Source organism: Phyllostomus hastatus, unplaced genomic scaffold (genome assembly GCF_019186645.2).
Source record: "Phyllostomus hastatus isolate PE091 unplaced genomic scaffold, TTU_PhHast_1.1 phas_contig_254, whole genome shotgun sequence".
NCBI lineage: Eukaryota > Metazoa > Chordata > Mammalia > Chiroptera > Phyllostomidae > Phyllostomus > Phyllostomus hastatus.
In genome coordinates this window covers 12,139,115-12,427,472 of record NW_025333810.1, presented here as the reverse complement: position 1 = coordinate 12,427,472, position 288,358 = coordinate 12,139,115, and the positions used below count along the sequence as shown (strand labels likewise).

Genomic DNA, 288,358 nt, shown 5'->3' with positions numbered 1-288,358 from the left:
TAAGAAAAGATGAAATACTGCCATTTTGTGAAAACCTGAATAGATCTTGAGAATATCATGCTAAGCGAAATAAGTCAGACAGAAAAAGTCAAGAACCATATGATTTCACTTATATGTGGTATATAAAACTGAAAGTAACAAATGATCAAACAAGACAAACAAACAAAACCTCATAGACATAGACAATAGTACGATGGCTCCCAGTGGGAAGGGGAGTTAGTAAAGGGTAAAGGGCATCAAATATATGGTGACAGAAGAAGTTTTGACTCTGGGTGGCAGGCACACATGTATCATAGAATTGTACAATGAAACCTATATAATTTTATTAACCAATGTTACCCCAATACATTTAATTAATAACAACAACAACAAATTTTTCCTTAGCATCAGTGAAAACATCTTCTCTGTGTTTTAGGTTTCTCATATATAAAGTTGGAATAATAGTACCTGCATCCTAAGGTTTTCATAAAAATTAAATGTGGAGTACCTAGTATCTTAACCAACCTCATTTCTTCATCTCAAGCTTAATGTATGAGTAGGTCTGATCAGATTTCAGAAAGCATTCAAATGTCATATCAAAATCAGCATTTTCCTAAAGGAAAATAATTCCTTGTTATTCTGGATGTTTGCTTGCCCTGCTAATGTGAAAGCAGGAAAGTGCAATCATAGTATTCATTAGGTTGAACATACACATTCTTTGTCTCTATCCCCAGTGATTAATTTCTCTTTTTCTCATTCACTTTCTATTTGTCTCTCTTTACTAAACACACTCTTTCTGTCTTTTGGAGCTGAAGGCAATGCTATCAAGACTATGTCCTATTTTCTTGATAACTCCAAATAAAAATGATGAAAATATACTTTGGTTTAAACCAGAACATTCCAGATATTGAGCAGCTCCTAATGTAATTTTCTATTAGTTGATATTCATTTTGGGGGATCATTTATCTATAAAAACAATTTTAGTATATAAAGTATATTTTCTAAATTATATTTTAATAAACATTTCCCATTTCTGCTTGAAGGGTTGAAATTCAATTTGATTCTACAAGTATTTATTGACTACCATATATATAGAAGATATAGTAGGTACAGTATGAGATGTACATGATAAATAATATTTATAGAGAAGGTTATTTAGAAGGTACCTTTGGATAGACCAGCAAACATGTTACAATTTTTTTTAGAAGAAATCATTATTATTGCTATTTTGCAGATAATAGAAGCAGGTCTCAAAAAATTTCACACCTTTTGCAAAGTCCAACCCAGAACTCAGAACCAAGTCCTTTGAATACATATTCAGTATTACTTCCAACAAAACATGGAATTTCTAATCTCGTTGTTAATGTAAAATACATTACAACATATAGGCAATTTAATACCTAATGTAATATAATAAATTAGAAGTGAGGTTCCAGCCCTGGCTGGTGTAGCTCAGTGGATTGAGCATGGGCTGGGAACCAAAGTGTCCCAGGTTCGATTCTCAGCCAGGGTACATGCCTGGGTTGCAGGCCATAACCCCCAGCAACCGCACATTGATGTTTCTCTCTCTCTCTATCTATCTCCCTCCCTTCCCTCTCTAAAAATAAGTAAATAAAATCTTTAAAAAAAAAAAAAAGAAGTGAGGTTCCAAAACTTAATCAAATACAGAGGACCAAAACTTTTCAAATGGCTTAGAAAGTCTACATAGAAAATAGAATTTAATCTGGATTTGAAGGATTATTTGCTATTTTTTTAAAGTTATTGCATTTTTTCCATTACCATTTATCCCCCTTATAACTCCTTCCCCCTGCAATCACCACAGTATTGTCCATAGGTGTAATGGGACCTTTTTGTTGTTGTTGTTGATTTTATTTATTTATTTATTTATTTATTTATTTATTTATTTATTTATTTTTAGATTTATTTATTTATTTTTAGAGAGGGAAGGGAGGGAGAAAGAGAGAGAGAGAAGCATGAATGTGCGGTTGCTGGGGGCTGTGGCCTGCAACCCTGGCATGTGCCCTGACTGGGAATCGAACCTGCAATACTTTGGTTCGCAGCCCACGCTCAATCCACTGAGCTATGCCAGCCAGGTGGGACCTTTCAGAGAAAAGGACTAATTTTCTTGTTCTAGAGCTCTGGGAGCATCAAAATGTTTCTTTAGAATAAATCACTTAGAAACAGATTGGGAAGGGCTATTAGCTATTAATCTCAATCACTCCCTTTCTAGATAGTCACTAGTTATTTACACAGGAGACCTGGTGATATTTGCAGATGCATCAGAACAGCAGTCCTCATGACTTAGCCCAGCATAGAAGCTTCTCAGCCTTTCTGAGGTGACCTAACCCTGTCATCACACTGGCTCCTCACTTGTTTTCCCAGTCCTATGTATACAACCATAAAATTGATTAAATCTCATAATACACACTTGATCACTATATGCATCTTGTAAATGTGTATCTAAACAATAATATTAAGGGAGTGATGAAGAAAGTTGTCCAGGAGGGTAATGATGTAGATAAGAGCATATGGCTCTTTACATACTGCAATAGACCTTATCATGATGTCTTTGTGATATCTTACCATGTATCCCAAGTCCTTCAGCTTAGTCATAGAGAATTTTTTCTATTATTTTTTATTCTATTTCCAGGCTTCCTGTCCTATAACCTAATGCCTTTTTGCTTTGGAATTAGTCTGTCTTATGTTTTGGGCTTTACTTTCTTCAGGAAATGTTTGAAAACCAGTGAAAGTTTTGTGACTGGGGACATCTTAACCAGAGTTGTGCTTTCATAATATCTTTCTTATCATGGCATATAACATAGATTCAAAGAAGAAATTGTAATAAGATAAATCATCTTATTGATATTATTCACAAAAGAGAGAAAACAGCTCTTAACTAGGTTTTTATTAGTAGTAATAAAAAGGAAAGGGACATGGTAAAAGACAGTAAGGTGGTGTAACTCATTTCCTTACTACCTTACAAGATGTAGCATGAGCTCTGTGATGGAGACTCACCACAGGCAGGACTCTAAGGTTTTGAGCTGATGTGACTGGGACAGTCACTTACGCCAATGGAGATTAAGATGAGAAATAGTAGCATATATGAGTATAAAAGGAGAAAGTGAGATGATAACAGAACATTCATAAAGAGATGTCCTGTTGGTTCTTGCAAATGAGTAGTGAAAGGTATGTTTATTGACACAGAATTCTGTAGCAGAAGGAATAAGTGAAGGACAGACACTAGAAGGGAGAAAGAAAGAGGTCTGAAAGCAGAATATTATGGGAGATTTACATTAAATATAGAGGCAGCAAAGGAAGGGTCAGAGTGATGGTGTAAATAAGGGCAGCCCAGTGTCCTGGAATCTAGTGAAAGGGGGTGGCTGTGAATAACTAGTAAATGGAGTAGAGAGAGCAAGGAGAGTATGCTTGATACAGACCCAGGGTTTGTGTCTAGGAAGTTGCTGCTACTTCTAAAAGAAAAGGGTAATAAGGGACTGATGTGGCTTCAAGCTACAAGGCCCAGGGAAGGACAGGCAGCAGGAGCTAAAGAACCAGTAGTGTACCCACATGACATCCCTCTCACTTTGAGAACCTGAAATGCTTTGATATGTGTGGCTCTCCCCAGGCATATTCCCTCCATATTATCTCAATAAGATAATAATGGCATTTAATGATGATCTAACACTCAAAAAACTACCTTGTATAGAGTAGGAATTCAGTGTGGGGAAGATTACATTTGATGGCTCATCAAGGATTTGGATTAAAGGACAGACTCTCCCAGTCAGAAACTGAGATTAACAGTGAAGGATTCTAAGTAACTCCTTGGAAGCCGAGGGCGATCTAGTGATATGGCATCCCATCTGCATGTCAGTAAGCTTATTTTCTAGTCATATATTTTACATCTTCTTATGCATATTCTGTGTCTGCTTAATGCTAATCAGAGAGAGCATAGTGGTTGCAAAATACAGTCCATCATCGTATCTAAAGGCTCTGTGAACAATATGCATTCCCTAAGACCATTCACACTGTAGTAAAGAGAAAAACTATTGAACGGACCTCATAGTAATCCTCAGCACTCATACATCCTGGGTTTTTTTTTTATAAAAGTTATCCTTTTCATGTTAGTTGCAGATGCTCTGTCAAAGATGGCAGCAGTTTCCACAATTTTCCCTTTGATCTCTTCTACGGGGCTAGAATTCTGGGTTAATTTTACCAAGGATGACTACTTAAACACGCCATTGTTGAGTCACAAGCATCACCCTTTCATTTTCAACTTCCCATATGGGAAACATTTATCTTTTGTTGCAAGTTATTAAAGTTTTGATTGAATGCATGTCACATTAAATGTTTGCAGCCATATAGTGAATACATTTTGGCTATTTAAAAATCAGCCAAGATTTACAGTATATTTCTATTGCTAAAGTTAGTTATAACTTTATAGGCAAAGCCAAAAATCCTCGTATATGCAGTGAAGTGTAATGTACTAAGTTTAATTTAGATATACAAACAGGAACAATAGGGTTCTGGGTGGCATGTGGAGTACAAGATTTCCGAGTTCACAATCCATTCTGGAGAATCTGTGATCCGTAATGTATAAAAAGCTCCTGCTTCTGTCTGTGAAAGTTGGCACAGCTGTAGCGGCTGATGCACAGGCCTGGCATGTAACGTCCCACATCTGAGAGGATGTCTCCAGCAGCCTCATGAGAGTTTACTTTCCCTTTGTGCATTCGGAGAGTGCTAAGTTTTGTCTCATATTTAGGAAAAGTAACTGAGCCTTCTCTCTTTAAATTATTTATCAGTTATTTAAAGAAGGGCACTAAAAATGTCTTGGAGTTGTATGTTTCTGTAGAAAGCAATGATTCCTTTTTTATAGTAATGTTTATGTTTCCAAACTATTCATTCACTTAACAGGTGCTTATTGAACACTAACTATGTGCCAGGTACTCTGCTAGATATTAGGGGTATAGAAAACAAATTCTTCAAGGTCTTGTTAACAATTTGTGTGTGTGTGTGGGGGGGGGGGTTGGTCTATAATAGGCAGCTTTTGCCTATTTAACTCATTTAATCTTTCTATCAAAATCAATTTCTCAATTGCTTTGTTTTACTTTCTTGACTACTCTTCCCCTTACAGAAATGTCTCCCATGTGTAGATGCCTAAAACATAATGTCAAAGGGCAGGTGTGTTTTCTGTTTTGGCCATATGCTGTTCATCATATGGGCACATCCATATTTCATCCTGGACATCCATATCATACGATATGCTTATGCCTTACTGCAACCTTGGCCTACTGCCAGCATTGCTGCTTTCTATTTTTCAGCACAAAATCTCTGTGGTTTGGCTTATTATATCCCAGATGTATTCATTTGGACTCTTTCCCTCAGGAAGCCTGGTGTCCCAGGGTGGTAATGTCTGAGACAAACAGTCAGAATTTCCTGTAATGAGTCCTGATTCCAGCTCCATGATGCTGTCACTTACCCCTCACAGAGACCTGTATCTGCCAGGCTATTATTCCCTTGCTGAAACTGCTCCCTGCAATTCTATTTGGGAGGCTTCACATTCCAGCTTTCGATGAGGCATCCAGATGAACCCATTTGAATTTCATGGTTGGAGAAATTTATTCATAAAACCTGAACTTTTGCCTTGATGTTGCCCATTGATCTCTAGATCTCTACTGACATCCAAAACAGACAGAGTAGTCCAGAAGCTCTTCCTTAATTATACTCTTTAGGGAGAAGTGAGTTGAGGGGAAGAGAGGTGGAACCAAACTTGCCTGTCTAAAAGTGTCCAGAAAGCATAACTTCTGGGTAAACATTTTTAGGGTATCACACTATTCACAGAATATTGAATTATATGCATTGCATCAAAATAAACATAATACTTCTTTAGTTTGGAGACCCACTAATAAGCTGGGAAATGCTAACCTTCCCTCTGATACAATATAGCTCTGGTTCCCAAGTGATTTCCTTTCTTTGTCCTTCTACTTTTTTTATCAGCAAAGGTGGAATAAAATAAATGATCTTACAGAATCCCCAGGGCAGGACTGAGAAGTGGCAGAACCGGTACACACTCACATACTATTTCAAAAAGGTGTGTGGACTGCCCTGCTATTCTAGCTTCTTCCCAAAGAGAAAGAGCATGGCAGCTTTTGCCTTTTACATAATGTGTTGTGAGTTATCACATTTAAAACCATATGATCTTTTAATAAATCTACATGCTTATTTCTCAAGCATGCATTCTTAAATCAAAAATATTGTAGGTACAATGTCCTGTCAAAGTTACTAATTGAGTTCAGCCTAGGCTGAGCTTAATAGAATGAAAATACATTTAGCAGTGGAATAACAGCAGAAAATGTCAGCCAAATTGTGAATCCTGTTCCAAAGATGAATTAAAGTGTTATGACAGGGCTCATGTTAATTTAACTATGCTTTCAATAAACTATTCAGTAGCAGGCACCAACCACTACCTGCTAGTTGTTATTTTAGAGCTGAAAGACCTTTATTCTCTACCTATAAAATAAAATATATAACTGTGTATGTTTGGGTGGGCAGTTTTATGTGGGAATCGTATTAAATGAGACTGATAGACAATTCAGCAATCAACACAGTCTCAACTGCAGCATGCCAGAAATGCCCAACAGCACACAGATGGGAAAAATAGCCCTTTTCCCCACCCACCCAAATTCTTCTATAAAATACAGGGAGAGAGCCCTGTGTCTATAAAAAGAGGAATGTAGAATGATGTGGCAAGGCATATATGGCAAAAGAAAAGCTGAATTTGTCAAAATGCCAAAAGAAGAGATCCATTCAGAAGATATAAAGGCAGAGGATTTGGTTAGATAGACGCATTTTAAGAAGTAAGGAAAACGTTATGCTGACTGTTGACTTCATGGAAAAGTCTGGGCTGACAAAGGTGAAGTAGAGTGTACACAGGAGCAGCGTTTGCATGATGTCATCACAGGGCCTCGTGGGCACAGGATGCCTCTGAGGACTGCTGTGTAGAATCACTGCTGCTTGGCTGATTCTCCTGTCCTGGCTGATACAGTTCCTCCCAAACTGGTGCTTCACTCCTGGCTCTGAGCAGAAAAGATGTTTACCTCATGCTGGCTTATTAGTTCTGTCTCTTTTACTTTCCAAATTACCTATCCCAATTATCTTTCTTCCCTTGGTTCTCTCTTAATTTGTTCTGTTTTAAATAAATCTTCACTTAGGCCATTTGAGTTTACCAGTATTTAACAAGACATCAAATATAATTTGTCTGATGAACACAAATCACTTCAAGGGTTTTTTCCCCCCGCCTTATCTGATCTCTTCCACTCCTATGTACATATATTCTAAATTCTGTACAGCTTTGCTGTAATACAGTTTTCTAGACTCTCATCACTAAGTATCTGGTAAGGTATCTGAACTAGCGTGGTCAAGAGAATAGTTTGTATTTTTTTCTGTGTGACCCATGATACTATTAGCCATTATCCATCTTTGCTCTTAGTGTTTTCTTGTTTTAGGGCTCTTGCTGTCTTTTGGCAGTCCTGTTTATCTGCATGTGCATTGACTTTGAGTTCTTTCAGCAGGCTCTTTGTTGGATGGCATCTGTGGGAAGAGCTGTCTTTCTTGGATGTAACCACAGACCCAGGGAAGACTATGTTCTGTCTCATCTCTTTCTCCGTTTCCACTTTGGGGGCTTTGTGTTATGACATGAACAGTGTTCCTTTTTGTTTTGTTTGTTTGAAATTTTTGAGGTTAAACTTATTTTCCACAGTAGAAAAATTACGAATGCTATACCATTTTTTTCTTTAGCTCCATAGACATCTCTTTTATAGCTACCAAACCCTCCTTACACAATCTACTTTAACGAGCTTGAGGATAGGCATAATGAGATTGGGGGAGTATTGGGGGAATGCTTTTGTTTTATTCCTCATGACATGTAGGCATCAGATCTACTAATACAGTCTCATTCTCACAAAAAAAGATGAATTGAGTCCTAATGTTAACAACCCATCTGAAACAGAATTAAGTTTGTTCAAACTCCTAGATACCAACCAGCATAGCAAATAAACATATGAAAAGGTGCTTAACTGAAGTAGTCATTAAAGAAATACAAATTAGATTATAACATGATACCTCTATTTACCTACAAGAATGGCTGAAATGAAAAAGGTAGATAAAACCAAGAGTTGACAAAGTTGTAAACAGCTGGAATTATCATGCACTACTGGTGGCAGTATAAACTGGAAAAACCACTTGGGAAAACTATTTGGCTACACTCACCAAACTGAATATATGCCTACCATTAGACCTAGTGATCCCAGTCCTAGGTGTATGCCCAACAGAAAGACATGTTTAATTATGTTATAACAATATTATTTGTAAAGCCTGTAAGGAAAAACAAACCAAATATTTTGTGTTGGATATATATAGTGAAATACTATCCATCATTAGAATGAACAAACTACTACTTTAGGCAAAACATGGATGAATTTAAAAATATAACACAGAGATTTTTTTTAAAAATGTAGTCCAAAGAGTACACAAAATATTTTGAGAAACCAAAAAAATCAATCTGTGTGTTAGAATTCAGGCTCTTACTTACCTTTCAGAGGCTAGAGCCTAGAAGGATATAGCAGATTTCAAGGTTGCTTGCAACATTTTCCACCTTAATCTGAGTACTGGTCATATGAATGGGCTCACTTTGCATATAATTATACAGAATAAGTTGGATAATTATGATTTGTGTTCTTTTTATTATACTTCAATAAAAATTTGAAGTATACCTAAACCTAAACCTAAAAGAAAACAAAAGGACCTGGCTGGCATAGCTCAGTGGATTGAGCACGGGCTGCGAACCAAAGCATCGCAGGTTCGATTCCCAGCCAGGGCACGTGCTTGGGTTGCAGGCCACGGCCCCCCGCAACCGCACATTGATGTTTCTCTCTCTCTCTCTTTCTCCCTCCCTTCCCTCTCTAAAAATAAATAAATAAATATTTTTAAAAAAGAAAACAAAAGGATATATTTAAATATTAATCATGCCCACTAACTGTAAATAGAAGAAGCTAACAGTTGATGATTTTTACAAAATTAATGACCTGCATTATATACTGAACCCATACTCTTTCGTTTACAAAGGAACCTGTAAATGATTTTAAAGTTATGTTAAAAATAACAGGTAGGCAGATATCAAAACCAATGATATTTCACTTTTTGAAAGAAAATTGATTTTTACCTCATTTTTTAAACTTCTATGTTTTTTTCTATTCAGCAGGGAAAAAAATGAAATAAAGAATATTTCTTGGCTTAGGATTCTTAGAAAGTCACTAGGAATAGAAAAATAGATTAGCCTCCTGGTCTTACTGGTTTAGCAGAAATTTTCAGATGTCAAAGGGAGTTAAAAAGTGAACCTTCTGCCCATGCTCATACTGTCATCAGTCAGAGTGGCCGATTTTTAATTCTTTACACATACATGTAATGAGTAATATAAAATGCCTCTACCTTCAAACCATGACATTACTGTTTGATTTACAAAGGTTCAAGGAAAGGAAGAAACCACTTAGTGGTGAATAAAGCAGCCAAACTCAATCTTTTAATTTAATCCGATTCTTTTCCAGTCATGTGCACATGACAGAAATGAGCTTTTCTAAAAAAGTAAGAATAACAGTAGTTTTAAAATGGTTTATAAGACAATGATAAAACATGCAGGAAGAATCTCAGTCTAACTAAATGGCATTTTTTAAAAAATGAATACAGGCTTGCTATTTCTATCAATGAACAGTTGATTGATTGGGAATGATATATTCCTATCATTAATGAGACCTGACAATTCCATTCGACAAATATGCAACAACTGCACTTTAATTATCTTGATGAGCTTATAATTCATTTTTTTTCCCAGAGCTGAGGAATGCAAAGTGAGAAAGCAAGAATATTTAGAAAGGTTAAATGCAGGTACACATTTAAAGAATAAAGGAATTGTTTATGTTCCTCTCCTTCTAGATCAAATGATGAAGAATGTCAGGGCTTCTAATCTATCAGGAGCTGTGTTGTCATCAATGTTCAAGTGACCCATTAGTCAATTTTTATTCTGTTTGAATAGCTACATTCTAGTCAGCCAATATTTTGAATATCAGTTCTCTCTTTCTAATTCCCATGAGCTAGATGCTTAAACCATTCAAACAATTCTAAGACCAAGAGTCCATGAAACTAAACTCTGTTTTATCCAGCTTAAAAAGATGAGCAATGCTTCCAAATTTACACTCTTCTAAGTCATTTGGGTTTAATAGGTTGACTCTTTTAGATTCAAAACTTCTCTGTCGTTGAAGAAATCACTCACTCTACTACTAATGAAGACTAGTTTTCATACTTTGAATAAAAAAAATGAGTTCTGAGAGGCTGAATTAATGACACAAGGTTATATCAAATAACAATTTATTTTCATATGGCCAGGTCTGTAAGTGTCCAAATAAGCATTGCATGAAGATAATTGCAGAAAATAGGAAAAACAGATATGCAAGTAAAACTACCAAACACAAAGTTAAAAGAAATCAGGGATCTGCGGTGACTGGAATAACCCAATGAGTTATGGAGTATGGGGGTGAGAGAATGACATAGGAACCAAGTAGGTGATCCACTTGTAGACAAAGAGGAGTGGCAGAGACTAAGGAAAGTTGGTGTGTGTGCATTCTTTTCAAAAAGGAAATCCTTTTCTTAATTCTAGTTGATTATTACTATGTAGTATAAGGATCCTTATGTGCCAAAGTTTTCGGATTTCTTAAGAGAAGCCACAACCTGAATTTTTATTTGCAAGCACTATCTTTTCAAATTTTGTAAAATTTATGTGCATGTATATATGTAACATATATTTATAGGTATAATTTATAAAATTATATGTAATACACATTTTGATTATGTCCATACATGAACTCATAAATTATACACATACAGTCAGTTTAACAAAATATGTCTAAAGCTCATATTTGACCTGCAGACCTTTTGCAATGTTTACATTGTGTCTTGGCCTATTTAAGATAACATAATGGAGGAGCTCTCAGCAAGAGGAAATGATAGGGGAAAAAGTAAGGAAAGGTCAGTTAACACTGAGAGGGCCATGTGTGTATGTTTGCATCTTTGTACACAAACAGAGTCAGAAGTGGATATTGATGGCAGATAACATGCTTACTGACCACCATAATAATAAGTTTTGAACATTTTTAGAAGGCCCAAGAAACAAAATTCCCTAGAAACTACCAAAAGGTTTTCAGCAAAGGAATGATTCCACATAATTACCTTGCTTGATATATAGATTGGGAGCTCAAAACACAAAGACTTCTCAGCGTCCTACTGCATTTGCCTAGCGATAAAGTGATTGGAGTAGTAGCTATGGCAATAGAGAGGAAGGGGTAAATATGAGAGACACTGTAATTGAAAGGATTTGAAAATTGAATTGATGTAACAAAGGGTTTAAAAGGAGACTCCAGTTCTCTCTTTTTTATCCTTACCTAAGCATTTTTCTCATTGCCTTTAGAGAGAGGAAGGAAGAGAAAAAGATCAATGTGAGAGAGAAGCATAGACTGGTTGCCTCCCATATGCACCTAGACTGGGAACCAAACCCACCACCTAGGTATGCGCCCTGATTGCGAATCAAACCAAACCCACAATCTTTTGATTATGAGATGTTGTTCCAACCAAATGAGCCAGAACACAGTGTGATGATTATGGAGGGTGAGGTATGGGAGGGGAGTAAATGGTAATGAAAAATATTACAATAAAAATGAACTATTAAGAAAAATAAACTAAAAAATAAAAGAAGATTCCAAGATTTATTCTAAGAGTCACATGTTTTTCCTAGGAAGATGTAGGGTCATTAATGTTAATATAAAAGACTATAAACTGATATGAGCAGATATTTATGAGTTAATCTTAATTATGCTAAGGTGATAGTGTTTACAAAGTCACCAATTCTAAGTTTGGAGACATTTGAGACTTGTTTTAAGGCACATTTGGGGTGAAAATAATGTGAACACATGATGTATTTTATTTCTCACTGAATTTAAGGACATGATTACAATGCAACATATTTTAATTAAATTTAAAAATTCTGATTAATTTTTTTATGCGTCAGGCACTGAACTCTTATGCAAACAATCCATATTTCCAATTTGGTTTTGAAAAGTTCTCCATTACTGCAGATAAACCTACCTATAAAGTAGGACCACTAAAAAAATTAACTAAACAATTCTGTTTAAGCCCTGGCTGGCGTAGCTCAGTGGATTGAGCGTGGGCTGGGAACCAAAGTGTCCCAGGTTCGATTCCCAGCCAGGGTACATGCCTGGGTTGCAGGCCATAACCCCCAGCAACCCCACATTGAAGTTTCTCTGTCTCTCTCTCTCTATCTCCCTCCCTTCCCTCTCTAAAAAATAAATAAATAAATAAATAAATAAATAAATAAATAATCTTTAAATAAAAAAAAATTCTGTTTAAAGTTTGTCTCTGTATAGTACAAAAAAAAAGAGGAGAAATATTAAATCACTTTTCATATTAATGTTTGCCACACTTTTGAGATATATTAGTACTATAAAAGTACCATAAGAGTACTGTTTTGATCAAATTCATTCTTCTGGATTACTTTTGAAAAGCTAAGACTTGCTGTGATTACTTGGGTTCAAATCATGATGCTGCCTCAGAGGAGACAGAGCTACCACTGAACATCCTGAAATCTGTGGATAGATGAGCCACGAGACTGGTTGTAAGGCAACTTTTTCAACTTGATAAGGCATTTGAGCTGGCAACAAAAAAGCATATCTAAAAATCAGATTACTAGAACAAAAACTGGTTATACTGACCATATATATTAGTGCTTCTTCCAAAATCTATATTATGCTAAGTTTGAAAGGCTGAGACTTGCTGACTGTATCAGAATCCTAGGAAAAACATGAATATTTTCTTACATTGTGTGAGCACTCAGTTTCTCCTCTCAGTCTGGAAACATTAGTATTTCTGTTTTAGGAACCTTCTGGAAGTAATTATTTGATACTTTCCTCTCTTTGTTGTTCTAATTTCTAGATATTTAAAATCCTTAACTTCTAAAATTTCTTTTGATTTTTTTTTCTGTTATTGTATATTTTCATACCCTTTTTCAGGAAAATTGTTCTTATCTGAGTACTTTTTTTTTGTATAGCAGCCCCTGTTCCTCTTTAAAGGATGCAATTTAGTTTCTAAGAATATTCCATATATGTATATATATATTTATTTATTTTTCTTTCTTTCTTTTGGAGTTCCCTTCTGTTATTTTCATTGACCCTCTTTATTTTGATTTCTTTCTTTGTTTTCTTTTCTTTTCTTTTTCTCCTAATCTTTGTAATTCATGGTAGAGGCTTCACTTAAATGTCTGATAATCCTTGGCTATTCTTTTATATTTAATGAGAAGTGAATCACTACAAAAATTTTTACAAATTGTATTTATATAGCTGGGCTTTATGGACTGGTGGTCTTATTATAGGATAAACTTGCTTGGCCAATTTATTTGGAAACTAAATGTACAGATTTTTGTTTCTTGTCCCAATCAGTTTCCTTGAAATGAGTTGTTAGCCTAAAAGTCAGCAAACTTTTATTAGAAAAGGCCATATAGTAAACATTTTATGCTTTACCAACTATATGGTCTTGGTAATAACTACTTAATTTCACTACTGTAACACAAAAACAGCCCTAGACAATAGATGAATGATGGATGTGATGTTGTTACAATAAAACTTTACAAAAAACAGACAGCAGGCCATTGTTTCCAACCCCTGTTGTAATCTCTTGCCTGACCTATAAAATGGACTGCCACCCTTCAGAGTCTAGTGAAATAGAAGGGCCAGAGACTAAGTCCTCCTGTTTTCAGTGTGATACTACAACCTCAAATGTAATGGTGCTTTCAGGATTAAAGTGAATCTACCAATCTCCTAAAAGTAAATTCCTTTTTTAAAATTTATTTTATTGTTGCTCAAGTACAGTTTTCTGCCTTTTTACTCCACCTCTCCCCACCACCCTAGCCCTCCCCACCACCATCTGCGATTTCCATCCCTCCTTGTTATTGTCCATATATCCTTTATAATTGTTCCTGTAAACCCTTCACCCTTTCCCCCCTTTATCCCCTCCCCTCTCCCCTCATATCACTGTCAGTCTGTTCTTAATTTCAATGTCTTTGGCTATACTTTGTTTGCTTGTTCATTTTGTTGATTAGGTTCCAGTTAAAGGTGAGATCATATGGTATTTGTCCCTCACTGCCTGGTTTATTTCACTTAGCATAATGCTCTTCAGTTTCATCCATGCTGTCGCAAAGGGTGGGAGCTCCTTCTTTCTTTCTGCTGCATAGAATTCCATTGTGTAAATGTACCATAGTGTTTTGATCCATTCATTTACTGATGGGCACTTGGGTTGCTTCCAGTACTTGGCTACTGTAAAATTGTGCTGCTGTGAACATTGGGATGCATAGGTTCTTTTGGACTGGTGTTTCAGGGTTCTTAGGATATAACCCTAGCAGTGGAATTATCAGGTCAAAAGGTAGTTCCATCTTTAGTTTTCTGAGGAAATTCTATACTGTTTTCCATAGTGGTTGCACCAGTCTACAATGCCACCAATAGTGCACTAAGGTTCCCTTTTCCCAAAACCAGATAAAGGCACAACAAAGAGAGAGAACTTCAAGCCAATATCGCTGATGAACATAGATGCTAAAATCCTCAATAAAATATTGGCAAACCACATCCAGCAATACATTAAAAAAATCATACACCGTGATCAGGTGGGATTCATCCCACAGATGCAAAGATGGTACAATATTCACAAATCAATAAACATAATACATCACATAAACAAAAACAAAGATAAAAATCACATGATCATATCAATAGATGCAGAAAACACATTTGATAAGGTAAAGTACACATGTATGATAAAAACATTCAGCAAAGTGGGAATAGAGGGAGCATTCCTCAACATAATAAAGGCCATATATGAGAGACCTACAGCCAACATAAGACCCAATGGACAAAAACTTAGAGCTTTCCCACTAAGATTAGGAACAAGACAAGGATGTCTGCTTTCACCTCTTCTATTCATCATAGTACTGGAAGTTCCAGCCACAGCAATCAGACAAGAAAAAGACAGAATAAGGCATCAGATAATAAGGCATCCAAATTGGAAAGGAGGAAGTAAAACTGTCATTGTTTGCAGATGACATGGTAGTGTACATAGAAAATCCTATAGACTCCACCAAAAAACAACTCAACCTAATAAATGAATTTGGAAAAACAGAGGCATACAAAGTCAATATCCAGAAATCAAAGGCATTTTTGTATATGAACAATGAAATATCAGAAACAGAAATCAGGAAAAAAATCCCATTTGATATAGCAACAAAGAAAAATAAAATACCTAAGAATAAACCTAACCAAAGAGGTAAAAGACCTGTACTCAGAAAACTACACAATCTCCCACAAATAAATTTCTATTCTTTGTCTGTGCAGGGTGAAGAGTAAGCAACTTTGTAGAGTGTAGGATATGCTCTAAGAAGCATTCAAACAGAACATATTTTCAACATCACCTGTTTCCCTACTTTCAGCTGTACCTGTTAGCTTTAATTTCTAATTTTTCCAGGGCATTATAACACAATGTGCCTGGAGCTAGTTTACAGTTTTCTTTGGTCCACAGAACAATGTATATGTCAATAACCATTCATTCAGATGCTTTCTGGTTTTTACTGTTGTGTTGCTATATTTGCCTCTCACATTTTATTTGTACTTTAATGTCTTTGCTTCACAAAACTCCTCTAACTAACATCTTAGTGGAATTCCTGATGGGATTAACAGTGAATAAATGTGACGAGCTTTCCATGTTTAACTGGAAGTCTTCAGAAAACATCTATATTCAGGGTGGGACAAAAAAATGGTTTACAGGGGTCTTTATGGAAAATAATACAATAATTAATGAATAAACTGTGTTTTGCCTACTCATAACTGTAAAGCCACTTGTACCCCACCCTGTATTTTAATATTCTGATATTTAATATTCTGGCCTTAATGTCATCCAGTTGCAGTGTAATAATTCTATAGTCAAGAGTAGACTTTTATTCATAGATTTACTTGATACTATCAACTTCTTGAAGCCCACAGAAAAAGGACTCTGATCTTTAATTGGTGCCTTTGAAATAGGAGATGATTGACTATAGCTTTTAGCTTTTAGTCTTTAAAACATTCAGTTTCCATTATAAAAAAGTGTTTCAAGGGAGGACAAATACAATTTTATGTATTTACCCCAGCTAAAGAATCTCTATCTTCCCTCATGCCTCCAGACATTAAAATTCCCTACTAACCAATTATTTCATAAAATGGACCCAATAATTTTGATTTTTTCATAGGATACTCCCTCCAAATGTGAACACTGGGGATATTAAACATTACTTTGATGTGTAAAGAGAATGAATGATCATTCTTCTACTGGGGGAAACCTTGAGCCCTCCTAATGTAGCTTACACATCTTTGTCTATCTTTCTTCTCTATTCTATTCCCTCTTTATGTTCTTTGACTCATTTCTTATGATTCCTTTCTATGTTCACTTATTTTGTCCCATAATTATTATGACTCAGATTAGTTCTCTATTTCTGCATAACATATCACTGCAAGCTTAGTGGCTTAAAACAACACCTATTTATTAGCTCATAATCCTTCAGACTCAGATAAGCTTGACCGGGTTCTATGCTTAGGTTTGAAATTAAGGTGATGCTTGGGCTTGGCTATTATCAGGAGTCTCTGGGGAAGAATTCACTTTCAAGCTTATTCATGTTGTTAGCAGATTTCAGTTATTCCTACTTGTAGGACTAAAGTTCTAGGTTCCAAGCTGGCTGTTAGTCAGAGGCCTGTCTTAACCCATTAAGGCAATCAACATTCCTTCTCACATGGCACCATTCAACTGCAAAGAAACAAAGCTGCATTAAGTCCTCCTCAGACTTCTTGTCTCTCTGACTTCCTCTTCTGCTATTAGACAAAGACAGCTTTGATTTTATGGGCTCATGTGATCATAGTAGACTTACCTAGGTAATATTCTCATTTTAAGGTCATCTAGATAACATAACATGAACACAGAGGCATAATGTTGACATATAAGGAGATTCTTCCTATATATTAGGTTGAGACATCTTTGAGGAATCATTTTAGAAATTCCACCTATCATACTTCTCATTCTATAGAACTACCATTGGAACCAATATATAAGAGGTTTTACTGAAAGTTTGGGTTAGCACAGAGGACTATAAATTAAAACACAGAATAGCCTGAAATAGAATATCAGTTTTCATTGTCCTGAAAAATGTGGTTGTTCTCTGCCTTGGGGAATTTTTTGAGGGTCTGTCCTTCAGCTGGGCCAAGCTTCCAGTGCTTTTATGGTACTTTATCATTTCATTTGCCTCACATGTCATTTTATTTCCAAATCTAAAGTACTTCAGTCATTAGATCCTCCAGTTTCTGGATATCTTCCAGTTTTCTCTTTACTTCCAATAAGCAGAACAACTTATAATAGTTACAAATTCTCTTTAGAAACAATTGTCAGAATTTTGGGAAAGTGAGGAAATTTACTTTTCATGTCTAAATATGCCCATTAAGAAAATGAGAAATATCTTCTAAAAAAAGGTTTCTACTTGTTGTCTATCTCAACTTTTACAAACTCTTATACCAAAGCTTTTTTACTGTTTTACTTAGTAAGCATTAGATAAAATAATACATGTAAACTGCTTAGCGCACTCCAGAAACATAGCTAGAAACCAATGTTAGAAAAAAACATTTTTATTGGAGACACAGTATGATAGTAGATCATTTAGAACTCCTCAAATAACATAACTTAAAAACAGCTACAGCACTACCGTATTACCAAAACCAGACAAAGACACTATAATAAAGGAAATTATAGGCCAACATCACTGATGAACATAGATGCAAAAATCCTCAACAAAATATTAGCAAACAGAATTCTGCAATACATTAAAAATGCACAATGACCAAGTGGGATTTATTACTGAGATGCAAAATTGGTTCAAATCAATTAATGTGATATAACACACAAATAAAATGAAGACTAAAAATAACATAATCATAGCAATGGGTCCAGGAAAACCAGTTGACAAAATCTAGCACTCATTTCTGATAAAAACTATCAGCAAAGAGGGGATAGAGAAAATATACCTCAACATAATAAAGGTCATATATGACAAACTTGCAGTTAGCATCATACTCAATTGTGAAAAGCGAAGACTTTTTTCTTTCAGATCAGAACAAGGATGTTTACTTTTGCCACTTCTATTCAACACAGTATTTGAAGTTCTATCCATAGCAATCAGAGAAGAAAAAGAAATAAAAGGCATCTAAATGCAAAGAAAAAATAAAACTGTTATATGTACAGATGGCATGATACTATATATAAGAACACCAAAGATTTCACCAAAAATCTATTAGAACTAATAAATGTATTCAGTAAAATAGATTATAAAATTAATATTCAGAAATTGGTTGCATTTTTATAAACCATTAACAACCTATCGGAAAGAAAAAAATTAAAAATCCAATTTATGATTGCATGAAAAAGAATAAAACACCAGTAATAAATTTAACCAAAGAGGTAAAAGACTTGTACTTGGAAAACTATAAGACACTGATGAAAGAAACTGATGATGATAAAAATAAATTGTAGGTATACCATGCTGATGGATTGACAGAATTAACATCATTAAGATGTCCATAACACCCAAAGCAACCTACAGATTCAATGCAATTTCTATCAAAATACTAATGGCATTTTTTATATAACTGAAACAAATATTATTTAATTTATCAACATAAAAACTTATATAAAACCATAAAAGACGACAAATATCCAATCAACTTGGGAAAAAAAAACAAGTTGGAGGTATCATGCTATGTGACATAAAGTTATACTGCAAGGCTATAGTAACCAAAATAGCATGGTACTGGCATAACAGACATGTGAATCAATGGAACAGAATATAGAGCCCAGAAATAAATCCATGCCTATATAGTTAATTAATTTAAATAGAGAAGGCAGAAGTATACAATTGGATAAAGACAGCCTCTTCAATAAATGGTGTTGGGAAAACTGGATAGATATGTGCAAAAAAAAAAGAAAGAAAGACACTAGACCACTTTCTTACACCATCTACAAAAGTAAAGTCAAAATGAATTAAAACTTAAATGTAAGACCTGAAATCACAAAACTCCTAGAAGAAAATGCAGTAAACTCTTTGACATCACTCTTAGCAATATTATTTTGGATATTTCTCCTTGAGCAAGGAAAACAAAATAAAAAAAATAAACAAGTGGGTCTAATTCAAAATAAAAGTTTTTACACAGTGAAGAAAAGAATCAACAAAAAGAAAGACAACTTACTATAAAGGAGAAGATATTTGCCAATGATACATCCAAAAAGGGGTTAATATCCAAGATCTATGAGGAACTCATACAACTTAACACCAAAGGAACCAACAATCCAATTAAAAAATGTGCACAGGACATGAAGAGACATTTCTCCAAAGAAGACATACAGATGGTCAACAGACATATGTAAAGATGCTCAATCACTAATCATCAGGGAAATGTAAATAAAACTACAATGAAATACAACCAGAAACAAACTCATAGATGCAGAAAAAAAGGAATTAATTATTGCCAGATGGTAGGTGGGTTGGGGGATGAGTGAATAAGGTTAACTGAATTAAGAAGTAGAAATTGCCAGTTATAAAGATAGTCATAGGGATGTAAAGTATAGCACAGGGAATGTAGTCAATAATGTTGTAATAACTATGTATGGTATCATATGTGTACTAGTTTTACTGAGGTAATCACTTTGTAAAGTATATAAATGTCTAATCACTGTGCTGTACACCTGCAACTAGTATAATATTGTATGTCAACTGCAATTGAAAAATAAATTTAAAATTTTGTTAAAGGTTTAGAAATTAAGGTATAGAAGGACACTAAAAGTAGGCAAATAGAAAGGATTAATAAAAAAAACATGTATGCATAACTTGTGGACACAGACAACAATATGGGAACTGACCTGGGGAGGGAAGAGGGTAGGATTGGGTGGATATGCAAAAAAGGAGAAAAAGCAAGAACAACTGTAATAACATAAAACTTAAAATAAAAATATTTAAAAAGTAGGCAAACAGATAATAAATATCAAAAACAACAAACAACAACCACCCATGGCTCTGTGACCAAGATCTCTAGCAGGACTAATAGTGACCTGGTTATGTTTCACCAGGATGTGAGTAGAAATATCTAGGCAGCCAGCAGAGAGAACGCAGATTCTTCTCAATCCATCAGCTGGATTTCCCTGTCTCCCTAATAGAAGCTTTATGCATATCCTTAGGCCAGAGATCTTGTCTCCTGTGTTTTTGGTAATCCAAAGTATGCAGTCCATGTTCAATATTTAATAATGATTAATATTGAATCTCACTCCCTGGGCAGTGCTCCCAGTATTGATGATGTCACTGAGGATTACATCTTGTCTCTCAGGAAAACAGGTAGGATGAATTTCCTGGCTGGGTCCCAGAGAGAATTAGAAGAGGAACTAAAGCCTCTTACACAGTAAGTCACAACACTTAGAAAAAACTCTTAAGGAGAGAAGAATGTTACATTGTCCACTTGTCTTTTGGTCCCCTTTCCCTTCTTTTATTTGCTGAATGTTTAATTCATAATGTAGTTATAAACCCCATAAATTTATGCACAAACCCAAGAAATAAAATATTAGCAAAACATATACAATAGGACTAAAGGGGTAAGTTATCCAACAACAGGAGAACAGAGACACACAGAGAGCTGATGCTGGCCAAACCTCTAGAGCTGACTTCAGAGACCACTGCTGTGCAGAGACCACCACCCTTGGTTCCTGGACCTTGAAGACACCTGGGTGAGGGGAGGTGCAGATGAAGACTGGCAGGGAGGCTTGGCTGAGACACTGACATGAGCTGGAGCAGCATCTGTTTACCAACTAATGCGGAATTAGTTCAATCCCTTAACAGCCTCTCTTCAGAAGTAAACACTGTTGTGGATTTTATATTCATTATTCTGCTATGCAAACATGTAAATACTCATACCCACACACATATACATATTTCCATGATGGCTAAGCATTTTAGAAGAGACGATCTTTCAATAAACTTCTAAAGGACATTAACTACAGGAGTTTTTATGGAATAAGGAGAACTTGCCTGTTTAATTGAAAACTCAGATAAGATTTCAGAGCTCTGTTAGGCATGCTCATAACTGGGGAATGATATTTTAAGGGATATCATTGCCTCAAGTTCTGTGAAAATGAAACAAACAAATTATCTATAAATCTATCTATTGTCTACATATATCTATCATCTTTTATCTATACAAATGCACACTCAGGTCTGCTTTGGTTTGGGTTCATTCACTTCACTAATTTTGATCAGCCATCAATATTATGATGACCTCTTGTCCTCCTAATAGCCTTCTATTGGCTTTGACCATGTCTGGGTAATGGGTCAGCTGGGAGGGGCAGCACTCAGTCCTCACCATCTTAGTCTGCTCTTCTCTGTGGGAAGAGCTGTCTGGATATGAACACATTCACAAGATCTTCCTAGGGAACTCAAGCACATCTTTGTGACCATTATTCAACCATTAATGAGCTTTGTTACACAAAAGTAACAAAGTATATCAAATGTTGGTATCATTTCTATTAAAATTAGTTAATAGAAGGTAAAACTTCAGAGTGTTTCTGTGAAGCTGAGAATTCAGATGGACCTTTCTTAGTAAGCTGGTCCTAGAGATCTGTAGTTAGGTGTTTGCTGCAGTAGCCTCTGCACTTAGTTTGAATTTTTGTTTTTGTTGTTGTGACCCTCAGCACTTTTCAGTGCCCGTCTTTTGCTGTTCCTATCACCTAGAATTAGTTTCATGCTGGACCTACCTCATCCTTAGATGCAAAACACAGCTGCATGGTCAACCCACAGCTTCAGTAATGGCAACACAATCACATAACAGTAGTGAAGCCTAGTGAATAAAATACCTTCTATCACAACAAACATTGTCTATTTATGTTCATACTTATAGCTATTCTTATTTATTGCGATCTAATTAAAAATATAATCCCAGAAACTATGTTTCACTTTCTGATCCTATATCAGCTCTGATGATTGTAAATATTTTTGAAGATAATACAAATATGCATTTTAAATCAATGCTGTAGAAATTCCCAAATGTATAATCATTTTGAACAGAACACTCTGCCACTTCTCATAACTTTAATTCTCAACAGATCTATCTTCAGAGTTTTATTTTGTAGCCAACATTCTGTGTTCTGATACATGAGGCTGAGAATATGGGGAAAATGGATAATATGAGAAATTCTAGTAGAAAATTTATGTATAATATGAGGAAGGGAATATTTTTAGAACAAATTATTAAAATTTAGCTTAAATACATATAAAGTAGAGAAATTCTATAATTTCCTGAATTCTTCTTTGGAAAGAACTCAGTTGTTTTTGATACTTTCTCTAAGCCATTTAAAACATTTCTTGCTTTATTTTCTGTCCACTAACTAATCTTTACATATCCAACAGTATTTTGTAGGGTAACAGAGTGAACTTCTTTTCACATTCGAAATTTCAACAACCAGATCAAAAAAATCTCAAGTTACTTTCCTTTAAATAGCTTCTGGCAAAGAATTCAGACATAAGCAAATTACTGTTTACAAAGTGTATCTTGTCAAATTCTATATAAAGATTTAGAGAACCTGTAAATAGAAAAAATCTATAAATGTTCAGCAGCTCGGTTTAAATTATAAATTTTTGTTTGGGATTTGCTTATACTTTTTTCCAAATAAAATTTATGAAAAAATCTTAGTTACTGACTTTCAGTATATATATTCTGGGCAAATCTGGGTGAGTAAAGACTGTTAATGAGGTTTATACTAAAGTTTTGGTCTTGAGGATTTTTTTTCAAAAAGAAATCTTTTATGATCTTATTTGATTTTCCTTAACTTTGACGGTTAGCACAATCAAGTTAATCCAAAAAGATCACATTTGTAGGTATGCCAATATTCAGTCAATACAATTTGTCACTGAATTTTATTCACTGCCTTAAATTTTGAAAAACTGTGGCTGAAATGCATTTGAAGTTCTCTTCCCTTCTCAGATCTGCCACCCTCAGCAGCCTGGTTATAGAACAGTTTACCTGGCAAACACCTTCCAAAAGATTTGTGAACTGTCAGACTTTAGTCCCCTCTTTTGGCTTTTCCTGTGAATTGGTTGATTTATTTGAGTTAGGCATGTGCAATTTTTAAAGTGAGATGTGTTCATCATTGGGGGCACATGTGTATGACCTCCCGACGCTACGCCCAGCAGTTGCAAACCTTCCTCACAACACTCTGAAAAAGTATAATTTTCTTAGGTCAGTGGCTGAATACTGCATTTACTCACTGAGCCAGAAGAAAATGATGTTTGTTTTTCTTTCTGGAAATTCAAAAATGTAGCTCTTTCCTGCTTCCTACATTCTAGTTCATTTGTTGAAAGTAGATGGAAGGTTAGGGGTTTTAAATATTTTGTGAATTTATCAAGAAGAAATATACTTTTATGAAATATATTTTTATGTTTAAGATAGTACTAATATTTTTTAGTGGCCTAAGTTTTGAAAGCTAATTGGGAAAGAATAATTTTAGAGATTTACTTTTCATAGAATATAAAGAAGTCAGTGTTTAATCTTCAAGACAATAGCAAAAGTTTTACTTAAAATATAATAATGGATTAAAGTCCACTCCAAGGTCCCAAGACTATGTATGTATTTTCTTGGTTATACAAGGAGAGAACCAAAAAAAACCAGAATTTATTTATAAAAACTGTGTGTATTTATTCTTATATGATTAGACTTCAGTCACCTTCAAAGTTCTCTTCATTTGATGCAATACATCTATTAAGATGTTTTCTCCACGGCTCAGAACAGTTTTTAAACCATCGATTTTGATGCTGTTTTTTTTGTTTCACCTCTTCCATTCCATCAAAACCTTTCCCTTTGAGAACATTTTTCATCCGGGGAAACAAAAAAAGTCACCTGAGACAAGACTGGGTTAATAGAGAGGGTGGGGTATGGGGGTCATGCTGTTTTGGTCAAAAACTGCTCAATACTGAGTGGGTAGGTGCACTTGTAAATCACCCATCATGAGATGGGCAAACACATTGAAAAAGTCTTCAAAAACATTCACTGCAGCCAAACACAACCTCTCACAGCAGTGCCAGCTGGTGCACTGATACCGCTGGGCTCCTACAACACTCATCAAACGGGGAAGCCTGTACTACAAGGGACTCGCATTCCAGAAGATAACGCCTTTTTTTTTTTTTGGTTCCCTTTCATACAACACACTAAAAGACTTTTCCCTGGAAATTATTAATGTTTTCTGGTCAGCTGAAGATTTAAAAAATAATTAGGTGATACCATTTTTAACCTCTATAATTCTATTAATAGGAAAAGATTTAAACCAGTTGAAATTGGCCTTTGTAGTCATTCTGTGATTGAGAAAACAAATTCAAGGTTTAATTCCAATACATGTGCAATCATTCCCAGCTAATCACCACAGATGGATTCCTGCACTTAGAAATCAGGGCTGCTTAGAATATCAATACTTCTTCCAGAATCCTTTATTAAAAAGTTCTGTCAATCATGTCAAAACCCAAATAGCTCTTTCCAACTGAAAAGATCTCATGGAATCTGAATAGAAGAGCTAGCCAACTCTGAACATGTAATATTCCTTTCAAAAAAAGCAACATTGTACTTAAGCTCAGGATACATAAAACCACAAAGTGTTAGAGCATTTCAGATTTCATGCCATTATTGAGCTGATGAGTGATTTACAATGTTTTTAAAGCTTATATCCAACAAACATTATAAATACTGAAGAATATAAAGCAGAAATGAACCCCAGAGTGCCTTAACTTAAAAAAAAAGTGACGGAAAAGGAGAATGTTTCTGAAATTAGTCTTTTATTTGGTAGCCTGTGTAGAGAGAAATGCTATGCAACGTTCCCAGAAAACATTTAAACTATATTCTGTGAATTTTCAATTAAAAAAATACAACGATTTGGCAATATTGGCTGACCCAAGAGACATGACTCAAGCATGGTCTAGGGCAGAAACCTTCACAAAACCCCATTTTTGCTAGAGTTGGGATATTGGTATAGGATTGTTAGGACTTCTTGATATCAGTTAGATCTGGCTGTTGGCACAGGGCTTTAAAAAATGAAAGTTAAAAGCCCATGGTGTACCCCTGCAACTGACTGCAAGTGGTTTTAGAGAGTTCTCTAAGGCTCAGTGGTAGAATGGGCACAGCAGCTCACAGCAACTTTGCTTTAAAGATGATAGATATTCTCTCAGGGGGGTGCTTTGGGACGGGGAAAGAGCAGCATGCATTTTTTATGAGAAGCTAAGGAAATCTTTCGTGCAGGGAATTTGCTGCTCTCAGTGGAGGACTAGGCTTACTTATTTATCATTGAGAATTTCCCTTTTTGGAGGAGATGACCATCTAGGGTCTTAAATAAGAGATGCTGACACAGAACCTGAGACTAAGCATAAATCTAGCCATTCCTATGAGATCTATTAGTTTTTCCTCTAATACGATTTTTTTTCTTTTTCCAGAGCCGGGGATAAGTGAATAGATGAGAGTGAGGAGTGAGTAGACTTTTCTCCTTAAAAACTTAGAAACTATTTTCACACAAAATTCTAATACTTAAACAAACTACCATTTATTAAGCCAGATACATTTTATCCTTTCCCTCATTGGATACAGACAAGCTATCATGAAGGGTTAGTGGTCAGTATTTTCATTTTGTAGATTGAGCATGGATACTCAGTGAAGGGCAGTCACTTGCCCAAGGTCACATATCTTGCGATGCTAGACTATAAAAATCAATCTTTTTTTTTCTGACTTGCACTGCTCTTCCCAATTTCTTAAAGACTTTCTGCAAACCCAAGATGAACTTAAATTTTCTTTTGCATATGGCTGGAGATTGCTCTGGCCTAAAGCAACCAGTCTATATGTGACACACTGGTGAAATGGCATTTCTAAATTGATAAACAGGCACAAAGTTGTGCTTGAAGTTTGGTATATTTGTAACTTGATTGTTGTTATTCCTGATTATTGTCCAGCTCTGTATTGTAGCCTGATTTTAGTCTGAAAGGTTGATGGCAATTACAAAGACAACAAAACACAGCAATGAAAATGTAAGATATGTCCCGGTTGGCGTAGCTCAGTGGATTGAGCACGGGTTGCAAGCCAAAGTGTTGCAGGTTCGATTCCCAGTCAGGGCACATGGCTGGGTTGCAGGCCACGGTGCCCAGCAACTGCACATTGATGTCTCTCTCTCTCTCTCTCCCTCCCTTCCCTCTCTGAAATGAATAAATAAAATCTTTAAAAAAACATAAGATATGTACGTGAGATTCTACTGTATCAATAACTATGAACATATTGGCTACCCACATCAGTGCATGCTGAAAGTGCATTGTGCCAATATCTTTTATGCTTATAGGAAGAGAAAATAATCAGAAACTTCAAGAGAACTGGTAATTATTTAAGTTTTTTTTTTAAATTAAGCCATTTTAGTTGATGCTCAGCACCATAGGCTGTCAAAATGTAGTATTACATGCTCTGTATTTTAAATGTCCAATTATTCTTTCTCCTCTGGACTTTCAGTCTTAACTGCAAGAAAGTGTTAAAGTTTGACTATATTGATTATGGCCTGCATGAATCTTGAAAAGTGAGCATTAGATTTCAAGATCTCATTGGAATCAAGTATAAAGAACAAGTATTCACTCTAAGTTATTCCTGAAACAATATTTCATGCCTAAAACATAGGCACTTTAGGAAACTATAAAGGCCAAACACTCCCTCTTCATCATCATGATTAGATATATGTGTTGGTGAAAATTAGCTCCTAAAATTCTTCAGGATTCATCTCTGCAGGGAAGAGCCAAGGGCTTACATCAGCAATCTTCAACCAGTGTTCAGTGGCACCCTGGTGTACCATGAGAATTTTTAAAATAGGCAATACCTGACTATTTAGACCTGTTTCCCTTTAGATTGTCAAATTAAAAAAATGACAACAGCCAAAAAAACAATAGCTGTCCCATGTGAGTGAATTAAAAGTATACCTATTTTTTGTCAGACTGGCAAAAAATATTTTTTGGTTTGTCAAAGAATTTTAGTGATTAGTTTATGTGTGCTATGAGATGAAAAAGGTTGAAATGTGCTGTCTTACATCAAGGAGAGATGGGAGTGAGGAATGTCGCAAGGTATCAGAATCTGTGTTGTTTCAGCAGCTGGGGAGAGAAGGGTTGGGCCAATCCCCCTTTGGCTACTGGGACTGAAGGAAATTCCAGACTCCTGGTAAAATCAGGGCTGGGCAATGTTCACATCAGGTTCTATGTCTCACTTTCATTGATGTCAATTCAGATGGAGGCATTTAGGGATTTGGGGCAGGATTTAGAACTTCTTAAGCTTCAGTCAATGCAAATGGATTCAGACATAGAGTAGAAAATGGAAAGGCAGAAAAAAATTGTGTTTTGGAATTACTCAAATCCTGAATCAGCAACATGGCCACTGTATCCTTTTTCTACATGTGGCTAAAACATATTTTCTCTGGCAAGATCCAGCAGGGGCATTTTTTTTTCATGCAAAGGAAATGGCCCAGGCATAAAAGTTTTTCTTATATTTCTTTGCTATTAAAAAGAAAGTTTAATGTTTTGGAATGTCTCTTAAATACACATCGCCTGCAATTAGCGACTTATTACTGTAATTGCTTCACCTTTATGCTATAAAATGTTACCATGAATGAGTCTCTCAAATACATAGTTAGCCTCTTGATCCTAGTTTGACATTTTAAAATAGGATTACCATGAAGATCAGCATTAATCTAATCAATTCAAAGAATGTTACAGCCCCAAGCAAAACAATCTTATTGGGCGACATACCCGTTCTCTGATATGCCTTTAGATACCCACATTGAAATGCTTGTGCTTTCCAAATTTTGTGATTGTAAAATCCTTCAATCCCATCATGAATAGAATTACTCCCTTTGGAGCTGAGTCTAAGTCAGTTAATGTTGGTAGAAGGAAAGTTAGTTTCCTCACGCAGCCATGCTATTTTGGTTGTGTCCAGGCCGAGGCCTATCTGTAATATTAGGAATTAAGTGAGTTTGTCTTTGATGTTTCTCCTCTGATTACTTTTCTCTTTCCTTCTCCACTTCTACCATCCACAAGAACACCTGGCTTATACCTTCGTAATCTTTAGGATAATTGGCAGAGGCGGTGTGAGTAGTAGCTTAAACTACAAGCCATTCTTTTTATTATATTGTGAGTCTATAGAGTCTATGTCTCCTTTTCCTTGACTGGAAATGTCTTAATTTCTGCATAAATTGGGATTATTGACCTGACATTAAAGAAAGTAAAAATTAAGGGTATTTCCTGATTGAGAACTTCATCTTTTTATCTAGCTCTGTTTCTCCCCCCAAAAGAGACATTGTAATGTTGTTATAAATCAGCTGGTGTTTCATCTCTGTGTTAATCCTCACAGGAAGGTAATGCCCGACTTCCATTTCCAGCATATAGTTTCACTGCCTATGTAGCTGTTTTATAATAAACAACTTGTTATCGTGGAGTATATTTTAGACTACTGTCTTTAACTAATACACTTTAGAATGTTGTTTACTTGGGGATTTATTATTAAGAAAATAAGAGCTTTGAAATTCTGATTTCTTGGATAAACTCTGCTGGGAATCTCTCATCAGTCTACATTCACCTGGCTATAACTAACCCCAAAGATGAATGACTCTCTTCATGTCCACCTTCCAAAAATCTTCTGCTAGCTCCCCTCACGCAGAAGTGGATTCCAGGAAGTATTGTCCAAAGTCTCAGCAGGAGTGATAGTAGCTCCAGACTAACAGGAATCAGTCAATTAAGATTTCAAAACATGTCTATGCTGCTGTCCAAACATCACCCAGCAACTGCTGCGCACTACAGCCAACATCCCACAGGAAGGCTCCTTGGGGCCAGCATCTCCTACAGCACTGAGCAACCAGGCCCCACCATGCTCTGTGGGTACAGCCACATCTACATACAGCTACGAGGATTCCAACTCTCTCTTTAGTAGCCCATCGAGTGTGGTGTTGGAGAAGGTTCCTTGCTGGGAAGGAAAAGATAGCTTTTAAGCTTTTACAGCAGGAGCTAGGTAGAAAGCATCAGATCAGCGTTTCCCTGTGTATATTTTATGTCTGGCATAGTTCAGCTGGCCTAGATTTAAGCACAGATCCTGGCATGTAGAAGTCCTTTAATGTATTTTGTGAAATAGATGAGTCAAAGGGTTCCCTTGACACGTCTTACTATGCTATTCCTAAATTTGCTACTTAGCATGTGCTTTTTTTTCTTTGAATATTTTTTCTCCCAGAAATGACTACCCTTTTTTTCTTGGCTTTCCCCAGTTGTCCTTTCCACACTTTGTGTTCATTACTCGTTCCTCTGCATGTGCCAGCTCTGGTATCTGCACCCTGTGCTCACCACTGACTACGGCTTCTGTCACCGAAGTCTGAGGAATTCAATTACAACTTCTTTAATAATTAGGTCTGAAATGGATGAAAATAAGGCCCTGGTGAAAACCAAAGTATTGTCCAGTACATTAGATGCACAAATGTTTGTTCAAGTGTGTTATGCTACTAGGCTGAGCTGTAAAGCAGACTCTATGCTCCATCCTGACTTTAGAGAAAGTTGTGAAGAATGAGTTTATTGGCTGAATGGCCTCTCTGAAAATAGGGCAGCATTGCAAACGCTTGGCCACAAATGGTATTTTCTAACATCCATCTTTTCCCCATTGCTATTAGTAAAGGTTCTAGTGTTTAAGGCAGGACTGTGTAAAGGTTAAAAGACCCTCTTCCCCAAGCAGGGTATTGGTCTGAGTGAACATCACTTCACTACCACCTACATCTGCACTGAGGTGTCCCTTCCAAATACACATTCTTCTCCAGCATGTACCCTTGCTCCCCATGCTATAATTGCAGGATCTCTGGAGCTGAGAAATCTTTACCATATTATATCTTTGTTAGTTGCTAAGTGTGATTATAGATTAGTTCACCTAAGCTTTATGAGGACTACTTCCCTCAAAAATGCCAACCTAACTATATTATTGTGAAGAGAAAACGAGATGAGATATTTGAAATGTCTAGCCTACTGTGAAACACAGAGTAGATACTCAGTTTATAATGGCTAACTTTACCACCATCAATGGCAACGTACTGCCCCACAGTTACTGTTAGTCCAATAGAAAACATGCTATTGTATCCATTACTCTCATTTAGCAGATCCTATTTTTTTTCTGAAAAACATTCTGAGTCTTTCCGTCCCTATGGTCATTTCTTTCTCTCAGAGCCTTGTCACTGTCCCATGGACTCATATCATATTGCCCCCTTCTCCCAGGCTTTCCTTACTTTAGTTCATTTTCTTTAGTAGAATTTGATCCTAAAAATAAGCACACTTCCTTGCATCAAAACTTTTGACAGGTTTCCTATTTCTTAGTTTAATGGCTTTATTTATTGTAAGTTTCCTCCAAGCCTTTGAATTCTTAATCTGAAGCATTTCTAGATGCTTCTAAAGATGAAGAATCTCTAAGATGGGGACAGACGTCACAGTTACACTAAAACATTTTTCCAAGAAATGAATTTTAACAGAGCGTGTTTAAGAAACTATTGCATAAGAACACAGAAAACAATGCTGGCCTACAGTAGTAGTAAGTTCAAGCTCCTCAGCACAAATGTAAAAAATCTGTTGACAATTGTTTTATTCAACCTCAGCTTCTCTTTGCTTCATCCTCACTTTTTGTTCCAAATCTACTGTTACCAAATAATATTCTTTGTAGTTCTGTCCCCTCTTTGTAGATAATATTATTGGCCTCTCAAACACTGTCGCCAAATCTTCTACCACGATTCACCTTCACTCAACCTGCTCAACTTGGTGACCTACTGATTCATGAAGAAACAGCTCAGATGTTATTTTCTCTGAAACTCATTCATTCTTCTATCCACTGAGCAATATGGGTAATTTGGAAGTTTAAAAGGAAGAATAAAGTGTGTCAAAACATTCATAACTTTATCACAGTGCTATGTGAAACAGTTTCCCTCATTAAAAATAAATTCCATATGGGTGGGCATGTCCATTAGTCATTCTTTTTGTAGCTCCCTTTCTAATTATATATATATATATATATATATTTAGCAAACATATATATATATGTTTATGTATACACACACACACATTTACTATTTACTGAAACATTTGCTAAATATGCCACATATAAGTATGTCACACATACACACACTGTCATCAAGGAGTGTGGTTAATGACTTTTATCTTCAGGAAAGCAAGTGATTACTTCATGTGACCATTATTAATCTTTGCAAATTCCTGATTTCTCTGTTCCCAATCATACACATCTTATAAACATCATTCTTTGGGGAATATAACCTCTTGAAACTCACTGTAGAATACTGTGCTTAACAAGAACATGGCTCTTATATTTTGTGCCAAAGTTAACAAGAAACCATTCCCAATAGACACTTAAGTTCTTGAGCTTCCCCACAGGCAGCTCCTGTGCAAAAATGCAAGGGGAACCTCAGACCACTTTTTCCGTTACCCGCTTTGTCATTATTCATTGATGACGCTCAGACCAATGCCCACCCATTCTCAGACTGACACTTGATAATGATTTCAATAGAAGAGCAGCTGTTCCACGTGTTAGGCCTCTCCATGAACAGCATCCAGGTACTGCCATTCCAATGTTTTTGTGAATGTGCTAGGGAAATGGCAGGTTGCCAAAGACGCGTCCACATGACTGTTTGAAACAACACCCCAGACATAAAAAGAAAGAATTCCTCACAGATTGCAATGTGTACAATTTTGGCTGTTTCACACATCCTCTGCAGCTGTGCATTCATGATGCTATATTGAAGCAAAAATCTGCACAAGAATTAGTCACTAGGAGATGTGAGTTTGGCAGTCATTTTGATTTGGCTGTGGTAGTTGCCAAGATTCCCTATGTCCAGGATGAGCTCTGCCTGTCTTATAATAATCAACTGGAAGTAGGATGTGACCACTTGCTGGAATTTAATCCTTTCATATATTGTAAGGCTTGTTCAAAAATTAGTAAAATCCTCTCTATTTTCTTTATAAAAGGGATTACTGTCACTTTGTGCTGTTTCTTGTAGAGTCACAGCTGCCATAAAGTTGGCACTTTTTAATAATCGCAAAAAGAGAAACTTTAGAAAAGGTTTAAGGGTCAACTCAGTACTTTCTTTATGCTCCTCCTTCCTCGCTGATAGTTAAACTGTAATTAATGGTGAAATGTTTGCTCAGTTGAAATGTACAAGACCAACTGCTTATCAGCGGGATGCAAATCCAAATTTAAGAGGCACCACAATTTCTCATTGTCAGACAGAATAAATAGTTCAGACAAAGTCTGCCTAACAAAGAAAGAAAATGAAATATCCCATGAATTCATTTATTGATGAAAAATTATGAAACATAATGACAACCTAAGGGAAAAAATTTTTTGAGTTGTTACAAAATGTTTTGTTTTCAAAAATACATAAAAGCAGCACCTTTGAATAAGTCCTCTATTTACAGCTCAGTGAAATCTCTGGAATAGGAAAAGTAAAATTACATTAGCTAATCTCCCAATGCCTGGCCTTCTCCAGGAAGTTGCTCTAGTGCACTGATAGAGTTCAGCAGATCCATTAACACCTTCTCTGAAAAAGTACTATCATCTTTTCCCAGAAACCTGTGAAGCTTAGATTTGTCTAAATCTATTTGCCAATTACACACTTCAAATATTTGTATATTCCTGAAAATAGAGATGGTGATTACATTTCATATCTTTCTCATGCATGTTGAGTATTTTCGCATATTTTTAAAATTCCATCCAAACCATTTTCCCAAATTGACCTCTAATTTAGAACAACTTCTTGTCTCCAATTTGTTTGTTTGTCTTTCTTTAAATTCCAGTTGGAATCTTAAGAGTTACTCTTTCCAGGAAGCTTTCATCACCACTTTGATATCTAATTACCTAGTTTGTGGGAAGTTAATCTGTGCTAGAGTAATGCTTCTTTAAAGGTTGTTCCTCATATTTTGTTCCTTTTTAAAAATACACTTTTTAAATATTACAATAGTTTTGGATTTGCTGAAAAGTTGTGGTGACAGTGCAGATGCGCCCCATGTGCTCCTCCCCTGGTCTCCCCTGTAATCAGCATATTACATAAACACAGTATATCAGCCAACATCAATGAGCCAGTTCTGAAGCATTATTATTAACCAAATTCCATACTTTAAATTATTTTACTTTTAAACTAAGGCCTTTTTTAATTCTTTCCAATGACCCCATCCAGGATACCTAATTGCATTTAGTTATCCTGTTTCTTTAAACTCATCTAGCCTGTGACAATTTCTTAGACTTGTCTTGTTTATAATGACTTTGACAATTTTGAGGAACAGTAATCAAATATTTTGCAGAATATCTTTTAACTAGGTTTTATCTGATGTTTTTTCATGATCAAACTTGAGTTTTGGGTTTCGGAGAGCACCATTCCCCCAACACATCACATGATTGATCCATCACTGTTGCTGTTGGCTATAACCACCTGGCTGAGGTAGTGCTTGTAGGCTGTCTCCATAGTAAAGTTCTTCTCCCTCCCCCACCCCCTTCCATACTGTACCCTTGAGAAGGAAATCACTGGGTGCAGCCCAGGCTTAAGGAGTTTGGAGTTATGCTCTATCTCCTTGAGGATGTAATATCTACATAATTTCTTGGAAATTAATCTGTATTAGAGGTTTGTCTATTTTCCCCCATTAATTTCTTTATGAACATAATCTGCATGATACTACAATGGTTGACTTGACGCTATGAATTTGTGAATATCCATTAAACTTTACAGCACAAAGAGTGAATCTTACTGTATACAGTTAAAAAGGATTCAGGAGGCTAGAAGGGTTTAGGATGAAGTAAATACTGCAATAAGAAAACACCAAATATGTATACTGTGATTAAACACTGAAGTAAATGGATGGCTGATGGGAGGAGTCAGGTTTCTCACTATTAGAATAGGAGGTTACAAAAACAGTAAGAAGAATGGAATGTTCCATGTAATAACAAATTAGATTTGAAAAAAGTATGAAGTTATATTTAGTTTTACATAGATACAAACGGACATATACAGAAATATTTATAGATATGTCTATATACAGAGTTAAAAGACACAGATATTTTTTGTTTTGTCTGCTAAGGGGGTTGTAAAAATGACACCTGTCACAGCTATTTTACCCAGATTTTGGTTTCTAGTACCATTCTCTAATAAAAGAACCAGGTGTCCTAAGAGAAAAGGATGTTTCTAATGGTAGGTAAAGGATGAACCTGGTATATACCTGGGGTGCCTTATAGTGCCAGAAAGTAAGAAAATACTCAAAACAAAAATCACTAAAATGAGAGTTTATCAAAGGTGGGCATGATCACTCAGAAACCTTCCAAAGAGCTCCCAATGGCTAAAGCTGGAAAAAAAAAGGCAAAAATATTATTTGATTATGAGTTTCTCATATGAGCAATTTGTTAATGCAATTTTATTAACGAGTCATTCTGAACAAATCATATAGTTTCTTTTCTCCATGATTCTTTCAAAAGAGACAGCTGGGGATAAGACTTATAAACAAATATTCTGGAATCAGACTGACCAAGTTGAAATTATGGCTCCTGCTCTTATGTATCACCCTAGTCAAATTGTGTAATCTAGCCTATTCTTATTTTCTCATCAAAATATTAGATAATGAGAAAATATAAGACATACTAGTCTGTAGCACTAGGCACATTGTAAACATGAGCTAGCATTAAAAGCATGCAGTATGCACTCATTGAAAATTAGATCTTTTCATTGCCTAAGTCAGTCATTTCTTCATAATTTTGGGAGCAATATTTTCAAAGTATGTAGAATTCATTGTAGAGAGACCAAATTAGTTTGCTGAAAGTTATTTATACATATAAAATGCCACTTTTGAATATTTATAACTTCCACTAATAGATTTCCAGATAAGCTCTGAAATAGTTGTTATGATTTGCTTTATTTTTATAAATGACTAAATTGCATATTTGGCATTAATATAGCTTCTTATTCTCAGTGTAGCAAGGTAGTTTGGGGCTGTGATTATCCAGTGTCACAGTTGACCAATTCTGTTATTTATGTAAAAATTTCTGCTAGTATGTTTGTTTGATGTTTGGCAGACAGAATAATTAAAAACTGACTGTAATTTAAGGCTACGAAGCAAAAACCACTTCTGTTAAGCTTGGATGAACTTGGACTTTGTTAGATATCCTGAAATAGCCAATACCGTCACTAAGGACAGTATCAAGGAGCAGTTGGTAGAAAAGGTGTGATGAGCTGAGTCACTGACCCCATCATGGTTCAAAGCACTCTCCCAAGTGCAGAGCACTCCCCTCATTCTTTGATATGGACAATAATATTTTCAAAAGACTTTATAAAGTGTTAATAAGCAAATGTTCTTGAAACACACCCCCTTCCATCCCATCTGAAACTGCATTGCCATCCCTAAATCCCTTCATTTCAGAAATTCTGGAAACATCCCTGGTGTCAACAGTCATATTTCTGCTTCTATACATAAGGTTTGAATAAAACCATCATAAACTCACTATGGTGAACAAAGATGTTAATATATTTAATCCAAATATTAAACCGATATCTAGTTTCCCTGAATATTTGAATTAGCATGTCAGTCCCCCCTCAAGTTGTTCTTCCCTTTTCTAGGGTAATAGTACTCCTTTTAAATTCACTTGAGGTTGCATTTTCACTTTGGTGTGTGCCTCTTTAGAGCTGAGAACAGAAAAATTATCATTCAACGCCCTTAACTTTAAGAAGTGCCCAGAACTGGGGAGGCCAAGCGATGGGATGCCGACACATGGATAGTCTAGCAGGGGTGTCCAACCTGCGGCCCGTGGTCTGCATGTGGCTCAGGACGGCTGTGAATGTGGTCCAACACAAAATCGCAAATTTACTTAAAACATTATGAGATTTTTTGTGATTACATGTCACAATATATTTAATGTGTGGCCCACGACAATTCTTCCAATGTGGCCCAGAGACACCAAAAGGTTGGACACCCCTGGCAAGATGTAACGGAATCATCTCTGTGGATGAAGTTGCACAGGGACAGTGGGGTCCAACCCTCTTGTCATGCTACTTAGAGAATCCACTATTTGTGTCACAGACTCCTCCAAGATACTTAGTGATATCTGAGGCTCTAGGTTGGCTTTAATTTTGGGGGTTTCATTCCTGATTTATGGCATAAAAGTATCCTTTGTCATAGTCCACTGATCGATCTCATGTAAATCAGCCTTGTCCTTTACTAAGCTGAAAGCTCAATGAGTTTGGGAACTCTGTGTCTTCTAAAACCTGACATAATGCCTGACATACACTAAATGTTTAGGAAGTGTATGTTGAACTTCCATAATTTCTTCAGGCATGTTATATAGCTTGTGGCTGGAGATTTAAAGTTTAAAAGTCAGGATGTTTGGTAACTTCTGTTTGCTCTATCTTTGAGTTACACTTCTTCCTTGTTAAAGAGAGAAAAATCAGAGAGTAAATGTATGTCATTTTTACCAGGACTATGATAAGTGTATTAATCAATTCCTTGTCTTCTGAGTGATTTCAAAATATAAGTGAGGGAGAAGAAACTAGGAGTAATGTGATGTAGGCTGCAAATATAAATGGTTTTGTAGACAACTAGGGGTATAGGGACAAGCAATAACCATAAGTCAATTCAACAATTATATGTGATTCCAAGCCAGGTAGCATAGCATCACTGAATCTGTTTCAGAGGGCCTAGTATCTTTTGCTTATTTTTCTATGCAGAAAGGATGGTGTTGCTGCTGAAGGCCTGAAAGGGCTAACCAGGTAAGAAATCTTATATATTTATTTTCACAATCACAGTTCCAATCATACATATTTCCTGGGGATAGTAAAACCATACTAACAAAATCTGGCCCATCACTCACAGTTATGTAATTTCACTGAATATAAACATTTCCCAGTATCATCTCACACATGTTTTGGGTTTTTTTAGGCTTCCTGAATATGTCTGGCCCTTCTCTGATTCATTTCTGCATATGACTGTGAAAACTTACCTTCTAAAAATACAGCTTTTACAAAAGTTGGTCCTGCTTCAAACACACACACACACACAAATAAAATTCAGTCATTCTCTACTTCCTCTGGAACAAAGCTATCCTGCTTAGTCTGGTGCTCATGACCTAAAGCAAACTCAGAGTGAGGCAGATCTTGGTTCAAATTCTGAATCTGCATTTACTAGATGGTCTAGAGTGAATGCCGTCCCCTCCCTTAGACTCACTGTCCTCATCTCTAAAATTAAAAGGATAATTCCTGCCCCTCAGGATTGCTAAAAAATTCACTAGGTAAAAATTTAAAAAGTTTATCTGATGTATTCAAGCTATGGTTCAATATCTGTCATATGATAAACTCTCAATGAACTATAACTATTTCTATTTTTTTTAATTAAAACTCGTATTCTGCAGGTTCATTCAAACAATTGTTCTTAACCTATCATTTACTGTTACCCTATATGAATATATTATTTAATCTTCTCCCCTATTTATTGTCCATTTTGCCTTCTTAAGACTTCATTTCATTCATATTACCATTCCCTGATCACATACAAGCAAGTATAGATGCTTCAGCATGAGCTAAGAAAGGATGATATTTGGTAACATTAATCTAATTTAAATGTACTTTCAAAAATAAGGTTATTGAACCATGTAATCAATCTGGGAAAGAGTAGGTAAAAAGTAAGGTGACTGAAACCAGGGACAGGTGGATGCTCTCTGGTACTTGTCTCTGAGCTGACTCAGGCCACCTTTCCATGCCTCTGGAACAGGGGTGGCCAAGGCAACTCCAAAGGTTCTCAACTTCTCTCCTTTTCCACATAAGAGAAAAAGGCTCTTCTTTTTAGCTTATTCAAAATATCAGTGAGAAAAGCTCTGGTTGGCTCATATGTGCATAATCTCAAAACAATGACTATGTTCAACAGAATGGACCACAATGAATGTCTCAACATAATTCAGATGCCCTGACACCACATGGCTGGGAAAAGAAAGGTTATCTAAGAAGATGGCAGTTTTCTCGGGAAGTACAATTTATAGTGTGAATGAATTTTATAGAATAAAGAGTGTGCAGTTTCAGAATAAAGTGTGGGTGCTTAAGGGAGAAAAGAGCAAAACAGTGAACATCCATGAGTCAGTTATAACTTTAACCACAACTATTAATTGGAGCAGCTTGCAGAGTTCAATTTTGGTAGACCACATAGATACTCCAAAAGAGTCTTACCTGAGTAATAAGCTTATGCTGCTCTCATTATAGAATCAACCTAAGTAATGGACTTGAGATTATTTTTTAATCCCAAAGGGTTCAAGCTTGGGTACTAGGTTATGTTGCTGAATTTCTATTTTAGTGACAATAAATATCTAGGAATGGTAACATCACCTACAGCATCTACTGCTTATAGATTAGATTGTATTTGTGAATATGCTTTACATTTTTAAGCATGTTGTCACAAGATGTATTTTGTCAATCTATTATAAAATGATGACTTATACTATTTTTTAAAAGAGTATTTATTTATTTATTTATTTATTTATTTATAGGGAAAGGAAAAGGAAGGGAGAGAGGGGGAAAACATCAATGTGTGGTTGCCTCTTACGTGCCCTGGAACCAGGGACCTGGCTCACAACCCAGTCAGGTGTTCTGACTGGGAATCGAACTGGTGATCCTTTGGTTCACAGGCTGGCACTCAATCTACTGAGCCACACCAGCCAAGGCTGCTTTTATTTTACTCTTAACACAAATCAGCTAAGTATCTTCTTGTTCTCATTTTTTATGTATGTTTATTGTATTTTTCCCATTACCATTTAGTCCCCTTGTACTCCCCTGCCCCAGCTACACCACACTGTTGTCCACCTCCAAGAGTGCTTTTTCTTTTCCACTTACCCCTCCACCAGCTGTCATCCTGCCCTCTATCTATGAGTTTCTTCTCATTTTAGACCAATTCCCCAATATGGTTAGAAATATAGTTTTCTTAGAGACCCTCAAACAACTGAAATTTATTTTTAATCACTCAGAAAAAAACTGATAAAAGGAAGACTACTTAACTCTTTTTAAAAGAAATCTGACTTTAAGAAAACTGACTTCAATGTGTCAATTAATATCACTAATTAATATTGCAAAGTGTGTATATGTATCAGCCAACACAGATATAGGCCAGGTGTAAAGGGCCAAGAGTTCCTATTGGTGAACTTTGGTAATGAAAAATGTGAAGAGACCTGTGGTAGGCAGCCTCTAAGATGGACCCTAGTCATCTTGGACTTCTGGTATTAATGCCTATGTGTAATTCCTCCCCCTGAATGTGAGCAAAACTTAATAATTTGATTCACTTCTAACTCATAGAATTTGGCAGAGGAGCTATGATGCCACTTCCTAAATTAGATAATAGGAACACTGTGACTTCCATCTTGAGTGATCTCTCTGTCTCTTTTCTAGTGCTCTCTCTCTCTCTCTCTCTCTCTCTCTCTCTCTCTCTCTCTCTCTCCACAAGCTTCCATGTCATGAGGATCTTGAAGCACCTATAATGAGGTTTTCATGATGGAAACCAAGGCCTGGCAGCAACCATGTAGGTTTGAAAACAGATACCCCACTCAGTGGAACCTTGAGATGTGGCTGCAACCCCTGCCAACAGCTGGACTACAACTTCATTAAACAGCTGGAGCCCAAGGTTCTCAGCTAACACACAGATTCTTGAACCACTGAAGCTGTGAACTAGTAAATATTTGTCATTTTAAGCAGGTACATTTTGCGATCATTTGTATGTAGCAATAGATAACCAACATAATAAAAGCAGTGGAAATTCGGATTATTTAATATGCATTGTACTACAGCCTGGCACAGAGGAAAAACCAGAACAATAACAAAAGCTTACTAATTGAAGCCAATTTAGGGATCTTTATCTTTGGACTGCCCTCTCCACCACAGCTGTCTTTTCTCATGGAGAACACACATTGTAGCTCAAACAGGAATAAAGCTGTTGGCCCACAAATATGACTTAGCATTTGAGCACTATTCCTCTGGACTTACTTTGGCAACAAAATGGTGAAAGTAAAAGATTTTCAAAAACATTTTTCATGGAAAATCAACATTAACTGGTACTATGCAAAATTAAGTGAAATTTAAAAAGCGATGCACCCATTATACTATCAGTCCTAGAACAACCAACATTATTTTATTTAAACATTTCTTTCATACTTTTTGCAAATCTGTGATTTTGTTTTGACAAAATTATAATCACATTGCACATCTCATTTTGTGTTCTGCTGAATATTTAACATGATAGTCTTAAGCCTTTTCATGTTAATATACAGCCTTTTACATCATTAATAAGTCAACAAGCAACAAGTGCTGGCGAGGTTTTGGAGAAAAGGAAGCCCTAGTGCACTGTTGGTGGGAATGCAGACCGGTGCAGCCACTGTGGAAAACAGTATGAAGTTTCCTCAGAAAACTAAACAAGGAACCGCCTTTCAATCCAGTGATCCCACTGCTGGGATTATACCCTAAGAATCTTGAATCACCAATTCAAAAGAACCTATGCATCCAATGTTCATAGCAGTGTTATTTACAATAGCCAAGTGCTGAAAACAGCCTAAGTGCCCATCAGCAATGAGTGGATCAAAAAATGGTGGTAGATTTACACAGTGGAATACTATGTAGCAGAAAGAAAGAAGGAATTCCTACCTTTTGCAACAGCATGGATGCAACTGGAGAGCATTATGCTAAGTGAAATAAACCAGGCAGTGAGGGACAAATACCATATGATCTCACCTATACATGGAACTTAATCAGCAAAACAAACAAATGAGCAAAATAGAACCAGAGACTTAGAAATAAAGAACAACTTGACAGTGACCAGAGGGGAGGTGGCAAGGAGATAACGGGGTCAAGAAAGGGAAGTAGCAAGCAAAGGAACACAAATAGAGGACTCATGCACACAGACAATAGGAGGGGACTGTTGGAGTGGGGGGTATGAGGTAAGTAAGGTAGAGCAATGGGGAAAATGGCAGGGTAACTGTAACTGAACAACTATAAATAAATTAAAAGTAATTCAAGAAGAAAAAATATATACAGCCTTTCAAATTATTTTCAGAGAGAATACTGTTTTTCTTACTTTTTGAACATCTTTAATTTTTTTTCAGTTCCAGTTTACATTCATTAATATTTTATATTAGTTTCAGGTAAGTGTTCCTCTGATATTTCAAGTACCCACCTGGAACCATATATTGTTATTACAATGTTTCTGAGCATTTTTTCTGTACTGCACTTTACATCCCTTGACTATTAGGTAACTACCAATTTGAACTTCCTAATCCCTTCACCTTTTTCACCCAGTCCTCCAGAGAACAACATAATTTATTGATGTTACAATTTTCATAATAATTTCTAAGAAATGTAGGATATTTCAAACATTTTACTATTAAAATTAATAGTTATAAACATTCTGATACTTTTCTATTTTTATTCCTTGTTATTTTAGATTTATAAAATGAAATTATAGGTCAAAAGGTACAACAAATATTTTGCCAATAAACTTTACTCAAAAACATGTTTTAAGAGGTCAAGAAACCTACCTTCCCTTCAGCTTTAACTTCCTATTTTCTTCTTGATCAATTGAGGTAACTCATGAAACTTAAAAATCACATCTTTTAAAAGATTTCTAGGGGACTATTTAAAAAATTGTTAAAAGTCTCAGAATCATTTAAAAACACAGCATTGCTGGTAAAAAGTGTTACCATGTTTTGTGTGAGGGTTCTTCTTACAAGTCTGTCCCCTTTTTATTTCTACTTCATTGACAGCTTTTATGGAGCTGTAGCCAGAATCCTGCTTTGCCTATTTTCAAAGATATCAGTGAATTAACATTCTAGGAAGTTCCATTTATTAATATATAGCAGAAAAATTTCCTCATAATTTTAGGAGAAGAATTATGCTGGGAAGACATTATTCCATCAAAATATTTCCATCTACAACATCCAAATGTCTCCTCAATTATGTAAGTCAGGTTTACTGAGATACCACTTGTTTATAATAAAAGTTATCCTTTTTTTAATATAAAGTAAGATGAACTTTGACAATTAGTTACACATCTGCCACCACAAGCAAGTTTTAGAATATTTCCATGCTCTCAAAAGTCCCCTTAGTAACACTTTGTGTACAATTTTCCCTCCTCCCACTCAGCCTCGGGGCAACCAGTAATCTGATATCTACAGTGTGGAATTGCCTTTTCCAGAATGCCATATGAATGAAATCATGGAGGCCTTTGTATTTAGCTTATTTCAGTCAGAATAATGCTTTTGATAGTCAAACATTTTGGTGTGTGTGTCAGTAGTTCTTTTCTTTTTAATTGCTGAGGGTTATTCTACTCTATGAATTGAACACAATTTGCGTATCCAGTCACTAGCTTATTTACATTTTGGTTGTTTCTAGTTTATGGATGTTGTGAATAAGCTGCCACAAATTATTCAAGTATTTGGCTGTGGGTGGGCATTCTTTTTTATTTCTCTTAGGAATATCTAGGTGTGAGAATGTCGATTCTGTGGAAAGTATTATTTAAATTTATAAGAAATTGCAAAAATTCTCTGTCATTATTTCTTTAAACACTTATTCTGTCTGGTTCTGTCCTGCTTCTCCCTTTAGGATTGATTCCAACTATCCTTATGTGAGGCTGCTTGGCATTGCCTACGAGTGCTAGTTACCCCATTTTGTGTTTATTTCCACGGTTTGATTTTTCATCCTTTCGCATCTGGACAATTTTAATCAACTGTTCTTCAAGATCACGGATTCCCTTTTGTGCTCAGTCTGTTGATAAACTCATTGAAAGAATTCTCTCCCCATTTCTCAACTTCTGACATTTCTGTTTGATTAATTTTTATAATTGCCATGTCGATGCTTAAATTCTTCATCTTTTCATGCATATTTTCTAGCTTTTCCTCTATTCCATATAACTTACTAACTGGTTGTTTTAAAACCCCTTTCCAATAATTCCAATCAAGGGGCTTTTTTTGAGTCTGCTTTTGTTAACTTCTTTATTATTTAATACTGGATTATTACCCCTTACTTTTTTGTGGTTCTCAATTTTTAAAAAAATTCAAATCTATCCATTGTATACAGAAGACAGCAGAAACTTACATGGGCTTCCCTCTTCCATCAGATTGTTAGAGTGTGCATGGGGATCAAGTCACCAGTCCATCTAGTCAGTAGATAAGCTGAGTTTGTGCCTTTGGCTGCTCTGTGTACCTGCAGGGCATCACGTGTCAGCAGGCTGCTGATATTACCTCATTAGTTTGGTTCCTGGACTGTCCTCACGTTTGTCTCAGAGTTCTTATTCTACCTTTGGCTTTCAGGCAGCACTGCTTGCTAGAGCACTTGGGATGAGAAATATTTTCTAGTACTCCCTCAGCAGCTGAAAGCCTTTACTCTAAATAGGAAGTGGATCTGGGAAGACAACAGGCGTTTCTGCCTGCGTGTCAGCACTGGGTCTCTCACTCACATCTTCTGCCCCACTGCCAGTCCTTCTTGTGAGCCCACAGAGAGGCCTTCAGGCAGAGCTGGTGAGTATGTGCAGATTCCCCCTTGGATTTGCAGCTCTCAGGGATTGAATTTGTCACATTAGTCATCACTAAGCCTTTAAAGCTCATTAAAGTATAGTGGTATTCACCTTTCCCACTCCCACAGAGGTCTAACATCCTATGTATGTCTAAGGTGAAGGAGGTCACATATCCTGTTTCTCCAAGGAAGGTTTCATCCTCCTTAAAATTCAATTCATCCTGTCAGCTGAGAACCTTCACTCTCTGATGGTCTTAAGAAAAGTGATAATTTTGTAGATTACCTGAATTTTTCTTTTTGTTAGAAGAATAGGACCAACAACATAGAAGCAGAATTTTTCCTGTAATGATTCTGCTTACACCTCAGTAATACTAAAAATAGAACTCTGGGCCTTTACTCCATGTAAGGGTAGAATGATAAGATAGTTAAAGTAAAAAGTAAGCTTGCCTTTTTATTTTCTTTTTCAGTTCTTATTTAATTTCAAACATATTTATTTTCTCTTTTCTTATGTCAAATCAAAAATACTCCAAGTTAAAATAATTTTCATCAGGAAAAAAAAACACACACGATGTTTGGGAAGATGTTTTAAGATTGCCTTTGGAAACTATGTTATATTATTTTCCAAGTCAGACCAAATGACTTTTTGACCAGTTAACCATAGAAACTGTCATTGGGCTGCATCCAGCCTGGGATGCTGATAAATAATCATAATAAAAGTGTGCCAGAACATATGAAGGGGCTTCTCATTGTCTTATAATGTACAGTTTCAACCTTTTCTTTCATAAATCCCAAATACTGTATAAGCCAGAGAATAATCTCCCCCTACAACATCTGGGATATGTTTAAAACCTGTGTCCTTATTAATATGTTCACAGTGGGAAGCAATCAGACAAGGGAAAGACATTACACACCCACATTTCCGGAAGGGGTTCTTTCTAAAATCCAGACTTTGGCCCTAAAAGTCTAGAAATTCCTTTTTTTTAAAGCTCACCCAGAGACAATCAAACCCAAATACCTTTGACAAATCCTTACTAATCACTAAAATATAAATTTATCTATTCAAAATAAAATCATGACTAAAAATCCTTAGCTCTATGTTTGGCATATAAGATTTTCCCATTAAATAATGAGTCATCTGCCATTATTAGATTTATTTCTGTTGTCACCACTCTTATAGCAGACATTAAACTAAAGCCAAAGCAATGACAATTTTTTGATGAGACAGTACAGAGGGAACTGGCTGCCCATCAAAGCTCAAGCTTCTTCCTCCATAAAAGGGAGTAGGATTGGGAGGTGGCTGTCCATTCTGTATTTACCTTGCCCAGACTCCTTTGAGTTGTCTATATGTGATCATGTGTCTACTCCTCACTAGTATGAGTAGAAGCAATGTGTGTTTCCTTGGAGCCAAGACTTTTCCAGAGGCAGTGCCTCTGCATGCTTGCTTTCTGTTCCCATGCCTCGGCTAAGATGCCATGCTTGGCACACTGGGTGTGGTAAAGTTGAAAGATGGGAAACTCTTGTCCCTGACATCACTGCATGAAGGACTGTTGTGCACAAGAAATAAGCTTCTTTCATGTCTGAGCCTTTATATATTTAGGGATTTCTTGTTATCACAGCTAACATTGCCTTGACTAGTAACACAATGTTAGTGGACTAGACCAGGACTGTTCAAAGAATGGTTTAACAAAATCTGCAAGTCTTAGTGGTTCATGACAATTGAGGAATAGAAATTGAGAATGAGAATTTAGGAAATGCATAAAAAATGGACAGTTTACTTTTTGTGTATGTTGAATACCATTTCTTAAAAAATCAGGATTATATTTTCTATGTCTTTTTTATTTTCTATTTTTTTATTGAGTTTTAAAGAAGATTGGTCTGTGATGGATTAGAAATTTTAAAAAGTAATCCTTTAATATAGGTTTTCAGCCTTTGCCTTTTCCTGAACACCTGCCTGCCTTACTTGAGTAATCTCAAAGGCCATTTTCCATGGCCTGCAAAGCCCTCTGGCCCTTCGCTAACTATACAATCGACCAAGTGGCCCCATGGCTTTGGGATTTTATCCTCGACTCTCTGCAAAGCTTGTGAACTATATATATGTCTTTTCCCACAGAGGTTCTTGCTTTAAATCATCTACAAAATCTAAAGTAAACACTTTTAAAGTAAATATTTATACCTGGCAATGTGAATGGTAATGTAAATTATGACAATGTAATGTAATTTGTAACAATGTGACAAATGCTCATACAACTACTAGGCATTACAGGAAATGTAGTATTCAAGCAGCAGTCTCTGGGTTCAAGTTCTTTTGATGCCAGTTACTATGGAGACAGAGTGACAACTGTCCTCCTAATATTCAATTTTTTGACATGGTACATTGTAATTATCTTTGTATTTATTTTTACCTTCTACAGTACATGCACTTATGCCCCTTAAATGAATGAAATGTTACTTTTTCTCCCTTTTAAGAAATAAATAGATATGTCTTATTCAGTTCCTTTAATTGGCATAAAAGGGACAGTCAATGAATACTTATTTTTAAAGTTTTTGAACTGTTCTTTTAAGAGACAAGAAATTTCACCTGAATATAGTGATAGAATCTTAGGACTATATAGCTACCTCCTCTATGATATAAGGCCTAATAAGTAAAAGTGCAATATTTTCAGAACCAGAGGGAACTAGCTTCAAATTCTTGCTTTATTATTTAGTCTTGAGTGAACTTAAGCATACGACTCAGCCTGTTTCATCCTCAGTGTCTTCATTTTCTAAAAAAATCCTCTTAGGGTTTTATTGAAGAGATTAAAGACAAGATATATAAAGTGTGTGGCAATTACTAGGCCAAAAATACACGAGGACTGTTTTTCATCTGGTGCAGTTCCAATTGTTTTATTCATGCTGCTGAGAAGTATCTTGCAAGTTAGTGTAGCAATGCTGGTGCTTGTATCCTCAGTTTCAGCTTTACAATGGCTTTAGTTCATTCTGTAAGGATTAGTTCTCCCTGAGATTACTTCTCTTGAAGTTTAGGTGCACAAAATAAAGTTATAAGGGAACATGAAGGGAAATCATTGATAAAGGAACACATCTGATATTGTAAATAAAGAGCCAAAGCCCTACAAAAAATTCTCACTACTTGGTTTAATATGAACTATCTCCTAATCTGAAATTTTCTTAAAATGCTCATGGGAAGAAGGTTGTTCACTTTTTAATGGCATTGAACCAATGGAGAACTTTATGTGTGTGTGTGTGTGTGTGTGTGTATACACACACATATACATGTATACATATACATATTTTAGATATATATATGTATATATATATTTCTTATCAGGAACATTTGCAGGGAGGAGAGTATTTTATTAAGCACCTGGAAATGCAAGGTACTCCCAGGTTCATGAGAAATCATATCCATAGCATGAAAACATTCTTAGAAGTTTCATCTCAAGCTGTCATCATTCCTTCCACCAACTTCCCCTTTACACATCTTACTAACCCAGCCTTCTTTCCTAGCATTACCCCATGACTAAACAGTCTTCCTTTCATCTTTTCTTTTCATTCAAATTCACTCATTTGTAAGGGGGTCTGGGAAGTAGCCAAAAGAACCAAAAACAATGAGTGTTTTCTCTAGATGCGGTATGGACATTTTGGATTTAATGCTCTTCATTTGGAGTTTATTAGAATCAAAGCAGATGTAGTACCATAATACCTTGATAACCCCTGCAAAATTTAGAAGAATGTGAAGGGGGCATTTTATGAGAATGACGATGTCAAATGCCAAGGCAGAAGTATTGGAGAAACTGGAAGCAATGTTGCAATGTTATTGGCAAATCATATAAAAATGTAAAAGAGTGTGTGTGTATGTGTGTGTGTGTGTGTGTGTGTGTGTGTGTGTGTGTTTGTGGTTTCATTTTCCAACATCAGGAATGATGCCACAAGGGAAAGGAGTCTGGTCAGTAGTGAAGTAAAAGAAGAAAAATAATCATTGATTTGAGGTTATGCTGATGAAGGAAAAGTATATAAAAGACCAGTGAAATTCACGAAAGGGTGTACTAGTCATAATTTTAACTGGTAAAACCTGTTGTCCTCTGTAGCCAGCTCTGTGGTCCTTTCCAATTTCCTTGCACATGATATTTCTCTGGTTGCCACCCTTTGCCTTAATATTTCTAGTCACCACACACCTTCCTTTTCAATTTCTCTCAGGACAGAGATACCAGCAATCCCCATCTTGCCCATTACTACAAAAAGTCTGCTTCCTTTAGAAAGTGCATGATATCATACACATGTGCATCCCTATATTTTAATTGATCATTCTGTTAAGTGGAAAGCACCCAAAGTATCTTGATGGTCTCATTTTTTAATGCCCAACAACCCCTAGACGTGGGCTAAGCACTTATGATAAAATCTGTAATAAATGTTGGCTTGCAGGCATTTTTTATACAAATTAATATGCTAAGTGGTCTGGTAAACATAAAAGTAAGTATCCTCATGCTGTCATGGGTTTACAGTTTTATACTAGTGAAATGGATTGTGTCACTTCTCACATTGTGTACAATTATTTTTCTGTGCTTGTCTGAGGGACAAGGGAGCAAATATGAGAAGCTTTGCTCGGAGAAGTTGAAAACATATTTTATAGACAACCCTCTAGGGTTTGTCTCATTATTATCATACAAGAAGAGCCATTATTTAATTTATTGGACAACTTTTACATAGCAAGCACACTGTTGAGTGCTTTTTATTCTCTGTGTGGGAAAGATAGCATTATGTCTTCTAGCACTGGAATGATGATTGACCCTATAGAGCTGGTGAGAAGCAGACAAAGGGAACCCAGGATTCTGGTTTCACAGATTATGCCACAATTCTGAATCCCACTGGCTGTGGATTTGGCAGGCTCTCCTCTCTTGGAGAATGAGGAAGAGTTTACCAGGTAGAGAAATGAGAGAAGATCTCAGGGAGCTCTGATTAAGGAGGTGTCATTCATGTTCTGGAAAGGACAACATGCAGCTGGAGAATAAAGACCACATAAAGGAGTGTTTGAAGTTGAACTTGAATGGTGAACACACTCTGGCCGGTGGCCATTTGTTGTAGCTTCCTCAGTACACATTTCCCCTTTCATCTTCCTGTTAGAAACTTAAATTCCCCAGCCATGTTGTTTGATGAGGACAATCCCCCCTGTGTAGTTATGGGTACGTACCCTAATTTGACTCTCCTGATAAACATATCCCAATTCCACAGACACAGTGGCCATATGATGTAACTAATGGTAATCAGGTGAGTGAGACTCAATTCTGGGACATGAGTTTCTATTTTTTATTGAATATAAATGAAGATACATGTGGTCTCTGTGATGAGTGACAGCAATGTGTAGATTATGAGGGTAAAGCCTGCTGGGAAAGATGTCAATAATGAGACAGCAGTTCTAAGAATGGAGAGACAAGCAGGTCACTGGTTCTGTGGTTTAGGTCCTTAATCAAACCTTGCCTCGAATTTTCACCTGTTGGAGCCAGGGCATTGCTTTCATGGTTTAAAGTTTGAGTTGGGCATCAATAAGTACTTCGTATTTCAGTCAGATGCACCTTCACAGAAATGGAAGTGGGGATGTTGGTTTTCAGTATAAAGAAATGTGACAAATACATGCTGGAGAGAAAAGGATAGGAGCAGCTCTCTTTAAAATAGCTATTGGCAAGTGGGGAAACTAATATTATTAACTGACTACTGAGGGCCAGATACTGTGTCAGCTGTTGCTGTGTGCACTACCTTATGTGACTCTGCTGGTTAGAAACAGAGGTTCTATACTGATTCTATGGGTGAGGCTCTGGGAGGCTGGGCAAGTTGACTAAGGTCACACAGCTAAAAAGTGATGGAGCCATGTGTAAATTTAATGTTTTTTCTGCTTAGCAGGCTAATGTGTGCTTTGCAATGTAATAAAAATCTTCAGTGTGTAACTGTCAGTTAGGGTAGCATGGAATATAATGAGAGCAGTGTAAAATTATAAGGCTTGAAAAAGTAATTACATTGTGGAAGACTCAAACCACTGTTACTTCTCCCTTTCTGAATACAGCAGAAAATCCAACCTGATTGCAAAGTTAAGAGATGCTGATGTTCTCCCTACTATAGATATGGCCAGAGATCATTGACAAAACAGAAGAGTGTACCTGGGGACTTGAGGGTGAATGGCTATGTTGCTGAACTAAGATTCATTTGTATACAGGCACCCTTTTGATTTCCAGGATCATTTCCCAGGGTTGTCATCTGGCCTCGTGAAGCATTTCCCCAGATGGTTCAGGGACATCTGTGGCTCCACTGGAAAGGTTTAGAGATCATTGATATCCTATTGAGAAATGGATGTCTGGAGACTCAAATCATTGGGATTCATGAGATATAAGTTCATGAGTCACTCAAATGTGCTCCAGCTAAGGTTAATATAAGTAAAATTATTGAAGTGACCTGATGAACACACTCATATCAATACATCATGATGCATAAGGCCTAGCTATCATGTTACTCTTCCTAAGGTTGGTGTTTTATGACAAGAATCTAAACCATTACCCAGGGATTTCAAATAATTGCCACAGTGCTTAGAAGGAAACAAATGACTGAAAGAGACGTAGTGGAGAGTGGCCAGTGAGAGAGAAGCCAGTCTGAGCATAAGAGTCAGTGGAATGTAACCACTTGAAGACCCAAGTCTGCTTTTTCAAAAGCTTCTGATCCTTCAAGAGAATAGAGAAAACTATAGTTTTAGACAAATGCTATTAACTAATACATTCAACAATCTGTAGATTCTTCTGGTAACCAGCTTTGTGCCTCTGACTTTACCCCCGAAAACAGGACTATTGACAAAGTTGTTTTATTCTTTCAAATCACCAGCCACCAGTTTTTCATCTTCTGCCCCATTATAAACCTAGCTATGCTGCAAGTCTTTTTCACGTCATATTCAAGGGAAGAGAAAAAAAGAAGGCAAAGCCACTTTTCTGATTGTCAGAAAAGCCACAGGCTGCAAAGGCAGTTTTGAGTTGCAAAGGGCTTAGGCACCTATGGTGAAAGGCAGTAAAACCATAATCACAACAGTACCTACAATGCAAAGTTTAGGCATAAAGAAGGAACTATAAATTGGCTACAGTGGTTGGTGCCACACTTTAAAGTAGATTTTTAAGCTGAATAGCAAAAACAGAAAGAAACAAACAAAAGAAAGTCCCATAACTTTTTCATATGACAAAACATACACTTCTGAAATAGACTACTGATCTCATTTGTCAAGGATTGTTTTTACCCATTCTATTACCAGCTATTTTTAATGTTTTAGGGAACATTACCGTATTGATCATGGAAAGAGAAGCTATTCCATGAAATTTTCTTAGCCCTGATCACTATCAAATAATTACAGGATTACTTCCTGTGGGTGTTTGAAAGGCTTTTTTTAGGGTCTATCTCTCCATTTAAACTGGTTTTGTGTGTCGATGGATACTTGTGAGGTAATGAATGTGTTTTAATTACATTCAAAATGCCAGGCTTTGTATCTAAGGTGCACATTCTTACACTGAAAGGAAAAGCAATCAGCAATTTTTAATAAGGAAAATCTTTAGCTCTGACTTTGCTGTCACTGCATATCTTACCGAAATGGCATGGGGATTGTATGGTTGACACTTAAAATATGTAGTTTGCCAAGGAGAGGGTACATATATTTCACTATTTCTTCATAGAAATGGATTTTCTGGTGGGAGAAAAAATATTGCGAAGTGAGAATGATAGGACTGTATTTTAACTGCGATCCCGACAGCTGGCACACCACCTGAGCATTTCCACATCTCAGCAGCATCCAGAAAAGATGCTGTGCACCCAGCTCTCCTTCACAGAAGGGAAGGCTCTATAAGAAAGTATGAGTTAAGAGCTCACCCATAGGACTATAACCATTAGAGTCTGGAAGATACAAAGACCCCACATGTTAACAGACCAATGCCATGGGACTCCTGGTCTGTCCAACAAAAATGGATGGGATGTCTTGAGCAATCAAGAGTATCCTTTGGGGGGGGAAAAAAGCAGACAAAAGATAGCTTGAGCAACCCCAGGTTCCACTGGCTAGTGCAAAAGGAAATGTCTTTTTACTTGTCAAAGAGCTGGTAGAGGGCAGAAATATTCCTAGGTGGCTTCCAGGCAAAAATGTGTGCATACTGTTTAAGCATACAATAGATATCTAAATAACTGTAAGAGAAAAAAGGAGAACACAATAGTTTTGTATATCCTGGAATATGATACTAGGCTTAGTCTTTGCATAATCTTTCTATACCATTTCCAACAATAATATCATCCTTTTGCCCTAACCTCCTTCCTACCTTTTGGGAAGAGATGACCTGGTGTAGGGGAAAATACTAGTCATACCCAGTAGACTGGATTTAGGACCTGCATCCTAATGGGGGGGAAAGTGGGACAGGTAGAATCTCAGGGCTATTCCAGCTATAAGGGTAGCAGGGAGTAGCATAGCTTGAAGATTATTTGGACATCTAAGGAAACATTCTGGCCCAATATAAACTAGGTCTATTAATGATCATGCTAAATTCCAAGCTCCACTGGTAATTGCAGTAAGTCTGCTAAACACTCTCATCCTGCCATGGTTGGCCCCAGAGCTTGGTGGAGCCTGAGTCACAGTAGGGTGGTGTAGTCCAGGGACTTTTGCCATGAACCTTACATAAAGCAGATTCCAAAAGAGGCATGGAAATATTTATAGAATTAGAATCACAGAATAGAAAGCAATTTCAATGAAATAACTGGTCTAGCTCTTTCCTCCAAGTAAATTTCTCTGTCATCCAGGACCAATGAAATATATTTACCTGAACACAGATACAGGACTTGACATTCCTTCGCTCCCCTTCCCTCCAATTAAATGAGAGGAAGAAATAGTAGTTTTCTATTTATAAGCACTTTTTTTTATTTCTTATAAACAATGCTTTAAGTGCATCTCACAAATTGTGATATATCTTTTTATTATAATTTTAAAATGTTTTCTAATTTCCCTGTGGTCTTTCTTTGATCCATGAGTTATTTAGAGGTTTGGTGCTCAATATTCAAATATTTGTGGTGTTTTGGTATACCTTATTATAATTGAATTTTAATTTCTCTTGCTATCAGAAATCATATTCTATAAGTTTGCCTTTTGTAGTTTGTATTTACTTGAAAGTCTATTTTTGATGAAAATTCCATCAATATTTGAAAAGACTTTATCTTGCAATTATATTTGGTAATATATAAATAATTAGGTATGATAAAAGTGGGTTTTAATGTTTTTCATAATCTATATCCTTAATGATCTTTTTTTGTAGTATAAAATTTTAAATTTAGAATTAGCCAGCTGGACTCAGTTTAGATGATCCCAATTTTGTTGGAGCATCCAAAGCATAGTCAGGATCCAGCTGAACATATGTCTTCTTTCCACCAGGCCTGATCGTGGTGTTGACCTTGCCTGTGTCAACATCACAGAGCGTCTTCACAGCCTGTTTGATCTAGTTTCATTGGCCTTGACACTCATTATTAATGTGAGTGTATTGCCTTCTATCTTCTTCATGGCTGACCACTGAGTGGTCAGGGGGAACTTGATGATGGCATGACTAGTGGTCAAGCGTGTTTCTCCTGGGTGATCTTCCAGGATATTTAGGGGCATTTAGGGGCCTTTCCAGGGCCTTTGGCTAAGGGAAGGTGGGTGACCTATGGATTTTTTTGTGTGTGTGGCTGTGGATGCTTTCGGCACTGCTTTCATTGTCTTCTTCAAAGCTTTGGCTTTGGCTTTGGGAGGGGCTTCCTTCTTCACTTTGGGCAACATCTTGTGAAAAGCTCCTTATTGATCTTTTGGTCTAGTTTTCTTTCAAATGTTGATCTAGGTGATAAAATTTGCAACTACATTTCTGGATTTGTCTTTTTCTCCTTCTGGTTTTGTCAATTTCTGTTTCATACATCTTGAAGCTCTGTTACTAGATTGATCCACATTTGTGATCTTCAAGTCTTCCTTTTGAATTGAATGTTCTTACATAATCACCTTTTATAATTATTTCTGGTAATACTCCCTGTCTTGAAATCGATTTTGTCTGACAATAATATAACCACTACTGCATCATTGTGCTGTTTGCATTACTTATCTTTTACACAATAATTTTACTTCAAACTATCTTTATCTTCATACTCAAAGTATATCCTTTGGTCTTAATATATATTCTGATTTTGTTTTCTTATCCAAGGCTGAACACATTTGTAGTTGATAAAATTATTGATATTAATTGATTTAGACATTTTGTCATTTTCTATCCATATCACCTGTTTGTTGTTTCTATGTTCTTTCTATTCTGCCTTTTTTGGATTATTGAATACTTTATTAGAATTCCAATTTTAAATTATCTATTGATATTTTAGTTACTTATTTTTTCCCTGTTCTAGAAATTACAATATGCATCCTTGGTTGATCTCATTCTGTATAGAATTCACATTTTACTGTGCCACATAAAATGCAACATTGTATTTCCACTAAACCACTCTTCCTCATAGGTTGTGCTATTGTTGTCATCAGTTTCTTGTTAGTTTTTGCTTTTTAAAACTTGTTTATTTTTTAAAGGAATTACGAGAAGAAGACTGTATATCTTTTTACCTTTAACAGTGTAGTTATCATTTCTAGTGTTTTTAATTTCTATGAAGTTTGCATCTGTTATAATTATTTTTCAGTTCAACCACTTTAGCATTTCTTGTAGTGCAGGTGTCCTGTAAACAGATGATCTCAGTCTTCATCCATCTAAAATATCTTTATTTTGTCTTTCTTTTTCAAGGGTATTTTGCTGAATAGAGGAGATTGGGCCAAATGTTTTTTCTTGACTTTCTTATCTCAAATTAGAAGCTACTTTCTTTCTTCCTTTTTTATTTAATTGTTGATCAAGTACAGTTTTCTGTCTTTTACTCCCATCCCAGCTAACCCCCCCAATCCCTCCCCATCTCCCTCCCATTCCCAACCCCCTTGTTTTTGTCCATGTGTTCTTTATACTTGTTCCTATAAACCCTTTCCCTTTTCCCTTGAAAGTCCCTTCCCTCTCCCCTCTGGTCAGCCTGTTCTCTATTTCAGTGTCTTTGGTTACATTTTGCTTTTTCTTTGTTTTGTTGTTTAGGTTCCTGTTAAAGGTGAGATCATATGGTATTTGTCTTTCACCACCTGGCTTATTTCACTTAGCATAATGCTTTCCAGTTCCATCCATGCTATCACAAAGGGTAGGAGCTCCTTCTTTCTTTCTGCTGCATAGAATTCCATTGTGTAAATGTACCATAGTTTTTGATCCATTCATTTACTGATGGGCATCTAGGTTGCTTCCAACACTTAGCTATTGTAAATTGTGCTGCTATGAACATTGGGGTGCATTGCTTCTTTTGGATTGGTGTTTCAGAAGCTACTTTCATAGAGGAGACTTTATGCTTTGACTACTCTAATTTATTTCTTGTCACCCTGTTTTTTTCTTCACATTAAATATCAATATCTGAAGTAAATCTTTTATGTATTTAGCATGTTTATTGTATTTTCTTGCCATTGAAATTTAAGATCTATGAGACCAGGATACTACTGTTAGTTTTTCCTTCCCTTTTATGTCTAGTTCTTAGCATAATACACATAATCAGGCCCCACCTTCGTCTTGCTTGTGGAGACAGGCATCAGGATGGACTTGACTAAGGCATCTGCTTTTTCGTTGTCAGGTTTATTGCCTTTCCCATAAGGCACTTTCCCAGAAGTTGCCCCTCTCAAAATAACTGACCTGTGTCTTGCCTGCAGAGCACATTTTAGAAGATGGAGAACTTAGCAGGTAGCTGAGTGCAAGACTCTAGTAGGCAAGATTCCTGCTTTACTGTGTCTGAATTTTTTTTAAATAACTCATAAAAGAAAGGACATTTAAAGGTTGAACAAATGGAAATGACTTTTTAAACCAGGCAGAGAAAAATGACTAGGTGGCACCAAAGAGAACTTTCAAAATCCCAATGTATAGTTTCTCCTGCTTGGGTCTTCATCAGCTTATAAAATTACATCTCGAACAGACTTGCACTTTCTGTCAACTATTTGCATAATTTTTTGTACCTGTGCCCAGGAGCCCTTTTGATGCAAATGGTCCATCTGTCTTGTTTTCCCAGATTTTAACATCATTCACCTGGGATCCCCTCTGATTGTATTTGTGCCAGGGTGGAGATTATTTATAAGACTTGTTCCTCTGTGAAATGCTCTGCAGTGGGTCTCTATGCTCTCTAACAGGAATACTCTGCCTCCATTCAGCTCAAGAGCTGATTTTTCCTACTGCACACAGACATTTGTAGGAACACAGGAATTCATGCGGCACGAGCAACAGTGAAGATTCATAAATGACACCTATCCCCCTGAAAGCTGACCTGATCTGAAATGCATGCCAATCAAATTGGCAGACTGGAAAGGCATGATTACTATTGAGAGTTCAGGCCAATATCTACACATTGATTGTTTACTTGCGGATCAGAGTGGGGTACAAATGGAATCTGGCTCCACTGCATATTGGCTGTGTAACTTCATACACGATCCTTCCTTAAGGGAACAGTTCATCTTCTATGAAATGAGGATAATAAATTATTGTTTCCATAAATATTTATACTCTAAGTTGTGAGGATGAAAGGATTTAACAAGTATAAAGCACTTAGGTCAAAGGTACTCAGTAACTTCATTATTGTTGTTAACTATTATTATGATTACTATTACAAAGTGCCAGATATGTTATTCTACATCAGAATTGGTTCTGCATCACTATCCATCTCTGGAGAAATATGTGCCAGATACATTATTCTACATGTGAATTAGTTCCACATCGCTATCTATCTCTGGAGACACATGTGCCAAATATGTTATTCTACATTAGAATTGGTTCTGCATCACTATCCATCTCTGGAGACAAAGACACAAATGCAAGGAGTGAGTCAACAACTCACTCATGGTCACAGAGCTAGAAAGTGAAAAAGTCAGGATTCAAACTCAGAACAGTCCAACATGAAAAATATCTGTAAAGCAAGTCTCCTGTTATAATAAAAATGCATGGAAGATCAAAGCCAGTTAATCCTGTAGTATTTTGATAACCATGGTCCCTGAACAATGACCTGACTCCCTTGTTGAGAGGGAGAAGAACTTCAATGAATTTAGCTCTCCACTTTCATTTCTGAAGGTGAAGAGCCCAAGTGTCATGCCTAGATTTCCTCTGATTTTAAAGCCCATGCTATTTCCGTTTCATTTTTTAAATTTTTATTTTATTTTTTGCTTCTGGATAGGATACTGTTTACATCCACACCAACTTCAATTATGTGGCCCTCAGTTTTCATCTACTGTGACTCTTTTCCTCCTGCACATTCTAAGGACAATGTAGAGAGTGGTAAACAAGACTTTATATCAAATTCAGCAAGTACAAATGACCTATCTACAAAGTAGAAAAAGAAAAACATCTCTTCACCTAGGCACACTTCCAGGCAGGTAAGTGCAACTATGGCCCTAGGCCCGTTATTATAGTCTATTTTTTAAAGTAACATGAATAGTCCCACTTTCTATGTAAACAAGCATACATATGCCACTATTCTTACCAGAATTACATATGGCTTTTATTTTTAATGGTTAAATTTTCACAGCTTTCTCAATAGGCATTCAATCAGTATAAGGGAAAATAAAGGACACTTTAAGGTCTTTCTCTAGCAATATACAATTCATTAAAGTCATCTGTTTTTATTTTGATTAGTCTGGCATATATTACACTTAGCAGGGGAGCATTTTATCTTCATAAATGGTCCAAAATTTTAAAAAATTTAAATATTCTTGGTATTTCTGTTGAATTATTCATTCTGGGACTGGGAAGGATTCATTGGTAGGCAACTGTACAGGGTAAAGTTGCAAGCTTCTCTTCTCTTTCCTGGTGTCTGATTTCTTTACAAAGTCATTAAACTCAGTATGCTCATCGGTCGGTGTGTGCTGCAACTTCCCCACCTCACCACAAGACTTTCGTTAATAACCTTTTCAGGACATGTTGCACAACTGAAAACTAGTTTTCAAGCCTCATATTTTTTTTCACGGTTCACAAAGGCAAACTTCCTCACAGATGACGAAGACCATGCAGTATTGTAAAGAGTGAAACTGCCTCTCTCTCCCTTTTTGTTAACATCCTCTCCCTATGTCAACAGTGCTCAGGTGAAATAGAAGGTGCGCGTCACAGTGACAGATAAGTATCAGAGGAATTTCTTTTGAATATCAAACAGCTTTGAAAATGTATTTGTCCCTCTTTCTTTCAAAATACAACTATATACTTTACCTGCTTAAATGATTATTTATATTTAACTTAATTACAAGGCAATACATTGTTGTTTCAATAATTCAAGTAATATAAGAAGAAATAAAAGTAATGAACTACCTACCCATATCCCCAGACTTCTAAGATGAAAATAAATATGCCTATTTAATATCACATTGTTTTTAACTGATGGTATACACTTGTATGTGTATATATATATATATATATATATATACACACACACACATACACATCTACACTACAGGTTTTATTTTTAAACAATCTTCAAGTTTCTTTTTTAAAATTTATTGCAAATATCTTAAAGATATTTTTATAACTGCACAATAAATTCCACATTATAAGCACAAGTTGTTCCCCTATAATGAATACTCAACTTATTTTGCCAATCTAAAAAAAATATTATAATTGACATCTTGATAAATAAGTCTTTAAGCACTTAAAACAGATTCTCAAAATTGAAAATTGCTAGGGCAGAATATATGTATATTTAATTATACATAAAGCCAAATATCTTTCCCAAAATTCTGTAAAAATTCATGCTCCCAATAGCAATTTCTGAGTATCCACTTTCATAAATCCTTGTCAGCAAGGGACTTAATGTTCTCCTTTACTTTTGCCTATCTGCTAAGTGAAAAATTATACCCACTTGTTACAATTTGCATTTCCCTGACTGCTAATGAGGTTGACCATCTGCATGTGTATTTATTGGCCAATTGGATTTATTTTACTATGGAAGGCCCATTTATATCCTTCACTCATTTTTTTTTCTGTTGGCCTGTTTATATTTTATTGATTTGTAGTAGCTCTTTTAGATATGTTAACCCTTGGCTTGATTATATTGAACATATTTTTCCAGTTTAACCTTCAAAGTTCTACCCTTTCATGTTTGCTGTGCACAGACACTTACAGTTTTGTGCAAGAAAGAACATATCCTATGACCTCCTCTATGTCTCTACATTCTCTCTTAGTGGTCTCACCTAGTCCTCTGGCTGTTGGGAACCACCCTGACTGGTATCAGAAGCTGAAACCCCCACCTAGGCTTAAGGCTAAGGGAACGCCCTTGGAACCATAAGCCAGCAAGGAGACAAAAGCTTATCTTCCTGGCAGGAATGCTGCTTCTGCTGCTTTATTCATAACTGAACCCCCAAAAGCTTGGTCGGTTAGCCAAAGACGGGTAAGATTGCCCACGGGGGGAACGACCTAAGACAGGCACGATCACTTTGGGAGGCCCCCCCCAAAGAAGGACTTTGGGGGCTGCAGCAAAAGGGGGTGATGGACCCTCGCTCCTCGGCTTTGACACAGCCTGAGTTCTCAGCGTCTGGGAAAAAAACCTCCTTGTCTCCCAGTTGCCTTAGTTCCCTTGCTCCACCTAAGCCTGAAACAATGACAGGGTGGTGCAGCTCGGTACTGAGAAGTGCGGATTCCCCGGGGTGATCAGGCCTAAGAAAGAACATGTAAATTACTGTGAAACCTTCTTTGTTTAGAATGCTCTCAGTTGAATGAGAAGGGTCTTAGGAGGAAGTTATTTTGTTCCTCAGTCTTACAGCTCTTTGACCCCCAACTCAATAGACCGGCAGAGTTCTTTGTTTTCTATGATTCCTTACTTCCCCTAATGAGTACTGTACTTTACCTGAATTATTATGCAGAATGAGCCTAATAAAAGCAGGTATGGACGGTAAATCAGAGTGCTCCCCACTAGGGGGGGTGGCCATTTCGTCCCTACTTCCCCACAGAAACTAGTCTGTCTCTGTGCATGTGATTTCTCTCGCGTGTTTTCGTCGAGCCATCCACAGTGTTCCGTGGTCACTGCTGGCTGGTGACCCACGTGCAACATCTGGCTCTAAATATCATCTTTATACAGATGTTTCCCAAGGCTATGTCTCCAACCCTGACCTCTTGAGTTCTAGACCAGGATATGTAACTGTGTACTAGACATTTTCAATTAGAAAGTGAATATGCATTTCAAACTTCACATGTCCCCAAGAGAGCTCTGCAGTCTGTGTCATGCACCCCTGCCTGTCCCTCCCCATTGCAGCAGATGGCAGGCACTCTCATTCATTGAATTGCTCAAGCCAAATTGTTAGCCATTGCCCTCCTTTTCTCTTCCCTTCACACTCTTCATTGACTCCTTCAGCCAGTTCTGTTACTCTAACTCTAAAACATGTCTGCATCTATCTGCTTTGCTCCACATCTGTTGTTACCCTTCTAGCCCAAAGCATCACCAGCTGTTCCCTGACTTAATGTGATATCCAATCAAACAGACTTCCCTTCATCTATTTTTGTTCCATACTATTCATTCTGCAAACATCAGAGTGATATTATAATATTTTTACAATAAAATCAGAATAATTTTTTTAGGCTCAAAACTCTCTGAGAGCTACCCACTTCCCATAAAATAAAATTCAACCCCCTCTGCCAGACTGACTGAAAACTGTAGCCCTTGAGTACCTTTCCCTCCTCTTCTTCACTGATCTCCTCCTCCTCACTCACTACATTCTTGCTCACCACATTGGATGGCTTTCAGTTCCACATGTAATATACCATACTTTGCATTTGCAGAAACATTTGGCATGCTATTTTCTTTTTCTGGAATGTCCTTTTCTAGGCCTTTCTGTGGTTTTCTCATCATTTACATCTCAGCTCAGGTGCCATCTTGACAGAGAGGCCTCTGTGGTCATGCTGTCCAAATCACTCACTTACATTATCCTGTTATTTGCCTGGCCTCCATTACTAGGATGTGCAATGCATGAAAAGCTGGGGATGAGTCTGTCTTATCTGAGAATCGCTTGCATCTTGAATAGGGCCAGTCGAAGAGTAGATGTTCAATAAATCTTCACTGAATAAGTTAATGTCTATGTTATCCTTTACAACTCCTGAATGTTTATCTTATAAGAAAGATTCCTCAATACATATGTTTTATTGTTCTTATTTATATTATATTCACTTCTTTATTTTGCATTTCTGTCCAATACATCTACAATTCATTTTTATAAATGGAGCAAGGTATATGCCTACATTTTTTCATATGAATAACCAATTATGTCAGCACCATCATTACATAAATCATTTTAATGACATATTTGTCTTATATGTATATATGGATATATATCTGTCATCCTTACTCTATTGATTTATTTTTCTCTCCTGTACAACTAGTACATTCTATTTTAGTACAGGATAGTTAGGGCATGCTTTATTATCTCATATGGGAAAGACTTCTACACTTATTATTGTGACTCAAAGTTATTTAAAAATAATTTTAGTAATTTTTTACCTAGAAATATTATCAATGATTACCAAAAATCATTGGCATTCCTTAGAATAATCATGACTTTGCCACTTTGATCTGTTTTATAATGCAGCATGTTTTCACATTTCTTAATTTGAAAATGGTCCCATCACATGGACATTAGGCCCACTTCATGTTCTCCTGACTGAGATTACACTTCCCTATTAATTCCTTTGACATACTGCTGGGAACTGACACACCATTACAGAATTTTAGGTCAGTATTTCCTGTATTGTCCCTATCCCCCCCCTTTTTAGGTAATGATAATCAGTATGTCAGAATAAAATGACCCAGGTGAACAAAGCTTCACCTGTTATGTGTTTTTTTCCCCTGATATAAAAAGAAAATAGAGATTTTTAAAAGTTCATCAAGGGATATTAGAGGCAAAAAAGAATCAAGTTCATTAAAAATAAATCAGAATTATTTGGTCTGAGAAATTAATGGGAAATTAACTTTCTTAGATTAGAAGCACAAATATGAAACAAAGGGTAAAATAAGCCGTGAGTGGTACTGTTTCAAGTAAAGTTTTCCAAAGAACACATTGTTTTCTGGTGGGAAACGTTTCCCTTATTAGCTCCTTAACATTTCACACAGGTTGTATCTAAAGATACTGTTTATGAAACTAATAGTAACTTGGATGAAATTATGTAGTTTATGGCTACCATACACCCAGGAATAACTGTGCTGGTCACTGTCACCCCAACAGTGAAGTGTCAGCAGAGTGCTGTGGAGAACACCATGCGAGGACTCCTCATGCCCACGTGGTATCCTGGGTTTTATTATTAAAAGTATTCCCTCAGTGAAGCCACTCTATAAGTCCTTCAATAAACATATTTGGCAGAAGAAAACAGACCTTGTTGTGGAAATAGAGTAAATCCTATCTTAATCCAGGCCACTCCCTTTATATGGTAAGGATCATTTTGTATAGTAAGGGACAGTGACAATTTTGGGTTACTTAAATTAACAAAGCTGGGTTTGAAGAAACTTACTCCAGGATTTTACAGGAAGTAGCAAAGTCTATCGGGAGTATCCACAGCCTTGCTGATGGACGGACCTCACAGAGTACAGAACAGGTAAGAGTCAACCCTCCATCTTCAACTGTAGTTACCTAATCCCCCCAAAAAAGCACCTGACACTTTATTCCTTAGCCTTTAACTCTTACGGTTACTCAGCTATTCTTTCTTTTGTGCCTGCCCCCACTTCCCTAGTATCACTACATTCTATTCTTGTGTCTACATTATGAAATGGTTTTTCTCAGGGCTCATGTTCATTGTAGTCTCTCTATGTGCCTCTGCTTTGGTGCTATTTTACAAAATTCAGGTGACTTATACATGTCACATTTAAAGTCCCCAAAAGGATAAAATCTGATTATTTCATCCAGCCACCACTGAGTGTAAAAGATCACTAAAGTTCAGCAGAGCTCTTGGTTCAGATTCCCACTCCTGATCCCATCTGTCTGGGTAGTGGGAGAAGACAGAATGGAGCACTGAGGCCCATTTAAAATCAACTTCCAGAAGAGAGCCAAGGTGAGGAAATACCTTTAGAGCATCCTCTCGTTCTTGCTAATGTGTCAGATAAATGAATAAATGCTGGAGTTTGGGATACTGGCTAATTTGCCTCCCATCTAGTTAAAAAGATTACCAAAGGCATCAATTAATTTTTGAAGCCTCTTTCATGATTTCTTGAGTTAATCTGCCATTTCTCTGTCTTATTTTGGATTCCTGTAAAAGAACCCTGTCTATATTATAGGAAACTAAGCAGTAGGTAATAATTTATAATTACCATAAATACTCAAGGATGAGTTTTATACTAAAAGCTGCAGTAAACAGATTTCTGGTCTTCCCAGGAAATGATTGGTTCTAATTCTTGTGTTTGTGAAGCGGCACAATCGTGGTATACGCCTAGTCTCAAATGGCATGGTTAAATGTTTTGGTTGATTTTCTATTTAAGCTTGGAGGAAGGGCATTTGTCCAACCTTCTATTTTTCACCACAGCTGCAAAGAATACATCACATGGCAGGTCTTTATAAACCATTTTCAAAAGAGGTAAGTGAATTATGGAACATATTTAAATCAAAAAGTGAATTAGCATTATGAAATCCTGTTTCAAAGGAGAGTCAAAGTAGAGGAAAATATTTGTGAATGAAGCAGAATGCACCCAAAATAGTACCATATGGAAACACACACTAGTTTTCACATTCCCTCTGTCATAAATGCATACCAAAGTCCAAAGCAAATTTGTCTTACACTATAATGAGACATAATAGCATATTGCTCTATACTTCAAAGCTCTTGCCATCATTTACATTTAAAGAAAGAGATTTTGCTTCATCAGCTCATATCATGGTGATAATTAGAATCATTAATAGGAAAAATGAAATACTCTATCAATTCCTGACATGCAGAGCTTTGCAAAATTCTAATTCCTTTGGCCCAATTCTATTTTGTATCTTTTTCCTTATCATTTAAAAAGAAAATAAAACATATAACCAGAAAGGATGATTCATGGAACCATGATATAATATTCTATAGAATATACAAAACTGTGATTTGTGAGACCCAGCTACCAGGCAGTGAACTGTTTATAAAGTTCTTTGGGGCTTTAGTTATTTTTCCTCTTTTATGCCTTTTATTCCACTCAGTTTTAATACAGCCAAACACAGTTTTATTCATCTAGTCCTTTTCAGTTTAAAACCTTAGGTAATTCTTCCACCTTTTTTTCCTTTCTTCCTTCCACCTTTCCCTTATATCAGATATAAGGGAAAGGAATAGTTAAAAAAATAAAACTTCATACCTGAGATACCTTTGCATTTGATAATTATTCAAGAAAAGTTGAAGGCTCAGACCCTGTGTCTCTGTCACGGGGCTCTCATCTGAAAGACCCTAACACTTCTCAATACCTAAACTACTCCTTCTTACAGAAACTGAAAAGGATTCCCCACCACAAAATGAGGAGGGCCTGGGCAAAGACCAAGCTGCTGAGTGCACAAACCACAGTGCTGAGTGCACAAACCAAAGTGCTGAGTGCAAACCCAAGATGGCAATGGGGCATCGTGTGCAAAAAGGACCGTGTGCAAAAAGGACCATGTGCAAAAGGACCAAGTGCAACAGAAGAACTGTGCCTGCCTAACAGGATTCAGTCTCTCCACTATAAAGACAGAAGTTCCTACCCAGTTGGGAAAAAGTGCCACTAGAGCATGAGCTCACCCTTCTCCATTCCTTGATGAAAAAATCCAGTTCCTGCTCTGCTTTTCCAGTCTTGCTCTATTGGCACAAATGGAACTTGGCAAAAAGCCCTTTGGTTGGGTTCACTGACCTGAAAAAGGGGCATCACCTCTGTGTTATCTGACCACAGATAACGGCCCTTTTGTTCCTTTGCTTGTATCCAATTCATCTTTCCTCTAACATTTTGTAATACTGATTTTTTAAATTGCTCGTTAAATATAAATAAAAACTTACTATGAAAGATTCACACAATCCTTGCTTACCTAGAGCACTTTAGCATAAATAGTACATATTTTAAAAACTATGTTTTGTGTTGTTAAATATATATATATCTCCATTCTCCACCTTCATTTGTAAAGCAAGACAAGAAGCTCTCTCCCATTTCATAATAAAGTCATTTGGGACTTTTATTCCATTTTTTGTTGTTTCTGTGTTTTACTTTATATATATCAAAAAGAGCAGCAAATAGAAGTTTTACTCTTTAGTTACATTTCATTGGTTTCCTTTATCCCATTTCTCTATTTTGGATTTTTTTTTCTTTCTTGTACTAAAATATATTCTCAAGCAATATTTCTCAGAAGAGATTTACTGAGGCTAAAAGTTAATGTTTGTCTGAAAAATATTTTTTGTCTTTCTACAGGAATGTTAATTTGGTTAAATATATTCATTCAGATTAAAATTTTTTAATTTTTATTTATTGAATTTTTAAAATTATATTTTATGGTTTATGCTGTTACAGTTGTCTGAATGCACCCCCTTTTAAAATCAGAACTCTGAAGATAATTTCCACTGTTTTGTTGACATCATTATTGTTACTGAGAAATCTAAGGCTGATATAATTCTTACTTATTTTTGGAAAACTTATTTTTGTATTTTGTCTTCTTGTTTGTTTTTCTCCTCTGAAGATATTCACTCTTCTCTTTATCCTCACAGATCTGAAATTTCATGGTTGCATGACCAGCCCTGGGCCTCTTACAATCATCCTGTGTGGGGGCTTTTGGTGAGTCTTATAGTGTAAAGGCATCTAATTTTCTTCAAATCTGGTAGTTTGTTTCCTACTGTTTAACTCTGCAGTTATTTTTAAATTCTCTTTATTTTCTGCTATTACTCCTATTAGTCTAATATAAAAAATCCTGGGTCTCTACTATTATTCCTTAATATTTCCCTTCATTTTCATCTCTTTTTTACTACATTCTGATATAATTCTTCAGTCACTTATTATGCACACATTTTAGTTTTCTACAGAGAAATACTCAAAGACAGCTCATATTTGTTTTCACTGACCTAGGGATGAACATTCATCCATTCATGCATGCATTCATCACACAGAACTTTCATATCACTAGGATCTTAAAGATTGCTTTGATTGCATAGGAGACATAGACTGAAGCAAGGTGAGGCCTCTCTCTGCTAGGATTTTTATGGATTAGAAGAAATAAAATGATGCCTGTGTGAATGATGCATAGGAATAGAGAGGAGAATGAAAGCAGACATGGTTAAAGATACAGAAAGAACCAAATCATAAAGACCTTGAAGGCTATAAAAAGGAAATTAAATGTTATTTAAAATGCAATGGGAAACAAACACTGGATATTAAGTAGGGTAGCAATGTGGTCTGCTTTATTATTTTTAAGATTATTCCGACTGTCATGGGAAAACAGATCAGTGGAAATAGGAGACTACTGGAGGAGGAGAGGAGCAAGGGTGAGGCCTGGATCCATGTGCTGGCAGTGTGGATGGAGAGCAGTGGACAGATGTGTGCTGTATTTAGGAGATACATGTCATGACTTGCTAATGAACTGAACATAGGACATAAGAGAATGAGAAATCAAAGATGACTTTTGAGATATTTGGCTTACATAACTGAAACTCCAAGGAGGTTTTGGGCTGACAATAATTTTAGAAATAATTTTTACCATTTGAATGGTTGTTAAAATCAAATAAATAAATAAAAAACAAGGGATAGAGTAATGAAGTGTAGGGAGACAAGAGTAATGAAGACTGTAGACCCAGTGCTTCATGTGGTGCAAAAAAAAAAAAATCATTGTTAAAAGATATCTGTGAAAAATGAATTAAGATTTCCACCTGAAAGGAGGAACTGAACAATGGATAGAGCATTTTCTAGTCATTATTTAAAAGTAAAATCCATGTACTAAATACCATTTCCCTATAAGGTCTTATAATTAAAAATTATGTCCCAGCCATAAATTATTACTTTGACCTTACAATAATAAATATTTTCAAATGAATATGGTTCCCATAAATAAATTTTTCCAGTTCATAATCATGCCTGAATTATTTCTATTATAACATTTTATTTTCATGTCTGTGGAAGCCAGTTTCTAATGTATAGGGAAGTAAGGGTGGATACAGGGTCATTTTTGACTATTGGCCCTTCTACCATCCTCTGGTTTTCTGGATTCTGACTATTATAAAACAGAAGGACCTGTTAAAGAGCCACATGTTAGGATGGACCTATGGAGTCTTTGCTAACTGAGACCTATGTATTTTGCTCATTTCCCATACTTCTTTTACTGTACCTACCTCTTTTGTCTGTCTTTCTAAGGTTCTTAATATTATAGTCTCTTTTTCCAAAAGTCAACCACTTAGATTCCTCAAAATTTTATGCCTGAAAAAAATTCTTATTCTAGCCAAAGTACTTTAGGAAAAAGCCCTATTCAGTTTAACATGGCACTTACTGAGCTCTTCTTGATATATAGTTGGGCACATTTTACTAAAAAATAAAATGTTACAGATACATGGAAAAAATAAAACTAGACCACTTTCTTATACCATATATAAGTTTAAATTTGAAAAATGGATAAAAGACTTAAATGTTAGGCTTGAAACCATAAAACTCCTACAAGAAAACATAGGCAGTAAAATCTCAGACATTTCTCAAAGCTCTATTTTTTTCTGAGACATCTTCTCAGGCAAGGAAAACAAAAGAAAAGATAAGCAAATGGGACTACATTGAACTACTCAATAAAAAGTTTTGCACAGCAAAGAAACCATCAACAAAACAAAAAACACCTTCTAAATGAGAGAAGACATCAACCAATGATAAATCCAATAAGGGGTTAATATCCAAATTATATAGAAACCCTCAGAACTTAACACCAAGAAAAAGGATTTAAAAAATGGGCAGAGACATAAATAGACACTTCTCCAAGAGACTATACAGATGACTAAAAGACATGAAAAGGTGCTCAACATCACTAATCATCAGGGAAATGAAATTAAAACCCCAATGAGATACCACCACCCATCTGTCTGAATGGCTATCACTGAATGTTGGTGAGAATATAGAGGAAAGGGAACCCTTATGTTCATTTGGTGGGGTTGTACAATAAATCGGTGCAGCCTCTACAGAAAATGGCATGGAGGTTCCTCAAAATATAAAAAAACAGGACCACCATATGATTCAGCAATCCCACTTCTGGGCATTTATCTAGAAAAATCCAAAACACTAATTTGAAAAGATGTATGCACCTTTAATTTCACTGCAGCATTATTTACAACAGCCAAGAAGGGAGAACAACCTAAGTGTCCATTGTTAGAAGAATGGTTAAAGAAGTGGCGCAAACATACAATGCAATACCACTCAGCCATAAAAATGAATGAAGTCTTGCCATTTGTGACAACGTGGATGGACCTAGAGGGTATTATGCTAAGTGAAATATATCAGACAGAAGACAAATACGATATAATTTCACCTATTTGTGGAATGTAAAAAACTAATGAATCAGAAACAAACTTATAGACACAGGGAACAAATTGATGGTTGCCAGATGGCATGGAAATTGGGAGGATGGGTGAAGAGGTAAAGGGATTAAGAAGTATGAATTAGCAATAATAAAAATAGTCACAAGGATGTAAAGTACAGCATAGGGAACATAGTCAACAACACTGTAATAACTGTTATGGTGCCAGTGGGTACTAGATTTATTGGGGAGATCACTTTGGGTTATATAAAATGTTTAATCACTATGTTTTACATCTGAAACTAATATAATATTGTATGCCAACTATAATTAAAAAGTAAGAAATAAAAATATTAAGTAAAATGTTGCTTTCTAAAACAATTTATCTTTCCATCACTGGCTATTAATAATGGAGTAGAAACCTGTAATTAAAAATGAGATAAAAATCACAGTTGTTCTATATTTTCTGGGGAAACTTAGGACATTTCTTCCGACAGGGACACATCTTTGCTTACATGATCTGCAAAGAAGATAAAAGTAGATAATAAGTAACTATGAAGTTTACAAATTGGGTAGAGAATTAAGTACTTTCTTGAGTATCTAGAAGTGCCAACACCACTGTATATTTTTAAGCATTTAAAAAATTCCCGTTACTGCTGATTATGGAAGGAGGATACTAAAATTTTATTAAATCACATTCTAACTTGAAACTAGAAATCCTGAGGCCCTCTTTCTACAATTTGCTACCGTAAAATATGAAGTATTTCCAGGTGTTAATCTAGATCATATAATATACACTACAACTTATGATTCTGATATTGTCCACTGGAAGTTGGAAATGTGTTTCACATTTTAGACTTGAAATTATCTAGTTATTTTTATGAGTATATTACAGTAATTGACATCTGAATGCTTTTTGAGAGCTTTAGAATTGATACTTGCTGCTTCAAACAAAAGGGCATTCTCAAAGTGACTTAGTTATATTGCAAATATGTTTTTCCCTTTTGATAAATGCTTTCCTGATTCATTCCTCAATCACAAGAACTACAAAAATCCCCATCTGCCACTTCGGTATTTTTGCAACAGTCTGGATATAACAAAGAATGTGGACACTTGCTTTGCCCATGCAGTTAATATGGGCACCCTATTTTCTAATAACGACTTATATGTCCTATAGATAGTGAACAAATTTGGTGACAAAAATATATACATGACAACTTGAACTGTTAAACACAAATGCACTGTGCTTAAAATAACCAGTAAACTAGCAAGGCCTCCTATCGGCAACAGCTGGTGGGGTGGAAATATTCGAAAGACTACAGTTTTGTGGTCAGCCAGAACTGAGTGTAAACAAGACAGCCGAACCTCACTTTCCACAGGAATTGGCTAAGGGGACAAGTCTTGCTGCAGTTCACAGCAGCACCAAGAAAAGAGAAACACTAAGGCCAAAGGCCCCAACTGCTGCCAGTCATCGGAGACACACTATATTCATGGCCTCAGATACAGGTCTCAAACGCTAAAATATGAGCAGAAGATGTTACACAAAGGAATGTTAGGGTCTAGGTAGAATTGATAAATACAAGCCTCTTTTACAATATTTATAGCAATTGTTTTATTCTCTAACATAGCCTAATTAAACAGGTCTGCTGTTTGAAGATTTTGAGAATGCCAGCCTAAGCCCCAGAGCGGATCCCCTGGGCTTTCTGAGCACCCCTAAGTAGGACTCTCACTCACTTATCTCAGGGCTTAGTCCAAGCCTGTGTAAGGCCTCAAACTGCCTACTCTTACCTTTCTCAGGGAAAGACCAATGCTTTTAACATAAAATAAATAATGGCCATATGACTGCAATTCTCTCAATCCGTCTATTCCTGTAATGAATGAGGCCGAGCCTTCTTAACACTGATTTCTCCACTGTGTTGTTTCAGCTGCTGTGGTCAATCCCTCTGACCGCCTTCTGGGCCTGAACTCACCGCCTCTCCCAGGGACCGCCCACCTGTCGTCTCCCTGGGCCCCTGCCCAGTCAACAGCTCCTCTTTTCCTAACTCATCTGTAAGCCTAGCAGCTTATTTAAATACAATTGAAAATAAACATAAAATGCTCATAAGAGGAAAAATTAATAAACTTATCAAAAGTCTTTTGCTCTGCAAAAGACCCTGGTGAGAAGGCAGAAAGAAAAGCTAAAGACTGGGACAAAAGGTTTTCCAATCACATGTCTGACAAAGGACTATTACCTAGAACTTATAAATAACTTTCTAAACCAACAATAAAGTAAACAATTTCATTAGCAAATGAGATTGGCTGTAGACAATGAAGGGTCACAGGAAAAGCTGCATGTTATCACTGTGAATACAGGTGGTCCTACAAGATTAAAATAATTTGAAAATAGACCATGAATAAGACAGAAAATAATTTAATTCTGTGGTAATTTGTTGGCTAGAGTGGAGAACACATAAAAACTATAAAACCAAATCAGATTTGTTTTAAAAATTAAAATCAAGGGAAAATAGAAATTGGACATGAATCTGGCCCACTGTGTTCCTGGGCAAGTCATAAAGTTTAAAACTCAAGGATAAAGACAGACTTCTTGTATTCTCTGCATACATAAAGTGAGTTATATACATGTTCGAAACATCAGGTTACACCCCATTCTTAACGGTAATATGCAATACCAAAGAAATAGATCACTGCCAACAAAGTTCTGAAGCTGAAATAGTTTGACCCAAGAATGTTATTCCCAGTTAAACCCTGACACGATCCTCACGTCTTTCCCTTTCTTCACCAGCAGTTTTCTCCGCCCCATGGTATGAGACACCTACAGGCCTGCTCAGCATCCACACGTTCTTATGGGCAACTCAGAAATGTGGGAAAGCCTCACATGGGTTTACCCTCAACTGTTTGGTGATGCAAGCAGAAACAAAAGTCCCTGTGTCTTTTATTCTTCAGGTGCACAATTCTGAAATACATTCTAAACAGCTTCGTAGGAAGTCCCAGGGGAACAATCCTAGTGGCCCTCAGCAGTGACTAACCTTCCGCCCTCGGTTTAGTCTCGGCAGCCCTCCACTTTGTGGAATGGCTGGTTAAAATAAAGGGGTTCACTTTGTAAAGTTTATGATTGTCTAATTGCTAGTCTGTACCCTCAAAACTAATACAAAGTAATGTTCATTGTCAACTAATTTGAAAAATAAAATTTAAAAAATAAACTGTTTCATGCAAGGTCTTTTTCTCCAGTTCTGCTTTCTGCAAGGATCTCACACTTAAACTTTTCATAACAGTCAAGAATCAAATAAGGTAGAAAACAAACACACAAAATGATATTCTGGAATTGAATTATTCACTAGTCAGATATTGCTAAAAACCCTGTTGCTAATGCAAGGTGGGCAGTATTAGTCCATGATATTTTGCAGATTCATGGCTATCAAGAGGTAGGCCAGGATGGCATACAGATGGGAGTGAAGCACTGGCCTACATGAAAGCCATGCACTTCAGTGTTATGAGGTCAAGGTTAACTATAGGATTGTGGAGTTAGCTACCTAAATGCTTTGAAAGCCTTAAGAAATGAAATGACAGGCTTAAGTCAGGCAACTAGCAACCCAAAGCATGCTGTGAAATTGAGAAGAACTCTGAATTTAATTGTAAGGGTAGTAGAACCTCAAAATGAACAAACTATGAGACTGTTCATACAGGAAAAGAGAGGTACCTTGATATTTGGATAAATAAACCTGATACTCTTAAACCTCCCCCACCACAGGCTCCCCCACACATTCTGGGCTACCAGAAGGAGCTCCCTCCTCACCTTTATAAGCAAGCAGCCCTGTTCTGTCTAGAGATACTACAAAGACCTCATATGAGCAAGGGGTCATGAAAAATGAAACTTATTCTCTTCAATGTCCTCTTTTGGCCCCCTCTCTGCTTGCAGGCCAATACTACAGCATAACTCAAGCATGGGGTACGTTTTCTGCTTTGAAAGAAAATAGCATTCATTCACAAAAATAAAATAAAATTCTAAGATTTGGCTTATGTGTATAGCAGAAACATGCAAAGTGGATCTTGAGGATGTTGGACTAGGATTGTAGCATGTCTAAATGGGAGAGAATGCCTTGACATAAGAGCACTATTCTGGACATAGGACGTGTTCTGACAAGGACATGTGGAACTGTTCTCAATTATATTAGCTAACTATTGTGTGTAACCAATTGCCACAAACTTAGCAGCTTTTAGCAGCACACTTACATTATCCCAGTTTCAGTGGGACAGAAGCCTGGGCATGGCTTAGCTGGTTCCTCTGCCTCAGGTCTCACAGGCTGCAATTTCATCTCAAGGTTTGACTGAAAAAGGATCTTCTAAGTTTATACAATAGTTGGCAAAATTCACTTTCTTGTGGCCTATAGGGGTGAGGGCCTGTTTTTGTTGGCTGTCTGCCAGCAACTGCCTTGTTTCTTGACCTAAGTCTCTCTGTAGAGCAGCTCTCTATGTTTAGCTACTTACTTCATCTAAGCCAGCAAGGGAGCAAGAGAGTCTCCTAGCATGATGGGTTACAATGTTATGTAACATGATAAGAGAAATGTATCCGGTCATCAAAGTCATCATTTATTGGTTAGAAAGCAAATCATACTTTCTGCCCACACTCAAGTGGAAGGGATTATGCAAGAGCAAGAGGAATAGGAGGCATGGGTTTTGGGGGCCATCTTAGCATCTGTCGGCCACATTAATACACTGCTGGGAGGACCCCTGAAGCTTGCTCAGCGACCTCAGGTCAATGAGAAGCTGTTGAAACTCAAACCAGTATTGATGAAAAATTCAGAAGACTCAGGAAGATGGGATATTAGAATGAATTCAATATGTGAGATTGGAGATTTCACCACCTGATTGTGCTCCACACAAAGACACTGTTCACTAAAGCAATAACAAAGGAGCTCCTGAGGAGGGGCGGCTATTCCTCTCCACACAGAGCTGACCAAAGGAGGGGCTCCTGTAGGGCTGGGCCCCCCAGTGTCAGCACCCTGGCATTGCAAAGCCAGATAGCAGTGCTCATCAGAGAGAAGCAAGGTGGACATTCTTTCTATCAAGGGCAGCAAGACCCCTATTTATATTTTATAAACCACAGAAAGGTAGATAAGTCTAGGAGAGATTTTTTGCCTGAAGTCATATGCATTTTTCTTTGTGTCTGATTTAGGAGGTAGTCACACATCAAAAGTGGGCTGAGGTAATAGGACTGAACTACATTTTAGAAATGGTCGTGATATATCAGATATGAATTTGGAGTGATTCTGACCTTGAGAGTGTTGCTTAAACTTGTTAAATCTTGGTTTCTTTAGTCTGTATAATGTTTCTCTGTGCCACACATCACTCTAGGAGTTGGAGAGAGAGGCCATGCCACAGATTTGCTGGCCCCCTGACGTGCTGGGCCTACCAATGAGAGTACAGAGACCGAGGGAAATTTTTTCAAATATAAAATAACCTTACTGGCAAGTGTCCTGAAGAAAAAAGCAGGGTGAGAGGGTAGACAGTTCTGAAAACTGCTGTAGACGAAATGGTCAAGAAATCCTTCATGAGTAGGTGGTATCTGAGCAGACCTGAATAAAATGAAAAAGCCCTCTGACTTCTGGGGGACAGCAAGCACAAAGGCCCTGCATGGAGAAATGCATGGTGTATTTCAGGCATCATAAAGAGGCCAGCTGGCTGCTGCTCAGGGAAATCGGAGAGAGAGGGCAGGAAATAGGGTCACAGAGGAAGCCAGAATGCAGATCATTCAGATCATTATTTTGAGGATTAAATCAGATATTTGTAATATTTTTGGCATAGAGTGGTGCCCAGCACAAAGGGCCTACTTTAGTTTTTTCTTCATCACAAACAAGCATACCATGGGAATTTTGAAGAACCAAGTTTAGGTTTCATAAAAGTATAAATTGAATTCTGTAACATATGGATATGTAACAACTTAAAGAAATTACAACTCTCTGATGGAATGAGCTAAATATATATAAGATTTATCATTCTATGTAAAACTGGTAAAAAGACTAATGAAGGGTTTTATAGATTTGGTCAAAATAATGAACACTCTTTTCAATAGAGTAAAAGAATTTTTTAATATAACCCCTGGTGTTTCCAACAAGAAGGGTCTTAATTTCAAAAGATCCCAGCCAGCAGGTTTGCCCAAAGACACAGTGGCTGGTAGTGAAGTGGTCGCTGAAGTCACTGAAGGCCACTTTGCATTCAACAAGCTTTGCCTAAGAAAAGAACAACCACATCACAGATCAAACACATGTCAGATCAAACAATTCAGGAACACTGGGTCTACTAGGCCAAGTGTGGTCCCAAAGATGTCCATTACCTTATCCCAGAACCTGTGAATAGGTTCCCTTCTATAGCCAAAGGAACTTTTCAGATGTGAATAAGTCAAGGATCTTGAGATGGGGAGATCTTGGAATATCATGGATTATCCAAGTGGCCCAATATAATCACATGAGTCTTTAAAAGAGGGAGATAGGAGGGTTGGATTCAGAGAGAGAAACGGCGACATGCTGCATTGGCAGTTCCAAAGATGAAAGATGAAGCCATGAGCCAAGAAATGCTGGCAGCCTCCAGAAGCTAAAGAGGAAAATAAATTATTTTTTCCCTAGAGCCTCCAGAAGGGGTACAATGCTGCTAACACTGATTTTTTTCTTTTTTTAAAAAGATTTTATTTATTTATTTTTAGAGAGAAGGGAAAGGAAGGAAAGAGGGAAAGGAACATCAATATGTGGTTGACTCTCCCATGCCCCCCACTGGGGACCCAGCCTGTAACCCAGCCATGTGCCCTGACTGAGAATCGAACCAGTGACCCTTTGGTTCACAGACTGGCACTCAATCTATTGAGCCACACCAACCACGGCTGACACTGATTTTTTTTTAGCCCAGTGAGACTCATGTTGGACTTCTGATGTTCAGACTTTCAAAGTAATAAAAGAAGCCACTAAATTTGTGGGAATTTGTTATAGCAGCCATAGGAAATGAATATACTAGGGAAGAGAAGGCAACAGTTAGTATGAGTACACTATACAGAAAAGAGGTGGTATTAGGAAAAAGCCCAAATCAAGACTTCTGAGGAAGTCTACATAGACTTTAGAGTGGGCTAGGAGTGGCAAACTTCCAAAACTCAGTTGAAGCAGAGAATAACAACTCTCATCTGATTTCATTTTTATGCATGATTGGTTTGAAAGGCATTGGTATGCATGTAGAACATGGAATCTAACAGCTGGTTGCATGTGTGCATTGCTGTTTTTCCTAAAGCTTCCTTGCTAGAGAAGGTCATGGCCTCTGGATGTCCCCAAGCCTGTGTTTGAATCCTGACCATGACACTTACTGGATAGATCTGTGACAGGGAAATCACCTAAATTCTATGCCTCCTCTTTACTATCTATAACATGCCAAATTAATAATATCTACCTCATAGAATTGCTGTGAAGATCAGCAGTGTGGATATGTAACAGCACCTAGAACAAGGTCTAGAGCATAGTAAGTACATGCAAAGGTTTCATCCTGTTACTCTGCATCCCCCACAACACCAAAGTTAGAATCACCTTTTATTGTATGAACACACATGCAAGACAAAGAGAAAAATTCATCCCATTCTAGTTAGTATTTCACAATATTTTTAAAAAATTAAGTTATTTTATTTTAATTTGTAAAAATCTTCATGAAATTCACAAATGCCATGATACTTAGACTATGTTGACAAGATTACAAAAATTTATTTAGAAAAGTAATAAATTCAGGCATTATTTATAGGCAAGAGGGATTTAGTACCAAAACCATGTTAAATTGAGGAAATGTTTTATCAAATCGTTTGCTTTGAATATCTTGACTTATATTTTGAGGGAGACATTACTGAACAATGTTCTCATTGCTCTCATGCAGAGATGACAAACTCTGAAGGCTAGGGGAGGGAAAGGAAATAAGGAGGAGCTGTGTAAAGGCGACTGAAGTGTAAGCTTCCAAAGACAGCAATGATTATCTGTGTGGTACACTATAATAATCGTGCCCCTGGCTCCATGCTTGAAAAAGAGTAGACATTCCATTAATAGTGTTCATGAATCAATATGTGAACTAGAACTTTCTGGTGCTTACTTACTCTAAGTCAAATTATCACTTAATCCTCACAACAACCTTGAGAGATAAATATTAGTATTCTTACTTTGTTTTAGCTCTTTTTGTTAATATTCTTTTGTAGATGATAAAACTTAGGCCCAGAAAATTTCACAAGTTCCCCCACTACCTGAAGTTTTTACATGACTACATTAAAAACACAAACCTTTTGATAACACTATGGTCACTGTTCCCAGGACACAATGGTATAGTCAGCCCATATGGTGGGGGTAGGGGAAGAGCTGGAAGCTGAACAAACACCACTTTTTAAGATGTATTAGTGGGCATTATTTCACCAATAGGAGTGAACCCCTTGCCTTGGAGTAACAAATAGTTTCTACAACATAAATTATAATTTATACAATCTAAAACTGTAAGCATACTTTATTTCATGGGGCTACCAAAATGCAGAGTGTAGAAGTACACTTATGCATATCAGGATCAGTAGGGTTTGGAACAGGTCAGTTGAGGTCAGATAGATTCAATTAGAGAGAAAAATCTGTTTTTCAATTGCAAGCTTTTGTTCATAGTATAGTCTGGTTTGATCAGCTCAGATCCATCATCCCTTTCAGTCCAAACACCAGCCCTGCTGATGGTGGATCAATAGTATCATCATATGCAAAGGTTCCTCAAACATGTACTCATTACTCATTGACATGTTGATGGTTGCTACGGATGCTTACCACAGTATTTCTTGCAATGCAAAATTTATAGCTTCAATTCCCAGAAAGTGCCTATACAACATTTTTCAAGAGTGCCCCTTATTTGGCTTACATCTATGTACCTTGTTAGATTGTTTCTTTAATATATCAGCAAAATTCTGCCAACTTTCCCACCTCAAATTTGGTACAAAAGTTCTAACTGTGTTGGAGCAGACAAATCCTAAATCAATACACAATGAAGATATCTGGCATACAAAGGTGATATAGATGTCTTCAAGGACATCAGTTATACTAGGAATGTGATTTTAGATCATGTTAGATAACCAAAAATGAGTCATTTTTGCAGGGTTCATAAAACTAGGCTTCCTGATTATAGTTCTAAATTGATTTCTATTCAGTCATGATTATATTCTTACATCACATTCCAAAACAGAAGAAGAAAATATTGGTAAGGGTCAACTACTGAAAGCTGAGCCATATACTCATATTTGTATACCAAATACTGTAAAATTAATAAGACTCTCCAAGACCAGGCAGCATATCATATGTATGTCTATATCTCTACTAGTTGAATGTGTAAGTTGCTTTGCACCTTGTAGACACCTCCTTGAGTCCATGATTGACCTAAGGAAGTATGTATGGCAACATTTGTGACACGTTAGTACAAAACTCACAAAGGTCAAAATCCTTTTATCCAAGATTCACGACAAAAATCACATTAAATATATTTTTATATATTTGTCACCACACATTCTTAGACTCAAAATTCAGTTTTTCCCATTAGTAAATCATGAGTAATAATTTTAATCTAGTCATCAGCACTGTTCATATACCCATGCTGAGCGTTAAATGTTTGATGTGAAAAAACAACTGATGACGAGGTATAATTATGGTAAATAATGATTATAATGATTTTTTTTATTTTTAATAGTCTGTCTAGTTTGTTTAAATAGTGATTAAAGCTGCATGACATCTTAAATTATGATAAATCTACTCAAGAAAAAATATAACTTTTTAGATATTTCTATTGAGGCAGAGATTTTAAAAACATATTGAACTCCATGTTACATTTATAAAAATAACTTATCACAATTAGGTTCATCTATAAAAATTAACTTTCTTAGTTAAGACTCACCTGGGGACTTTTTTTCATTGCTTTGAGAGAGAGAGAAGGGGAGAGAGAGAAGCATCAATGCGAGAGAGAAACTGTGATTGGTTGCCTCCAATGCATGCACACTGACCAGGGATCCTATGTGCCCAGACTAGGATACCCACAACCTAGGTATGTGCCCTGACCAGGAATTGAACCTGCAACCTTTCAGTTAAGTGATGATGCTCAAATCAACTGAGCCAAACTGGCCAGGGCAATGAAGTTAATTTTTAATAAATACATGTGAATTAATCATCATTTGGAATTATATGGACATATATATGTATGTATTAAAGGAAATGGAAGTAAATATATGTAAAGTAGTAAACATCTATGGTTTCTATATGCAGAGAAAATGCTTATGTAAATTTTTTAACTCAAGAAAAGAGTGAAGGGAAAAAACTAATCCGCAGTGATATAATATATTCAAGTTTCCCCCATTTTTCTTACCCAATAAATACCATTATCAATCAAGGACATAGGTGTTGCCTTCCATTTCTTTTAACATGTGAAAACCTTTGGTGTGATATCTATCAGCTCATTTTAAATCAGACCCACATTGGCTTATATGGATTGGCTGCAGGAACTAAGTAACAGAGAATTGATATAAAACTACTGTGACAACTTCACTATAGAAAAGGGACGAACTCATCCACAATGAGGCCATTGATTTGAAGAAGCATTGAACCTAACTGTTTCATGAGTAACTTACAGCAGGTTGCAAAGTAGTGTGAACTTACTATTTTCTGAGTCCATATTTCAGTTTAGGCAGTAGGCCTACATTTCACAAAATAGACAGCATTTACATATCTATTCTTCTGTCACCCAAACACTCCTGTGTTTTTATCAGGTGGCTTGCAGTCTGACATGTAAGAGGAGATATTTAAATAAGTAAGATTCATGGTTCCTTAATTTATAATTTATTTGTTAAGACAGTATATGTAAAAGTACTGAATTTCCCTCCTTCCTTCTCCTTTCTCTTACTCACTGTCCTTTTTACTAATCCTTTTCATCCTTTCTTTCTTTCTCTCTTCCACCTGATCTTCCTGTCTCTTTACAATTATTTATTAAACGAATAGTATATGTGATGGGTACCAACTTACCTCAGAAAGGAATCTAGTACTGAAGGATTTTATTACTAGTGAGAGAATCAGAAAGGTATATAAATAATAAGTAATTTCTAAAAAAATGTAAAATGTAAAGAGAATGACACAGAAATCCATAACTCTTAGTTTGCCCTCTTCTGTTGATTACTTTTTGTCTCATTTTCCTGAGACTGTGGAAAATGATGATCAGAATGGTGCAGCAGGCATATGAGCTGTAACTGCAATAGTTCTTGTTGTGTTCCCTACATTAATTAATAATGATATATTAATTCCTACAAATCCTATCACTTTCATACACACACATAGAGCCAGGGCATTCCAGTGCATTAACGAGAGATTTTCCTCTGGGATGTAAAAGACACCCTCTTATGCACAACGTGGGTTACAGGTATGCTACGATAGTGATCCCTTCAACCCCTGAGAAAACTGGTAAGTTTTTGTCATTAAGAGTCTTGTCAACTATCTCAGACTGCTATATAAAAAATATTTCCTGTGTGTGTCATGGTGTGAAAACTTTCACTGTAACACTGGGAACTAAAATACTTTTGCATTCCACACTAGCTAGCAAGTACAAAGATTTACTTTTACATTCTTATCTTAAAACTGCAGTTGGTATATTTGGTATTTCCTTCTCTTCACAAATGACAACCTCAGGAAAAATCTCTATACATTATCAATATTTAGGAGTAAGTTTGGATTTTACGTTGAAAAACATGAATTTTTAATTAATAGAGATATAGTTGTACTTTTAAAAGTACTTCTCTTCCTACCAACCAAAAATATGTTAGATGTCTGTATTTTTTCAGATTTATATTACATCTCTCAATAATGTTTTAGGGTTCTTTATATACATCACTAAATTTTTCATTAATATAGTGTATAGTATAGTATTAAGCCATGATACTATATATGTATAAATTGTAAAAATATATATCATTTTCCTATTACAATTGGACCTCCTTTTTGTTTTTACAAGTGGTCACTGTTATTAAACAGAAACATTATTGACTATATTTTCTCTTTAGTTTATAAGATTTAGTAAAATCTTGTGATTCTGGTGGACTTTCAGTTGTTTCCTTACATTTTCTACTATCCAAAAACATTATTTGCAAATTAAAATTTAAAATTTTGAGAAGTCCATCTTAAGTGAGTATGTTGCATATTATATTGAAAAGGAGGAAAAAAGAACTTTTTAGACAAAAAAAGAGAAAAAAATAGAGTGAAGGTATGTATCACCATTCAAAATTTCTTTTCTGCAGCAAATTATTTGGATGTGATTAAATAAGTATTACAATTTTCCATTTATATCATATGATCCTTTTTTCCAGCTTTTGAGATATATCTAACATGTACCAGTGTGTAAGTATTCTATGTGATGTTTTGATACACATCTATATTGCAAAAGAATGTCCACAATCAGGTTAATTAACACCTTTATTACCTCACATAATTATTTCTTCTGTAGTGAGAACACTTAAGATCTAAGTAAAAATAGAACAACTATATGACCCAGCAATTCCACTTCTGGATATATATCCAAAGGAAATGAAATCAGGATCTCAAAGAGATGTGTGTGCACCTGTATTCACTGTAGTTTTATTCACAATAGTCAAGATATGAAAACAACCACAGTGATGCTCGATGTTGCTCTACAGATGGGTGGATAAAGATGTGATACACACACATATGTATACATATATACATATATGCATATACACATATGCACACACATACATGTGTATGTGTACATGTATACATATGTGTGTGTGCATATATATGAATGAATATATACATGAATAAATGTTATTTAGCCATGAGAAGGAAGTAAATTTTTTTCATTTATAAAAACATGGGTGAACCTTGAGGGCACTGTGCTAAGTGAAAGAAACAGACAGCAAAAGACAAATACTGTATGATATCACTTATAAATAGAATCTAAAAAGCCAAACTCTTTGAAACAGGGTGGTTGCCAGAGGCATGGGGAGTAGGAGAAATAAGGATAGTTTCGTTAAAGAGTACAAAATTTCAGTCATAAGATTTATAAATTCTAGAGCTATAATATATAACATGGTAACTATAGTTAATAATGCCGTATTATATGTACTTATTAAGTTAATATTCATGAATAACTTCAGCCATATAAAGTCTAAATGAAGAGATGAACATAATAAAATCCATTTATCCTAGAGCCATTTCTAGGCTTATTAATAAATAAAGCAAGTGTTTTTGTTTTTCATGCCCCATTGTCTCTCTATTGCCAAAGTCCTCCTTTGTTCTCTAATATTTCTCAGGCCGATAAATAGACATTTATGTACAGTAGTCTTCTGGAATCCTAGGACCCTCTGTGGTTCCCGAAAGCTTTTCATAGGCTCAAAACTTAGTCCCCAAGCTCTGATCCTAGAGATCTTCCCTTTCTTTTTTTTTAAGATTTTATTTATTTATTTTCAGAGAGGGAAGGGAGGGAGATAGAGAAAAAGAGAGAAACATCAATGTGAGGTCACTGGGGGTCATGGCCTGCAACCCATGCATGTACCCTGACTGGGAATAGAACCTGCAACACTGAGATCTTCCCTTTCCAACAGTTTTCTATAGCCCACAGCTCTCTGCAAAGCAGAAACAATAGCTTACCTGTGTCCATATAACAATGGGTTATAGTAAATCATACTGATACCCCTTTGGGTAAACTAGTTGTTCTAAATTATAAAGATTTCCTATAGCTTGTGGCTTGACACTATAGAACTTAAGTAATTGCTGATATCAATCAAGACAGGATATGGCATTTAATCACCTGAGGAATCATTAATTAATACAAATCAGATTGCCTCAACTACTTATTCAAAGAAAAGTGAGCCTTTGATTATGCTATCTGATATCAAAATAGACCAGAAGGCAATCAGAATCAAAACATCATGTTACTGGCATACAAACAGACATACAGATCAATGGAACTGAATAGAGAGCCCAGAAATAAACCTATGCTTATGTGGGCAATTAATATTTGACACAAGAATCAAGAACATACAATGTGGTAAATAGAGACAGTCTATTCAATGAGTGAAGTTGGGAAAATTGGACAAATACATGCAAAAAATGAAACTAGATCACCTTCTTACACCATATGCAACAATAAACTCAAAATTTATTAAAGACAAATATTAGGCTTAAAATCATAAAACTGCTAGAAGGAAACATAGGCAGCAAAATTTCTGATACATCTCTTGTCAATATTTATTTTTCTGATATATCTCCTTTGGCAAGGGAAACAAAATAAAAATATAAACTAATAGGGCTACATCAACCTAAAAATTTTTTGCACAGCAAAGGAAACCACTGGCCAAACAAAAAGACAACCTACTGAATTGAAAAAGATATTTGCCAATGATACATCCCATAAGAGGTTAATGTCCAAAATTTATGAAGAACTTACACAGCTCAATATAAAAAAAAAATAACAACAATTCAACTAAGAAATAGTCAGAGGACCTGAGTAGACACTTCTCCAAAGAGGATATGCAGATGGCCAACAGATATATGAAAAGATGCTCAACATGAACTAATCATCAGAGAAATGCAAATTAAAACCACTGAAAAAGTAGATTATCTTACAATTGTTGATTATAAAAATGACTACTATCAACAAATTAACAAACAACAAGTGTTGGTGAAGATGTGCACTGTTGGTAGGATTGCAGACCAGTGCAGCCATTGTAGAAAACAACATGGAGGTTTCTCAAAAGATAATGGGGGAAAAAAGGGGAAGGGTCATCAAAAAACATGTATAAAAGACCAACAGAGGAGGGGATGGGTGGCTCAGGGGAGAGTGGTACAGGGAAAATGGGGACAACTGTAGTTGAACAACAATAAAAAAGAAAGTTAAATATATTGACTTAAAAATATCATTAATAACAAAATTGAAAAAAGTACCTTTAAAAAAATTTTAAATAGAACTGCCTTAGGAATCAAACATTTCACTTCTATGCAAAGAAACACATTAATTGGAAAAAAGAAAGTGTCCCTATGTTCACTGCAGCATTACTTACAATAGCCATGATATAGAAGAAACCCAAGTGCCCATGAATAGATGGGTGAATAAAAAAGTGATGGTACATATATGTAATGGAATATTATGCATATTATGCATATTATGCATATATTAAAGCATAATATGGCAAAAAATGTTGATATTTTCTTCCATCTTCAATATTAAAATGGCTGCACAAAAATGCACCAGTTTTCATAAGTTTTTTTAAATGCATGCTGATGGACAGCTGTCATGATACAATCTAACAAAATTGTTTCAAAAGAAGTTAAAGACAACTAAGTACTATCAAACAATCATATGGAAAAAACTAAATGCACTTTTTGGCCAACCCAATACAAAATAATATTAAATGTAAACTATAATTAAAAAATAAAATTTTAAAAAGAAATGATCCTTTGGAAGGCCTCTTAGGATCCTAGAATAGGTAGACTGTGCGGGGAGGTCAGCATTTATTAGAATAATACTTAGCTCCTACTCTAAATATTCTGAAATTCTTTTGATTTGGTAGCAGCTCCTCATATTCACAGTAACAAAAAAATGACTTGCCTTTTAATTAAACTTTGATGCATCTAGTGAAAACACTTACTCCAAGCACTTCTACTACTATTATCTAAGATCTTAGTCTCTCCATGCTTTCTTTCTTTATTTTGGATTGGTCATTTGCAGTGTATTTTTATATCACCAGTAAATACTGCTTTCCTCAGAATTTTATGTAAGTCATATATTCTTGTCTTTCAATACCATCTTCCTGGACAGTTTCATCTAGTTTCATCTATTCATAGGACCTCAAAGGCCAAAATTAGACCTCTACATATTTCCAAATTCACTGTACTTGGGAATTATTAGTGAATTAAGGTTGAAGTGGTAGAAGTTTGCAAGTTCTCATTTCAGTCATAAGAAAGACTACATTCAAACAGAATTGCCTTGAAGTAGGTAGAAAGTCAGGAAGACTTGCCACAGCAGCCTGTTCTCCCTGTGATGAAAGAGGCAGCATGATTCACAGCTCTGTAATGCCATTTCTTGCTTTCCCTTATGTTGAATCAACTAATCAGTTTAGAATGGCTTTATTTTTAGCTTTATATTTTTCTCTTGTACTTTGTTTCATGGCCTCCTAAGAAACTCAACTTTCTGATTTGAAAATATAAATAATGTGATTTGAGCCTGAATAGGACCTTTTTAAATGTAAGCACCAGATGATCATAGAACTGTAATTTAAATCCATATGTAACAATGGCTTATCTTTTTTTTCTCTCCAGAATTACACATGTTATTTCTTTCATTTATCTGTTCTCTCTCACTGAGTTGTAAATCTTCAAAAACTCAGTATTCATGATTAGGTATTATTGGTCAGTCTTAGGTAGCATTTACAGAAATTAAATAAACATTATAACATTATTTCTGAAAGATCCCTTCTCTTTGACCAGAACGTTGCCAGTCCCATATGGGCTGGTGGTCTACAGAGTCTCTAAGTATCTCCTTAGGCCAACTGATCTCTGCCTCCAAGTTACTCTGGATCAAAGGTGATGAAGCCATTGAGAAGCCTATTCTATATAATTATAGAATAGTCCAGTTTTATACGACCTGGTTCTGGTAACAAGCTCCTCATGCTTGAGATAACCCCAAACATATTTCTAAAATTGATGCCCATTAAAAATACTCTCAGTATTTGGCCTATCATCTCAATGAAACTACTCAATTTCCCCTTCTGTTTTAACATTGCACCCTCATTGTCATCAGGCCACACTATTTCTAACTCAGAAATATCCCTTAAATCTGTTCTCCCTGCGTTGTTTCCACAGCTGCACCTCAGGTTAGTGCTTCATCAGATCTTATCCAGGCTATTTTAACAGCCTCTTAAAGGATTGTCTGCTCTACTCTTTCCTCAGCTGAACCCATTATCCACCCTGTAGACAGTTTTCTCTGTGACTATGTCACTCATCACAAACTACTAAGGTCTGTTGCAATGTCTCACATGCGTGCCCACACAAGTGTGCACATGCACATGCACACACACACACACACCTGTCCAGTACACTTTATTACTAGATATTGCTTGAATAGGTTATCAGATTGCCTGGCTTCGTACCTTATAGATACAGTGCATATGTTTGGAAGATCCTCTCTTCCTCACATCTGCTTGAAAAATTATTCTTTAACTGTTATTTAATATTCAGTGTATTTAATGTTTCCTCTTCTGCAACTTTAGAAAGAATTAGGTGGATATTGCTCTGAGTTTTCACAAAATTTTATGCATAGATCTTAATAACAGAAGTGTGACTATTATTGCTGTTATTGTTTGTTATGCTTTTCTTCCTATTATGCTCCCTGAGGAAAAGGACTGAGTTTTGAACATACTTGTGTCTATTCCACTTTTTATAGCCAACATAAAGTCAGTAGTTTTCAAACTTGTCTTTGTATCACCACCCGTCATTAAATAACAGCTATGGAACTCATTCAGTACAATGGGGCCAAGAGAAAAGCTGACTTCTTACAAGATCTCCAGAATAAGAACAGAACTAAAAGAGATCGGTAGTCCATGTTAGAGAATTTAAGTTTGTCCCCTAATGACATTTGAAAAGTAAATAAAGTACACTCTTCTCTAGTTAACATTATGCAACACTCACAAGGATGTTACATGGCGCACACACACATACATACATGTGTATAGTTTTATTTCATTTCTTATCACTATTCAGAGTTAAATATTCTCATCTCCACATTAAAGAGAATACAAGGGACTTGCCTGGGTTTATACAGCTAGGGAGGCAGAAAGCAGAGACTCATACACCCAGGTCTAGGGTCTTCAGAGCTCATTGTTCTATTTGGTTTGCTCTTTTCTCCCCCACCTTTAATATCTATGTCATTTATGGTTGTCTCTCTGAAGCTGACAAAATTAGAGGTCTCTTATGTACATCAGTACTACAGGTCCATTGTCTGGAGGAATTAAAGAAAAGGGGCAGGACACAACTGCATTCCTTACCTTAAGGTATATTTATATTTATCTCATAACTGTGTGACCGATAGTCATTATTTTATTACATGGTGCTATGGCATTTCATTAATCAGTTCATTTGTTTAAGCCTTTTGACTCTTTCTTGCATACAGTGAACTTTCTGGGATCCAAATATATTGAAATTTATACAGTTCAATAGTCTATTAGATCATACATTGAACTATGATGTCATTCCTCCTAGCCTAACACAAATGTATTGTAAATCAAAAACTCCTTTTTAGTTTATTCACTTCCTTGTCCCTAGTATTTTGATCTTCACCAATATACCCCCAATATGTGTGAATTCCATGATGTTATTCTTCCTCAAAATTAGTGTGACAGCTTGAAAATAATTTTACCACACTACATAGCAATAGGTAGTTTGAGTTTGATCCACTCCTTTGGGATTACCATTCCTTTAGTCAAATGTCTGTGTGTATATGTGTATGTTTGCAGATACTGACACCAGTGCTTCTAAAGACCCTGCAAAGTATTGCTCAGTATATTTCTGAAGTTGCAAAAGTGTTTTTAAGAGAAAAAAAAACCCCACTATGTCCCAATGGCCTGTGGGTGAGTATTCAAATGCCTGACTATAACACAATGATGTGTTATCTTCATTGAATGAAAGATACAAGTGAAGAGTGAATTAGTCTTCCAATGACCTTTTACTGGTACTGACTTCCAAAAATTGTCACAGTAGTATTTATTTCAAAATCATCCACAGAATGTTTTCTGCCAAGGTAGCCATTCAGAGGCAAATGAACATTATTTGATGTTTCTTTTTCTTAGAAAATTTGTGGAAACAAAGTTGAATATCCTGTTGAAATGGGAAAAAAAATATCCTGGGTGACACGGGCACTCTGATTTTATGATTCAGCCTGTAAACAAATATTTTGATACAAATATTTCTCTTCTACCTACCAAAAGGACCAAATATTTTTAATGCTCTTCTGGTACATTTTAGTAGATGTTTAAAGTATTTGATAGCTCTAATTCATGCAAGTACCCTCGGGGCACTTCAAAAACTGCAACAAGATAGTTTATATTATTGATTTTGCTGAGAAATAGCAGATAAGGAGACAGACCAAATATTTGTTTGTTTGTTTATAAGTGGTTTCCAATAAGATCTGGAAGCTTTGAGAAGTACTTCTAAACATTTTATTGCAGTTGTAAAACCAAAGAGTTTGAATTCCAAGAAAATCTTTCTTTCATAGATAATTAGCTCAGATGTTGAGAGATGAAGAAATACAATTTTCTAGATATGATTCATATCCCCAGACCTTTGTGGTTTTGTGAGGCGTGAATCCTCCTGGAAAAAGCCTGGGGGCTGGCAGGAAGCGGACCGTTGCCTCTCCTTCTGGGCTGACATTTCCATGGGCCATGTGTGCCTCTGTCGCTGCAGCAGACCCTCCTACTCTTCAGTCCCCGGGATATTTCCTGTCCTTTCACAGCTTCCAGGCACCAATTAGCACAGAAAGCAGGCAACTAGGTTTGGCTTTGTGCTGTCAGACCAATCCATCTTCATCTCCTTTTCTTACTTTTATTTGGTTTAAGTCTTGTTCTTTGCTCCCTCTTTTTTCTGTTTCAGTTCCCCCCGCCCCACACACAGAATTCCCTGAACTAGGTGAGGAAGCCTACCTGCTTAGCAAGTCTCATTTCAGACCTCTCCCCATTTAGTGGTGAATTCTCAGGTCAAGCTGGCACTTTTTCCTCTTCCCTCTCTTGTTTCTTTCAGCTTTTCTTTGTCCATATCTCACATTCAAGAATCTGACTTTTTGGCCTTGGCTGGTGTGGCTCAGTGGATTGAGTGCTGACCTGAGAACCAAAGGGTCACTGGTTTGACTCCCAGTCAGGGCATACACCTGGGTTGTGGGCCAGGTCTCCAGTTTGTGGGTGTGTGAGAGACAACTGATGATGTATCTCTCACACATCGATGTTTCTCTCCATCTTTCTCTTTCCATTCCCTTCTCTCTAAAAATAAATAACATCTCTAAAAAAAAGAATTTGACTTTCTGGAAGTTTTAAAAGTAGGTTCCAGCTTTATAAGTCTCTCTATGGGAAATTTCACATACAATGTCAATATATTGTTCTAAATTTCCTAAAACAATTTATTTCATCTTCACTTGGCATATGCTTCTATTTTCAAAGAGTGAACTGGTTGGATTTGTTGCTGTTTAAATTATTCCCAGAAGGAATTCAATTTAGATGTGCATGAAATGAACCCTGCATGAAAATATTTTCTCTGCTCTGCTGTGTCACCTTTATTTGTTTCCTTTTGCTTTGAAGTCAATCAAGTTTGGGTGTCTCTAGCCTATTGTTAAACATGGTTAAAGAAACCCCAAACATTAAGTGTTTAATTTGAAACACCCCAATAGGTTCTGTGGTAGATTCAAAGATGGAGAAGTTCCTACTCCTTTCTCCAAGTAGGTCTTATTCTATGATAGGTATATGAATGTGTACAATAAATATCCCAAAGGAGATTGTGTTATGTTAATGTTAGGAAAAACATTCATGCATTCCTCCCATGTGAAACCCTCAATGTAGCATTGTACAATGTTGTAACAGAAAGGTCAAAAGTCATGGAATTACAATGTCAAGGGTGAAACACATGTTACAGTGCTAATACTTTTGAGATAGTACCATTGTCACCAAACAGCAAGTGGGGTCCTGCTGCCCACTGCCACCCTCTAGGCAAAATTCCAGGGGCAAAGGCTTGGTGATAAAGGCAAGGAGTCTTTATTCAAAAGCTACACAATTTTGGAATAACAGCTTTCCACATGCATGAGTCACTCACAGCTTTAACCACTTAAGCCTTCCAGTTAAGGCTAAACTCTTTAGTGCCTGAGTTCTCCTATCATTCTGTTAGTTTTTAATTGTCTTGTTTCTATAGGGTTAGTTTACAAAAAACTACATAAGATACAAAAGCTACACAGTTTTGGTAGAATGGCAGGCTTCTGCCTCAGAGCCTGTCCCTCTAGAACACTCAAAGAAGAACAACCCTGCCACCCTCTGCCAGCCCACCCAATCCTAGGCTGTGCCCAGAGTTCCTTCAATCCAAAAATGCACACCTTTTTGCCCAAGCTTTTAAAGGAAAAATAAGGATGTGCCTTATACATGGGTAGGTCTAATTCTGTATCCATATAAGTGTTTTTCTTTTATTTATGCTTATACATTAAAGGTATAACTCTAGAAAACAATGATATCAACATACAAAATAATACCCTGGGCTACAGTCATCAGTTTTATATATAAATAAAAAAATGAATTAAAAAATTAAAATGAAAGATTTTTTTCATGAAAGTTCAGGCCCAAAATATGGGTGCACATTATACACAAAAACACATTATACACAGCAGCCAAAATAAGGTACCATTCATTGGGAAAAGCAGGCAGCTGCAGCACCATCCTTGAGGAAGGAGAGCCCGAGAGCCTAACTCTGCTCTCTTTTTATTTTAAATCTTCTGGACCATAATTCCATGTGCTGCAGAAGCATTCAGTTTCTCAGCCAATCCCATCCTAGAATGTTTACCATTGCCTTGGGCAACGTCCTCCTATGGCCCCTCCCTACTCGTCCCTAGTGATCTGACCAGATCTCTCTGTATCAGCATCTGTTCACCCATATCATTGATAATTATCAGTACAGAAGATAAAAACCAAAACTTGGATCCAATAGTATGTAAGTATATCCAAGTAGCTAGAACCTCAGCATTCTTTCCTGCTAGCATTCTTTTACTTCAAGGTTAGATTCTTCAGCAGTATATCAAGGGGAAAGAGGGGAATGTGGGGGAAAGTGGCTAATAAAAGGCAATCACTAAAATTTGGCCTATATATGTATAGGTGTGTTTATATATATATACTTATGTATGTATACATACATATATGAGTGTGTGTGTATAAGGAAGAAGATAAACATTAACATTTATGTTTTTGAATTACTACATTTTAGCTCCTTGATCTCATTCCATTGCCCGCAGCAAGATAACCTCATCAGTTAATTTTTGACTGCAGAGACACCTGTTGGTGAGGGCAGGGTTTATTAACTTCAGGTTGCACTCTTCGGGCAAAAATCAATCCACAAGCTACTCCATGCTCCAGCAGATGTTTCCCTTTATTGTATTCCCTTTGATTCTTGTTTAAGTGAAAACCTTTCCAGCTGAATTGATCTTGTAGTCTTTGTTGATATGAGCAAAACTCTTAAACCTGGAACTTCATAAAAATCTCAGTAAAATGCAAATCTGACCATTGTTTCAGCACCCTCTCCAAATCCTTAAAACAAGTCTGGTACCACTGAAGTCAAAGGTGAATTTGTATGCTGGAGCATCTTTAGAGGATGTACTGTCAGGACACCCATTGGCCAGAGTTTAACAGGTTTTTATTTTTATCTTATTATTTGCATTAAAATTTGTTAGGGCATTTAATACATTTGTCATGAGGGATGAAAACACCCAGTATGTTTATTTGTAAGTGAAAATAATAACCAAGGGCAAACTACCTATAATCTGGGTCCTGGGCAAAGAGCTGGGGTCTGGTGAGCTACCGGACTTTCCATCGATGAGAGGGAGCTCAGGACAACACCTGCTTCTACCTGGTTCCATATTAGATATCCTGGAAGATTTTTTTTTGTATGACCAACACCTAAGCCACACTCCAGAACACTCAATCATAATCTCTCTGCCTGCTATGAGCACCAAGACTTTTAAAATGTTTCTCATGAGATTGTGATGTACAACTGGGGTTGAGGATGACCAGTACAGAGATTTCAAGGTGGCCTTTAGATAATGTCACCTCAGAGTCTGACTCGCCTCTCTACGCCTCTCTACACCTGACGCCCTGAGATCCTAGACAAGCCACGTCATCTCTCTCTGAGGCTCAGTTTACTTATCTTGAAAAAAGAGATAAGATACAAATAGTTGTTTAAAGATTAAAACTGATCATATAAGTAAAGGCTATGTCACCTAGTAAGGGTTTAGTACATTTAAATTCCCTTGTCAAGGCTCTACTTCCTGGGTTACATTTATACATGACTATACGTGATTCCCATAATTCAAAATATAAGGTAATCATATTAATTTTTATTGCTTTAGTGGCTTTTCTTCCTCATAATTTCTACAATGAGTATTTGTTAGTTTCTAAAGTGATAAAACACACAATTACAAAAGCCAATAACAGTGATGACGTGGTGCATCAGGCTGCATAGTAAAGACCCCATATTCTCTGAGACTCCGAGGCTGCCTTTTCCTTTTTCTAGCAAATCACTCTAGTATGGCACTTCTGTCATCACATCAGCACCCAGACCTTTAATCAAGCTTGTTTATATGTTATGCATACATTGAGATCGATAGATTCTTTTTCCTCAAGGGGACATGACATTCCTTAAGAATTGAGAATTAAAACCCAGTATATCACTTTTCCCTCATAAATATAAAAACTCCTGTTATTCATATATTTCTATTATAAAACATTTCCCAAAAACATTAGCTGAGTCAGAAAAGTGTGTGGTCTTGTGTGTGTGTGTGTGTGTGTTACTTCTTCATTGATCTGACTGACGCAGAAGTTTTAATGTGAGAACATAGCATAAAACCCACTCCTTTGGTCAGGTCCATCAGAAAGAGGGCAACAAGGATTGTTTTAACTGCCATTTTGTTTTTGTTAAGTTTTGTAAACTTAAAATGGAATGAAAGTACTGAGAACCAGCCTATATGTTTATAACTGAGCACAGATGAACTTCATAGCTTTATAACAAAGTGTTCATCAACTGGCAAAATAGAACTAAACTGTCACTACCGTGAAAGTGAGAACATGGAGTCAGGAGCATGATGAGTCATGATAATAAAGAGAAAATTCTTTGCTTTAAAAAAATTACTTTTTCAGGCCCTGGCTGGCATGGCTCATGGATTGAATGCCAACCTGTGAACCAAAGGTCACTGGTTTGATTCCCAGTGAGGGCACATGCCTGGGTTGTGGGCCAGGTCCCCAGCAGGGGGAGTGCAAGAAGCAACCACACATTGATGTTTCTCTCCCTCTCTTTCTCCCTCCCTTCCCCTCTCTCCTAAACTAAATAAACACAATCTTTAAAAAAAAAAAGAAAAAATTATTTAAAAAATAATTACTTCTTTGGTAAATATTAAAATTTCCAGTAAAGTAAGAAAGAACACAAGAAATCAATCACTGATGAATTAGTATCTAAAAGTGGGATTTTACAAGGCATGTCATTATTAAGTAAGATATTAATTTCTTTTTACTTAAATTCAGTAGAAGAAATGAAATGAAAACTAGAGAAATTTAAATAAATTTCAATTTTTTCTACAAAAAGATAGTAGTATACAAAAATTAAGTTTTTGAAAGAAAAATGCAAATATTGTTGAATGCAGAATCAGTATGTACTTTCAGTTTTATATTTTAATTTTAAACAGTATGGTTGATTACCTGACATGACACCTGATAAGGTACTCGGTTCTCCCACACTTCATCCCATACCCCTTCCTCCTTAAGTCCTCACCTTGTCTAACTACAGGGAACACCATTCCCATTTTATTTCATAGGAATGAGTCTCTTTGGAGTTGTACAATGTGACAACTATTATTCTTCCCACATTTTAATCATGTTGGTTGTATGATAAATATTTCTTTCTCAAGGTAAATAATACTTCCTGTTTTGCAACCGTAATTCCCCCAGTTACTTGCACTTAAATAATTCCAACAATCCTATGTTTTTATTCATTTCACTATTTGCTGTATCTCATCATCAAGAAATGTCTTTAAGAAGCTTTCATACATTTATAGCCTGCAGGGTTTTTTTCCTGTGCATATTTGTTTATCTATTATATCATGCACTAACTTACAATCTGTAACTCACACATTCAAATTATATATTTTGGAAGAATAAAATAAAATAAAAACAAAAGTTGTAATAGTTTCTTTTCACACATGTAGCATCTGTCTTGTGCATCTCCCACGTGAAAGCACCCCTGACAATGGAGACCAGTGGCCTATGCCACAAACAGCTGTAACAGGGCCTCTTTGAGAACATGAGCTCCGTTCAAGGCAGCATGCATAGGAATCCCAATGTGCTTTTGTGCCTGTTCACCATTTTCTGTCATTCTTTCCATACCCTCATGTAACCTGTCTCCAAATGTACATGCCATTATTTTCTCAGTTGCTCTTCAAGAAGCCATCAAATGTAACTGGTCATGGTAAACTTTTTAAGATGGGCCAATCCGTTCAATCCATTTACTCCTTCACTGGTAGGAGTAGGAACTCAATCTGTGCTTGAAGGAATACATGGAGAACTAAGCACACACCCTTGGTCCTGGAGTCCATGTAAGTTATATTTGGCCCTTTTGCCTGCTGAAATCCTAATCCTGGACAGTCCAAACTGCCCCTGGCCTTTGATCCATGAGGATTAGCATCTACCTGTACAAGGATTCCACTCACACTGTGTTCTCAAACTTTAGTGAACAACAGAATTACCTGAAAGATGTATTAAAACCGAGATTTCTGGGACTCAACCCCAGAGTATCTAATTCAGTACATCTGAGGTGATACCCAAGACTTTGCTTTCATAACAAGTTTCCAGATGATTCTGATTCTGCTGACCAAAGAAACACTTTAAAAACCACTGAGCTAGCCCTGGCTTGTGTAGCTCAGTGGATTGAGTGTGGGCTGTGAACCAAAGTGTCGCAGGTTCGATTCCCAGTCAGGGTACATGCGTGGGTTGCAGGCCATGACCCCCAGCAACCGCACATTGATGTTTCTCTCTCTCTCTCTCTCTCTCTTTCTCCCTCCCTTCCCTCTCTAAAAAATAAATAAATAAAATCTTTAAAAAAACCCAAAACACTGAGCTAAATTTGCTGAACACTTCTGGTGTCTAATCCTGTGTCCTTGGTTCCCATGTACGAGAGAAAGACAGTAGCTTCTTCCCACTGTATGTCATTTTGGTCTTTTGAGCATCCATTAGCAAAACAACTAAGACAAAGGCAGCAACCAGCTGAGTTTTTATCGATGAGTATGTTTGTTATTCTCATGTAGTTGAGTGACAACTTGGCTGAGGATGATATTCGAGGCTTACCTTTCCGTCAGCACTTTATACACATCGCTTGATTGTTTTATGGAAATGAACAGTGTTGTAGATGCCATTTTACAGGTAACTTGCTTTTGTCTGTTTGTATGTCAAGAAAATCACTTTTTAAATCTTTGAAATTCAGTAACTCAACCAGGCTATGTCTCAGAATCCACTGTGGTATCATTCTTCCTATAATTAAGTGCACTCCTTTGAAATACATATTAAGTCCTTCCTTTATCCTAGGAAAATTGACTGCTACTTCATTGCGATAAATTTTATTTTTCTCAGAGGGTCATAATTATCCTTATTTAGGGTGATCTTTGTTTCCCTATCTGTCATCTTCCCCGTATCACTAATTATCTCTAAACTATTTTCCCTGCTTATGATGTAATTAACAGAAGCCTTTCACTATGTTAGTAATTTGATTTTCAATAGTATTTATTCTTAAGCTACCTGGTTTCCTATTTTCCCTTAGCTCTACAGTGAAACCAATTTGGATTTCAGTTGCTTTTATGTGCCTGTTGCTTTATCCTCTTATTATTCACTTGTTGGCTTATTTAATTCCTGTTCTTCTAATGATATTCTGCAAGGGAAATTACACAGGAAAACTATAGAGATAGTTTTCTTTTGTTCTTCTGGAGTTAAATTTTCTTCCAGTCTCATTTCTCCTTTTCCTTCCCATTTGCATTGGATTCTTTCTATTGTTCTTACTACTTGTTTGTTTGGCACAGTTGCCATATTCTGACTTTTCATCTGTGATTATATGTGTTCCTACCTTATTATCTAAAATAATACAGTTGAACACCCTCTACCCACCTTTCTGCCTTTTAAAATTTCTTTTTCCAACTTCCAGTCAACAGGGGAGTGTACATAGACATGGCTCACCTCTTCACACAACCACATCAAAATTACAACTAAAATATAAAACAATCATCACTCAGAACCATCAGAAACTGAGTTGAATGGAAGTCAGACAACTACAGAATTAAAGAAATAACTGAAGGTGTTCATCATCAAACCATTATTATATGAAATGTTAAAGGGACTTATTTAAGAAAAAGAAGATCAAAGCTATGAACAATAAAGTGGCAAAATACATATCTGTTAACTATTGAATCTAAAAAACAAACTAAGCAAACAAGAAGAACAGAGACAGAATCCTGGATATGGAGAGCGTTTCGATGGTTGCCAGATAGGAGGGGGTGTGAGGGAATGAATAAAGAGGTGAAAGGATTAAGAAATACAAATAGGTAGATACAGAATAGCCATGGGCATATAAAGTACAGTGTAGGAAATGTGTAGCCAAAGAGCTTATATGCATGACTCATGGACAGGAACAATGGTGCGGGGATTGCCTGAGGGAGTGGGGAGTATTGGTTGGAAGGTGAGCAAAGGGAGAAATCAGGACAAATGTAATAGCATAATCAATAAAATATAATTTAAAAAGAAAAAACTATGAATTATACATATTAAGAAGCAGTAAAAACCAGCTTAAATGGTGGATTTTGTATGTGAATCGTATCTCCATTTTAAAAAATTTGGAGAGAATCAATAGTGATGGGATTTCCCAAGAGTTGGAAAAAGTCAGTATCAATAGTACGTATAAAAAATAAATAAAATAAAATAAAATAAAATAAAATAAATTTCTGTTTCCTCTACCACAAGCCTTGATTTAAAGTCTATCTAGTGTTCTGTAGTGGGAAGATAAGAAAGGGCTGCCAAGGAGCTGAGCCTGACTAGTGTGGTAGGCAGCCCCCTCTGGAGTCCTGAACCATCCTTTCTAACCTCAGCTCTGTCACCAGGAACAACTCCATGCAGGCAGGGAGTACCTCCTTTCTCCAGCGTTTGGCTCACCACCCAATGTAATCCAACTTCAGACAAAATTAGCTAGTTCTGATGGCCCTGTTCTGAAATCCTGCCAATGTAAGTGGATTTCTGAGGGCTGCCTTTGTACTCAATGTCTACCTACTCCCCTCCTAATGGGCAGATATGCCTAAAAATTCTCCGTATTTAGCTTCACTCTCCCCTCAGTGTCATTTCTGATTGTTGTGGTGCATTAAGAACTACCATGTGAAACACCAAATGATTGTTTTTTCCTTAATTAAAATTTATAATTTATATTACATGTGATTGAACCACTTTCCTTGTTCATTTGCTGACTTTTATTCATTATTGTGAGTAATGGCTTCTATAATCTTACTTTTTTATTATAAAAGAATTTTATTTAATTTTCTTGCTTTCTACCTGGTTGATGAACATACAACACTGACCTTATTTACCTTTAAAAGTAAAACCCACTTTTCAAGTAAAATTTCAAAAAAAAATACATTAATTTTGCATCTAAAGTATAATAAAAATTAAAGTCTGGGGACATTTTTGTATATTTACCTTCCAGGGTTCTTCTCACATCTTTTCCCACCTCTAGATTATAAGATCATCAAAACCAGAGACCATGTTTTTTGTTCTTGATTCACCAAAAATACTGGATATTGTGTGTTATATATAGTAAAAATTTAATTAATTGAATTTATTGGAACATGGGGCTTCTGCAAATATCATTGTGCATAATTTTAAAGCCACACAGCTACTTATTTATTAATAAGAAAAACTAGGAATGTATTATAAAGAAATATTAGTAGTAGATAAGAATAAGAATAAATGAAATAAATTATAAAATGGAAAGCATTAATCCACCAAATGTATCCTAAATACAACAGTCCAACCCCATTTTTCAATACTTTTATTTTAAAGAGATGAGCATCTTAAATTCAATTGTACTTCAAGAGAATGTAATCTAGGTTTCTGTGTTCAAAATGTATTACCACTAAACTATTAATTAAATTGCTTTTGTGAGACCTGGTAATATTCAAGTTATTCACAGGAGTTTTCCTACAAGACCTACAGGAAGGTATTTATAGTCATGGATGTTAGGAGATTATCTGGGTTCTGAACTTAGCTCTACTTCTCACTAGCCATGACAGTGGTCAAGTTATTTAATTACTCTTGAGTGTAAAACAATGAAAAAAGGAATGAAAAAATAAGCCTTTACAAAATCTTTCTCTCCCTCTTTCTTTCTCTTGCTCTTAACCTCTCTCCCTTCCTCTCTCCCCTCTCTCTTTCCTTCTCTCTCCTGTCCCTGTCTTCTCTGTCTCCCATCTTGGCTCAAAGCTAGGAACCCGCACAGGACCCTAAAGATGGATAATAAGGACATTGCTGAAATGAATTAGGGACCTCTGTGTTTATCACAGAAGAATATTTGCAGCCCCTTTTCAATCGCATTTCCTGGATCTGTATCAGAAGCAATGAATCTAATTTTTCATTGTTTTAAAAGACAAGGAGGATAAAATAAATGTCATCACATCACCTGCCAATAGATATAAATGAAGTGACCACTTTTTGACTTTAGAATGCTTACACACATAATTTGCTGCCCTATACAATAATTTCAATGACTTATTTTTAAAATTGTAATTGATTTTCATGTGTATGTCGCCTTGGCTTCTAACCTATGTGAAGTACTCTGTAGTCAGAAAGTATAAAGTAACATTCTTTCCCATGCAATAAATTAAAACACAATTCAAAAAATTTTAGCATATATTTGGTAGGCACATGTACTTGATACAAATAAATATTTCATGTATTTTTATGATCATCATCTTGCAAAAGTGGTTTTGCCAGGTCATCTATTTTTAAAACCCTTATATATAACAACTGTTAAAATGCAAATAGTAAAGCAATGTAGCAACAGTTATCAAACACAATTTTACTTCACACTTCTTGGAAGTGTAGGCGAAAACAGATTGTATGACTTTTATTGTTTGAAAGAAGTAGCATATCAAATTTTTTATAGTCTTAACTTTGCTAATATTTAACTAAAAAGTTAATTGATTATTTTGACCTTATCAGAAACACATATATACCATGCCTTTGAAACCAGTTTTAGAAGTAAGATTAAAGTGATTTTTAATTTTTTTATTTCCCTTGATAAGATCTGAAAGATTATTCAAATTCGATGCATATGGCTATGTGGCTATCTAATGATCTAACTTGATAATTAAAGTAAAACTTGAGAATCCAATAGAACAGATGCCTTTCTCATAGAGTTGCTTTCTTTAAAAATCTTTTTTTTTTAACAAGCTATGAGGGATCATCATTTTTTATTAATCCTCTGGTAAAAACCTGATATCCCATTGTGTTTTACTCATCTTTGTGCTTGGGACCTAGCACAAGGCTTGGCACAGAAGGCACATGTTAAACATTCATAGAGCTGTGGTAGTAACTGAGGGCATATTTACAAATTCTAGCAGTATCTGGGCTGACATCTCATGATCAGAACTCAGCGATCTGACAGATGTTCTCGTTTAGGTGGTAGACAACTGGACATCAGATCTGCTCATGAGTCTGGACCAGTCCGTAATTAAAATGCTAACATTCCATACTGCATCAGACCTGATGTTCTCAAGTCATAGTTTTCCTCCCTTGCTTCCTCCAAGGCTGCCGGAGTAAGCTGCATGTGTGCTGCGTCTCTTGCTAACGGGACAAGCTCACTGGCTGAGTAGACTTATTTATTGTCTATAACTTGCCCTTTGAAACTAATATTTAGAGGTGGGTGAATATTGAATGTACCTACATGAAGTCCCATATTATTCATGTCTAGATCCCTAATTATTAAATTTAAAAATTGTTTTTATTGCAAGTCATTTCTAATAAAATGTGAGTTGACTATATTGGAACTATAAAATAATTTGGATATAATTAAGTTCCAATAATTTTTATGAAAAATTCAAATATACAGAAATATTGAAAGAATCATTAGTGAGTAAACACACATATATTGACCTCGTAGATTTTAATGTTAATATTTGCTATATTTGCTTTACCACATATCTATCTATCTATGCAACTACCTATACTTATATCTATATTAATTTTGATGCATTTCAAAATAACTTACAGAAGTCAAGTTTTATATTTTGTCTCTAAATACTTCAGCATGCATAGAGTTCATCAACTAGAGTTCAATATTGTATGGAAATTTTGGGAGGATAGGTAACTACATACAATGGAATAAAATCTAAAGTATACCATTTAATAAATTATGGAGCATGTCTACTTTTGATTTATAAAACTATTCAACATACATTCAGGAAAATATACATTGAGAATTTTTTTAATCACAGTCTAGGGACTATAAACAGATGATCAACTGTCTCTCATGTATTGTGGAAAAAAACAATAAAAAATGTCTTTAAAATGGACAGCAGGGAATGTAATTATTTAATTTATCCAATTTCACAAATAACTTTCCATTCAAAATATGAGAGCACTTTTTTAAGTGGTGGCAAAAGTAACCTATACTATAAAGTTAATTATATCAGTATTTTATTTTTATACAGTTGATATAATACAGAAGACAAGATTTGATACACCACATACCTGAAGCTCAGTTACAAGTTATACAAAATATACTAAGAAAAGAAAGTGCCATATATATTGATTTATAATGTCCGTGTGTCAAAAAGTATTATTTGATATTATACAGCCATAGACAGAGATGTTTATTTGTGTGTGTACAGACATATTTTCAAGGCAATGAGAATAGCACCATGAGTACAATTGTCTAAATGTTCCAGGATGATCAAATAATATTAAAAAAGAGAGAAGACTCCCTAGAAAATCACCCACATAATATATCATTGTTTAATAACCACCACAGCCTTAATAACATTCTGAGCATTTATTTTCAAGTTGAAGCTAAAATGACTATAATTTTTTTCTTTGTAATGTATTTTCCTGGAAGAGTTTAGCTCAGAGGAGCATCTGCTCTATAGTCATTGCCCACTGACTACTTTTTTCTCCATAATATTACAACTGAGTACACAAAATTCAAGGTCACCAACAATCTGGCCAATAGTCACAAGTGTATTATTGACTTGAAAATTCTCCTCCCCTCTATATCAACATTTGGAAATAAATCTAGTTAAAATCAAAACATATTTTAATGTACTCTCAGACTTTTACAAAGAGTTGTTCTTTTAAATGGCATTTAAGAAATTTCATTTACATAAGTTTACTTTGGGATATACTCTTTCTAATTTCACATACATCTATAGTACAGGCACATGCATTTTATAGTTTATTCTTCAGTGTCTTCTCCAATGTTAAAAATTTAAAAATAACTTTGTTTATTTTGTTCATTAGATTCCACATATAAGTATGAAATATATATCTGTCTTTCTCTGACCGGCTTATTTCACTTAGCATAACACTTTCCAGGTCCATGCATGCTGTTGCAAAAGATTAAGATTTCCTTCTTTTTAAGGCCAATTAGTATTCCATTGTGTAAACATACCTCAGCTCTTTTATCCCCTCATTTACTGGTGAGCATCTGGGATGCTTCCAAATTTTGGCTATTGTAAATAATGCTGCAATGAACATAGGGGTGCATATATTCTTTCAAATCAGTGTTTCAGGTTTCTTGAGATATATTTGTAGAAATGGAATCACTAATTATAAGTTCCATTTTTAATTTTTTGAGATAACTCCATATTGTTTTCCACAGTGGCTGCATCAATCTGCATTCCCACCAACAGTACACGAGGGTTCCCTTTTCTCCACATCCTCATCAATACTTATTGTTTGTTGGTTTATTGATGATGGATAACCATTATGATAGGTGTGAGGTGATATTTCATGGTGTTTTTAATTTGCATTTCTCTTATGATTAATGACTTTGAGCACCCATTCACATGTCTATTGACCATCTGCATGTCCTCTTTGGAGAAGTGTCTATTCAGGTCCTTTGCCCATATTTTAATTGGAATGGGTTTGTTGGGTTCCTTTTTGGTTTTTGTCTGTTAGGGGGTACTGAGTTTTATACGTTCTTGATAAACTTTACATATTAACCTCTTATCAGATGTATCAAATTGATGAATATGTTCTCCCATTCAGTGAGGTGTCTTTTCATTTTGTTGATGGTTTCCTTTTTCTACCTTGCCTGAGGAGATATATATATGAAAAAATATTGCTATGAGAAGTGTCTGAGATTTTACTGCCTATGTTTTCTTACTCATAGATACAGAAAACAGACTGAGAGCTGTTGGGGGGGGCAGTTAGAAGGGGTGGGTGAAAGGGGTGAAAGGATTAAGCCAAAAAAAAAACCTCTCCTAAATACAGACAATAGTATGATGATTAGTATGAGTAGTAGAGGGATAGGGGGTAGGAGGAGGTAGAAAAGGATGAAGGGGGAATAAATAGTGATGAAAGAAGAGTTGACTTTGGGTGGTGAAGACATAATATACAGATGATGTATTATAGAATTATACACCTTAAACCTATATAATTTTATTAACCAATGTCACCCCCAATAAATTCAATACAATTTTAATATAAAATAAATAATACTTCTAACAACATTTATGAGATACTGACTATACACATAGTAAAGGACAGTAGAAGAGATAGTGCATATTGAATTAGAGGACCATAATCCTAAATTCTAGCATAAGTTTTACTGGAAAACTGCATGTTCTCAGCAAAATCACTCTATTCCTCTGAGCCTCATTAATTTCTCTTTTAAAAAAGGTAATTGTCTAGAAGAAGTTTCAGGCTGTTTCCAACTCAGAGGTATTATTATTCTAAGAATAATCTGTATAGCCAAACTTCCTTTGATCCTTTTTCTCTTTAGTAATTATAATAGATTATAGTGTCATCCAGGGAAAGACACTAAGCTTTCAATTGCATTTTCATTTTTACCTAATCAATAGATGTGGTTAAAATAGGTTTATATTGGCTCATGTTCTAGAGTTAATGCTGAAAACATTTTCATGTTGGTTCAAGCTAGTACAAAAAGGCATATTTAAGAGCACTGATGGAAAATGGTCATTTAAAGGAACATTTAAATCTAGCAATTATAAGAAATTTATATTCATTTAAAAAACATTTTGCCAAGTAGCTTTTCTTTTCATATTGTTTCAGTGCCTGACCAACTATTAATCAAGCTCTCCATCTCCACGTGTGGTAAAAGTCAAATGGATTTTGTCATCAGCTGAGCCATCTGTCTCCTCATACTGTTCTCCTATTTTTCTTTTTATTTTTGAAACTCCTCAACTGAAATTAGACACGGAGGAGGAGGAGGTAATCAGTGAATACAAGAATAACAGAATTTCATATGCTTTGATTATTTTTTAATACCCAAGCGATATGAGGTATAAATAGTATTTCAAAGTGTTTGTATTCATTCAAGAGTTTCTTCTGAATTGTTCTGGGAAAAATTAGGCATTTTCATATTGTACAGATGCAATAAAGGTGTTTGCTTTAAGCTAAACATGGTGGTGCTAGGCCCTGGATACAAAAGGAGATATGAATGCTTTCAACCAAAGCAAAAGGAAGTCCAGCACCTGTGCCTCTTGTAGTCACTGTTCTGGGAAGAGAGTGCCCAGGGCTCTCATATCAAGAAGGTTGTGGTTCCCTTTATAAAGTATTGAAAATACTTCCTATCATTCTCTTGGTCATTTATTTTAAACTAACTACTTACTTCTCCTCACTTTATTGGGAGTTTACCTGCCTTAATTTAGATATTTGAAGGGGGAGAGAGAGAGAGAGAGAGAGAGGGCCCACGCACAGAGCCAAGAAGAGGAAGCAAAAATACAACCTGAAATGAAAAGACTCTAAACCTAACTTCCATGTAATACTCCAAACCCTATTGAAATGCTTTTGGTTGACAGACAGGCAGTCCTTTCTTAAGTGTATATCCTGTGTGGAGAGCAGGAGAGCTCTATTGTTCAGAGGGCAGTCCATCTCATAACAGGGCAAAACCGATTGCTAGGAAACTCAATTTCACACAGGGCTGAAGGGTTATCTCCTTGTTATGTTGGTCCTTTACTACCTCGTACAAGTTTTCTTGTTTTGTTGACCTTTCAGCACATTGAAGACAAGCAATAATCCTCTCTGTCAATCTATTTTTTTCCTTAGAGTAAATCCAAGTAGTTCCTTCAGTGGACCCTTATGCTTTTTTGACTCCCCAACCTCCTAGTTACTCTTCTCTGAATGTCCTGAGACGTCCTCAGTTACCATTATATTTAGAAAGCTAAATGAGTTCAAAACTCTCATTTTAGTGTTGGCTGTCTTACAACCTGATCACTTCTTTTAATGAGACAGCTTTTACTACATTCAGCATTTAACTGAGGAAAAATAGAGGTTTTCCATTTTATTTTATGTAGTTGACTTTTTTTGAATTTTACAATGAGTATACATTTCTTCTGTGATAACAAAATAATTTTTAAAAATATAAAACCATAAAACCAGGACACTGAGTTTTTTCCTCATAAAATATGAAGAGATTCCAGTCTGGAAATCCCCTTCCCATCTGACCTGAATTAATGGGCACTTAAGATGAAATGCAGATAGATTTGGCAATTTCCTGACTGACTGGAGCAAATTTTGCTATACATGGGAGATTTAGGCTCAGAGCCTGTCATTTTCTAAAATGCGGTTTGTATATTTTGGAGACTATCATGAGAATTCATTCATCTATTATTTTTAAATATAAACACATTTTCAGGTACAGAGACTTCAAGCTATTTGATATCAAGTTTTATAAGAACATACTATCTTGTTTTATCAAAAACAACAAAAACTAGCCTCAAAGATTTAGACATAATTCTGAACATTTAAGGTACCAAAGCTTCGAGGAAAAAATGTGCCAGAAACAGGCAAATGTCTTGAGGAAGACCATCAGTAGATAGGTCTTACCTCAAAGTAGAACTATATCTTTTTCAACTTTGGGTTCCCAGGGTCCGGCCTAAGTGCCTGACCCATGATAGGTGCTGTGGTTGGTCTGAAAGCACCTACTTGTACATTAACCCATTATTATCAGCCTAGGGACAACAGCTGAGGCTCTTGCTTCTTTTCTTTCCTGCCTTTTGATAAAGCAACAGACCTCCAGGTATTACAAGGATCAGGTTGGAAAAGAATCACTAGATAACTTTTTCTTGTTATTTAATTACAAAATAGAGAACAGATAGTATCTGCTTTGCTTTATATATTATAAATAGTAAAATAACACCTTCCCATGCTACTGGCCTAGGCATCCACTTTTCAGACAGAAGAGAGCTTGGAAATGTTTCTGAAAATCCCTTCTGGTTTAGTACAACATGGGACTAAAGAAGGTTAGGAAGTGTTATCATTTAATTAGACTTCCAGTGGCTTGGATAAATTGGATCGATCTCTACCTACTTGGAGTAGTATGTGTCAAATGACTAGTCTCTAAACGTTTTTTGCTTAAAAGAGGCATTTACGTTCTTGACAGTTCTCATGTCCAAGTGATCTTTCAGGACAGTCTCTGGAGTAGAAAACTGCTCTAGATGTATCTAAAGGACTTGGACGTTGAAGGCTATATTTTTCCCAGAATTTCAACTCACATCTATTTTTAAACATTACAGATCAAGGGAAATAATGCAATACTACAAGCTACATCAAACTGTTACAAAATTAGAATCTATTCAAATGATTCTTGTAAAGTTTATGAACTAAAATTGCAGCAAAGTCATTGCTTTAACAATTTATGGGGATCCATATTCATTTCAATGTGTTATATAAGTGTTGAAAACAAAGAAGAAATATTTAAATTATGTTATGTGTACAACCTACACCTCACTTTAATTTTGTAAAAACTGAAGGTTTAGACATCAATGTGTATCACAGTAATATTTAGAAAAAATAGTGTGGGACATTAAGACATGCATTGAGTGTCTAGTATACACAAACAATAAAAATATTCAATGTCTTTTTAATACCTCAGATAAAACTATCACTTGCTTTAATTTTCATTGCTATTTACCTGATTGTTCACACACTCTTGCAAGATAATGAATCACTTAATAGCTTCTTCATTGAACTCATAATAATATCTGTCATGTTCAACTATATGATGCTTCTGATCAAGTTCTACATTCATTATATAATTTAACATCCTTAATATCTTTCACAGTACCTAAATATATATTAGGTGTTAAATAAATTGTACTGAATAAATGAACCCATAAGTGAATGATCCTCTATAGATTACTCTGTAGCAGAGAAGGCCACATAGTTCTGCCAGGGACCTGAAGAAAAGACCAAGTTTCAATGTCTGTCATCAGCACGAATAAACCCAGATCTACCATGAATAATAACTATTTTAGGAAGATTATTTAACTTAACACTGAACAGAAAATTATTTACATGATAGTTTATTATTTTGATATTTATATCTAGAGTTATATTTCTTAAACTGATATTCAGAATAGACTTCTTTTAAAGTATGTCATAAATTCCATATTAATTCCCTCCTCCCATATTTTCTTATATTTTTCTCAAAAACTGAATTTCTATGAGTTGAAACCCAAAAAGCACAAATAATGTACACAATGACATTATTTTAGTTAGGAAAATAAATGGTCATTATAGCCATTTTGACCCAGTAATCACTTGAAGCAACAAGCAAAAATAATAAGAGGCATTACTGAGGAACATCCTATACTGGCACAAAGCTAAGAAAACACAAAAGAAAGAAATCACAAGGATTCTCCTGTTATTTTCTAAGCCTACCAGCAATGTATATTTGCAAATTAGATATTCTGAGTGCTGAAAGTCTGGAAAGCTCAACAGAAATTTGCTCACTGTGCAAATATCAGAGAAAAATCCCCTGATGCTTTCAGCACGGGAAGAGAAAAAGGAACCATTTTGAAATACATTAGAAAATTTTGTTCTCACTAAGGTCTAACCTGAAGAGAAACTATTCAATCAGAGCCTAACCTGCTGGAGTTTTGTTAAAAACCTAACTGAAATGGGGGAAGGGGCACACCCAGCTCCAGATCCCAGTAGCCATCCTGTCCCACTTAAGGAGCGGAGGAGGTAAATGAGAAGTGCTCGTGAAGTTCATAGTTGAGAAACACAGTTTTACTAAAAGACTGAGACCTAATCATAGGTCTATAAATTGCTTTTTTTCCCTACACTTGGCCAACACATACTAAAAAACTATTTATAAGCAGTTTCTTTTGCCCAATATGAAATGTACAGCAATCAAGAAAAAAATTGCAAAAGATACTAACGAGCAAAACCCAATTAGAAGAGACAGATCTACAAATCTCAAAGAACACAAAACAGAATAAATACCATAAGTATTATACTTAGGCATATAATAAAGATATAAATGTCAAAGGTAGAGCAAAAATCCTGAAAAATCCCAGAGGAAAGAAACTTCACATATAGCAAACTTTTCTTCAAAAATCATACAAGCAAGAAGAGAGGAAAATTGCATATTTATATTTTTTTTGGGGGGGGGAAACATCAATCTAGGGTTCTGTACCTCAGAAAATTATTCTTCAAAAATGAAAGAGAAATAAAGACTTCCTCAGATAAAATTTAGGAAATTTGGAGCCAGTATACCTGCCTTTCAGGAAGTTCATTAGGGAAAATGAAAATGATATAGGTCAGAAACTCAGACCTTCATAAAGAAATAGTATCAAAGAAAGAATAAGCAAAAGTGAAATAGGGACTTTTACTTTTCTTATTCTTAATTTACTTAACAAAGAACATATGTTGAAAATAACAATATATTTGCTTATATATGCTTATATGCTTATATATAACTAAAATGAACAACAACAATAATACAAGGAGCAAGAGAGAGAAATTAGGAATATTTTGTCTTTATAAGGAACTTACACTACCTGTGAAGTGGTATAGTATAAAATGAAAATTGTCTTAGATTAACTAAAAATACATATTGCAAACTGAAAAACCAGAAGAAATTTTAAAAGAAATAAAATCCATATGCCAAAGAAAAAATTAACTCATATCAAGTGTTTGATTAAAACCACAAAAAAAAATCAGGAAAAGAGTGAAAGACAAACATAGAAATAAAACACGGGCAACAAATAAAAAAACAATCATATATGTTAATATTATTTCACATATATAAATGGACAAAATTGGCAAGCAGAAAATTAGCAAAGATGTAGCTGAATTCACCAACACCATCAATCAGCTACATATAAAGGACATCTTCATTCAACAACAGAATGCACATTTCTCCCAAGTTCACATGGAATATTCACCAAAATAGACCACACATTCTGTTCCATAGAGGACAACCTAACAAACTTAAAAAACAGAAATTACATGATGTCTGCTCTCAAACCACAATGAAATTGAACTAGAAATCAATAACAGAAAGATGGAAACATGATACACAGACATTAAACAATGCACTTCTAACTAACAAATGGATCAAAGAAGAAATCTCAGGAGAGACTTAAGACTACCTTGAACAAAAAAAATTCAAATACAACTTATCAAAGTTTGTGGAATACAAGAAAAACAATTCTCAAAAATGTATAGCTCTGTATGCTAATACTAGAATATAAGCAAAGTCTAAAATTAATAATCTAATAATCTTCTTAGGAAACTAGAAGAAAAACTAGATCCCAAGCAAGCAATAAAAATTAGACCAGAAATCAATGAACTGAAAAATTAATAGAGAAAAATCAATGAAATCAAAAACACCAAAAGCTGGTTCTTTGAAAAGACAAAAAAAAAAGGATAATTCTCCAGCCAGATTAACTAGGAAAAATAAAAAAGAGTAGACACAAATGATTAATGTTATAAATGAAAGTGAGGAGATCACCACAGATCCAATGAACATTGAAAGGATAGCCAAGGAATACTATAAAGAACTCTATGACCATAAATTGATAACCTAGATGAAATGGATTAATTTACTGAAACACAAAAGCTGCCAAAACTTGTAAGTGGAAAAAATAAACAAGCTGGAAAAGCCTAAATCTATGAAGAAATTTAATAAACAAATAACAACTGTCCAAAACAGAATGTACCAGACCCAGATGGGTTACTGGTTAATTCAACCAAACACTTAAGGAAGAATTTATACCAACTACCTATAGCCTCTTTTGGAATATAGAACCAGAGGGAATACTTTTAAACTCATTTTATAAGACAAGCATAATCCTAATATCAAAACCAGACAACCATATTACAAAAGAAGAAAGCTACAGACCAATATCTTTTATGAATATACACACAAAAATCCTCAACAAAATATAATGTATAAAAAATTATATACCATGATGAAATGGGATTTATCACATGAATGCAAGGTTGGTTCAACATTCAAAAATCAATTACTGTAAACCAGTACAAAAATAAGTGAAAGAAGGAATAGCATATGATCACATCAATAGATGCATAAAAAGCATTCGGCAAAATTGAACACATTCATGATAACAGTTCTCAATAAACTAGGTCTGGAGGAAAGTTTCCTCAACTTAATAAAGAATATGTATATAAAAATCCTATAGGTAATATCCTTAATTAATAATGAGAAACTACAAGTTTTCACTATGAGATCAACAACAAAGCAAGGAGGTCTCCTCTCACCATTCCTTTCAACATTATACTGAAAGTTAATCAATATAAGACAATAAAATGAAATAAAAACCATAATGACTGAGAAAAAAGAAATAAAACTTCTTCATTCACAGATAATATGACTATTGAAAGAAAATATGAAAGAACTGCCAAAATCCCTCTGGGAACTGATAAGCAGTTACTTAAATATTGCATGATACAAAGTTAATACACACAAAAATCAATTTCTTTCCTATATACCAGCAATAAATAAAATACATAGGTATAAGTCTAAAAATATGTACAACATCTATGAGGGAAATGTCTAAACTCTGGGAAAATATATAAAAGAAGTAAATAAGTGGGAAGATATTTCATGTTCATTAATAAGAAGACTCCATATTGTCAAGATGTCAGTTCCTACTGAAATTGAACTACAGATTCAATGCAATCACAATCAAAATTATTTTGTGGACACTGATGAACCACTAATGTTTATATGAAGAGTCAAAAAACCCCAGAATAGCCAACACAATACTAAAAGAAAAGAACTTGGAGAACTGACACTTTGAAAGTTCAAGACTTACTAAAAAGCTACAGTAACAGAGACTGTAGTACTGGCAAAAGAGTGGACAAATAGGCTGAGTGAGAAAGGAGGATAGCTACAGAGACCAGAAAAGACTCATAAATACAGTCAATCGGTCTTTGACAAAGGAGCAAAGATAATACAATGGGACAAAGAGTGTCTTTTCAACAAATAATGCTGGAAAAACTGGACATCCAAATACAAAAAAATGCAGACATAGTCCTTACACCCATTATAAAAAATTAACTGAGAATGGATAACAGGTCTAAAAATAAAACACAAATCAATAAGGCTTCTAGAAGATAATTTAGAAGAAAAAACTAGGTGACTTTGGTTTTGTGATGACTTTTTTGATTCAACGAAAAAGCATGATCCATTAAATAAAGAATTGATAAGCTGTACTTCATTAATATTAAGTAATTCTGCTTCTAAGAGGATGAGAAAATAAGCCACAAACTTGGAAAGGATATTTTCAAAATACACATCTGATAAAGGATGATTATCCAAATTATACAAAAAATCCTTAAAATTCAATGGCAAGAAAACAACCCAATTTTAAAAAGGGGGGGCTAAAGACCTTAACAGACACTGCATCAAAGGTGATATACAGATGACCAATAAGCATATGAAAAGATACTTCACAGTAAATGTCATCAGGGAAATGCAAATTAAAACACGATATCCCTATACACCTATTGGAATGGTCAAAATACAGAACACTACAACACCATATGCAAACAAAGATGTGGAGCAACAGAAATCCCCATTGATTACTAGTGGGAATGAAAAAAGGTACATTTACTTTGGAAGACATTTGGTGCTTTCTTCAAAACTAAACATATTCTTAGTATAAAATCCAACAATCATGCTCCTTTAATTTACCCAGAGGAGTTGAAAACTGAGGTTCACATAAGTACTTGCACATGGATGTTTATATCAGCTTTATTATAATTGCTCAAACTTAAGGGCAACCAAGATTTCTTTCAGTAGGTCAGGGGTGTCAAATTCATTGTCACTGGGGGCCACATCAGCCTCACAGTTGCCTTCGAAGGGCTGAATGTAATTTCAACTCCTTAACAGTTAAGGAGTAGTTAGATTTATACACTTCTAAAATTATTTTGGCCCTTTGAGGGCAACTGTGAGGCTGATGTGGCCCCTGGTGAAAATGAGTTTGACACCCCTGCAGTAGGTGAATGGATAAATAATCTGTGGTTCATTTATAAACCTGTATATTTTTCGGTGATTAAAAAAATGAGCTACTAGCTGTGGAGAGACAGGGAGAAGCTTAAGTGCATATTGCTAAGTGAATGGGGCAATCTAAAAAGGAGGTATACTGTTTGACTCCAACAGTGTGACACTCTGGAAAGGCAAATCTCTGTAACCAGTAAAAAGCTGAGTGATTGTCAGTGGTCAAGAGGAGGGAGGTGTGAACAGGAGGAGCACTGAGGATTCTTAGGGCAATGAAATTACCCTCTGTGATGCTACAATCATAGATACCTGTCATTAAATTGTTGTCCAAACCCACAGACATATAACACCAAGAGAGGAACTTAATGGAGATCATGGACTTGGGTGATTATGACTTGTCAGTGTAAGTTCATCAATTATAACAACTGTGCCACTCTAGTGGGGCATATTGCTATTGAGAGAGGCTGTACATATGGAGGCAGAAGGTATACGGGAAGTCTCTGTACCTCCCTCTCCTTTTGGTTCATTTTGCTGTGAACCAAAAACAATTTTAAAAAATAAAATCTATTAAAATATATACATACATGTATATATATGCATACATTTTTGTCAGTGAGAATTTATTATTTTATAGGTATCAATACAGATAAATTGCATATATAATACTGGGTAAAGAAAATACATAAATTTCAGCCCTGGCTGGCGTAGCTCAGTGGATTGAGCACGGGCTGGGAACCAGTGTCCCAGGTTCTATTCCCAGCCAGGGTGCATGCCTGGGTTGCAGGCCATAACCCCCAGCAACCGCACATTGATGTTTCTCTCTCTCTCTCTCTCTCTCTCTCTCTCCCTTTCCACCCTAAAAATAAATAAATAAAATCTTTAAAAAAATCTTTCTTTAAAAAAAAGAAAATACATAAATTTCAAAGCTTCAAACTAATTAAATGATTTGTTTTCTAAAAGGCAGAGCATGGTGATTTGAGCATGGCTGCCATTTTATGATGATACAAAGGGTTCTGGGGATGGCCAGTGTTCTATTATTTTTTTACTTGAGTGATAATTTAATGGTTGTATTCACATGATGAACACTTACTGAACTTATAAATTGTGTATTTTTATATGAGTATTACAATCTGGCTAAAATGTTAAATATTTTGTTTTTATCTTCTTATATTTTATACTTACAGGATGTTGTAAATATCTTAGTTTCAAAAATAGTTGTATCTCTCTTTCTACTTTTAGTAGAACTCTATCACTATATTTCTTTCTTTTTTAACCCTTACCTGAGGATATGTTTATTGATTTTTGAGAGAGAGGAAGAAATGAAGGGAAGGAGAAAGGGAGGGAGGGAAAGAGGGAAGGAGGAGGAGGGTAGGTGGGAGGAGAGAGAGAGAGAGAGAGAGAGAGAGAGAGAGAGAGAGAGAAACATCAATCAGCTGCCTCCTGTATATGCCCCAACCAGGAACCAAAACAGCAACCTTTTGCTCTACAGTAAGCTTCAACCAACTGAGTCTCCTGGCCAGAGCCCTATCACTATATTTCTAACTTGATGGTTTTTACTCTTAAATTTTGTGGAGTACTGCTTATGTTCTCTTAACTACTCATAGTACCACTGTTCTAGAAACACCACAGAACCCTTGCAGCTGTACCAACAATGAATAATTGAACATTATTTATTATGACCAGATCTTAATATTATAAAATGCATTTATAAAATATAAGGTAAAGAAAAAATAAATAAGGATCTTTTCCTCCTAAATTTTCTCATTTTACCCTGGGATATATTTTAGACAACAGAACTGTTTCTTACACTAAAGAAGTCAATGTAATTTGCATTCATGAGTTTTTTAAATAGTAAAATGAGTCACAACAAGAAAGAATGTAATTAGATAATGTTACAAATGAGGCTTGCATATTTGTGGATGATGCTATATTCAAAATGAAAAATTCCTAAGTATTAAGAATCAATGAAAATTACAATCTGGTTTGGGATGTGTAAGATGCAAGATGCTGATCATTCATAATGAATACAGACAGACTTGGAAATGCTAGAGTATATATTACAGTCTGTTAGGTAAATAAGAAAGTAGGAAATAGGTGGAAAGATAAAGTGAGGACATCATGTACTAAGGCTCTCTGGTCTCATCTATATCAAAGCAAATGACAAAAATAGCATTTCTAGAGGAGAATACAAAAGAAAAAGAAATTTCCAAGTAAAAATGTAACCAAGTTTACTCAGTTTTAAGAAGCAGTTTTTCCTTCTCAGAAAAGACATTGAGAATTAAATTTACTATTAAAGTGAAATTTTTAAAAGATAGAAAAACAATTACCTTATTTACAACATTTTTATATATGCATTTTTTAAAACTTTATAAAAGTGCTAGATAATACTGATCCCCCAGTGGGCTTGAAAATTTTGAGCCAAATTGTCAAAGCTTGCAATAAACCCTCTGGGGAGGAAAAGTCAATAGAGCAGCTCCTACCTGCCAAACTGTAACTCCTATTAACAGGGTTCAGTTCACAGAAACAAGTGGAGAAGAACAAACTCACTTCACTAATAGTGTAGGTTTTGTTTACATCGAAGCTGGCAGCAAGTGTGTAACTAAGATCATAGTCTAAATTCATTCTTAATTTCATCACAGACGTACAATTCCTCAAGCTTTTCTCCCCTCCAGAAAAAATAAGTCAGCTAGTGAGAGATTACTTTTTTCTTTTCTTTTTTTTTAAGATTTTATTTATTTATTTTTAGAGAGGGATGGGAGGGAGATAGAGAGAGAGAGAGAAACATCAATGTGCGGTTGCTGGGGGTTATGGCCTGCAACCCAGGCATGTACCCTGGCTGGGAATCGAACCTGGGACACTTTGGTTCCCAGCCCGCGCTCAATCCACTGAGCTATGCCAGACAGGAGATTACTTTTTTCTTAACAATCCATTATTATGAGCTCTGGTTTGCTAATTAGGTATATAACCAGGAAGAATTTGTATCTATATTTAAGAGGATTTTGAAGGGTATCAAACATTATATTCTAGGTATGAATCCATGTTTTAAAAGCAAAAGATTAATGTTGGAAATATTTCTTAGAATCTTCAATATTTTTATACTTTAAATAAGCCAAAATTTGCAATATAATATGAGCATTTAGCATATAGATATCCATGAGTTATATTTCAAGGTATTTGAAATTAATTGTTGGAATTTGAAATAATTAAATGTATAAATACACAAATACATGCATTTACATTCTGCCTTAAAATATCTTAATTCATGATTTTTACTTACATTCTTAGAAGCCATTTTTCTTTGTTTCCATCTTGCAAAAAGATTTTCTTTAGTCTTTCTGTAAGCATTATTTTATATGTCTTATAGGAGTTTGAAGTAACTGTTATTATAATTTTATCTCTACTGCATGTGAATTCTTACTCACTTCAAAGGAATCTGTCTCACATGTGGAAGATCTAAGTAACTATATAGACAGAAGTAGAAATCACTCTTAGAATTCAGATAAATGTTAACTTCTTAAGTTATTTCTGAAAAACAAAAACTGGTTCAGCCAGTTGTATTATATCAAAGATAGCAAGGAAAAAATCATCTACACCGCATATACAGGAGTTGGTGCAAAAGTAGGATTATGTTTGTGAGCATGAAAACTCATAATTTATTATTGTATTATTATTTATTAATCATTGTGTTATTTGTTTGTAACTATAAACCTACTTTTGCCCACCCTTGTATAAATATATACACATATTGTCTTCCTAGCTACAATTGCAGCATCTGTTAGAAGTTGCCATTATACTATTGTATAGGGTTTATCTAACAATAGTACTAACCTGCATCAAATTTTAACAAACAAGAGACAATTTATCTGTTGTCAGGTAACCTCCTTATTCAGTCTCTAGATCTTTTCAAACTGACCCTATTTAGCTCACTCTTATTAAAAAAAAGTTACTGAATACCTACTCAGTAGTAGGAGAATAGTAGGCTGCTAAAGCAATATTAGTTGAATAGGTGAGTGAATGCACAAATGAATGGAGAAAAGCATTACATTTGGGGAGTGTGTTGGAGATATAAAGATTAACAGCCAGAAATCTAGCATGCAGAGTTTACCATCTGGTAGATTGGATGTGATAAAAATGGATATGTTGTCAGAGGTATCCAACCTTTTGGTGTCTCTGGGCCACCCTGGAAGAAGAATTGTTCTTAGGCCACACACTAAATATACAAACACTAATGAAAACTGATGAGCAAAAAAACAGTTTTAAGTAAATTTACAGTTTTGTGTTGGGCCACATTCATGGCCATCCTGGACCTCATGCAGCCTGCAGGCCACAGGGTGGACACCCCTGGATCAAGACCTTAGGAAATTTAGAGAAGAGAGAGCTCAATTCCAGCTCTGAGGTTCAGAGAGAGCTTCATGGAAAATATGGAATTTAAGATTAACATGGCTGGCCAGAAGATTCCAACTGCATGGAAAGAAAGTGAATAAAATTGGGTGCAACGAAAAGAGCAGGAACAAAACCAGGGAAGTCAGAAAGAATTGTAAACAAATTACAAGTAAATAGCTCAGTTAAAATCAGAACACAGGTTGGCCATGAGAATCAAGTATAAATAAAATAAAGGCAAATATTTATCTACACATAAATAAGGTTATGTGTTATACATTTAACCAAAGGGGTAGAATTTTATTCTTTAGTCAACAGAGAACCACTAAAATTTGGGGGTAGGGAATAGATGAAGAGTCATCAACATAATAAGCTTCCACCGCTACATGGTTTATATTTTAAGTAAGGTGTATTTTAACGTCATAACTTCTATTTGTAAAATATAAAAATTAATTTTTTAAAAAGGCATTTCTCAATTTCCTGTCATTTCCAGTCAAGAGGCAAGATAAAGAAAAATAAAAGAACTAAAAGTCAAGTGACCATGACTTTGATTTAATCTCTTCCACCAAATCAGTTCTGGGATATTGGATAAAATCATTCCAGAGACCAATATAAGCCTTTGTAAATGAGAGAATTAGGCACAATATCTTCTAGGTTTTTTTCACTACTAATCTATTCAGTTTCCAAAATCCTATTATTATGCTTAGTCCATCCTCTGACAACACCTTGTTGCTCTGACTCTGACAGTTGTCAAATGTGACTGTAGAACTTCTGGGACTAGTCCTGAAATATGCCAGAGTTAACTGGAAACTCAAGGCTCCTTGTTTCTGTATTCTATCTGTTTGCAGTGATGACGGTTTGAATTAAATGGCATATCTTATATCTCCACTTAGGATCAGGTAGTGTTAGACAATACATTATATCTGAGCATTGACTGGGTCTCCGTTCTATCATGCTCCACCCGCATAATAATGGAATAGTACATGAGAAATCTAAGCTCTTTAAAATAAAATTTATAAGGCCATATGTACACATATACATTTAATGTCTCTACTAGAGTTTTGTTTACAGTATTAGAAGAATTTTATAATGTGGTATTTTTTCTATAACTTTTCTTGGCAAAAAAAATAAAACTAAACTAATATGAGATATATAAGTACAATCTTTTTCCTGGATTAGAAGTGATAAACTAGAAATAGTTGGGAAATGGTCTTAGTCACTTGATTAGTTTTCAGAAATTAGGAGTTATCTTTAATTTCCCTTAATGCCTGTATATATTGCATTATTTGGTATCAAACTTCTCATGACAAGTTACAAAATGCTTTGAAATTAGGTTGTAGACAATTGGGTTCTTCGGAAGACACTTTCATGCATTTCAGTAAGCCCCCACATTAGTTTATAGAACTGCTTCCTAACTAAGAAAAATATACATGACCTCAATCTTATGGGCAATTCACTAAAATTGCCATTACTCCACCATTCTTTTTTTTAAGTCCCTAATACCTACTTACAGCCATGTTTATTACCGAGAAGTATTAACAAATCAAGAAGCAACTGTCCTTTGTTTCACCTACTACCTTAAGCGAGAAATTATTGTCAGTGCTATTTGGATATTTGAGTTTCAGTACTAAGTCCCGCATATTAGATTTTTATGTTAATTTATTTCAAAATACAATGACTGAAATGCAGACCTCACTAAAAAAAAAAGCAATTTTATGTTATTTCCTTCTAAATCACACTCAGAAAGATATACAAACTAAATCTCTTAATCTCTCAGGTCCTCTATTTTTTAAAGTGTGAAATGGGCATAGTGAGCTTGACTTGACTCTGAGGACCCATCCTGTGGAACTCTCTAATTTATTATAATTCATTAAACCTCAATATTCAGAGTGAGTATCTTCTTTGAATTTATTATTATGGTGCTCAAATAAATGCTAATAATGTGAACTCTGTGGGAAACAATTTCAATTATTCATGGCAATAATGTCTATAATGTGTTGTCGGTGGAGATTCTACGCAACATATTTTAACCTATTCACTATGATAGTTTCTGGCAAAAACTTCCTCTCTGGGTAATGTGAAATGAGATGCTTTAGGCAGCTATTTCTTTTAACAACTCTTCATCTGATATACAACTTTATAGGAAAGTTTCTGCAATCTGTGTCAAACTTTTTGTCTTCAGGGAGGCCAATTCACCTGCATCAAACTTTCATATCCTCAAATGAATGGGGAAGGCTGGAAGGCAAGAGGGCTGTGCAGAGAAGGAAAAAGAAAGTGACATAAATCAAGACAGGTAAGTCAGACATAACCTAACAGGGTTGAACACAGAGACTCATGCCAGAGAAATGAAATATACACTAAATTGGCAATTTATTTTTTCAGGAAAGAACCTTGGATATTCTGAATGAATACAAACTCTGATAATAAACTGGCATTAGGAAGATGATGTATTTTTTAAGATAAAAACAAGGATGTCACAAGTAATCAAAATGGGCCTGGAAAAATGAACAAATGATGAAAATAAAATGGTGAATATGCATATGAAGTCAAATGTCCTATACTGGAAAATTATTTGTGAAATTTTTCATAAGTTATTGTTTCCTAGGTAAGAATTACTGATGATATGTGTGAAAACATTAGAGGAGAGGCACATTTTTGGCAAGTGCATCTCACTGGGTACAGAAATCTGAACCTATAAAATGATCTCAGATTTCTTTTTTTTTAATTATTTTATTGTTCAATTACAGTTGTCTGCATTTTCCCCCCACCACTCTGCCCCACCCTTTCCAAACCTCCCTCCCTCCCTTGTTTCCACCCTCCCCCTTGGTTTTGTCCTCGTGTCCTTTATAGTAGTTCCTGAAAACCCTTCTCCCCACTGTCCCCTCCACCCTCCCCTCTGGCTATTGTTAAATTCTTCTTTTTTTCAATGACTATAGTCATATTTTGTTTGCTTTTTTCTTTTGTTGATTATGTTCCAGTTAAAGGTGAGATGATCTCAGCTTTCTGTCATTATTTACTTAAAAGTTCACGAGTAAGACAACCAATCTTACACTGAAGTGAAGGATACAAGATATTGGCTCCTCAAAGGTATCTATCTCCCTTTTAGAGGTTTTCCATTAGGAAAACATTTCTAACTGAACTCCAGTTTTAACATCCTTCCTCTAAGTAAGGACAGAGTTATTACCTCCAAAATCCATTGTTCTTTTACATATTGCTGTTAAGAGCCACTTAAAAGACAGTGATTACCCTGACTTATTAAGTTGCTTCATTTTAAATTCTTTAAAAAGTTGATATGAAAGAAGCTGTTAATAGCAACATTAATTATCATGTTGAATTCAGAAAACATTCTTAAGTTTTCAATAGCAGTTAATTAGGATATTATGAAACAATAAATACAATTATGAGACCAAGAAAACACTTGAAAGTAATAATTTAAAAATGTGAAAATAATAATATCTATACACATACTTTTCAAATCTATAATTATATACATTTACACATTATATGGAAATAAAAAAATTCAGATTAGATTCTGTTTAGAAATGTATAAAACTATGGATGGATTTTAGATTCTGTGATGTTTTAGAGTTTTAATTCTCAAGTTTCACGGGAAAAAACTTAAGGTATTAAGTACCCACAGGAAAGAAAATTAAGACATTTAAGAAGGACCCACTTAACCCATTAGTATAATGAGATAAATGCATTTTTATAATTTAAGACAGATGTGTTTGATTGCCAAGTTGAAAAACTAGAAAATTTAATCATATATTGAGTGCTTAATGTATGCTAATTGCAAAGGTGATTTGACTTTGAGCTCATGGAACTTTTAACACAGGCCAAAATGATTTGTTTCAAGTCCCTGAAATGGCAGAATACAGATTCACATTGAGGCCTGTCAGAGTCCTGTGCTTTGTATACTATCCACGTTTTCTCCATCTAGGTATGTGGGAATGGCTGGGAAGTGTAATCTTAACTGGGATCTACAGGGCAATTCTGGTCAGAAGCTCAGTCGAGGAGGAAAATGAAATATTGCACAACTAGATCTTGTAGTGGAAAGTGACAGAGAAAAGAGGTGAGGCCAAAGCTACATTTTTACTAACTCACAATTATATTTGGTACTATGATTTTTAATTTTTAAACTGTTAACACTTTAAGATAAAATACCAAACATTATAAAAAATCAGAGGAAATCTTTAATTCACAAGCGGGTTGGTTTATCTGGGACTTCAGAAGCAAACCCTCACTTCTCTCCTGAGGAGAGAGGTCCATGAAGTTCAAATTAATTATGCTAGCTGATGCCTCCAGGGGAATATTCTTGATCTAGATCTAATATCCAAAAGTATTTCTATTAGAAAGGACTACTGCCTTCTAGGACTGATTTCTTGGCAACAAGAGAGAGAGTAGGAAATCAAAAAAGGGACAAAAAGAAGTTATAGAGGGCAGAAATAAAGTCTCTAAAAGTGAGAATTTACAGATATTTAGGACTCCACATTGTACAACTATAAAATACTCTCCAGAGGATTAGCAGTAACTTATTAAAAATTCTCCTAATTGAACTAATAAAAAACCTTAGGCACATTAGCATTATTGATCTCTTTTTGTGACCTTCCTGGAAATGGGAACCTTTATTTTTCCTGAATAAAAAAAAAGAGAAGAGGAGGAAAGGGAAAAGAAATGAAAAAATTAAAAAAAATAGCAATACTAACATTCCCCAATATAAGCCAAAATGTTCCTTGGCAAGAAAGGATTGTTACTTGATGTGATGAGAACTGTATGCAAGGCAGACTCTCCAGGGGTCACCTGCCTCCACTGGTCATGTTGGAGACATCTGTTCTCCACGTCCATCCCTGTCATCCCCAGACCTGGCACTTCCTGGAGAAATGGGAGTGTGGAGACCCTGGTGCCTAGAGATGGATTTCTTGAGGTAAACAGGCACTGCTTTGATTTGCCACAAATCAAGACAAAACTCGAAGAGCTCTATAAACTCAAAGGCTTGTTGTATTTCTTTATCTTACTGCTTCTCAAAGCCACTGCCCCTCCTACAGGGGGCCCTTGAAGAAACACCACAGAGTAAGGTAGTATGAGTAAAAATGTATTTAATTAAATAAAAGCAGCACAGTTATATCAGTATACATATAAAGAATATCTCTTTAAGAAAGAGATATATATATAGATGTAATTAGTGGCTAAAAGTACAATAATGTTTTCAATTACACTAATCAAGTTGTTATGTTTGTTTGTCTTTTTGAGGGTAGCCTTTTAAAACCTTGCAAATACCCTATACCTTAATTTTAATTATTAATATATTCATATATAGTTTAATTTTGATTCAGTAAAGACAACATTTAGGAAAAAACAATTTGTGAAATTCAGATATTACCGTATGATTTGTACCATAAGATGCACCTAGGTTTTAGAGGAGGAAAATAGGAAAAAAATTTTGAAGCAAAAAATGTGGTAAAATATTTAATAACATAAATAACATAATATTTTCCAATGTAAATGTAAAGCTACATTCAGACTATAACATCCACCCCTCTTTTCCTCCCAAATTTGGGGAGGCAGTGCATCTTATAGTCCAAAAAATATGGTATATAACTGTCTTGGGGTGATAATGAAATAGGCCACCTTAATTAACATGTATTTTTAATTGGGGCAAGATAATTAATGTATTAATATTCATCTTCTCTTACCACCCAGGTGGATTTTAGTCAAGTTGTATACATATATAGAAAATATATATTTGAGGTATTGTTTTAAAAACCCTATATATAACTGAAAAAATTCTAATTAGCCTCCAAATAGATTGTTTTTAAATTTTACCAACTTCCCTCATAGGCTAATCTTTCATTTGATTCAATGGACATTTGTACTGGTTGCTTTAGGAAAAGCATGATTTAAATATTTATAATTTGCTTTTCTTTGTTGGTTTTATTCATTTTAGTCTGTTGATAAAGTCCTGAGATTTAAATTGCTTGATTCTTTTTAGGTGGAAAATGCTAGCTGCTCTTGTTGAGTAATTTATTTGAGGCAAAGGATGGAAATCAAAACTTAGGAATGATGACCCATTAAAAATGAAAGGATAGACTTCCAGCCAAGATTTAGGCATAGGTAGACATGCTTTGCCTCCTTGCACAACCATAAGGATAACAACCGATCTAAAAACAAAAAACAACCAGAACTACAGAAAAATGAATTGTATGGAAGTCCAACAACTAAGGATTTAAAGAAGAAACATTCATCCATATGGGTTGAAAGAGTGGAGATGGGAAGCAATGGTGGAGAAGACATAGTGTGGCAGTGGTGGGGAAGCAGTAGAGGTGAGGCAGCAGCAGTAGCCAGTGGAAAAAGTGGTCCCACATTCACATGATGTGGATAAAAACCAGGGGGACAGCTGAGGAGTGAGAAATCCCAGCCCCAGGCCAGACAGCACAGCCTAGGGTTCTAGCTCAGGGGAAAAAATAGAGCCTTATAACTTCTGGCTATAAAAACCAGTGAGGGGTTGGGAAATAGAAGAAACTATCAGTTTCTCAGGAGAGTTTGTTTAAAGGGTCCACAGGGTCCCAGAATGTAAGCAAACCCACCCACTCTGGGAATCAGCACCAGGACAGCAGTTAGAAGGGCACCAGTCACCTACAGGAAGTGGGAGAAGTGACTGGAAATGGGGCAAGGCCTGAAAAAGCATAACTGTTCTCTCTCTGACCCCTCCTCCACATACAGCACCACAATACAGCAATGTGGGTTGCACTGCTCTGACGAATACCTAAAGCTCTGCCCTGGCATGTAACAGGTGCACCAACAAAGGGAATCAAAGCAGCTCTACCTAATATACAGAAACACAGGGAGGCTGCCAAATTGAGGATACAAAGAAATATGGCCTGAATGAAAATAGCAGATCAAAACTCCAGAAAAAGAACTAAGTGACAGGGAGATAGCTAACCTAACAGATGCAGAGTTCAAAACACTGGGGATCAGGAAGCTCAGAGAAACGATTGAGTATGGTCACAAAACAAAGGAAGGAGTGAAGGCAATATGGAGTGGAATAAAAATATACAGTGAAGCAACAGTGAAGGGAAGGAATCCAGGATTCAAATCAACAATTTGGAACAAAAGGAAGAGATAAACATTCACCCAGAAGAGAAAGAAGAAACAATTCTAAAAAAAAAAAAAAACTAGGAGAGGCTTAGGAACCTCTAGAACAACTTTAAATGTACGAATACCTGAATCACAGGGATGCCAGAAGGAGAAGAGGAAGAGCAAGAAATTGAAAACTTATTTGAGAAAATGAGAGAAAATGATGTGGGAGAAAATTTCCCCAATTTGGTGAAGGAAATAGACATACAAGTCCAGGAAGCTCAGAGAGTCCTAAACAAGTTGGACCCAAAGAAGACCACACCAAGACACACCATAATTAAATTCCAAAAGTTAAAGATAGAATCTTAAAAGCAGCAAGAGAAAAGAGGAGAGTTACTTACAAAGCAGTTCTCATAAGACTATTACCTGATTCTTCAAAAGAAACCTTGCAGGCAAGAAGGAGTGGCAAGAAGTATTCAAAATGAAGAACAGTAAGGACCTACAACCTCTATTACCATATCCAACAAAGCTTTACAGTGGAAAGGCAGATAAAGTGCTTCCCAGAAAAAGGTAAAGCTAAAGGAGTTCATTATTACCAAGCTCTTATTATTTGAAACATTAAAGGGACTTATCTAAGAAGATCAAAACTATGAACAATAAAATGAAAACAAACTCACAACTATCAACAACTGAATCTAACAAAACAAAAAGTAAGCAAACAACTAGAACAAAGCAGAATCACAGAAATGGAGACCACACAGAGGATGAAGGGAGAAGGGAGGGGGGAGAAGGAGAATGGGGGAAAAGGTACAGGGAATAAGAAGCATAATTTTTTTAGGTACAAAACAGACAGGGGGAGGTTAAGAATAGCATAGGAAATGGAGAAGCCAAAGAACTTATATGTATGACCCATGGACATGAAACAAAAGGAGGATGGCTGTAGGGAATGGGGGTGCCTGGCAGAGGGGGCAAAGGGTAAAATGGGACAACTATAATAGCATAATCAATAAAATATACTTTAAAAAAGAAAAAATAATAATAGCTACAAAAATGAAAGAATATAGTTTGTAATAAGAAACTATTGCTAATAAAATTATATCATTTGTTCAAAAGAGGTATTAGTGAAGTTGAATCAGTTCAAAAATCTTTTTTTTTTGAAGTGTTGTATGTTTCAAATTACTGATGATGTGATAAGGATTGTATCTACCAGAATTCACCATAAAAGTTAATCTGTTCAGTTAGAAGTTTGTACTTCTATGCTCAATATAGTAATTCCTGATCTTTGTAAAATTAGGTTGAGATTTTCTATAAATGATATCTTTCTTTGCCTGGCTTTTAATAGTATGCATAAAACATATCTACTGATAAAAAAAAAGAGTTGTATCCTGGGGAGTTAGAAAGTGCTAGTAGCTCTGCATTACTTCTCAGAAAGAACATTAGAGTTGCAATTAGCTGAGTACAAAGTTTAGCCAATCATACATATAGCCAACCCCTGTCTCAGTGATGTGCTATTTATCTATCTACTTACCTGCCTACCTACCTACCTCTATGTAAATACTAGCCTGATTTTCCTGAGAGTCTTTCTGTCTCCTCAGAGTGAACCATAACATGGTAGTTGACACTAAGGCAGTCATTTACTGCTCAGTAAAGCTAACAGCTCTTTCATTACCTATTTTTGTAACAGTTGGAGACCTAACTACTTGTTAAGTCTCTTCTCACTTATGTTTTTTCTTCCCTCTGGATCATGGGTGTGGTGAGATTAAGGAGACTATATATTGGGTTGACCCAAAAGTCATTTAGTTTTTACTGTAAAATAAGACATTTTTCATTTTCACCAATGACTTTATTGATTGGATATTTTGAGTAGGTCAACTATTTCCTGCTATTGGCTTCTAGTTGATAAAGGCCAGGGTTGCTGCTAAACATCTTCCAATGCATAAGACAGCCCCACAGCAAAGAATTATTTGGCCAAAATGTCAATAGTACCAAGAAACTTTGCAAACCACTTTTGACACTTTTGGTCATTCACAGCACCTTCTCCATACACTGCACAAATCTTTTTTGTGTGTGTCTCAGTTGCATTTTTACCTGTTTTAAAATAATAAAGCATAATACACTGAATATGCTGTGCATCTTCTTCCATCTTCAATATTAAAATGGCTGCACAAAAATTCACCAATTTTGATAAGTTATTTTAAATGTAAGCTGATATGACAGCTGTCACAATACAATCTAACAAAATTGTTTTGGTGAAATTAAAGACAAACACTACTAGAGCCATCTTATGGAAAAAACTTAATGAAGCTTTTGGCCAATAACTTATGTTTCAACTTGACATTAGGGCATATTTGAGAGTGAAAGGAGACATTTTTTAAAAATGTAACAGGGTAACTGGTATAAACTGGAGGAGTCCCAAGAAAACAGGGCTCTCTGGACATTCTGTCAAAGACCCAGTTACATTTAAAATCTGAGTGTCAGTTTATATTTATTCACAAATCTTACAACTTCTTCGTATGTGCACGGCATTTTCCACTTTGGAAGTTTAGCTGACTTTATGTTTACTTTAGGACAGTCAGCCAATATGGCCCCTAGATTTATAAGTGTTGGCTCAGAGCTCACAGGTGTCTTATTCAGTAATAAGAAGAAATATTTATGAACTTTTCTGTCAAATATGGCAAGTAATCACCTGTAAATTGCCAGATGCATTGTTTAAAGTTTCCAGATGGATCAGTGTTCAGCTGCTGTTACTGTAATTTTGTGGTGTGTGCTGTCCTATTGTTCTTGAGAAATACTGCCTTCCAGGTGGCAATTTCTTTTCTTATTCCCAAATTACAGTAACATTTCAAGCAAGTCAATGAATTGTGTTCTATAAGCATGCCACTGTGGTACTAAAGCACTTGGAAGTGAAGAAAATGTTCCACATACCTTTGTCATTGAACACATTTTTGCCCTAAGAACTGAATGAGCTGGGTCAAAAATTAATGTTAAAAACCTTTTTTTGTCCTATTAATCCTTACCATTGTAAAACAAAACAAAACTGAATGTCATGACTTTTAGCTGCTTTCTTCTCATTTTTCAGGTCTCAGCTCAAGTAGCATCTCGTTATCGATACCTTCCCTGAAAAACTATTTGGTGAGGCCTCTCCCATTTAATCTCAGAATATAGGCATCACCATTTAACTTCCAACATAAAATTCTTCATAGTCACTTTATTATTTACTTAGTTTAACTGTATAAAACTTTCTAAAAATAATTTAAGCCCCATGAAAGCCAGGAGGTGGGGAGTAAGGATTAAATTTTATTTGTTTAATTCATGAAATATAGTAGAAAATCAATATGTATAAAAAAATAACTGATTTTAACTGATAATAACTAAATGAATGTGCTGCTCTTAGAAATTCAGGGACTTGCTTACTTAAAGAAACATTTCACTTTATAATATGGTGAGATGCCATGAGACCTTTATATACATCACTCCCCTTTGATCCTGTCTTTCCCCTTTTATTTGCACTAATTGGATAACTTGGATAGGAAGATTCTGAAACATGGGTCCTTCAGAGCTGTAATTAGTGTCATATCTCAAATATTCAGTGACTTTGGAAGCCAAACATCCAAGTGGTGGCCATTCCCACGGTCCTCTTGGAAGAGAATCTGCCGCTGCTATGGACCCAGCATCCTGACCACAGCTGACTGCACACAAGTGACATGTAGCTCGAAAAGAAATTCATGTTTAGGTTCGGCCGTGGCCTTCATGGCAGTATAATGCCAAACTCTGTCCAAACAGGGAATAGGGTGATTGAATGAACTCACGGGGGAAATGGATGACTTGGTTCCAGTTAGAGAGTGAACAGGATGAGCTGATTGCTACTGACAGGAGGAAATGAAGAGCAATGAAATTCTGCTGAGAGGGTGACAAAATAATTCCTTCAGCAGAACATCCAAGGATCCTGGAACCTATCATGAAACATGGTTATCATGCAGCTTCTGTTCTCCTCAGAGGCCGAGGTATGTATATTGTACTAGGTTTCTCAGAGACCTGACCTGTGATTGTGGTGTGTCCTTATGATAAATGTTGTGTTGTTCACATGACCTGCACGAGTCTGTCCCTCATAAACAGAAGAGAATTGTATAATCCCCCATAATATAGAATTTCCCCCAAATTATATTTGTCTTTAAAAATTATCTCTGTAGCTTGCTTGTGAAAAATGACCTAGTAGACATGGGAAATCACAGCATTTCAAACATCAGAAATCTTACTGCCAGAATGTCTGGGAAGGTACCACCCGATCCTGATTTCTGATCGGAGAGAAAGGCTGAATGTCACCTCTCAGATTCAGTCAATGAACGAAGGACAGCAGTTCCCACTACCCTCATTTCCTCTTCTGCTTCTTTGTTTCCTCTCTCCCTCACTCTTCCTCCTCCTCCTGTCCTTCTGCTACTGTTTCTGACCTACTCCTGCTGCTTCTCCTGCCCATCATCTTCCACCTCCTACTTCTCCTCCCTTCTCTCTCTCTATTCCCTTCTTTCTGATTCTTATCAGAATACTTTCACTACTCCCAAGCAATAATACAAATGATCAGCATAAATGTTACTGTGTTATAATCTGAGGCTACTGTTTGCATAAAATTGGACCTAAAATGAAATAAATAAAAATCTACACACAAGATTTGTTGCAGGACACTTCATAGGAAATTGAGTGCACATAGTTGTGTATGGGTATATTTCATGTACGTCCTTGTACATATTCAATAACTAACTACTGGATACTAATTATAAAAGTAATGAAATTAATTCATTTTCATTTATTTTTTATAAGTGTGCTGTTGGTCTTTGGTAGTAGGTTTAAAAGAGCATAATGCAATAAACAAACTTGCAAAGAAAATCACCATGTGCAAAATGTCTAGAAATGTATAAAAATAACTTTGTAAAGAGAACTATTTATTGAATATTTACTCCATAAGAGACTCTCAATAGTAAATAACATTGATTAATTTTGAGGCATATTAGTATGAGGCTCAAACTTCACTCTAGAATTTTATTTTTACGTAATTAAGGTAAATGAATTCATAGTCATTTAAAATTTATAGAAAATTAATTTCTTAAAGGATTTATCTTTAGGTTAATTAAAAATGGTTTATTCCATTTCTTGGTTAATTACTGAAACTTAGAGTTCATAAATAGACATAATGGAAGAAATGCTTTTGTTTTCTATGACCTTCAAAAATCCATGGTGAATTCATGAAATGCCTGTCTGCCCATGGGATGCACAATTAAAGTCATCATGTGGAGGGCTTTTTATCCAATTAAATGGGAAATGAATTGCCCTTCCTTCATTTGTTTCTTTGGGGAAGAGATATTCATTAATTTTTATTTTTTGTACCATAAGCCTTTATTTGTCAGAAGGTTTCCAAGTTTCATTTTTCTGGTAGCTTTTGCTGACTAAACCAATAATTTGTAATAGCAACCATCAGTATAAAAGTTGAGGTCGGCTCTATTCCATTTAAGCATTTAATTTCGAAAGGTGAATTGGCCTGTGCTATGCGGGAGACATTGTGCCAATGGGTGTCACTGCATTCAGTTAAGCTAACAAAAACCTGTGATTCTATGTTTTTTCAGTACAGATGTTGTCAGTTCCTTTTAAAGCCAAGTCTGTGCATGCTATTATGCCCCTACAAGCGCTGTCCATCTGCAAATCTGTGCTGGGATTGTGTGATAAACATTTATAGATTCTGCTGGAGTGCTCCAGGCTGGGCCATAGTCATCTACCCCATTATTTCTTTGTCTCCCCATCCCCCTCCTTGTAAGAAAATGGTCTTACAAACAAATGCAAATCACATATCACTCATTGCTTTAAACCCTCCAAAAATATATCATGAAAATTGGAATAACTGATTTTTAATGGCATATAAGATCCTATGTGATATACTCCTGTTTGTTCCTTCAGCCTCACCTCCTACCAATTTTCTCCAAATTCTTTCTTTGGGCTCCAACCACAGAAGCTGATCCTCAAATTGTTGTTGTTGTTGTTGTTGTTGTTGTTTCTACCTGGTGACTGTCTCTGGATGTTTGCTTTGCTTGCTTTCTTTGATCACTCAGGTTTTGGTTCAAATGTTGCTTTGTACTTAATTTCCTCTTGCTTTTACTTTATACGTCATCGTTTTCTCAGATTCCTTTCTTAGTAACCCAATTTAGCCTTGCAATTTGTGCATTTGTCTTTGATATCTCTCTAGTCCACACCCACAACACACAAGTCCCTGTTAAAGGTAAAGGTATGCTTGGGATATGCATTAGTGGCCTGGCAACCCAAACAGAAGAGTACAATTCTTGCAGTCTCCATTCAAATAGAAAGAAAGAATTGATCCCTTTGCCATTATTTTCCATTGATCCAAAAGAGGAAACTAGGTTATATCAAAGTGACTTTGTTTCCTATGTGGGAAATATACAGTTACAAAGCCCATGTTAGAGCTAGCTTATAATAGCTTACCTGAGCCAATTGTTAAATATTCAGACATTGAGTTCCATTTGTTAAACCAACATAGTAGAAGTATTTACACCACAAACATTGGCAATGTGACATATAAGGTCTGTCTAGAAAAAGTCCAGCCATTGTTATTATAATGAGAAGTTTGCACAATATCAATGTAACCTGACAGCCAAGGAACATGGACTGGAATAGTCAAGTGTGAACAATGACAACTTCACATACTAGTCAGTGGGGGCAGTGTATGCTGTTGAGTGAACATGTGTACTCTGTGGCAATCACATTCAAAATGACTGAGTAGAGCAACAAATATGCATCAAATTTTGCATTAAGCTTAAACATTCCTCTATGCTTCATCACTTGTTATGGGCAACAGATGATTGGCAGCTTCATCACAGGAACACATCTGCTTATGCATCACATCTCCTGCAGAATGTTTTGGGAAAATATCAAATCACCCAGGTGACTCTGCCTCCCTACAGCACAGATTTTGTGCCCTGCAACTTCTGGCTTTTCCCAAAACTAAAATCACTTTTCAAAGGGAAGAGATTTCAGACTATCAAGGAGATTTGAGAAAACAAGACGGGGCAGCTGATAAAGATTGGGAAAACTGTATGAGATCCCAAGATGTCTACTTTGAAGGGGACTGAGGTGTCATTGTCCTATATACAATGTTTCTCATATATTGTATCTTCTTTAATAAATGTCTCTATTTTTCATATTCCATGGCTGGATACCATCTGGGCAGGCTTTGTATAAGTATTTTGTTCACCTCTTCCCCCAGAGATACAGTATATCAGCCTGTCACCAGATTTAGTATCCTTCTATGACCATATTTAGCTGATTTTTGCCTTGGTGTGAGGGAAAATTCACCCTTTCCCTTATGAGGTAAGTGATGGGACTTACATTTGCTGCAGAGGGGTCTATGGATCTTACTCCCTAAAGTCTGACCTATTATCCTTACAAAGTTCAGAACTCCCATAGCACTCATTCTTATAAACACCTAATCATTCTTTACCTAAATAAGGCATAGGATGAGGGAAAGCAAAATTCTACTTTTGTATTAATCATACAAGACTCCTATTGGTGCTTTGCAAATACTCTTCTCTGATATGAAGAATTGAAACAATAGTCATGTAGGGTCGGAAGGCATGTGACTTTAGCTATAAAGTCTTACATTCTAAGACAAAAGGATCAGCAGTAATCTGTTCATCTCCCATAATAATAAGACTCCTCATTTTAATAAGGCTAAGCTTTTGGTTTATCCAGTTAGACAATTTTCTTTGTTCATTTAGTGTTGGTATGTAAAGTAGTGTTGAGGGATGATGCATATCAGCCATTGGAACAGCTGGAGTTTCCCAGCTCTACTAGGGGTGAGAGTTATGAGTTTCAGAGGAATCTTCCAGGAGAGTATTCCTAGAATGTATAATGATTCGAAGTCAGCTGACTTGCCCATCCCAGCATTTCTCCTTTCCCCACAACTGGCTCCTCATAAATCCTACTGACAAGTAAAGATTGCTATAGTCTCTGAATATTATGAAGGACTTAAAAAGCTGAGGTCCAACGCATGCTGTGACTATAACCAGCAGATAAGTGCAAATGACTGGGGATCTGACTTGGTCACTGGCCCTCGGGCTCTCTCTGGAACGGCACCCAGCTCCACAGTAGCACAGAAGTTGGGTCTTGCTTTTGCCAGCTCTCCCATTTCCCAAGTGATTTTCAACCCTTCTACTTTCCCAGAGGAGTATGTGACTTACTCCATCCAAGAAGATATATACCAGCCAAAATCAAGTCCCAGTGTGTGGTGCTCATAGTATTTCTATCAGGAAGGAGCTGTGATGAATGATTAGCTCTGAGAGCCATCCCACTGCAAGCAGGCAGAATTCTCCTTCCCATCCACCTCCATGTGCTGGGATTTTGTAATGGCATGTCTGCTTACCCTTAAAATCACAACACTTCCTTCCCACAGGCCTAATCACATATTAGGTGCTCAAAAACTTGGTAGAATTTTTCAAAATGGGAATGGGAGACTCTCCAGTTCTTTTTAAGTAGATTTTTAGCACTGTCTCCCATATAAAAGTGGAAGTTTATCCAATTAGTGTGGTTAGAATATGAAGATATACTAGCTTTTCACCTAGAAATTTCTTTCTTAAATACAGGCAGGTGAAATGAATGTGGTCACTACCTTGCACTTTGACCTGGGTAATTGTGGCTATGTCTTCCAGCCCACAATAATTTTGGCTGACAAAATCTAGAGAGTTCCAAGGGACCTAGGGTGAGCTCAAATAGGAAGGAAGAACAATTAAAAAATAGTGTATAGGAAAAAAGATGTAACATCCTCAGCCTAAATAGAGGTTATGGCCTTAGTCCTAAAGGGGGCACATTCAACTGGAATAATTGGCAACCAGAAATTAATTTTCCACAAAGCATGAGCCAAAGAAATCAGCACAGAAGAAGAAAACAAAACTGAATTTGGAGCTGCTTCTATCATTTTACTAAGCCATGTGGTATTAAGCCAGTCATATAAATTATCTGGGTATCATTCATCTAACCTTAAAACAGAGATCTTAATATTTGTTCAAGAGAACAAATACATCTTAATGTATTTTAAGATTTATTCATTTGTTCATCAATTATTCATTGAGCATAAAATTTTATATTTGGAAATGTTACTGTCACATATAATTATACTTAACATATATTGTGTGCTGTTGTAGCTATGTTATTACTGCTATTGTTACTGAGAAGTAGAATAGAACAGCATAATTGTCTGACTTCAAGGTAGACAGAGTTCCTTTCCTAATTGGAACCTGGACTGCCTGTAGCTAGTTGTATCTATGAGCTTCAGTTGTTCTGTGCCCAAATAGTAGGAGTTAGGAGGAGCTTTATAAAAGTAACTAGTGGGCCCAGTTGTTTACTTTCCTCTTAAAATGTGTTGTCCTTGTGAACATCAGTGCTGTGGAAATCATGAGGAATTATTTGATGCCAAAACTGAAAAAAAAAGTTTGTCTATCAATATAAATAAGATATACCAATCAGGTTTTTTATTTTGAGTCAAAATGGCAGGAAAATTTGTTCACACGCTGAGGAGGTGAAAAAATCACTTTTAACAATTTCTATATGGGTTTTTTGAAAGAAAATTAAGTAGAAAGTAGTTACCAGACCATATAAAATTCCAGGCCAAGCTGTGTCCACAAATCCCCTCAGCTTTTCCCTACCTTGAAGAAATCACTTTCCCCTCTACATTTGTTCAATCGCCGCCTACATGGATTGAAAGCAGAAATTGTAATGTTTGATACTACAAAGAACAGAAAGGGATTCTTGCAAGGTCCCTGCTGCTTTCTAATTTAAAAACTGGGCTCGTTTTTTAATGTGAATTTTGACTCTAAGAGATTTTCAAGGTTAAAAAAGAAAAGACAATTATACATTTAAAATCTGTTGGCATGACATGACTTGTTTCCATGGATTTAGGTGTCTGCCTTTCTCATCCAGGCCTGCATGTTTTTTGAATAAAATCACAAACTCCTACACTGCTGTACCATCATATCACACCCAAGTTTTCAACTGCTGGCCTAAGGAAAATAAAATATGTGCCTCAGTTGCCAATTGTTAGCCTAGGTTGGCAAAAGTGAATGGATAGACAGTATTTCAGGGCCACTGTAGATCAAAAATCACCTTAATTTTTCCAGTATATCCTACACACTTTGCAAGAGATAGACACTTTTACCTCGAGACCGTTTTTATTTATTGTGTCAATAACCAGCTTATTAGAAAGTCCTAACCCCTTGACAGCTGTTCTGAAGAACGGAAATACTTCTATCTAGATCAGAAATTAATATCAGAAAAAGAAATATATCACGTCCTATTTTTGAAATCTGCTGCATAACCTCAAAAATATTTGAACCCAGTGTATGCCTGAAAATGGGATTAACGAGCACCAGTTAGTAAATTACAGAGATGACCTCTGAATAACAATCTTCCTTCTTGTATGAATCCCCACTATCTCAAAGGAAACTTCATCATAAAGAAAATAGGGACTCAGCTTCAGGGCTGGGTCTTTTAAGAGAACAAGAGATCTGTAAAACAGACTTTAGTCAATACAGTATTTCCTCATCTCTATTCTCTACCTCATTCCTTCTTTTCACCTCATCATTGATTTATTTTATTTCATGTTGAAAAGTAAACAAAAAATATAAAGAATGACAGGAATTCAATCCATAATTGAGGCGTGGAATTTAGTGAGGGTGGAGTTCAGCCACCTGTCACATCCTGGCTTTAAATGGACTAGAAATTGATTTCTCTGCTTTATTTTATGGAGACATGATTTTCTGAGCCAGGGGATAATTTAAAATTCCTTACTTTGCATCTCTTGGTTATTTTCTGGTTTATTTCTTACTCTTTACTATGTATACCTCTACCTTCTCTCTCCCAACCCTACTCCCACTTTCTGTATACAGAGTGTCACTGCTTAATTATTAACAAGAACTATATGACCTACAAATTAAAAAGCAATAGGAATAGTGATCTAAGCTTAACCAATCCATATGTGGAAAACTCAAATACTTAGTACTTTAAATAATATCCTTAAAGTGGAGATTTTCAATAAAAGTTAATTGAATATCTAAAGAATTTACAAATAAATACCATGCACGTGTTCTATGTGAACATTTTATTAACTCTGAAATTTGATAAAAACTTCAAAAATAAAAATGATGGCACACAGCTAAAAAATAAATACAACCATATTTTAAAAGAGAAAGTGCAATATATACATATATATGTATATATACACATACACACATATATTTGTATATTTATATGCACACATATACACATAAATAAATGTGTATATATGTGTGTTTATACATATACACATACACATGTGTATATATATCTGTCAGATATATGTGTATATAAATAAAATGTATATAATACATTCATATGTAATATGTTTATATATTCATGTAAAATATAATGGATTTATAGATTATATAAATAAATGTACATATAAATATTTAATACTTACAAATATATAAATGTTATATACATAAATATTTATATATTTTATAAATAAATGTACATTTATATAAATGAATGTATATATTTATCTGTGTATGTACACATATACACACGTGTGTATACACACATGCATATACATATATGCATATATATTTATCTGCTTTGAATTATTGCATAAATACCTCATATAATTTTAAGAATTATAGCAATCACATAAACTTCAGATCCTAATGGTCTATAACAGAATAGACAATGCAAGCTTATACAAGACTGGGCATAGAGTGGTAGGAGAGTCTGGCCATGCCTAAGAGCATTTTTGTACAATTTCACCAGCCTCACTTTTCAGGAATCTGAGCACACAGACCATTCTAATCCATCGTTTGAAAACAGTCATTCTGAATCAATTTTACTTTTTAAAAGAGCATTATTTTAAAATGTTGATTTTTTAAAAATTATTTAATTATAAAAATAATTTATCACTCTGGTGTTTTGGTGTATCTCTTATTTTTGTTACCAGGGATAGAGAGGTGATCTAGCTCCCTTCTATTACATTTAATTCATACCGCTTTTCTTCAGGCCCCTTAGTGTGGCCTAATCTCTGGACCTGGGGGACAGACATACACAGCGATGCGATGTCACCTGTTTGTTTCTAGGTCTGGAATACTTGTCAAGACAAAGGGAAATGTATTGCTTTGCAACAATGAGAAAATCATTATGGAATAAAAAGTCACGTGATAATGTTAGTTTAAAATAGAATAAGTTGGAATGTTTAAAGATGTCCTGGAGGTCCCTAAGCCTCTCCTCATTTTTTTGAATTCTTGTTTCTTCATTCTTTTGTTTGGTTATTCCTTTCTTCCTTTTGGTCACTTCCATTGATTTGAAACCCAGTTGTCTTTCCATCACTATTGGTTCTCTGTGCATTTACCTTCATTTCTCTTATCATAGTCTGCATTTGTTCATCTAATTTATGACCAAAGTCAATCAATTCTGTGAGCATCCTGATCACCAGTGCTTTGAACTGTGCATCTGATAGGTTGGCTATCTCTCGGTTGTTTAAAAAAAAAAAAAACTGGCTCCGGGGCTTTTAATCCTGTTTGAGCCATCTTTTGTATTTTATTTTATTTTTCCTTTGGTCTGGTCACACCTGTTACATATGAGGGGCAGAGCCTTAGGTGTTCACCAGGGCGGGGCACCTCAGTCACGGGGTTGTGACGTTGTGTGGGGGGGCAGGGGTGGGAGGGAACAATGGTGCCTGCTCTGCTCTCTCTAGGGCTTCAGTCCCCTTTGCCCCTTCCCACAAGCAAATTGGGCCCTCTGGTGCTGGCTTCCAGGTGGGTGGGTTGGTGTACTTTCTCAGACTCTGTGGGTTTCCCCAAAGGGGAAGAGGAAAAACAACAAGTGGAAAAGTTATTCGAACAAATAATAAAGGAGAACTTCCCCACTCTGGCAAGGGAAATAGATTTTCAGGAAGTCCAGGAAGCTCAGAGAGTCCCAAAGACATTGGACCCCAGGAGGAACACACCAAGGAACATCATAATTACATTAGCCAAGGTAAAAATGAAGGAGAGAATCATAGAAGCTGCAAGAGATAAGGGGACAGTTACTTACAAAGGAGTTCCCATCAGAATGTCAGCTGATTTCTCAAAAGAGACCTTGCAGGCAAGAAGGGGCTGGAAAGAAGTATTCCAAGTCATGAAAGGCAAGGACCTACATCCCAGGTTGCTCTATCCAGCAAAGCTTTCATTTAGAATGGAAGGGCAGATAAAGTGATTATTAGATAAGGCCAAGTTAAAAGAGTTCATCATCACCAAGCCCTTATTTTATGAAATGTTAAAGGGACTTATCTAAGAAAAAGAAGATAAAAAATATGAACAGTAAAAAAAGACATCAAACTCACAGTTAGTAACAACCCTACCTAAAGCAAAAGCAAACTAAGCAAACAACTAGAACAGGAACAGAACCACCAAAATGGAGATCACATGGAGGATTAGCAACAGGGAAGTGGGAGGAGGAGAGATGGGGAAAAGATATAGAGAATAAGTAGCATAGAAAATTGGTAGAAAATAGACAGGGGGAGGGCAAGAATAGTATGGGAAATGTAGAAGCTAAAGAACTTATGACACATGGACATGAACTAAAGGGGAGGAACGTGGGTGGGAGGGGGTGGGTAGGGTGGAGGGGAGTGAAGGAGGAAGGAAAATGGGACAACTATAATAGCATAATCAATAAAATATATTAAAAAATAAAAATAAATAAAATAAAATAGAATAAGTTAATAGCTTCCCCCAAAATTCTTGCTCAGATAAATATAACAAGATTGTGTCATGGGTTCTGTTAATCATATGTGCATAAACAAAGCCCCAGTAGAAGGTTAGACTGTTCTAGAAATTTTAATGAACTCAAATATCCCCTCTTTGATCATGAGGGACCACATCTTTTAATGTACATGGACTGCTATGTTGTCTTGGGGTCTTATTGTCTTCTTTTTTATCTGAAAATGGAGCCACCACTGTCCCCAACTCCCAGCTGAGCCAGTTCTTTCCTTTCCTCTGCTCTAGTGACTCTCAGCAAAGGAGCATGTACTCTTGGAAAAGTATGTTGTTTATTGAAAAGTGAAAAATTCAGAATAGAAGGTAGTTTTACTGGATCACACACAGGTCACTAAAGTCACCAAATGTCGGCTGCAGACCTGGCTCACTCTACAGGGAGTATCTCATTCTTTGCAGCACTGCAATGCCCATTCATTTCAATGAGCAACTTCCTCCTGACCTTGCCTGAACTACCAGGTTCGGCTTTAACTGACTTCCTCTCTCTGAAGGCTTTTGAGAATGATGTCTTCCTTCCTTGTATTTTTTTTTTTAAAAAGAAGAAGGATAATAACAAATCCGTTTTATTGTATGTCTCTGAAACATCAGCCATTTCACCTCAGACTCTGCTTTATTTCTAGGGCCTATGTCTGCTGCTCTTTTGCTGACCATGAATAGAGCTCAGATCTGTGGTTTCCTATGAATGAGAGTTACGGTAAGTTGCTAGAATTGACCCTCACACTGAACCTTAGTCTAGTGAGGTCTAATTTTCACTCCTAACTATTACAGTTCCCCCTGGTACAGTTTTGCTCTCAGGATTCTCTAAGCTTCAGAAGGTCATTGGAAGGCCAGGCTACTACCTGATTACACAATGTGGAGCCATAATCAACTATTTCCTCTGACCCTTTCACTGATTTTCTCCTCTTATCTTCAAATCCAATCAGAATGAGAGCTTATAAATCCTCCCAGACTCCTCCACTAAACTTCTCCAATCTCCTTCATTCCCTAGATTTTTTTCCCATTTCTTTCTCTGAGAGGTCCCTTAGTTTGAATAAACTTTCCACTTATTTGAGCTCCCCTCCCCCTTTTTTAACAGAAACAAACATTAGAATATAGTTTTTCATATCCCCCATTACTTTCATTGACCCTCCTTCTATGTTCACCCTCCTTCCTCCACCCTTGAACAACAGCCATCATCATACTAGTCTCGTGTCTACTACACAGCTTTCGGCAGAATTCACCACATTTATTCCAGCACATTTTCTTAGTCTCTTTTCTACATCTGTTGCACAATCATAATTGTTCTTCTGCTTCTAAATAAAGTGTGATCCAATATCTCCAACTTTTGTTTTAATGTAAATATTGAACCAAAACCTGTATGAAAAAGTGAAAGCACTGAGTGTTTTCTCTTATGATTCTGTTCTTTTTCTTGTCCCATTTTTGGCAACTGCTCTGTCTTTCCAAGTATGCACTTTCAGAGTTGTTATGGCATTTTCTTTAACACCATCCTTTCTTGTCACCCTCTCCCATGTTTCTGCCACAACCAAATATATTCAGATCCAAGCATGTACCTGCATAAATCACTGGACAAGAAGTGACAGGTTCGGTTTATTTTTATTTTAGTGTCAACTCATTAAAATGAGAAAGAGAGATAGAAGGGGCAAATGTGGAAAAAGATAAAGACAGAAAAAAAATCATGCTAGAATTAGGAACTGAGTTCAAGATGAATAATATTAAGAGAAACTTTATAGAAACCCAAGAGAGAAAAACTGGCTACTTGTCCTATAATAATTTAAATAATAACAGCTAAAGTTATACAAAATAGAAACAGACATATAGATATAGAGATCAGATTGATAACTGCCAGGAAGGAGGGGGTTAGGGGGCTGGGTGAAAAACATGAAGGGATGAAGAAGTACAAATTGGTAGTTACAGAACAGTTATGAGGATGGAAACTACAGAAAAGGACATATAGACAGTAATATTGCAATAACTATGTACAGCTCCAGGTGGGTACTTGAAATAAAAGGGGGATTATTTTGTAAAGTATGTAATTGTCTAAACACTATGCTATATACCTGAAATCAATACAAAGTAATACAGGGTAGGACAAAAGTAGATTTATAGTTGTTCATATGGAAAATAACATAATAATAAATAAATAAATAAATAAATAAGTAACTGCTTCACATACTCAGAAATGTAAACCTTTTTTAAAAATTATATTTTATTATTTATGCTATTACATGCCCCAATCTGTCTCCCTCCACCCAGCACCCCCCACTCCCTCAGGCAATCCCCACATCATTGTTCGTGTTCATGGGTCATGTGTGTAAGTTCTTTGGCTACTCTATTCCCTATGCTGTACTTTACATTCCCATGGCTATTCTGTAACTACCAATTTGCACTTCTCAAACCTCTCACCTATTTTTTTGCCTAATACTGTATTGAATGTAAACTGTAACTGAAAAACAGAAAACAAAACCGAGAGCTAAAGTTATAAAAACCACAATACAGTTTTTAGGTACTAATATCGATAGACTATAATGGGTTGGTCTTGCCCTTGGAGCAAGCTGTCCTGACACAGATATTGCCTACTTTCATATAGGGAGCTGTTCCATGTGGTGTGGAAATGTAGCTCAGCCCCCACTCAGAAAGGCCAGTGGGGAGCGAGTCAGCACACAGGAGCCACGCCTATGGATAGGTTTTCCCATAGAAAATCAGGCCTGCATGTACCTAGGCTGCTATGAGACTTGCTTTTGCTAAAACTCCCTCACCCTGAATTGAGGCACAAGTGCTTACTGTAACTGCCTAAAATCTGAGCTAAACTTCCCAAGTATGGAGTGTAACCAGTTCAACCACTTTTCCCCTTGATCTGTAACATCCTTCCTCTTTGAAGTAGTTAGCAACATTCTTTCCTTTGTTATCTGTACAAGGTAATCACCTACAGCAAACCTGTGCATAGTAATTGAGGACCATCCTCAATGTAATGTGCACAGAAAAGCAATAAAAGCCTGTCCAGGCAGAGGCCAGGGTCCTCTCTCTCACTTAGAGAGCAGCCATGCCATCCTGTTTTCTCCACAGGACTTCTGTAGTCCGTGTGAATTTGTTCACTGCAGCCACAACACACGGATCCTGCCAGCCAGGATCCTCATCATTCTCACACCATTTTCAGATTGATCATATATCTGCCTTAATTTTTAAAAAGATTATATTTATTTATTTTTAGAGAGAGGGGAATGGATAGAGAAAGGGAGAAAAACATTGACATGCAAGAGAAACATTGATTCATTGCTTCTCACATGACCCCAACTGGGGACCTGGCCTGCAACCCAGATATGTGACCTGACCAGGAATCAAACCTATAATCTTTTGATTTGCATGATGCCCAAACCACTGAGCCACACCCATCAGGGCCTTAATTTTTTTTTTTGGGGGGGGGGGGGAATCCAGAAAAAGGAACTAGCAAATTTCAATACACATTTTAATCACATTTTTTGTGCATTTTAATAGCTAAAGCCATTTTATATTACCTCTTATCTATTAGAATCATTTACTAAAAGAACCCTTTATTTTACAATATAGGAATCTATTCTCTTTAAAGCTTAATCAATATTTTGAGTCAGCTTGAATACCTTGAAATTGGCATCTCCTAAATAATGTATCTAGAAAAAGGTTAAGTAAAAAATGTAGTTACTATTTTGTGTATTGCTACAACCATTTGCCACCAAGTCAAATAAAATTCAGCTTCCAATGAAATCTGACGCTGCACCTTACCTTATGTCAGTATTTTCTTCAATTTTTAAGGTTTTCATTCACCCCACATCCGTATATATGTTGTTTCTTTCCATAGTATGATTCTTCATTTTCCCTCTGACCAGTTTGTATTCCTTTTCTTAAACTTGTCATTTTGCATTTTTACCTTCTCACAAGTACTAGTGACTAAAACAGAATCTGTTATGTTGTTAACATGAAAAGAATCAATATCATTGCTGCATTATTGGTTTGACCTTTTCATATGTCAGGTGCTTCTTAAAATTAGGATTGTGGGATTAGGAGTGCTATGTATTTTAGTGATTTATTTTTCTTCCTTCCTTCTTTTTTTCCTGGAAGTCATTGTATCTGAACATACAAACATATAGCACAAAGACTTGATAAATACAAGTATTATTGGGTCAAAAGAAGATGTATGCTCTTTATGGTAGGAAGAGCATACCAACTAATGTGACGGCAACAAATGAAAGTTTCATTTGACATAGTCCATTTGTTTGTTTGTGCCTTTACTTCCCTAGCCTGAGGAGACATATCAGCAAAAATTTGCTACCATCATCAAAATTAAAAGGGTACTGACTGTATAGGAGAACATATTTGCTAATGATACAACAGACAAGTGGGTAATCTCCAAAATACATAAAAAATTCATATAGCTCAACACCAGGAAGAAAAATAATCCAGTTATAAAATGGGCAAAGGATCTGAACAGACACTTCTCCAAGGAAGACATACAGAGGGCCCATAGACATATGAAAAAATGTTCAACATCACTAGTCACCAGAGAGATGCAAATTAAAATCACAATGAGATACCACTTCACACTGGTCAAAATGGCCATCATCAATAAATCAACAAACAGCAAGTGCTGGCAAGGGTGTGGAAAAAGGGAACCCTGGTGGACTATTGGTGGGAATGTAGGCTGGTGCAGCCACTATGGAAAACAGTATGGAATTTCCTCAAAAAATTAAAAATGGAACAGTGATTCCAATGCTGGGATTATACCCTAAGAATTCTGAATCACCAATTCAAAAGTATTTATGCACCCTGTGTTCATAGCAGTGCTATTTATAATAGCCAAGTTCTGGAAACAGCCTAAGTGTCCATCAGTAGATGAGTGGATTAAAAAACTGGTACATTTATACAATGGAACACTACACAGCAGAAATAAAGAATGAAATCCTAATTTTTGAAACAGCATGGATGGAAATGGAGATTACAATGCTAAGTGAAATAAGCCAGTTGGTGAAAGACAAATCCCACATGATCTCACTTGTAAGAAGAATCTAATGAACAAAATAAACTAATAAAAAAATAGAATCAGGCATAGAACCAGAGACATAGAATCATGGAATAGACTGACAGTGGTAAGAGGGGAGAAGAAAGGGGTGAGGTCTGTGTGAAAGAAGTTGAAGGAATCAGTCAAGAAACATATCTGAGCCCTGACTAGTGTGGCTTGGTGGATTGAGTGTTGGCCTGTGGACCAAATGATTGCAGGTTTGATTCCCAGACAGGGCACATGCCTGGGTTGTAGACCAGGTCCCCAGGGGGGATCATGCAAGAGGCAATCATAATTGATGCTTCTGTCCCTCTCTGCCTCCCTCCCTTTTTCTAAAGATAAATAAATAAATAAAATCTTTAATAAAAAAAGAAAACATATATGAAGGACCCACAGATATGGACAACAGGGTGGGGATTGACTATAGAAGGTGTGAGCAGGCTGGGTGGAAGGGAGTGAAAGGATAACACATGAAAATTAAAATAAATAAAAATAACAAAACCATAAGAAAGAAAAAGAATGAAAAAAAAGCTCAATTTAAAAAAAAAAGCTCAATTTAAAAAAAGAAGTGAAAGTTTCAAGTGTAAGGCAGTTAAGAATTAGGAAAGGGCTTTTTGGCATGGGGTAATGCACCCTTGTATGAGAAATTGTCCTATTTGTTCAGATTGGTTTCCATTTTGTCTCTGGCTTGATTTTGCATCAAAGAAATTTAGTACCTCCAGTCTTTAATACAATTGCTAATGTAAATCACCAAGAAACCAAATAGTTTCTGAAAGAACATCTGCCACAGATAGGCTGCTGTGTATTGTAACTGACATGAAAAGAAAAAGAAAGGGCATATTCTCCCCCGAAACTGCATTGTACCACTGACAATATTTTGACTATTCCCAGCTAAGTTAGAAAGAACAGAAGATTTAAACTCTAAGATGCTATCTCATGCTATTAACATTGTTATCTGATGGAACAAGAACACTTAAAAGCTAACATTTCCCAGATGCTCAACAATTTTCCTAAAATTTGCTAGTTACTTAATATGAAAGCAAGTTATACCTACCTATCTGTCTATTAATCAATCACATGTCTCCTATCTATGCTTCTCCTTAAAGCACCAGAATCGAGTAGACAATGCTGCAGCAACAAACACCATTTCCAGGGCTTCTAAGAACAATGCTTGTTGCCTTCTCTCCGGCATGTTCATTGTGGATCAGTGATGGTTCAGCCCACATCATCTTCACAGGAGTACTAGGCTCATGGAGCACAGTCTACTTGGAGGGTCCCAGGTTTATAGCAGAGGCAGAACGACAATAACAAAATGACAAACTGTGTTCTTGTTCCTAACCTTCTTGCTTAGAAATGATACTCATCACTTCTACACCATTAGTAAATGAAATAGCCACACCTAAATACAACAAGGCAGGAATGTATAATCTTTTCTCCGAGAGGGTCACTCTAGGGAATGGCAACAGAGTATGTGGAAAAAAGTAATGGGTTCTATCTATCACACATTACATGTAATATTGTGATATATTAGAAGTGTGCATTTAAAGCATCAGTTATGTGATTACTAGGAAACATTTCAAGCATACAGCCACATTGAAAGAGTGATGTAGTAAACTCTCAAACACATTGTATCTACATTCAACTATCAACATTTTACTATATTCATTTTATTACAGATCTATTTATGTATCATCCTTTTTGTCCATCCAGAGGAAACTACAGAGATCAAAATGTACTGCAGACATTAGTTCACTTTTCCCTAATATTTCAGCATGTACATCATTCAGTATTCAGAGTTTTTAAAATAAAATGTACATGCAATGTGGTATGCAAAGATAAGTATTCATTTGCTGAATTTTGATTTATGCATAAACCTGTGCAACCCAAGCCCCTTTCACATTATAGAACACTAAATAACCCCAGGAGTTTCCCTCAAGCCCTTGTCATAGTTACTGTCTGTCTCTGCCCATTTTCAGAAACAATCACTCATATCACTAGTTTTACCTATTCTAGAAGTTCACATAAATGAAATAATAAAGTGAGTATGTCTTTTGTTCGAGGCTTTTTTTTTCACTCAGGATTTCTTTGAGATTTATTCATATTGTACCTATATGCCTTTTCTTTACAGTGTTAAGTACTATTCAATTATGTGAATATTCCACAATTCTTTTATTCATTCTCATGTTGATAGACATCTCATCTCTTTCCAACTTTTGGTAACTATTAATAAAACTGTTATGAATGGTTGTAGTTTTCAAGAAATTTGATGATTTCATCTATGTTGTTAAATTTATTGGCATAGAGTTTTGGGAAACATCATCTTTTCATAATTTGGCATGATCAAGGCATTCTGAGCAAAAACTACTGGCAACCTGGGTTAAAGAATGAGCAAAGGGCAGACAATCTCTGGTAGTTATTTATAAATGTTAGGTACCTGCAGAAACACAGATTTATCTCCCCTTGAACTATTTGTTTGCATTCCAAAGAGTAATTAACCAGGGACATGCCCCTGCTCCCAAACAGGATTTGTTCAGCACTTTTTAACAGAAGTCATTTTGACTTTCCAGAAGAAGGGTTATCTGTAGTATCGACCACAGCACAGAAGCTCCAAATTCATCTATTTGAGCTCCTATCTTGTGTTAGAGAGCCCCCCTCACATACAGCTGACATCTGCCCCCATTGCACCTCTCTATGTGGGGTTGGGGTGTGGGGATCCTACTTTATGATGCTTTCTAAGTAAATAACTTGTTTTCTCTGATCCAGAATCTTTGTCTTTGTTAGGATAAAATCAAATAATATAGCTATTAAAAGTTTTAACAATATGTCTTCATAACATTCTGGGATGGTGCCCTGGCTGGTTTGGCTCAGTGGATTGAGCACTAGCCTGCAAACCAAAGGGTAGTCTGTCTGGGAACTGTTAACTGTCTGGATTGTGGGCCAGGTCCTCGTGTGGGACACACAAGAGGCAACATTGATGTTTCCATCCCTCGCTTTCTCCTTCCCTTCCCCTTGTCTAAAAATAAATAAGTAAAATCTTACAAAAAATAATAATCTGAAATGAACTGATGTCTAGATGTGTTTTTCTTTCTGTTTACCTTCCTTAATGTTCACTAGCTTTCTGGGATCTCAGAGTTAAGTGCATTTTATTAAACTGGAAAAATTCAAATATTTTTTAATATTTACTTAATGCTTAAAAAACACTGCCTTATATATTTGTCAAGTTTTATGGCAGTTTACAGGAGGACAGGTAGATCCGAACAGGTTACTCTTTAATAGCCTGAAACAGGCTTCTCACCATTCATTTAAATACTGATAACTCTTAAATCAATATATCTTGCCAAATCCCTTCTCCTAAGGTTTTAATGCATATGGCCAACTTGTGACTGGTTAACTATACAATGTCTCACATTGAGAAAGCTCAAATTCAAATTTTTAATCTATAAATAAACTCGTTCTTTCTTTCTTCAACCTTTTCATTTTCTTTTATTCTTTGTATCAGGATATAATGTCACTAATTATCAGTTTCTCCAAGACAAATATGTGAATATCAATCTAAAACTCCACCTTTCATTTATTTTGATGGTAGATAGAATATTGCTCCCCCACCCCATCCCACCCCACCCCAGAAAAAAAAAATGTCCATTGCAACCTGTGGAAATGTTACCTTGCATGGCAAAAGAGACTTTTTAAGATGTGATTCAGTCAAAGATTTTGAGAATTTCCTGTTGAGTACAATCTAGTCAAAGGCAGCATCATAAAGCGGAGGCCAAAGAGAGAGGGTTTTGAAGATTCTATGCTGCTAACTTTGAAGATGGAGGAAGGGGTCATGAGCCAATGAATGTAAGAGGTCTCTAGACACTGGGGAAAAAAAGAGGAAACAGATTTTCTCTTAGAAATTCCCAAAGGAACACACTCCTGTGTCATTTTGAGTTTAGACCAATGAAATGGATTTCAAGCTTTGATATCCAGAACTGTAAGATAATGGCTTTGTGTTGTTTTAATTCACTGAGTCTGTTGTAATTTAATACAGCAGCAATAGGAAACCAATACTATCATCAATATCCAGTCCCTGCAGAAACTATATCATTCTGTTCATTCCTTACCCTTGTCTATGCTTCATCTCCAGGCATACTTGACTAACCTCCAATCTTGCCTTCCTACCATCTGTTTACTCTGCAAAAATCCCACACAATTAGTCTCTTCACATCTAAATTTCATGAAGGTGTAGAGAAATACTCCTAAGACTATAATCCACTTGTACATTCCTTGTGTAAAATTCTTCAAGGAAGTACAATGCTTTCAAGATAATTTCAAATCTTCTGATGTTAGCACACAAAACTCTTCAGGTTCACACTGCCTCCTGCTGTCTGTTCCATTATCCACCATGTACTCCCAGCCCTCTGCTCTTCACCTGTCTGGTCCAGCACACCACGTATTTCACATCTCATAATGTGCCCACGAATGTGCTGTCTTTCCTTCTTCTCTTCTACCTGGGCAATTCTCTAAGTAGTGATTAAGTAAATGACTGAACATAATTTCTCTATCAACATGAACACTAGATTAATTTAACCTTATGAGTTTGATATTGAGACTAATACACATTGAGTTGCTTTGAAAAAACCACATATAATATTTCTTTACACGTGATAAAAATCATTGTTTACCCACACTGTTCTCTACTCAGCATTCTAATGTGTATTTTCATTTGCTAAAAATTATTTTCAACATGATACAAATCATAATGCATAATTCTTTCATAACAGTCTTCATTTACAAGCCTACTCAGGAAATATTTATTAGCTTAACTACCTGTTATCAAATTGGAAATTTGAGAGTATGACCCTTCTCACTGCTTACACACTGACTTAGACTATTTCAGAAATGGTAAGTATTCTTTTATTATATCTGAAAAATTTGGTAAGGCCATAATATTTTTCTACTTTATTCTGAAAGTTATATTGTATAAAATATCTAAAAAAAATGAAACTGATCATTACAAAGTAGTCCCATATAGGAGAGAGAAACGTAACTCAGACTGAGATAAAGGGAAAAGGAATATGGGAAAGATTTTCTGGAGCTGTACTGAATTGAATTCATAGTTTAAGGGAAAAAATTCAAGGGCTATCTCAAAGGAGATTTGAATAAAGAGTATACTCAAACAGAAAGCAATTACATGCATTTCAGAGACCTGTGCATTGTTTAATTTTACTGAAGCATGAGAGTGTGTGTCTTGGGGTTGCACATGGGGATAGACATCTGATAAATAAGAATCTAGTGAAGTATATAGACATCTAGAAGGCCCTTATGAGTTGTAGGCAACTGTATCTTGTAGAAAATGAGGATGATTTTTCACAGAGGTGTAGTGTGATTAAATCTGTCCTTTAAATAACGACTTGTCAGCAGAATTTAAGTGCATAGGAGTAAGAAAATTTTTACAACACTGAAAACAGAAAAACTTGTTAAGATTTTATAGAAAAGGAGATGAGATAATAATAAGATTATAACTTAGGGGTATGGCACAGAGATTGAAAAGATAGGTTACACCATATTAATTTAAGAATGCATTACAGTATGCTATAGTTGCAAAAAACTCTGGATAAGGACATAGACTTAATTCCAGCTCAGCTACTTAGAAAAGTGCCTTAATCAATCTAATGATAATTTATGAACCTCAGATTGGGATAATAATACCCACTTTGTAAAATTAGATATATCATAGATGTAGGAACTTGTACAGTTTGTGACTATGGGTGCTCATTAAACGAAAGCTATTTGAATCATCCATATGTGAGGTCTGTCTGGAAAGAGTCCAGCCATTGTTTACATAATGAGAGCAGTTTTCCCAACATGCATGTAACCTGGCAGCCAAGGGGAGTGGACTGGAATGTGCATGTGTGATCAATGACGACTTCATTCTACTAATCAGTGGGGGTGGTAGACACCATTGAGTGAGCATGTGTACTGTGTGGCTATCGCATGAAAAGTGACGGAGAGCAACAAATCTGCATCAGATTTTGTGTTAAGCTTCAACATTTCTCTGTGGAAACTACTTGCTTGATTCAGAAGGCCACAGCTATGGGTAATTGGTGATTGGCAGCTTCATTATGACAATGCGCTTGCTCATGCATCACATCTCATTCAGAGATTTTTGGTGAAACATAAAACACCCAGGTGACTCAGCCCCACTACAGCCCAGATTCGGTGCCCTGCAACTTCTGGCTTTTCCAGAAACTAAAATTACCTTTGAAAGGGAAGAGATTTCAGACCATTGATGAGATTCACAAAAATATGGCAAGACAGCTAATGGCAATTGGGAGAGCAGTGTCAGGTCTCAAGAGCTTACTTTGAAGGGGACTAAGGTGTCATTGTCCTCTGTACTATGTTTCTTGTGCCTTATATCTTGTTCAAGAAATATTTCTATTTTTCATAGTGCATGGCTGTATACTTTCTGGACACAATTAAACCACAAGATTTGGCCACTGATTAGCACAGGAAGTATTTAAAAAGTAGGACTCTTAGATGAGTGTACGCTTTCTAGCTTGTGTTAGTAGATGACTACTCTCACATTTACTAAGCTAGGCAATGAGAAATAAAAACAATTTCGGTGAGGAAAAAACTATGCTAAAAGCACACTTCAAACTCCTGTAACTGAAACAATATTGATATGCAAAATACATCTACTCCTTATGATTTTTTAATCACCACCTTTTTACAACCTCACATTTATTTTTGTGTAGCAATGTGGTACAGCAATCAATAATATAGACTCTGGAATCAGGATGTCTGGATTCAAATCCCAGCTCCATTGTTTACTAGCTGTGTGATCTTGGGCAAGTTACCACACTTCTCTGTGACTCTATTTCCTCACTTGTGAAATGGGAATAATAATAGTATCTACCTCAGGTAGTTGTTGTGAAAATGAAAGAAATTAATATTTTTGAAGTGCTTAAAATAGTTTCTTCTTATTCTAGGAGCTGCAGAAGTATATTTTCTTTAAATTTTTTATTAACCATTTATTATCCTTATAAGGAAAGTTATCTCACCCCTCTCCCTCCCTCTACATCTTCCTGTAATTGTCCTGCTAAAACAAGCAAAAGTTTAGCTGGGAACTCAGAAGTCCCTGACATTCAGGTAATGTGACAGGTCAAGAGATCTGATCATTTTCCAAAGCAAAGTTAGATCTGATGCACACAGAGAATCATACTTGTACTGTGGGGGTACTAAAGCCTTCTGCACTTGACAAATGAAATTTCACATGAATAGTAGACTTACAAGTTAAAGTTGTTGAGATTTACAACTGCTAGAAGCCTCAAAAATGAAACTTTCTTCTCCAGGAAGTTGTCCCCCCCATCACTTTACTAGAAATATCTAATAAAGAGAAATTCTTATACACCTAAATCAAAATATCAACACTTTACCATAGGTCTATGAATGTTATATCTGGCATAAAAGCATTTATATAAATTTTTCAACACCTAAATATATATTTTAACTTTGGGTAAGTACAGTTACATTAGTGAAGAGAGTTTTATGTTTTGAAAAATTATGATGGCTAGTAGTTTCAGAAACCCTGTAATTTATTACTTCACAGAATATAATTTTTAAAGAATACCACCTACTATAGTTTATTTGGAAAAATAACAGATTTGGAGGCCAACTCTATAATTTATAGTAAGAGAATAAATGACTTACTATCATAAAATTTCCCCTTTTGATTCTAGGCATACCTCCTCTAGTCACCTAGGACAGAATTATAGTTCAGAGGGAGCTATGCCTAATTACAGCTTTCAGTCACAAAGTCCGTATTTTAACCAGTAGAGGGACCTGTATTAGGGCCCATGTCCCAGCTCCTGAATTGTTAGTGCTGTGACTTTCCAAAATATTTTGATTGATCCTCATTGGGTTCTCTATAGCATATTTCATAGGTGGTATGAAATTTAAATATCAAAATTACCATCAGTAAAAAAGTTTGAAATGAGAGTACTCACAAATGGCAGCTTCTACATTTTAGAGATTGAAAGAAAAGTTGTCAAAATAAAGATAAATACTCCCTAGTGTTGTGCTCAGAATAAGAGGATATATTTTGTAAGATTTTCTTCAAATATGATTTTAGAGAAGAAACAGAACATAATAAATAGGTAACTGCATTTCTCTCCTCCTTCTATCCCTTTCTTTCCCACTCTCTAACTGGCATCCACAGTAATAAATTGTGAATGAAAACTTCTAGACCAATTTATCTATTTTGGACACACACAAACATCCAAACATATGTTCAATATAGTTCGTGTGTTCAAAATGTATTATGTAAATTCTATTAGAATGTGAATATCATTTCACTGTTGAATTTTCTTTTCATATCAATACTGAGTTTTGAGAACTAGTCAAACTCATAGACTGATAGATTGTAGTTAAACTGCTGTGATGCTAAGAAACTATATTACTTAAAGAGTACTGATGATTGGGAAGGGCCCGAAGCCCTTTTAAATTCAGCATACACCGCCCCCCCCAAAAAAAACACACATAATTAAGTGATTATTCCAAGGTTTGTGTGGTTATTTATCCCAATAAATCTCCTTGGCATTATTTTAGAAAATTGTCTGTACTAACATTGCTGATGTGATATTTACATGATCTAGACATTTTATCTAAGATTCGTGTGAAATTCAAGCTGTTATAGATGAAGAGTTTACTTCATTTTACAAATTTTAAGAACTGAAAAAAAGGTTAATATATAGCCATTACAGTGACTAAATTGAAACCTTCAACTATCCCTTTTGAGAAAGAAAGTATCATTAATTACACCCTTCCATATTTTTCCATATGGTCGGCGATGTTCTCCACCCTGGTTTGGAACCTATTTTTGATTATGCTTTGTCCCCCTGGTAAAACCCTCTTAGCATACAAAGGATGTCAGAAAGCATAATCTAGAGAAATACAGAGAAAAAGAAACAGGAGGAGAACTGCATGGAAAATAAAGAAAATACATTTTGGAGAGCATCTTTTCTGTTTCTAGTAACTTAATCAACACTAAAACAAGGAAGTGATGTTATTTCTCTTCTGCAGATGAGAAAACTGAGGCCTAACATGCCCAAGTCCACACAAGCAATGAGGGAAAGGGAAAGGAATGAAAACCAAGTGTCTCTAACTCAAGGATCTATGTTGATTTCATTTTAAGAGTTTTATAACTCTGTTGCTAGTATTTCAAAGTGTGTTTAAGAAATTTTGAAGGGTTTTTGTCAAAATGCTTGGAAGCCACTGCTAGCATTCAATTGATAGTATGCTAAGATAGTTTCTAGACACGCTCCAACAGTAAGAAAATTTTACACAATAAATACATGACATGTATGCTCTGTGACTTGAAAGTTTCCCTAGAGATGCCCATAGAAAAATGTGTTTTCAACTTTACAAGACTCAAGCCTAATTCTGCTTTGCATGTAAACTGAAGAAGTTTTTTAGGTTTTTATATTGAATTTTCCAGAAATACAATTTCTGGGTAATCCAGAGGGAAGATCAGAAGCTGTTTTGTTTGGAAATTTCCCAAGAGCTACTCACCATTTCAAAAATCTCTTCACTCATGACATTGCTCCTCAAGGTATTTAAGTTGCCAGAATCAGCTAAGTCTCTTATATCAGTCTGCACTTGTGGCAGGCATAGTCACATGCTTATTTGGTTCTCATATTAAAATGTCAAGTATAAAGAAAACATGTCAAAACACTGTTGATTATTGTTTCTCTCCTCAATACAACCTTATTTATAATAAAATGTTTGCAGTCTTCCTGATACATCCTCATGTCAACTAGCATAGTTTACTCATATAAATTTTAATAATAAAATACTATTTCATCAGTAATTATTTTCTTTATATTATAATTAGACCATTGCATTGAAATTTTAAGCTGATATATGTGAAGGTGGGTTAACATTTATGAATTTAATCAAGATATTAAAGGGATTATTGTTTTACATCACAGTGTAAATTTTGATGTGATCTATGCTGAGAAAGTTCCAGATTTAAAAAGTTGGCTTAAGTATGGAACACCAAGGTAAAGAGTGTCCATCTGAAGGCATTAGGGTGGCTTGGGCTTTAGGAATGATTCTTCGACATATATTGTCGTCCCTCAATTGTTAAATGGTTTAAGGCTTTAAGAATTTACCCCAGTCAGGCTTATTCCTTGAACTGAAATTAAGGGAATATCATTTCCTTGGTGGTGACTAATTTAAGAATAAGTAAGGGGACACTTTCTAATCCATGATATGCAAGGGTAAAATGGCTGAAGGCTATTGGGAAAGTTATTTCCTGTTCGTAAGTAGAGAATTGAGAAACTTCTTTCCTGTGCCAGACTTAACCAAGATATGCAGGCAGCCATACAACTATTAGGGAAATCAGACTCAGGATAAAGCCATCCCTTTTATCATCAGAGATAACAAACAGAGATGCCTTAATGATATTGTTGAAATTAATGAATCTATCAGTCTTGAAATTAATGAAACCTACCAGCTTTTTCTCAGGTATGGAAGTATATTTCTTTATATTTTAAAGTTGACTTCTTACTGAAGTATAATATATGTACAGGAGTGTGTACAAATCTTAACGTATACCTATTTTCAATTTACTATAATTTCTTCTGATTGTCTAAAATCCCATATACTTTTAACAGCTCTTCAATACTTCTTTATCTTTTTTTTAACAAAATGAACATAGCCCCCAAGTTTAGTTCCATCAGCTGGCAACACTAGTTCACAAAGTAACCAGAATCCAGATACAGAAATAAAATCTTACTAGCACTCAGGAATCTCCTGAGTGTCTCCTCCCAATTACTACCCTCACAAAAGCCATCACTATCCCATCTTCAAACTCCCTACACTAGTTTCCTGTAACTACAATGCTACTCTGTGTATACTTATGTGTCATGTTGCTTTCACTCAACTTTATTTTTATAAGATTCACCCATGATCTGTGTGTAGTTATGGTTCAGTCTTTCTTGTTGTTATATAAAATACCATTACAGGCCCTGGCTGGCATAGCTCAGTGGATTGAGTGCTGGCTTGTGAACCAAAGGGTTGCTGGTTTGATTCCCAGTCAGAGCACATGCCTGGGTTGCAAGCCAGGTCCCCAGTAGGGGACAAGTGAGAGGCAACTACACAATGATGTTTCTCTCCCTCTCTTTCTTCCTCCCTTCCTCTCTCTCTAAAAATAAATAAATACAATATTTTTTAAAATCTGCAAGGAGTTGATAAAAAAGAAATAAAATACCATTACATTTATCTATTCAGTGCAACTGTTGACAGACATTTGTTTTTCAATTTTGGATTGTTATGACTAGTGCTGCTGTGAGCACTCTATGATGACAATAAGCAATCTTGTTGAGTATATACTTAGGAAGGGAATTGCTAGGATATCAGGTATTAACATGATCAGTTTTATTAAAGACTGCTACATGGTTTTTCAAAATATTTGTACAAATTTATACTTCTACCATCAGGGTATGAAAGTTCAAATTGTCCCACTTCATCACCAACATTTGGATTGTCAGAGGTTTTGTTTGTTCATTTGTTTGTTTTTAGCCACTTTGATGAATTTATATTTGTATTTCATTATGATTTTAATTTACATTTCCCTAATGACTAATGATGGAGAACACACTTTATATGTAATTTGGTCACTTAGATTCTTCTTTTTGTAATGTTCAAATTCTCTGCCTATTTTTCTCTTTGGATGTCATTTTCTTAATGATTTGTAGGGAATTTTGTATATTTTTTATATCAGTCTTTTTTCAGCTACATGCATTACATATATCTTTGATCCTTGATGTCATTTTTGAAAAACTGGATTTAGTAGTTCTGTGCTATAAATATTTAATAACTGGCACTGTAGGGACAAAGAAAGTCCTGATTTATAATGTTTACTAATATTTGTGGTATAATGCACCCACCATGACCAGTTCGAGGTAGTCATCTGATGCCATTGCATAGAGTTTCAGTACAACATTTTATACTATTTTTACCATAAAAATATAAAAGATAGAAATAACTTCAAGAGTACAGGTAATAGCAAAATAGAAAGTGATGTGTTTTGGGTGTTTATCACCTTTAGTTTTAATATAATTTATATAGGTATAAGTTTATATAACTCAATTTTTAACATTGGATATATTTAGCATCCGACTCATAAAACCCCTGAAACTTAGTTGTTGCCTCTCACGAGCCGGTACGATCCAGCTCCAACACACCACTGGAATTTGGGTACCTTAAAGCTACACTTCCCATGAATTTTTTCTTAAGTAAACAAGTACATCTTCTTATCATTATCATATTAAATTATGTTTTATTGAAGCATGTCCAACAACAGAAACATGCACATATAATAACTATAGAGATGGAAGTATTTTCATGAACTAATGAACACACTCATGTAACTACCACCCAGAACAAGATATGGAGCACTACCAACCCCCAGAAGCCACCCACATACCCACTCTCATGCAGTAACCCACAAATTTAACCATGAATTTGACTCAGCACCATTGACTAGAGGGTTTTTGAACTCTACATATGAAATTTTTCTTTGCTTACATAAGAGGCCGTCTCAGTGCAGTGCTATTAAGTCCTTAGTATATCTCCATAACTTACTCCTTTCCCTTTTTGACTGTGGGAAATCAGACTTCAAGCCTGCTAACTTCAGGTGGCAAATGACTCAAGCTGAAATTCCACTACATTGTTTTGTTTCCATTGATTTACCTTTATGTTTATTTTCTATTTATGGAAGAATACTAATTCCATATCACTAATAATAATAATAAATTTGCCTTTCAAATCAATGACTTGAATATAAAATAAGTCAATTTTATGAGACTTCCTAACTAATGGTAGAGGTAATACTTGCATATAGGGGACCTTTATTGGAAGTACACTAATAAGTGTGATTTGGGAACCTCTGGTCATGATATCTAGTGTCCCAAATGAGGGCCATGGCACAGTCAGTTGTGAGTTTTGATGCTGTAGAGCCAAACCCTTTTAGAGGGACTGTGAGGACAAAGGCTCTGTGGAGTTTCCATGGCAGGGGACTTCAGCATCACTTACTAATTAGTGGAGGGAAATTTCCTGGAGGTAGGTTTCAAGAGTGATCTAACAAAGTTGGTGACCCAGATACCTTCCAGAAAGGTTTGCAAATAGAATATAACCTGTCTACTGTTGCTGTTATTTGAAATGTTTAACTAGGTTATATTTCCAATAAAATGTATAAAACTGTCTTACATTTTAAATGTATGTGTGGTATGTTTTATTTATGCCATATCTAACAAGTACGTGGAAAATACATTGGACTCCTTTCCATGAGGAACACACAACGCCAGTTTTTCCAATCTACACCATCATTATGGCATAGCAATAGGATTATGGCTGTGAGGAATGTGTTAACTGTACGAACTTATAAGTAAATTCCTCCCAGAATGAAATCCTCTGGTGCATCTGTTATGTATTTAGTCTTTTAAAAATGTAGTTTAGTTTGAGCCAAGCAGGTGTGCAATTCTATCACCCATGAGATCACATAAAATGAAAAGTTCATGACTGTCCACAAGCTCAGCACAAGGATCAAGGAAAGGTGTACCTCTTTGCTCACACCAACTGATTTTCAAATCCATGGTTCTCATGGGGAGTTTGTAAGTGGACTAGTGAACTTGGAACAGGAATGCACAATTTAGCAAAAGAGTTATTTCTGATTTTTTTTCTAACATTCAGGCAATGAAGTCCTATTCAGGGCAATAATTTTAATTCTTAATAGTGACATGAAGAAACTGACAGTCCCTTACTGAGTGTGTGTGCCTGTGCATGTATATGTTTGTGTATATGACAACAGATGTGTGCACTCAACCTAGCTTTTCTTTTGATGGAGTAGAGCAATAGTTTCACTTCCCCCAAATATTTGTATTTGTTCCAACGTCTTCATCTATTTCTTTCCTAAAAATCACATGGTACACTTTCATTGGAGATGAGCTTTTGTCTCAACCTCTTCCTCTCCTGTCTGTGTCTGTTCTCATATCTCCGATTCAGCAATTTTCTTATCAATTCAGCCTGTTCAACCAGCACAAACCTGAGCCCTTCCTCTCCAAGAAAATTGGAGTTTTAAGCCAGTGAAGTGTAGCAAAAAGAAACTCCCCCTAAATTTTGAAATGTCATGCCGCTTTTCCTTCCTCTGTGCTTCCTCTTTGTATTTCTATCTCAGAAGTGGAAATGTCCAGGAAAGCAATAAAATTAGAGAAGAAAATGTGTCTGTCTTTGTGAAGCAATATGTACAAGGGAAAGGCATTTCAGAACTGAGAGTCAAACAACTAACTCACTCTACACCTCCAGCCGTAATAATGACCTACATAACCAGCAGAAAATAGCTAATGGGGGTTGCTGTGAGACTGTGAAGAAAATCAGAGGTCATCCCTTCTCTGTGCCTTGGCTCTACTTTCCTCTATTTAGATTCCTTTCCAAGTTATCTACTAAATAAATCCTTTACATGAGACTGTCTTAATTTTGCTTATAAAGAAGAGATGCATCTATTTAAATGATTTTAATATATGACAGCTGTTAGATACAGAACCGCTTCGTGACCTCCTAAGAGCTAAGCTTGATTGTTAAGGCAATGGTAGGAAATGGTAAAATTGGTGGTTCTGTTGCTCTGACTCAGCATGATCTACAGCTGGTCTGCCTTCTTCCTAATGGCTCTGTGTGGGATGAAAAACACCCAGTTTGCTTTTATTTTGCAGTCACCATTGGCTCATTAGGCTTCCTACATGTGAAATAGCAGTCTCTGATTTACTGAGGCAGCATATAAGTAAACACCTTCCACTACACCAACTCCCAGAGCACTTTCCAAACATCTATAAAGGAATTCCTTAACCAGTGACTCATATAGCCACAGCTGGAGAAGACCTCAGTCAGAGTCTAATAACACATAATGATCACAGGGCAAAGTCATTTGGAAATTGGGATAGAAACTACAGAGTAATATCAAATTTCATATTTTCATAGAAATTAAAAGTATGCACCGCTATTTAAAAGCAGGATTAGGCTTCATCATATTTCCTAGGCAATGAAGAATCAATAAAGGATCTCTGATATCTCAAAGAAGCTCTGAGGTGATGAAAAGACAGCTGTGATAATGAGTGGTACTAAATTATTGGAGTGGATTTGTCCAGAAGGTTCCACAGGTCCTAATTCCTTTGGAACTTACAATTCTAATTCTAGCTCCAGGATCAGTATTTCAAAGTTATAGACATATTCACACTCTAATGTTACAGATATATCATGAGAAAGAGGAATTTCAAAGATCGTTCTCTCCTTTTGTTCTAAGCATTTTTTACCACAAGTAAAAGAAAAAAATAACAAAACTAGTTAGCATTTGATTATTAATTTGATCACCACAGAAACATACCATTTGTATCCATGTGGCACAATGTTCTTTATGCATTGGTTTAAACATAGTCCCTGCCCTGAGACAGTTAACAACTAAAAAACAGGGTTATTTAAAAAATATTAAAATCAATGGAAATCAAGACTAGAAAGTTTAAATATGGTACTTTCTTTAATTGGAAGTTTGGGTTAAAAGAATGCCTTTAAAATAATTTAAACACTGAACACTATTAGCTTTGTGTTAATTTCCACTCACTTTTTAAATATGTTTCTCTTTTTTTTAGGACTTTAAACTGGGATAAAAATAGGAGACACAGAAGAGCCAAAGCAAACAAACAATTCTCAGTAAGGTAGAGAGGAAAGCTGCTGCATGAAAACCAAAGAGAAGACCTTTCAAGATACTAAACAGTGATTTAATTCTTACATTTTTACTTTTCTTCGTTGGTGGTTGGAATAATTCCTACGAAGAAAGAGAGAGAGAGAGACAGAGCTGGAAGAGAAGAGACGGGTGGGGTAGAGAGGTTTTTGAAAACAAAGACAAATGAAAGTGTCAAGATTTAGACAAGTGAATGTAGAAAGGAATAAAAGAAGGAGAGTGCATTGAATTTTAAACTGAACAGCTGTTGGATATCGGAGTTAGCATGTAGAGAAGTGCTCAGTGGAAATGACTGAAGAGGAAGACAAAGTGCTTTTAGAATCTTGCCCGGTGGCCATTACTACATAGCACTTTGGAAGGAAAATATTGCGTGAATTCACTAAATAAATAAAGCTTTGGCAATGTATTTAAATTGTGTTGAAAACCAAAGCACTCCAGGACTCTGAGTAGTATTAAATCAATAAAGTGAACTTTACTACATATGAATATATTCTATTCACATCAGTCATTACCCAAACTTCACAATAATATTCTGATTAATAGTGCATGGAATAAATCTCCCAGATGCCAGCCAGATGTTTAAAGAAAACTAATGTTGTTTGACTTAAGGAGAAAAGTATAAATCATATGTACTCTGACATATATAATGGAACAAATGGAAAGCATCCCATGTGAATTCCATACTTATTTCATAATTCTATTTAGATTAAAGGTGAGTGAGAAAATGCTATATAATTTCTAGGTCCACACAGACAATAAGGGAGGAAAATACCATTTAAATATAGTCAATGTGCATAAATGGTTAAATATACACATTATAATTTCACACTAATATTTTTATTAATACTTCCACCCTAAAAAATCATCAATAATATTCTGCAATCTACCACTATTTGAAGAGCATTCCAAAAGTGCAAAGTTAGCAGGTAGAAAATAATAGGAAGAAAAATTCAGTCCTCAGTGAAACAAACTTACAAATCCAGATATAAAGGAATGCTTTCTAAATTTTTAATTTTCAAAGGTTGTATAAGGTTTATAAGACATTGAGTATGGAAACACATTCATCAAAATACTATATATTTGTAATGAATATTAAAAAGTAGCAATTTTTCCTTTTGCTTACAGTTACTTCAGATGAGTAAAAACTAAAATATCTGTTTTTCAAAATAAATCTGTAAATCTCTACTTTGATAGGCTTGTTTGATGCGATGATCATTTATAGTTATCAGTTTATAATAAGAGAGTTTGAAAGCAACAGTTTAAAAAATAGAAATGAGAGGAGGTAGGGTTTTTTTTTTTAACTTTTTTTAAAGCCCTGGCTGGTGTAGCTCAGTGGATTGAGTGCGGGCTGTGAACCAAAACATCACAGGTTCGATTCCCAATCAGGGCACATCGCTGGGTTGCAGGCCAGTGGGGGCCACGTGAGAGGCAACCACACGTGGATGTTTCTCTCTCTCTCTTTCTCTCTCCCTTCCCCTCTCTAAAAAAAAATAAATAAAATCTTTAAAAAAAACCTTTTTTTTAAAAAAGGGAACTGAAAACCAGTGGTAGACTAGTAAATCTAACAACTGGCCTTTGGGGAAAAAAAGAGGCTTAATTCATAGGGTTTGACAATTCCTATGGTGTAAATATTTCTGCCATGGTCAATTTTATGCTATTAACATGATGTCACTAAATGCAGAGTGGAGAAAAATGTGCAACATTGGCTCTCATGAGCACTGGCTCTCGTACACTGCCAAAAAACCATCCTATTTTCTTGTGGAATGGAGCTAAACATCTCTTGTAAATTGCCAAGATTTCTTTTAAGCCAGATTGGCAGATAGCAGGGTGGGTAGGTAGCTGGAACATATTTGTGTAGTAAAGTGTGCAATGGTTTGGTTGATTCTGTAACAGTGAATGTTATAGAGTATAGTATTCCTATTGTTTGGATCAGACAATATTTCATGGTGCGCTAAAGGAAAATGAAAGTCTAAGTAAAGTTGGCCTCAATGACAAAAAAGTTTTCTCACCTGAATTAGAAAATGAAACTTAGCAGTCTGAAGCTAGGTTTGCTGCTCAGTTGATCAAGATGAGGGCATCTGTGTTGTGGACCAAAACCTCCACTTTTCTTCTTTTGTTGAAGTTATAAACAATAATGTAAGGAAGCCTAGTTTTCTACTCTTGCAGGTAGATTTTACTGAGTGAGAAATAAAACATTCTATTCTACCCTATTTTATACTATGCTGTGCTATGCTACTTTATGCATATTTATTGAGAGACTAATATATGTCTAAATTTTTCTGTCCAATATAGAGACTAAAAATAAATAAAAGATACTGTCCATTTCTTTTAAAAACTTAGAATCTTAAGGATTAAATAATGTATAACAAGATATGAATCAGGTACAGGTCACAAATTTGAAATGAGACTTCAAAAAAAGAAGAAATGACTATATTGTATACTCCTTCTTAAGGTAGAAGTAGATAATACTTTTATATATTAGAAAACAGAAACTAGCCTCAACCCTAGGAGTTGTATCAACTAGCTCTCATTTAAGACATCATATCAAATTTAATGTAATAAGTGAAACTATACCCTATTCCTGTTACCTTCATGGTACTTACATGCTAAATGCATAGATCATAAATTAAAATACAATGTTAAAGCATTAGAATATTTCAGTAATTTTTAAAATAATGTATCCATTTATGTTTTTTAACTGCCTTATAAAATATAAACATTTCTCAGTTCCATATAGTGACTAACTTGTAAGTCAGACTTCCAATAACTGAATAACAAATATGGCCTGACTTCCAATGATACCTTTTGATGGACCTCATGGCTTCTTAGTGTGAAGTTTAAGTCAATAGGTAGAAGAGAAGGGAAAAATGTAATATCTGGGATAGTCATCATTTTCTCTAACTTCAGTTTTTCTTACATGAAGCCCTTTTTTTCTTTGAGATTTATGACATTTCATAAGACTGTATGAATTACAAATCAAGACGTACTACAGAGATGACATAGTATTGATTTCCTAAGACGGGAAGCATCAATCTCACTCACAATGACTTTCAGAAATAACCTGATTCTTTTATTTCTGGCCTGTTTAAATGTGAATGAACTTGGGTCAAGACCTCTCTTTATAACTACTTATATATTTTTTTCTCACAATGTACCAGTGTTCCTTGCTTTAACTCACTTAAGACACTGTATTATTATATTTGTTTTAGTTGCCTTTCACATTCTTGTTGGCTCATAATCTAATATCCTTGCTAGAATGTAGAACACATTTTGTAATGAGGGTGTCTATCATGGCACACATAACTGACATAAAATCACTTGTTTATTTTATTTTCATAACAAAGTTATTCACAGTATTAATTGATGAAGATACAGGTTAACAGTGAACTAGGAGACTGTGGTTTAGAGCTCCTTGGGAGACTGGTTCTTGTGGCTCAAATGCAATGGTCTGAGCTGAAGAGATACACTGAAAAAGTTAAGAACATAATTAATGCATATATTTCTTATAACACATCTAGAGAAGATCTTCGCTAACAGTGCTTTCAAAGCCATTGTTTTTAAGCAATAGATTTAGGGTTTTTTCTCTCAGTCATGTAGTGAACACAGAGGTCTCCAGTCTCCCCAACCCAGATATTCTTTGGACCATGAGTCCTTAATGTTCACACTTTGAATGAGGAACTGCATTGGATTCAGTCTTTAAACAGACACTCTGAAGTGATAGAGGGCTTCTTTGCTAACTTCTTCTGTAAATCTACAGGGTTTATGCAAACCCTGTGCTTCTTAGATCTGAAAACAGAAATACAAGTTGAACTTTTCACTCTCCTGGGCTCACTGTTCTGTTGCTTTCACTTGATAAGGATCCTATGTGTTAACTTCAGGAAGGATCCTCTCTGCAAACCCTGTGTACAGGGTTTCAGAAGCAGTGTGTCATACTGCTGACACTTTGTGCTTCTGTCATTCTTCCATGTGGTAAAAGAGAAGAGGGACTATTTGTCACTTTCCAGTGACCTCCTGACAAGGAAGAAACTACCATAGTGCACATCCTATCAACACATTCTTTTAATAAACTCTTCTAATAAAAAAATTGTAAACCATGAATGTTTAGTACTTTTAGAGATGTCTTCAATTTCACTATCAAGTTGGTTACTTTCTCACACAAAGAATTGAGATTATCAAGAAAACCAAATTCTCCTGCCTTTCATCTTGCTTTGAATCTGTGCATTGGATATTTAAGGGATACTGAAAATTAAAGTGTGTGCAACCCGACAATTTTTAAGTGACATTGGGTTTGTTATTTAAACTTCCTAAGCCTTCTTGTTTCTCATCTTAAACCTTCTTGTTTCTTATCCATAAGAAATTGTTGCTCTATAATGTTCTATGGCTATTAAGTGATACACAGTGTATAATATCTCCTAGAACACATATAATCTCATATAAATGCCTCTCTCTCTCTCTGTGTCAATAATTGACATGCAGGTATCTCAAGTTCTGAAATAGCATGTGCATGTTGAAATTGTCTTAATTCATACATATAATGAGTAACCACGTTTGTCAACAAATTTCTACTATTAGATTTTCCTTAGAGAATGTTGTACTTTAATTTACACAGGAAACTGGACTAGACTAAGTTGCACAGTCATAACTCAATGTGCAAAGTTGAGATTGTGAGGCTGAATGCTTCTACTATTAGCCCTTTGCCTAATAGTTATAGTAGTAAATAAAAACATCAACATTTTTTGTATGTATTACCACTAACTTACATAGCGATTATTTTATGTTTTTGAGAGCAGAATTTATCCCTTTGCAAGTAATACAACTCCTTCTCCCCAAACTCTTAAACATATTAAACTCCAAATGCATAGGGGAGAAATATGCCTCATAAGCAGCCTATACCTTTTCAATTCTTCATACTTCTCCATCCCCTCCCCCAAACCTGGCCCCAACCCAGTGAAAAATTTAATGAGGCAACTCAAAATCCATAGTCAAATGAGGCAAAAGACCAAATCCATGCTCCCAACAGGAAACTAAAGTTTTTGAAGGTTACAGGTGAATTATTTCACTCCCTATTGCTCTGAGTTTCTGGAAACATATTTATTGTTTTCAATAGCGCTAGCCTCAGCCAGACCCTAAAAGTTTCTTCAGGGACTTAGATGACCATGTACAAGCATTTAAAATCAGACCAACAGTCTTACATTCCTTCTCAGCGGCCAAAATGATATCCCATGAGACAGAGCAAGCTGCTTGTTAAAAGGATAGTTCTTACTCCTAAAGAAAGGACAAAGTAATGAAGCTATTTCTTCCCATTAAAAAAACTTCCTGCTCAAAAGGACACCTTCAAGTTCGTTAGGTTTAAAAATGGACCTGCCTTACGTAATGGTCTCTGTGGTTTTAGTGTCCTAATTTTAGGCAATGTTATATTTAAAAACTGTTCTTATCATGAAAGAGAGAAAGCAACACTGCCGGTGAAATTTCTCAAATCAGGTCAACAGGTATTCCTAAGCAGTTATTAAATGCACAGTGATCTACTAAGAGTTATTATTATAGTGAAAAGAAGCTGTACATGCATAACTCCTTTAACCCAATAGGCTGCCCAGTCTGGTAGAACCTCCGAAGGATATGACTTTGCTACACCTCTAATAAAATATACATTTGTATTATAGGAAACAGACCACTTGGTTACTCAATTTTTAATATTTTTATTTTACAGAATTGTTTATCCCTTTTTGCTAATCTACCAACTCTATCATCTATTTCAAATCTCAGGACACACAGAATTATAAAGTAATGATGAGATGTGCTGAAAAAGAAAGCATTGTGGGCTAAGAGAAAATTCAAATATCTAGGAAACAGATTATGACTTGTTCTAGGAACTTAAGAAAGTTCAGCATAGGTGGAACATATCACACACATGGGAGACTGAAGAGAAACAAAGCTGGGGAAATAAGCGGAGGTCATATTAAAGCCCTTGGAAAGTCGAGTTGAAATGACTATTGAAAGGTGAGTCTGAGTTTACCAAGAAAAGAAAGAAAAGAAGAGCATTCTCAGAAAGGGACAATATATTGTGCAAACAAATATGAAACCATGAAAGCCTTATTTAGCTCAAAACAATTAGGCCAACAAGCTAATGTTTAGTGGGTGTTGAATAAGTGGAACAGACAAGAGATAAAAGCATTAAGCCTTACCTACTACATTGGATCTAAAGAAACCTCAAATTTCTTTGATAACTTTCAGTTATTATTTCTTAATGGCAAGAGATAAAACCATAATAAAAACCCTCCCACCCTCTGACAAAAAATCCAAAGCAGAATCTGCTTAGGTCCTTGCCACAAATACTCACAAAAAGATAAATATTAAGAACAGAGATCCATTCCTGAATTCCCAAGGAAATACAAGTAAATATAGCTAAAATTTCCCCTTAACTCACTATATATCTATACATATTTCACCATTAAATATTCACAAGTTGAAGGAAGAAGGAATATGTAACATACAATTGGTTAATTTTATCTTCTAACTGCATCTTAAATGGTGTTGCTATTATATAAGATTTAAAAAAAATACATTGTTTCATCTTCAAACAGAACACATTCACTGTTTATATCTGTTTTAGATGAGGTCTGTGTGCTTGAAATGTATGGGATATGGCTTCTTCATTATTTATGTTGTCTCTGATTAAGGTAAGTTATTATTGTACTAGATCAATTTCATAATTGATGCTATTACTGTTTGCAGAGGCCAAAATAATCTGAATTATCAGGCTTCATTCCTTATGAATAATCACATAAAGAGTTCATATTTTTCTAATCTAAATTAAAGCTGCCTTCCCTTTCTCTGTTCAAACTTCTTAATGATATTGTAATCTAATTTGCATAAAACATTTTTCATCTATTAAAGATACCTTAGCCAACAGATGGTGCTGTGTATAACATTTTTATGATAGTGTGTAGTATAAAAATATATATATATTATAGCTGAGCTACAGGTTTAATTACATTGTTAGGAGATACATAAAAGTAAATTCCTTGAAAATATGTGTATCATAAAGCTTGTAAGATGTGAAGAAAAATGCAAAGTCACTGAAGAATGCTTGAGTTGAGTCAGGGGCCACATGCTTGTCAATCATGCGTGTAAACTTGTCAGAGTTGGGACGTTTGTGTTCATAAAAATGAAGCTTACATTTGGCTTGATTTGGGTGGTCTGGAAGTAATCAATAGGCCTCCTCAGATGAAAACTGTCTCTTCTGAAAAAACGTTTCTCTGAAATATTTTTGCCTCCCACATTCTGTCCCTTCAATCTATCTTTATGTAACTACCACATTGACTTTTCAAGGTTGTGTTTTTTGCATTTAGCAATGAGGAACCACTGATGGTCTTTGAGCAGCTGAGTAAAAGAATTCAAAGTCCTAAGGTGGTGGCACAGGTAAACATGGGTTGCTGCCTGGCACAACCACATCAAAATCAACTCAATTATAGAATAATCATCATACAGAACTGTCAGAAATTGAGTTGAATGGAAGTCCGACAACTAAAGAATTAAAGAAATCACATCTATCCACATTAGCAGGAGGGGAGGAGACAGAGAACAGGCTGGTCCCATATCCATGTGTAGTGAATAAAAATTCAGGAGGGATATCTCAGGAGCAAGGAGTCCAAGCCCCACACCAGAGTCCCAGCTCAGGGTTCTAGTGTCAGAAATATAAGTCTGCATAACTTCTGGCTGTAAAAAACAGCAAGTATTGAGTCAGTGAATGAGACTTGTGAATTCCCAAGCAGTTCCTCTTAAATAACCCACACACAGACTTATTCAGACTCACTCTCTCTGTGCTTCCACACCAGGGGCATACAGGGAGGAACTGAAGTACCTGGCATCAAAGTGAGAACTGGGGGACAGCTTTCTCCCAGAGAGAAAAGGGGGCAGAGGCCATTGCCCTTTTTCTGAATGCTCCCCCCAACAGAGTCACAGATCTGACAGGCAGGTGCCATATCTGAGAGTCCATCAACCTGGCTAACACTGTTTGCCCTGGCCTGGAGACCACCTGAGGCTCTGTCCCACCAAACTTACAGATGTTAACTGTGGCTTCTCCAAAGGAATGGCTGGTCTTGGGTCATACTTCACGACTTCCTAAATTCTTTCAAACAAGCAACAAATAGCCTCAGTGAGCCCCCAGAACTCCATAATTTATGCTGTGTGGCCCGAGGCACAGCACAAGTAGCAGCCAACCTAGATTCATATCTTGGCTTCACTTGGGACTCCCCAAACCCAGCACAAGTAGCAGCCATATAAGATTGCTTTATAACTCAGATAGGGTGGCCCAGGACAAAACACAGGTGGGGGCTAACCTTGGACAGTACCACCTGGGAAACCTGAGGGTCTATGCATCCAGTACACAGCCACAGACCATATCAGAACACGAATCACCCTGCCCTGCACAGCTGATCCTACATGGAGGGTGGAGGTTTGTGGTAAGTGGTCACAGCCAATCCTTGCCACTGACTGGCCTGAGTAAATCCCTCCCATTGATCTGCCAACAGCAACCAAGGCTCAACTATAAGAAGAGGGTGCCCTCAGCCTGCACAAAGGGCACACCTCAAGCACCCAGCTTAGGTAATAGGGAATGCTGTGCCACTGGACTCTACAGGATACTTATTATATTAGGCCATGCTATTATAGAACAGACTCAAGGGGGGAGGAGTACAATATAATATTACTGAAAGGAACCCCTACTAGGTTCACTATGTACACTGCCAAAGGAAAGACGTCTCTCAATGCCAGAGATTTGTGGAAAGGAAAGGAAATGTTTATTTAAAGCTATACAGGCTCAGAGTAGTGACCTAATGTCTTCATTAAACTATTAAAGTCCTTTAGGATACCTACGGATGCACATAGTCCTTCCTTCTCCCTCTGCCCTAATCTGGGGTACTGTATCTCAGGAAAAGAAGCAGAAGTCCATGATTCAGGCTCCTGGCACCATCAGCTGTGTCGCCGCCAGGATGTCTAGCTAATCCAAAGTCATGTGGCACCTTCTCATGACCCACCAGCAAGAGTCCTTTCGCCCCTTTTCTCCCAGGCAAAGTCTCTCCTCCTTCCTAAGCCGTGTAGCAAAAGGGAGCACCCCAATGCCACATGGTCCCCACTCTGCCAAAGCTGTGTGATTCTCCCTCCAATGGCTGCTGCATCTGGGTTTAAATCCCCATGCTAATTTTCCTCTGCAGCCCCATTTCTGACTCCTCCTACAATTGGTTACACCTGCCAACATTCCCGTATCCTTCCAGCTTCACTGGGCTGCCATAGTGAGTTTGGGCAGGCATGGCCCCATAGTGTGGAGCCAATCATCTCCAAGCTCTCATGCAGGTGCCGTAACCAGGAAGAGTTGCCTCCCAGTTATATCTTGGGTAGAAGTCATTTCCATCCCCCTGGCTCAAAGCAAAGCCACAGCTATTTAAAATATCTATGAAGCCAGTTAAAGGTTATAGATATGTTAAATAACCATGCCAGAGGTTAGCTGCAAAGTTGTTGCTATGCAAAACAGCCCTCAATGGCCCTGCTCCACTTGTCCCTTCCCCCAACTCAAACCTGTAGGGGGGTAGGGGTGAGGACATCCTATATAGTTTTCTCATATTTCCTGGACACCTTGAGCTCTGGACCATATTCCAAACCCCTATTTGGGCCCCCCTTCTTGGCTGCACCCTCTTACAATGCTACCAAGACAGGGAGTCATAACAGCTCTACTTAATACATAGAAACAAACACAGGGAGGCTGCCAAAATGAGGAGACAAAGAAACCTGACCCAAATGAAAAAAAAACAAACAAACAAACAGATCAAAACTCTAGGAAAAGAATTAAACAAAATGGAGATAAGCAACTTATCAGATTCAGAGTTCAAAATATTGGTTATAAGAAAGCTCACAGAATTTAGTGAGGACCTCAACAGCATAAAAAAAGATCCAGTGAGAACCAAGGATACACTAATTGAAATAAAGAAGAATTTACCCAGAAACAATAGTAGAGTGGTTGAAGCTAAAAATCAAGTCAATTATTTGGAACATAAGGAAGCAAGAAACAACCAATCAGAATAATAAGAATAAAAAAGATTCCAAAAATATGAGGATAGTGGAAGCAGCTTCTGGGACAACTTCAAGCAAGTCAACATTTACATCATAGGAGTAGCAGAAGGAGAAGAGAAAAAGTAAAATATTGGAAATCTAATTTGAAAATATAATGAAAGAAAACTTCCCTAATTTGGTAAAAGAAATAGACATGCAAGTCCAGGAAACACAGAGAGTCCCAAACAAGATGGATGCAAAGAGGCCCACTCCAAGACACATCATAATTAAAATTACAAAGGTTAAAGATAAACAGAGAATTGTAAAAGCAACAAGAGAAAAGCAGTTACCTACAGGAGAGTTCCCATAAGACTGTCAACTGATTTCTCAAAAGAAACTTTGCAGGCTAGAAGGGATTGGCAAGAAATATTCAAAGGCATGAAAAGCAGAGACCTACTGCTAAGATTGCTCTACCTAGCAAAGATATCATTTAGAATCAAAGAACAGATAAAGAGCTTCTTTTTTTTTCAGACAAGAAAAACTGAAGGAGTTCATCCTCACCAAACCATTTTATATGAACTTATTTAAGAAGATCAAAACTATGAACAATAAAATGGCAATAAATATATATCTATCAATAATTGGATCTAAAAAACAAACTAAGAAAATAAAAACAGAGCCAGAATCATGGATACAGAGAGCATTTTAATTGTTGACAGATAGGAGGGAGTTGTAGGGAAATGCATAAAGAGGTGAGGGGATTAAGAAGTACAAATAGGTATTTACAGAATAGCCATGGGGACATAAAGTACAGTATAGGAAATGGAGTAGCCAAAGAACTTATTTGCATAACCCATAGATGGGAAAAATGGTGTGGAGGGGAGTGTGGAGTGCTGGATGGACTGAGGCAAAGGGGGAAAAAATGAGACAACTATAGTAGCATAATCAATAAAGTATAATTTAAATAAAAGAATACAAGGTTCTGATTTTGTTGTCTAACCTTAAACTCTTTAATCTCTCCTGCATTCCACACCTTTAGTACTCAATTTCCCTGAAAAGAAAATAACATATATCCCAGCCATACTCATCTAATAAGATGCTGTGGCCAATTCACAATCTGCAATGCAGCCATTGTTCAAGCTTTTCTGATCACAAGGTCACATGCACTCTTGTTCAACTCTGAACTCTTCTAACACTTAATATTATTGTATTTACTTTAGCTTGATTTCACATCGCTTTTTGTTATAAAATTTCTTAACAAAAATAAATGCAAACCATTGTGCTTCTGGTTTATTGAGTAAAACAGAAGTTTGTAGACTGTAGATCTGGTAACCTCAACATGTGAAACTGATTAATTCAATTCAACTTTTTCACTTGGATTCTCTCTCTCTCTCTCCACCCATCCCCCCTTTTTTTAGTAGCAGACAGATATACCTCTTCATCTATTAATGGATTTTCAGTCTTGTTCTCCTGGAAAAATACAGGTTATACTAAGTTTATATTTTCTTTTTTATTAAGATTGTACAAAAAATTGTTATAGTTGGTTTTCTTACTATTTTTTCCCTTGTAGAATGCTCAAAGGGGATTGCTGGCTGCTTTTGAGCAGGTATTTTTGGAATGCAAGGAGGAACAAAGAAATGGAGAAATTTCTAGAATCAGCTTGAGCCAAGATGAACATAAAGTATTTCTGAAATACTACGCACATTGAGAAAAATGTAAGCCTTTAAAATGGGCTTGGGCTGTAGCACCCAGAGCATTTGAAAATGTTTGAGTGCTCACACTTTAAGCTTTTTAATAGTTATTCTAAGCTTATTTAAGTTATTGAATTATTCTTAACTACTTTGTAAGCATTTCCATTTGTTTTGCCTTTATAATCCTTGTCTATTTGTTGATATTCATTATTTGTTGAGTCATTGTTGTCACACTTTCCTTTAAATCTTTAAATACAGCTGTCTAGTGTTCTTTGAAAATATAATGGTTGATTTGCAATTTTTGTGTACTAAATCCAGTATTTGGAGGCAGTTAATAATGCTTTCTATTTTTTCCAAGTATGTGTAACTTTTTAAAATTTCTTTGACTGTCTTGTGAGATTTTTGTGTAATATTGGGCATTTTATATATTTTAGTAATTCTAGATTTTGATATTTTCTCATTGAGGGTTGTAATTGTTTTTATTTGTTAGCTTAGCAACTTCTCTGGATTAAAACTGTGAAACCTATTTTCCCTGTATTGTGAATTATTTTTTTTGTTTTGTTTTTTTGTTGTTGTTGTAGGGGGTTTTGTTTTGTTTTGTTTTGTTTTGTTTGAACCCCTGGGAATTTCTCCTGTGTCTGAGCATCAGAAGAATTGATCAGAAGTTGTGCTCACCTAGTCTCGGGGAGCTGATGGCTCCCTGAGGGACCTAAGAAACACATTAAATGTTTAAGCAATTTTCAAGTCTGCTGTGTCTCTTATTTTATGTCATGACCTCACATTTCTCTTCTGCATGTATGCACAGGTTCCCTTGGCCAGTGAGGCATAGGTGCCTTGAGCCCCCTTCAGTCTCTGCTCTGGATGAGTCCAGGGTTAGGTCAACACAAGCCTGTGCTGGGAGAGCTTATTAACCTCCTACACTGGCTCATACCTGGAACTCCCTGGAAAATTCCCTTGTTACAAGTTATTTGCTTACCTTAAAATGATTAAAACCTCAGGCTCACAGAGCCGCTGGTCCTCCATGTTCGGTCTTCACAGACCTCACCACTTTAACTGACAGTGTTTCATTTCAAAGGAGCCAGCTGCCTGTAGTAGCAGCCAGACTGCTAATTTTCATGGTCTGCCCATCCTGGTTGAATTACTTTGCCAAAAGAGATGAGGAATGAATTAGGAGCATTGCCAATCAAGAATGATACATGTTCCCACTGTTCTTACTCAATGTTTGGTAGTTTTCATAAATAAACACTCATTGATGTATACATCTTATCTGTTTCCCAAGCATTTAAATCATCTTAGACAGTTTTGTAGTGTTACAAAACTGTCACTTTGTGTAGAGAAAACTTTTCAGTCTTATTTCTTCATGACAAAAGTGAGTATGTTTTCTTTTTTTATCCCCCAAAAGATAAATTCCTATCATATTTATCAGATATGATCATTCCTATTATTTTTATCAGTGGGCAGTCAGGCTAATAATTGATTTGTTTAGCACCTCCAATTTGATATGTAATTCTACATAGATGATATTTTACTACTGAGATGTAAAAAAATTCACTTATTGCATTTTGTTTATTTATTTAAGTATTTTGCATCATTACTATGGTTATATATATGGTTTAATATTAAGAAATATGTGCCTAATTCTTTAAAATTTATCTTTCCCTTGAGTTCATTTATATAATTTCAAAAAACTTTTCTCCTCCTTAGAAATAAAATAAGCCAAATCTTGTATTTTTTATGTCATCATTTTAAAAAAGAAGTTAAAATATGTTAGAAAGCAAACAGTAGCCCATGGTACTCTAGAAAACATTATAATTTATTACTATGTCACTTTTGAGGTTTAAATTTATAGACCTGTCTTTCAGTTTTCATGGAGGAGTGAAGAATATTCAGCATACTTGTGTTTCTTTGCTTTAGATTAAAGTTAAAATTTATTCAAGTTTTTCCATCATTTTTCTTGAGACAAAAAACTGCATTATGCTTTAGAGATGACAACTACCACTGAGATCTATTAATACCGACCTCACTAAGTTGGATGTGCCAAACACAATTTCCAGGATTTTCTATGGCCATTCAGAGCTCTAGTTACATTTCAACTTTAAATTATGGGTTTGGACATATTTTAAAAGTGTTAAGAAAATAACTGCCTCTAGTATTTTAAAGTGTTGTATGAAAAAACTATTCATTAAACAATTGTTTCCATTAATAATATCTTAATGTAAAATCAATGTGAATTAAAAAATAAAAAATAATAATTTCCTGAATTTCTACTTAACCTACATCATTGCCAAAGTTTCAGAAGAGCAATGGAAAATAAGGGGAAAATTGTAGTACATACAGTAATAGTTATTGTCTTGGACTAAAAAAAACCTTTCAATATAAAAATGTGAAAGATCAAAAATATTTTTGCAGACTTCAATTTTAATTTCATTGAATATATTATAGTATATTGTAGCAAATGTTACAAGTAGAATTTTGATTCATTTTCATGAACACAATAACTATATTATGAATTGAAAAACAGCCTGTGTGCAATTTGGCTAAAGCATAGGCAGATTAAAAGATATAGAAAAATTATATGAAAATATTTGTAAAGTTTATTTTTAATTTTAATAGTTTTTGTAAAAAGACATGAAGTTAACTCCACCTAAAATTTATTCACAATAAGTTATTTGTGGCATATTCAATTTATGTGTGTATAAATTAATAGCTTACTACAAGGTTGATGTGTGGCATTATTTAAATATGATGTGTGACATCATATTACAATTTTAGAGGTGAGAGACATTTTGCAACGTAGTGACCAGTTTTGTCTGAAATGTCAGTGGGACTCTTCTTGCTCAATGTGAATCACTCTCTATACATTAAGTTTAGATTTTTTCCCTAGAATTTTTACACATATATGCTCTAAAAATTAGACTTGTATGGAAAATATAACTCCTACAAAGATCTAGGAGATTGGAGGAATTTATTTCACTAACCTAAATTTCTTTTTCACCAAGTGAGGTTTATACATCAACCTTCACAAGTCCATCTCAAGTTTTCTTCCCCCCGCCCTAAAATAGTGGCTATACACTCAGTTCTTAAACAGTAAGTAACTTGTGAGTTTACTGACACAGAAAAAAGTGGACTTAATATTTTATTAGTACAATTATTTCTGATAAAACTTGTTCATGCTCCTTTTGCACTGGCCTTGTCTTCCAGAGCCCTTTGGACAACTGGAAGTATTAAATCTACCAGCAAAGGGCAAAGAGCTGGAATCATTAAGGATATTCAAAAGCATATGCCAAAGACACCAAAGGCAATTCACAACAAACAAAAATCTTAAGCAATTGGCATTGTTTGGCTGCTGCTGGAAGAAGCAATGCTCTCTCAGATGTGTGTATGTAATGCATTTTTAATTATTCCATTTCTATACTGCAGAGCCAGCATTTAAGTTGGGTTGTGGGAAGTAATCAGCCTCAAGTACTAGGAAATAAATGGGGACTGGGGCATGGAACCTGGGTCTATGACAGTTTGTGTCCAGGAAGGGGTTCCTGATGTAGCATTGATAGTGTTGTCTGTCTTTAAAAAAGAAATGTTCTTTCACATGCCAAAAACAAGAGTAGTTCATACAGGATTAAAAAATAATCATGATATATCGCTACTTTTTCTTTCCCAAGATAGGAAAGAAGGGTTGAGAGAATTTTTTAAGCAGATGAGTATTTGATACTTAGAGCTGTCTACAATACAGTGTTTGAAAATAAAAATATATTTGCTCTGGCTGCCTTACCATTGACAAAATACTGCTTCCAGAGAATCATCACAAAACTAAGTATCAACGAGAAGCTGAGAAAAAGATAGCCAAAGAATATTCCAATGCCTCAATTGTTAATTTATCACTGCCATTTGTGCCTCAGTAATTTGCTCTGCTGTGTATTTTTATTACTCATAAGAGTTTGAAATGAACTTTAAAGTACAATTTTACAAACTATTAACTTAAAGTTTGGGGGGGAAAGCTATAGGATGAAGTAAAGCAATATAAAATGGTATTGCACTATAGCAAAACTTTTTAAAGGGCTTCACTTCTAGGGCTGTGCTTATAAGAATTTATTAGTAAATGTTATATGCCATATGGTAACTTTGATTTATAAACTGCAGGTGTTTCATTCCATTTTTCCAATTATTAAATGAAAATATCTTTATGGCAAGAATTTTCCCCTTGTTCTATCCCAGAATATTTTTACCAAACTCACCATTACCTCATCTAGCCAGTTTTGTTTAAATGAGTTTTAAAACACTCTCTGTAGAGATTTTTATTCAGTCATGCTTATTAGAATCAGGTAGACAGACCTACAGAGAGGGTTCTCTTCAGAACATTGATTATATAACTTAACCATTTGTGTAAATCTATATAAACACTCTTGAACTCAATATCTAATCCAAAACCCTTTCAGCACACTTCTTGGTCATCTTCTCAAGAGGAGCTGGTTGTCAAAGCCCCTGTTGCCCTCCCAGCCCCTTCCTCTCTTGGGCTCTGGTAAAGGCTGCCTACTGTCCTGCTTTTTGGATGTTAGGCTTGAGTGGTACATACTTAGCTGAGCTCAATGAAAGAGCCTGCAGAGGGTTTTTTGCCAGCTGTTCTGTTGTTCCACACCAAAAGCCATAAATTCTTTATTGAAATAACCATCACTTTGTGGGGCGGGGGAGTCCTTGTCAGGCCAACTAGGGATAGTGAAATGAGGAGGTTTTTAAAATGCAACTTTGCAGCTAACCATGGAATCCTAACTTGCCACAAGCTGGAAACAGCCCAAACCAGAAGGAATTTCAGGCAGCGAGTCACAAGCCTCACAGATTCTGGGGGCTGAAGGAGAAATACCACTATATCTTTTAGACAAGATCTTGGCTAGGCTTCTGTGAAGCTGTATTAAGGGACTTTTGGGGTTTAGGTTTTTTTTTTTTTGAGTTAGCATTTGGATTCAAGAACTAAAATAGATAAGGAAAGAAAGCTCATATCCCTTCTGTCTAACAGAAACTCAGACTAGATAGACCCAATATTCTACACCTACAAAAACAACACCTGAGGCTGAGCCACATTGAGTGGCTTTACTGGGAAGAGGGTATAGGGTCTTAATTGGATTACTTATAATCCAAACAAGTCAGTGTGATCTGTGGCTTTTTACTTTAACATAATGATAAAAATGTGACAGGTGATATCTATTATGTATCAGCCATTATGCTAACAGCTCTATTTTGCTAAAATATATGAAATTGACATATGACCAAATTTTGGCAATTTCATCTGGTTCTTCATAATTTATTATTTCATTTCATATTCAAAATAACTCTATGAATAAATATTATTACACCAACTTTGGAGATAATGAAACTAATTTTTTCTAACTTTTGTTGAGTAGGCAATGTTTTAAGAACTGATAAAAATTAAGCTGTTGATTATCTCAATGTCCCAGTGAAACAGATGATATCCAGTGTTAAGCTCAAAATACAGATAAAACTGAGGCACAAAGAAGTTAACTACATTGCCAAAGGCTGCATAGCTAATAAGGGTGTAACGTGAACCAAGGCCATATGATTCCATGACAATATGCTAAGATGCAGGAAAGTTAGGACATTTCTAGCATCACACAATTAGGAAGGTGCAGCCACACTTCAACCCAGAGCTTTCTGATTTGCAGACTATACTCTTAAAACCTGTTCTATCATGTGACTGAGAAGTGAGTAAAATTGGCCAATGCTTGGCAAGAATTCTATGGCTATTAGGAATGAGAAGTTTGGATTCCATTTTATGAGATAAACTAACACTTATCAAATGATCATTATATGATAGACCCTGGACTATCAATAGACTTATCTATTATCATCCTCCTAAATGAGATTAGTATCCTCATTTTTAAGATGGGAAAAATTGGTTGAGTGGAGGTAAGTAATTTGTCCCAGGTGGCAAAGCAGCCATTCAAATCTAAGTCCGTGTCATTCCAGTTCTGTGATACAGTGGGAAAAGCAGGAACTTGCAAGCCATTGAAATCCTGAATCTGAAATTGGGCTGCTGGGCTTGCTTATAACTGCTGTGCAGACTGAGGTCTTCAGGACTTTGTACATGCCTAGGATACTGGGTACCCTGGTCTCTTGCAAGCTAGACCCAGCAGTGACACCCAGCTTACTCAGCATGCCAAGCTGTGCAGGACTCAGAGTCATGGCCTCCATAAAGTTTCCAGTGCCTTCTTTTCTGCAAGACGCTTTGCCCTAGGTGCCAGGATCAAAACCTGGTCACCACACATCTTCTCACACAGATTGTTGTTATCAAGGAAGTAAATAATCTGAAATCAAAAACACTGCTCTGGAGGACAGAGGAAAAATAAGAGTCTTGACTATCCTTGCTTATTGCATGCAGGACAGGTTGGGCTGCAGCTGGTGCATGGGAAACTCATTATGGCCACTCGAAGGCTTGGCAAGTGCATCGGGAAACCTGAGAGCCCAGCGAGGAGGCTCCTGGCCCAATAGTCAATCAATCTGTTGTCAGGTTAAAGCAGACAGCACAGAACAAAAGGGAGGCAGTGGATTAGGCCCCAGTAGTGCACATGGTGGGCTAAGTAGGAAAACAGGGCTGGATCATGACCAGCAGCTCAGAATAGAATGCTCTTGCTCTTCAGTTTCTTCAAAGTAGAAAAAGGTTTGACAAAGGATTCTTGAGAGGGGGGTGGCTTCATCATTAATAACTATAATAATAATCATAAATAGTAATAATAACAATTAAATAAGTGCCTTCCTGTATTAGTCAAGACCCTGGCATTAAACAGGATTTTGATCACATGGGTTCACTAAGGAGATTTTAATGAGGCAACAAATTGCATCAATGAAGGCATGTTTAAGAGAAACCAAACAAAATATTGAGATACCCAGAGACTAGCAAGAGCCTGAAAGGGACAAGGGGAAAAATTATGCTGCTAGGGACCAGTGATAGCTCAAGGGTGCTGGGATTTTGCAGAATGCCAACCACTTCAGGAACTGTGATGCTGAAGCTGGGAGGGAGTCCGGAAAATATTCCCTGCCTTGATTTTTCTCTTGCTCTCTGATCTCTTGCCAATGCCTTTCATTGGCAGAACCAACCCAAAGCCGCATTGGAAATGGAGCCCAAGTGATACAATCTGTTCAGATCAGATGCCCAAAGATGAGCATATAATGTTTCTGAGTGGGCAAATGCATTGACCATCTACCTTAGTAAGTGGTTCAGTCTTCAGAACAGTCTCTGACACAAATATCTACATGAGACAGAGAGGTATGCACATGGAAGAGAGAGAAACATGAATCACTAGTGGGCTATTGAGCATATACACATGTAACTAACTTCCTTCCAGCCTTGGGGTAATGTGGACCAAGCACTAGTGGAAGGTCCATTTTTGGAAGTGAAGTAGAGAGTCCTCATTATTATGTGAAATCTCCTTAATCTTAAATATTGGTGATGAACTGTGAAAAATGCTAGATTTCCTGATGACAAAACAAAAGACATCTGTGAGAGATGTCAATCCCACTTTTAGGAAGTAAAGCAGTTTGTGGTGTACATTCTGCTAATTTTTAAACATTGGCAATTATATGAAAAACAATAATAGACCCTGGTATGGCCAAACAAAAACTCTCTGTCAAGGTATGTAGGATAACTCTTGATGCCCCCCTCACATCTCTCAGCTCACTTTTACAGAGTCACTGATAAGGCAGAGTGCTCATCCCTGGGGACCCTAATTGCACTTCTTTTTCAGCAGCACTGAATAGATTTCACTTTTCTGCCCAGTGAGTTTTTCCCTCCCTTTTCTTATTACACTTGCGGGAATCATTCAGTACTCAAGTCTGAGTAACTGGAAAAGCAAGTAGGGCTCACATTGACCAGTGTGGTACCAAGCTACTCATTACACATTTCACCTCCTTGGCTGACAATCTCAAAACTCATATAGATGGATCCTCAGAGAATTCAAGCACAATCACCCACAGTGGTACCCAAAGGATGAGAATGAATCCTTATTTTGCTTTTCCCTCTCCTCTATTTTAATTTCCTGAGTCCTTCACTACTGTACCTTTGGACAGAACACCAAAATAGAGGACCTGTAAACAATCTTTTTCTTAGGCTCTGCTTTCTGCAGCAACTCCTGCTAAGACACCAGCATTTTGCAAATTCTGCTTTACGAAAAATCTAAAAAAACCTCTCTGACTTTGTCTGAAAGACAATGATATTCACAGAATATTTATTGAATGGTTGGCATAGGAGCCCACCCAACCCTAATTCTACAGTATTTAAGTAAGTGCATTTAAACTGAGGGAAAGGGCAGAAGGACAGCTCGTGCATTTGTGGCCAGGTAGTCACCCACATGAGAAAGTATAATCTGAAAAAAAGCATAACTTTTTGGTTACCGTAGGACACTGTACCTCTTAAAAAATCAATAGAAAACCATCTTTAAATAGTTCACTGTATGTGTTTATGTGTCAATTCCTAAAGTGGCTTTGCACTCGCTTAGAGAAGGGAGCAGTCCATACATATGCTAATATCCTTCACTATAACTTACAGGGTTAGTGTGTAGAGCCAGCAAATACATATGTGAATAAATAAAATAAGGCACAGTGTCAAGTAATTTCTATTTATAAGCATATATTGATTGATTAATCAAATCAACCCACCCATTAATTCACAATGCATATTTTTATGTATTTTGTATATGTGAGCACCGTGCTATGCCATGGGTTTTACCACAGCAAAGCCAAAGCTTTATCCTTGCCCTCGCAAAGCCCTTAGGCTAGTTGGTGAGAAAGTAAATTAAACTTGCACAAATGGCAAATAAATTTGTTAGAGAAGTGAAAAGCATTCTGGGATTACATCATAGATACTCTGAAAACCCAGATTTAAGAGATGAGGGAAACTTTCCATGAGGAAATTAATTTTCAGCTGAGAACTCAAGGACAAGTTGAGGTTAGCTGAATAAGGAGTGGGAGCAGGGAAGGAATATTTCCAGCACAAGATCCCAGACAAAAGTGCAATAACCAGGGGCTATGTGAGAGCATGTTGGAATGATTGGACTATAAAAGAAGGGTGTGGGTTCTCAGAAGAGAGGAAGGAAGCAGGTCAGGAAGACCCTGTAATTCATTTTGAAGGGTGTGGTCTTCACGCCATCTGGTGCTGAGGTAAAAGGGATCAGAAACCCACAGGCCCTCTCTGGTTTCAGTTTGGGACGGCCTGGCATAGCCCAGCAGCCAGGGTGAGCCTTCTGCAAAGGCAGGCAGGTGCAAAGCCACTGAAAACAGAAGCGCACAGACAACATATTGAGGCTGGGAAGTAAAATAGGAGGGAGAGGTTGTCACACGATGACCGTTCAAAGGGATCCAAGAGTGTCTAGGTGAAATGCTGACATTACTTTTCGCACCTGATGCGTGCCAAGTACAAATGCATATTAGTCATTAGTACAAATACATACTAGTCATTAACAAGCAAACATTATTTTGCAGTGATTTGTAAACAATGCCATATAATTATTTATAAGGCTTTGAAATTATTTAAAAATCATGAAAATCCTCCTTTCCACAGAACACATCTAACACACCCACGGTAGGACAGTCAGCAGGTACGGAAGTTTGGACCACCGTAGAATTTTTGCCTTCAGATTTCAGGCTTCCATAAAAGTTCACATTTGCTTAGTTCTCTCCAGGTTTATTCATCTGCCTTCATCTCCTCTAGTTGATAAACCAGCTATCATCTCAGCAATTACATTTATTGAGAGCCTGTTTGCACCAGTGCCTAGTAGGGGCCTGATGAAAACGTGGTGAAGGGTGTCATTCACCTGCAGGCCTCATCCTGTTTCACACACTGCCAGCCTCTCCTTCCATCGAAAAATCAGCCTCTTATTGTCATTGCATGTTTTGCCCTAGGCTCACTTCTTGTCAGTCCAATGCCACTATTTTTACATCTTGAGCTCAGGGCAAGAAGGGCACTTTGGGGTCAAACAGTAGGCAGTATGCACTGTCCTGTTCCTGTCAGCGCCAGTCCTGCCCTTGCGTGAACCTGAGAGGGAGTGCCTCCTGTAACTGTCATCCCTACCCTAAGCAAATGGCTAGCACTGCTCAGACTCAATCAAGAAGTAGTGTAAATTATTTTTTCTTTATGTCCAGAAATTATTCTTCTCCTCAGTCCTCTTCACATCTAATGATGTAATCAGTATCTCAAATCATTCAAGTTCAGAGTGTATAACCCCAACCAGAGAACAACATAAAGTACAGTCATGGCATCATGGAAATTTCAGGAATATGCAGAGCTCACACTCAAGCTTAGTACATACACATGTGTACAGGACAAGACTCACTTACTTGCCTTCCTGTGACAACACACAATAGATTAGGATACTCTAAAGAATTTTTTAGAAAATGACTCAGGTGTATATGGGCCATTTCTTCACTTATTCAAATAACAGAAATGTCTTGAGTACCACCTACTGTATGCCAAGCACTGTGCCTGTGCTGGTGACACACAGGTGAATTAGATGCAGTGCGGGTCTCATTTCAACAAAGTGATTCAATCTATCCTTCTGTCACTGTGATGATGACAGACCACGGTGACAGAAAGTTCATAAAAGTGTGGAAAAGTCCCTTTCAGTAACACATTCCATATTCAAACTGCCCTTTCAGCATCACAGCTCTTAGTAAGAGTTGAACTGACTACAGTGCAATTTTCAAGTGGCAGACTGAAAATGAGACACAGTGTGTACTGTTTGAATGCAAAAGTGCTGATAACCATGTGCTATGTCTTAATAATAACTAGTAGAAGCCATTATATTAGTTCCAGGAAAACTGGTAGATCCCATAATAAACTTGTTTGAACTGAATAACTGAAAAGAATTCCTTCACATGTACATGTACTGGCCTGGGTCTGATCACTAAACTTCATTTTAAGTCCAAAATGTCAAAGCAAAATTAGGTTCAAAGTGTCAAAATGGCCACCCTCAGAGTTTAGGATTGGAGGCTGTGGAACCAGCCTGCCTGGGGTCGTGGCTCAGCGAGGTCACTTACTGCCTACTGCACTTGAACAAGTTAATCCAAACCCTTAGTTTCCCCATCTGTAAATGGCTACATGTAATAATTCGTACTTCGTAAGATTCTTATGAGTAATAAATGAGTTAATAATTGTAAAGTTCTTAAACCAGGACCTGGAACATGGCAGCACTCAGTAAAATGTGTTAACATAATTATTATGGCCTGGAAAACATAAATAATATTTTTTCTTATATATTTATATTTATTTGAGAAGAGAAAACAAGTTACAATGAACTAAACATAGTAAATTAAAAATATATTATTGTGGTAATATATGTGACATAAATATGTTATTTTTTTAATCATTTTTAAGTGTGCAAGTCAGTGGCAGTAGTTACATTCACAATGTAGTCAACCATCACCATATTTCCAGAATGTTTTCCACAAAATCTCAGTAACCATTAAGCAGTAACTCCCCATTTCAATTCTCCAATCTCTGGAAACCTCCAATGCACTTTCTGTTTCCATAAATTTGTCTGTCTATTCTAGATATTTCATACAAGTAGGATCATACATTATTTGTCCTTTTATATCTGGCTTATTTTATTTAGCAGAATGTCTTCAACATTCATCTATATTTTACCATGTAGCATAACTTTCATTCCTTTTATAACTGAGTATTATTACATTGTATGGATATATTACACTTTTTTCATTCACTTGTTGATGGACACTAGATTATTTCTAACTTTTGACTACTGTTAATAATGCTACAATGAACACTGGTAAAAAACTATCTATTTGAGTACCTGTTTTCAACTGTATTGAGTATAAATCTAGTAGTGGAAAATCTGGGTTATATGATAATTGTACATTTAGCTTTTTTAGGAACTGCCATACTATTTTCTCCAGTGGCTGTGCCATCTCCTTCCCACCAGCAGTACATGAAGGTTCCAGCTTCTTCATATCCTTACCAGTATTTGTCATTTTTTCTTTTTTTGGTGTTGCTAGAAGCTACTTTTAAAAATTATTATTATTTTAATCGTCATTATATTTTTCCATGACCATTTAGCCCCCTTATGCCCCTCCCTGCAGCAATCACTGCACTGTTGTCCATGTCCATAAGTCCTGTTTCCTTTTTGCTCAATCCCTCCACCCCCTAACTTCCCTCCCCAACACTGGCTGTCAGCCAGCTCTTCATCTATGAGTCTGTCCCCATTTTCCTTGTTAGTTTAGTTTGTTCAAAAACCAAATGCCATATCATTTCACTCATATGTGGAATCTAATGAGCAATCTAATGTCATTTTATTTTTTATTTCTCTTTAAATGCTTGCTCAAACATACATATATTATTTTAGAGATAGAGGAAGGGGTAAAGAGAGAGAGGGAGGAAGGGGTAGGGAGGAAGAGAGAGAGAGAGAAACATCAATGTCAGAGAGAAACATCGATGTGACAGAGAAACATCATCTGTTGCCTCCCATACATGCCCCAACCAGGGACTGAACCTACAACCTTTTGGTTATGGAATGATGCTCCAACCAACTGAGCCACACCAGCCAGGGCAGTATGTGTTATTTTCAGATGATGATGATGATGATGATGATGATGATGATGATTGCCTGTCTGAAGTTGCATCTCATTATAGTTTTGATTTGTTTTTACCTAATGATAATGCTGTTAAGAATTTGTATGTGCTTATTGGCTATTTAAAAATCTTTTTGGGGGGAAATGTCTTCAAGTTGCTTTAAAAATATTTGTCTGTCTTTTTGTTGTTGACTTGTAGGAGTTCTTTATATATTCCAGACATTGCACCCTTATCAGACATACAATTTGCAAATATTTTCTCCCATTTTGCAGATTGTCCTTTCACTTTCTTGACCATGTCCTTTGATGAAAAAAAAAAAAACTTTTAAGTTTTGATGACATCCAAGTTATCTATTTTTCTTTTTGTTGCAAAGGTCATGGAGACTTATCTTTCTGTTTTCCTCTAAAATTTATGGTTTTAGGTTGAACCAAATATAGTAAATTAGTAAATTGTTCTTAAAATAACACCATATACTATTAACACTACTTTTCACCCAAAACTATCCATATGTTGTTAACACTCTCACTCTCATAATTTTTGGCAGGAATATTGCATGTACATTTAGAGCATCTTCTGGCATTGTATGTAGCTATAGTTCCCATCTTCACCCTTAGCTACCTCTTTGCACCTGAGAAATTCATGCAAATGTTATTGGGCAGCTCTTTATGGCATAAGCTCCCAACAAAGAGTTAGTGCTACCGATCTCGAATATTAGTAATAAGCAGACGTTGACCCTGAAGATGCATGAGAGAAAAATTCAGCTAAAACTTTGATTGATTTAAGGAAGAAAAACTCCTTGGTAGTTTTTAATAGTTATATTCTCAATGTAGAAATTCAAAAAGCTATGCAAAATATCAATAATTTAGGTCTTCTCTTTGCTAAATAATCCTTTACTTATTCCTTTAGTTATTAAAAGAATTAATCATAGAGTAATCCCTTTAATATGTTTTAAAATATTTTAATGTTAAAAATAATACTTAGAAATGTTATTAGAAACTAAAATATTTTACAAGATCAGGTACATTTGCATTAGAAAAAATATTTAACCTCTGATTTAAAGCAAGGTATAACACATTATGTTTTAAATGCTGTCAGGATAACTCACATAAAATAATGTACTTACAATGAGCTAGTGGAGGTTTTCTGCTAATACTTCTTTAGTGACTGCATGAGGGACTTAAAATTACACTTTTTAAAAGTGACTTTTAATTTTGAACATCACTTGCCTTTTTATATTTCAGTCTTTTGGAGGAGAAGATCATTAAAACCATGTTTTTATACCCAAATTTCAACTGTATAACTCCTTTCACATAATAAGCATTCAGGAAGCATTTGGTGATCAAAAAAAATAGTTATTTATATACATTGCTATAGTTGGCAGATAATAAATATTTGATGATTGAATAAAAAGCATATTAAAATAAAGAATGGGTTTTGTAAAAACCAAATGTATCAACCAATTCAACAGCTCAGGCAAACAAGATAAAAAACAGCTAATTTTATTGAGAGTTCAATATACGTCAATACACGTTAATTTTCTGAGCATAAACATAAGTGCACTTGACATATATTATCTTCAGAAGTGAAGATAATTTTCCAGAAGAATAGTAACTATAGAAAAAGAGATGCCACTTAAATAAAAACACATCTGAGGTATGTACTGACTTTACTGTACAGTGTTTTGTTTTGGGGGATTTTTTTTGCTTGACTTCCTCTGAAGGAATGATCATTTAGGTGAGCAAGCAGAAATCTTGTAGAAATGACACAATCGCTTCCACCTCAGAAAGTGAGCTTCGCAAGCACTGAGTTCCATGACAATGGAACCAATAAGGTTCCACACTTAAACACTGGAACTGCTTTTGAATCTCAAAAGACACTGCCGCTTCGGTCCACAGGATAATTTTTGAAAATGTATTTTACAACACTTTGAAGATCTCTAGCTATTTTATTTCCAGTTCTGCACAACAGCCCTATCTTTCATCAGGTAAGCTAAAACAAATCTATGATTAGAGTTAGGGTAAAAAAAAAAAAGAACAAAAAACAAAAAACTACCTCCCCACAAAAAAAAACAAATGCTCATTCAGTGACTTAAGTGGTCTTACCTAATCCTACTACTATATTTGTATAAGAACTTGGTTGTTTCTTTGAGCTGACAGATGTTTCCGGATGTATATTCATGGCCTTATATAGAAACCTATGGGACATGTATGTGGTTCACTGATTTGGCATTTGAGAGAAAGAAAAAATTATCTTTATGTCCATTTCATTTTTCCATGAGACAGAGTAACTTAAGTCTTCATCTTAAATCTATCGAGCTTGTCCCTTCTTTTAGGACTGTGTCTTTTAAAAATGACAAAACTGTGTCTTCAACACCTTTAACTGGCTTACCCATGTTTGAAGCTGAGTCTCAGGTTACTACTGTGAAAACAGAGAGGAAGTTACAGACTCTAAAGGGAATTTACATTAAAGTAGATCCTTCCTCAACTGGTAAAAGGCATGAAAAAATGGAAATAATAATAGTGCCAGTCATTCATCACTTTAGAGACATATTTTAAAATATCCATAAAAGTCTATACAGTTCAGAAACTACTCTCATTTTAATAATATTATGCCTCTATAGACCTCATAATAGAAATAAATATTTGCAATGAAAGCTCACATTGTACAGTACAGGACAATTAGATTTTTAAAATATTCTGTCTTTATATCACTTTTGTCTTGCCCCAGTGAGCGACTGCGATTACATTGCATATAGAGCACATACTTGAATAATGAAATTTTCCATCAGTTTTGTTAAAAATCTTGGCATGAACTGCAACTAAAAAAATAATTGTGTGCATGGCAAGTGATCTTTAAAATAATTTTCCAAGTCTGTTCTGTTTTTCACTTTTGATTAATACCATTTCCTGTTTTCTGGTTTAGAACACTGCTTCCTAGCACTACAAATCCATTCTGTGGAGTGCCTTTGACCTGCAAGCCACTGGATAAAAATAAGTGTCAACCCAATGAAGTCAAAGATCTGTTTCTTCAACATCTTCAGGTTATCCCGGACAATACAGAGACTATGAAGTTACATTTTTAAGTGTGCACAAGTGCCAATAAAGTGAGTTAAAATATTACTGCAAAAGACTATTTTGTTTCCGCTAATCTAGTCCATCGGATGGTTTTGGATGAAGAACATATAACAATATGAGCTCAAAAGTTCACTCTCAGTTCTTCATAAAACAAAAGGCAAGTTATTCTAAAGACCTGTGGATTTACATTTATTTGTATAACCCTTTATGGTTATTACTTATATTTCAGTGTCATTAAAAAGCAGTAATTATCTTTCCTTTACTCATCTCCTTAATCTCTACTTGCCATATTCTGTACTAGTATTAAGAAAACAATTAGAGCCAAAAGTTTCCATTTCATTAGAGAGAGTTGCCCATCATTAAAAAATACTTTGTCTTCATATTCAGAGACCAACTATGATTAGACCTGAAGTTAGAAAGAAGGAACCAAGATTTTATTGCTTCATACCCACTATGTATATTCAGTTTTCCCATTTTTCCTCTGCATACACTACCATTCCCTGTCCTGCCTCTCCTGCATAGCAATGCAGAATACACACAATCGTTTTTGAAAGCTAAGATTTTTTAAAAAGCAATGAGAAAGATAGAAGCAGAAAAGCTGTACAAAACCTACAGAATAGCTTTCAAAACTCAAACACCTGGTAGAATTTAATTTTTTTCAGAAATATAAGATAATGTCAGTCTATTCCCATCCCTGATATCTAAAATTAGAACAATATTTTCAATATCCTGAAGGGTCACCACAGTCTTATGAAAAGGAGAAAATCTACAAGAGAATAATCCTGACCGGTAAACACACTCATTAAGAACATGGACTTCAGCCCTGTGTTAGTGCTGTTGACTCTCCACATTGCTGGCTCTGTTTCCTTGGAGAAATTACTTAAATCCCCTAAGTGATGATTACCATCCTCGCTTCAAAGATGAAGAAACTGAAGCTTAGAAAAAGTAAAACAAAACTAAAAGAAAGTAAAAGTAAAATTCAGGCAAGCATGAGATGTAGCCAAGATTTGAACTCAGCACATCTAAATACAATATTCATGCTTATTGTTTTTTTTTTTTTTTATTATCCTGCCATGATTATAGCTCCATGATTGTACAGAATATTCTTCCTGCCCTCAGCCTAGGGCCTCATGCATGGCATGCTCACTAAATGTGGTCTATTAAAAATATGTTTAATGAACTTGGCTGGACACAACAGCCTGGTCCGAGATGGGAAGCAGCAGGAGAGATAAGAAGCAATGTTTGGCACTGCTTGATGTGGACAGACCTCCTCGTGCAAAATTGGAAAGATTAATTAGCCTGATGTAATGATTTTTGAAAACTCTTAGCCAAGCTGCTATAAATATGTCCAAGATTGTGCTTTCTCTGTATGTTTATGTAATTTTACTTGAAATATGAGCAATTATTATTCATGTACATAGACTGTGTTTAGGTGCAAATGAGGGTTCCATGATTTCACAAGGGTCCGTGATAATCATTGTTTTGGTGAACACAGGCCTGAGTGGCAGAGTCTTGGCAGCTGTGTCAGAAGTGAAAGAGGGAATTTCAATCTCCCACAGCAGACTTGTCCCAGCAGGGGCTGGGCCCAGGACAATAGAAGAGAGGTGCACAAATCACTCCCTGGACCAGGATTACCATCACATTATGTTAAATTAGAGCCTGCATGTAAGTATGCAGGCATTGTCTTGCGATGGAGATAGGCTTTACAGGAGGCTGAAATATATTTATTTCTGTAGTACTCTTATTTGTTACAAAGTCTTTTGTCAATGATATCCCTAACTTCATATAGGCTGTGTCTGCTATGACCTTTGACAACTTACACTGTCCCCAATTTATTTTACTGCTCTGTGGCCCTTTAGAATGCATCAATCACTTTAATGTTGTTGCTGGAAGGATAACAAATCATGATGAGTGTATAGCAATATTGTTAAAACCACAATTTAGAATCTGTTTCACAATGAATAATTATGTGGGAGACAACCTAGTTAAAGGGAAAAGGATAGAGTTATTCAAGGGACCAATTATTAATTGTATGCTGCAACTAAATCACTTAAATATTATTTATGTTGCCTTGGTTTCTCCAAGCAGAAAAATGGCCTGATTCTTATTTATCCCCATTACCTCCACTATTAAAATGATAAGAGAATTCATATTCAGCTTTTATGAAAAATGGCAAACACATATTTGTCTATTTTTACTATGTCCTCAAATAAATATTTATTGACAGACTTTAAATGGCCTCATAAAGTTGAAGATAGTGTGAAATTTGTATAGACTATAAACACAAATAAAGTAATGACCACTAAGTAATTTAGATTAATATTATTAACTTCAGATATATAAGCTTAAAGTGTTTTTTTTTAGATAATTGAATGAGTAAGTCAATGAGAGCAGGGTAAAATAATGTAATAGATTACACCACTATTATTTATGATAGTTTTGTGATGAAACTGATTTTCTTTTTCAGGAACCTATAAACAATGTAGAAAAATGTTGACATTCAGAATCTCTTTGTATTTTATTTTGACAATATTTTGTCATCTCTAGTTTAATAGATGTAGGAAATCTCCTGAGACATTGATTCTTAATGTACTAACATGAAAAAATTCATTAGCAAGGGAAATTCTTAAGATGGTGAATAAGGTAGTACTTATGCAAAATTCTAAAAACTAAATTATGTCAGCTATAGACTTTTATAAATATTTATGATACTAATTACAGAAATTTGTCCTAGTTTGCTGCAGAATGGGCTAGCCAGATTTCATAAGAAAAACAGAAATTTCAGCAGGCAAAATTTTATTACCTTTATAAACTAAGACTGTGATAATATTCAACTATCTTAGCTTAAATGTTCTTATATATATTATCTGAAAATGTTAACTAAAAAGAAAAAGATAATTCTAATGCATAAAGCAAAAACACTCATTCCAAATCTTATGCTACCAACCCAGTCATTTCAATGATCCTTGATCAAGGTATAGCCACTGAACATTATGTTCTCTACCTGCCTCCGACTTATATTAAATGATACTAGAACTGAAGCCAGTATATTTCTTCCTCAAAATCATCTGTTAATTTTAAGCCATGTTAATATTTAAAGAAATAAGTTAATATTTTTATCAGATATAAATGCCTTTTGCAAAAAAGTAGGAGACTACCACAGAATGGAAGAAGACATTTGCAAATCACATAAGGGACTTGTAGTCAGATACATAAAGAACTATTACAACCTAATAATACAAAAAGGCAAATTACACAATTTAAAAATGGGAAAAGAGGAATAGATATTTCTCCAAAGAAACAGTTTTGTCATTTATCAAAATGCTAACCACAGAATTAGCATATGACCAATAATTCCACTCCTAGTTATAAATTCCACTCCTAAAAAAAATGAAAAGGTAGGTTCACATAAAAACATACACATAAATGGTCATAGTAGCATTACTCATAAGAGTTCTAAACTGGAATCACACCCAATGGCAAGTTGATGAATAGATAAGCACATGAAGGATATCCACACAATTGAAAAATATCCATCAATATAGAGAAATGAAGTTCAGAGATGTGCTAGAAGGTGGATAAATCTCAAAAACATGCTGAATGAGAAAAGCCAGTCACATTAGGCCACTTATGGAGTCCAGAATGGGCGAAACTACAGAGACAAAAAATAGATTAGGACTAGGCAAGAGGCGAGTAAGGCGTGACTACTAATGGGAGCACTGTTTCTTATTGGGGTGATGTGTATGTTCTAAAAGTAGATTATGGTGATGGTTGTATGACTCTGTAAATACATTGAAAACCAATGAATTATACAGGTGAGTTTTATAATATGTAAATTACATCTCAATACAGCTATTAAAAAACTGTGTCCTTTTCTTTCTGCATTAGTATAACCCTTGATTATTTTTTATTTTTTGTTTATGACTTTTGCCTTACTTTGTAAAGCAGTTTTATTTCTCATGTGGAAGTCCGCCATCTGAAACTGGTTGTTGGATGAAATTCACTTGTATTAATAAAATTTAAAAGAATGATATTTATAAAAGAAACAAATTCCATAAGGAACATCTGTTTAGGGATTCCATGTTAACCTAGAAAATAATAATTTTCAAGATTCATATTAAAATTTTGGTCAATCTTCTATATGTATTATATCTAAAGGTTTTATATGTATATGATTAGGAAAGATTCTAGGCTCTAGATATTTAGAAAGAGTAGCTATTATAAGGTTGAACTCTGCTATGTTTTATAGTAAGGAAAGCTAGTGAAGGTAAGAAGAACCCAGGGTACCTGAAAACCTCTTCAATAAAACTCATCTGGTGAAAATTTAAAAAGGAAGAGAGAAGAAGTAGAGAGTAATAAGTGGGTACATAAATTTTATGTCATCCCTTTTTGTTTGTTTTTAATTCAGAGTCTAGTTATAAAAGTTTGATCTACAGCCTTGCCTGCAAGTGGTCAAGATCAGATTTCTGAATACTGTTCTCATAACTGCAATGGCAAGAACAACCTCAGATAAACCCCAATGAGGAAAATGCTTAGCAGAGAAATCCAGAAAAACATGAATCTGTCAGTGATGACTTTTTTGATGCATCAAATTGATTATACCACTACTAGGATGGAAAAGAGAATAGCAGCCATTTTGTAACATATGCATTTTCTTACAGTTTTTCAATCAAACAATAACCTGGGTGCTGCTGTGAGTAGATTATGCAGAAGTAATTAAAGTTCTAATCCATTGGCTTTAAGTAAGAGAGACTATCCTGGTGGATCTGACTTAATCAGCAGAAGCCCTTTAAAAGAAGGTTTTGAGCTATACTCCAACCATATGGGTCTACAATTTATTTTCCCTTTACAGGATCTTCCTTTCCTGATTGCCTGTGACAATAGCCTCAACCAGTGCCTGGGGTGGGGGCGGGGGGTTCAGTCTCTTCCTGATCTTCCCTTTCTGACTCCCCTCCTGATAGCTTTCAGACTTACTTGAGCAGTCCTCACAATCTTGAATCTCTCTATCTTTTTTTTTCCATAGATAGGTAGAGAGACAGATATAGAAATATTGACTACATTTTTGCCTAGACAAGGCATTTCTAAGAAGTCTGGAAAATGCTTCTTTCTCCCTTTTCCACCCAGTTTCCTAATTGATCTATTCATGGCAAATGCTTTCTTTCCAGCAGTATGAAGCCCCAGACTTAGTTTGTTGCAATAGCCTAGCTAAAGCAATTCTAATTGAGACAGTAAGAGAATATATACTAATTAAAAAATCAAAGGGCACTAAAAAAGTAAAAGCCAACAAATACAAAATCTCTTTATAAATCTGAATTTCCACTCTTAGCCACACATCCATGGCCTTTCCAACTGATATCACTATTTTGGAGGCAGGTGTGAGCAGTGAGAAGTGGAGGCCTCATGTTTTCCATGCAATTTGGAGTATGCCATTAACACTAAATAAGGATTTATTGCTAGGATACCCATGTTCTATCAAGAATAGAGGAAAAATAGAAAACATCCAAGCAGTAATCTCCTCAGAGGCACCAGGATTTTTAAATATCAATGTTATTCCAACATCTCCTCACTGATGGTAAACTAGGATGAGCATCTACCATTTACTTGCCTTTGAAGTTTTATAGCCTATTAATAGTGTTGGCAGAGGGTGTAAAAAGAAAATGCTAAAACTGAAAGGGTTCCTCTTTATCTAAAAGGTAATTTCTAATGGTTTAAACCCCTGTGACAGTAGAGGCCCTGCTCTCTTTCAGGTGCACAGTTAAGTCTTTTCTTGGCCATAGGTGACATCAACACCTCGGCCATCCTCTGCAGATCCTGTTCACCAGGCACAGTGGACGAGAAAACAGGAGTGACGTGCTTGCACGCACATGAGCCCATCATCTTTTTCACTGTCTACACCATCACAAGTTTCTATGAATTTGTGAATTCGAGTTGATTACAGAATCAACTTGAACCATTTCAATTCTATTTAAATCCAGTGGAGCCAGAGTCTAATTAACTTATTTTGACTTGCTGGAGTTGTCATAGCGATTCACTTAAGAAAGCTTCCTGATGCAAAATTAATTAACTTACACTCTCAAAATTATTATAAAAGTATCCATAAAATGTTTTCTTGTACACTTTTTAAATTGTAGTTAAGAATATTTAATATGAAATCTATACACTTAACACATTTTTAAGTGTACAAAACAGTATTGCTAATTATAGGCACAATGTCGTATATCAGATCTCAAAATTTATTCATCTTACATAACTGAATTTTTATTCCTATTGAATATCAACTTCCTATCTACCCTCCCCCAAGCCTCTGGCAACCATCATTCTACTTTCTGCTTCTATGACTTTGACTATTTTGTATAACTCATATAAGTGAAATCATATATTTATCCTTTTGAGATGACTGGTTTATTTCACTTAGAATAATGCCCTCAAGACTCATCCATGTTGTTGCCTATGGCAGAATTCCCTTCCTTTTTAAGGCTGAATAATATTCCATTATATGTACATATATCACATATTCTTTATCCATTTATCTGTCAAGGAACACTTTAGTTTTAATTTCTTCACAGGCTTGCAAACATTTTTCCTTTTTGATAATGGCCATCCAGCAGGTATGAAGTGATACTACATTGTGGTTTTGATTTGCATTTTCCTGATAATCAGTCATTTTGAGCATCGTTCCACATACCAGTTGGTCATTTGTATATCATGTGTGATAAAATATATCTTCAGGTCTTTTGCCCATGTTTAATTAGTTATTTGGGGATTTTTACACCTGAGGTGTATGAGTTCCTTATGTATTTTAGATATTAACCCCTTATCAAATATATAGTTTGCAAATATTTTCTCCCATTCCATATATTGCCTTTTCACTCTATTAATTTTTTCCTTTGCTGTGCAGTTGCTTAGTTTGATATAGTCCCACTCATCTATTTTTGCTTTGGTTGCTTTTACATTTAATGTCACATCCAAGAATAATAGCCAAGACCAATAACAAAAAGATTTTTTTTTATCCTATGTTTTCTTTTAGGGGTTTTATGGATTCAGGTCTTCCATTTCATCCTTTTTTAAATTTTTTTAAATCCTCATCTGAAGATATGTTTATTGATTTTAGAAAGAGAGGAAAGGGGAAAAGGGGAAAGGAAGGAAGGGGAGGGGGAAAGAGAGGAGGAGAGAAAAAGAGAGAGAGAGACATGGATGTGCTATAGAAACATCAATTAGTCACCTACCATACACACCCTAATGGGGATCAAACTCACAATCTTTTGGTGTATGGTACAACACTCAATCAACTAAGCCACATGGTCAGTGTTTCCATTTAAATCTTTAATCAATTTTTATTTGATTTTTTGCCTCTAGTGAAAGAAAAGGGTCCAATTTCAATTTTGGCATATGTATATCTAGTTTTCTCAGCACCCTTTGTTAAAATTTTTATCATTTCTCCATTGTGTAGTCTTGACCCCCCTTCAAAGATCAGTTGGCTCTATATTTATGGGCTTATTTCTGGCTTCTGGATTCTGTTTCACTGGCATATATCCCCTTTTAATGCCAATATCTTACTGTTTTAATTACTATAGCTCTGTAATATATTTTGAAATCAGGGAGGATAATGTTTCCATTGCTGTTTTTCTTTCTAAAATTGCTTCAGTTATTTGGGTTATTTGGTTATTTGTGTTCTTTTGGTTATTAATGATTCATATGAATTTTCGAATTGCTTTACTCTTTGTATAAAAAATGACACTAGGATTTTGGTAGCGAATTACTGATTCTGTAGATTACTTTGGGCAGTATGGATGTTTTAACAATGTTTCATGGATTTCAGTACACAGATGTTTTATCTTCCTAGTTAAGATATTCCTAAATATTTTAGTTTTATTGTATTGTAAATCAGAAAAAAATAAAAAGCACCCAAAATAGAGAAGTAAAATCATCTCTGATTTCAGTGACAAAACACTATGTATACAAAACCCTAAAAACTTCACACAACAAAAAGTAAAATCTCTTAGAACTGATAAACAAATTTAGTACACTTGTAGAATGCAAAATCAACATGTAAAAACCAGTCGTACTTCTATACACTAAAAAGGAACCATCCAAAAAGAAAATAATCTCTTGTACTTTTAATTATTTATATTAATCATCTTGGAGCACATAACAAAGATTCTAGGGTGGAATGACCTGGGAAATATGTGATTCTAAAGTTCTACTAAATTGCCTATAGAAAAATGTTACTTTGTTTGCAAGAAATCAAAAAAAGTTCTGAATCTTCACCTAGAAAAGCATCATGAAATCCAAAATATATGGGCATTAAGTTGGTGTTCAGAGAAGAGCTGTGCAATGATGACTAACAGTTGGAATATAGGAACCACTACAGAAGCTAAAGAGACAGAGATTGTTAACCCTAGTGGAGAATAGTTTATTGATAGTCTTTAAACAGTGAAGGGTTTCTATGGAAAAAAAAAAAGATAAATTCCTGTTTTCTATCTTTCTGAAAATAGACCAAAGAAAATAGACTTATATCACATGAGTTAGATTAAATAATAAATAAAATAGTCTTGGTAGTGAGCATTGTTAATCATTGAAATTATTCAGGCTATAGATGCTCCTCTGCAGGCTTATATAAAGTAAGTAGTTTTGGTTCAACCTGGAGACTAGGTAGTGAAAGCCAATCTCTGGTGACTCCTATAATAATTCATTAATAGAAAACAACAGCTTGAATTAACTAGCACATTTCCCTTCAAAACAACTTGCAAATTGAATCTCAGTGGCAACGAGTGACTGACAGGTATCTGAAGGCTATAAAAGGGATATTTTTGCCCAACATATTTTAATAAATAAAGCTGAAATTTATGAACTCATGATTTCCTAGATATAATTTTTCAAAGCTCTGAAAATGTACTCTAAATTACAAAACATATTTAAGAGAGTAAGTGTGCAAATGTCACCTTACATAATATGGAAAATTGTGGGTGGCTCTGCCTGCAGGGGTCCCCCACCCTGGCCACCACGGATGAGAGTAAGTGTACCAAGACATGGTCTGCTTGGGGAAGAAAGGTGGCCAGTCTCTCAAAGGAGAAGGGCCAAGAGCCTTTTCCTCAATGGGCTTTTGTTAGTTCATTTTGCACAAGAATACAGGTAAAGCTCATTAATCATTGTCAGGCAGTAAGGATCAAACAATAGATAACATACAAAGAACTCTGAGGGCCTATTTTGAGTCAGGGTCAGATAGCTAAAGTGCCACAAAACTTTGGGGAACAAACTCACTTCTTGCTTGGACCCTTATCATTTAATTGAGAGCATTCTAAACAAAGCAGGTTTCACAGGATTTTACAAATTCTTTCTTAGGACTGATCGCTCTAGGGAACCCACCCTTTCCAGCACAGGGTGGCACCTACCACCAGCATTGTTTCAGGCTTAAGTCATTGTTTCAGGCTTAAGTCAGGCAGGGGAAGTAAGCCAGCGAAGAAATTGGGAGGCTTCTTGCAGACAGAATGAGGACTCAGGCTATGTCAAAGCCAAGGGATGAAAAGGGACATCATCCCTTTTCTGTAGGCCCCCAAGTCATTCCCTTGGGATCCCATGATCATGCCTGTCTTAGATCATCCCTCCCTTGACGAATCTTACCCATCATTGGCTAAAAGATCAGGCTTTGGGGGTCAGGCAGGGTGAAGTAAAAGGAGCAGAGGCAGTGCCCCTGCCAGGGAGATAAGCTTTGTCTCCTTAGTGGCTTATGTTCCGAAGGTCACTCACTCAGCCTTAGCCATGGGGGGGATGGGGGGGGGGGGCGGGGAGGTGTTACAGCTTCTGAAACCAGGCACGGCAGTTCCCAACAGAAAATATTATATTTCTGTGTAGTTTTTAAAAGAATTTTCAAATTTATGTCTGGCAGATTGTTGCTAATAGAATAAATGCTTTTAGAAAATAAATCCAATATTACTGGGATTTAAAAAACAAGATGATTTTTGTCCTTAGGATTTCAAAATCTAAGAGAGAATCAGATTAGCAAGTACTGGATTGCAACCTGATGTACACAAATGTGATGCTAGAATCATACAAAGAGCTGTAGGTGCACAGAAGATGAGTTACAGATTTCACCTGAGAAAATAATAACTCTGGTTCTCGGAGTTGGAGAACCAGACTGCAAGGCAATGGGGAGCCAGTGAAGTTTACTGTGTGTTTTTATGGTCCTGAGCCACCTAATTAATCCTTCCAGAATTTTCGGAAGGCCAATTACATAACTTTTTTTATTCATAAATGGCTTCACAAAACATTAAAAAAGACGATAATGCCACTGTTGTGCTATACTGGAGAAGAAAAGTCACAACGACAACAATCTCTGGGCTCTACATTCACTGCACAGTGCATTGCAAAGTGGCTGAATATTTTTTTCAGTCTGCCCGAAACAGGAGATGTACTTGGGCCGATAAAGTAAGGTTGATTAATTCACGCATACAGCTGCCTTCCAAGCTGTCATCCACTTGACAGCATGGAGCAGCCTGACATTCCAAAAATGAATATTTCATAGCAAAACTGTGACTCTCACCAGTAAATGGGGTAGGAATTTGGCGAGTAGGGCAGTGAGAGATGTTTATAGTTCTGCCGCCACTGGGTAAATACCCTGAAGCCTAAAGCGAGCTTTGCGTGGCAAAGATCTTCAGAGGAAATGGGAATTATAAGACGTTCAACAAGTCAAAGGTTTAAGTCCTTAATTTTCAAATAACCATTAAGTGTTATTCTTTAACTTTTAAAAATGGATGCAGAAAATGGTTACAGATAATGTGAACAGTCTTCTAGTGCTTATGTGATAAAAGAAACTATAAAGTCTGCAAACTTTAAGAGTTAATTTTATGGATTTGGCAAATTTAAGGAGTTAATTCAATTTTATGAATCTGAGAAAAAAATGAACCTGAGGAGTAGACATCACTAACCTGCAATAACTGTGTGTAGAACATGAACTAATGATAGACTAGAAATAAATAATTATAGGAACATGTTTGAAGGTAGAAATATGAAGAATTTTTCTCCAGGATAAACTTGCAATTATCTGCTTTATTAAGTAAATGTGATTTTTTTTTTAGAGTCACACATAATAGGTATAAATAGTGTCATGAAAAAAATCTTTTTAAACCCCTGCTGGGATGAAAGAAAAACTCTCATAAATCAGTGAACTTAAAAAGGGAGCAGGAACCAGCAGAGGCAGGTTCTTTGTATTAATCTGGGAGGTGACACACCTTGAAAGAGAAAGTCCAGGGTATCTGATTGAATTGCAGGATGGGTAGTTTCAAAATGGCGATTTTTTTCTCTGCAGTTTTATCTTTTGAAGAATCATGAATTCCTATATCATGAATTCATACTTATGTAGAAATAAAGTCAGTGATTAATTTATCTGATTCTAAGTATTGTATATTAGAAAATTATTTGGTTTTCTAGCATATATTGTAAAAATATATAGAATAGAAAAAATGGTGTAATTCTCCAATGAGAACATTAGTATAAAATTAATATTCTATATTTATAAATAAACATGTATTTACTTATTATAATCAACTAATATATTGATTATAAAATTATTGTATATAAATGTTATATATTTATACATGTATACATAGTTTACACTTAATTTTTAGTGTGATCATTGGGATAATAAACTGGAGTATTCAAATAAATGCATGCATGCACTTGTACTGATTTTCTACTTCTCTGCTGATTTCAAAGCAAAGAATACTCACCTATCATTCTACCAGCACATATTCCTCAGAGGGAAAAAAGTATTTTCAATAGATTTTTTTATGTATACTACATAAAATTTCTTTCTTTCTCTGATCATTATTCAATACATGACAAAATAAAATTGATTTCCTTTTCTGATCATTATTCAGTACATTACAACCTACTTCTTGCAGGCATAATGTCATCTAAAACACTATTGCCTGTGTGTGAGCAATACGGGGCACAGATAAAAATATAATTTTGCCCATTTTAATTATAAAGTTCCTGTACTTTATTTCTTTACCATGATGTCACTATTCCACTGATTTAAAAATGTTATTTTCAAAAATATTTACTTGGCTATACAAATAAAGAACTTCAACTATTAGTGAATTCTGTTAGTATTATAGTAAACACTGGAGGGTGTCATCTTTTGACAAAATATCTATAATATTAAGAAAAAGAATGTGTGTTTGGAAAGATATTACTCATTTTTAGAATTAGGGATGAGAGCAAGTTCCAGATAAATAAATAAGCTGAAAGCTCTGTTCTATTGCATCTTAGTTAGGCTATTTTCTATTAAGCGTTTTACTAATGAATAATCAAGAATAACTCCAGATTTATATTTACCTAATGTAGGATTTATGGACCTTGAATAGCAGGGATCTCTTTGGCATTCAGGTGTATGCAGCCTGTAAAGAGCAGAATAGACATAGTCTCTAAAGAATGTTGTTTTAATGAGTTAAATTTTTCTGAAGACAGGTTCCAGATTACTTATATCTGGTGCTGCTCATCCCCATTGTCCATTTGTATGTCTATCACCTCAAACTGAAAACCTACAGTCTGATTTATCTTATAAGCCTTACTATGCTAGTATAAAACAAATATAGTATCACCCATTATTCTTATTACCAAGGACACTCCATTATGTGCGATCTCACTTTCAGAACTATCTCCATTAGATCACCATTTAATAGTAGAAAACAAATGAATTCACTTTTGCTCTTCATTTCAGTAAGTGGATTATAAAATTTTAAAAATGTATAAAATTAGAGTTAGGTAAACTTTACTTGGCTAAAACTGCCTGCCACATAGTAAATCTTGTTGAATGAATACATCAACCCAACAGAAAAATGGCAAAGGCTAAAAGTTGTAAAAGAGAATAAAAATGATTTTTACATATATTTTAAAATGTTTAACCAGTAGTCATGAGATAAATCATTACATTTTTGTCATCTATTTTTTTAGAGTGGCAAAAATCCAAGTACTTGCTAAGCTTCCTATTGGCAAAACTGTGAGGAAACAGTTATTATCACGTATCACTAATGGGCATGTAATTTGTATAAGATTTACAAAGAGCAAGTTGAAAATATGCCGTATTTTGCCCTGTAAAATGCGCACCCACATTTTTGGCCCAAACTTTGAAGGGAAAAAATCTTTCATTTTAATTTTTTAATTCAATGTTTTATTTATTTATATTTAGATACTTGTTTTTTTGTATTATAAAGGAATTTTAGCATTTATTTTTGAACATGTTATGGTACAAGAAATTTTAAGTAACAAATAATTGCAAAACACAAGAATATAAACAAAGTGCAAGAAATTTTATGCACCACTAATAAATTTTTTTTAAAGTTTATTTATTTATTTTTAGAGAGGGAAGGGAGGGAGATAGAGAGAGAGAGAGAAACATCAATGTGCAGTTGCTGGGGGTCATGGCCTGCAACCCAGGCAAGTACCCTGACTGGGAATCAAACCTGCGACACTTTGGTTCGCAGCCGTGCTCAATCCACTGAGCTACGCCAGCCAGGGCTTACCAGTAATAAATTTATGATATTTATGCCTCATAGAAGGCCAAGAACTCTTCATCACTGTCAATATCAGAAATATCAACTTCAATTTCTATATTACCGGGATCTTCTGAAGTCACTTTCTCCATCTTGGTAAATTTCCTTGTCCTCAGTTCCATCCATAGCATTGCTGATGCTGCATTTTTTAAGTGATTTCACAAACACTTCCTTCTTGACACCATTTCACAATCTTAGGATTCAATCACAATCCTGGGCAATGGACACTTTATTAATCCTGCCTATAGGTGTTAATCCACAATCTCCACTCTTTCTTCATTAGGGCCTTAACGGGCTTGTTTACTGACACATCGAGAGGTTGCAGCTGGCTGGTTAGACCAACAGGTATCACAGCAAGTTGAGTTTTCAAGTCTGCTGTGACTGCTTTGGCACTTTGTATAACATGGGCTGTGAAGTAATCAAATCGAACAAAGCTGTTTTTTTTAAGTAATCCTCCAGGCCTTTGTGACCAGACTTTGTTAAACCAGATTTTCATGCCTTCTTCATTCATTTCTCCTTTTTCACAATAACTTCACTTGGAATCTTTTCTTTCAGAAACACTTGTATTTTAAAGATGATCATAGGTGGTAGCTTTGTCCCATCTGCACAACAGGCTAGAACAGCAGGGAAGTGCATTTTCTCATGACCACTGGTTTTAACAGCCATGGTCTTTGCTCCTTTGACACCTACAGTTCTGTTGGCTGGCACATCAAATGCAAGTGGGACCTCATCCTTATTGGCAATTTGGGACAGCTCAAAGTTGTAAGTCTTTTGAAGACTGTAGCGTAAGAATGAAATTCCAAAACTTAATTCTCATAGGCTGCTGAAAGTTTGGGGGCAAGTTTCATTCATGTTCTCATGCTCAAACCTTCTTTCTTCATAAAGTTAAAGCACCATTTAGGTGTCCCTGAGAAATTATCAATGTTTTTTTGTTTTTTTTTTTCTGGTGTAATCCTCTTACCTTCTTCTTGTATCATCTTGGTTGAAACAGATATCCCAGTTGACACTGCTCCAGAATCCAGGTCTTCACCTCCTGCTCTACCTCTGACCACTTTGGAGGTTTCCCTCACATTGCTTTCTTCTGTCTTGGCATCTGAAGAAGCGTTTCTTCCTGTTGCCTCCACAGTCTTATGACACCCACTGTGGAAGGAGGTGCAAAGTGTCTCTCAGCAGTTCTGTTGCCATGCTTTTTAGCATATTTAATAACTTAGCTTAAAGCTTGCAGCATATGAAAACTGTTTTGACATTCTCCCAGAGATTGTCCAATAATTTCCCCCATCTAAAGTGTACAAAGAGAAATGTTGCCCTGGTCACCTGAATGTAATAAAGTCAGCATCACCTGTCTTATTGAGTGGATGACAATTGGTATCATCTGTCTTACTCTGTGGATAACAATACACGGCTCTTTGTTTCATTTTGTTGAATCATTGGCTGAAACTGCTTTCATTGCAAGTTCATCATAAGTTCAGCAAAATTGATTATCATATTCCAGACAATTATTCTGCATATGGTATTCTTATTGCTTTTTAGAGTTACACTTTTAACACATAACCATAAATAAAAGAATTAATAACATTTATATAGATATAGAATTAGTGTGACCCATGCATAATGCTCATCCTTATTTTTCCCTCAAAAATTGGGGCAAAAGGTATGCAGTATACAAGGCAAAAATACAGGTATATCAAAATTACAAATGAATATACTTTTTAACACAGCAATGCCAATTTGGGTAGTATCCCAAAGACATGCTCATGTGCATCATGAAGCACATTTAAGGTGATTCCCTACAGCATTATGATTAAAGTAACATAATGGGGGGGAAATCAGATTCCATTGATGGGGGACTAGGACTGGTTAAGTTAATTACAGTATATCCACTCAATGGGAATATCATATAGTTATAGAAAAAAATGAGAGAACTCTCCTAAGATCTCTAGAATATATGATTAAATAAAGGAAGTCAAGACAGTATTTATATTATGCTGCTTTTTTGTGTTTAAAAAGTAAAAAATAATTTTCATTTGTAGTTCCTTATATACATACAAAGAATTCTGAAAGTACTCATAAGAAGCTAAATACAGTTGTTCCCTATGGCAATGAGGGAAGGGGGACCTGAAGAGAGACAAGAAAGAGATGTAGGGAAAAGACATAGATACACATCTTTCTATAGCTTAAATTTTTGGAGCCACCCAGAAGAATTTCCTATCCAAATTCTTAAATTTAAATTAAAAATGAATGATGAAAAAAGGTAGCAAGTAAAATAAAGCACTGATATCCAGATTAGTCACAAAAATGACACTCTCGTATAGCAATGGAAAGACTCATTAGTTCAATCATTCACTCAACAAATGTTTGTTGAGTTACTTCCACTATTCAAGATGATGGAGATAACATGCTGAACTGAAATGGATGTGTAAGATCGCTATTCTTCTGAAAATTCTATTTCAGTAAAATAGAAAGACAAAAACAAGTTAAATTTTTTTTAAGATTTATTTATTTATTTTTAGAGAGGGAAGGGAGGGAGAAAGAGAGAGAGAGAGGGAAACATTAATGTGCGGTTGCTGGGGGCCGTGGCCTGCAACCCAGGCATGTGCCCTGGCTGGGAATCAAACCTGTGACACTTTGGTTCGCAGCCCATGCTCAATCCACTGAGCTACGCCAGCCAGGGCAAATTTTTAAGAATAAAACCAGGATGATATACGCCATTAGGTATCATAAAACGGCATGACACTCTGTAAATTGAGGGTTTTGGCGGGGGGAGGGTGGAAGGTCTGGGAACATCTCTTTGAAGAGTAAAACAGAGGTTATATTTGAACTATGACTCTAGTAACAAGAGGCAGGCACACACACATCATAAAAATAAGCATCCCATTCAGAGATCAGCAGAAGCAAAACTTTGGGTGGGAACAGCTTTACATGTTTGAGGACAGAAAAATAAGCAGCACAGACACAGAGAAATGAACAAGAGGTAATGTGGGCCCATAGTTTGGAGCCATCTAGATCCTAGGTGCCAGAGCAACAAGTTTGGAAAGCAGTCGAAGAGGGCTGAAGACGCAAAAGAAGGTTTTATGTAGATGAACCATGTGTTCTAACCTATACAAAGAAAAGACTTGGCTTTGCTCTCTGGTTGCACATTTTAGAGGCAAGAGTTGAAGCAGGAAGGATGGGTATAAAACTCAGTCAGATGTGTGTATGAAAATCACTGGAAATTTGAATGAGGAAAAAAAGATTTAGGAATCATGTACATATAAATGCCATTTAAGCCAAGAGTAGTAGAAAAATTAAATCACTTGTAAATGAGACTAGACATAGATTATAAGCATAGCTTCCATCCCATGGGCATGCCAGCTGCTAGGGAAAAAGAGAGATTTGAAAAAATTGACAGGTAGATACATACAAAATAATAAAATTCTGTACAAATGAAAGCAACTAAAATAAAATTACCGTGTTTGTAAAATATTTGCATCAAACATGATTTTCAAAGTGTATATATGTGGTTATTAAATATTATTCAATGGGACCTTGCTCTTTATTTTAAATAAGGCAAAATTGTGATCAAATAATTTATATAAGCAAAGATTATAAAGTCATGGGAAATGAACACTTTTGTCAGTTATTAAAGAAATAAAATACACATCTCTAAGGGCACCATTCTATTCTTTATGTATGAGCAAAACTATTTCATTTAAGTAAAAACATTAAAAACTTGTAAGATTGTGGTAAAACTAAAGCAAATAGGCATAGCTGTTTGCTTTATAGTAAACAATATGTGGCAAAAACAACATGTTCATCCAATCTGACTCAGTAATTCCACCTTTGGGAATATGTATCCCAAGACCATAATTCCACACAAGATCTCTACTTACATGCAGAATCAAATTTTCACTGTAATACATTGTAACTTTAAGAAATTGGAGAAAATCAATACAGCCACATATAGACAAGTAGCTAAAACAAGTACAGTATCTGTACAATGAATGAACATTTTGAAAATACTAAAAACTATCTTTAAAAGTGATCTGTGGAAACCCATGTGAATTTTTTAAGAGGACTGAAAACAATGGCATTTGCAGTGTTTTAAGCTATCCCATTCTCATTACCCATTCATGGATTTTTTCCTGTTTCAATTTCAATTCCTAAAGTATAAAAAACTCAAAGGACTAGCTCCACACCCCCTCCCCTCCCCTCCCCAAGTACACACCTCTAACACTTATCCAATTACCTACTTTACCGGCATAAACCTTAGGGTTGTGAGTTAGTGAGAGCATTATTACTGATGCATCTTCACTTGGGATAAGTCTTATTTAGAAATCATGGTGTAGAGTTCTGATGAGAATTCAGCAAGTCAGAGATGGAGGATTACCCAGAAATAAATCAGAGAGGGAAAGACAAATGTTATATGATATCACTTATATGTGGAATCACTGAACTTATAAAAATGAAGACCAGGAGCTGGGGTTGGGGCAAATGGGGGGAGGTAGGTCAAATGGTACAAACTTCCAGCTCTAAAGTAAATAACTTTTGTGGCTCTAATGTACTGTGTAGTGGTTATAGTTGATAATATTATATTATATACTTGGAAGTTGCTAAGAGATCTTAAATGATCTCACCACAAAAAAGCAATGGTAATTATATGACCTGATGGAGGTAATCATTTTGCAATATATAAGTCTATCTAACCAACACATTTTATACCTTAAAGTTACATAATGTTGTATGACAATTATATGTAAATAAAGCCAAGGAAAGGAAAAGGAAAAGGAAAAGGAAAGGAGAGAAAGAGAAACCCCTAATCAGGAATTTAAGAATTTTGGTGAACAGGTTAAGAAAATATTTTACTTTAGAGGCTTTTTTAAAGCAACCTCCAAATCACAACATGAAAACAAAAATGGCGTGATCTCGGAAATATACGAGGAGACATTCCCTCATAGTGACTTGGGCATTTAAAGGAGCACAATGACTGTTTCAGACAACAGAGGATAGCTGAGCATTCCTGTTGACCAGGGGGATCACCAAAAGTATTAGCTTGTCTCCATTTGTGCCTGACTGTCTGCCCTTCAGGGCATTTGATTACATGGAAACCCGAATTCTGTGAAATTCCACGGAGTCCCAAGAAGAAATGGAAATGTGTGTTCTCCTTCACCACCTCATTTGCAAAGCAAATGTGTAATTCCTAACAGAGGAAATCGAAAAAAAAAAAAAGCATAAAAATCAGGCCACATAAGAGAAGGGCAAATCCAGTGCTGAAGGAATATGCTCCTTATTCCTGAATGATGCCCAGAAGCGTATGAGTCTCTTGAAGAATATATTGATTCTGTGCAGTTTTGTGGAGATGCCTAACAAAAGGAGAAAATAGTGTGCTAACATCTTACTGAGTATGTGCCAGAATTGTCAAATGACAAATAGTAAATGAAATGCACAGTCAATATCTTAGCTTGCTAACAGATATTTGCTTTATCATTTATGTGTTAAATATAACAACATTTTTATTAGGACTTTTATAGAACCATTAATTTTGCATTCCCCATATAGAAAATATGCATCCATGCCGCAGCAATGGTATGTAAAAAAATCGCAGGTACTTGGTTACCTTTGTCTTAGCCTGGTTCTCCCAGAAATCAGAGCTTGAGGCAAAGGCTTATGTGCTACACTGTTTTAGGAAATACAATCCCAGAGAGCTGACCTGAGGGACAGTGGAGTGAGGCAGAGCAAATAAGTAAATTACAAGAACATGTTATCAAGTTGCTGGCTACTTATTGCTTGATCTCACAGAACTGTTCTCTAAGAAACCATACAAACTTTATCTCAAAATAGTCCAACCAGTGAAAGAAAGTGAGAAAAATATATTCCCCAGTTCCTATCTTCCATTTCTTAAAAATTTGTCCTCAGGGAAGTTGGGAATTGCCTATACACTTTCAGATTGCATATTTGTGGGCACTGGGCTAAATCCCATCCTCTGTACCTTTGGAACCTGACGGATAGCCCTGGAATAGGAGGCAAGAGGTGCAAGACACAGGCACAAGGAAAGGTGCTGTCAGGCTGCACCTGTGGGAAGTCTGCACCAGGCAGAACAGATGGCCATAAGCAGAGGCTGGAACAAGGCATGGTGGGACCAAAATGCTGTGAAGTGGTATGTAAAAGAAGTGTTCTCCAATTGTTGAAGGCATCAGAAACACCTGATGGGCTTGTTAAATCACAAGTTCTTGGTGCCACCCCCAGATTTTCTGATTTTATAGGCCTGACATGGAACTAAATAACTCACATTTCCAACAACTTTGTAGGTGATTCCGATGCTACTGGTCCCAGACCACACTTTGAAAAACATTGCACACATCTACAGTCCATTGCAGCCCTCCCACATATGTTCCTGCAATTCCTTCTGTGTATAATCTATTTCCTCCAGGCCATGGACTATACTTTCCTGGCTATGCTGAGAGCTGACTCTCATATCCACCTAGAATCAATGAAGATGGCGAAAGAAGGGTCCTGAGGACATACCAGCATCTCAGCTATGAGCTTCAGGTGAGGCCTTTGTACAAAATGCAGGGATAGTGAGTAGAGAGTTTCTTTTCGTTTTTCTTTTTTAATCCTCACCCCAGGGAAAGAGAGAGAGAAATGTTGATCGGTTACATTCCGCAGTCACCCCAACCAGGGATTAAACCTCACGTATGCACCCTGACTGGGAATCAAATGTGCAGCTTTTTGGTGCACATGACGACTCTCCAACCAACTGAGCCACCTGGCCATGGCCAGAGTTCCTTGTGCCAGCCCAGAGTTTCACCGGAATCTAGACCACCAACATACTTCTTGTGTATCTGTAATTTAGACTTTGGAGGAAAGTAGGAAAATATTTTATGAGGTACTGATTGAGCAATAAGTATATCTAGAGTTTATAAGCATTAATATAAAAAAGGACCTCACAACACAGATAACGTGTAAAAAGCAGACTATGAATACAGACACAATTTTTCACTTTTTATAAGGAATATCTCTTAGAAATTTTTTAGTTTCCTTGAAGCAATTAAGGTAAGTATCACAAAAATCACAACATGTTACCCATTTAGGAACAAGTCTGCTAAATAAAAACATGAAGTTCAGAGGCACAGAGAAATATCCCATTACAGTATTTCACAAGTGGATGTTCTTGCCGACCTTGTTGCTGACAGGGTACAGGCCTCTCCAGTAGGCCCAAGGGAGCTTCTGTTTAATTGACTTAATAATTTAATAATAACTATTAGAAGATCTGTGAAGTCAAAAGTAAAGAATGAAAAAATTCTACGGAAAGCAGAACATTTGGACAGTTTCCATTCAGTCATTCAATATTTATTGAACACCTGTCTTACATTAAGAACTTTGCTAAGTACTGTGAAGTACAAAGATGATAAATTCTTTTGCCCTCTAGAAGCTCATGGTCTACTATGAGAGCTAATGTACACAAATACTTCCAATAATTTTAAAAAGGAGCTTTTAAAAATTGGGGCAAGTGTGATAGAATATCTTTAACAAATGCTGTTTTAGTATTATATAAGGGAGAATATTTGTTTCTGATATATCCTAATAATATGGCAAATTAAATGCTCAAATTAAGTGATAAAATGTATTTATACTAACACATCACACACACATGAAATTTCATGAGACATGATTTAAATCAGGAACCACTCTGTTCACCTCTCCTGATTCTGACCTTTGTCCAGCCTGTCTCCTAACTGACATAGGATTCACGTTACTATGGAAACATGGTAGAATGGAGAAGAGGAAATGAGAAACAGATTTTATAATAGTCACAAAATGTGATTTTGTATTACTGAATGCAATTCGAATCACTTGGTGTCCTGAACGATCTCATTGTCTATTTGGGGAAATGCAGACAAGTGGGAACTCTAAAAAGACCTGTGCCTGTACTACTTCTTAAGCATTTGCTCCACAAAGCATAAATTAAGCCACAGATACTGTGAGAGATTCTAAGAAAACAGAGAAACAGAATGCAAAATATGAAAGAAACAGAGTCCCAGAGAGGACTTCCTTTTAGGAAATAATTTGTTTGTTTAATCAAAAACATATATATGTTAATGTTTAGCATTTTGACCTCTAAATATTAAACATTAGTTTAAAAAATAAAATACATTATAAGTAATCACCAATTATTAATATTACTGGATATGTGTTATAGCTCTTGGGGGCAAAGTGAAAGAGAGCAGAAACAAAAACTTTTTCCTTTTCTTCTCATTTTATTCATGCTTCCTCCTTTCTCATCTTCCTCCTCCTGTCTCCTCCTTGTCCTTTATTAAAACCAAAAATTCTGGCTTAATTGCATAACAGCCAAGGGTTTTGGGAGCTCAGAAGCATGTGATATCTAGTGCTAGGTGAAGTGACATTTGAACTTTACCCTCAGGGAAGAGGAATTTATCAAGGACACAGTGTCCAAGGGAGGAGATGACATGGATTTGAGATGAGGATTGGTGGGGTCTGTCAAAAATGAATGACGATCACCTTTGCTACCTAACCTAACATCTGCCTGCATCGCACAAAATTTTGAACTTCCCTTGTTACATTTCTTAAAATGCAGCTGGTTCCAAGATCTTTTGAATAGTAAGTAGTCCTTTCTAAACTTGGAGAAAATTAAAGGGGTGATACATCAGTCAATACCAGTTAGAATTAGATAGTCCCCTCCTTAATTTACCTCTGCAAAGGCCTTGGGAAGCCTAAGGAGATGTCACTCTAGGTCATGGGCACAGAACTAAAAAGTCATGGGAAAAGCTTCATCTCTATTTCAAATTCCTAATCTCAACCTTTTCCCCACTAACAACCCAGAACTAGTGAGGACAACTTCTTTCCCTCTTTTTCCCATCAACCTCCCCATTTTTTCCTCACACTATCGTCAAAGCCAATTCAAAATTCAGCAGTAAGATCGTCCCAGTTAATACTCTAGTTATGCTAAGTGTGTACACTAAAACTATTTTGATGAGTATATCTGAGACATTTTCGAGTTTATAATACTGTTTCTACAGGAAAAGTCATTTCTGATTTTCAAATGAGTAACCTAGAAATAGTTTGGGGTAGAAAGATCATTGGTTTGTTGGGCACTTACTTATGTAAGAAGCTAGTGGCTGTGTCAGCCCTCAAGTTGGGTTTTTCATATCCTGTGAGACTGGGCAAGGATGGTGGGAGCAAGCACTGGCTGAATCTTTGACTTCTGATTTCCAAATACAGAATGCCAAAAGGTGGCTGGCTATTTAAATGTCGCTGTATCTTTCATTGATTAGTTCATAGCATAATCTTTTTTATAAAGGTCTATGAAAAAATAATGAAACAATATTTGACTTCATACTGTGAGCACACTGTGTAAATAATTATGAGAGAAAGGGAAAAAATGTTTGTAGAAATGTAATCCCCATGAGAAACACAAAGTTATACCAACAGGATATTGTGTGTCTTATTTTTGATATTCTTTTTTTTTCTTTTTTTTATATATTTTATTGATTATGCTATTACAGTTGTCCCATTTCCCCCCTTCACTCCCCTCCACCCTGTATACCCTATCCCACCCACTTCCTCTCCTTTAGTCATGTCCATGTGTCATGCTTATAAGTTCTTTAGCTTCTACATTTCTCACACTATTCTTACCCTCCCCCTATTTTCTACCTACCATCTATGCTACTTATTCTCTGTACCTTTTCCCCCTCTCTCCTCCTCCAACTCCCCTGTTGTTAACCCTCCATGTGATCTCCATTTCTGTGGTTCTGTTCCTGTTCTAGTTGTTTGCTTAGTTTCTTTTGGTTTTGCTTTAGGTGTGGTTGTTAATAATTGTGAGTTTGCTGTCCTTTTACTATACATGTTTTTTTCTTTATCTTCTTTTCTTAGATAAGTCCCTTTACCATTTCATAAAATAAGGGATTGGTGATGATGAGCCCCTTTAACCTGACCTTATCTGAGAAGCACTTTATCTGTCCTTCCATTCTAAATGAAAGCTTTGCTGGATAGAGCAACCTGGGATGTAAGTCCTTGTCTTTCATGACTTGGAATACTTCCTTCCAGCCCCTTCTTGCCTGTAAGGTCTCTTTTGAGAAATCATCTGACAGTCTGATGGGAACTCCTTTGTAGGTGACTGTCCCCTTATCTCTTGCTGCTTCTAGGATTCTCTCTTCATTTTTACCTTGGCTAATGTAATTATGATGTGCCTTGGTATGTTTCTTCCTGGGTCCAACTGCTTTGGGACTCTCTGAGCTTCCTGGATTTCTTGGAAGTCTATTTCCTTTGCCAGAGTGGGGCAGTTCTCCTTTATTATTTGTTCAGATAACTTGTTCACTTGTTGCTCTTCCTCTTCCCCTTCTGGTACCCCTATAATTCGGATGTTGGAACGTTTAAAGATGTCCTGGAGGTTCCTAAGCTTCTCCTCATTTTTTTTGAATTCTTATTTTTCCATTCTTTCCTGTTTGGTTATTTTTTTCTTCTTTCTGGTCCACCTTATTGTTTTGAGTCCCAGTTTCCTTCCCTTCACTATTGGTTCTCTGTGCATCTTCCTTCATCTCTTTTATGGTAACCTGCATTTTTTCATCTAATTTGCACCCAAAATCAACCAATTCTGTGAGCTTCCTGATCATGAATGTTTTGAACTGTGCATCTGATAGGTTAGGTATTTCTTCGTTACTCAAAAGGATGCATTCTGGGGCACTGATTTGTTCTTCTATTTAAGCCATCTCTCTCTCTCTCTCTTTTTGGTTTGTTCACTCCTGTTATGGTGGGGGCGGAGCCTTAGGTGTTCACCAGGGCTGGGCACCCCAGTCACTAGAGTGTGACGTTGTATGTGAGGGCGGGGCCAAGAGGGAACAATGGCGGTAGCTCCGTTCTCTGTGGGACCTCAGTCCCTTCCCTGGGATCCTGGGTTGTGCACTCTGCCCTGCTCCACAATCGCTGCCTCACTGGGTCTGCCAGCTGCTGCTTGGGTACTCAGGGTCCACCTACTGCAAAATTGAGCACCCCAGATGCCTTATGCGCTCCTGTTTGCCTTATGCACCCAATTCTCCCTGTTCTCCCCGCCTCGACCCGAGCCCAGCTGCTTGTCTCTGCCCCTCCTGCCAGTCTGTAGGAACAGGTCTATTTCAACTTCTTGGCTGTCCAACTTCCATTCAGATAAATTTTCTGTCAGTTCTGGGTGTTATTCTACCTCTAAATTGTTGTTCCAATCTTGCTTGTGTGTGGAGGTACGGTGTGTCCACCTATGCCTCCATCTTGGCTGACTGAGTATTTTTGATATTCTGAAAAAGAAGGTTCACGTATTTTACATACTGAGTTGGAAGTTGGGATTGTAATTGTTTTTCTTTCATTACTCAAAATGTATTGGAGGTTTTCACCAAGACTCATCCATTTGTTTTGAGTTCTATGATCCCAATCGGACCTCTCAGCTGGCTTCCTTCACTTTTTCCTCTTAAAATTTTACGTCCAGTCTTCTCAGAGTCACCCACTGACATCTCTTCCATTGATATGAAATGTATTACTCTTTCCTTAGAAGTCTGTCCCTGAGGCTTCTTTTTTGAAAATCACATTCTATTACCCTTTCTAAAAGACCTTTTTGGTTTCCCTTTTCTAAACATATCAAAATAAAAACTAATAAAACACTAATTTCAAAAACTATTTTTGTGAATACTTCAATATTTCTACTTTCTTATATTAACTTATCTTTCACAAGAAAGTAGAAGATATTACTTTTGATAGCAACAATACTGTCCAAAAGATATCTTTATTGAAGAGGAAATAAATACTTCTGCTTTTGTGCTTTGCAGGTGACTGAGGTGGAGACAATGTACCTTGCAATTTAAAAATCCTTATTATGATTGGTTGAAAACTAGCACATTGAGTTTCTTCTATGAGGATACTATGGATTTGAGCTTATTGGGACTTAGAGGAAGCAAACTTTAGGTAAGGCAACACCAGCACTGGGAAGGCTATTAGAAGGCAGAGAAACTTGCTAACACAGGAGAAAAAGCAAAGGAAGCAGCAGGGGGAAATGATTTCTCAAGTGTATATGAATAAAAATATTGTTTTTTTATTTCAAAAATGCTTACCTCTGAGAAGTATTAGTTTCCTATGTAATGCCCACACTTAAAATATATTTTAGTTTTTTTTTCACGAAATAGAGAAATGGTATATTAGAAAAAAACGTCATATACCAACAGCTCTGTGCAGATCCTTGAGTATATTGAAAGATTAGGCAGAGACCCAGACAATGGTTCTGAGACTGAACAACAGGCTTCAGGCTCCCCAGGAGAAAATTAAAAGTAAATTCCCTCCATATCACAGGGAGACTGCAGCCTTTCGAGTTGCAGGTAGAGTGAATTCAAACACCTGCTTTTCTTGCTGAAGAGAATGTATCAGACTCTCTCTTGTCCTCTGTCCTGCATCCTCTCAGGACCACCAGACTCTGTGAATAGTGTCCCACAGGATTTCACATAGGTTATGTTGACAGTGCATTGATCCAAATATGCTCCATGTGACCTCTGCTTTTTCTCAGGGCCTTTTCAGTACACAGGCCCACCTCAGAAATTGGAGACATTACATGTTCATCCATCCAGGGAAGCTCTCAAAAGGAAGGATAAGTACTTTCCTTGGAGATCATCAGTGAACAATTTGAGAAATATTCTGTTTTCTCCTTGGAAAGTCTCCATGGGATTGAACTCCAGTGCTCACACCCAGGGAACAACCTAAAACAGACTTTGGTGTGGACTCTTTGCCCTTCCCTGTTTACTCTTAACTGTCCCTCAGTTATGCTCCCTAGACTGATCTCTATTATTTTCCAAATAAACCACCTAAATACAAGTCATTAGTTCAAGTCTCTGTTTTTGGCTTAAAAAAAAAGCTAAATCAGAGGAAAATTTAAATCCTATTCAGAATACTTGTAAGTGGTTTTGTGTCAGAAGTTTCAGTTTCTAAATCTATAGAGCTAACATGACTCACACTAAGGTGTATATGTAGACAAGAAGAGTATAGATTTTATTCAATTCTACTGAAGGCCTTATCAGTGGAGGCCCTCAATGAAAGTTGATCCTTATTCTTTTAATATTTTATTGGTCTGGTTTCTTTAAATTATGTTGATGAATCCCAGCCTACAAAGGTCTCTCTGTTTTTCCCTTATCAAAGTGTCCTGGTTTAGTTCTTATTCTCTTAGTATCTTATCTAAACTGCTCCAGGTCCAACTAGCAATTGGTATTCTGGGTCTTACAAGTTTTGGAAGTAATCTTAAAATCTAATCACCTCATGAGTCCAATGAAAAATACTGAGGGTCAACAATTGGTACATTAGCTGACCCAAGTTACTCCAAATGGTTAATAGCCTAGATAAGTCATTTTGTCTACTGCTTGTACATCAAGAAGAGAAACAGAACTAAAATTATTCCTAGAAAACAAATTAGCATAAATCAATAAATACAATATTTCCCTCTCGATGTTTATTCTAAGTATTTTCTTTACTGTTTCCCCCAAATATAGTCATTCTTCTGTTCTATTATGTCAAACATTGTACTTCATCTTCCAATGAACTATGTATTATTACCCCCCAAATCTATTAAATATTAAAAATTTTATATTTCACAGGGAATTTAGTAATATTAAAATTTAAAAAAATAAGTAATACATTTTGGACAGTATATTCTGATTTTTATGAGGATGATATTAACATACAGATGCACCTTATTACAATATGAGTAGAAAAAGGTAATGCTATATTACCCAATTTGTTTTGTGTTTGATGTTTGCTTATTTATACCTCTGGATCTCAGATACAGAAGACTGAGTTTACCTAACTCCTCAGTTCACTGAACATATTAACCTTGTTTAATAAATGTTTCCTCTCTTACTCCATTCATTCTTTAATTATCCTTATATTCTACTTTCCTTCTCTTCATCCTGAGGCAACAATTTTAACATATTCAATGTGGTTTTGTTTATTTAAATATTATTTTACAAAATGTGAATTGTATAATGTGCAAAACTTTTAATTTAGTTAAGCAGCATTATGTTATGTATCTCATTATAGTTCCTAATATTTTCACTAAAGACTATGCTTAAGACCCATCAAGAGTTTTGCCTGTGCTTAGATTGAAGACAAAACACAAAAAAGCATTGCTCCCACCACAACAATAAGAAAGGAAAATGTACAGAACCAGAAGGTATTTTCTTGTTTGTTTTGTTTTATTTTGTTTTTTGAGTCCATCAGTGAGCTGAGGTCGAAAGGGAATCAGGTGAATTGAATTTTAAAGGGTGACAAACTCCTCCAAAGAAAGACAGGAGATACAAGCTATCTTTCACTGGCAAAGCACAAGACAAAGGAGTAGCAGCCATTAAAATGGGTAAGGAGAAATAAACCTGAAATATTAACAAATATGTGAAGGCAAAGATGACCTATTATGACAGGGTAAAATCCCTATGAGTTCCAGAAACTAAAGGAATTTCCAATCATTTGGCAGATTTTTCCCTTGGGCCTTTACAGGTGTCCATGGGAAAAAATGGAGGCAAGAAACGGTACTTGAAAAAGCCTTCCTTAGTAATGAAAGCCTGGTGGTTATAATCAGTGGATGATGGATGCTGTTCAACAGACATAAATCCCACAAGTGACTGGGACTCTTCTCTCACAAAGAGCAAAACCTGTCTACCTCCAGGTAGGGGCCAGGAAACCTGCCTGCCCTCTGATCCCCAAACTAGGTGAGCTGTCCCTGAGGAAAGTATAAAACAAAAGCTGTCTCTCAGGGAAGAACAGGACAACCTCCTCCTCTTCCTGCCCCAGGCAAAGGTTAGCTGCTACTGTGGAAACAGAGAAAGTCTCTTGTTTTAAGTATCCTACATGAATACAAAGCACAGTGCTATTGCCACTGGAAAAGGAACAAGAAATTTGCTTGGGTTCAAGACGCCCTCGGCAGGACTCACCATTTATAAGGCAGTTTTGGCTGCTGTGTGAGGAGAGATAAAAATGCTCAGAATGAGCCCACTCTGTACTCCCTGGAGGTCAGGGTTACAGGAACTAGTGATTACACTGTCTCAGCCTCTCACACACCCTGACAGGAGCAGAGGCACACTGACCTCTGAGAGTGAATTCTATTCACTTCAGTCTCTATTCTTTTTTTGCATAAATATCCAAAATTGTATTTTAAAAAATTGCAAAAGATACAAATAACCATGAAAAGAGGACCTACCAGAAAACGATAAGGCAGTCAACAAAACCAGACTCAGAGATGATCCCTATACTGAAAATATTGAATGTGAACATTAAAATAACTATAGTAAATATATTCATGAATTTATTGGAAATAAGAGCAGCATGAATGAACAAATCAAAATTTTGGCAGAGATATAGAAAAAGTAAGGAAATTAAAATGAAATGACAGATTTTTAAAAGATGATATCAAAGTTGAAATTTTTCTTTGAATGCATTACTTTCTCTAAATGCATTAGAGAAAATAATCAATAAATTAGAATATATTAGCCCTGGCTGGCGTAGCTCAGTGGATTGAGCGTGGGCTGCGGACCAAAGTATCGCAGGTTCAACTCCAAATCAGGGTACATGCCTGGGTTGCAGGCCATGACCCCCAGCAACCCCACATTGATGTTTCTCTCTTTCTTTCTCCCTCCCTTCCCTCTCTAAAAATAAATAAAATAAAATCTAAAAAAAATCAAAAAACAATAAATTAGAATATATTTTGATGGGAATTCTCCAAACTAAAATATAACTAAAATGAAGAGTGGAAAAAAGAAAAGAAACAGAATATCTAAGACCATTAACAAATGGTCTAGTATAAGTGTAATTAGAACCCCAGTATTAGAAGAGAGATGACAGTATGCCAGAAGCATTTGACAAGAAAACAGGTGAGAACTTGACACGATTAATGAAAATAATAAACCATTGATATGAGAATCTCAGAGAATGCAAAACAAGATTAAATGAAGAATTCCATGTATAGGTACATCAAACTTCTGTAAGTCAAACAAAGTTATTAAATCAGAATATGATAGATGAATTTATAATAACACATAAATAAAGAGTGACAGGTATAGTAAAAATGTAATAAAATATAAATTGACATTCCCTTATTTAAAATCTCTAAGACAAAGTGTAAACAAAAACCACAACATATATTCAGGGGTTATGTGTAGGAGTAAACATATGACAGCAATAGCCAAAGAAAGACAAGGGGAAATAAAAGTATACTCTAGGTTCTTATAGTATATGTGAAGTGGTATGATTTATTTGAAGGCAATTACTATGCTATAAAGACAAGTATTGGAAACTCTAGAACAATGATTAAAAAATAAAAAGAGACTCGACAAATGAGCTATTTGCATAATATGTTCATACCTATTTATATACTGTTAAAAGGTAAAATGATGAAAAATAACACACCATGAAAAAAATAAAGAAAAGAAAATTGTAGTGGTTATAAAAATATCAGAAAATGTTTACTTCAAAAAAAGGACATGTCATGTATGAGAGTATTATCAACTAATTGACAGTTAAAGAACATTCAAATCAGCAATATCAGAATGCACAATATTTTCAAGTGCACACAAAATATGTACCAAAAGACATGACAATCTAACAGATCAAACCTCAATAAACTTAAAAAATTAAAATCATACTATACATATTATTTGATTATAATAAAACTGAACTACGTGATGTATGAAAAATTCTCAAGTAATCATATAATAAGCAACACATTTTTATGTAGCTTATGGTTCATAGAAACCACAAGGCAAATGAGAAAATAGTTCAAGCTACATGGAAATGAAGCCATAACATCCAAATTTGTGAAACATACCTAAAACAATGTTTAAAATCAAATTGGTAGCAGTAAATGCTTATATTATAAAATAAGAAAGGTCTCAAAATAGTGGTACTGACTTCTACTATAATACACTAGACAGAGAAGAGCCAATTAATATGAAAGCAAGGAAAGAAAGGAAATTATAAAGAGAAAAATTATCAACATAGGAAATACAAAATCAAAGATAAAAGTAAATAAAACCCATTCTCCTCAATTTTTTAAGATTAAGGAATTTAATAATACTTTACGCAGACTAATCTAGAAAAACATAGCTTACCAATATTAGGAAGGAAAGAGTATATAGATCTACATCTCCTACAGATATTAAGTGAATAATAAGGACATAATATAAACAATGTTATGACAACACATTTGACAACTAGATGAAATGGACAATTTTTTGAAAGATATAAATTACCAAATTCAAGAAGACGTTTATAACCTGAATAGCATATTATTAAAGAAATTAAATATATAGTTCCCGAAAACAAAACTCCAAGCTCAGATGCTTTTATGGCAAACTTTACTAAACATTTGAGGGATAAATAATACCGATACTATACAAACCCTTTTATGACAAAGTGATTAAGTCATGTTTTCCACATTTTGAGACCACATTAACTTGATACTAAATAATAAAGAGTTACAAGAAAAGAAAACTACATACTAATATCTCTTATGAATATTGGCTCAAATCTCTAACAAAATATTATCAAATCAACTTCAACCACATATAAAACAATACTAAATTGGTGGCTTCATCCAGGAATGCAAGTATTTTTCAACACTTGAAAATCAATCAATACAATTCACAAACAATAAGGACTCCAACAAATTGCAAAATCACACCATCATTGGAATAGATACAGAAAACCATTTGAAAAAATTAAAAATAAAATTTACTTATGTAAATTTACTCAGTAAACTGGGAGCTTTCTAAACCAATAAAGATTATTTCCAAAAAACAGAGTAAATATTTTTAGTTAGCAGTGAAAAATGGACATCTATATTTCTCATTAAACTTGTATTGGAGGTTCTAGAAAACTCAAAATTTGGGAGGGTGGTGGGCATATGGGTGAATTTGGTCAAAGGCAGAAACTTCCTGTTATAAACTAAATGGCATGGGGATGTAATATACAACACGATGACTGTAGTTAATAATACTATATAGCACATTTAGAAGTTGCTAAGGGAGTAGCTATTAAAAGTTCTCACTATAAGAAAAAATTATAGCTATGTTTGGTGATAGATTCTGTGATCACTTCACAGTATATACATATATCAAGTCATTATGTTGTATGCCTTAAACTAACACAGGTCATGACACTTTCAAGAGAAATGAAGAGACATTTCACTGAAAAGGACAAAGGGATGGAAAATAAGCACATGAAAATATATCCAACCATTAAGAAATGAAAATAAAAAACACATTGGTCAGAATGGCCATCATAAACAAATCAACAAACAACTGCTGATGAGGCTGTGGAGAAAAGGAATCCCTAGTGCACTGTTAGTGGGAATGCAAACTGGTGCAGCCACTGTGGAAAACAGTATGGAATTTCCTCAGAAAACTAAATCAGAACTACCTTTTGACCTGGCAATTCCACTGCTGAGATTATATCCTAAGAATCCTGAAACATGGGACTTCTGGCAAGATGGAGGCATAAGCAGACACACCGTACCTCCACGCACAACCAAGATTAGAACAATAACATTTTAGAGCTAGAATAACACCCAGAACTGATAGAGAATTTATCTGAATGGAAGTCGGACAGCCAAGAAGTTGAAGTAGACCCGTTCATCCAGACCGGTAGGAGGGGCTGAGAGGAGGAGTGGGAGCAGGTCGCAGTGTGCAGAGAGCGGGGAAAGCTCAGCGCATAAGGCAACCTGGAGCTCGTAAGCCTTCTGGGACACAGTGGTGGTCCCTGAGTATGCAAGCGGCGGCTGTCGGACCCAGTGAGGTGGCATTGTGGACCAGGGCAGAGCGCGCAACCCAGGATCCCAGGGAAGGGACTGAGATCCCAGGAGAATGGAGCTACCGCCATTGTCCCCCCTCCCCCGCCCCCACATACAATGTCACAATCTAGTGACTGGGGTGCCCAGCCCCGGTGAATACCTAAGGCTCCGCCCTTCACCGTAACAAGAGTGACCAGACCGGAAAAAAAAAGAGAGAGAGAGAGAGAGACATGTCTCAAACAGAAGAACAGATCAATGCCCCAGGACTCATCCTTTTGAGCGACTAAGAGATAGCCAATCTATCAGATGCACAGTTCAAAACACTGGTGATCAGGAAGCTCACGGAATTGGTTGATTTTGGGCACAAATTATATGAAAAAATGCAGGTTACCATAAAAGAGATGAAGGAAGATGCACAGAGAACCAATAGTGAAGGGAAGGAAACTGGGACTCAAAACAATAAGGTGGACCAGAAAGAAGAAAAAAACAATCAAGCAGGAAAGAATGGAAAAATAAGAATTCAAAAAAAATGAGGAGAAGCTTAGGAACCTCCAGGACATCTTTAAACGTTCCAACATCCGAATTATAGGGGTACCAGAAGGGGAAGAGGAAGAGCAACAAGTGAACAAGTTATCTGAACAAATAATAAAGGAGAACTGCCCCACTCTGGCAAAGGAAATAGACTTCCAAGAAATCCAGGAAGCTCAGAGAGTCCCAAAGCAGTTGGACCCAGGAAGAAACATACCAAGGCACATCATAATTACATTAGCCAAGGTAAAAATGAAGAGAGAATCCTAGAAGCAGCAAGAGATAAGGGGACAGTCACCTACAAAGGAGTTCCCATCAGACTGTCAGATGATTTCTCAAAAGAGACCTTACAGGCAAGAAGGGGCTGGAAGGAAGTATTCCAAGTCATGAAAGACAAGGACTTACATCCCAGGTTGCTCTATCCAGCAAAGCTTTCATTTAGAATGGAAGGACAGATAAAGTGCTTCTCAGATAAGGTCAGGTTAAAGGGGCTCATCATCACCAATCCCTTATTTTATGAAATGGTAAAGGGACTTATCTAAGAAAAGAAGATAAAGAAAAAACATGTATAGTAAAAGGACAGCAAACTCACAATTATTAACAACCACACCTAAAGCAAAACCAAAAGAAACTAAGCAAACAACTAGAACAGGAACAGAACCACAGAAATGGAGATCACATGGAGGGTTAGCAACAGGGGAGTTGGAGGAGGAGAGAGGGGGAAAAGGTACAGAGAATAAGTAGCATAGAATGTAGGTTGAAAATAGATAGGGGGAGGGTAAGAATAGTATGGGAAATTTAGAAGCTGAAGAAATTATAAGTATGACACATGGACATGACTAAAGGGGGGGATATGGGTGAGAGAGGGTGTGCAAGGTGGAGGGGAGTGAAGGGGGGAAATGGGACAACTGTAATAGCATAATCAATAAAATACATTTAAAAAAAAGAATCCTGAAACACCAATTCAAAAGAACCTATGCATCCCAATGTTCATAGCAGCACTCCTTACAACAGCCTAGGTGTCTGTCAGTAAATGAGTGGATCTAAAAACTATGGCACATTTATACAATGGAGTACTATGCAGCAGAAAGAAAGAACTCTTACCCTTCACAACAGCATGGATTGAACTGGAGAGTATTATGCTAAATGAAATAAGGCAGGTAGTAAAAGACAAATACCATATGATGTCAACTCTAAGTGGAACCTAATCAACAAAACAAACAAGCAAGCAAAAAAGAACCAGAGACATGGAAATAAAGAACAAACTGAATAAATTGACAGTAACCAGTGGGAAGGCAGGGGTGGGGAGATACTGGGGGGAAAGAAGGGGAAGGGTCATCAAAAAACATGTATAAAGGACCTGTGGACAAAGACAACTGGGGGACGGAGGATTAAATGTGGGAAGTGGTGGTGGATAAAGCAGGGGGGAGTAAAAGGGGGAAAATGAGGACAACTGTAATTAAACAACAATGAAAAAAACCCCAGCAAAACCCACTACATACCCAATAGGATGGCTAGAATTAAAAAGACAGACAATATCAAGTACTAATATATAAGTGAAGCAACTAAATCTCTCATACATGGCTAATGGGGCATGTTAAATTATACAACTACTTCGTAAAACAGTTTGGTGGTTTTTTAAAAAGTTAAGCATTCAGTCCTGGCTGGTGTAGCTCAGTGCATTGAGCACTAGCCTGCAAACCAAAGGGTTGCTGGTTCCAGTCCCAGTTGGGATACATGCCAGGGTTGCGGACCAAAACCCCCAGTGCTCCAGAGGCAACTACACATTGATGTTTCTCTCTCTCTCTTTCTCCCTCCCTTCCCCTCTCAAAAAATAAATAAATAAAATATTTTTTTAAATAGTTAAGCATTCACTGACCATATGATCAAGCCATTCCATTCCTTGGTGTTACCTAAAATAAAAAGAAATTATGACAATTCAAGGACTGGCATATGATGTTTATAGCAGCTTTACTTGTAATAGCTGAAGACAAAACAACTAAATGACATCAACTGGTAAATGAATGAACCATACACAGGAATACTAATTAGCAGTAAAAAGGAAGGGTATATTTATACATGTAGTAGCAAGATGAATCTCAAATTGTTATGATGATTGAAAGAAAACAAAGAAAAAATAGTATATACTAAATATGAATTTATTTATATAAAACTCTAGAAAATACAAACTAATTTATAGTGATAGAAGTCAATAAAGCTATTATTATATAGTTAAATGACATCATTGATTTTATAAACAGATTTATAAAGATATAATTGACATACAATAAATGTCACAGATTTAAATAAATATATTTTATTTAAATTTTAAATTATATCTATTTAAGATTGTCTGAATTTCCAAAGTAAAGTAATTTAGAGTAACCTTCCTTATCATCAGAAAAATTTCATTAGAAAATAAAAATAAATGCAGAATATACAAATTAGAAAGAAGAAATGCAAATGTTCTTATTTTAAAATAGCATATTCTCTGTATAGCAAATCCCAAGAAACCTACAAAGAATTCAGTTTGACTAATAAGTGATTTTATCAATGACACAGGATATAAGTCGAGATACAAAAATTAGTTGCATTTTTACATATTGGCAAACAGAATATGTAACTTTAAATTTTATTCATTTTTTTAAGATTTTGTATTATTTCTTTTTAGAGAGGGGGAAGGGAGGGAGAAAGAGAGGGAGAGAAATATCAATGTGTGGTTGACTCTTGCATGGCCCTCACTGGGGACTTGGCCTGCAACCCAGGCATGAGCCCTGACTGGGAATCAAACTGGTGACCCTTTGGTCTGCAGTTCACACTCAATCCACTGACCTACACCAGCCAGGGCTGTAACTTTAAATTTTAAAAACAATATATATGCAATGTTTGCTTCATCAAAAAAGCATAACATATCTAGGGGTCAAATTAACAAAATACATAAAAACCTGTGCACTGAAAATCATAAAATATTGTTTATAGAAATCAAGTAATTAAAGAAGCTAACCTATATCCATCATCAGAAAAATCAATATTATTAAAATAGTTTTCTGTATATTTATTGATTTATAATTTCAATAGGATTTCACTCGAAATTCTAGGAATATTTTTGTATTAATAAAAAAGCTACCTATAATGTATATTGAAAAGGAAAGGATATAGAAGAGCAAAAAAATTTTGAAAAAGAACAAAGTTGGAGTACTCATACTACCTAATGTTAGTACTTACTATGAAATTAGAGTAATCAATAAATTTTAAAAATTTAACACATGAGGTTTGAAATTAATAGATGGGTAGGTAGGTAGGTAGGTAGGTAGGTAGATAGATGTACAGATAGATAGCTCTGTCAATGGAACAAAATAGAAATACACCCAGATGTCAATGACTACATGATGGCAACTTAATTCAATTCAAAAAATTCAAACATGATATTTTTAAAAATGGGCATTGATATACTAAAAAATTCCCTTTATGCCATATATAAAAATTAATTCAAAAATGGTCATAGACATAAATTTAAGTCCTAAATATATAAAATTATAAAGGAAAACATAGGAAAATATGACAACAAAATTTGTCTTAGATATGATACCAAAAGCATTAACCATAAAAGAAAAATTAGATACATTTAAATATATTAAATTAAAAATATATGTTCTCAAAGATATTGTTAGAAATGAAAATCCAATCCCCAGAATGATTTTTGAAATGCATATTTAATAGAGGACTTATAGCCATAATATAAAAAGAACATATATAACTGAACATAAGAATACAAACAACCTAATACGAAAAAGGCCAAAAAATACGTCATGACACTTCCCTACAGACAATAAATGACTCATTAAGCACATGAAGTTGTACAAATGCATTTGTTTCAAGAAAATGCAATTTAAATCCTTAACAACATACCAGTAAACATTTATTAAAATGGCTAAAATTAAAAAGCTTGACATTAGCAAGAAATTATATAAATGTACAGCAAACTAAAGTCTTATTTCAATACATTGTTTTTGAGAACACTTGGAAACCAGCTTAGGAATTTCTTCTACATGAAATAAATATACACTTTACATATGACCCAGCTATTTCACTCCCAGGTATTTACTCGAGATTAATAATAAAAACATAGGTTCACACAAACATCTTTATGCAAATGTTCATGGCAACTTATGTAAAATAGCCCAGATCTGGAAACATGCCAAATATCCATCAATTGGTGAAAGAGTAAATGCATTTTGGTTACAGCTCAATAGTAGAGTGCTGCACAGCAATGCAAAGGATTGTTGATATACTCATACCAGAAGAATCTGAAAAGCATAACTTTAAGGGAAAGAATTCAGGCAAGAAAAGACTACATACAGTATGATTCTGTTTCTATAATAGTCTAAAAAAGGTAAAATATAAGGACAAAAAATCAGTCAGTGGTTGCCTGGGAATGAGTGTGGGAGAGTGGTTAACTGCATAGGGACACAGGGAAAGTTTTGAGATGATTGCTAATTTGTACATCTTGATTATGGTTGGTTTACCTGATTATAGAAGTTTATCAGAACTTGTCAAATGGTGTACTTAAGTAAGTAAAGTGTAATGTATGTGAATTATTCCTTAATAAACTTGACTTTAAAAATAAAAAGTTCTGCCCATAGTATTTTGTGTTGAGTAGTCCCCACTTCTTCAAAAGTAATATGATTCAAGACCCTAGTGGATGGCTGAAACTTCAGACAGTATCTAACCCTATCAATACTATGTTTTTTCTATACATACATACCTATAATAAAGTTTAATCTATAAATTAGGTACAGTAAGAGATTAACAACTAATGATAAAGTACAATTATAACAATATATTATAATAAGTATTATATAAATATGGTCTGTCCTTCTTTTTCTCAGAATGTTTTGTCATACTATATTCATTCACCCTTCTGGTTCTTGTGATAACATGAGATAATGACATGATGAAATGAAGTAGGTGAATGAGACATTATTAAGAAAAATAAGGGTTACCTAAACACAAGCACTGTGATACCACAATAGTAGGTCCCATAAGAGATGACTACTAAGTAAGTAACTAAAGGGCGAGTAGTCTATACAGCATAGATACACTGGACAACAGAATGATACACGTCCTTGTCAGAGTGGAACTCAACAGCATAAAACTCAGAATGGCATACAATTTAAAATGTATGCATTGCTTATTCTCAAAATTTTCATTCACTATTTTTGGACTTCGGTCCACTGTGGGTAACAAACCACAGAAAGAAAACACATGGGTAAGAGGGGACTACTGTATACCTAACTCACTGTTTTGGATAACTGATTCACCATAGTATTCATTTACTTATACGTACTTTCTCAGTAATGATACCCAAATTCCTCCAACTTCTGGCCACCATAAACATTGTAATTAACACCTTGAGAGAAGTATATGAAAGTTTCTTCTTTTTAATTTTTATTTTTATTCTTTTTCCTTTATCATTTTCTCATTGTCGTTCGAATACAATTGTCTCCATTTTCCCTCCACCACTTCCTCCTGCCCCAACCACCCCCACCTCCCATCCTCCATCCTTCCCCACTTTGGCTTTGTCCATGGGTCCTTTATACATGTCCCTTTACAACCCTTTCGTTTCTTTCCTCCATTATCTCCCTCCCCCATCCACTCTGGTTACCGTCAGTTTGTTCTTTATTTCAATGTCTCTATGGAATACATGCTTTAGAACACAACTGCTGAGTCATAAGGTACATGCAATTAGTATGCCTTAATAAGACCAATTTCCCCATGCAAAGCACCACACCAGTCTGTCTTTAGAGCTTCTATCTACGTGGGAAGTTAAAAAGACTCATGCAAATCATCGGACTCTGTCCTACCCGGCATTCCATGTTCTTAGCTTCACTACCCAATGTCTTAACAGAAATGACTTTTGTTTTCATTTCCAATTGTTTCCTGTCTGTTTGGTCCACAATCATTTTTTTATCATCTTCCCATAGTTATGCTATGCTTTCTCAAACAGGCTTTCCCCAAAAAAGTTGTGTCTCACAGCAGATTTTAAGTTCTTCAAATTATCATTTATTGTCTCTTATCCCATTCAGGCTTGCTAACTTCCTGAAAGATGGTCTCTTCAAATTCTAGGATGATTTTAACACTTTTCCTATGTGTTTTTAGCCATGATCCTTATTTCTAGAAGAAAATAAATAAAACCCAGTTTACCTGCCCAGATTTTCAACAATTAGTTGTTTCTAAAAACTCATACACTCAGCTCCCATCCTAAGCCTCACTTTTGTCACATTTTGAAAGATTAATTGAATAATTAGCATCTACAGTGTGCATATATTTGAATATAGAGTTTTAGGCTCAAATTGTTATATGAGCAAAACTAAAGATATTACCTTTTTTAAATTTATGATTATATAAGCAATTAGATTATCTACAGTATATCATAATCTATGTATTTATGACAATTTTTGTGACTTCCTTAAAGTATTTATCAAATAAACATGGATTTTTCTCCCAGCTGCTTGATCTATATTCTGAGTTCAATTTCCTACATTACATGTCACAAATATGACATTAAATTATTTTGCTCTTCTCTAATTAAGCACAAGAGTAATTCTAGTGTTTATATTTACCATAAAATCTTAGGCAGATTTAGGAATTTTTATGGATCAGTCGCTATAGAATAGTTATTTTTATGAGTAGTTACAGGAAAAGGTAACTACTCATTTACAGGAAAAGGTAGTTCTGTTATACATTAAACCTTAATGAAGTACATCCACAGTAACGTAGCTTAATTTACTTTATGAATTTTGTTAACATGATATTTTTTTAATTAGACACTTATCTATTATTATTCTGCTTCTAAGAATTAACATTATGAGTAATCACCAAAAGACCCACTGTGCCTAGAATACTTATTTTGAACAACCAATCAGGATATTCCTCTAATCCAGTAGTTTTGTATTTAAAGAGAATAACTTTTGGGTGTTACTACACAACAACATATAACTGAGATCTGAAAGTATTAGGTCAAACAGGAATGAATCACTTATTCAAACATAAAACAAGAGCTATATCATTTGGGGAGTTTTATTTTCTGAGAATAGAAACTATGGAATGGAACAGAGAGGAGAAAAAAACAAACTGTAAAATCCTGAGAACCTGATTCAACATTTAATCCTTTTAAAGTCACTAACTCTATCTCCTAATTTTAAATATTTGTGCTTTAATTTTATGTTCACAAAACTAATTACAATAATAATACATTATAATAAAATTTCTTAGGTTTTGGTGTGTGTCAAAGAGTGTAAACCTCCCTACCACAACCTAACTCTCTTTTCTGTTTAATAGAATCTATATTTTTAGGTATGTTAAATTGCAGTGGTCTTTGCCACCCCAAATGTAGCTGGGTGCAGAAGTATTCTCTGACAGCATTGTGCTTCATCAGTACTTGGTATCCTCTCCTGAACCCTGCGGTTTATCTGCTACCACCTCATGGGCCACCCTGAAGACCCATGCAGCCATTCAGAGTCATGCAAAGCCTGCCAGTACTTGCCAAGATGATAAAGCAAAATCGAGACTAGTGGGTAATAGTCTATCAAAAGGTGATATGTATAATATGCACCAAATGACCCACAGGATATTAAGGTTAATTGGGTAATTTATGTTATTTCCTTGGCATAAAACAATGAGCAGATAAGTGAAATTTCTCTCAGACACTATTAAAACCCTTTTGGTCTAAAGAGCTGGCATTTACCTCCCTACATTCTATAAGTTTTCTAAGTGAAAGGGAAAAAAATGCCAACCTAATTAGATGAATAAAACACTATCAGCATATTTCCAACAAGAACTTGTCTCCTTATTTTTTTAATTTGGATACATAAGAGTAAAAGTACATATTTACTCGATAGTTGCTACTTCACTGTGCCATCAATGAAAAAGTAAAAACCCTCTGTTTCATGCCATCAGAGACATCTCATTAATGGAAATTTGCACATGACTCTTATTATATTAATATTTCCAAAACATTATACCCAGAAGGTAAAAAATTATATGCTTCATTTTTAAAATACTTGTATAGTCCCCAAAGGAGTCCATTAATTTCAATTCTCTGAATCAGAATACACAATTATTTGTCTAAATCAAACATATGTGTACAAACACATTTCCCTACATATACACACAAAATCTGTAACTCTATCCTGTTCATTATGTCTTAGTTTTTCTAACAAAAGGCATTATTCAGTCAATAAATATGAAGGAGCCATGAATTCAACACCATGCACTTGAACTGCAGTTTCTGATAATGAAGGGGGTAGACTAGCTATTCTAAAATATTTCCTACTACAAAACCACTAAAATATAAATAAAACATGCTTTGAAAAATATTGATGTGTTTACAACAAACGAGGAAAATTTACAAGGGTAAAAATTAAGCCAAAACAATGATAAAGACGATGACAACAAGCACGATCTACAGAAGGCACCTCTGAATGGCATATGATTGCACCCAGTGCCATCACCTGTAGTGATGGTGAGATTAGATCCAAAGCCTTGGGCCTACGATACAGTAGAGGATCTGGATTTAAAATATCTGAATTAATATGTAAATCCTGAGGAGGGTAAAATGCCCCTGCCCAGGGTTAATCATAGGCTCCGAGCTCCAGCCTAAACAAACTTAATCCTCTCCAGAGGAAAACATCCCCAAATAAGAACCACAGTGTTCTCACCAATTAAGTTCAAACAAATAAAACTAAGAATTTCCTTAATTGAAAAACACAAATATAAAATAAGATTACATGAGGGTGAGTCAGCAGATAACAATTTTAGTTCCTCAAGGACTCTAGATAATAGAATTATAAAAATCATAAAATAATGTAAAATAATAAATAAAAGAAGTGTTTTAAGTTTAAGAAACTATTATAGTTACAAGATGAATTTTTAAAAGAACCAAATAAAAATTTATAATTAGTGGATAGGTAACAAAACAGCCAAAAGGTTATCAGAGAACTGAAAGATAGATCTAAAGGAAATACCTATATCATAGTTCAGAGATACAAGGAAACATGAAAAAAAAAGTTAAGAGAAGTAATGGATAAAGGAGAAGCTAGGTCTTCCAACTGCAGCTGCAGAAGGAGGGAGTGAAGGACCAAATGAAAGTGATGGTCTCTGTGGGGAAAATACAAAACTTTATTGAAGATATTTAAAAGGCTTAAATAAGTGGAGCTATATATCATATTCATGGACTGGAAGACTCCTTACTTTAAATATCCACCAGGCCATAATCTAAAATTTATTCCTTAATGTGAATCATAGTAAAAGTTTGACCATACTATTTTAGAGAAATTATTGCCTGTGTACACCAGGAAAGGTGTTAAGGACAGTATTATACATAGGAGCAAAAAACCTAAAAACAATGCATGGCAAGAATATGAATAAATAAATTTTTCAATAATCACAGTGAAATGTTATGAAAGAATGGGCAGAATTAATTGTAACTACAAAAAACAACATGGATGAGTCTGAAAAATACAAAAGAGAAAAATGAAATTCATAAAGGATAACATGATATTTGATAATTTTATAAATCCCAAATATAGAAAAAACCTTAGCAACATATTGTTCACACTGAAATATGTAGTAGTAGTATTCCAGAAAAATCAACAGAGGAGTGATATGCATACATTTCAGAGCACTAGTTCTTACAGGGAAGTTAGAATATGAACTTGAGAAAGAATATATACACAGTGTCGACAGTACCAGTATTTAATAATTCTTAAGTTTGATAGTGAGTTTATAATAAATATTTATTATTAAACTTTAAAATTTAACTCTGGGTTACATATATTACTAAATAGATATCAGATGTTATATTAAAATGTATCTTGCACTTTACAAATAGTTAAGATTGTTTGCTCAAATCTATTTGCATTTTATGCAAAATTCTATAAAGCTATTTATCCAAAGTCCTAGGCCATGATGAAATTACAAGCAACAAATTAAAAGGCAGAAGAAAAAGTTCCAAAGAGGGTGGTGTGAACCAGTATCTATACAGAGAAAAACTAATATAATAATCTATAAAATATAAGCTCAAGGGTCTCAAAGTTACTGCTGTTTGGCATAGGAGCTATTTAATGTTGGAAGAAACAGGCCAGCACCTTTCTAGGATTTGGTACACCTGAGGAGTATAATAGTGGACTTTCCTTTGGCAACCATGAGTCATTATGCTCGGGAGGCACTGTTAAATTGGCAAAGAAGGATGCGGCACCTTTCAGAAAATCACCAATCAAGTTGTTAAGGTAAATGTTGAGCATTCGATGTCTCTGGAGGTGATGCCCTGTCAGTCTGCAGAGGATAACGCTGCCTGCTTTACTTTTAGTTCACCTGCTTGGATCCTGAAGGCGTTTGAGTTCTGAATCACAGATTAACCACCTTTATAAAGTTTGGTGCCAGACTGCTGACCCTCACTTTCTGGCAAGGACAAACAAAAGAGACCTATCGGTGCAAGTGGGATTTGAGACCTGGATGTAGGGAGACAAAAGGGTGTGTAAGGAAAAGAAAACAGTGTTAGTAAAGCAAAGCTGGCATCCTTCATTTTCCATCCCCCACTGTCATAATGGTTTATCATTTATTTGAGATATTCTCCCTTCATGCTTCCTATAGCACCACATGGAACCAGCGCCCACTCCCTTGGCAAAATGAACATGTACCTGAAGTCTCTGTGGCACCTGTTACACCTCTTTGACAGATTTCCTGAGTTTCTGACCCTGCATTTACCATCTCCTGGAGCTTGCAGTGTCATGCTAACCCATATTCTACAGCTGGAGCTCACCAGGTTTGTTCTGTGCTAATCACCTGGTGCGCCCAAATTGAATTTTCTAAATCCCTCCACTACACCAACCAAAAATTAATTAATTCACCAATTAATGGGGACCCATACAAGGTATTCCTATGCTTTCCATGCAATTAAACTGAGCTAAATAGTCAAAGAAGAGTAAGTGAATTATTCAATTAAAGTAAACCACCCGGAATTGTAAATGACTCCTTTATTACTGAGTAATTCCCTCAAAAACTTTCCATAAGATTTGTGTTAAAAAAAATATGGGAAAGAATTTTTTGAGTGCCCTTTTCAGCAGCAATGGGCAAAATTGCAAAGTTTATCATTGAAATAGTAAAATATTAAATGTTTTAATTGTTTTATATAATACTACTTATGTAAGAGTTATAAATATAATACTCATACAATGGTACAACATACCAAATTTATACAGATATGTTAGTAATTTTTTTCATGTAGTAAAATGTATCAATGATTCTGAGTCATGGATTCCAATCTCAGTTCTTTTTTTTAATTTTTAAAAAAGATTTTACTTATTTATTTTTAGAAAGAGGTAAAGGGAGGGAGAAAGGAAGAGAAATATCAATATGTGGTTGACTCTCGCACTCCCCCTACCATGGACCTGGCCTATAACCCAGGTATGTGCCCTGGCTGGGAATCGAACCAGTGACCCTTTGGTTAACAAGTTGGCACTCAATCCATTGAGCCACACCAGCCAGAGCCCAGTCTCAGTTCTTGCTTTGACATTAAATACATCAGTGACCTTGCTTAGCTTGCTTGGCCTTGGATTTCCATTTATTAGTTTGTTTTCCATCACTACATAGCAAGGCCCTGTAATAGTGTTTAAGAAGTAGATATATAGAAGAATTTGACTCCCTCTTCTGTCACTTAAAAGCTGAGGGTTATAACTTATTTAGGTACAGTTTTCTTATTCATAAAATGGGAGTAATGTAAATAATATCAAACTTAAAGAATCCTTGAGATGGTTGAAACATTTGCAAAGCCCTTAACTAGATATTTACCAGTTATCTTTTATTAACTGAAAAGACACATAAATAAGTACATATAATGAGCCATTAGTATTTTTAAAAATCTCTGGTGTTTCTTTTAGTTTACTTATTCTATACATAGAGTCTGGTTTCTACTAGTTTTCATAAAAGTTTTTCTAAACCTTTTCTAAGACATAGATATAGATATAAAATAGTAAATTGTATAAAATGTATCCTGTGACTCTAGAAACCTGATACTGGAGTTGGTGATAAGAATTCAATAGTCATATTTTAAAATAGAGATGTCTCTATTCTAATCCCTCCCAATCTAGTCTGATTTATTTTGGGCTGAGTTACATTTTTAATGGCCAGGAAAAATGTCTGCTCTAGGATGGGTAGGATGACCCTTACTCCTAAAAATCACTGAGTGACTTGGGAATATAATCATGGAACATAAATGGCCATGTATGTTGATCACTTTGGTCTTGGAAGTGTTTCTGGAATTTTCATGCCATGAGGCAATAATTGAGACATTTTACATATTGATATTCTAACAAAGTCCTTAGAGTCCATGAAAGCTGCTTTCTGTGGAAGTGCTTAGTTTTCTTTTATACTTTCTGATATATAGATATAGATATAGATATAGATAGATATAGATATAACTTGATGACAAGTATAGCTGGCTACTAAGAGGAAGAACATAGTTTCTTATTTATCCTGGGAAAAGAGGGAATTGAGCGAAAACTATACACATCCAAAAATGGAAAGCTTCCAGGGCTCTATTAGGGAGTTTCCATCAAGATTCCAAAATTCCTGGTAGAAGCTGAAGTGATGTTTAGCAGGAACACTTTCTTGTTTAGGTTTAGTGGGTGTGCTTAGAGATAATTTAGAGGCATGAAAGTTGGTTGGGGGGGGTAGTAATCTTAGAAGGTGAAAACGGATTTCATTCATTGTGTAAACAGAAGGGAGAAGAGTTGAGGTTAATGGACCAGAATTGGTCACAGGCAAAATATCCACTTTGCACAAATCCCCAGTTCCTTCAGATACATTTATCCACACTTCCCTCTGTTACTTTGGACTCTTAAACATTAACAAAACTTGCATCTATATATTGGCATCAAAACTGGGCTCTGGACATTTCTCTGAATGCTGCTCAACATCATCCTTTTTGTTAGTGCACAGTCCGTAACGTCAATACAGCTCTGTAATTTATTGAGATGTCAGCACCACAAACTTAGTTGGAGCCTGGAAAGGCAGCCCTTACAGCTTCTCTCTCTCTTTCTAAAGATGCATTGACCTCATGCAGAGAACACTTCAAGGAGTTCTGTCTGGATGATCAATACATTTCTATATTTATAAGCCTAATCAGAGTCCATCTGCTTTTCTGCTCAAGTGCTGCTCAATGAGAGAGTCACATAATTAAAATTATAAACTGTATTGCATTGATTTTTTTGTTCTACTTGTTACTCAGAGCAAAATAATAATTAAATATTTTTGTTTTAGTAACTACAACTTGACATAAAATCAATTCTTTGGAAAATATTTCCCTAACGTCAGGATTATGGCATCTTAAGCTCCCAGTCCTGCCATTTTTCATTTCAGTTATTAGACTTTAACAGGTCCAAGACTTGTTTTAAATGTTCTAGTCTCGAAACTTAACAGCTGTTCCCCCAGCCATATATAGAAAGGCAGCCAGCTGCCTTGAACTGACCTCAATGGCGTAGTCACCCAGAGCCAGAACTCCACCGGAGACACCAGCTCCATATTATAAATACTGCAGGCTCATCTATAAATATGCTCATTTCACCACATTTCACTTGCTGTTGTTTTGCTGAGGCAAGTGCCTGCTGCCCTTATTCATGTAGCAGCAAGCACCTTTGGAACTGAAGCCACAGTTTTTCATTTAGAGGTGGGGATAACAAGCCCGTGAATGTTAACAGGCTCCATGAAGGGGAGGGGAGGGAGTTCGAAGAAGAGAAATGAGAGGGACTAGCTAGGAGGAAGTCTAACAAATGGAAACGACAGCCTTTAATTTGCTGATGTGTTAAGTCAATATATCCTTCTGTAGTTTACGGCTAAGCATTTCACTTCACACTGGCCTATGCACATTTATTACATGGTTTGTAGAGAAAGTGTATGTGAAGATATAATCAGGTCATTTCTGCCTGCGTCGTCTAAGTCACTATCTCTAGGGCAGAGCATTTTCTTTATCAAGACAACTTTTCTATGTAAGAGAGATGAACTAGACCTGAAAGCACCTAAGTGCTTGTATGTGAATATGCTCTTAGGCTAATTTAGGCCATATGATACATTCCCTTGGCAACAAACACGCCCTTTCTGACTTTTATGCTTCTCCGCTATGGGGTTTCTGAATCACAACCTGCATTTCTTCCTGGCCAAATTATCAGTCTGCAGAAAATTAAAACAGTAGGTGCTGAAAATCCATATCAATGCTAATTTTTAATAGAAAAATTAGTCATGAATTCTTTGATTTTATTTAAGCATTTTTATAATTTTAGTAGAGACATAAAACAGCAGTTGTATCTCAAATTTTACAAAGATTTTTCTGAGTAATTTTCTAGTCAACATTCTTTTTGTCTTATGTTATACCAACATATAAAATTTATATTTAAAACCATATATAAAATACACTTGCTATTCTAAGTAGATTTAAGCATGGTGACCAACCTTATAAAGCTTGAAATGAACTATCAACTTTCCAGATGCCAAAAGAGATCTTTTTTTTGAATAAATGTGTGTGTTTTTTACAAAATCTCTCCAAAAAGTCAGCCTTTTGAGGCCTAAGACAAAGAAAAAATAAATTCCAATAACTACACCAAAGAGGTAAGTTTCCACTAAGTATAGCTAAAACCTGATGAAGAATTACCTAAATATAGTTAGCATAGGCCTTGAAGTTTCATATGTAGTATTATTTTTAAAAATTAATAAAGTTATCATTTCAGAGGTAAAGTCCTTTTGTTAGCAAGCATTCAAGATGTGGCATTGTCTTGCCATATGTGGTGACAAAGAAAGTGGTGACCTTTGAAGTGATCAGGAGTCTGAATGGACACTTAGGCCAAAATATACATTTATTTCCTCTACATCATCTTCACTATGTTCAGCACTTGACTAGCCTGTAATCTATACCCCAATATCTCCCCAAACATCTCACTTAATATTGCTATAGCTTTTACCTTTTAATATAAAATCAATCTTGGATCTATCCCCACAGCATGCAGTTATTTATCCTCGTCACCAAAGAGATTCCTTGAAGCCAAGTTTACTCCTGTTCTCATAAAAAGACATTACATTTAACTCAACTTTGTATGTGCCTTGGGTTTTAGACTCAGAGGAATTGTTGAACTTAAAGAACTAGATCTAGAAATAGTGTATACAGTAGGGTGAATTAAAGTCCTATGAATTAATGAGATCTCAATTATAAAGCATTTACAGCATACTGGTATAAAACATTATGTGGGTATGAATAAATGCCTCAGCATTGTTTAATCATCCTTCACATAATACATTTTTACCTTTGAATCCCCAAATATCTTCACCGTCTTCACTAAGCAAACTGGTTCCATGTTTTGCCAATTTTTAGTACTGTTATAACTTGGTGTGTCAACTGCTAGAATGAATATATATATAGAGAGATGGATATAGACAGATATAGATGATAATACATTCATACATTATATATATACACATAATATATATGAATACATAATATATAAAATATTCCTGTTTGTTTAAATCCCAAAATATAGCATATACCATGATAAGAACAATTAAATATCCAACTATAATACGTGATTAATGGTTAAATCTCATTTAATTTTTTTCATTTTTTTAATTTTCACCTGAGGACAATTATTTTCTGTTGCTTTTAGAGAGAGAGGAAGGGAAAGAGAAACATCAGTGTGAGAAAGAAACATCAACTGGTTGCCTGGACTGGGGATCAGAGGCGCCCTGACCAGGGATAGAACCCAAAACCTAGACATGTGCCCTGACTGGGAGTGAAACCCACAACCTTCTGGTTACAGGATGATATGCCACCCAACTGAGCCACAGCAGCCAGGGCTCATTTAATTTTATTATGTATTATTTTTATTTGACCTCTCTTGTATTAGAAGATGCTATTATTCAAGGACAATAGCAACTCATACACAATCTAAGTATATTTCCCTTTTACGTTAACAGCCAGGCTAGAAGAACAGCTCTGCTCATGAGGTCATTCAGAGCCCAGTTTCCTTCTATCTTTTTACTTTGTCATGACCTACAGTATATTGTCCTCATCCACATGATTTAAATTGGCTTACCAGCACCACATCTACACTCTAATTCTCAGAATGGAAACAAAAAAGGAGAGCACAAGTAATTTCATTTTAAGAGGCACAACCAAGAAACTGAACACATCAATTTTATTTACGTGGCCAGTGGCCAGTATTTCATCACAGGTACACATCTAGCTGTGAGGTAGGCTGGGAAATGTAGTTTCTACCTCTTTGATCACACACAGACAACTATAGCTGGTAGTATGGTTGAGAGAGAAAGGGAGTTATATTATTTCAATTTAAAAGGAGATCGTTGATAATGAAGAGGAGTTAGCTGAGTCTTCCATTAGTCCCTTGAAACATTCCAATCAGTTCTAATTACTTTTAGTCTTGGTTTTCATCTTAAAACCATAACTTATATATATTATAACAGCATTAATTATATGCAAACAAAATGAAAAATTAAAGATGATTACAGGCAAAAACCTTTTTTTGTTTTTAACAAAGGAAAAATCCACACTGAAATAAAATTATTTTGTCTAAACTATGTATACATCTCTAATATCTAAACTATGTATATTTCTATAATTTTTCAGTTATTTCCTTAGGACAAAATTTCAGAAGTTCATTCAATATTGCTGTTTCAAAGAGAATATAATCCTTAGGCTTTTATATATATTAACAAATTTTTCTCCAAAACTCTGTATGAATTGATCTTTAAATAAAAAAAAATGCTCTGGCGTGTGTCTGCTTCAATCGTTTTGTATGAGTTTTGCTAAGGTATAACTCATACATGACAAAAGTCACTGACTGGCATTTATATTCCGATGACTCTCAGTGGATGCAGTTGTGCAACCATCATGACAGTCAAACATTTCATCGTCCTAAAAGGTTCATTCTGAACATTGGTAGTCAAATCCCTAAATGTGCCCCTAATTGCTGGCAAACACTGCCTTCTATCTCTTAGAGATTTGCCTTTTTTAGAAATTTCATATAAATGGGATCATCTAATAAACAGTCTTTTGTGTCTGGTTTCCTTCACTATTTTATAATGCTTTTGGGGTTCATTCATGCCATAGAATATCTCTGTAATCTTCCCATTATTATTGCTCAATAGTATACCATTGTATAAATAGTACGTATTTTGTGTACAATTTCCATATTTAATGGCATTTGGATCATTACCTGTTTTTTTTTCTTTTGCAATTATATGTAATAAATTATTCTGAACATTTTGTTTAATTCTTTGTATGGACATAAGTTTTTACTGTTTTTCTGAATCTTGCCAGAATGATTTAACATATCAGTTTTAAAAGTGAGAATACAAACATTTATTTATGATATAAAAACACAGTAATTCTAATACGTATAAGAGTAGTAAAATTTTTCCAAAAAGGGTATTTATTCAAAGTGACAGTTCACTTTCCAAAGCCATTTCTATATACCATAATTTGTCTATGATTTTATTCTGTTAGGAAGAGGGATTCTCTATTGTTTAGATTAAGGAGGGGTGATGGCATCTTTCCTAAGTTTTTGGCACACATTACATTATTCAACAATGTATTAGAAAACATTGCATCCTGATTTATATGTATGATTTGCATTTATTTTTATATTTTAAATTCATTTGCCCATTCAGCACATATTTCTCAACCACCTACAATGTCCAGACACTGTGTTTAAAACTAAGGAAACAGAATAAAATATAGTCCCTGTCTTCATGAAGCCTCACAAACTAAGGAGGCAATTATAGTACAATGTTATTTATAAATCGGTAGATGCTGTGTATAAAAAGCACTTTAAAAGCTATACCTATTTAAAAACTATGTCAGCTTTAGAAGGTGTAGGAAGCATTGCCAGAGAAGGAACAGCCAAGGGGAGACCTGAAGAAAGGGCGGGGGTGGTGATCTAAGAAAGAGCATGAGAAAGTCAGTCCAAGGAGAGAGAATAACATATGGGAAGGTCTTGACTCAAAAAAATCTAGAATCTTGGGGGAAATATAGGTCATTTTTATGGCCTAAGCAAAGCTTTTGAAATGGCAGTAACAACAGAAGGACCTGGAGAAGCAAACTGAGGCAAAATCATGAAAGGATTCATAAGCCACATAGAAAAGAAAACAAACCTGTAAACTAAATCTGCTTTCACTAAGTCAACAGTCATCCTAGATAATTTCCGTTCATATTCTCTGGCTCAGCTAAAACTTAACTTCCCTCAGGAAACTATTTCTGGGCCTTGAAGCCATGAGGGCCCATGATACAGGGTTTCACTGTTTCATAGCACAATAAAATTCTCCTTTAGAATTTAAGAGAATTAGACATAAATAGTAAGTCCATCTGCCATCTAGAATGTAAATTCTTTAAGGCAGTCCTGTACATGTGTTTAGTTTACCGCTATTTAGTATTATTTCACACAGTAACTTGACTTATGAAGACTCTTAACAAATATTTGTTGAAGGGTTTGTTCTTTATCATACAGATATTGAATAGGCCCTGGCAGTTTTTAAGCAAATGTTTACTCTGAGAAGCTCACTGTTCTGTGGAGAAAGTCCTGATGAAAGGGGTCGAGACTATGTAAGAGGAGACGTTAATATTATGGATAACTTATTCAGAGCCATACAATATCCTAAGTGTTTCATGTACTTTATACCTTCATGCATTTTAGTAATTATCACAACTATGTAAAAAGTATATCCTGTCACTATTTTCATTTAAATCAGACACTGAGGCTCAGACAAGTTAAGAAATTGTCTAATATCTAAGTGTATACATGGTAGAGCCAGGATTCAAACCCTGGATTCTGATTCCACGTATTATACTCTTAATTACTATGCTCTACTCCCTCTATTAAGTCAGACAAGTGACCTGAATTAAGGCAGCTTTTCTTTGGTGGTAGGGGTAGCTAAAAGAGGAAAGTTACAGGCAAAGAGAAAAGCATCAAAAATGCTGCACTGATGGAGAACATGGTTTCACAACACTGAATTGGCTGCCTTGGGAGCTCACCAAATGTTATAAGGACTAGAGCAAAATCAGACTACAGAGATAAACTGATCACAACGTGTGGGTTCCTTTCTGTAAGCCAGGGTCAGGAGTTTGGCCTTTATCCCCAAAGCATTAGAACCTAATGAAGGATTTTCAGTAAAACAGTGTAATAACTACATGTGTCCTTGAACAAGAACACTGTGAGTGAAATTGGCAAATGATGGCAAGAGAAAGGGGACAGTGCCACAACTAGAAATATGCAGATCAATTGGGAAGTTGTTCCAATTATCTGAACAAAACATGGCCTTATCCTAGACAATTATGATGATGGTATAGAATGCAAGAAGTGGGTATATCTGAAAATATTTAGAAAAAAATTAAATGCAAAAAGGCAATGAACAGGTTATTCTGAAGAGCAGGAAGAGAGATATATTAGGATAACAAGTAATGCATATCTCAGAAAAAAAGAACCATTTTTAGTTTTTCTTAAAGAAAGTGTGACAGGTTTGATACAGAACCAATTAAGCAAAAATGTTGCAGCAGAAAATTGAAAACATGTTGTTGGATTTTATTTACTCTGTGAAGTAGTTAGATCATCTGCTGAGAGTGAAATAGGGATGAGGCTCATTGTAAATCACAAGGGGGAGAAACAAAAGTATAATTGTTTTACAACATATTGTTTAACACATATACAACCTACTTTATGATGATGTGATAAGAAAACAGACACACACCCCAGTTCTGAAGGTGAAGATGGAGGCATAGTAGACATGCTTCACCTCCTCACACAATCACAGAAAGAATTACAACTAGATCTCAAAACAAATAACACCCAGGACCGTCAGAAAATTGAACTGTATGGAAGTCCAATAACCAAGGATATAAAGATGCCACATTCATCCAGATGAGTGGGAGAGGTGGAGTTGTGGAGACAGGTGGAGAGGTGCAGACACAGTGTTGGCACAGAGAGGCAGCAGTAGTGGTGGAACTGTTGGTCCCACATTCACATATGGTAAGTAAAAATCAGGAGGGGTGCCTTGGGAGTGAGCATTCCCAGCCCCTACCAGACCGCACAGCCCAGGGTTCCAGCACCAGGAAGATAAATCCCTGTAACTTCTGACTGTAAAAACCAGTGAGGGTAGGGGCAGTGGAGAAACTGCCAGATTTTCAGGACATATTCTTTAAAGGGCCTGCACAGAATTAGAATATCTGCAAACACCCCACTCTGGAATTCAGCATCAGGGCAACAGCTAGAAGGGTGTCACCTATACGGGAAATGGATGAAGTGACAAGAAACAGGGTGAAGGCTGGGCAAACCTCCAGAAGCCAAGCAGCAGCACTGTCCCCTCTCCAAACCTCCCCACCACACAGAGCCACAAAGTGGTGAAGTAGGTTGCCCCATCCTGAGTCTCCAATTACCTAAGTCTCCACCTGACACAATTTACAGTTGCCTTTTCTACAATAGGTTACACTAAGACAGGGAGTCAAAGCAGCTCTACTTAATACACAGAAACAAATACAAAGAAGGCTTCCAAACTAAGGAGAGAAAGAAATATGGTCCAAACAAAAGGACAGAACAAAACCCCATAAAAAGAAAAAAATAAAAAAGAGATAACCAACCTGTCAGATGCAGAGGTCAAAACACTGGACATCAGAATGCTCAAGGAGATCACTGAGTACTGTAAAAACATAAAAGAAAAAATGAAGGTTTCACTAAGTGAAATAAAGAAAAATCTACAGGGAATCATCAGTGGAGGGGAGGAAGCCAGGATTCAAATCAATGATTTGGAACATAAGGAAGAAATAAGTATTCAAACAGGACAGAAGAAGAAAAAAGAATAAAAAAAAATGAGAATAGTATAAGGACCCTCTGGGACATTTCTGAACATGCCAATATCCAAATCATAGGGATGCCAGAAGAAGAAAAGGAAGAGCAAGAAATTGAAAACTTATGTGAAAATATAATGAAAGAAAACTTCCCCAGTCTGGTGAAGGAGATAGATATGTAAGTCCAGAAAGCACAGAGCATCCCAAACAAGTTGAACTCAAAGAGTACCACACCAAGACACATCATAATTAAAATGCCAAAGGTTAAAGATAAAGAGAATCTTAAAAGCAGCAAAAGAAAAGCAGAGAGTTACCTACAAAGGAGTTCCCATAAGACTATTTCAGCTGATTTCTCAAAGGAAACTTTACAGGCATTTTGAAGGAACTGGCAAGCAGTATTCAAAGTGATGAAAAGCAATGACCCACAACCTAGAATACTGTATCCAGCAAAGCTATCATCTAGAAGTAAAGGACAGATAAAGGGCTCCCCAGACAAGGTAAAGCTATAGGAATTCATCATCACTAAGCCATTTTACATGAAATGTTAAGGGACTTGTTTAAGAAAAAGAAGTCTAAACTATGAACATTAAAATGGCAACAAATTTATAACTATCAAAAACTGAATCTAAAAAAACAAACTAAGCAAACAACCAGAACAGGAACAGAATCGTAAACATGGAGATCATTTGGAGGATTATCATTTGGGAGGGGGAAGAGGGAAAATGGTAGAGAAGGTGTAAGGATTAAGAATCATAATTGGCAGGTACAAAATAGACAGGGGGATGTTAAGAATAGTATAGAAAATGGAGAAAACAAAGAACTTACATGCATGATCCATGGACATGAACTAAGGGGGTTAATGCTGGACAGAAGGAGGGTACTGGGTAGAGTGGAACAAAGGAGGAAAAATTGGAACAACTGTAATAGCATAATCTATAAAATATGTTTTAAAAAAGAAAACAGACACATATCCCAAAAGGTACGTCATTCTGTATGCCAGTCTCAGAGAAACAGTCAGTATCATGACATACCAATTCTTGCACTAAATTTCAATTAATAAAGTCACAATAAAAACACCAAAAGACTTCAATGTTAGATCTAGAAAAAGATATCTAGGAAAAGATCTAACATTAGGAGAATGTTAGATTCATATGAAAAATTAAATGTTAGATTCATATGGAAAATTAAAGATGCAAAAATAAGAAAAATACTTTATTGTTTTAAAAAAATATTATAAAGTAATAGTAAAGTATGATCAGAGTAAAATAGAGAAAAAAGTTCAGAAGAGGTTATATGTGGTATATGTGTATAAATATTAATAGATGTGTAGAAAATTAATACATTTTAGAGTAATTTGGCAAATAAATGGTAAAAATTGATTTTTTAACAAATGGTATAAGAGCTACATGGTCAATGGTACCTTTGGAAAACAAATATATTGAACTACCATTTAATTCCTTACACTGAAATAAATTCAAAATAATAATTATATTTGTATACAAAATCATGTATGAACTAAAAATTTTAAAATTTGAAATTTTATTGGAGAATAGATGATTTATAATGGTGATACAAAACCCAGAAAATTTAAATTAATGGATTTGACCATGTAATACTAAGAATCATCAAATGGCAAAATAAAATAATTAACTACATCAAAAACAACAAAGAAAAAACATCTTTACTCAGGATAAAGGCTAATTTCCTGAATATTAAAAACCCCATGAAAATTATACCTCCAAAAATAAAAACAATAAAAATATGAATAAATGACATGGAACAATTTCTTTTAAAAAACAAAAATAATCTGGGCCCACTTTTATACTAGATTGTAATTATTATATAGGGAGCCCTTTATAGGGGTTTAAGATATGAATGATTTGTTGGACATGTGTTTTCCAAATATTTTCTTCCTGTCAGTGGCTCATCTTTTCATTCTCTTCACAGCACATTAAGGGAGAGCAAAAACTTTTTAATTTTTGTGAATCCAAATATATCAGTTATTTTATTTTATAAACAGTCATGTCTAAGAACTTATCGCCAACTCTGGGTCCCCAAATTTTCTCCTATGTTCTCTTCTGAAAGTTTTATAGCTTTATCTTTATATCTATCTATGATCCATTTGAGTTAATTTTTACATAAGGTATGTGGTTTAGATGAATAATTTTTGGTCACTGATGTCCAGCGTTCCAGTATTCTTTTATCAAAATGTCTATTCTTCCTCCAATTAATAAATTTTTTTAAAGTCTTGATCAAAAATCAGCTAGTCACATCACTTATGTGTGTTATTCTGGGTTTCCTATTCAATTCCACTGATAGATGTGTCTCTCTATCTGCTTTCTCATGCTATATTGATTGCTATAGATATTGGCTAAATCTTAAAAATAAGTCATATAATTCCTCCAACTTGATGCTTCTTTTTCATATTGCTTTAGCCACTCTAATTCCTTTGTGTTTCCATATAAATGTTATGATCAGCTTGTCAATATATGGTAAAATTTTTGTTGGGATTTTAATAGGCTTTACACTGAATTTACATATATTTTTTCAAGAACTCACATCTTTAGTGTACTGGGTATTCCAACCATGAACATTATATGTCTCCCCCTTTATTTAGGTCTTATTCAATTTCTTTCACCTGAACTTTTTATTATACAGATCCTGTACATGTTTTATTCATGGAGTTTCTCGAATCTGTAAATTTGTCTTTCACTAAATTTAGAAAATTGTTTGGCCATTAATTTGGGGGAACTGAAATTTTCTGCACTTACCTCTTTTCACCTCCTGGGGCACCAGTAGTATGAATGTTAGGATATTGATATTTTCACACAGTTTGCACAGGCTCTGCTCATCTTTTTTAATAATTTTTTCTTTATCTCCTTCAGATTAAATTTCTATTTACCTAACTTTGATTCACTGAATCATTCCTTGTCATAGCCCTTTTATTCTTTTGCCCAATCCATGAATTTTTTAAATTTAAGATATAATAATATCTAATTATAAAATTTCCATTTGCTTGTTTTTACTGTTTGTATATCTCTATATAGTCCTATTTATCTAATTTAAAGAGTGTGTATATTAACTTCATAGACCACAGTTATGATAGCTATATTAAAGCCTTTTTCTGAAAATTTCAACATTACTGTAATGAGTTTAAAATCTTATGTTGGTTGTTTCCTTGAGAGTTGATCTTATATATTTTTATTTTGATCTTTTTTTAAGTAATTTAGAATTGTATCTGGTACATTTTCAAAATTACAATGAAAGATTCATAGTATATGACAGATTTATTTTTATCATTTGGTGGACTAAATTTCTTTGTCAAGGTAATTTTTTGTGTGTGTATTTTCAAGTAGGCCTTCTGTACACTGTGTTGTAGAGTGTTTGCTGTTAGGATGTTGTGAGTCTCCTATGTGGCTTCTTTACTTGTAAGGGTATACTGAGCACTCAGTACCATGTAGACGGGGTCTTCAGAGATGTGTAAATCAAAATTCTTGACTGGGAAAACTTTGAACTTGACCAAACAACCATATACATGATTCAGCACAACCATATTGTACTAAATACAATATTAATTAAGCCCAAGTAGAACAGATTGAATGAAAGCACAGAGATGAGAAACAGCATGCAGGGCACTGTTGGAATTAGATAGTGCTGGAGCATGTGGTGACACAACAGGATGACAAAGTCTGGAGCAGTAGAACCAGATTAGTGCTTGAAGACCTTGAAACCCAAGTTTTATTCATAGGAAATGATGTAATAAAGCTGGGTCAATCAATCCCGATTCCACTTTCACCTCCACCCTTCAATGATGGCCATCAATGTCTGTCTTATGGCATGGAGTACGGTACTCACTCTTTTTCACGACATTTTAATTCAGTTTTGAGTTGATTCTATTACAGAGGTTAGTGAAAATTGGTAGTCAGAAATAGGGGGCATTTTTATATACCAATAATGAATTATCAGAAATAGAAACGAAAAAAAAAATCCCATTTACTATTACAACAAAAACAGCAACAAAAAGAAGGTACCAAAAATAAAGATAACCAAGGAGATAAAAGACCTGTACTCAGATAACTATAGGACAATGAAGAAAAAAATTGAGGAAGATAAAAATAAGTAAAAGCATATACTGTATTCATGGATAGGAAGAATCAACATCATTAAAATATCCACACTACCCAAAGCAACCTACTAATTCAATGCAATTCCTATTAAATTACCAATGACATATTTCACAAAACTAGAACAAATATTCCAAAAATTTATATGAAACAAAAATATACTTCAGATAGCATTGGCAATCTTGAGAAAGAAGAACAAAGCTGGATGTATCACAATATCTGATATCAAAGTATATTATGAGGCCATTGTAATCAAAACAGCATAAGAACTGACATAAGAACAGGCAAATAGATCAATGGAATAGAACAGAGAGACCAGAAATAAACCCACAACTTTATGGTCAGTTAATATCTGACAAAAGAGACAAGAGCATACAATGGAGTAAAGACAACCTCTTCAATAAATACTGTTGGAAAACTTGGACAGGTGCAAGCCAAAAAAAAAAAATGAAACTAGAACACCAACTTATACCATACTCGAGAGAATAAAACCTAAATTGATAACAGATTTAAATGTAAATCAAAATACCATAAAAATCATAGAAGACAACATAGGCAGTAAAATCTCAGACAATTCTCATTGCAGTATGTTTGTGTGTGTATATGTATGTGTCTTCTTGGCAAGAGAAACAAAGGAAAAAATAAACAAATGAAACTACATCTAACTAAAAAGCTTTTGTAAAGCAAATAAACCATCAACAAAATGAAAAGGGAACCCACTGTATGGGAGAACATATTTGCCAATGATACATCTAATAAGAGTTACTTTCCAAAATACATAATGAACTTATACAACTCAACACTAGGAAGACAAATAATCCAATTAAAAAAAAATGGGCCAAGGACGTGAATAGACACTTCTCCAATAAGGACATACAGATGGCCAATAGACATATAACAACATGCTCAACATCACTGATCATCTGAGAAATATGAATTAAAACCACAATGAGATATCACCTCACACCTTTCACGATGTCAATCATCAATAAATCAACAAACAACAAGTGCTAGCTAGGATGTGGAGAAAAGGGAACCCTTGTGCACTGTTGGTGGGAATGCAGACTGGTGCAGACATTGTGGAAAACACTATGTTTTCCACAAGAAATTAAAAATGAAACTGTCTTTTGACCCAGTAATCCCGCTTCTGGGGAATATATCCTAAGAATTCTGAAACACTAATTCTTAAGAATATATGCACCTCTATGTTCATAGCAGTGTTATTTATAATAGCCAAGATCTGGAAACAGCCCAAGTGCCCATTAATAGATGAGTGGATAAAAATGCTGTGGGCACATTTACATATATGGAATACTACATGGACATAAAAAAAATAAAATCTTATCTTTTGTGACAGCATGGATGCACCTGGAGAACATTATGCTAAGTGAAATAAGCCAGTTAGAGAAAGACAAATACCAGATGACCTCACTTGTATATAGAATCTAATGAACAAAATAAACTAATGAACAAAATAGATACAGAGACTTACATACATAGAACAGACTGGGAGCTGTCAGAGGGATGGGGGGATGGGGGACAAGATGAAAGAAGGTAAAGGAATTAGCTAAAGAACACAGGTGCATGACATACAGACACAGACAACAGTGTGGTGATGTCCACAGGGAAGGGGAGGTGGAGGCTGGGTGGAGGTGGACAAAACCGGGGAAAATGGGGACATCTATAATAGTGTCAACAGTAAAAATAAAGTTAAAAAGAAAATAATGGTCATTGTATCACATGTATGTTCCCTGAAAAAAAAAAGATCACTCATTTAACAATGTCTGCCAGTTGTTTTCACACTTGAAAACAATGTTACTGTGAATACCATTGCAGTATCAAACATTTCTTTCAACATCTGCAGATACTATCTATTATTTTTAAGCAATGAGTATTGCTTTATAGATGTGTAAAGTATTACACATTCATAGTTTAGTGTTTAGTATCTGTAAGTAGCTTACTTCTTCTCTTAGGGCACCTGTAGAATTTTACTTGTGATTCTTTAAGACAAAAAAAAAATCAGTGAGGCTTTTGAATTTCTATAAGTTATTCTCTATCATTTTCTTTTCCTGGAAAAAATGTATCTTTTTCATTTGTGGTTTCAGTTCCTCTTAATTCTGGGGATATTTACTGTGTTATATATCGAGTAACTGGTTTATTTGATAACCTCTTTCTTGGTATGTTGCATCACTTGGCCTTACTTTTTTTTAATCTATGTCTTCTAATTAAGTACATATTTATTTCTTCCCTTTATACTTAATCTATAAGATAACATATGTGTCGTTATTTTAAACCTTTATTCTGTTTCTTTCTGGTTCTAATTTGCTTATTTATTGTTTGACTGTCCAGGCCCTCTGTGGTTATTGTTGTTTTCTCAGCTCTAAATTTCCCATGTTTGTTTCTGTGCATGGACTTGCCGTCTTGTCTTGGAGCCCCTGTTTCATTGGCTGCAGTTGCCTAAACCTATGGCCTGCAGAATTCTCATGTAATTGTTCTGTTGCTTGGGTCAGGTTTTATTTCAAACTGGGATATTCATTTCTTTATTTCACTCTGCTTTATTTTATACAATGTGTTTACATATTTATTGTGTCCTTTTTTTCCTATTATTTTTTTTAAATTTGGTTTTTCTGTTCCTAGCCTACTATATTTTATGACAGGTAAATTTACTATGAAACCCTCTGTTTTTTCTCAGTGTGGTAGCTGAAAAATTCACTCTTCCCCAGTCTCCCTCAAAAAAAGGTCAAGGGAACAGATTATTTTAGAGTTCCAAATGGAACCAATCCTTCTGACACCTTGGTTTTAGGCTTTAAGATCCCATGGAACTTCTGACCTACAAAACTATAAGATAAATACATTTTTATTTTAAGCCACAAAGTCTGTGGTAATGTGCTGTAGTGGGATACTAAACAGGGATGTCCAAACTTTTGGCATCTCTGGGCCACACTAGAAGAAGAGGAGTTGTCTTGGGCCACACATTAATTATATAAACACTAATGAAAACAAAAATATCTCATAATGTTTTAAGTAAATTTACGATTATGTGTTAGGCCACATTCATAGCCATCCTGGGCCACAGGCAGCCTGAGGGCTGCAGTTTGCACACCTGTACAAGTGTAAGGGATCTTCAGAACAATTCTTTCTCTCAGGTCTAGGCCTCATCCAAGCCATTTGACTTTGGGAAGAGATTATCTTTTCTTTTTTTAATATTTAAAAATGAGTGACTATTGAGTTAATAATTCCCCTTAGTCACTAGCCTAGTTAAAGAACCATTTGTGATAATTTCATTGAATAATATATATTTTTTAAATTTCTGATCACTTGTTTCTTCTTGATACTTCTCCCTATAGTAATATATTTCAATGAGCTTAACTTCTATCTTTGGAAGTTAATTCTATAGTATGTACATGCCATATCTTGCTTATTCATTCTCCTTGAGTTGGAAAACTAAACTAAAATTCTAACCCCCTGCTAGTATAAATGATACTATGGACATTATCCTAATAAAAATAGATTTATGGAATGAGATTATAATGTCACAGTTTATATGCTTATTTAATTTTAAAAAATATTGGCTGGTTGTTCAACAACAACAATTGCTCAGCAACATAGGTCAATATTAATTTTAGGTCATGAAGAATCCCTTTTTCACTCATATCCTTACAATCACTTGTATAATTTGATCTAATTTTTACCAGTTTGCTATAGGTAAAATGGTGTCTAATTCTTGTTTTTACCTTTTCTGATAGCTAACAAGCTGAAAATTCCTTGGTAAATGTGCTGACCATTGAGCAGCTCTGCGAGGTTGAGCCCAGGGTCAGGTGTGGTGATGCCCAGAGGCAGGGCCTGGTCGGGGTAAAGGACTGAAGTCATGACCTGGGTCAAATGTAACTGCAGAGGTTTGGAAGCAAAGACGTATTGGCCCTGAGGGAGGAGGTGTATTCACTGGTGGGTGGGAGGTAGAATGGAGCTGGCTGTAAAGAGTTCAAATACTCTACACTGTCTCCAGAAGATACAGCCTGGAGCCTGGAACAGAAGCCTGGAAAATGCGACCTTTAGGCTTAACGAGAACAGGACTTAAGACAAAGGCCAGGGCTTCCTCTTTTCCTGAGCCCCTGGGGAAATGATAAGGAAAAGAGTATCAAAAGAGGCAATGTCTTGTAAAAATATATGAGTATTTCTAATAGAGAAGGATATTCAATAAAGATTAGAGTTGTATAGAATTATGTTTTCACAGATACACACCAATATACACCTTACAAATAACTTATGTTTGTACATAAGTTAAATAGTTGTACTAACAAGATATAAATAACATTTACTATTTTCTATGAGACAGGCATGGGTCTAAGCCTAGTTTTCTCAAGTACTGCTTAGCCTCACCATTGGGGAGACTGAGTGATGTAGTTATCCTAGACACACAAAATAATTTCCTTTGTTCAATGTATCTGTCATCTAATTTGATATCAAGTAAAAAGTTAAAAGAAATTCAAATTCATGGTAGTGTTTCTATTGGATAGTCAGTGTGTGTGGCTGTCCTATAGCCCTGTGAATGCTGGCTGGGCCCCTGGAGTGCGCTGATGTAATACATAGGTCATAGAATACTGCGGAAACCATAGCGATGACTTGCGTTGTAACAGCCCTAGTGGTGTGCTAAGCACTGGTCAGAAAAGTGATTTGGTGAGGAGATAAATCCCTCAAGCAGCTTGCTGTCACTGACTATAATTTGTTTATATTGACTGCACTGGTAATTTGACTCTTAGTCGTCATCAACTGATACTCTGAGAGCAGAGTTGCGGAGAGGAAGGTAGCAGATTTGAATGACTTTTTAAGAGTTCAGCAATGAAACATAAAGAAAAAAAGAAACATCTGGAAAGTAGATATCTCAAACCTGCGAAGAAGTCAAGAGGTATGTATTAAAGGCATCCTCTGGGCACTGCGTAACCATGTACTGTTTTCCAAAGAGAGAGAGAGAGAGAATTCCTAGTTGTGATGAGGGAGGGAGGGAGAATGACAAGGCGGGAGAAGAGGGAAGGGAAAAGAGGAGAGGGGGGAGAGGTCCCGTTGGATAAAAGAAATCATTGTAGTCTGCAGGGCAGAGGGGGAGGGAGACAGGAGGAGAGAGGGAAAAGAGAAAGAGATTGAGAGAAATGTGTGACTGCTGGTCTTTTTTGAGGGCCAGGATAGTCTGAGAGTAGAGAAAGCTCAGGTGGTCAGATCCTTGTCCCTGTGGCTTAGGACTTGTGCTACCTATACCATATCACTCTGTGTTACTCTGTTACGGACACAGTGGTTGGTTAGTATGATGTTTGTTAGAAAATGTATTTCCCTTTATTTGACTTCTGCCTAACAGCATTGGTTAAATAAATAATATGGTTACTAGTTTTCCAGTAGTACTTTCTCCTGTAATCAAGAAGAAATTCTAGGTCATAGTGGTAAGGAAACAATTGGAAAAAAAAACAACTTTGAACACTTAAAACTGGTTGTGTGGGGATGAGAGCATGTCACAAATAATTTATTTACTCAGGAGTAAAAGTGGGTCATTTTAGGCTATGAAGAGGTAAATGTGGGGCCCCTATGTGAAATGTAAGAAAAAATGAGATATACCCACATAATAAAACACATTTTAACAATGATGTTTATATTAAAGAGAAAGTATGGCTCTTTCTGGAAAAATGGAAAACTGAAATAGTTTGGTTGCTATAGAGATAAAATGTAAATAAGTAACTGCTACGTGGAACCCTTGTTCAGTGGTGGGAGGGAGACAGATTGGAGCCACCCCCAGAGTTCTGAGCGGTGGCGCACATTCCATAAGAGAATTAACATATCCAACTTACCTCCAATTTCTGCACTCTCCCATGAACCTTGGAAGAAGGCTGTCTTCATTTCACTTTCAGAAACACAGTGCATATTTACATATGTTTTTGAGTGTAAACTATGAGACATGTAAACATACATTCACACCTATTCACTTATACACACATATAGAATATAAATAAGCCAGGGATGATACATATTAATACTTAACATAATTGCCCAGTAATTATGGATGAGATCCAAGCATTGGCTTCTCAAAAACACTATAACCCTACTTCATCAGATAGGGCAGATTAGGTTTGAGTGAATAACACACAAATGAATATATTTCTCATTTCTATAACAAATCAGCATGTAAGTGCAGGCCACTAGGACAAGTCTCATCCACAAAATAATTCATGGCCCTGAGCTGATGGAAATTTTGTTATCATTAACATGCAGCTTTCAAAAAGACAACAGGTTATCAACATCCCAGTCAGCAAGGAAAGGAAAAAGCAAGGAGGGGCACATAGGTGCTTTGTATGGCAATGTTGGAAGCAGCACATGAAATTTCCACTAATTTTGCATTGTAGAAATATAATCACAGGGTCACAACTACCTGTAAGGTAACCTAATGAATATAATATAATTGTATGTCCGGGTACAAAGGAGACAGCAATCTCTCTTCCATTTACAAAGAATCTTCTTTCTGCAATCCCCACAAACTATGATAGTTATTGACATAATAAATATTACTGTGCATTTAAAAGTTTCACAAGAACCATATTACACTGTCCATGAAGATGGAGGCTAGGGGTATTCACTGAACACATTACATGGTAGACTGTTTAATGGACAGATAAACAAATAACAAACATGACCCCATCACTATTATTTTTATTCATTTTTTCAGAAAAGTTGAATTTACAAGAACATCCTTTACAGCATGAAGAAGCAGGGGAAGACTCTCATACGTCAGGCTATTCAACCAATATTTCACCTACAAGCAAGCAAAGTGGTGCTGGTAAGGAGGGACTATTGCATAGGATGTTAAGGGAGGTTGGGATTGGACAGAGACCAGAGGTGAGCTGAACAACTGTGAGCATTAGTCAATAAAAGGCGGCCCAGTAGAAAAAGTCAACAAAATGCTTCACCTTCATAATTAATGCCATCAGCAGAGAAAACAATATATTTCAATGGAAAAACACTTAAAAGGACTGGAGCATGAATAAGGACATACATAGAGACCAGTTTATTTTGGAAAAACAAGAAAAATGGAAAAGGGATTAAGGAGACAGGAGTTTTATCAGAGAAGCAGGTAATAATATGTTAGTATGAGACAGACAGGGACATGTTATATTACCAGGATGGTGTTAAACCACTAGTAACCTAGAACAACAGTTCTGGGAACCTAAGAAACTCAACTTGAAGTAAAATACAGACAAGACCCACCAAAATTTCATCACCCACACACTCTCCTAGCCCCTGTTCTCACACTCACATCCACTTTTCATCAGACCCATCCTCCCTCACTGTCCTCATGACTCATTTCCTTCAAATCATCCACAAGCACCTAAATTTTCCACCCCTTACTCTCCCGTCCATCGTACACACAGTTGTCATTTCTCTTACTCCTAAAACACTGGATTAGTATTCTCTGTTCTTCAGTTTGATGGAAATAAAAGGGACAATATATACTGGATGTCTGTTTTTTCACTTGTCCTATTTCTCTACCTGACCTATGTTGCATGTGACTTTAGTGTGCCCATTTGTGGTTTATGTATACCACTGCAGTTTACACGTGCACTCTCCACGTGTGTGTTTGGAATTGACACACTCCAGAAAGTGCCTCATCTCAATATTCATTGTTATTCATTCCCTAGACATCTGGAACTCTGAAGAATATTTGTCTCAGATACCTGTGGAGATGCCAGGCTGTGGTTTCACCGAGGAACTCTCATCTAATTCTGAGTATTTTTCCTGTGTCTCCTCCCTGCCCAAGGTTCCCTCTCGTGACACACATGGTAAGGAATGATCAAAGGTGGAATCTGAGCTTGTCCAAGAGATGAGCTCAGATGATTAGCCCAGTCCCTACTTATTCCACTTTCCACTCACAAATAGAACTGCTTTAGAGAAGACAAATACTAAAGCTTCTGCAGACAGACAAATGGGGAGTATGCCTTAGGGATAGGGCCAAGTCCCTCAGCACCAGTCTCCAACACGGGATCACTGGGGCTGCTGTGGGTGGGGCAGTGCATGGTGCCCATGAGTGTATCAGAGGTTAATCATGACACATACTGGATGTCTGTTTTTCCACTCATCCTATTTCTCTAACTGACCCATGTTACGTTACTTTAGTTTGTTCATTTTGACTTACATATACCTATACCACTGCACAAAAATTATTTCTTTATTGATTACACTTTTCTGAATATTTGGGTTGCTTTCAGTTGGCAACTGCTTGAAAAGGTGATATTCTGAACATTCTATCCCATGCATTTTTCAGTATGGACCACATTTCCATTTGGTGATGAATTAGGAGTTACATTGCTAGGTCCGCATTTCCATGATTCCATCTCGCCTCTTTTAGAACCCACTCCTCCATACTTCTGCTTGCAAATGCCGCCACGTGTTCCTGCACACAACAGCACACACACACTACTCTGCACCTGCATGCACCTTGGCTTTTCTCACTGTGTCATTTTTTCAAAGCCCATGTATTCTTTCACTTACACATCGTGATATTCATTCTCACATTATAAAACCCTTCCCTAACATTTTACAAATGCATTAATTCACTATGCTCAATGAGACTATTCCCTGTTGTAAAATCCCACATCTAATCCATGTAATAAATAAAGCACACACAAAGCCTTAATCACAGGTAATGCCATCTGCACACATCAATAGGTGCTGAACTAACACACGGACACACACAAACACACACACCACACATAAAACACGACCCCATATTCAGATTCCTAAACACCAAATCATTCACACACCCAAACTTAACCTAACTTTAACAAACAGGCTATGAATTTAAATGCCAAGGATGTTACTACATTCACCATGCCTATTTGCTACAAGTACAAATGATACACACAACAGACACATTAGTGGGAGATGATCATCTTAATGAGGTAAATAATGAGCAGTGAGCTTGCTAAACAATGACACAGGGAGAGTGACATTGTAAGAATGAATAGAAAATTTCTTAAGAAATAAAATTTATCTTTACATCTCTCTCCATATATCTCCATGCATCTAGATTTCAATAGAAATAGGTTGACATACATGCTGAGTGCTTCACAGACCTGGCACCACATATGCCCTCATTGTACAATTTGTCCTAAGGGAATGGAATTGGTATGTAACCTTGTGTTCGTGCATAATATGTTTCAGGCCTGGTCATAAGTTTTAAGTTTTTTATAATCTAAATAGATCTCCAGAAATATAATATATAAGGTGCCCAAATTCCACTTATATCCACCAAACACAGAATTGTAATAAGGGTTTCATTACACCTTGGAGTAAATGGATTATGAAATCAGCAAGTCCCTATCATTTGAATGAGAGGGAGTGTCATGTGTGGTACAATGTCTGACACATTATGTGCTCTCCACATGTGTGTTTGCAATTCATACAGACTCAGAAAATGCCTCATCTTGATATTCTTTATTATGCATTCCCTAGACATCAAAACCTTTGAAGAATGTGTACCTCAGGTACTGGCAGAGGTGCCAGGCGGTGGTCCCACTGAAGAACGCTCAAGTAGTTCTGAATATTTTTCATGTGTCTCCTCCCAGTCCAAGCTTCCCCCTCCTGATACCCACGGTAAGGAATGTCAAAGGTGGGATCTGAGCTTGTCTGAGAGATGAGCTCAGATGATCAGCCCAGTCCCTACTTATTCCACTTTACACTCAGAATTAGAAATGCTTCAGGGCAGACGGACTAACACTAAAGCTTCTGCAGATGATAAATGGGGAGTGTGCCTTAGGGATAGGGCCAGGTCCCTCAGCACCAGTCTCCAACACAGGATCACTGGGGCTGCTGTGGGTGGGGCAGTGCATGGTGCCCATGAGTGTATGGGAGGTTAATCATTATCTTCCCCCTAGATAACCACAAACCCACACCTCAAAGTCACACCAATATCTGTACCTATCCATACCTGAGATGGCCTCATTTCTTCACCTATTCACTTTGTCTCTCAAATACACATGCATTCTTTCTGCATCTATTTCCCATTTTCTCATAGTATTACATAGGTGCACCCTCACTTATATCCCTTCACATGATTATTTCAGACTCACTCATTTACACACTAAATCCATAGACAATTCATATCTCCGCAAACAGATAAACTGTTTTAAATTCCTCAGTTAGGCCAAACTCAAGAAAACTCAGATGCCCTGAAGGACGTGAACTTTCATGTGTTGTCTTTCTAATCCATATGCTGCTTCAGCCACCAAGCCTTCAGAACCCCATGGGGCTGAACTCTGAGAGCTCACACCCACTTCTTCTAACACTCTAAGTGGCTCTGTCATGGCCAGGACAAGGGACTGTTTCTGCACTTGTCCACATGTGCTATCACACCTCATGACCACCATGCCCACACCCACTAGCCATCTCCTTTTACCAACATCAAAAACATTCACCAGAGATACCCCAGAACATACATACAATGCCACAAGAACATGCATATAATGTTTCATCCTTGTCACCACATAGTTATACCATGGAAACCCCTCAAATAAATTCTCCCACACCCAGAACTCTGAAATGTCACATATACATGTACTTTCACTCCACAAGCTCACATAGGGTATGGTCATCTAGAACTCCTACAGTAGACTTCACACACATATTGTGGTTTTCTTATGTTTCAAACTGGCTTTCCTAGGAACTCGTCGATTACATCAAAATGTTTCCTGTCTTGGATCCCATGGCATGCCTATTTCTGAGTCATCTAGGAAAAGGAAGAGAATGGAGGAGTGCCTAAGACGTATCTATGGTGATGCCTGGAAGGAGCGCGTATTATTTCCATCCAGTTTTCATTGGAGAAAGGCAACCGCACGGTCAGGACTCCCTGCAAGTGCAGCTGGTAAATATAGCATAGTTGGAGGTCCAGGTGGGAAGGAGATAGCTTAAGCTGTCTTTGTAATGTTTCCAAAGAACTTCTCATGATGCAAACCCAGTCACCCAGTATATTTATTGACACAATAATTAATACTGTGTGTTTAAAAGTTTCATAACAACCTTATTATGCTATCTGGGAAGATGAGGCCATGGGTATGTACTGAGTATGTCACATAGTTGACTGAAATTGTCTGTGTAATGGGCAGATAAATACAGAATTAGCAAACATGGACCCCCTCTCTATTATTTTTATTTAATTTCTTGGCAATTGAATTTAAAAGAAAATGCTCTGCAGCGCAGACACAAGGCAGGGGCCCTAACTCAAGCCTGGAAAGCACTGCAGGTGTTTTCTCCTTCATATAGCTTACCTTCCATCTGTTTTAAAGAAAAGATCATGGGAGCTAGTAAGGAGGAACTAATTCATCCACTAGCAAAGGGAGGTGGGGATCTAACAGACCCAATAGATGAACTGAGTAATTCTTGCCATGATTGGTACAAGGCCACCAAGTAACAAAAGTCAGTAAAATGCATCTGCTTCTACTTCAATGTGATCAGCCATGGAAGCAATACGTTCCAAAGTGCTGTGGGAGGGGAGACACTTGAAAGGATTGAAGTAAGACCAGGGAGAAGAGTGGAGAACTTACTTTCACTTGAGGAAATAATGGGTGACAAACTAAGGGGAAGACAGTTTTACCAGGGAAACATACAAGAATATGTTAGTATAAGCCAGTCAAGGGCATGTTTATTACCAGGAAGGTGTGAAACCACTTAAAACTTAGAACATAAACAGTGGAATCCTCCATAACTCAACAGAGGTGGAGTACTGAAATAACCCACCTATGTCCCATCACACCCACATATTCTCCTAGCCCACATTCTCATATTCACATTCATTTCTCATCAGACCCATCCTCCCTCACTGTCTTCATTGCTCATTTCCTTGAAATCTTCCACAAGCATCTAAATTTTCCACCCCTTACTCTCCTGTCCACCATACACAGAGTTGTCATTTCTCTTACTCCTAAAACACTGGATTAGTATTCTCTGATTTTCAATCGGATGGAAATAAAAGACAAAATATACACTGGATATCTGGATTTTACTCATCCTATTTCTTTAATGACACATGTTTCATGTGACTTAAGTTTGTTCATTTTGGTTTCATTCACTGCATGAATGCTATTTCTTTATTGATTATACTTTTTCTGTGCATTTGGGTTGCTTTCAGTTGACAACTGCTTGAAAAGGTGATGTTCTATACATTCTATCCCATATATTTTTCAATATGTTCACATTTCCATTTGTTGATTAATTAGTAGTTAGATTGCTAGGCCTGAGCTCCCATTACTCTATCATACCCACTTCAGAACTCAATCTTCCAGTTTCATTTTCTAATGTGATCACATGTTCCTGCACATTTAAACTTACATATACTTCTCTCCACCCTCATTTCCTTTGACTCATCATACCATGCCAGTTTTCAAAGCCCCTAAGTTCTTTCTATTACCAATCTTGATGTTCACATCTCACATTATAAATCTATTCCCTAATATTTTACAAATACATTAATTTCACAAGGCTCAATGAGACTATTCTCAGTAATAAGTAATTCTGCATCTAATCCACATAGTAAGGAAAGCACACATGCAATTCCATAATACAGGTAAGGCAATCTGTACACATCAGTAGGTGCTGAACTAACTTACAGACACAAACACACACAGCACTTATAAACTCAACCCCACATTCAGATTCACAAACACCAAATCATTCACTCATCCAAACTTAACCGAGTTTTCACACACAGGTTATTAACTCAGTGCCATGCATGTTACATTCACCATACCTTTTTGCCATAAATGTGAATAATACTTATAACAGACACATTCCTGAGTATAATGATAACCTTAATTTGTCAAATAAAGAGCAGGAAGCTTGGTTAACAATGACAGGTAGAGTGACATTGTAAGAATGAAAGGTAATTTCTTCAGAAACAAAAGTTGATCTTTACATCTCTCTCCACATATCTACATCCTATAGATTTCAATAGAAATAGGTAGACATACATGCTGAGTGCCTCACAGGACTTGCTCCACATATGCCCTAATTGTGCGATTTGCCCTAAGGGAAATGAGTTGGTATGCAACTTCGTGTTGGTGCATAATGTGTTTCTGACCTGGTCCTAAGTTTTTGAAAATCTGAATAGATCTCCAGAAATATCACACACAACATGACAAATTCCATTGACATCCACCAAACACACAATTTTAATTAGTGTTTACTTGCATTTTGAAGCTAATGGAATATCAAATGGGTAAGTCACTGTAATTTATCTTAGACCCAGTGTCATGTGTAGTAACAATTCCTGACATATTCTGTCCTCTCAATATGTGTTTTTGGAACTGAAACAGACCAGAGAAAATGTCTCATCTCAATGTTCTTTATTATACATTCCCCAGACATCAGGAAGATTCAAGAGTATGCGCCTCGGTCTCAGATACGTGTGGAGGCCCCAGGCTGTGGTCCCCCCAAGGAAAGCTCTCCTGGTTCTCATCATTTAACCCGTGTCTCCTCCTCGTCCAGGCATTTCCCTCCTAATAATCATGGTAAGGAATGATCAAAGGTGGGATGTGAACTTGGTCAGGAGATGAGCTCAGCTGCTCAGCCCAGGCCCTACTTGTTCCACTTTCCCCTCACAAATAGAAATGCTTCAGGGCAGACAGACTAATACTAAAGCTTCTGCAGACAGACAAATGGGTAGTGTGCTTTCAGGGATAGGACCAGGTCCCTCAGTACCAGTTTCCAACACAGAATCACTGGGGAAGCTATGGGTGGGGTAGTGCATGGTGCTGGTAAGTGTATGAGAGTTGAATCAGAACCTTCCATGTAGATGAGCACAATCTCACATCCTCACAGTCACACAAACATCTGTACCCCTCCATACCTGGGATGGCCACATTTCTCCTTCTATTTATATTATTTCTCAAATACACTTGAGTTCTTTCCCCTTCTATTTTCCCATTTTCTGGTAGCATTATGTAGGTACACCCTCACTTTTATTGCTTCACCCAATTATTTTCAGACTTACCCATTTACACACTAAATTTATAAACAATTCACATCTCCGCAAACAGATAACCTGTTTTAAATTCCTCAGTTAGGCCAAACTCAAGAAAACTCAGATGCCCTGAAGGACATGAACTTTCATGTGTTGTCTTTCTAATCCATATGCTGCTTCAGCCACCAAGCCTTCAGAACCCCATGGGTCTGAACTCTGAGAGCTCACACCCACTTCTTCTAACACTCTAAGTGGCTCTGTCATGGCCAGGACAAGGGACTGTTTCTGCACTTGTCCACATGTGCTGTCACACCTCATGACCACCACGCCCCCACCCACTAGCCATCTCCTTTTACCAACATTAAAATATCCACCAAATACACCCCAGAACATACACAGAACACTCTAAGGAATTGCATATAATGTTTCATCCTCATTCTCACATAATTATTCCATGGAAACACCTAAAATACCACAGAGAATCATGACAGATCACAAACAGATCATTTTCATTCCACATGCTCCCATAGGGTATGGTCATCCTAACTCCTTTGTTCACACACACACATCCTCATTTTTGTAAGTTTGAAATTTTCTTTCCTTAGGGACCGTTGTGACACCTGTATCCATGGATTTGCAGCAAGCAGAGACTTCCTCTCCCTCTCCACATGCTTCCTCTCTTTTTAGCTTTTTGGGTAATAATAAGCCCTGTGTGTCCTTAGTACCTGGGAGAGATGAAAGAGTCATGACAGTTTACTACATGCGTGTGCAAATGAAACGAGGCAGAGCTGTCTTAGAGGATCCAGAAGAAGGGTTGGAGCTCTCATCTAAAAAGATGAAGATAGAAGAAATGACCTACATTGAAAAGGTTTTTGAAAATACTCCCTTCTCTCAGATGTCTATGAAGAGACCCCTAAAGGACTCTAGGCCCTACTTAGACAGCACAGCCCAGAAGAAAGAGAAGGTTGAAAGGCCAGCCATGCCTCCAGCTCTGCAGGTGTATCCCAAGGCCAGCAACCCTGCGTGGCTGGTGGCCCGCAACAGTGGCTTCAGATGCATGGCTTGCTGCCGCATCTTCCCCAGCTTAGAAGTCCTCAAGGAGCATGTGAAGTATGGGTTCAAGGAGGGCTTCAGCTGCCATACTTTCCATCTTGCCTTGGCTTCTCTAAAACACAAAAATTGGAAAAAAGAGGAAAAAGGAAATTAAGAAAGCAACATTTCAGATGCCAGTAGGAAAAACATGTTGCTGTGAAGACAACCTCATACTAAAAAAGACTGTTTTTGAGTCCTTAAAAGATAGAAAGTGAAGCAGGTTCTACTGAGGGGGCTTAATCTTCTTGAAGCAACTATAGTACCCACCCTTTTTTATGCATGTCTACCACCACTGTTTCTACCACATGCCACCAATATGAGCAGATAATGCCTTTTCAGACTATCCACCACTTTCCCGAGGAAGAAGAAGGCAGACCACACCATCTCAGATATTGCCTTCACTCTACCCAACTTTCAGGGCACACCCCCACATGGATAACATGTATCCATGAATACACATTTGATACAATAGAGTGTCAACATTACAGAACTTTAACAGTACAGGTTATAATACATCCCCCTTGCACTCACCCCACACTTCCATGAACATGGTGCTTGTTAACAAATTTTCAATTTTTTCTATAGCCTTTTCTTAAAATGAACATATACCTTGTCCTATATCTCCCTCTAATATATTTTCCTGAACACCTATTTGGTTGGATGTCTGACATGCTTAAATTGAGAGAGAAAAATGTACTGCATGGATGAAACCAAAAGCAACTATGATCCACCTTTTAGCTTCTATGAAATTGTGAAAATACAGGTGCACAGACACTTCTTATACATTCATATCCATGGAGAAGGATGGAGCACAAAATGAATCCTTTCAACATGATCTAATATGTATACATACAGATGTCCAAAATGCCATAGTGCAATCTTAAGCTTAATAACTTTAGAAGGGTAAAAGCTACAAACTTTTGAAAAACCTAACTTGCACATTTAATTATTTGCATGTCATTTACACTTTAACTTTGTACATTTTAAAAGATAAATATTACAAAAATGAAAACTTAAAAAGTATTATTTACAATTCACAAAACTATACAGGAGAAATTAAAATAGTGCCACTGTCAAATGATGATCTTTATAATTTGTAGCTTTTACCTTTCTAAAATTATTAAATTTAAAACTGCACTATGGCATTTTGGACACCTGTATATATACATATTAATTACTTTGAAACTATTCATTTTGTGCTCCATCCTTCCCTATGGATATGTATGTATAAGAAGAGTATATGCACCTGTGTGTCCACAAGTTCACAGAAGTTAAGAGGCAGATCATAGTTGCTGTTGGTTTCATCTGACTAGTATTTTTTACTCCATCCTTTGAAAAGAGACCCTACATTCTGGCCAAATATATGGACAAGACAGACTAGCCAAGTGAAGTCATTACTTCACTAATTGGCTTTCGTAATCAACGTAAGGGAAACATCTATGTTGGACCAACCTGTACTAATAAATTGGAAAACTGAGATAGAAGAGATAGAGATGGTGGGGGTAGTGGTGAGTTATCCTTTGTCTGCAACTCCCATTTAGGGCATTGCACTGCTTGATTTGCTTCAACTCCTCTTTCTTGAAAGACCTGGTTGTTTTAACTGTTACTTTAATTCACTAAGTCTCCTTAATAAATTTGTACCCTTCAATAAATTTTTGTGTTTTTCCTCAATTAGCATGAGCCATTTACTGTTGTTTGTAACATAATGTGCCTTAATTGATGCAAATTAGCTTCAACATGATAATTTCTTTCAGTTTAATAATTGAAATGATATAACCTAGGAAGGAATAACATTGTATGCCTCTGATTTGATACTGAAACAGGACAGGATATACTTATGCAATATGTACACTACATATTTGATTAATTAGGAAGGTACATTAAAAATGCCTGGAGGGGTGGAGAGATTGAGCAAAAAGGGAAAAGGACTCGTGGACATGGACAACAGTGTGGTTATTGCTAGGGGTAAGGGGTTTATATGGGGACTAAATAGTAATGAAAAAATCTAATAAAGATTATTAAATTTTTTTAATGCTTGGGTGTGTAAACAAAATGACTTCAATATGCAAAATGGGTTTCAATACAGTACACCTGAGTTTAAATCCTTTACTACTACTTAGTAGCTTTACACACTTTACAAGTAAACCCTCACATCTTGAGAATGGAGATCATAATATCTAAAATGATAGTAATTGTGAGGTAAGGAGACAAAAGCAAAAGCTCCTCCTGCAGTGCCTGGCGTAGTTACTCTAAACATTTGTTTTCATTCATTTTTGAGATTTACCTTTGGCTATCAGCAGTTCAATTATAATGTATCCAGGTAAGGATTTTTTGTTTGTGTATGCATTTGTTTTAGTTTATATACTTCGAGATTTGCTAAGCTTTAAAACTTTTTAATTTTTGAAACAATTATTAACTCACAAGAAGTTGTATAAACAGTATAGAGAGGTCCCACATACCCACTGCCCAGCTTCTCCCAACATAATTATAGTTCATTGTCAAAACCAGGACAGTGGTGGGAACACTACAATAGTCCTGACTACAGGCCTCGCTCAGAATAATTGGCTTTCCATGCATGCATTTTTGTATGTTTTCATGAATAATGAGGACATTTTCTCACTGTGTATATTTGTACACTCATCATCGCAATCAAGATACAGGAGTACCCCATCATCTTAGCAGTTTTCTCCTGCAGCCCTTTATACTCATGCCCACCCTCCCTCCCTAACGCCTGGCATGTCTTCTTCGTGAGCCGTGCACACAAACAACAAACGGAGAAATGTGTCTTCACTCACATAAGAGGTGAAGGCTGGTTTTCTTACTACACAAAAAGATCCATAAAAATAACTCTCCCCCAAAACACAACTAAAAAAACAATAAAGCATTGGAAAGTTTCACTTAAAAAAATACAAATAATCTTTAACATATGAAAAGGTAAATAATGAAATAATGTCATTCATTAAGTTACAATTATGTTTCTATCAAATTATGTTGAAAAGTATGTAGGAAAATGGAAGCTGATAGAAATATAATGTGCAACTTCAGAAGAGAAATAGGCAATGTCAAAATTTTAAGTGTACATATTCTAAGGTTTAATTTTAAAAGTACATTTTTATATTTAAACATATAGATATACACATGTACACACATAAAATATGTTCATTGTGGCATTGGATACAATTTTTATAGCAAAACAATGGAAACAAGCTAATTATTCATCATGAGATGACTGACTAAATATATTTACAGAGCAGAATACTAAAAAGCTTCAAATAATTTTTTAGGTAAAAATTATCTTGTATATTCTATATTTTCATTTGTGTAAAAATTTTCTACAAACCTAGAATCTATATATCCACCCATCTTTAATTATCTTTTAAAGGCTCTGCTCATTGGATTTCTAGTTTTGTAAGGCCCACAATAAATGTGGATATTTGAAAATCTGATACTCTGTTTATGTGATTTTAAATAGCCACTGACTTAATCCTAAATATTTATTAGATTTCTAACCTTTAGTTGGATTGCTACCATTAAACATTCTCTGACTGTTATATTGATGTAATGATAATATGGGTTGATTGAATTGTTTTCCAGGACATTTAAAGTTGTGAAGGTTAATGTCCAGTTGCTGTTCAGATAAAATTTCTCTCTAATATAAGCACATGCCCCACATAAATCAAATAGGTTTTGTTTTCGTAAAATTTATTTTGGAATTGAGGAGCAGAATTATTTTAATGATAATAATTAGCAACAAGAAAATGAGTATTTGAAGAGGTACTTGCACAAATCAAAATATCAAACAAATGGGTCTATGAATTATATTATTTCACTATTGCAAATATTTGGCAAATAAAAATTTTAAATAGACACTAAGGAATAAATGGAAGGTGAGCCTTGAGTGTTTTACTCTTTCATTTGAGCTTTCAAGTTAGTAAAATGGAACTTAAATCACATTAAATCACATATGAATCAATGATTAGATGTGTTATTATTTTCTTTTATTCATAAAGAAAAATGCAGTATCATAGACACTGATTAAAAGTATTTTATGAAATTGATTCCTGCATGACATTTGTGTTTATTTGAAGTAATGGAAAGTAGCTTCAAAGCATAAAACATTTCATCTACTATATGCTGTATTACTACTACAATACTTTTAATATTTAATTTAACACTGTCTATATTTCATCAAATGTAGTTTCTACATCTTTTTTTTCTAGAAAACAAAAAAGCTATAAACCAATAATGTACCTAGAAATGAAGAGTTGAAAAAATGACTTTAAATGACATCATATTTTTTAAAAATGATATCCTCACCCTGGCCAGTGTGGCTCAGTGGGTTGAGTGCCAGCCTGCAAACTGAAGGGTTGCACATGCCTGGGTTGAGGGCCAGGTCCCCAGCAGGAGTTGTGTGAGAGGCAACCACACACTGATGTTTCTCTCCCTTTCTTTCTCCTTCCATTCCCCTCACTCTAAAAATAAATAAAGTATATTTTTAAAAATGATATCTTCATTCCATGCTTCAATTAAACAGGTATGAGTGAAGTCAACAATGATCTCAGTTTTGTTAAACCTCAAAGCAATCATTTCACTTGAATTTTCGGCACCATCAGCAACATGAACCAATCAATCTTAAAGACTTTCTTCCCTTGGCTTTTATTATGCAACACTTCTTTGATTCTTACTTGTATATCTCTTCTCCATCACTCCTTTAATATCTACTTTGTCAGTATTTGGTCTGTGTAATAAACATTAATTTCTTCATATTTTTCTTAAAGCCTTTTCTCATGCCAGTCTTTCTCCCTCCACTATCTCAATCATGCACATGACAAATTGTTCCATATACAGATAATTCACAGATATATAAGTTCAGACCTCCTTTGAGGTCCAGACTTTCCTATCTAATTAGCATCATAACAGCTGCTCTTTGATGTCTCAGGGGTGACTCAAAGTCAACATATCTAAAATGAACTTATAGTCTTCATTCAAAACACTGGTTCTCTGCCAATGTTCCACGTCTCAGGGAAGGGCATTCCCATCAATCCAGGCACACAATCAGAAACCCGGGAGTCAAGTTTGACACTCCTCTCTACTTCATCCCCTACATCCAATATATTGCCAAGCCCTGTCAATTTTCCTTGATAGACATCTTGAATTTCAAGTATTGGTAGAGATGCTTTCAGAATAGGAATTAATCAACATTCTGGACTTAACTCTCTCAGGAAGAATTCAATCATTAAAAAAGATCCAAGAGAACTGAAATTAAGTCATCAGGCTACTAGATGGGCTGTTTAATACTAAGGTTCCATGCCCTGGCTGGGGTAGCTCAGTGGATTGAGTGCAGGCTGCAAACCAAAGTGTCACAGTTTCGATTCCCAGTCAGGGTACATGCCTGGGTTGCAGGCCATGACCCCCAGCAACCGCACATTGATGTTTCTCTCTCTCTTTCTCCTTCCCTTCCCTCTCTAAAAATAAATAAATAAAATCTTTAAAAAAATACTAAGTTTCCTCCTAAATATGAAATTCTTAAATAGTTTACAAATTTGGGGCCACAGTGTCTTCATATCTAAATAAATTATTTTAAAAATTAAAAATTGTTCTTCTATTCATTTTAGTATAGCCTAGATTGTGATTGGTCAAACAACCCTAAAATCTCAGGCATTCAAAGTGATAGACTTTATTTCCAATTTCTGTTACATGTCCACCTTAGGTGGTCATCTTAAGTAGCATCATTCATATCTTAGATGCAAGCAGATGAAGGGTGTGACATTAGGATAAATGTAAACCCTGGATTAACATCAAAAGAAAAATCTTGTCAGCCATTAAATATTCATGCCAAGAAGTAATACACATCAGCCCTACTTACAATTCATTGGCCAGAACTACTCACATGTTCATCCCCCTCATAAAAGAGCCAGGAAATATTTTTCTAAGTAGCAAAAAGCTGGAGATATTTGCTGAAAGGTACTGATAACTTTATTACTCAAAAAGATTGTATTAATAGGCAAAAGGTAAAACTTTAACTTCTTTGGATGTATATACATTATGGACCAATCCTACTGATAAACATTAATTTTTGTACCTGGAATATAGTATGTGGAAGCTAATAATTTTCCATAATTGAATTAAATTATATATTTTAAATGATAATTTTGCTTTCTTAGCTTTTCAAATAGTAAGCCTTTAATCAATTATCAACTCATTAACCATTTAGACATATACTTACAGTTACCTGAGTTCTGAATTACCACGGCCCATTCCTTGGAGACAACTTCATGAAAAGCAAAATTTATCCAGAAAGAGACATGTCTTCTTGGGCTCTGATCATTAACTCTGTCCTTCAGAACAGAGAATGTCCTACTTCTTTGGGACTAAGGTCCAATGAAATGTCCTTCATGGCCACCAGTCCCTGTTAAGAGTATTCTCACCCTGTAGGTGTTGGAAGGACAGATCACAGAAGCTCACATACTCATGGAGTTCTCTAGTTCTGTTTTGCTTTTCATCTACTCCAATTTTTAAATTTTATTAGAAAGTTAATTTGCCCTTTTAGCGAGTGTTTAGAAGTAGAAGAATTACATTTCCCCAGTGAAATATTATTTTTGTAAAATATCTAACAAGTCTAAAGGAAGAAATGATGCATGGAATTCTAAAGTAGTTTAGATTTAGCCAAATTTCCCATCTTAGCAGGATAACATGGTGTAACTAAGTCAAGTATATACTGCTTCTGGCAAACTCTTTTAGTGAGACTCTGGTTGCAGTCATCTATAACTTGGTTTCCCAACTGTGTCAGAAAAAAATTTCCTTTCCATTCAACATCAAAGACCCTTCTTCCCAGCCATGTGAAAGTTTCCTGATGAGAAGATTTTTAATCCTTTCTTTATGTGGAACATTGAGAAACTGCAATTTCATTGCCAGAGTACAGCATGCTCGATTGGCCAAGGCTACAGAAACTTAGTTAAATTCTTTATTAGGAGAAAAGAGGAACTCACATCCTTTCCACATAGCTGTAGCTAAATCATATAATATGACTTGGCAAGTGTAGATGACATCCCATTATACTATTTCTGGACCGTAAGTCCCAAAAGAAACTATCATGGGCCCTTCATGTGACTCTGAAAAGTTTTCCTTTTCATAGCATTTTTTTTTAATGGACAGAAGACCTAATTGTAATTCAAAGTGCAAGATAACAGTTACCCAATTTTTTGAACTATATTATCATGTGTAGCCTTATAAAAACACTCGCCCAATTTCGAAGGCCTTTTAACTATCACTGACATCATCAGAAGCTTTCCTAAAATGAACCTGGATCTATTTCTTCTTGAGACACACATCTTCAGGATGTGTTATCCACACAGCTACTAAGTGCTGACTGGTAATCCTAACAGAAAAGGGAAGATTCTTTTGAGACAATATTTCCATTACCAGTAATTATTCACTAACTAATATACTGAGACTTTATAGTATTTGGATTCTTGTTCTCCTCCTGTTTTTTATGGGTTAAAAAAAAAAGCAAAACAACATTAGCTGATGAAGGGATTTGGCACTAAAATACTGATAGGCAGAGAAAAATACCAAGAACAGTTTCGCTTTTGTGTGCTAGTAACTAATTGATCTAGTAGTTGCTGTTCGTCTTTCACAGAAAGCTGTATTTGTTACTGTGTTTACGTAGGTCATGTGATGGTTCTTACTCAAAAGATTTTGACTCTTACTCTGATAAAAATGTCAACAGGCAGAGTGAGGAAATCATAGAGGTTTATAGTAGTGAGTAAGCGAAACACAGAGTTTATCCTTGCATCATTATTTATTGTGTTATTTCCATACAAACAACTGCAAACATACTTTTGCCTTACCCTGTGTATTTGAAATCCCATGCCTCTACTTGTGTTTATAAAGTATTACAACTCTGAAAACTCTGATTACTGACTCATTCTTCAGCAGACTTGTTATAATTCACTGTTATTTTCTGTCTAATCAGAGGATAAAGGCAGAGTGATTTGTGCTTATAGGCAAAATTCTCCTTATGCCCACTATTTCTGTTTTCATTTGCAGTGGTTTAGTGTATTGCCTTGGTTTCTGATTTCATAAAGATTGACAATCTCAAAATGAATCTCATTTTTTCTGGGCTTCTGTCAGCACTGTATAAACCTATTGTGCTGTATAAAAACATAAACAGTACTCAGGAGCTTTCCACGAAAAGTTTTGCTATACCAAATATTCTATTCACCTCTGCAAACTCAAAGAGCTCTCACAACTGCTGACATCACAGATAGCAATGAATGAGCCTTGCAGGTACTCTGTGGGATAGAAATATAGATTACTATTGATTCTTTCTTGGGAAAATATTACCAGCTACGTATTTTGAAAGTATTTATGAAATCCAATTGCAGAACTGGATGTAACATTGAAAGGTCATCAAGTCTCAAGGAGCACTATACCACTGATGGGGTTCTTTACATGTTTCCTTACATTTGGGGCATTTCTTACAATGGAACCATCATTACTAGTTTCCTATGAACACAACCCAAACTCTGTCATTTATTAACAATGCTAGAAATGGTAGAACTTAAAACACTAATTCTAATGTGGAACTCCATATTTTCAGGAAACTTAACTTATGGATATTGCAGAAGGAAATTAGAGACTGAAGAAATAAAAGAGATGGAAAGAGACATATCTATTAGCAAAGTAGTATTAATTATTTGGGATATGCGTACTGCCCACCAAAATGATTAAATGGTGAGTTCAATCCTGCCTATAAAAATGTTATTTAATGGTGTTTTCCATTTGTACAATAATGGATTTTTTAGCAAAAACATGCTTATTACCCGAGTTATTTCAGTCATTGCCAAACACTGTAATTTGGCTGTGGAACACAAGCCAAACAAGGAAATAAACCTGAAGCGATTGTTAGGCATGAGGTACATTACCCATCCTGTAAGCACTGAGAGGCTTGGTGCCCGTTCTTGACAGAGGAATGTGACGACTGACCATCTTTGTGAAGAGAATCCATCCCATTCATTGGCAATGACAAAGTATAAATGTGTCCAAAGGCAGAAAGATGAGCAAAGGGCTTTGTTTTTGCTTCTAGCCTCATTCTTTCATTGATTCACCACATTTATTCACATTCAATTATACATTTCTCATCCTGCACTTAATGTGTCAGGTCCTGTTTTCAAGATGTGCTCCAGGGATTTAAATAAGAAGCTGAGAACACAAAGGTTGGAAGCATTCCCTCAAAATCGTGAACCACTTTGAGCAAACACAAGGCTGGTGTTCAGAAGGCAACATACCCGTAATCAAAGGGTTAAAGTACAACAGAGTGGACTGCGGGCAAGTGAATACTAGAGATTTTTGGTTTTAGTCCCCTGCTCACCTGAGACTTCTGACCCTTCTTATTGCAAGTGACAGTATAGAAATAATTTAGAAATTGACAAGTAAACAAAGTAGCTTTCTAAAAAAAATTCTCCCCCTCAAAATGCCTTTTTATCGTTTAACTAAATTTATTGGTATGATATTGGTTAATAAAATTATATAGGTATAGAATAGAATATCTTTTTATAAGTGAAAAAAGAACTTAACCATAGTCATCTGAGAAACTTTGGATTTTTTTTTTTTTGGTTGACCTTTTTTCAAAAGCCACAACTCTCAAGCTTTAAAACCTCATCATTTTGTCTATGGTAAAATTTCTAGGAAGTTTTTATTTGTGAATTACCATTTCCTGCTTTTTTGCTAGGAATAAAATCAAATTAAAGTCTAGTAAATTATTTTTAATTTTAAAACTGAGTTATAAATTCTAAGTTTTATAATATATTAAGTTGAGCTGGAAAGAGGGGAAAGGTCATAAAAATATGACCAATGTCAGTGAAAATATTCAACTGATACATGATTATTAACATATATAGTCAAATTATAATTCTGTAACTAGCAATTACACATTTGAATACAATTCCTTTTTATTCATTAAACATTTACTGAGCATCTACAATGTGCCAGTATGGGTCTATACTCTGAGGATAGATAATAGAAACCTGGAAAAAATCATTTTTTTCATGAGCTCACATTCTGGGGGAATACAAAATGTAAATGCATACATAATAGATGATATATTACATATTTGATCTTGATTATCAAAAAGACTGAATAAACATTGTAGAACGAAGATAGTTTCATGGATTCCTTGGTGTGAAGCAAGAAAATCTTAGTGCAAAATATTCACTTGGTCTTTGACTTTGTTGAGCTGATTGAGTTATGTTTACAGTGCTTGGGAAATACTATGAGCTGTTTAATTACCTCCCAATGACACATGTACAGCATTCTCACTCAAAATTTACCACGATGGCAAGTAAAGAGAGCTATTTCTCCAATTTAAAGATATTTAAATGTTGTATATTATACTGAAATACGACAATAGAAAAGACAAGACCAAAATAAATTAAAATGACTATACAGTTGAGTTTTGAATCTAGAAAGAATTTTGAGAGTCATGTAGCTCAAACTGCTCTTTTTATGTATGAAAATCAGATATATAAGCAAACAATCACAACAACCACAACCCTAAATAAGATACATAAAGCATCAGGGCCAGTGGACATTGAGACCAAATTAAAAATAATGGATTTAAAAAAATTATCTACACTGACCGTGTAGGATTTATCCCACTTTACTATTAGAAAATTAATTAATATAATTTATTACTTCAATTGGCTCAAAAGAAAAATCACATGGTTACAGAAAAGAATTTGACAAAATCCAACACCCACTCATGTAAGAAAATGCTCAGGAAACTAGGAATAGAGGGAACTACCTTAATGGTGAGAAAATTGAAGCTTTGTAAGATCAGGTACAAGGCAAGGATATGACCTTCTACTACTCCTTTTTAACATTATACTAGAAGTACTAGCTACTACAATAAGAAAAAAATGACTATAAACATTAGGAAGAAAAAATAAAACTGTCTTTGTTCACAGATAACATAATCACCAATGCAGAAAAACCTTTTTAAATCAACCAAAATACTCCAAGAACTAATAAGTTCTGAGTAAAAATACTCCAAGAACTAATAGGAAGGTTGAAAAATACAAGGTTTATATCAAAAAGCCACTCACTTTCCTATATGCCAGCAATAAAGTGAAGTTTGAAAGTAAAAATACAATAATATTTAAAATAGCACTCAAAACAATGAAATAACATATGTATAAGATCTACATGAGGAAAACTACAAAAATCTTAAGAATGAAATCAAAGAACTAAATAAATACAGGGATATATCATATTTATGGACAGGAAGACTCATTATTTTGGCCTTGAGTTCAACTAACTATTGTGAGTGAACTTAGTTACATAACCCAGGTGGTTCATGCATACTACCTGTGCTCAGTCAAGTTCACTCTGATGTAGACAGGATTCTCCAGAACAGACAGATAAAAGCCCTTCTCTCCTTTGAGACAACTGGATTTCTCCCTCCCATTTATTCATTTAAATGTCTTATGTCTCCAAGTCAGAGCTACTAAAGTGATAAAAGAGCAAAAAAAAAAAAAAAACCACTGTATTTGTTTCAGAATGACATAAAATAAAAAACAAATAAATACAAGGGAGGAATACATGTTATAACAGCAGGAAGATCTGTGTTAAATGCAGAGTTATCATAAAATGATCTCTAAAAGCAGACCTTTCAACTTCAACACACAATGCCCTTCTCTTTATTTGTCCACATGCATGGCATAGGTGCTTTCTGAGAGTGTTTTTAAACACATCTATTTTTGGCAAAATTTCAGCATTGAGCAACTATTCAGCATGTGAGGATTTTTTTTAATCAGAAAAGTGATAGAAAGAACTGTAGCAAATAATAAAATGGAGATGGTAAATATAGGTTAGAAAAGCAGTAACACATTATGTATATGATAAAAGAGAAATCAATAAAATCATCAGTGAAAATATGCAAAACAGGGCTAGGAGGAAATGTCATTTCCTCATCACTAAAAAGAGCTGGTTGAATTCTTTTGCTCAAGAGATTTCATAACTTATACCAAGATTAGTTAAATAATAACAAAAGTAACAATCACTTATAAAGTGAGACACTGTTGTGGGCAGTGGACACTATTGTAAAAATTATTAAATTTTTTATAATAATTCTCTAAAATACATATAAGCATATTTTACTGAAAAAGAAACTAAGGCTCAGGGAAATTAAGCAACTTGTTTGCTGCCTGTCAAAGGTAGCAGAAGCAAAGCCAAAACAAATCTGTTTTGCGGAGTTAGAACCTTTAAAATGGATAAAGAGCTTATCTGATAAGACCCATGAGGTAGTCATCAGAAGGAAGGTAGCAATTGGACTGATGCTGATTAAAAGGTTTCATTCAATAGTCAACTCAATAGTATGTGCTGGACCCCTGAATATTGAGTACCACAGGCTCTCAGCAGAAATGGCCCATTTCAGGTCCTTAACACTGATCTAGAATAGACTAAAGTGAACACATGGGTAAATCAGAGAAGAACTATAATTCGATGTTTCAAAATGAACTTAACTTTTAAAAAAAATAATAAATGATTTGAAAGAGAGACCTAAACCAGAATTTTAAAAAAAATCAGAACTGGTATAAAAGAATTCAAAAAGGAATCAGAAAAAAATTATTTTAGTGTTGAAGAATAAACTAGAAAAAACACAAGAGCATATACACATAACAGACGACTTGAAAAAAACAGGTAAAATGACAAAAATTTTTAAATCAGAGAGAAATGAAAAAGATAGATAAAAATGAGAAACATCAACCAATGTGGCAGATAGACAAAATGATCCAAAACACATCATGTGATTCTGTGAAAATTAAGTCTAAATCAGTAAACCAAAAAAATACTACAAGTTATAATGTAAGAAAACTCCCCTGAGATTAAAATACAAAATAAGACTTAAAATTACAACTTGAAGGACTATAACAGAAATATAAACAAACAGACCCAGAATGCCAATGGTGAAATATGTTCTAGTAAAACAACTGGAATTAAAACAGAAAATCCTCTAGAAATCCAATAAAAACACTTACAAAGGAAAAACAACTAGATTGTCATCAGATGGTTGGGTAACAGTACTTTTTGACAGTAGACAAGGGAGTAATGTACTTACGATACCTGAGAAAAGGAAATGTGAACCTAGGATTTGATCCAACGAAACTGACTTTCAACTGTAAAGCCCTCAGATAAACTATTACAGCAACTAGATACTTAGCACATTCTGTTTCCATTAGCACTTTATAAAGAATGTACTAGAGAATGACCTTCAGACAACAAAATAAATGGAGACACTATAAGAGGTTGGCTGGTGAGCATTTCATATATAGTTGGACTGTTAATAAATATGATTTTAAGAGATGCTATTGTATGTAGCAGCTATATGCACTGACAATGTAGATATGGGTATCAAAAATGGTGAAGGACAAAAAAAAATATGTTAAAAGTAGAATAAGAAGCTTACTATTACCTTGCAAGTATTTGCTGGGAGTCAAAGGATATTCCTTCAAATAATTTTCTGGGAGATAAAAAATAAAAAATAAATTTAAAAAAGTTCTCTCCAGGAAAAAAGATGTCGTAAAAGCCCAATTCCACTGAGGGTAAATTGCTGTGATACTAGACTTCCTTTCTGCTGTAAGGAAAAAGAAAAAAACAAGAAGCAAAATGTCATATGTAACAAGGTCAATGATTTTTTTCAAGTAAATTGTGAATGCTGAACACAGAAAAGGAGGTAGGAAGCAGGGTCAAAACAAAACAAAACAAAACTATACCACTAGAAAACCACTTTTGAAAGGTATAAGTCCAATAAAAGAGATTTATTTAGAAAAATCACAGACTGGCTCTTTCAGAGGGAAAAAAAAAGGTTGAAATCCAGATTCCTCTGCTTTCTGTTCTTTTTAAAACCCTCAAGAGATTGGTGATGCCCATTCACATGGGGAAGGACATTCTACTGAGTCCACTGATTCAAAGGCTACTCTCACGCAGACAACCTCAGAGTCACAGACGCACAGTCACAGAAATGTGTGCAATCTGGGCACCTCATCACCAGTCAAGTTAACACATATAATTAACCATTAGAGGAGCTCCAAGTGATATATCTGCAATTTTATGTAAGTCTAAAACTATTCTAAAAAGAATAGTTATTAAGAATTAAGAAATATGTTAATCAATTAAAATTATGGATTTTAATTCAATTGTGATATTTTAAAACTATGATGTTTATGAGATCATTAACATTTTGAACACAGATTGGCTATTTGATGTTATGAAGTATTTTTGTTAATTTTTAGATAATAAATTATATTATTAAATTTTTTAAAAGAGAATACCTTTGTTATAGAAATGCATAAAGTATTTATTGGTGAAATAATTTAATGTCATAAACTTGCTGTGGGTCCAGTGTAAGGAGGGAGAGCCAGATATGGATGAAGCAAACTGGCAGAGGTTAAAGGTTGTTTGCACTAAGTTATGGATGCATGGGGCTCATGGTACTGTTTTGTCTAATTTTTCATATCACAAACATTTCTTTACATGAAAGGTAACCAGTTGCATTTTTATGTGCCAATAACAAACTAACAGAAAGGGAAATTAAGAAAACAATCCCATTCACAATTGCTACAAAAAGAATAAAATACCCAGGAATAAACTTAATCAAGGATGTAAAAGACCTGTACTCAGAAAACTGTAAGACACTGAAAAAGAAATTGAAGAAGATACAAGTAAGTGGAAGCACATACCATGTTCATGGATAGGAAGAATTAACATCATTGAAATGTCCATACTACACAAAGCAATCTATAGATTCAATGCAATTCCTATCAAGATTCCAATGACATATTTTATAGAACCAGAGCAAATATTTCAAAAATATATTTGGAACCACTAAAGGCCCTGCACAGCAACAACAATCCTGAGAAAGAAGAACAAAGTTGGACAGTCACACTACCTATTATCAAACAATACTATAGGACCTTAGTAATCAAAACAGCATGTTACTGGCATAAAACTCAATGGCATATAAATCAATGGAACAGAGTAGAGAGCCCAGAAATAAACTCACACCTTTATAGTCAATTAATATTTGACAGAGGAAACAAGCATATACAATGGGCTAAAGATAATTTATTCAATAAATAGTGTCAGGAAAATTGGACAGGTACATGTAGGAAAATAAAATTAGACTACCTTCTTATACCACACAATAGAATAAATTCAGAGTGGACCAAATACTTAAATGGTAGACCTGAAACCATAAAAATCATAGAAGAAAACATAGGCAGCAAAATCTTGGACACTGCTTGTAGCAATATTTTGTAGGATATACCTCCCCAGGCAAGGGAAATGAAAAGAAAAATAAATGAATTGTACTACATCAAACTAAAAATATTTTGCACGGCAAAGGAAATTATCAGCAAAATAAAAAGACAACCTACCGAATGGGAGAACATATTGTCGATATATCTGATAGGGGGTTAATATCCAAAACTTTTTAAAGAATTTATAAAATCCAACACCACAACACAAATAACCCAATTAAAAATGGGCAAAGGACCTGAATAGACCCTTCTCCAAAGAGGACATATAGATGGCCAGTAGATATATGAAAAGACGCTCGATTTCACTAATCATCAGAAAAAAAATGTAAAATCTAATGAACAAACTGAACTAACAAGCAAAATAGAGACAGACTCATAGATAGAGAGCAGGGTGACAAATAGTAGTAGGAATGTTAAGGGTGGAGGGATTGAGCAAAAAGCAAAAAGGACTCATGGACATGGACAACAGTGTCATGATTGCTTGGGTGGGGGAAGAGGGTATAAGGGGAATAAATGGCAATGGAAAAAAATAATATTAAATTAAATTTTAAAAAATAAAACTACAATGAGATATCATCTCACACCAGTCAGAATGGCTATCATCAATAAATCAACAAACAACAAATGCTGACAAGGATGTGGAGAAAGGGGAACACTTTTGTACTGTTGGTAGGAATGCAGACTGGTGCAGCCACTGTGGAAAGCAGTATGAAGATACCTCAAAAAATTAAAAACAGTTCTGCCTTTCAACCCAGCTGTCCCACTTCTGGGAATATATCCAAAGAAACCCAAAACAGTGATTCAAAAGAACATAGCTTCTATGTTCATTGCAGCATTATTTACAATAGTCAAGATATGGAAGCAGCCCAAGTGTCCATCAGTAGATGAGTAGATAAAACAACTATGGGACATTTACACAATGGAATACTATTCAGCCATACAAAAACAAGAAAAGTTTACCCTTTGTGACAGTATAGATGGCCCTGGAGAACATTATGCTAAGTGAAATAAGCCAGTCAGAGAAAGACAAATACCATATAATTTCACTCATATGTGGAATCTAATGAACAAACTAAACTAACAAGGAAAATGGGGGCAGACTCATAGATGGAGAGCAGGATGACAGCTGGCAGGGGGAGGGTAGGAAGCGTAGGGATTGAGCAAAAAGGAAAAAGGACGCATGGACATGGACAACAGTGTTATGATTGCTGGAGGTAGGGAGGTATAACGGGACTAAATGGTAATAGAAAAAATACAATAAAGATTGACGTATGATCAGAAAAAAAAGAAAGGTTAAAAAAGAGTCTCACAGGGAAACATGCACAATTTCTTAACTGTCATTGTGAGGTATTAAGTGCAAACACACACAAGTGGACTAAATTTCTCTCAAGTTAATAAACAGCAGATTAGCAAAAACACTTCAAAATTTCACAAACCTGGATTTTTAAACACAATAATTTCATTTCCTTAACAACAACAGAAAATGTCATTCATTAACAGACTACCTGGGTGTTCGTTCACCTTGTCACCAAACCTAGCCTTTCAATCTGCTTAAGGCACAGATACCAAGATAAAGAAGAGCAAGGTGTACAGGAAGAAAAAAAGAAGGCTGCCCAGCAAATGTGAGTTAAACTCTTGGATGGCGAGCAGCGGGCAGATGCACTTGCTGGAAGGCCACATGAGGAAGCACAGGGGCTGCGTGTGGAGGGTCCGCCGTGGGATCAGGCACAGAACTTCTACCTCTACAAAAGCATTTTAAATAACAAGAAAAGGACTACTTTTTAAAAGAGTTAAGACTCGTAGCACAGACAAGATGAACATCTAAATGGGTCCTAAAAATATATTTCATCTTATCTTTTGTCCTAACCAGCAAAGCCACTTTTAAAAAATAAATATGTTATACTTATTAAGGTACCTGTGAAACTAGAGATGGCCAGACACTGCCCCCCACCACACTTATTTTGCATTAAAAATTAAGATGACATAGTAAGTAGAAATAGTAAATAAAATGAAGATTTGGGGGTGGGGTAGAGCCTTTATGAAACACTAAAGGAGGCCCTCAGGTGTAAGTAAAACTCAAGTTATATAATAAAAAGAAGTTTAAAACTATTCTGATTTTAGGCTTTTTATAGGCCATTAATATCTACCACCTCAAATTACTTCAAAGCACGCATCTGAGCAGTTAAATTCACATTTTCTTTACTTCAAAAAAAGAATAAGAATGTGAGACAAAAAAAGTTAAAATATGGCATAGCAGTGCTGGAGTAAAGGGAACACAGGACTAGAAACACAAGGAAATATAGACAGAGGCTGAATTGAAATTCTGTGGCCCTGCAGAAGTCCTTTTACTTCTATCATTTTCAGTTTTGAGGGGTTAGCAATGGTTGAAGATGTGAAAAATTGTAAGCAATGTTGAAAAAAGGGGACAAGCCTTGTATACCGGTGACATGGACTCCAGAAAGATCAAACAGTCACTAGCTGACTCTGAGTAGGGTTTTTGAAAGGAGGCATCTCCATGTGGAAGGGGCAAATGGACAGCTCTCACAATAATTTATTCTACTGAGACATTTCAGGGAAAGTTTATACTTCAAATTCATGTCATATATGTTATATTTTATTCTGCATTAAGAGTATATCCACCCAGACTCCTATGCTATATGCTATTATTTATGAGTATGGAGAAATTTAAACACAAGTTCTGACAGCCAACATTTTTTCTAGTAGGAGTTTTCCAACTCAGAAATTTTGTGGCACAAAATACCACAAAAGGCTGGGGTCAATTTGAGCTGTGGAGGTTAAGGGAACAGTTTTCTGAAACATCTGAGAATCCAGATACAATCACAAACATTATTGTGATGTGAATTATGGAGGTTAATATAATCCAAAAGACAAAGGGAGATCTATTATGAACACCAGGAAGATAAACAAACAAAAAGAAAACAGTGTGGACACATGAAATTATTCCCACAATGGTCATTTTGTTGGCAAGAGTTTGAATTATCACATGAAGAAAATGTAATAGATGCAATGGATTTAGTAATTGCTAAATTTTCTAATACATTGCCTCAGACACCTTACTGAAGATTTAATTCAAATTGTCTTAAAAATAAACATTGTTACCTCATAGATACTGTAAGCTTGGCCAAGAGAAGACAAACTAAGGACACCGATAAAATCAATGTAAATGAAGTAATGAGAAGTATGAAACATCAAAGTCAATATTTGGTGGACTTTTCTTGTAAGTATTTTACTCTTCTTAGTCAATAAGATGATTACATAAGTGATATTTCCTACCTCCTTTAGTAAGATTGCTGTGGAAGAAGAGGTGATATGCAGATTAGCGGTGGTAGACACTGTCATAGTTTCCTGTATGGAGATGAAGTTTGTAGGAAGTAAGCAAACAGCATGTGCATTTTTAGCTAAGGGTAGAAAAGAAAACCATCTCCCAAATGGCATGAAAACATTATTGGGATAAATACTGCTTTTCATGCAAGCTATGTCAAGAAAAGCTAGGAGTGGAATTGACAGCCCCTATCTTCCCTGCTTATGCAATAAAATCAAATGCAGTTCTAAATTAAAAAATGGCTGCATTCAAGTGTATGTGAAATGGCTTAGGAGGCCAAAAATCAGAGTTTTTTAAAGCACCAGGATTTAGTTCAGAAAAAAGTCTGTTAATAATGAACTCGGAGAGGAATAAGAAATGTATCTTGAAGGAAGAGAGCGGGAGTGACGCCAGCACAATAGAGTGGAAAGTCTTTGCCAGTGAAGTTATAGTCCGAGAACACTAATGGCACACAGATTCCCACCCTGCCCTCTTCTTGTAGCCAAGCTGCCTAGAGCAAGGAAAGATTCATCTCCATTCAGGGAAGGCTGGCTAAGTATGGTATTGAAGAGGATGTTGCAAAAGAACCTGAGTTTAAAAAAAAACAAAACTGTAATTGCAAGTTGAAAAGGTTTAGTAGACATGCAATGGCCTTTCTCTAATAAGGGCAAAAAGAAAATTATGGTCAAGAGCTTGGTTCCCCTAAAAGGGCTTTTGACACCATTTCTTATTTTTTAATGTCATAAAAACAAATGAGGAAATACTGAGGATACTACTTGAAGTAACTCACTAGAATATTTCTCACTGTAAAAGTTAGGTTATAAATAATAATTTCATACTCTAACTTAAGTTTTCCCATCTGGCTTTAAGATGAAGGTTATATATACTGGCAAGTCACAAATTATAGCTGGCCCATCTGATAAGCCTCCAATTTTTTTTTAAATAATACATTTTATGTTAATACTTAAAATTGGGAGAAAAATCTCAATTTCTGTTTTTATTTGAAAAAAAAAAAAAAGATTAGCAGTCCTAGGACCAAATCGGCTGGAGCTGGGTTGTCACAACCAACTTTTGATAAAGCAGCCCTCTTTATTTCCCAAAGCTCCCCACCTGCGCCACTTTTTCCTTTAATTTCTACTGCTCGTCTCTATATGCATTTGAGATCTTGAGAAATGCAAAATCATACTCTCATTGATATGTTGCATCTTTAAGCAAAAAACATTTTTTCACTTACATTTGATATGTAATCTTTTAAAAACAGTTCTAGTTTCAAGGAAAGGGGACATTAGCTACACTGAATTTTCTCAATGGTCCATAATTACTGTAGGAAGACATCATCAGGCTGCCTCCACCTGAACAGAGACTTAGTGCCGAAGGAAAAAGGACCCAGGCTCCACAGCCTTTCCACAGCTTGAAAAAAAAAAAAAAAGCATTTACCCAATCAACAAGCAGGATGGTGCACTTTTTCTCAATGTAAAGATGGGCATTAAGTTTCCTGTGTAATATCTGCTGTGTCACTACTCTTGACTAAATTTTGGATATTTTTTTCACTTGTTAAATGTAAGCTTCTTTAAATTTGAAAAAAAAAAACTGAAACAACTAAATTTCCTGTCTAAGGGTAAGATTTGGGCAGGAGGTGAAACATGTCGAGAGAATTAAAAAGCCAGTAGCTATGAAAAGGCCAACAGCCTGGACCACAGAGCAGGACTCTGAGGATGCCTTTAGTAATAAATAGTTCCCAGTTTTTGATCTGTGATGCAGCTGAGCCTGGCACCTCATAGGCAATTAAACAAATGGTATACCTGGCTCTCTCTCTCCTTGTTTGAACTTCATCATGCCCTGCTGCTCTCAGAGCAAAATCTGTCCTGTCAACTCCAAGTCTAACCCCAGCTGAGGAGCCAACACAGGGAGAGAAAAAGAGTGATTTGGGTTTTTGCTCTATGCTGCTAACACTCTGAATCTTTTGCATTACCTTCTGAGATTATGCAAGAGAATTCAACCATAAAATAAATCAGTCACTGAGGTTGCCAAAGGGCAATAGCAATCTCAGTGGCTTGCCTCTAGAAGCACACGGGGCGGTTTTCCATAAGGCAGGGGTAACAGGGCAGAGTAGCAGAATCATGACCGTGAAGCTGCCTGACAAGGTCTGGCTAGAGCTCCCAAACAGGAGCCTGTGGCACCCTCCCTAGCTCTGGCTCTAATGCCCCCAATTAGGCACTAGTAAAGAGCAAGCAGAGGGCTCCCCTGGGAAACAGGTAAATTCAAATCGATGCAAACCCTGACACTGTTGAACTCAATCGCTCACAGAAAGCATTTCTGGAGGAAACCAGACGTTGCTGAGTAGGTGTGGACTGCCAAAGTTATCAGGGCATCAGGTAATCCAAGAAACTCCAGAGGACTATAGTCTCTGCTTCACCAGGAGGCCAGGAATCGCTGAGAGAATCGCCAATGACAAGAAGCACAAGACAGAGGCAGGCCTCCTCCTCCCAGTCTCATATTGAACTTGAGTTGGAAGAGGAGAGTCTGGTCTCAAAATGGAGGTAAAACCACTGCCCGGTGGCTCCCAGGCCAACTCCCGTCGTTGCCGCCGCAGCCACAGGGGAGTAGGAGACCAGGATCCAAAGGAACCAGAGCAACTGAAAAAACTGCCTACTGGTGGTTTGAGCTTCAAAACTGCAGGTGGTAGTTTAAGACAACATTTTTACAAATGGGCACACTCACAGAAGGTGTGGTGATGAGAGACCCCCAAACAAAGCATTCCCAGGGCTTTGGTTTTGTATTCACTTTCGTGTTGAAGAGGCAGAAGCAGCGATGCGGGCAAGCTCGATTGAAGTGCCTGTTGTGCAGCTAAAGAGGACTGTGTCTAGAGAGAAGCCTGCGGAGCCTGGTGCCCATTAAACAGGGAAGAAAATTTTTTGTGTGTGTTATTAAAGAAGATAAAAAAGCATACAACCTGAGAGACTACTTTGAAAAGTATGGCAAGACTGAAACCATAGAAGTTATGGAAGACAGGCAGAATGGGGAAAAAAAGACTTGTTTTTGTAACGTAATGATCATGATTCCATTGATAAAATTGTTATTCAGAAATATGACACTATTAATTTGAAGTGAAAAGGCTCCTTTCTAAACAAGAAATGCAGTCTGCTAGATCACAAAGAGGCCATGGAGGCAGATCTGGCAACTTTGTGGGTCATGGAGAAATTTTGGAGGTGGTGGAGGTAACTTTGGCTATGGTGGAGACTATGGTGAAAAAGGAGGTTATGGTGGAAGTGGCAGCAGAGGTAGTTACAAAGGTGATGGTGGATATAGTAGATTTGGGGGTGACAGTGGTGACTATGGCAGTGGTCCTGGTCACAGCAGTAGAGGAGGCTATGGTGGTGGTGGAGGACCAGGTGGTGGTATGGTGGTGGTGGTGAAGGATATGGTTACAAAGAAGGGGGATATGTTGGCAGTAACTATGGTGGTAGTAGGAATTATGATTTGGGAAATTATAGTGGACAACAGCAATCAAATTATGGACCCATGAAGGGGGCCACTGTGGTGGAAGAAGCTCGGGCAGCTCCTATGGTGGTGGTTATGGATTTGGTGGTGGAAGTGGTAGAGATGGTAGCAGAAGGTTCTAAAAACTCATCAGAAAAGGGCTACAGTTCTTGCAGGAGAGAGAGTGAGGAGTTGTCAGGAAAGCCGCAGGTTACTTTGAGAGAGTCATCTCAAATGCATTTAGAGGAACTGTAAACATCTGCCACAGAAGGAATGATGAGCCATAGTGAGAAAAGTTACTGCAGCCTGAACAGGAAACCCTTCTTGCTCAGGACCGCAGTCCTGGCTGCAGTTCGTGAGAAGTGCCGCTATTGATCGATGCCACGGAGTGTCGATTAGTTGTGCCTTCCTGAGGCCTTTTATCTGTTGTAGCTTTCTCTTTTCCTTTTTCTTTTCATTACATCAGGTATATTGCCCTGTAAATTGTGGTAGTGGTACCAGGAATAAAAAATTAAGGAATTTCTAATTAAAAAAAAAAGACATAGGATGTAGTTTGATAGGGGAGAGAATAAATTCACATATCATACATTATGCAAGCATATCACACCCCTGCTTTTTTAGAAGAAAGTACAAAATAAATGCATAGTTTGAAAGAATGTACAATTACCTAGGAACATAATTCATAATGTTAACTACTGTAATTTGAGGTGTGTGTTTCATAATTAATTATTTTGTTGTTAGAATTGATTTTTTTACTTTATTTTTTCTTACAGCATGGCTTCACATGTCTGAGCAAATACTGTTGTTTATCAGCTAAAAAGAGAAACAATTTAATATATCATGAACAATAACTGTGAAGAAAAATACTCAGTTTTCCCTGATTCATTTATCTTTCAAGCAATTATTCAGTTACCTGATGCTGCCTGAAAACATATAAGGTGCTGTATACTTAAAGAATGGATAAAAAGAAATATTAGGAAAACTCAAAAGAGGTTTTTAATAGCAAAACCATCTTTAAGCCCAACTTGCAGTTAGATACTCAACTATTTGAATATTTTTTATTACTTAGAATTTCTACCCTTAACTTGGTTATTACTTAATATTTATAGAGTACTTTAAATTTTCCTAATATTTTATAACCACTACTTAGTTTTTCTTTACAACATTCACAAAGGTATAAGCAGTAAAACTTCTCACCAGAACAGAACAGAAAATTCTTTCTTAACTGCCATCAGAAGACATTCTTAAAAGGTGTTTCAGCTGGTGGATAGAGTAAGGGAGTCAGATGCTTATTTATTTAATTTACTTAATTTGGAGTGAATTCCACCCAGTTTATTTGTACTCCATTATGACATGATTAATTATAATAAATCTTGGCAAGGAACTAGTGTTTAATATAGTGGTCTTGAGAGTCCAGAATAACTCTAAAAGGCAAGCCATCTCTGGCAGATGGGAACTTAGTTTAAAGTTCCCCAAATGCCCTCTTTCTTTAGCTCTTTCCAATTTAATGTCTTTTGGTACAGAAATGTTATTTTCCTATGCCCAACCCAAATCCCCCAGGCTTCAAAATCAGCCCAATTCCTCTGATCATCCCTCCCTGAAAATGGAGAAGTTTGGTTACAAAGTGTATAGAAACGTAAGAAGCAACATTGCCCATGTTGCACAAGTACTTGCTTTTCCATAAAAGTGCTTGTTCTTTTGGACACATGACCTTAACAGACCACTTTCCTTTTCACTTCCAGTACCTAAACTGGGATTGAGGAGGTAGTTCCAAGACATCATCTATAACAGAGAGAGATTTTAAAGAGAATGGTAATAGTGATAGAAATTCAATAAACATTGAACTCAATAAAAATCACAATGACATCATTGTAATACAGTTGATTTCAACAAGCATTTAAGGAGTCTCTACTATGTGCTTGATACTGAGCAGTGGACTGTTCTTGTAAAAAAAAGTTATTCCTGACTATATAAGAAGATTGAAATGTGTATTACAGAGATAAAAGTATATTTTCAACATTCAAATAACTGAAGTTAATATTTAAGATAAATAAAAATTGTTTAGACAGCATTAAGAGACAAGCCAATGTGAAGAAAGAAATATTCTAATGAAAGAGACTAGACTTGAACTGAAACCTGAAGGACAAGTCTGTGCGAAGAAAGGAGAAGAGAGGAGGGGAGGGGAGGGGAGAGGGAGAGGAGAGGAGGAAAACACATTCTCAATGAAGGAAGCAACAATTTCAAAAATTACATAATTAGAATCGCCTATTCTAGGTTAATGATGAAAAATAACATGGAACAGTTGTTCACAAAGTGAAGCAAAGAAAATTAAGTTGAGTAATTTAGGGAAATGTATCCTTTAATCTCTGTAAAGTATGTAATTGTTCCATGTGTGAATTTTTATCTGTCTTGGAAATTGATTTAAAAAGAAAGACAACGAGCAATGACATGGGAGGTCACTAATCTAGAGGCTAATAAAAACATAAATAGATACACTGAGAAACAGATGGGATAATATGAAGGACACAGCTTGATGAAAGAATATTTTAAGACACAAGAGAGGAAAATCAAACTAGATTTTTAAAAGTCCATTAAAGGTAAGTCTCGTGGGTGAAAAGGGGCTGCATACTAAACCTGACAAGCTCAGGGGAGGCCTGCGTGGTGGCCTCACAAACTCAGAGACCAAAGTCACCAAGTAGGATGGTCTGGAATTTAAATACTTTGTAGCTAAAAGGGGGTAATGGATAGCAATCATGTCTTAGCCCGTATTTTTTCCTAACAAAGGTCAATCTTGACCTTAGTTGAGCATGTTATCTTTTTCCATCTTTGCTAACATGTCTTCGGAATGTCAAAATTTCCTTTTCTCTTGACCCCTCAAAGCACAGGCACTGCACCAGGGGAAGATCACAGATCCCCTCATTGCTATTGTTTTCCTGGTAATTGTTGCCTTAACTATCCTGTACTCACCTGTGTAAAAGTAAGTGTTTATCATTTTACTTTTTTCCAATCTCAGAAGTATCCCCACTTTGCTTTCTCCTACCTCCCTAAGCTATTACCAGTGAATTTCATGTAACACTGGTTACATGCCTCCTTTTTTTATTGCAACATATAAAATAAGGTGCAAACTACCATTCTCAGAAGCATTTTCTCAACTTGTTGAGGTTTTGCTTCCAGCAATTGTCAGTTTGCCTCAAATAAACTACAAAAATTCTCTACAGGTTTGGATGTTTCTTACATAGACAGTCTCTTAATAAATAAAGATAAACAAAGACAATAATTACCATAGTTAAGGAATTCTTAGAACAAATCTGTCTTCTCTCCAACTATTGTAGAACTATATACTTGATCTCCTTCGTGAAAATTCTTTTGCTTCTTGACCTTCTTCTTAGTCACTTTAAAAACTCTCCCCTGCTTTTGCTTATTATCCACTGGCTACAGCTCTTTTGAACATATATATTTACTTTTCTATTCTTGAACTGTCTGTTGAATGCTGTCAATATATATGTTTCATAAACAACCTCTATGGTCACTACATCAAATACATAATTCCTGTTTCTTCAAAGCCCAGATACTCAGAAGCCAACCTCTATGTCCTCTACTCTGAGGCTATCAAATGACTTAAGGCTTTATTTTCTCTCTGTAGGGTCCTTATGCTAGCCTCTCACTTAATCTCTCTGCCTCCAATGCCTTCATTCCTTAATTTATATTTAAAACATATGTTTGATTGAGTTACTTCACTGCTACAAAAATGTAATAAATATGTTTTCTTTTAGCTCAAGAACATATTCAAAATTTCATAGCATGACACCCAAGACTCCATTCTCTCTTTTCTAGCCTTTCTTTCTAAATACCATACTACCCTAGTGTCTTTTCACTTCCAGAATATGATCTGTACTTTCCAGAACCATGACTACAGTTATTAGTTTGTATTTCAAAATCTTCTTCAATTCTGTTCCCTTAGGAGATATTGTATTGCTTTAAAAACAAGCTCAGAGAGCATCTTCTCCTTTGACCACTCTCTCAGATCTAATCAGTACCTCCTTTAAATGGCCACCTACATATTTCTCCTACTAGCAACTGTGCTTATGTATTGTTCTACGATCAGCTTATAAAACTGTACAATTGCTGGTTGATGAATTTCAGACACATAGATGCTCAATAAATGTTAAGGGATTTTAATTGTGATCTTTTCTGTACAGAAAAAAAAGATAATTTATTGAGAGTAATTTCTAAAGAAAGGAATCATAAGTACTTATTTAATTTTTTGTGTACATATAAATTTCTTGCTTGTGAGAGTCTTCCTATACTTCTTATCACTCTCCATATGGTGCCAGTCCATTATTCATTAAAAAAATCAATCAAATTACATAGTTTCTAAGACACAGAGAAAGAAAAAAAAATAAACTCAGCACCCAGCAGTGCTTTATGCACATAGCAGCTGTTCCTTATACCTATTTCTAATATAACTAGTTAATATAATCACATTAGGAAGAATATTTGCATAAAGTAGAATACCAGACTCAGGGGTCCAACCTTTTGTTATCTCTGGGCCACACTAGAAGTAATACAAGTTGTCTTGGGCCATACATTAAATACACAAACATTAACAAAAACTGATGAGCAAATAAAAGCTTTTAAGTGAATTTACAATTTTGTGCTGGGCTGCATTTATAGTCATTCTGGGCTGCATGTGGCCCATGGGCCTCTGGTTGAACACCCCCGGTAGAGTTTTCAGAAAAACTGATGTTACACCCTGGCTGATATGGCTTAGTGGGTTGAGCAGCGGCCTGTGAACCAAAGGGTGGTGGGTTCAATTCCCTGACCAGTGCATATGCCTAGATTTTGGGCCAGGTCCCCAGTAGGGGGCACATGAGAGGCAACCACTCTCTGATGTTCCCCTCTCTCTTTCTCCTTCCATTCCCCTCTGTCTAAAAATAAATAAAATCATAACAAAAAAAGAAAAACCAATGTTACTGTAAGAGTTCAGGCACTACGCCCTGGCTGGTGTAGCTCAGTGGACTGAGCGAGGGCTGCGAAACAAAATGTCACAGGTTCAATTCCCAGTCAGGGCACATGCCTGGGTTGCAGGCCACAGCCCTCAGCAACTGCACATTGATGTTTCTCTCTCTCTCTCCCTCCCTTCCCTCTCTAAAAATAAATAAATAAAATCTTTAAAAAAGAATTCTCTAAAAAAAAAAAAGAGTTCAGGCACTGGAGTCAGAACAATTGATATCTGATTTTTCAAGAGTCACATGCCTCATATGGCTGGTAAGAAGATTAAATGAAATAATGCATGCAGGAAAGCTGGCATATAGTTACCTAACTTGACTGTTACAATGATGGTAATTGCATCTATAAACTGAGGAGAGAACATGAGCTGGAGAATCAGACAGATCTAAGTTTAAATATTTGCCTGCTGTGTGACCTAGCATAGCTACTTGACTAAATTCCCTTTCTTTCTTCTTAACTGTATCTATAATTAATATTAGATATAATTTCATAGTTTTAAAATGAGGTATCACAACTAGTATAAAAACTAGCATACAGAAGATATGAACACAGCTGATTCCTTTCTCTTCCCCTCATGCAAACAGGCAATTTTACACTTAAATTTTTATTAGCACAAGGTTTTAAAAACACAATAGATTCTCTACTAATTATATAAGAATTTAATAACTTATTAACTCATAATAGATATGAAATTCTTCAGCATTAGCCTGGGATAGAGACCCTTCACTGGAATGGGAATCAGCAATAAACAAACAGAAATGTCTATTGAGGGGACACAGAATTGTACTACAACAGCAAGAGATTTCAAAATACAGCTTCTCTGATTGACACAGTGGTTCAAATGTCCTTAAAATTTCAGCATTCTTGTCCCCTCCCCACAAAATTTAAAAACACAAAACAAAAAACATAGACCCCTATCATCACCTAACAGTCCATGTATTTCTACTAATATCTAGATTTAGTTTAAAAGTAAAATTTTTTAAACAAATTTCCATTGTTTTACTCTTGGTGATTTAGGCATAGAGCCTTGATATCTTTCACCAGTTCTGAAAGAACAGAGAGACAACTGTGGAATATTAGGAATGGTAGAAAAGGGGAAGAGAATTCTTCCTTTATTAAATTTCACCAATTTTTACCAATGTGTCTTAAAATTATTTTCATAATCTATACATTTCTAATGATCACATGACATGTAGTAGAGCTGAAACAATGGTAACTATGTATATATTTTTATTTATGATTTCAGAGGTAACCAAGAATTCAGAATGTCTTAAATAATAGGCCATAGGTTCTTCCCTCAGTGGAGTAAGTGCTTGGAGAGGATTAAAAAGTGACTTTTCTTACCAATTCTCATGGCACATGACTATTTAATTCTTAGATGTATTCCTAGATAGGCTAATAGAGACTTCTTTTACTCTCACTGAATTTTGTTTCTTAAATTCATATCAATTTATTGGCAAAAATGGAAGAGGACACTGTTTTCCATTTCTCCTCTCAAAATCTACTTTCTTCAGCATATTCTTTCCTGCAAATTTCACTTGTTATGGTTGGTAAAAATAATTTTGATTAGTGACTCAACTTGAAGAATGTTAAAGAAAAAAATCACAGGCCCAAACTGAGTCACTTGTCCTAAAACCCATGAACCAAACCTAGACTTAATACCTGACTGGACTGCAGTTCCAAACCTTCTCTGGAAAGGTGATCTTAATTGATCAGTCTTGAATTTTCTGATCAGTACCAATCAGGTACTTTGTCACATGGGCCCTGCACTGTCCCCCCAAAGGAAGTTTCAGCAATCTGCCTGACAATAACCCCAACCCCACCCAACCAGCTTCCCTTAAGGAAAGATAATCTTTCCTAAAACAATCCTTTTTTTCTTTTCTTAATAAATTTCTTATTATGCCCAGATTGTGCCTATAAAAACCTTCCACATCATAAAGCTTCTCAGAGCACCTCTCTGCCTGCTAGATGGAATGTTTTCTGATTCATGAATTGCACAATAAAGTCAATTAGATCATCAAATTACCTTGGCTGAATTTTTGTTCTTTAAAAATAAAAATCAGTTTGATTTATCAACATTTCCCATGAAGTGTCAGTTTTGGAGCAAGGCCTGCTTGTGGCATTTATGGGTATTTAGAATCACTAAGTACCTAGGTAGTAGCTTCTTAAATACACTATAAGTTTGTCAGGATACATTGATTTAACAGTGTTTTGCATAGTTTTACAGAAAAACAATTTTACACAAAATACATCAGCAATATTGCTTTTCTTATAAGCCCAACTTTTATAGAGTTGAATCAGAATCTGTCTTTCCTATGCATATTGATTTTTATTAGAATGAATAAAGGAAACCCAACTAAAAGATACCATTTTCTGCTCAACCAAAATTTCTCATCCTTTTTTCAAGTTACTGTTCTCTTTGTGTATGGATTTAATCAGACTCTCTATGATATGTCTGTTCATAATTAGCTAATAGCTGATCAAAAATTACCTTAAATACCATGAACTATTAAGTATCTCAGCCTTTGTCAAAGGGTTTCTCTGTGCGTACTGAGATACATTTTCAATGTTCCATCAGGCAGCTTAGCCTTCACTTCATGCTGGTGCAGAGCCTGAAGGTCAGTCAAAGGTAAACAGTTAGTGTCTTTCTCAGGTCTTCCCAAAGCATGAGCACAGCTCTGCCTATGTAAATGTCCTTCTGACATTTACCTTCAGGTATATGTCAGAACAGCTTTCCAAAGCGCCCTATGGATATTTCACTTGCCAATTTTTCCTTGAAATTTTTTGGTCAGCTTCTAGTTAGTCCCATCTGGAATCACTGCCTTAGGCAACTACAATATTAACAAATTGCTGCTGATTGTTTTTGACAAACACCCTAACAATAGAATGAAGAATGAATATGACTGCATGTACAGAGCAAGTATGGGGTCAGGTCAAATAGACACAAGCCATGAAAATGGAGCTTTTCTGGCACTACCAGGTCAACTAAAGACAGTTCTCTGGGGATAAGGCTTTTAGTGAGTGAGTTCCAAACCTGTTCTGCCCATTCAGTGCCTTCTAGACAACAGGTTTTCCTGACTGGTGTGTTTTCAAAGATTGTAGTTTCAGAGACACTACAGATCTTGGATGAGGAAATTGAGAAGAAAGCAAGTTAAAATACTACAGTTTGCTAGTCTTACTAAGATTTCACTGTTTTTCTTGAATAAATACTACTTAGATTATTGCAAGCCATTTTTTTATTTTCAAAGATCTAAAAGATTTAATTTTGACAATATTTGCCACTCTCATCACTTCTTTTACTGAAGGATGGACTTAGGAGTCATAAGTACACCATTCTGGAGTACATAGAATCTTAGGTTTTTAAATCTAGTTCAATGTGCTATCCAACTTCACATTTTAAAGCTGTGAGCACAATGGATTTCATGATTTTTCCCAAACCACTACATAGAAACTGCTGGAGCTGCTAGTAGAAATAGGGATTTCTTACTCTCAACCAAGTGATTACTCCCCTCCATCCTTCATCCCAACGTCAAAAGCAGTTAGTTAATTAACACAGTTTATTAAGTAATGGAGACATCTTAAATGTATTGGAGCATGTAAAAGGTAAATATAACTGGAAAACAATGCAATTTTTGCACATGAATTTATAATCTAAGAAATAATTGGGATTTATACACATTTAAAATAGAAATTCATGATTACAATATCCAAAAATCCTAATTATATAGGAACTCAACTATTAAAATTTCTGGATTTTTTTCATGTGATTGGCATAATGATTATACTCATAATAAGGCATTTAGGGAAAGATGCATACGGTTAACTCATCATCTAGACTGTCCAGGACATCTTCAGTCTAATTCGTAATAGCCACCTTGCCCAATGCAAGTTTTTTCCAACTGTTTTAGCCAAAGTCAGTCTTCAGTAGCACTTTACTCATAGGTTACATACAGCACTTAGGTAGTACTTAGTGATATTCATCTTTTCTACCTGCCTTTCCAACTGGACTATACTCATCTCTGAAAACAGATACTGTTACTCCACATCCTCAAGATCAAAAAGAGACACATAGGATTTGTTTAACAATTGTTTACCGAATGGATGGATAAAATAATGCTTGAATTTATTTTCCACATTGCTTGGGTAAATAGAAAACTCAGAATGGATATAACC

General features: G+C 35.8%; 1 pseudogene; it reads left to right on the top strand.

Annotated features, from left to right (window-relative positions):
* The first annotated feature begins 278,229 nt into the window (after positions 1-278,229).
* On the top strand, positions 278,230-279,318 carry LOC123818028 (annotated as a pseudogene).
* Positions 279,319-288,358: the final 9,040 nt, after the last annotated feature.